The 288358-nt window shown below is 39.1% G+C and overlaps 3 protein-coding genes across 11 annotated transcripts in view; 2 read left to right on the top strand and 1 right to left on the bottom strand.

Moving 5' to 3' along the window:
• Positions 1-28447, bottom strand: part of LOC308557639 (uncharacterized protein) — a 39371-nt gene extending 10924 nt beyond the window's left edge. Inside the window, exons 1-5 of one of the 9 annotated variants that reach the window (XR_013998865.1) lie at positions 28265-28447; positions 18846-20220; positions 14635-14796; positions 12582-12766; positions 11057-11093 (exon numbers count right to left, since the gene is read on the bottom strand). Coding sequence is in view for 6 of the 9 variants with exons in the window: in XM_081138292.1 (XP_080994418.1) it covers positions 12653-12766; positions 14635-14796; positions 18846-18872 (303 nt within the window). In the remaining 3 variants the exon portion in view is untranslated. Of the gene's footprint in view, positions 1-11056; positions 11094-12277; positions 12767-14634; positions 14797-18845; positions 20221-25025; positions 25135-28264 lie in introns of those variants that run through there. The other 8 variants (XM_081138292.1, XM_081138293.1, XR_013998864.1 and 5 more) reach the window with 8 other exon arrangements.
• Positions 28448-31408: 2961 nt separating this feature from the next.
• CLDN1 (claudin 1) lies at positions 31409-44827 on the top strand. The gene is made up of 4 exons (XM_081137727.1): positions 31409-31914; positions 40057-40221; positions 42478-42562; positions 44526-44827. The coding sequence occupies exons 1-4, from the start codon at positions 31692-31694 to the stop codon at positions 44686-44688; spliced, it is 636 nt and encodes a 211-aa protein (XP_080993853.1). The 5' UTR covers positions 31409-31691; the 3' UTR covers positions 44689-44827.
• Positions 44828-144568: 99741 nt separating this feature from the next.
• Positions 144569-287696, top strand: P3H2 (prolyl 3-hydroxylase 2). Its single transcript, XM_081137726.1, has 15 exons — positions 144569-145203; positions 253381-253533; positions 256645-256834; positions 261081-261212; positions 262476-262618; positions 262955-263044; positions 264426-264466; positions 266136-266230; positions 272540-272667; positions 273219-273314; positions 273815-273965; positions 275011-275128; positions 276073-276148; positions 281324-281464; positions 286719-287696. The coding sequence occupies exons 1-15, from the start codon at positions 144724-144726 to the stop codon at positions 286809-286811; spliced, it is 2127 nt and encodes a 708-aa protein (XP_080993852.1). The 5' UTR covers positions 144569-144723; the 3' UTR covers positions 286812-287696.
• Positions 287697-288358: the final 662 nt, after the last annotated feature.

The raw sequence follows: 288358 nt of genomic DNA, 5'->3' as shown, positions 1-288358 counted from the left end.
AATGAAGAGTAAGGAATTGCAATAACATTAATAGAATTTGCTCATTTAATTCAATAGCGTTTACTAAGAACTTACATAGCGTTAAAGCTCAGGAGTATATGAAGGAAACTTAGGATCAATAACACTGAGTAGGTAGAGAGAGTCAAATTTAGAAGTCCTTAATACAAGGTGTGTGAAGTCTGAATTTATATGTTAGGGTGATTTATTCATGAGCAAAATTAATGATGATATTCATGAACAAAATTTTTATAGAGATAACACAAATTATAATACAAATAAGATTGCAGCAAGCACTTAAAACACTTGACCAAATTCTATCACTTTATGTACTCAATTATATATAGAAAACCGATGCCCTTATTACAAATCAGATTCACTATACTATAAGGAAAATTTCAAACATTCAACAACAATTTATTAGTTAATTGGAGTAAATGTTATGCATGAAAACAACAAAATATTAGAAAGTTAGCCTAGAATGAGACCATCTGCAACTTTATAAATTGTATTATTCCTTAAAAATAATAATAATAATAAATTAGGTTTCAGTAATGTCTTGGATCATAAATATTTTTCAAAGGAAGGACCATAAGGTCTCTTATTTAGGTAAATTTACTTACTAAATTGAACTATAAATTTCAATAACTACTGAAGTCCTTTTAAGAATGACAAGTGGAAGAAAGAAACATGATCTGCAACAGAATTGGATTCAATCAAAAAACTATGTCCATTGAATTTCAGGCCAATACAATAGGTCAGACCATCATCTCTTTTCTAATACAATCTTGGCATGCTGAAGTCTTGAGAAATGAATTCATGTTTGAAATTTCTGCAAAAAAACTCACTGTGGAGACTAATTATGACATCCTGGGAATAAGCATCTAGCTTTCATCTCAAAACCCCACGCAATTTGCAATGATCTTACAATGGTCTTTGCTGCTGTTCCTGGAGGTGTTCTCTCCAGCCCACCTATTGTGCATTGGGGGGGAGGGGAGAATTTATAGAATTTCTCTGTATTACTGATCCATTTATTTGTACTCAGGAGGGACTCAGAGGATTTTTATTCAGCTTTACATATTCAGTCCTATGTGGCATTTCTATTTTGAAAGATGCTGAATTGGGGAAATGAGTAGATTAATGGTTAAATATTTTTCTTACATTGTAAGAGAAAGCATGCTTCATAAAACATGATTTATTTTGGATTTATCTTTATAGCATTTCTCAATGGTCCTTATTATGATATGAAATTCACAGAGCCACACTCTGGACTTACAAAACAGGAATTTCAGACAAGAAAAAAATTTTTTCCCCTCATATTACAAAGGAAATTATATTCAATCTCATTTATTGAAGAAATATAAAAATGAGAAAACCTAAGAAAGCAAGTTCAAAATCTCAAACTCCTACTACTTTATAATACTTCTTATTCCTTAATAGGTTTAAGTTTCATGTTTGCAACTCCAACCAATAACAACTATGTATTGAACATTTACTACTTAGAGGCTTCTGTAACCCAGAGAAGGGGCAAATATAAAAGTAAAATAAATAATCTCTCCGCTGAAAGAATTTAAAAATTGCAGTAGAGAGATAAACTGATGCTAATATGAATTAAAGTGTAATAAGGGCCATGAGACTACTATAAAATGCTGTGGGATCATGAAGACAGAGACATAAGCAAGAGAGAGGCTCAAACTGGATTTGCTGAGATGCTTGAACTGGATTTTAAAGAAAGGGAAAGATTTACGAATGGCAAGAAAGAGGGAGACCTGCAACCTGAGCTGATGAAAAACTGTAAGTAAAACATCATAGTGAAAAAATAAAAATTGTCCACACACGGAGAGTGCAGGGTGCAGTGTAACAGAAAATAAGGTCAGATCATATTTGTAAAGAACTTTGAGTGTTGTGCTATGAAATTGGACTTTATTTGGGAAAATATGGGCCCTTAAAGATCATGTTTAAAGTTTATAAAAATCCCACAAGAACAGAGTAAACTGTGGAAGAATAACTGGAATGAAGAAAGGAAAAAAGTCAGGGCTTGTTGTTTCAGTCCAGGCAAAGAAAAAGACCACTGGTGTAGTACTGGAAATTCTAGCCAAAGAAATTAGGAAAGAAAAAGAAATAAAAGGCAACCAAATTGCAAAGGAAGAAGGAAAATCATCTCTGTTTGCAGACGATAGATCTAATACATAGGAAACCCTAAAGATATATACAGGCATGCGCGCACACACACACACACACACACACACTCTTAGTACTAATGAATGAGCAGAGCAAAGTGGCAGGGCACAAAGTCAACACACACACACAAAAAAATGCATCTGAAATTGTCATCATCAGTGAACAATCTGAAAGGAAATTACGAAAACAATTCCATTTTCATTAGCATCAAAAAGAATAAAACGCTAAGAATTAACTTAAGGAGTTGGAAGACTTGTATAATTAAAACTACAAAACATTGCTAAAAGAAATTAAAGAACACTAGATAAATGCAAACACATTCCATATTCATGGATTGGAACAGTTAATATTGTTAAAATACCAAAACTACCCAAAGCAGTATACAGATTCAATGCAATTCCTATCAAAAGAGAAGTGATTTTTTTTGCAAAAATAGAAAAACCCATCCTAAAGTTCACATAGAATCTCAAGGGACCCCAAATAGCCAAAATAATCTTTTTTAAAAAGAACAAAACTGGAAAACTCATTCTTCTGATTTCAAAACTTACTACAAGAGTACCATGATCAAAAAGTGTGGAATGGGCTTAAAGACAGATATATGGACAAATGAAATAAAATAGAGCCCAGAAATAAACTCTCATTTAACTTACACTCAAATGATCTTTGACAAAGCTATTAGAATATATTCCATGGGAGAAAAGTCACTTCATGTAAACATCCTCTGCAAAAATAAACACAACTTTTTTTAAGTTAAGAAAATTAGGATTTTGACTAAATTGAATCCCTTTAAAGCAGATATGTTGAGAAGGACTTTGCATATATTAGGTAATAATTAGTAGGAATTTTCGTAATAGGAAGCATTACTTTTTATTTTATGAGAATATAAAAGATAAGACTATAATTTAGCCACAGAGAATCATATACAAACTACACTAATATACTTGTATTTTAATTTACATGGGATAAATTCTCAATTTGCATGCAATATTGTATAACATGCTTAATAATTGAATGATAAATTATTTTCAAGCTAAATGATGAATGTTATTTGCAATCATTAAAATTCAAAATTATTTCAATGATTTATGATTGTAATGATAATTCTTCCTTTTTTATAGCACTGACTATTTCAGCAAGACTTTATGGTGTAAGAGAAAGGTATACCTTTATTTTCCTCAAAATAGATATCTCAATACCACTTATTAAATATCATATCCCTATTGTTTTTAAATGTCAGCTTTGTTACAAAGTAAGTTACTTTGTATGTTTGAGTATGAATAACATTTAGTTTTAAATGAGACTGGGGAAAGGCTATCTAATCATTTCTGGATAAACATGGCTTTGGTTCACCACAGATAGGTAATTTACTATAGTGTTATTTGTGCTTGGCAGTTCAGAAAATTTCCAACAACAAGCACATTAGTCTGCAACCTACAGATTAGTCCAGACATGATGTATCTATGCTCCCTGTATACAAACATTTTGTTACCAAAAAAATCTAAATTTGAAAGTTATTACAGTTTTAAGATCATATTGTGCTTATTATGGCAGTGTTTTATCAGCAATTAAATCAGAACAATCTGAAAAAAAGAGATATATTCAAGCTTGTTGTTTGTTAGTCTAATAAAATGCAATTATGAAAATAACCTAAAGAAGCAATTATCAATATATTGCTTGGACATGTTTGATATAAGAACCTGTTAAGAAAAAAAGATTTCACATGCCCTGCCCACCAAAATGATGGTTTTTGCTAGTTTTTGCAAAAATCATATTGGTTTTCCTCCTGATTTCTTTTAGGCTCAGTTCAATTTTTAATGACTTTGAGATCTTTACGTGAAAGATCCTAAAATGTAAAAATTCAAGACTGCAGATGTGCCTCAAATAGATTTTTTTAATCCATAAATTAGAACTCTAACTATGGACCTGGACATTGCTTCATATTTTTTACTTGTTTGCATACCTAAGCTACAGTATTAATTAGCTGTATTGCTATTTTCCTTTTATATGTGTGATCTCTTGGCATTGACTATGTGCATGCTGCTGGGATTATTAGTGAATGTGAACACTCCATTACAGTGCCCTATACTGGTTCTCACAGGATTGTGAGAACGTTTTTCTTTTAGGAATATTATAACAAGATAAACATTTATTATTAGAGTTACTAGAGAATGATATATAAAGCCCATACATCATATGTAGATATCTCATCACTATGTTGTACACCAGAAACTTATATAATATTGTATGTCATGTGTAATTAAAGATAAAAATAATAAATTTTTATTATTTTTAAATCATCCCCGAGAAAAGGTGGGGCTTTCTACAAAATTATTACTCAAGGAGTTTTTATTAGAAAATTTTCAAAAAACAATATATAAACAGGAGCACATAGCCCTCATTGACCTAAATCAAAAGTTTAAAGAGAAAGGATTAGGACTTGGGGATTTCCCACAAGTCAGTAATTATTTAACTATTTGCCTAAAGTGGAGTAAGGAAAGATCACAGAAATCAATATGTTGGTAGAAATGAAAATATAAAAACAGCAAAGTTAAAGGCTCAGCAAGTCAAAAGCAAATGAGTCTAAGTCTAGCCACGGCAATCCCTGTTTATCACAGACATTTAATTACCTCTGATAGTGTGTAATGATGGTGTGAGAAAGAGAGGCCAGATTACAGGAGGATTTGTTGTGTATAAGAGTAAGTCTAGCACAGAGGAGTTCTCAAAATAACTTTGTAATGTTTTGTGTATGCTTGAGTTTCTATTTTTGCTTCTCTTCAGGTAAGTATAATAGTGCCCCCTACCTCAAAGAAAGATCTTTAGAATAATGTTTATTCGCTAAACTACCACTGTGAACACATTCTGTGAGCCAGTCCACTGTTAGGTACTCGAATGTGTCAAGCAGAATCTATAGAATGAGTGTATATATACCCAGTTACCCCAAGCAAAATAAATTTTATGAGCTCACATGTAAAGTTTGGGATATAAGAAGTGTCAGGGATAGATCTAGTCTCAGGGACATCTAAATCCAGGGTATTAAACCTTTTAAGATTTCCCTTCTCTTCTTTCTGCTTCTCCCTATCTACTGGCTTCATTCTCTACTGACAGAAGCTCCACAAGGCCCGACCCAGTTCCCAGCAGTCTTCAGCTGTATCCACATTCTCACAAAAACAACAGAATTCTTTCCTATTGGCATCATTTTGAGAAAATAGAAAAGGGTCTTATTGGCCCAGTTTAGGTCACATGCCATCCCAGAATGTGTGCAGCCTGGGAATTTGTACCATGACTGGTTCATCTCTCTTGCCATCATGGAGACAAGAAGATTGTGATGGTCAACCCAAAACACATGGAGAAGGAATAGTTTCTCAAAGAAAAGCGGGTGTTATTATCAGAAGAGAAGATGCTCATCACAAAGAGGAAATGAGGCTTTAATAAAACACAGTTCTTGGTCTCAAGCCATTCACAATTTGGCAATAAATGCAATAAAATTAACTATAGTTCTCTGATATGAGTGCTACACCAAAGGTAATTGTAAAGGCCTAATGGACAAAGATATGGCGATACAAGTTTTACACTTCCTCTCATTTACTCTCATTGAGAGGATGGCCACATGTTGCAGTTTACGTGTATCTCGATTATTGACCCATTTTATCTAGTTTTAACTGCCCTTAGTGGTAGGGAAGGATTAAGCGGCTTTGTCTTGCTGTTCCATTACTATGTTCTGTTGCTAACAATGTACCACAAACTAAGTGGCTTAAAATGGCACCCATTTATCATCTCACACTTTTCATGGGTCAGGAGTCACTGAGTTGGTGGTAATTTGTTACAGCAGCCAGCGGTAGAAAAGAAATGCAGAAACCATAGATTGAAGATAAGACTAATAATGTAAGAAGAGGGAAACCACAAAAAGAGCTGGGCTGTCACTGTTAATACTAGAACCAGCTCTTTGTCAGCAACTTTATAAATAAAAATAAGGATTTCAAGCAGCCTAGTAAAGTCTGTATATATCAAGAGGACTATTTGACATTTCAATTGTTAAAATAGACTTTACCCTAAGTGTGAAGTAGAGCCACCATGAGTAGCAAAACCTTTTAAACTAGTGTTTATGTAATCTCGATCACAACTTTTTTAAGGTTTATTTTTAAGTGTCTGCAATGTTAGTGGTTTCTAAGTAGTTTAACAACTTAGTGGTCCCTAGATATAATAAATATATAACTAGATATACATTATTTCTGGGGTATCTGTTTTGGTTTTTTACTATTAGTGGTTTGAAGACCATATTCATAAAAAATGGAGAGCTCTTGGAGATTCAGGGTCATGAGATTGTCACACTAAAATTTATATCTTAGAAAATAACTTTGTCAGTAGTATGGAAAGTAAGGGTCGAAGAACACAGACCAGTTAAGAGGTTCTTGGAGTAGATTACTCATACTAGGTCACTCAGACTGAATTATAGATGAAGGTGACATAGTCTTATAGTTAATATAGTTAACAGTATCATCATAAGCAACATACAGTAATGCCAAATATGTGGCAGTGTCTGTGACTTTGTATTAATCCTCATAATTCTTTGGGGTAGATTTTATGTTGATCCCATTTTACAAAATCATTTATTAAACAAATATTGAGCATTTATTATGGGCTTAGTACTTTATTAGGGATTGAGGAAGAAAGTAAAATTAAGTTGAGGTCAAGGTCCTTGTCAAGGTCACACAACTTTTTATACTGGTTGTTACCACTTTCAGGTCTAACACCTATTTCTAAGGGACAGAATGAAAGGCAGGAGAAAGAGGAGAGCAAAACATGAAATAACTTAGCATTATCATAATTGCTTAAAACTAGTGATCTACCCATTGTCTGGAGGCACCTGATATGAGAAAAGCAATAGAACCCTGATAAACAGCAGCATTTCAAGGTCCTTTTGATGCCCTGAAATTGTAGCTTTGGCCTATACTAATGACTTACTAAGAAAAAGAAAGCCATCACATTCAAATACAATAGTTTTCTGTGCAAATGTTCTCGACAGTAGCTAATTTGATTTCTGATTACATGATTAGAAGTTAAGCTGTTAGCTCTATCTGAAATAAGTAATTCAAACAGTACTTTGCTACAGAAAGTAGAGTTTACTCTTGGATCAAACATTCTAAAATAGCTTCATAAATATTCCTAAAGTTGGAAATGTCCTTGAATATTCATCTTGTTCGGCCTTCTACTTTCATTCTTCTCCAGTGGACCTGAAGGTCAGTACATAAAGACGGTTCCCATCCTGTCTCCTATTTCTGAAATATTCCAGTGTAATTAAATACAACACAATTATTGAGAATTTATGTACTAGGCACAATATCTAGAAAAAAAAAGCAAAAAACTAAGTTCTCTTGTTAGTCCTTCCTTATTTAAAAAATTATTATTATGTTTGACATTGGAAAGAAGCAATCCTAAAATCTTTTCCTCTTTAATTTTATTAAGAAATTTTTCTTTCTTGAAAAAACATAGTCACTCCTTCAGTTGCCCTCTTGTTTTAGTTTCAGACAAATAATGTTGAGTAAAGCATGATCCAAATTGTAATCACTATCAAATTAAGACCATTAATTACCTGTGTGCCCTCAACCTAAGCAAGTTGTAGAATGTATGTAATTACTGGGATAATTCAAGCCAGGAAAAACATTTTGCTGCACTTTCTAGACTTCTCCCTGACATTTTGATTTATATTTGGGATGGCCCAGTTCAACCTGAATACTCTTGAATTTTTCCATAATCAAAAGAGAACTTGGTCCCCAGTGTCTCGCTAATACCAAGGCTGGATTACTTCACCCTGGGATCAGATATTACCTTTCAGTCCTGCCAGCATGGCTCAGTGGTTGAGCATCAACCTATGGACTAGGTCAAAGTTCAATTCCCAGTTGGGGCACATGCCCAGGTTTCGGGCACAGCCCCAGTAGGGCTCGTGTAGGAGGCAGCTGATCAATGACTCATCATTGATGTTTCTAACTCTCTCTCCCTCTCCCTCTTTCTGAAATTAATAAAACATTTAAATATGTATATATATATATATCACCTTTCACTTTAGATGGCTACTAAGTAAAATAACCTTAGGACTTTGTGGGTGGTTTGTTTTGTGTGTGTTTTTTTGTCTACTTATATTTGCATTAATTGTGTATATAGTGTGTTCATTATTTATTATTTCATTTTCTATTTATTTCACACCTATTTCTCCCAAGCAACAATAGTTCTCAGCCTAATATCAGCTAAAGTGTTGCTTGTTTTTGACCAAAAAAAGAAAAAGAAAAAAGAAAGAAAAAACCTTAAGTAATAATAATAATAACAATAATAAAAGTTTCCATTAATTAATTCAAACATTACAAATGCCAGTCATTGTACAATTTTGCTTTAAATGCACTGGTTCATTTAAACCTTGTTACAATCCTGTGGAATAGGCTCTATTTTCACATGAGGAAACTGAGACTCAGGGAGGCTGTTGTGTTAGTCTGAGTCCTCAAGAAGTAGCTGCCAGCATGGGAATAATGTGTAAAGTTTTTATTAGAGGTAATATTCGTGTGGAAGAAAATGAGGAGGGAGCTGGAGGAGGAAGGGAGAAAAACCAGACCACAATACACTCTAACCCTCAATAAAGGAGAGAGGAAGAAGAGGTTGGGTGAAAGCATCCTAGACTGTAGTCTAAGGAAGTTTTGGCAAAATTGTTAGGAGCCTGTGAGCCAAAGTTGTTGACAAAAGACAAAGGGTCAGCCTAGTATTTCTGTCATGTTTAGTCATTGGCCAGAGCAATCAGTGGAAGGCATGGCCTCAGCCCCAACACAGTAAAGGATCTTAAGGCCTGCGATGAGAGCCAACAGTTATGCTCCCTGTAGTTCTGGGAGGTGTGTTCTCAAGGCTGCCACAGCTAGTTAAGTGGTGAGGTTGAAATTCAACCCTGTCTATCCCTGACTCCAGACACCATCCCTTTACCATAAAGGTTATTATATTTTTCATGACCTTTGTTTGCATGTTCTCGAGAGTTTGGTAATAGTTTTTTCAACACTTAAAAATCAGAATTAGCAACTTTTAGTTGCTTTGAAAAGTAGGCTTTGCCATTTCTCCTTTTTAATGTTAAGTAAATTATTTTCAGTTTCTTTAAGATGATAAATAATTTAATAATGCAATCCAAATCTATAATGAAGCTTATATGTCACCATAAAAGATGATTCTCAAACCCCAAGCACTGCTCTCACGTAGAAAAGATTTATCATTTTACCTCAGATCTTGGATCAATTTAGCAGGCTTTATATGGGGAATAAAATAAATCATGTCTCAAAAATATGTTCCTTTCTAAAGCAAATCTGCAGATATTTCCACTGAACTCTTAGAACGTGCATGAAATATTGGGATGCAGTTAGATGTGGGAGATGACTGATTGCTTTTTTCCATGCCCTTCCCTGACTCACCCATCAATATCTCACTATCCTACAGCTAGTTCAACTAGGTCACCTTCTTAGAAGATTGGTGAATCTGTTAGCTCTAGCTGTGCACCAAACCACCCTCAAAATGCAATGGTTTTCATGACAAACCTTCATTTTTCTAACTGATGCTCGTGAGTTGACAGGGCTGATTTAGGCTAATCTAGGCTGGACTCATTTATACACCAACAGCTTAGTCATATTTCTTAACTTTGCACCTCTCAAATCGGGTTAACCTGTTGAAGTAATTGTAGTAGGTTAAATAGTGTGCCCCCCATATTCATGTCTATACAGAACCGCAGATTGTGATCATTTAGAAATAGGGTCTTTGCAGATGTAATCCAGTTAAGATGAGGTCACACTAGGTTAGGATGGACCAATCCCAATGACTCGTATCTTTATAAGAAGAGGGAAATTTGGACATAAAGACACAACAGAGGAAAGAAGGTTTGAGACACAGGGGAGATGCCGTATGAAAATGAAGACAGAAATGGAGGGATGAACCTACAGTGAAAGAATGCCGAAGACCCGCAGCAGCCCCCTGACAGACGCCTTGATTTTAGACTTCTAGCCTCCAGAACCACGAACGAGAAATTTCCATTATTCCAAGCCACTCAGCTTGTGGCAGTTGGTTGTGGCAGTCCTAGGAACAACGACAGTTGCTGGGAGGATTAAGTAGGACAATCTATGTAAAGAATTTATAGCTGTGCCTATAGTAAGCATGCTATAAAAGTTATTTTATTTTCATTATCATTATCAATCCAGATTGAAGCTCTTAAAATGTAAATATGATCAGGGCACATTCCTACATAACACTTTTCAGAGGCTTCTTATTGCCCACATGATAGAGTCCAAAACATTTAGATACCCCAAAATGCCCTGAGCACAGTGTGAGCAGACCCCCACCTCCTGTACTTCCCCCTTCATTCTCTCTTCCTTCCCCAGCTACACACACCTTCTTCCAAATCCTTGCTCTCACCCATCTGCAGACATTCTGACACGCTAATCCCTCTGTCTGAAGCATTCTTCCCTTTTCTTTTTATGTATTGATTTTAGAGACAGAGGAAGAGAGAAAGAGGGAGACGTGGGTGTGTTGCTCCACTTATGTACACATTCTTCGGTTGATCCTTGTATGTGCCCCGACTGAGGATGGAGCCCGCAACCCTGGCGCATCAGGACGACGCTCTAACCAACTGAGCTACCTGGTCAGGGCCCATCCTTCCCTTTTCTTCCCCAGGACACTGTTGTCCTATCGGTTTCTGTGTAAAACCCTTCAAGGGAGGCTTTCCTGATTAGGGGAGATCCCGCTGCCTTACATCCCTTCATACCTTCTACTTCTGTCCTCTGGCAAGTTCATCACACCTGTGAATGTTCATTTGTATTCCTAGGTACACGGAAGCTCCGAAAGGACTGTCTGCCATTGTCCTGTTCTTTGTGCTTAGCGGCTACCTGGCATAGAGTCAGCCACTAGCTCAGTAAATATATATTACATAAATAAATGAAAGGATTATTTCAATACAATGTAATAGATCCAATAATCAACATACAGTTATGACCTCACAGGAGAACAGATGGACAGGCTCACAGTTCACCCAGGACAAGCTAAGAGTCATAGAATTTTGTGGATAGAAAAGTCACTAAAGGACATTTATTTCAGCCCCTTCCTGTGTGACAATTAGTCAGAATGAGTAACCAGAAACCCAGTGGCTGAAGCATTGGCTCAAAGCTGAACAGGCAAACTGGAACCAGAATTCCTTTTCTTCTTCAAGGAGTCCTTCCATAGCATGAGGCTGCTTACACTAAAAAGAGGTGGAGCCAGGACCTTTATTTATTTATTTATTTATTTATTTATTTATTTATTTATTTATTTTTATTTATTTATTAAATATATCTTTATTGATCTCATAGAGAGGAAAGGAGAGGGAGAGAGAGAGAGAGAAACACCAATGATGAGAGAGTCATTGATCGAGCCCACAACCCGGGCATGTGCCCTGACCGGGAATCGAACCCCGATCGCCTGGATCCTAGGTGGATGCTCAACCGCTGAGCCACACCAGGCCGGGTGAGAGCCAGGACCTTTAAAAAATAAATGACTAAGCCCTGGCTGAGTGGCTTAGTTGGTTGGAGTGTCATCCCATACACCAAAGGGTTGCAGGTTCAATTTCCCATCAGGGCACATACCTAGGTTTCAGGTTGGATCCCCAGTTGGGGTGCATATAGGAGACAACAGATCTATGTTTCACTCTCTCTCCCTTCATCTCTCTCTAAAATCAATAAAAACATAGCCTCCGATAAGGATTTTAAAAAATAAAATAAATATGAATGAATGAGATAGGTACAACTGAAGGACTGAACCTGGGAAAACACCAGATTTGTTTTCAGAAGACAAAATAATACCAATGAGATGAGAGTATGTTTAAATGACTCCAGGACTGCCAAATATGGTGATTCAAAACTGATAGGAAGTAACTCAAATTCCTTAAGTGCAGTGAGAGAATGTGTAACCAAGGAAAGAGAAATTAAATTCCTGAAGTGCAGTGAGAGTGTGATCTGGGAGGAGAAGAGAATTTCCCTAAATTGAGATAGACCAAAGAAGGAAAAAAGAAAATTATGAAAGACCTGTTATCTGGCACTTTCCATCCAAGCCAAAATCCTGCCTCCTACGTGCCCCTACGAGCTCTAGCCAGCTGTCTGTCTCCCTGGTTCCCAGCAGAGTTGGTAAGATAACAAGAACCATGAACCAACAATGCAGCTTAGCACAGCTAACAGCAGCGGTACTGTGTGTGTCAGAGGGGGGACAGGTGTCTTTGGTCCGATTCCTTTACCCCCTCACTCCGCCAATTCCAGTGTTAACACTGACGTTAGGTTAACTCTTCGGCCGTCCCAGAAGCCTGCCTATTCTTCCCGTGCATTTCTTCGGAGTGAAAGCCCCGTCTTCCTATCCCCTCTACTTACACTTCTGGGTATGGGCATCTACCTCTCTTGATTGTGCTTCTGTTTATTGTGCTTCACAGATGTTGTGCTGTTTACAAACTGAAGGTAAGACCCTCCACCAGCAAAAAGGCTCTGACTTGCTTTATTGTGATCCTTGCTTTATTACTGTGGTCTGGAACAGAACCCGCAATATCTTCGATGTATGCCTGTAAATAGAATTATATCCACTCTATCAACCAATCTGGAAAACTCAGTTCCCTGACCCCCTCCCCGCCCCCCCCCCCCCGTCAATATTCAGTCAGTCCCTAAATCCCAACTATTCTGCGCATGGACATGAAGATCTTTCATAACTTGACCTCTGCTAACTTTTACAACACTCTCTCCAGGCACATATACCCCATATTTTAGCCATGCTGTTCTCAGAAATCTGTAGGTAATTTTTACATTTTTATATTTTTGCTTATTACTCATTTCTGAAAAGGCAAATGATAACTTAGTAATTCAATTCTGAATGTTTTGCCAGAAGAAAAACTTGGGTGAAAATTATATATTCATAAACAATTTTAATATATTATATAATTTTAATATCTATAAATATTAATATGTAATAAAGTATGCAGCATATACAATTATAAAGTTTATATAAAAAACATACACATTATTCATTACTCCACTATACTTATATGAAAATTTAGAGTTAGCAATTTATATGCACAGCGAACCCAACAAATGCTAATTACTCTTTAAATAATATTTAATAATAACAATATTTTTGTAACTCTTTTAATAGCAGTAGCAAATATGATTAAACATAATTAAATATAGTCCCTGGGAGATGAATGCCTAAAAATCCATGTATGACTTTTGGGGGAATTTTAAGTTGTTACTCAGAGATGTTTGTGTAATGTAGCAATTTCATTGAAGACGTGTTTGGTTATAAAAGTTAGGCAATCTGTACTTTATAACCTTAGAGTTATGACTATTCCTTATCATGTACTTTCACTGTCTTGCTTCTAACTGTAGTATAACATTTACTTAGTTTTGTCCTTTAAAACAACTATCCATATAATCATGATGTTCTATTAAGGCTACAGCAAGTAGAGGGTAAGTATAAATTTATTTAATCTATGGAAACACAATTGTTTAATGGAGTCATAAGATAGTATCTGTGGTTCTCTCAGGAACTTAGGACTTGTTAACCCTTAAACCAATTTTATTGCCTACCTAGCTCTCAAATTTACCCCCAATAGGCTATCTCCATGGATATTGAAGTTGCAACTGTTTCAATTATTTTCTGAATTATTACAATAACATATTAAATAATCTCTTTGAGGCTGACTTGTCTTTCTTATAATCTCTCCTTTTCACTGATGTCGGATTGATCTTTCTGATGTAAATCTGATCAGATCACCCCCTGCTTGTCCCTACTTTATTAGCCAGGATTGTGAGAGAAAATCAGTGTCACACAAAAATGGGGAATTGAGAATTAAATAAAGGGCCTGTTTTCAAAGACGTGAGCAAGAATCAAGGAATAGTAACCCAGCACTCTCAGCAGGAGAAAGCCACTACCATAAGGTGTCCTAAAGGGAAAGGGGAGAGATCATTTAGAGAGCTGTAGCTACAGAACATGACCACCAGAGGAGACTGTGGTGCTCGGTAGAGGAATGCAGCCCTGGGCACAGCCAGTTGGCTTAGATCTGATAACCTAGAAGCAGAGCATAAGTCTTGTGTCAGGTGAGCAATGAAGGAGTACTCAACTGAAATCTCTACCAGAGGAAGGAGAGTGAAAAAAGGCAAAGAATGGAGTTAGGCAAAAATGTGATTTCAGGAGAGATTTAGTCTCAATCTAATCCCATGGAATGTTCTTGAACATAAATAGCAGCCAGAGATTTTTCTGCTTGGAAAAAGGAGTGCTGCAGTGTAATGTCTGTACATTAGTCAGTCATTGGCCATCAGCTGACTGCTGGGGAGAAGACAGATTAACTTCTCAGAAATCTCTGGTTGTCACAGCTTCAATCAACCTAAAGCAATCTTCCAGAGAAATATGTCAGGTTGAGGAGGTATCAACCACTACCTGCAGCCAGCAGAGGTTGGGTGCACCAGCTGGAGAGGTCCCCATAGCTTCTGCCACAGTCCACCACTTGGATTTCTCAGATCCACTTGCTCTTATAATAAGCTCTTCCCATCTGTTCTCAGCTTCTTCAGAATTTGGGTTGATCTCAATTTCTGAAGAAACCTGTAAGAGGAGTATTAGCAGCATAAATTACAGCTTCCTTTGCTGCAATGGGTTTCAAGTTTGTGATACTCATAATCTCCTTCTACATTCCCTTTATTCTTACCTAGAACTGCTGATGATCTAGGTAGCTTGTTTGGTGAGATGACTCAGTCTCTCACCCCTGAGAAACATGCTACCCTGGTTACGATGCTCTCCCAGGCAATGATTACTGTACTTGTTCATTTATAAAGTAAGGCATGAAAGTACTGAGATACCTGTAGTTCACTTAAGTACCAAATATATTCCTCTCTGCCCCTATTTAGCAACCCTACTTTCTTATCAGGTTAAAATATCCCAGGGTATATAGTTGTGCCAGTATGGTAACTCCTTTATATGCTTGTTGAAGAATTGTAAATGATCAGGTATCAGCCATGGCTTAAGTTTAGTGAGACTCCTGCTGTGTCTCTGAGTGGAGGCATCCCTCCTCTGGCAAATAGGAGCTCTGATGTGTCGGGTCTAAAGTTGAGGAGAAAGGAAACACAAATTCTCCCAGCGGGGCCCTAGAGTGGTGATGTAGGGCCACTACTTCCTCCATATATTGGTTTCTGAACTCATGTATTCTACCTATTTGGGACATGGCACCATTAAATGGCCATTGTTTTAGAATAAATTAACTGCTTTCTGAAGGACAGCAGTTTCCCAATAGGGGATGTCATGTCCAAGTTGGCACTATAGCTGTGCCTTAAAATGGGCTTTTCCAGCCTCCAAATGATTCAGTACATAGTAGGACCAGTGGATTCTTTTGCTCTGCTCCCATCACCATGTCTCTTTTGTCATTAAAGGGATTATCTTGATTTGGGGTGATATTTTGAAGAGTGCCACCTTATGTGATCACTCTGTGAGTCCTTGTATGTGATGCTGAATGATACTGCTGGTTAGAAAGGTAAACATATACTTGGAACATGTGTCATTACTGCTCAAGATGAATTCTTGCCCTTGTCAGGATGAGAGGGTTCCAGTGTTATCAGTTTGCCTCCAAGCATCTGATTGGTTTCCTCAAAGGAGTTATCATATCAGGAGTTCAGCATTAAAATGTGTTTCTGTATAGGTCAGACATTCAGCTGTGGCATTAGCTAGATGAGTTTTGGTGAGGAGCCCATGCTATTGGGTCCATAGATAGTCTCCACCTCTGTCACCATGACTACTCCGTTCATGAGTCCATTGGGCAAGCACAGAGGTTGGCTGATAATCTGCTGGATTGTCATCCACACCTGGCTGTTTTATCCCTTTGACAGTGGTGCTCTCTGATGGGTGCCAGCGTTAGAGGGTAAATTCCTCTTACTTTGTTCGCATTCCCATGTCTATCCACATTCTTATTCCCGGGACCTCCTTGTCCCAAGTCTGCCAGTTTGGCTCCTTGCAGGGCTCTAACCAATGAGCCAAGTCATTCACCACTATATATACCTTCCTGTATATCCTTATTTCGAGCTACTTGTCTCTCAACAAAATTAGATAATACTGACCAAAGCCCTGTCCATTGTTTAGATTTTCTCATTACTACTGCCTTTCAAGGCTGCTGTTGAGTGGGACTGTATTATGATAACAGCCTGTTTTTAGCCCACACTAAAATACCAAGCTGAACCATCCATGAACCAAGACAGTTGTTTTTGTCCTCTGGTAAGCTGGTCATAAGGAGTCTCCCATGAGGCTACAGTGTAAGCTGTGTGAGCTGTTGAGACTGTGTTGTGTGACATGGAAGTCTGGGATACTTGTTCCTTCAGCTTACTTATGACCTTTGGACCTGCTTAAGGTTGACTGAAATGTAACCCTTCCATTTTATAGATAATTGCTGCTGGCACTGCTGACATTTATGACTTGGTGGGTCTGACAGTAACCAGCTCATAATAAGCAGCTCTGGCCTCATGGTTGCTTGATGTCACTTGGTCAGGTGTTTACCCTTTCTGTGACCCTGACTACCAAGGGGAAATTAGACTACTATTCCACAATGAAGGTAAGGAAGCATATGTCTGGAATACAGGAGATCTTTTTGGACACCACTTAATATCACCATGCCCTGTGATTAAGGTCAATGAAAAAGTACAGCGCAATCCATTCAGGACTACTAATGATCCAGACCCTTTAGGAATGAAGGTATGAGTTATCCTGCCAGGCGAAGAACCATGACCAGATGAGGTGCTTGCTGAAGGCATAGGGAATAGAGAGTGGGTAGTAGAAGGTAGTTATAGATACCAGTTATGACCATGTAACCAGTTACAGACACAGGGACTGTAATTGTCAGGAGTATTGCCTCCTAATTTTATTGGGAATATGTTTGTGTGTATATACACATATGTTAAGCACATATCCTTGTTTCCTTTCCTCTCTTATTCTTTATCATGTAACATAAGATGTAGTGACTTTATATCAGTAATTAAGTATTGTTAATTTTACATCATAGTACTTAAGCTATGGGATATATCAGGAGAAACATAACCATCATTCAAAGACATTAGCTCTTCTTCTGGAGAAGGGATTAGTATATTTTCAGTTGTACACAGGATAGTTGTATCATGTAATGTGGAATTATGACCTTGTTATTGTCTTATATGGAGATTAAATATGGCTTAAGAAGATGCATATATATGCCAAGTTGACAAGGGGTGGACTTTGATGGTTAACTTTATGTGTCAATGTAATTGGGCTAAGAGATGACCAGAGAGCCGGTAAAACATTACTTATGGGTGTGTCTGTGAGGATATCTTAGGTAGAAATTAGTGTTTGAATCAGGGCACTGAGTAAAGAAGAGCTTTCTCACCAATGCAGGTGGGCATCACCTAATCCATTGAGGGCCTAAATAAAACAAAAGGCAAAAGAGTGAATTTGCTCTCTGCCTCAGCTGAGACATTCATCTTCTCTTGCCCTCAGACATTGGTGCTGCAAGTTTCCCAGCCTTGGACATGGACTTAATTCTATCACCGATTTTTTTGGGTCTCCAGCTTACAGACAGCAGATCATAGGACTTCTCAGCTTCCATAATTGTTCGACTCAATTTCTATAATAAATCTCTTCATATATATTTATAATTTATATATATTTTATATTAATATGTATAATTATTATATAATATATTAATATAATACGTTGTGTATTACTTGCACTTATATTTTATATAACATATACACATATATATTTATATTGCATATATATAATTGGTTCTGTTTCTTTGGAGAACCCTGGCCAATATACCTTGCCCAGTAAGCATTCCGGCAGCTGCATTTTGAATGGGGTTCTCTACCGTAGGTGGCATGATCTTTCTCCAGAATCTCAGTTGTCTGCTTTGAAGCTCTTCTGTTGGGACTTGTCAGAGACTCCACAAGTGTCTTTATCTACTACAGATAACTCTTGCACCATTAACCCAAGTTGTAGGACTGCTTGTACTATAGCCTGGACATGCCCTTTCTTGCTCAAGGCCCTCACTGAAAACTGGCAGCTTTCCACATAACTTGCTAAATCATCCAGTGCAGTATTTGCAAGTGTGGTATTTGCTGCACTTTGCTTCTTTTTTTCAGTACTTTCCCTTTATGCTGGAAGGAGTATCTCAGTATGCCATAGGCCACTGGATCCCTAAAAGTGTCACATATGTAATAAGCCACTGAATCTCTGTATGCCTTATCTCTCCCACTCTCTGAAGCACATATCTTATCATGGCATCCCCAGTTGTACCTGGGCTGTGAATTCAGCCTTCTCTGAAGTTCTGCTCTTCTTTTAATTAAGTCCTATGTATGTTCAGCAGCTCAGGATGCCCTCCAGCTGCAGCTGACAAGCATCTCTCTAAAGACTCAAGGAGGACCTCTGGCTTTCGCACTTAGCTTTAAATTGATGATCAACCATTTTCTCCTCTGAATCCTTTTTCAAGCATGCATCAATAGCCACCCAATTCCACATTCCTTAATTTTATTGTTTTCCCTGCATCTCTTAAATGCCGGAGATACTGTAGGAGGTCATGCATCACTATCACCTTAGCAACTGTACTGCTAAAACATCCAAGAAACCATCAGCACTCCACTTACCACAAGAAACAGGGTCTTCATTGTCATCCAGCAGTGTATGATCCAACTTCAGAGTTAAATCTTCGGAGTTTGCTTTACAGGACTATTTATAGTACCAACTATCTCAAATCAGGTTCCCTAGAAGATAAGTCTGGGCAGAGAATCTTATGCAAATGATTTATTCAGGGAGCACTATTAGGATAGACCATTAAAGGGACAGAGGAAGCAGGAAAGAGCTAAGGAGGAACCTAAACAAAGATGTGGTTTCAGAAGAAATTCATCCTCAGCCTGAACACACAAGGAGCTCTGGAGACTCAAATGTTTACAGAGGTTGTGCTGTCTAGATCCAAGAAGGCTGGGCTGTTATACTCTTTCACTGGTCAACCACTAGTTATGGCCACTGATAAAGTAGAGAGTTGTGTAACTTCCTAGGCATCTCCTGGTAAGATGGCCCTCACTAGCCAAGGACTCTTCTCATTGCTGCTAAAATATAATTTGTTAGCAACAACCTGCAGTTCCTGTACAATAAGTGTACTGTTCTGACAAAAAAGATAGGGTAGGACACCAATAGCATCTGCTACATTGCTCTTCTCCAGCCCTCAGATTTCCAAAAGGTGCTTCTCTTTGGTCAGTCAGAGGGCAAGAGAGACCCCAGGTGCAACCATAAAGATTCACCTCCTGGACCACAGAGCAGGGTGGAGGGTATGGCATAATGCATGTAGAGGGGCACGCAGAAAACACCCAGTGCTTCTACATAAAAGCATTCAGGGCCTCCTCATAACCCAAAAAATAAAATCCACAGTCCTCAGCATGGAGGGCTCTTCAGAGCCTCTCTTCCTTGCCTGTCTTGAGGCTTCAAATTTCATGGCTCCCTAACAGATATATCATATACTCGGCCCAAAATTCCTGACTTCCATTTTTTAAGTACTTTTCTTCTTCCCAGGTATTGCCCTCCCTATTCTCAGTACCTCTTTTTGTCACCCTATCAGAACTTCTCCCTAGTGTGCCCAACACACACACAGTTTTATCCTAACAACAACCACTCTACTCTAGTTCTTTATAGGTCTGTTTCCCAAATAGATTTTGAATTACTTGAAAAAAAGGATGGCTTTGGTTTTGCATTGCTTTGGCACAGAGTAGCAATGAGTGAATGAATGGATGGAAAACAATAATCAATGATTGATTCATATCCCTCAAGATTCAGTGTTAAGTAACATCTTTTTAATACCAGCTCTGGCCTTTCCTTCCTATCTCAAATTTTAAGTGCTCCTCCACTCTGTTTCCATAACCTTTTACTTACATTTTTTCATAGAACTTACCATACTGCATTACAATGGTTGGTTCAGGTGCCTGTCACCAGCACTGGAATATGTTTTCATTATTGTAACTCCAGTTCCTGGAAAATAATAGGTGCTTTAACAATATGAAAGATGAATAAATGATTGAATGAATGAATGTGAGTAACAGACAGTGAAAGCCCATACAATCTCCAGGAGAGAGGGCATACTTCTCTTTTTCAAGAAGAATTGGGAATGATAATGGAATTTTAATGTGTAGCATGTTCAATGAGCTACACAGTAGGTGAATAGTCAGGCACATGATAGATAGGTAAGTAGATAGATAATATAGATAGAGATGGCGATACAGACAGAGAGAGATCTAGTAGTTTTATCTAATTAGTTCTCAATCTCTACATAGGAAAATTTTTAATTAAAAATATAAGTAACTTTATCTATAGTTTTTGTGTAAAAATACATTTAAGTTATGGTGTTTCAAGGTACTTATCAGTGATAATTTGTTAATATATTTAGAGTATCACTGGCCCAAAGAGTTCTAAGAATCTCTGTGATTTCTGGAATAATACCCTTTAGAAAACATAGTTTTAAACCACCTTGATCTGAAAGCTTTGGCTTTTCAGAGTTCTCAAATCCAAGGTTTATTGCATTCAAAAAGCTCCTCCTTGCAGAATTTATGGAGAAAAGCCTTTATTTTATCCCTTGGGATGAGCTTTCAGTGAAGTCTGCATGACACACACATTGATGCCTACCGCAGAGAGAGTCTCGTTTGTTTATGAACTTTGTTGAGTACAAAGGTTTATTTGCAGAAAGTCAAATAGCTTTAAAAAAAAAAAAGTACCCCTTCCAAGGGCAATGATATTTCTGTGTATTTCTAAACACCTGGTTAAAATAAAGCAGGGAGATGAAAAGTTGTTTAAACACGTTTTTTACTAATAATCACTCTCAGTCTAACCCAACTGGAAATACAAGTGCTCTCTGGTCTTTCCCCCTTCTAGTTTTGATTCTTAATAAAGCAATGTATGAAATCATAGTTGCCAGGCTTAGGCTGACTATTTTAAACCATTTTTTTAACCTCTTCAGTCATATCATATCTTAATTTGTAACAAAAATAAAAACATGCTCTGTTATCTCTGATTGGATCGTCTCTCTTTGGTCTTCCTGTACCTACTGTTTTGTTTTATTTGGATGTAATATGGAGCAATGCTGTACTGCGCAATATTGTGCTTTTAAAAAATCTTATCTCTTCTTCTACCTTAATTCTTAAAAAAAATTAAGAGTTGAAAAGGACCATGGAGATTGTTTTACCTGGTTTCCTTTTATCTAGGTAAAAAATTTAAATTCAAAAAAATTTCATAAGTGAGTAGATGTCTATGCTAGAAAGAGAACCCCATTTTTCTGATTAATATCCCTTACATATCCTTTATTTATGCCACACTACTACTTAAAGTGCTGTTAATGTCTCTATTCACTCATTCATTCATGATTTCATACATGTAAGCTTTTAGAATCTTAGACCTCAGAGTCTGGTGCATATTAAGTGTAAGCTATTATTATCTGATTTTTCTTATAATTAATTAAAAGTATTTCATGATGTATAGTCAAAATTTTTGTTAAATCAGAAACATATGAATAATTATCTGTGATATACTCACATGGCATCTCTCTTTAAGGAAAATCATTGTTTTTTATAAAACATTTACTTATCAAGGTAAGTAGAATAATAGTGTCACCCAGAGATGTCTATGTCTTAGTTCCCCAAACCTGAGAATATGTTACATTATGTGGCAAAGGGGGAATGAAGGTTGCAGATGGAATTAACGTTGCTAACCAACTGACCTTGAGATGAGAAGATTATTTTGGATTATCCAAGTGGGCCCAATATTATTACAAGGGTCCTTTTAAGTGGAAGAAGGAGGCAAAAGAGACAGAACTAGAGATGGCAAGGAGAAAAGGGCTTCGCCCAAGGTTGACTGAAGGTGGAGGAAGAGTCAAGAGCCAAATAATGTAGGTGGCCTGTGGAATCTTCAAGGACAAGGGCCAGAGCCTCCGGAAAGGTACCAAGATCTGCTGACAACCTAATTTTAGCCCAGTAAGACCCATTTTGGTTTTCTGAACTACAAAACTGTAAAGATAATAAATGTGTTGTTTTAAGCCACATTTGTGATAATTTGTTATCATAGCCATAGAAAAATAATACACTCATTTTTAGAGGGATAGAAAAATTCAAACAATGTAGAACCTGTGTATTTGGTAAAATCGATTGTAGAACCACAGCCAGAACACTCTAGGACAGTGCTGTTTACCTGCATTGTCCAGAATGAAGCCACTCACTCTATTGATCCCTTGAAATGTGGCAAGTACAACAGAGGAATTGAATTTTTAATTTTAATTAATTAAAATTTAAATAGTCACATGTGACTAGTGGCTACCAAATTGGACAGCACAGGTAGTGTCTGGATTATAATTAAATGATTCTCCCCTATATCCTACCAAGAAATTGAAAGACAGTTCTCATAAAATTATAATGTAACAAATGAGAAACAAGTCTTTGCATGTTCTAAGTACCAGAGCCATGTTTAGTAAACTATGTGGTTAGAAGATATTTAATGAGGCTCCCGGGAATGTGATGGTAGCCACCATCAACATCAAGGAGGTTAGAGGAAGACAGTTACCGGGGGAGATAACTCTGTGCCGCCCGATGCGAGCCGGCCTGGTCTTTGCAGCAGTAAGGCCACAGGTATCCAACCAGCAAACTGCTGGCATCTAGTGGCCTTGACCCCACAAATGTGTGGTATTACAGGTCAGAGTAACAGAAAATCAGTTTTAAATTCACTCCGAACTGTGGGCCTTTTGCAATGTTGTGTTCTTTGTCTTCTTCCAATTTTTCGTGTTGACATATTGATTCTGATTCCACTTGCTGTAACCTCTATCTTGTGCAACTTTCATAGAAAAGTTATCTTTCCTAAGGTTTTCTCAAGTGGTGGGAAGATGGGATGGGAGAGAAGGTTGGTCTTATTCTGAGAGTTTAGTTTTTAATTTGAAGGTAGAAAGTACGTACGAACACATGCCTTTGGAAAATTAATTTCAGTTAGTTTTAATTATTTTTCTACAAGGTATGGAATCTCAATTGTTCTCTTACACTTCATTTTATGACACGATAAGGCAGCTTCTCCCATTGCAAAATCTCTCACCTCCACTCCATTCTCCATCCTGACTGTTACATACGGTTCGATCCCCACTGTCTTCCTCCTACACCAGTTATTGTAAGAGATAAGACTCATTGAGCGGTTAACCTGTGCCAGGCCTTCTTCTAAATGTTTTATGTAATAAGCTTCTCCTTACCGCCAACCAATGATGGTAGTGCTAGTACCCTTATTTTCAGATGAAGAAATGAGGCATCAGAAGGGTAATTAGTAACTAATGTTGCCTAACGTTGGACAGCTAACCATCAGCAAAACCAGGCCTGCCGTGTGCGAAATCTGGGGCTACAGCCCCTGTTGATAGCCATTTTTGCCACATTGACTTCACCAGCTTCATTATGACTCACAGCCAGTGAGCATTAATTAGAAGATGAGTCATAATTAACTTTTTAATATTATAAAATTGTGTAGTTAATCTAGTAATTGAATAGCTAGTTTATTCCTTAGAGCCAGCGTTTGGCAATGAAATAATACTTTTTCAGCAAAATAGAAGGAAGTCAGGTTTGTGTTTCTAAAAGCCTCAGGCTGAGGACCTAAAAGAGTGAGCATACAGTTGGGATTCAAATACATTTAAGTATTATATTCTTGAATGGGGAAACATTTGTGGCTAGTGCACCCGGAATTGCGTACAATCATACATTCTCCCACATGTATGATTAAGTGAGGGGGGAAAGGTTGAGATCTCTGTCCAGCAATATGACAATAGTCCCTTAATCAGGCAGTTAACTGGTCTCCAGCATATAACTGATCTAATCCCATCATATTTTTTCAACAGGTTATTCCCACTTTTCTCTCACTTCGGACCCTCTAGTCCTGGCCTCCAGCTCCCACCCAGAATATAGTCACACTCTTCTAACTAGAATGCACTATTGCGCCCCTCCACTGTCCATCTCCATAATCCATTCTGAATTCTTCAGAGAAATGTTAAAAACATCATCAAACAAACCCGATTAGGCCTGGCTACTACTTAAAACCTTTCCATGTCTTCCTATTGCCCACAAGAAAAAATCCAAATAACCGTAGTCAGAGCTAATTATTTACATTTACATATTAATTGGAAATAATCTCAATGCCCATTATTCCTCCCTGTCCCAAATCTTATTATTCCTCCATACAATATAGCAGGGTTGCATTTTACAGACTACACCATGCCTAATATAATTGTCCTTGAAAATCTCCTGGGAAGGAGCCATATTAAAGTCTGATACACAGTATAAACCCTAAAGGTCCTGCTTTTCCCATCTTTGAAATAGAACCGAGAAAGGAAATCAGAGTCCTGCTTCCCATCCAATGCTCTCCTTCAGGAACACACATGATGTCTCTGTCCAGTGTTGGTGGCCAAAACCACCAGTATTTTTAAAAATTATTACCATTCTTGACTCAGCAAAACTATTTAAAATGTCATTAGGACAGACAAAATTCATCTCTCACATCTCCAACAGGTGCACACCTCTCTGGGTCTCCAATGCCTCTGCCTTTAACATCATTCAAACCTATTTAACTACTCATTTCTGCATAATTTTCACAGCCTTTCCATTAAACTGGCCTCTATCTCTGCCTCCTGCAGCTCCCCCAAAACCTTCCTAAAACACAAGTCCACTCAAATTTCTTTTTAAAATTCTGTGATTGCTCCTTATTGCAGTGCATGATAAAGCTCACACTCCTGAGCATGGTATGCAAGTCCAGTCAACTCAACTACTTACTACATGCATGTCCTCTGCACTCATTGATGACACCAAGGGCCTATAGGATCCAGAGAAGTGACATCAATGGATAAAGTAGGAACAGCAGACACTGTGGAGAAATCGGAAACCAGAGAATCTATCTAGAGATGCACAGTATGGCCACTAATTTTTTATAAGAATCTACATTTTTAGGTGAAATATACAGCTTTACAAAGTTAAAGCTTATTTATATTTTGGAAATCACTGGGACATATATGCACATTTGGGTCATATTTGAGATACAGTTCACTCATCTGTGACTGCTCTACATTTTAGTATAAAGTCTTTCCTTTGCCTGCAAGTTTTGTTCAAATATTTACAGAACTTCAAAATGAAGAAATCACAGCCTGCCTACCACCCTTTGATCTATGGCCATGGGACACTTACCCAGTTCTTACAGTACAGCTATCATTTATCAAACATTCTCCATGTTCCCAGTATAGGGCTCAGCATTTTATAGGAATTACCTCAATCAATTGTGTTTATTTCTTACTGTGAGTTACATATATTTATTTTATTTTACAGATGGGGAAAAAAGGGTATGGAGAGATTAATTAACTTTTCTAGTATCATGTCTAATTCAGGGAGAAAGCATTATCATATCTTCAATTCTGTCTTATACCAAAGTATTAAAAATTATAATCTTTACCACATTGCCATGTTTTTTTGTTTTTATCTACCCCCAACCCACCACCACAGAAACCAGGATCTCCTTGAGAGTCAAAACTCAGTGATGTGTTCCAATGCCTCAGATTCCTCATCATAAAGACTGAAGATTCATTCTCCACTTCTCCATCCATCTGTTCATTCATCCACTTAATCACTCAGGGCTTACTGAGCACCTACTACTCATATCTGACTTGGGGACTTGTTGAGGCTCAGCTTGTGGATATCACTCTACTGGGTGAATTGGAGAGTCAGAAAGGAGATGGAACATGGGCATGTGCTTCAGGTTAGTAGAGTGCCCTGCTTAAAGCTCTCTGCCTCAGGAGCCAGATCTGCTCAGCCTGGATGCCAACTCTGTCCTTTACCAACTGTGTAACTTGGGGCAAATTACTTTATTTATTTGGGCTTCAGTTTCCTCGTCTATATTGATTGTTACCTAGCTCACTGGCTTTTTTGAGAATTAAGTGAGTTTATATAAATAAATCCTGAGACTCTAAATAATCAGTAGAGCTAGTGTGATAATTTTACGTCTCCACATAGCTAGACTATAGTGGCCAGCTGTTTGGTCAGGCACCAGTCTAGATGTTGCTGTGAGGCTGTTTTGTAGATGTAATTCACATTTATATCAGTAGACCTCCATAATGTGGGTGGGCCTCATCCAATTAGTTGAAAGACTTAAGAACAAAAACTAAAGTTTCTGGGGGTGGAGAGAGAAAAGAAATTCTTCTTAAACCTGCAAGATTTGTGACTCAAGACAGTAACATTGACTCTAACCTGAAACTCCAGCCTGTTGACATGCTCTACAAATTTCAGACTTGGCAGCTCCCACAGATACATTAGCCAATTCCTTAAAATCTCTCTCTCCCTTCTCTCTCTCTCTCTCTCCCTCTCTCTCTCTCAGTATAACATCATGCCTAATGCAAGGGCCTATCTATCTATCTATCTATCTATCTATCTATCTATCTATCTATCATCTATCTATCATCTATCATCTATCTATCTATCTATCAATCATCTATCTATCTATCTATACATCTAATCTATTGGTTTTGTTTCTCTAGAGAATACTGACTAATACAGTTAGTGTTACATTAAGAATATTAAAAGTAAAATATCTTAGTAATTTGACCTTGATTCTTGGTGATCAAATTAGTGGGGTGTTTCTAGCATCCAAATAATTAAAAGGAAACCTTTCCCCAAATAGAATACAAGCAAAGAGATAAAGTAAGGGAAGAGTCCTCATCAGCTTATTTCAAAGTAGATTTTTAAAACTTAAAAAGTAGATTTTTTATGGTTGACGTTCTACTATGTTTACCCCTTTGCTTCTAAAGAGATAGATCTGCTAGGCTAGGAGTTGAGGGGAGTGTCCAAAGGGCCTTTATAAAGTCTATCTGATAATAAGGCAGAGACTTAACAAAAATCTTACACTAAGGATTTTCCCCCCTTACCCTCTGAAGAACCTTACTGATCTGCAGAGAGAATCATTTGGTCCCAAAGCTCAGTCCTTCCTGTGGCCTTGGTCCACCCTACCTCAGAAAGAGCCTTTAATCCCGGCCATGGAAACTGCACAGGTTCTGGAGAAGGGACCTGGAAATCTCATCTAAAGCCCCCATCCTTCTCATTGCTGCCTTTTTTATTTCTGAACACAAAATGGTACCTCCTTGCTGGAAACACTGCATATAATGTCTCCATGATTTAACTATGACATTCAGTGGGGTCCTAATAGAATCAAGGCAAGAAAGAGTCTTTCTGAACAAATGGGAGGATCATTTGTAAATGGCAAAGTTAGCAAACTAAATGCATGTGTTTTGCTTGAAACAATAACTAGCCTTCCACGTGCTTGCATGTGCCAGCTGTTGTTCTGAGTAATGTACAGGTAGGGACTTGCTCAATGACCACAATACTATGAAGTAGAGTTTTACTCACCTGAAAGAGGAAAATCCAAGGCACAAGTACGCTGTACAACATTTGTGAGGTTATTCTGCTAGTAAGTTATAGAAGTAGGGTTCAGAAAGTTTGTATTTATACCTCTATACCTCACTACCCTCTCAAAAACTTCAAAGAGTCAAAGGGCTGTTTTAAGCAGTTATGACAGGCACACACCAATGGTTTTTAGTATTAGTAACCCACACGTTCTAGTACTGAAATCCACGTGAAATTTTCACATTTGTACTTTTATCCCTCTTTCAAGCCCTAAATAATTACGCCGGAGACTGCAGATTGCTTACTAGGAAATGTTTACACCCATTCTGCTTTTAACACCCAAGAAGTCCTGAAAAGTCAATGTTAACATGCACTGTCACTAAGTGAAAAATTTACTTCCCAGAGGCTTTCTTACTCTTCTCTTTAACCATATCTGAGCAGCTTTCATGGGGCTCTTGGGACTGTGTTTCTTTGCCTACGCTCTCTCCTATCACCCTGAGTCTCACATGTCCTTTCCTGTCTCTGGGTAGGTCCTCTACTTTTCCTTGGTTCTCTTGCTTCATGGCTGAACTCAAGCATCAGTCACATATGGACACGGGGTAAGCCAGCGGGCTGTGGGCTGTTCTCACCCATACACTCCTCCTCGGCGGCAGCACTCCCTCCCACGATTCTGGGTCCTTCTGGTGTGGAATCTTAGTGGGCAGCAGCAGAGATTGAGAAGTGACAGGAAGGAGCAGAAGGACAGTCACAGAGTGGAACATCTCACCACTGCCCGGAGGACGGCTAAACCCTAAAAGCCAGTTTCCCCAACGATTTGGTTCACACAGGGGACTAATGTAGGACAGTGGTTAAAAACATGGGCACCAGGGTCAAAGTGTGCAATTTGGAATCCCAGCGCTGCCAATTGCCAAATGTGACCCTGGGTAAGTGATCTGACCTCTCTGTGTCTCTGTCACCTTCACAGAGGAGGTAGTGCATATAAAACTCTTAGCTCAACACTTGATGAGGACAGCGTGTTACCCACAAGTGTCGGCTATTATTACATAGAGACATAAAGCTTTAGACTTGGGTGACCTTTCAGAAGTCAATTTCTAATTTTTATTCATAGGGAAACTGAGAAAGAGAAAGGAAGTAATTTGTTTGAAGGTGCATAGCAGATTTCCCTATTCCACAGGCCAGGATATTTGCCATACCATAGTCAGCCTTTCTAGAAATGTCTTGGCCTCTATTGTTTATGCTTCACGTATGAAAGGCCAGTGTTTATAAGTTGTTTTTCCTCTTCAGTTGATAGATTTATGCTGAGCCATTCTCTCACCTATCTCCTCTTAGGTAAACAGAAAACTAGACAGGATTAGGGATGCCAGAGATGGGCATGGGTCACAACAGGGTAAACAGCATCCACCCCAGCCTCACAAACACCGCTGTGGGTGATGAAGTAATCAGCCTCAGAAAGACAGGAATAAAAAACAAAAACACGGGGCCATATGGACTCTGGAACTCATCCCTCTAGTTCCCTGCCAAGGGTAGGTTGCTAGAAACAGGTCCTGATGTAAATTTAAAGGGCCTGTGTACAAGTATATTTATTGAACTCAAATCTTGTCTTCATTAACCCAATCTGAACAACAAAGAAAATGTTTTAAAAATATTTTTAATTCTGAATTGACTGGAACAGAAAAGGTAAGGTTATATGATTCACATGGTAGTGGTCTAGCCGGACGGCGAGTTCTGAGAACCTCCTCTGAGCTCAGTAATCCTGGGGAGTAAGTAAATCAAGTGTGATTGATCTTTTTCATCCACACACACAGGTGCCACAGGACATCCATGGGGACCTAAAAAGAATCACTGACTTCGGGCCAGGGACTCACCCTGGGTGCAGCCCTGCCCTATAGAGCTGGCTTAGAGCCTTCCTTAGGGTCAGGGAGGCTTTTGGAAGGATGGCACTCACTTGTTTGCATCTTGCATACCCCTAATTAAATCTCTTCATGCAGCTCATGTGTTCCCCTCTTCATTGCTTGTCCCCAGATCTCTCTGCAGGCCTATCCTTAGGACTTAAACTCTCAAAAGTTATCTGGAGCCCTAGCAGGTGTTGCTCAGTGGTTGGAGCATCAGCCCGAGCATTGAAGGGTCTCAGATTCGATTCCAGGTCAAAGGCATGTACCTGGGCTGCCGGTTCAATCCCCAGCTCCCTGTCAGGGCCTGTGCAGGAGGCAACTAATCCATGTGTTTCTCTCATCTCTCTCTCTCTCTCTCTTTCTCTCTCTCTCTCTCTCTAAAAAGCAATGAAAAAAAATAACCTCAGGTGAGGATTAACAAAAAAAATTATTTTTTAAAGTTATCTGAGATAGCCAGGTGGAAGTGAGGGTGGTGGGATTTTGTTTTTTTCACTTTTCTGTGTCGACTTTTTAACTGACTTTTTTAGGACAGTTTGAGGATCACAGCAAAACTGAGATGGTACAGGGATTCCTATGTGTTGTTGGCCCCCACACGTGCACAGCCCCCCTCATTATCAACATCCCCCGAGGGGTAGAGGCTTTCACTCTTCTTATCCACGCTTGGAGCTGCTTTACTGTTCTTTCCTTGTCACAGCCCGGAGGCTCCCACGGCGCACACTGAGGCGAATCTTGTTTTCTCCTTGCCGTGTTTATTTCTGCCTCCAAGGTGCTCCTGTTTTTAATAAAACCATAGAAGCTTCTCCTCCCACCACACTGACACCACACACAAAAAACAGTTGGGAAAACATTTTAATTATTCCAAACCACAACACCACTTAACTACAGAGAAGGCAGCTTTAGAGACCCATGGAAGGAAACAAAAGGCCCAAGAGTAAAACCTGAGGGGGTGGCCAGAGCCAGTCACTGCAAAACCCAAGCCAGAACCCAGACTCCCTGCCTCCCAGGCCCCTCCTCTCTCTACTGAGAAAGGACTTTTTCGATGTTCTGGCCTTTGATGAATAACATCTGATAAGACTTTAAGGAAATACCTGTGTGGGGGGGGGGCGGGGGGTGAGCATTGTCCTGGTCCTGGTTCCTTCTAAAAAGCATCGCTGCTCTAAGACAAACTGCTGTGGGGACCAGGCTGGTGTGTGTGCGCGTGTCTGTGTGCGTGTGTGCATGTGCGTGTGCGTGTGTGCGCGTGCAGGAGTGGGGGAGGGTAGGCTGCATTTTCATAGCTGTGATACAGATTAAAGGGCAGAAAGCAGAGTGAGCTGCGACCCTGAGGCCCCAGCACTGGCCATGCTCACTTGCTGTGTGATTCTGTAGAAATCGTGTTCCCTCCCTGGGTCCCAGCTTCCTGTTCTACAAAGTAGAAGGACTTCTTCTAGGAGAGTCCTTAGAGAGAAGAGGGGCAGAGGGAGGAAAAGGGGGGGAGCAAGCTGAGCAAAAGGGGGAGACTTAGGTGAGGGAGGGGAAAGGAGTGGAGGTAGGTGGGAAATGCCTTTTAATGAGGAAGTGAAAAAAGTTGAAAATGCAACTGTGGGTCTCATGAGGGCTCTATTTTTTTCATCATCTGCATTTTGGGTGTTTACACAAACATAGTAATTGGGGGGGGGGGGGGATAAAGATTGAATGAATCTAACTAGAGAAAGGAGGGCCCGGGAGAAGTGAGAGGGGCGAGCCCCGGAGCGCCCCGCGCGCCCGACCCCCTTCAGGCTGTCCCATCCCCCGGGACCTTTCCGCCCGGGAGCCGGGCGCTCCGGGCTCCGGCTGCAGCCCGCTTCCCGGCGGGCGCCCTGAAACCGCCAGGGGGCGCCGCGCGGCGCCGGGGCGGGGGGCGGGGGCGGGGGCGGGGGCGGGGCCGCTTTAAAGCGCGGCGCCCGCGGGTCGGCGTCTCAGTGCCTCGGACCGCGAGCGGCCGCAGCCTCTTCTCGCCGCCGCAGCGCCCGCCAGGACCCGGACCCGGACCCGGACCCGGACCCAGAGCCTCCGCAGCGCTGTGCCGGGAGCAGGACTCCCCGCAGCAGCTTCGCGCGCGGCCCCGCACCCCCGGGAGCCGAGCGACCGCCTGGGAGCCCCACCTGCTGCACCTGCCACCCCTGAGCGGCCGGGCGAGCGAGCCATGGCCAACGCGGGGCTGCAGCTGCTGGGCTTCATCCTGGCCTTCCTGGGCTGGGTGGGGGCCATCGTCAGCACCGCGCTGCCCCAGTGGAAGGTCCACTCCTACGCGGGCGACAACATCGTGACCGCCCAGTCCATCTACGAGGGGCTCTGGATGTCCTGCGTGTCGCAGAGTACGGGGCAGATCCAGTGCAAAGTTTTCGACTCCTTGCTGAATCTGAACAGTAAGTGCATTCCCCCACCTCACCCCCCCGCCCCCCAGCCGTGATCCAAGGCCCCGGCACCCCAGTGGCTCCGTTTGGGGGTACTGGCTATCAGCTGCTTACGTTATGCGGTCACATGCTTGTCGGCCCGCAGTCCATCAGGTCTCTTCTGCACACTGCGGAGAGGGAGTAGAGGGAGCTGTGCTTTGGGGAAAGGGGGGCCAATTCCCTGGGTGACACTTTTCCCCCTCACCTAGGTGTGGTTTCATCTTAAATTCCACTGAGAGGGAGGCAGAGATTCAGAGGCGAAGGCCAGGCTCGAACCCGCGTCCTTGGGCCTCTCCCCGGCATTAAGATTCTGCGTCAGTGGAAGAGTGGCAGGGTTTGGACAAGAAAGTGGTACACCTTGAGAAGTCTGGAGCTTGGTAGCTTCTCAAGTTTGTAAAATTAAGTAGATAATCTCACCAAGTCTTCGATAATTTTCCCCCCAATCTATCTTTCCTATGACTTTCATTGAAAAAGTCACAATCCTACATGGAATGCACCACCTTAATGCTTCTACTCACATTTAAGATCGAAACTTTTGACCTTTAAGATCCAGTAAAGGGGGGAGGGGGAGCTTTGCACCTTTTTTCATGACTTTTTGGAGAAGCCTCTTGAGACGCGCCCCCCCCCCCCCCAAAGGTTTTTAAGTCAGGGGTCTTCAGAGGAGGCAGGTTTTGTAGGCTGTTTTGGAAAGTGAAGGTCGGTGGCAGACAGGAGAAGAACTGACCTAGGTAATCACAATTTTTGGCCGCAGTATCTTTCTTGAAATATTACATTAGTGGTCACGTAGCATGTGTCTGTTATGCCCTTGAACTAACTTGAAGAAAAGCTTCCTTAGTCCTGCCTGGGTAAGCAAGCCTGCCCACCAGCCCCTTTATGGGCTGAGGGTGAGCAGTGCTGTCATCGCTCCAGTTTACTTCAGTTGCTTTGTTCACCTCCCTCATGTGGTTTTGTAAGAGGCCATATACTTTAGGGTCATTAAATCTGTTCCATATTTGTTTAAACGTCTTGAGCACCTGTGGAATTAGTCGGTGTGCATGGTGGTTTTGAGTGTTGTCCTGCTAGCTTTTCAAAGTTCCCATTTTAGGATTTCTTTATACCAAATATAAGCAGCATGTTAGGTAGCTCCTTTATATAATCATTGAATCTTCCTGTGGAAAGATGAATGCATGTAAGGAAATGGTGTCCGGAATTTGGGGTGTCCTGTTGAGGCACTGGCAGATGGAGAAGGTCCTAAGGACTATTCTAGAGAGGTCTCTGATTCTTCTGATCAAAATAGTTCATTTTCAAAATGTTTAAATAGGTATCTCTTTAACTTCCTTAAATGACCAATGGAATCAGATCGATACATGTTGCAAATATTTAACCAGGTCATCCCTACCCATGATAACAAGGCAAAATGTTTTATTTTCATTTATTCTTAGTTACTAAAGCTATTATAGTTTTTGAAGTTGCAGTGGAAGAATTAAACAATGCCCTACTCCTCTCCCCAGTACACATTTTGGAGATTTCTACCTGGCGAATATATACATTTATTCCAGATCAGAGTCCTCTTTTCATTTTGGTTAAAGCTAGAGATTATTCAAGGTGGGGCTGAGGCCTTTCTCTCAAAACCAATTCCCAGAAGAGGGAGCTCTGACTCACAGGTATTCTCCCCAACCTGCAAATGACTCATAGGATGCCTTTGGATGGGGCCCAGAGAACCTGTCTCCATTCCTCCACCTGGGCAGTGGTGCCCACGCCCACCTGATGCAGAGACCTGGGGTGGTGACTCATTGACTGGTTTTGGTATAGTTCTGTGGCCTCTAAATGTGAATAGGATTAGGATTATCTGTATGTATAAGTCTTCCTTGTAAAAGGCTGGATTCCTCGAAGTGCTTTTAGGCAAAAAGTTTGGCTAGACGTTTCCTGAAATCGAACCTTGTTCCCTTTGTCAGTGGAGCCTACTTGGCATCTTAGGGTTGAGATACAAGGATTTATTGAAGTTGTAGCACTAGGCGTGTTAAGAGATCTTGTTCCCCTGCTCTAAATAGTGTCAGCTGTAAAAAGAGTAACTCCATAAGTGTCTAAAGAGGTACAGTGTGCTTAAAACAATATAGGAAATGAGACACAATAAGGTGTTTTTTTAGGTAGTTCTTGCAAAGCAGTTTATGAAAACGTAACTGAGACACTTCCTGGGGAAACAAATGTTGCACTGTGCATGGTGATCTTACACTGGCTGAGACCATTTCAGTTTCATCCCAAGTATGCGATGTTTACTGACATTGATGACTCCTGCAGCTGAAAGTTGGAATGTAAAAGGAGAGTGACAGATACAGCTAGAGTAGACTTTTCTGGATTACGCTATACATCTTGCCATGTTCTGATCCAGTTCTCAAACTTTTAGCAAGCTAATGTCTATTTCACGAGCTTAGCTAATTGCTTCTTCTTGCTTGGCTTTAATAGCCAGGGCTGACCAAAGACTGGGCTTCCCCAGGAGGCTGCATGGTAGGAGGTATATAAGCAGAAAAATAAGTAAGCATTTAGCAGGAATGTTGTAGGGAAAATATAAGCACCAGACAAATGGGAGGTTAGACAGACTCTCTAAGTCACATCCAGCCTTGGGATTCTGTAATTTGTTTATAAGCTCCTCTAGCCTGTTGGACTTGCTTTGCATGAATCCACATGTGTGTAGGAGTGCTTAATGAGTATTGGTTGTCAGTGAGGTTTCCCAGCACTCTCACCATGATGTCAGGCTCAATCAAAGAGACAAAATCACTAACTTGGGCAGACTTTGGAACATAGGCAGAGAGGAGGGCACCCATTTACACTTCCCCAGACTGTAGTATGCCTGCTGAACCAACGGTGTTGAAGGAGCCATAGGTGTTCAGATCTGTTTCAAGAATTCATTATGACCCCTGGAATGATGGAAGTCAAAGCAAAACTCCAGGCTTGAGATCAGAGGTTCTTAATTCTTACCCTGGTTTTGCAGTAATCAGTCATGTGTATAATGGTGATGCACTTGGTTCCATTGGGCTATAGTCTCCCCACTTAGAAAATAGGACAGCGTGGGGGGAATGGGGAGATGGATCCGTGATTCATTCTCCCCTTCAGCAAATGAGCCATCTTGCTCTTGGGGATACAGCTGAGATGATATATAAGATGCTAAAGTTGATTTCTTCCATTGCCAACATTTTTTGTTACTAACTGCAGTGACTGGAGAGAAAAAGTTAAGTGGCACAGTTTAGGTTTCCTTGTTTGGAGTGATAAGTGGCATAGAGGAAATACAGAAACATAAATGTAATTATGAGGCAATTACTGGAAGGAAGGAAGAAAGGGAGGGAGGGAGGGAGGGAGGGAGGGAGGGAGGGAGGGAGGGAGGGAGGGAGGGAGGGAGGGAGGGAGGGAGGGAGGGAGGGAGGGAGGGAGGGAGGGAGGAAAACTGCTTAAGATGTTCAGAAAAGTGGTAAGTCCTCCCTCATCCAAGATCACTTCAGTTTCTGACTGTGCTGGTGTCCAGAGGTCACACCCAGTCTCCACCAGCTCTTGCAACAGTAAAATGGAAACACTAACAATGAGGACTCTTGAGAAACTTTGAACTTGAATAAAAGTGAGGTTTAACCAGTGAAAAGGTCATGGGAGTATGGTTCTCTGACGGCCTGTGATGAGCTCACTTAATTGCAGAGAAGACGAGAGCAGTTTTGTTCTACTGACCCAATGTTCAGTTCATTGATTTCCCTGTTACTTATTAAGCAACTACTGGTGCAAAGAGGGGCTATGTGAGAATGCAGATATACTTAAAATCTATTTTGTTTATGATATAGAGTACACAGAGTAGTGATATAATAATATGGCCAGTAAATAGCATGAACAATGTCAGAATTTAAAGAAGATTCTGCTTCTCGTATAGTCAGACTTTTAAAAACTTTAGGAAAAAAATCCTGCTTGTCCGTGCGTGTCTTTCTATACTTATGTTGATTAACCTCACTGTAGAAGATCAGTAACTTCTAACTTACTTCTTGTCTTGTAAGTAGAGACCTTTTAAAATATTCTTTCAAATTATACTTTCTGGTTGCAAGTGCTAAGACCTTCTCAGGGAGTCTTTAATCTCAAGATTATCAGTCTAGCTGAGTATAATTAAAAGACTGCCTTCTCCGTGTATTGCTGAATAACTATGAGAAACAATAGTGTAGCTTCTCCAATGTTTACTAGCCATTTTCCCCGCAGACAACTTTAGTCAGTGATAATAGTATTATAGAGGTATCTGCAAGTTTAAAGGGTCAGGAAAGGAACATGCTTGCTTCTCGGTTTGATTTAATCAGATCAGCTCAGAGTTAGTCCAAGGCCACACTGTACCTCTCTAGTCCAAAATATATTTTAGCTTTTAAACATTTTTTAACTTCTCTGCCCTACTGATCACCATTCCACGGGGGGGGGGGGGGGGGGGGGGGAGGGGGGGGCGGCAGGGAACAAAAAACAAAACTTCCTTGGAACTTATTGAATGTATAATTTAAATTTTTAGAAAAATTTAAAAAATAAGTCAGATTAAGCAAAAAGTATGAATTTTTCTCCCTGGATGAGTTATTAGCTTTTAATGTTCTAAACTAAGTCTGGTTTTATGTAGTAGGATTTTAGCATCCCCAGACTCTCCAGGGAGACATTTTTTAGTATTTTTCCCCCATAGGTTAAGTTTAACACAAGATAGTATTTTTACCTTTCATATTAGTAGAATTTGTAAAGCACAAAGATATGTTCTAATTTAAATTCATTGAACACAGATTTCATAATCTGTGTAGCTTTCAGGTACCATTTTTAGTGCTTTGGATGGAAATGTGGACAAGTATCTGACCCAAGTCACCAGGAAGTTCTTGGGTCAGACTTCCATAGACATCAATTTGAAGGACTCGTCTGGTTCCAGCTTAAAACTGTGCAATTTAGATTCTATCTACGTGTAAAACCTTCATAACTTCTAGCACACTTGCTTACTTTAATTTTTAATCCATCATTACATATGCCCAGCTAGTGAGTTTTATGCTGTTACAATTCTCAGCCTTTTTTCTTTATATTTTTACATCCCCCCCATCACAATAGTTAAGAATTAATCCAAATGTCTCCAATGAGGCAAAATACAATTTTGTGTTTGATGCCCATCTAGTCTTGTAAAATACAGAGAAATGTCCTAAGTCAATGGATGCCAAGGACATAAATGAAAAAATATAGCTTTGAAAAATAGCACTATCGCTTTATCAGATTTTTAAAAAATGAAACATGAATCCCTTGCTCTATAGGGTTTATATGAGTCCTGACGAGTATTCTCTTAAATTTTCTCCATTATTTTGTGCATTATAGAAGCAAGACATTATTCTGTGGAGAAATAAAACATACTAGGCTTTATCCCCTCCCCGACAGAAGCTTTGTAAAAGACAGTGGGTACAGCATGAATCAAATATGTTTTCTTTGAGAACTTAAAGGAGACAAAAATCTAGCAACGAAAACTGTGCATCTTAGATCGTTCCAGGTGAGTGCAAAGGGAGCTTTGAAGCAGTTCACCCGTGTGTGCTCGCTACCTGCCTGGCTTTATCCAGACCTGACTCATGAGGCTGGGACCCGGCAGACTCCTGAAGAACACCCTGTGATCCAAGTGCTCGGACCTGCTGGGCTGGTGGCCTGCTGTTCTTACGTGAAGGGCACACCAGAACGATCATTATGGAAGCTGGGCTTGGTTTGAGGCCCAACAGCTCTAACAAAGTGGAAAGCTTGGAGAGAGATCAGAGAAAGAAACAAAAGCAATGAATAAAGAGTCAGGAAACTGAGTATTTATGAGAAGACAAAGTGGAGGCGGCTGGGAGATGTGGGAGGCCATGCATATTTGAAGGGCTAGCAGGGGAAGAATGTTGACTGTGTTCCCTATACTGAGGGAAAAAATCCCATTACCCCTTCTTTAGGACCCCCCAGTGGCTTCTGATTATACTTAGAATAAACTCCAAGCCCTTTTTCCCAGCTTGTAAAGCCCTGCCTGATTTACACCTCCTGCCCACCTCTCTAAACACACCTCATTTTACTTTCCACATCCTAGCATCCAGTAGAGTGACCAGCTGTCCCGGTTAGTCCAGGATCCAGGGTCTTCTCTGGATGTAGGACATGTAGTTTTATTATTTTTTTAAATTTATTTTTTATTATTGACAGTATTATAGATGTCCCCCAATTTCCCCCCTTTGCCCCCCTCCACCCAGCCCCCACCTCACCCCAGGCCTTCACACTATTGTCTGTGTAGGACAAGTTGTTTTAAAATCAAGACAGTCCCAGGCAAATGGACCAGAGAGCACCCTCTCCTCCAGGCATGTGGATCATCTTTGTAACTTTCCACATCTCCTCTTCCAATATTCCTATGCTTGAAATGATTTCCTTCTGAGTGGAATTTCCAATCTGTGTTGTGTATAAGGGCTTAGTTGTTTTATTTTCATTTCTCTTCTTAGTAATGATTGTCTTTGCAAAAACAGTTTGTAAATCAGAAGGAAAGACACACCCTAACGGTGGAGTCCTTGGTACTTTCCTCTTCATACCACAGTGGGACATGTGTTTTGATTCAGTAGCTCTTATACCACACTGGCATCTTCAGATAAGTGTGTAGGTAGGGTGCAGGTGTGCCCACACACACTTATGAGGAGGTGTGTGTGTGAGGGGGGAAAGGGAGTATCTCTGGTTTGCTTTATAATTAAATCAAGTAAAAATGTATCTTGGCTTCCAAAATACCTCTCAAATACAGAAAGCAAACAAACAAACAAACAAAAAGCCTTTGCTACTTCTTAGAGAGAGGTTACTATGATTTTATCATAGATCGGTTATGGCAGGGATAGAAATATCAAAAAATTAAAATTGATGTTTTAGATATCTTAGTGTGAATTAGGATTGGTAACTTATATTCTCAAGTCTGAAAATACTGACTGAACCTAGGTCTAAATGAGTGAGATGTAAAACCTTTCCATCATGTCAGCCACTTTTGAAGAGCATCGAGAAGTCAGTTGTTCCAACTGCCTGATTAGAGATACCATCATTCCCACTTTACATAATAGGAGCATGGTCCCAAAGAATAATAAGCAGCTTACCCAAGGTAGCATGGTTTGCTCCGATGTAAATAGTATTTATATATGCAGAAATACGTGTCACGTGTGAGCACTGCCAGTGAGATAAGGATCTTGACGTGAAGGAGGAAGGAGATCTAGAATTCATCAAACTTGTCTCACCAGCTTAGTTTCAGCTCGTTTTCTTTAAGTCTGTGCATTTGTGCCACTATGGTGGTGTCATGGTTTTACCCTTGAAGAAACATATTGACATAACCTCTGGCACCTGCCCCCGTCTGTGTGATCATGACTTAGTTCAAAATGACAGTAAGAACTGTCATTTAGAAAAGGAAATTAGAAATTAGAAAAGTGGTGGAACCCTGAGAAATGCTACATTGAAATATTATCTGCTATTTGACAACAAGACAATTGAATAGTCTTAAAAATGGGTGATATCTCTGAATCTATTCTGTTCTAAAGTAACATCACAGAGATTATTTAGTTTTGTTCTAAGAAAATGGCATTAATATCCCTGACCCTCATCTCAGCATTTGGAGATACAAATGCTGTTCATTCAGCCATGATAACCTATGAGAAATTAATTTCTTATCTTTCATATTCACCCTTTTTCCCCCTGAAACTTGATGACTAGGATATAAAACCATTGACTATTACGAAGATATACTGTAAACCATTCTAATTATAAATGGTTTAACATTAAGGATAATACATATGATTGTTTTTCAGAATTAAAATACTCCATTAGTAAGGATTAAAGATGCATGAGATCTGCTAAACCTATTCAACCAAACCATTAATTATTTTTCTGGAGGAATTTGAATTTAATGTTGAAAACATAAAATGTTAGAGCCAAAGGGCTTCTTATTCATTATCCAGCCAGTTGTTTGTTTTTCTGGAGAAGAAACTATGTCGGTTACCTACAGAAACATCACTAGAACTGGAATCTCCTGACTCCTAGTTTAATTTTCTTTCTTTCATACACCATTGAATATACTTGTTCTTCTCTTGTGGGTCTAGACATGATTATTTTTACATGTTCTAAAATATTTTCTGCCAGGCACTTTGCAAGCAACTCGTGCCTTGATGGTGGTTAGCATCCTGCTGGGACTAATAGCTATCTTCGTGGCCACTGTTGGCATGAAATGTATGAAGTGCCTGGAAGACGATGAAGTCCAGAAGATGCGGATGGCCGTCATCGGGGGCGTGATATTTCTTATCGCAGGTAAGAGAGGCCCTGCCCCGTCTTTCGAAACTGTCTCTGGCATGGTTTTACCTTACTAAACTATCTCTGGCATGGTTTTACCTTACTAAACTATCTCTGGCATGGTTTTACCTTACTAAACTGTCTCTGGCATGGTTTGAGATTGAGCTTTCCATTTCCTTAGATAATGTTGGATTTCTTGCACTTGAATTGATTTCAGTCCCTTTAAACTCTGAAGACATAGAAACATTAAGTCCAGCTGACTTTCACATTCTCAAAGAGGAAACAAATGAACATGCGAGATTTGTGCTCACAGTGGACAGGTCTATTCTTTGAGGTTTCAGGTGCCAACTGGTTTATTAGAACCAGTTCTCCCAGGTGAAGAGACAGAGATCTATCTAGCAAACACTAAGGAACAACTCTATTTACACAGAAAATGTTTGTGGCGTCCCCACAGACAATATATGGCAAAGATGGGGAGTGGTAAGAGAGAACATAAAGAATGTGTGAATCATACATGTGTGTGAGGAATGGATGGGGTTGGGATTATTGGGGAAAAAATGAGAACTTCATTTCAGGAGGACAGATCTGATTCCAAAATAAGCAGGATGTACCCACCCATCAGTGAAGAGAAAGGCCAGTCGGAGTGGAGGTAGAATGTTGGAATGCTAGGAAATTAGATTAAATGAATTAAGAATGAAAACAATACAGAAAGGCCTTGAAAAAAACCAGTATGTATTTGTTGCCTTATTGAAGTATTGATTGATGAGTTAGATATGTGACCTTTGAGAAAACAAAAGCCAGAAGAGACATGGTAGTTCCATTTTAATGTTATAAAAATGCTTGTTTTGAATAAGATTGCACGTGTGTGTATAAAATAGTATTTTGCATATATAATCTATTTTTGAAATAAACTATTACATTCTGTACATAATATGTATTGTAGTCTATTGTGTTTGAAAATGGCATCAGTGATATAACCTACCACTAGGAGAAACTAGAATTAGACATTATTTTCTGTTTTTCTCTGACAAAAGACATTTTAGGGGCCTTTGCTCCAGCATAATAGGTGGATTTAACCAATAATGCAGAGTGCCTGTGGCTTTGCTAAAGATTTGTTTAGTTGAAAGTCACCAATCTTTCAGTTTATCCAAATTGCCCCCTCCCCCAAAACCCCCCACGGATGGTGCTTTATTCCCAAAAGTTTAATTTTACATCAAAGGCTATGAATAAATTTACTGCATAGCACCCTTCCTTTGCTCACCTTCTTGTAGCTCCTCTAAATGGCTGCATCACTCCCCGTTCAGTTTAAGGACTTCTTAGGGAGTGAGGCTCAGAAGTTCCAGAGCATTCTCACGATGCACCTGAGCAGCCAAAAGCACTAGTGTTTTCTGTCAAGTATTAGAGGCAATTAGCTTGGACCACTTTTTTTTCTTTTTCTTTTTCTGAGGGCGAGGAGGACAGCATTGAAAGATTTAATCTGTCTATATTGATGGTTTCTTAGAATTACTATAAAAGGAAGTTATTTCTTTGGATTAGAAAAATCAATGTATTTTATATACTTGTATCAAATGATGGAAAGAATTATTTTGCCTAAGTGGTTTCTTTGGTATTACTGAAATATGAAATGTATGGAAATTGAGCATGCTGCATAAATTTATCTGATGTGGCATCTCAGCAAGTCTCGAGGCAATGCCTGGCAGGTCCGGCCAGTGGAGCAGCAGGAATTTGGGGGTCTGGTCCATTCTGAGACACGCTGTACTCTTTCTTGCTATCCAGCTACTTTCCTTTTGATCCTACAGAAGTGTGCATTTTGCGTTTTGGCCAGAAAGAATGTGGAAGGGTTTCTTCTTCCCTTTTTCAAGTGACTCATCTATAGTAATAAGCATGTTGGTTTTATGAAAAGCAGTTTAGTACACTAATGTGTAGCAATATCTTTGAGGATCTTAAATGACATGAGCTGGCTGATTTGTTTCCTAAAAAACTTTATATGTGGCAGTGACCTTGAGCTATAAATGAGTAAGATGACAGAATATATACTGTGCCTAACTCTGACCTAATATTTTTGTCCATCTTAACAGAATTCTTGGAACAAATCAGGTGTGAACTGCTAATCTCCCTAAATTAAAATTGTCTGAATTAAAATTGACTAAATTAAAAATGTCAGCACTATTGATGAGAGTTAATTTTTGTAAAATCCTTATAAATTTAATGGGCTGTATATTTATGCTCAGTGTTCCATAGTGATTAACAATCTTTTGTTTTGAATTTCTCTAGGTCTGGCTGCTTTAGTTGCCACAGCATGGTATGGCCACAGAATTGTTCAAGAATTCTATGACCCCATGACCCCAGTCAATGCCAGGTAATGCTATTCATGTGTAAAATAGCTCATTTTCTGTGAAAATGCCCTTGTTATGTTCTGCACAGTCCAGCTAGTGCCATAGCTTCCCAGATTTGCTTTCCAGAATTTTATGTCAAACTTGAAAATAATTTGAATGGCCTGTGACTCATGTTAAAATGAGTTTGATAATTGCTTTAACAGCCTATATTGATGACAATGTATTTAAAATAGAAAAGTTCTAAGCTTTATATTTTGCAACTGTGTGCTGGGCCTTTTGTCTCGTCGTGTGTTTTTTAATGTTAATAAATATGTTAACATATTTGAAATGTACTTTTTGAAGTATATTCTGATACTTACAACACTTAATTATAATTATTTGTAACTAGTACACAGCTTATGATTGAAAAAATGTGGTACTACTCTATGGCTTAATAAGTAATACTTCATTCTCAATAATTTACTTAATTTATGAAAAAAAGTTTAATTTGTTTATGAAAAAAGTAAGTCATGATACTACTTTGAAATTTTATGTCCCATCACAACTATAAAATTGACTTTCCAAAGGTCAACTTTCTTAATATTGCAAGTTGTAGAAGTTCAAGGGTGGATTCTTGGCTCTCCTGTAATGACACTCTTTGATCAGGGACAAGGCTCTTTGTCTCACCGTGTTCATGTCTTTAAAGCCTAATAACTACATTCAGAGTCAGGATGTTAGGATGTAATTATTGTTTATGAGTGTTAGGATGAATAGATGAAAAATCCTACTGGTTGGATAGATAAGGTGTGATTCTTTTTATATAATCACCCACATTGCAATGATTGTGTTGGAGCCCTTCCCATAAGATTTACAATGTAGGGACAGAAACTGCTGGAGGTCAATAGGCTAACATTTTACCAGTAATGGATGAGAGAGCAGTTTATAAATTACTAGGCACTATACATTTTATTTTCATGTCTCAGGTGATCCCAAAAGTAATCCAGTAAGGCAAATAGGATTATCCTGCTTTAAGAGAAGCAGAACCCTGGTCTGTGTGGCTCAGTGGTTAGAGCTTTGGACCACACACCAAAAGGTCATGGGTTCGATTCCTGGTCAAGTGCATGTACCTGGGTTTCAGTCTTGATCCCTGGCCCCAGTTGGGGCGAGCTTGGGAGGCAACCAATTGATGTGTCTCACTCACATCGATGTCTCTCTCTCCCTCCCTCCTCACCCTCTTTTTCTCTCCCTCCCTCCTTCCCTTCTACTTTCTAAAAATCAATGAAAAAAATATCCTTGAGTGAGGATTAAAAAGAAAAGAGAGAGAAGCAGAAACTGAGGTTGAGAAGTGAAATTACTAGCACACAGTTGCAGCAGTTGAGAGTGTGCATCTGGATCTGAACCCAGGCTTTCTAACTCTGGATCTAACTTTCTCTTAATCTTATTGTCTGCTGCCAATCACAGATCCTCTCCCCAAGAGTCTGGCCTAATACATTTGCTTAGGTCAGCCTAATCTAGACTGCTCCATGGGCTGCTTAGAAGTCTGTTTTTACAAAACCATAAATTTCAGATTTCAGTGTATAGAGGTACTTGGGATCAACTATTAAAAACTCTTAATGGTCTAGCACTCCAGCAGTTTCTTTATAGAATATGGTTGCTACTTGGCGATAACATGACTTGTTAAGCTTTAGCCTAGGAACCATAGTTCAAACCTGACTTCTAAAGTATTAAACATGCTTTACAAGTCTCCTACACATGGACAAGTCTTTGGAAATATTTGTGTAATTGACCTGGTGTTGCATGCCCTACTGCCTGATCTACTATTGCAAACTGTCAACAGCTGCAGTGTAGACATTCTTGTGTGTGTGAGCACAGACCCGAAAGTAATTCCCCCAGGCATCATGGGGGATTATTTCCACTGGAAAAATATATATAATGAGATTTCTAATTATATCAGAAAAGTTTCCAGTGATTCATTGTCTAAGCAAATGCATTGTGTTTTCCTCTCAGGTATGAATTTGGCACTGCTCTCTTCACTGGCTGGGCTGCTGCTTCCCTCTGCCTTCTGGGAGGTGCCCTACTTTGCTGCTCCTGTCCCCGAAAAACAACGTCTTACCCAACACCAAGGCCCTATCCCAAACCTGCACCTTCCAGTGGGAAAGACTATGTGTGACACAGAAGCAAAAGGAGACAACCCTGGAACAAACACAAAATGGACAGTAAAACATCATCATTGACTTTAAGACCTCGAACTCTTGACTATTGTAGTCTGAACTGTGGTATTATTAAAAAAACACGTGTTTTTTAAAATACCCATTGTTAAAAGTAAGTTAGTCTTATTTTATCTCCTGTCCTTAATATGGGAGGGAAGCCTTTTCCATTTGTATTACTGCTCCCCACTGAGTAATCATCTCAAATGTGGGGAGGGGTGCTCCTTAATTATAGATATGTATATAGACATGTTTTTCTATAAAAATTAGTAGAATCTCTTATTATGTTGGTATCAACATACTTAAAACATAACTAAAAATATATATATTTAAGTCTATATTGATTAAGTAAATAGTTTCTTCAGTATATGTCTCTTCTTTCTATATGTACACATATATAATAGACCATATATAATTTACCCTCCTTCATCAGCTTTTAGTGTCTTTGACATAAGACTTAACCTACTAAATAGAGTATAAATTCTTTCAGTTCCCCAGATGTGCCCTTTTCAGGTTGATCTCACAGCACTTGCTTTGGCATCAGTCAGTCATTCTTCATGCCTTTATTTGTTTTTTATTAGGTTTGGCTTAACTCTTGAATCTAACAACACAGTTCCTGAGCACACTATTGAATTTCTAAAATCAATAAGAATCTCTTACAAGCCAGAGCTTTGGTGCAAATCTTTGTGCATGGCCAGATGACATTCCCGTTGACCGCCCCACCTCATCTCTGTACTCTGACCTGTACCACTCTTGTTTGCTTTGAAAATATTTGCCTTATTGAGCAGCTCTGTGTTGCTTTCCCAGTGTTGTAACACAATTTCATTTATTGACTTTTAAGCTACTTATTTACTGTTGTAACCCTCCAAACTCCCTTTTTCTCCCCCCCTCCTTGCTCAGCTTTATGGTTTTTCCTATGTAATTATCATATAGTTTACCTGTTCCCAGAGAAGTATGGTCTGTTTTTCTGCATGAAGTGCTAGATTTTCCGTAGTGATAATCTGGTGACAAATATTCTCTCTGTAGCCGTAAGCTCATCAGTTATTCTTTCTCCTCTTTTCCCATCTGGCAAATTGAGATAATGATACTTAACTAGTTGGTGGAGGTGGTGTGAGTATTAATTAGTTGGTATTATGCTCATTCTTTAAACATGAAATATGTCTAAGTAGTGTTTTTCTTTGCTCAATTGGCTGTTGGAACTCATTGAACCAAACCTGCACACACACCTTCACATTGTTTGTACCCCCCTTTCTCCCCCGGCCCATTTCCTTTCTCTCAGCTACACCAGTCATGTTGTTGGTGCTCTGTTCCATTTTAACAATCACTCTTAGTTTTCCAGTCAGTGGAAAATGCTACTTTCCTGGAGCAAGATGATGTAATGAAAGGGTGTTGGTGTTGGTGTCTGGAGACCTGATTTGAGTCTTGGTGCTATCAATTACTGCCCGAGTTTGGGCAATGCGCTTAGCTGGCCTAGATTTATTGTTTCATCTGTTAAAAAAGAGGGATTGTAATTCCTGATCTGCCTGCCTCGCAAGGCTTTTGTGGGGATCTGGCGAGACAGAATATATGCAAATGTGGTCTGTAAAGTGAAAAGTACTATAATAAAGGAAAGAACTAAGGGATTTAAGTGCATAGGTTTGGGATTACTTTTCAAATGACTGAAAAGAGAAAAATTTTAAGGAATGGGTTTCTTGCAGTAACCAATATCTCAAGTGATGAGACACTACAGTGAAATTCAGCTTACTAAATGAAGAGGATCCTAAGGAAGTCAGTTTCTTCAGTCAGTATGGCCTAATGCTTTATTGGGACTAAGCTTTTCTCGTTTTAGGAATGCAGACTTGACCTAGGGCAAGTCTGCAGATGTAATGGGTAAAACAGAGTGTAAGTCTTGGCAAAGCCAAAGTATGCAAGATTTTTTGAATTATAATAACTTGCAAGGATATTCAAAGTGGATATCTGTTCAGTGATGCCTTCAGAGCTATTGCTTTAGGTGTTGCTAACACTGCTAGGATAGTATGGGAATGGTAATTCATAGTGAAACTACATGGGAAAGTTATCCAAAGGATTGCATCACATGAGAGTTTGAACCTAGTAAATTTTAATTTCTTCCAAACCTGAGTCTATGCTTCTGGAAAGTATAATTCAAAGAGCTTTTGCTATATACATAAATCCTAACAATGTGTGAGTGTAAATGCATGTGGTTTACTAGTTGCTAATTTCTGCAAAGAAATCTATAATCCAAAATGACCAACAGAATTGTTACACCAGAAGTTAGCCAATTTTGATATTTTTGTATTCTGCTACTGTACCTGGAAACAAACCCAATGGATATTTTGGGATTTTGTAATGGAAATTTGTATAAAGCATTATTCTTTTTCAATAAATTGTTGGGTTTCTTTTATAATAAAAACATGGATCCTTGGTTTGTTTTTCTAATTATTATTTCAAGATTGCCATGCTTGGAAGAGAAGATGACTTGGGATATGATTGACTCACTCTGTTCCTAAGAAAGGGCCATCTGTCAAATATTTGAGTGACTCTACCTACTAGAATGCCCTATTTCTCTCAAACTGAGTTCCTTCATCATTGAAGCTGGTGATAGGAGAGGATGCCAGGAGAAGTTATTTAATTTTCCTCCTCTGAAAAAGGGGGACATACTATAATGAAGGACTAAATGATAAAATAACCAACTGTGAAGCACTCTGCACGCTTAAGGTGGCTTGTTCTACACGGTGAAAAAGAAAAAGAGATTCACTATTGTTTCTGTAATGACTACAGGCAAAACTACCTCTTAGGAAAGCAAGTGATGAAAGGAATTTACTGGTAATCTAAAACTATCAATAATTGATAGACCCTTAATTATAGCCTCTCCCTGGGTAATTTTCATAGTAAAGAGACAGGTTTGTAAACAAAGGATTGTAGCGCTGTGTTGACTCTCACGCATTAGCATGACAGGTGAGAGACTAAGATGATTGTGAGATTGATCTGAACTCTCCTTAAACTAAGCAGATGCACCAGAATCCTCACTACGGATTTAAATCTCAGGGGGTGGGGCCTGGGCCAAGGAGGCCAGTGAAACTGGAATGGATTAAGCTAGAAAGAGAGTAAGAAGAGATGAAGACATGAAAGGAACAGGAATCTAAATTGTACAGGGCATGGTGGACCATTGTAACAGCTTCATTTTTCTCTCAGTAAAAAAGAAAGATATTGTTAGGTTTTGAGCAGAGGAAACACAAGATCTAAATTATGATGTAATAGGGTCATGTTATCTGTTATACTGAAAATAGGCTTAGAAGACGGCAAGGAGAGAAGCCGAGAGTTCAAATAGAGGTTATTAAAATAATCCTGACAACCGATGGCTTGATGATAGCAATGGGTAGTAAGAAGTTGTTAAATCTGGACATTACTTTAAAGCAGAGCGAATAGCTTTTGCTAATTAACTGGATGTGAAGTATGAGATTAAAAGAGGAGTCAAAGATGACTCCAAGATTTTAGGTCTCAGCAACTGATGGGAAAGAGCTACCAAAAACCAAGGGAGCAGGTCTGAAAATGAAAATCAGAAGTATCACTTTGGACATGTTAGGTTGAATGCCAATTGCACATCCAAGTAGAGATGTTCAGTAGGGAGCAGAAAAACAAAACAGAAACAAACAGGAGTGTAGAGAACTGGAATGAAGAAAGAGTTTTCAAGACAAGAGGGTAATCAAACATTAGTCTTTGGACATTTAAATTGATGGCTACAATCACTAGGCTAAAAGGCCAGTGAGGGTGGGAAGCAAACCTATTTGCCCATTATTGACTCTTTTATCATCTTCCGAATTATTTAGTCCACTGTTCTCCCTAAGCCTATTCTCAAAGAGCATGGTGTATTAGAGCTATAGACGCCCTAGATTTCAGTCCTGATTTGGCCCTTTATAGCACCACCTTTTAATTATTACATGTTAATAATTTAATGTAGTTGAAACCAAATGTGTCAGTTTAGGTATTCTGGGAAGCAGGGCTCCAAAACAGAATTAGAATTGCAAACGATGGAATGCTAATGTCTAAGATAGGGAAAAGAAATATGAAACAAATTCTCAGCCAGCTTCCATTTTTATGTCTCATTGGATAGAATGGTTTCCCATGGCTGTATTCTGCAGCAAATGAAGTTGGGCTATTTAGTTTCTTAGATGGGCACGTTCCTGCCCATTAAAATCAGATTTTGCCTGCCTCATTAGCTCTGTGGCCTTGACCAGCTTACTAATATATCTCACACTCAGTAATAATATGTGCTCAACTTAACTCCCAGGGTTTTGGTGGAAGCCAAATGATATAGTATGTGTGAATATCCTTTGCAAACCAAAAATATTGCACAAAAATAAGGAATTGGGGTTCATGAGAATAATTCTTTTTGTGAAATAAAAGCCTTTATCTTGACAACTTCAAATGTAGTTTATCGAGTAGGATCCTTTCCCTAATTTCAAATATCCACCCACTTCAATGTATGTCTTCCATGATAATATATGGACTCAGCATTGAGAGTCTCATGTTACAGAATTAAGAAGCCAGAGGTCATAATACATCATGTAGACAAGCACATTTCCTGGTGATGTGACTTTCAAAAAAGAATAAGACTGAAAAAGTAGATACAATAAAAAATAACATTGCATTGGAAGCAAAGCAATGTTACTGAAATATCAGTATAACTACCACCTTTTCAGTAAAACATTTATTTAGGGCTTACTATAGATCAAATCCTGATTTAAATACAATTTTGTATAGAGAGGTCTTAAGACAGTCTCTGCCTCATAGCCACCTTGTTGCTGCACCCAGTGGCACCAATCTCATGAACAATGCCCCCTAGAGGCTCTGCAGTGTATAGTCCAAAAGGCTACACACAGGGGTCTCAGAAACAGAAATTCTGAAAATAATATACATATGCATCAAATAGGATACAAATAAGGTCTGTGAGTAGAGCCTTGAATGACCACTAATAATCAGTGAAAAAACAATTAATTTTGCATTCTTCAAACTGGCAAAAATTGTAAAATCTAAAAATACAAAGGATTGGCTAAATATGAAGGAATGGATTCTCATCCTGGTTTATAAGCATAAATTGCTAAACTGCTATAGAGAGCCAATTTCAAAATATCTAGTAAAACTGATCCTTTCAATGTGACCCAGTAAGGTTAACGTGAGTTCTATAACCTTGAGAAACCTAATGCAAGTGCTTATTGTGATGGTGTTATAATAAAGGGGACATTATTGGTGTTAAGTGTTAAGGGGAGCCCAGAGGCGGAGAGCAGTAAATAGCCTCAGAGATTTGAGAAGTCTAGTAAAAAGGGAATCATTGAGGGATGGTCGAGAATCTGCCATCTGATCGTTTCACTCCCCCAGCTGCTACAGTCTAAACCACACCATCTCAGACTTAGACCAGTGGAATAACCTCCCAGTAGATGCCCTGCTCCCAGTCCTGTGTTCTACAGTCTATTCTTCCAATAGCAACAGCAGTGATCTTTTGAAGACATAAGATAATTCTCCTGTCTGTCTATTGCTCTAAGTCTTCCTCCAACAAAATTAAAATAAAAAATGACACTAGTTACCTTCCCATCCTCATACCTCACACTGTCCTCCTAAATCATCCTGCACCAACCACACTGGTCTCCTTGCCTTTCCTGTGATACCCGCAAGCTTCTTAAACTTACTGTCTTTCTCCCAGCATCACTTTTGCCCCAGAAGAATCACAGCTATCACCCAATCAAAAAAGATTTGCCTGACCACCCTATATAAAATAGGACCCTATCTCTCTTTATTCCCTTGTCCTGCTTTATTTTTTCTTATAACATAACAAGCATGGAAAAAGAATATGTATTTATTCATGTGTCAGTGTACTATCAGATTGCCCCACCAAATAAATGCTCTCTGAAAGCTGAGGATATTTTGATTTATATGCATTCTTTGTGCCAGTTCCTCATTGTATTACAGAGTCCTAAATCAGCGCCTATTCCATAGTCAAGCCTAAATGACAATTAGTAAATAAATTAATAATCTAATGAATCATGATTAATTTAACGAAGAGCTTTGAGCCAAGTTGGAACAAACAGACACCATTCTTTTATTGTAATTATTAAGAAAGAAAATTCTCTCTAAAAGTTACTAGATAAAGAGATAAAAGCCTAGAGCCAAAAACATAATAATAAAGCCAGCTCTGAGGAAAGCAGGGCTGTGGAATGAGGAGGGGCAGAGCCTGATAACATAATCTGAGCCCCTCGGCCCAGCCCTGCTTGCAGCTAGTGTGACTGGACTTTTCAGTCTGTGCACCTACCCATTTCTTGTTTTCTTAATTCACTTTAACTTGAATTTCTGAGATCTGCTTTTGAAAGAATCCTGACTAATATAATTATCAGTCTCTTCTTGTACAAATAAGTAAGCTGAGATCTGGAAAAAGGGAGAGTTTTGATGAAACTAAGATTTAATTTGGACCTTCTAAGTCCAGATCCTGGTCTTTTTTTCCACTCTATTGCTTAGCTGGCTGCACACATAGATCCCAACCTCCCCATGATCTCAGGTTGTTGTACATTTACAAAACAGCCTAGTATCAGGGCCAGGAATCCTAGGAAATTAAGTAGGTTAAGATGAAGTCCCCTGTGTTATTTAATCTTTTTAAATTTAAACTGCTACCTCACTGTGCAGGAGTCCTGCTCAGGAAAAAAAGGAAAAAAGAAAAAAAAAACAATTCCTCTAAAGAAAATATCAGAGTTAATCCTCTCAGTCAAACTTAAGCTATAGGTTTGCTAGAGAAAGGAAAATTCCTTTTATAAAGACGTGTTTTTTCCTCAGAAACTGGTAACACTGATGCTTTTTTCCCCTGGCTTATTGCACGTCATAAATCTTTTAATTCCCTGCATCCTGTGAGGGTAACCCAAGCACTGTTCCTGTTCCCTAGTGTGGACGTGACAACTCCACAAGCTCAGTCTCAGGGCGGTGAGAGTCATAAGACAATGTCTAGCACGAGACCTGGCACAAAGCGGGTGTCTGTAAGCCTCTATTCTTTGACTATGAACATGAATGTCTCTTGTCTATAGCATCTCAAAAGTTCATAGGGAAGCCTTTGGTGTTTTTTTCTAGCTTTTACAGCTTTCAAGGTCTTAGACAATCACCTCAATTGAGTTTCATATTTTTAATATTATTAGAAAATGATTAAAATAAAACTATAAAAGAGCAGCCTCCCCATTATATTTTGAGTTTACTGGAGAAAGCATCAAACTTGTGATAGACTTTATGTTTTAATCCTCGTATTTATTAGTTTTTAATGAGTTTTTAAGACATTGTCAAAAAATCTATTTAATCCAATTTTTATGAGCAATGTAGTTTATGGTTTATATTAAACTAATATGGGAGGAACAATGGAAGTAAAGCCTGAATCTGTAAGGACCAGTGACTTGGCTGTTGGAACAAAATAACCTTAAAGAATGGTGTTCTTCAGATGATTTTAGTTTTCTTGTTTTTGTTTTTTAATTAAGAGATGAAAGTAATGTTTATTAAATACATAATTTATATGAAAATGGTATTTTTTTTAACTCTCAGAGGAGCTTATTTATTCATCCAATTTCAACAGGGTTTGTTGAAACTCATTTTTATTATTAATGGCTTTTAAAATTCTCTCTTTTAAAAAAAGTAAATTAAAAGCTAGCATTATCCAGAAAATCAAAAATATTGAATTAGTTTACATTCTATATTGAAATTTTTGTAGTACATGTATTTAACTATTAAAATATTGTCCGCTTATACCAATCCGCCTTTTATGCAAACAAAATTATTAAGTGCACATAACAACTATATATTGTGTGCTCTGAACACTAACCTAATACCAGTAACATTATTTTTTTTTTTTTTGAAATTGACTATTTTGACACAGTCATCAGGCCAGCACTTAGCTATGTAGAGATACTGAGCCTGCAAGTAGCTTGGAGGGTAATGTTTTCAGTTAAAAGACTGCTCTAACTGAAAAATTTCCAGATTGGTGTAAATCTTAACAGAATACCACTCTCACATGGTTTCTTCTTTATGATTTGCTCTTAATTTAATCTCAAATAAAACCCATCTAAAACCATCTCAAATTTAAAACTCAAGACTCAGTTTGTTCCAAGAACTCCAGACTTGATATACAGCTACTTACTCAATATCTCCAATGGGATATCTAACAGGAATTTCAAACTAGCCAAGGTCAAAACAAAATCTTGATACCAAAGAAAACAAAACAAAAACCTGCTAAAGTTCCTCTCTTCTCAGTTTAACTGTAACTGTTTCTTCAATGCTCTGGGCCAAAGTCTGGATAATATCCTTGACTACCTTATTTTTCTCAAACACTGCAGCCAATTCATTATTAAATCCTTTCAGCTATAGTTCAAAAGTTATCTCAAATCTAAACACTTCCTACCACCTTACTCCAAGTCACATAGTCTCTCACTGGATTACTGATATTTCATTAGACCTTCCCATTGGCCACTGGCTTTCAATCCTTGTCCATTCATAGACTAATTGCCAGACAGCAGCCTGATTATCTTAAAACCCAATTTTTATCCTGTCTCTTTTTGCTCAAAACCATCCAAGCCTTGCCCAGCTGGTGCGGCTCAGGGGTTGAGCATTGACCTAGGATCCAAGAGATTGAGGTTAGATTCCCGGTCAGGGCACATGCCCGGGTTGTGGGCTCGATCCCCAGTAGGGGGGGTACAGGAGGCAACCGATCAATGACTCTCTCATCATTAATGTTTCTATCTTTCTCTCCCTCTCCCTTCCTCTCTCTGAAATCATTAAAGGCATACTTTTAAAAACATCAGCAACAACAAAACATCCAACCTTGTAGATTTTAATCAGAATAAAATTCAAATCCCATACCTTGATTCATTGCCTGTAAGGCCCTATATATTATATGACTTTTGGTTAGCTCTCTGATATCATTTCCTCTCCCTGGTTCATTCTTTGCCAACCGCAATTATCTCCATGCTATTACTCAGACACAAAAAGCATACTCCCAACTCAGGACATTTGCATTTACCTTACCATCTGACTAGATAGCTCCTCCCCCAGATATCCACATGATTTATTCCCTCATTGCACTCAGGGTTTTGTTCTAATGTCCCCTTGTCCAAAAAGCCTTCTTGACCAACCTAAGTAAAATAACATATAACCCAGCCCCTCGTCACCCTCTAACATCTTACCTGCTTTGTATTCATAATTCTTATTACCAACATATATACTTAGGTGTTTATGTGCTTATCTTTCACCTCCCCAATGGAAGATCCATAAAAGTGGAGAATTCTTTTGTTTTGTTCACTGCTATATTTCAGTTTCTACAATTGTGCATGTAATTAGCTTCTTATTCAGTAATTAGCTTTTCTTCTTTCCCTTTAACACTCTCGTATAGTTTGTTTCACAGGTTCCTGATAAAGAAGAATGGTAATAATTCTTCATCTCTGAATTTCACACATTCTTAGTATAAGATGGAGTATGACATTTCTGCTTTAAGATACTGATCGAGAGGTGGCACAGATGCAGCATAAGAGATGGGACGCTCTGCTTTGTTTTATCTTTGTAGAATTCCAGGGAAGAACTGACTACCAGGAAGGGAGCTTATGGAAATGAAAATGGTGAAGAGAAAGGGAGTGTTCCTTCTTTGCTCAAAATTCTCTTCCACCTTGTACTGAAAGAGCTCCTAGAGGTCAAGTGGTGCAATTTAGACTAGACTGAATCATTTTTCAAGCATCCCAGGCAAGTGGTCATCCCTGCTACCCACACAGGCAAGAAACTCACTGAAATGCAGGCTGCATATATCCTAAGTCAGGCCTTCTTCCAAGGGAGCTTCACCCTCTGGCGTGCCATTCAGCATATTACAAGGTGTTATTCCACTTATCACCAGAGAATTTTTCCTGTCAGGTCCCCAAAGAACTACTTGCCAGACCAAGTGTAAAAACTGTCATACTTTCTGAAGTGCAACATCAGGCCCTGCTCTCTCCGCCCAGCCTCAAGGCCTTGGGGCGATGTTGTCAGGCTTCTGTAACCATGACTCCACTCACAGACCACAGCAGAGAGACACTGGTATCAGAGAACCTCCCAGGAGAGACTCTTTTGTCATGAACAATTTACACCAGGGTTAGATTATGTGAGAGCCTTGTCAGTGCCCATGAGGAGTAATGCCAGTTGCAGTTCCAGGAATGTGGAGCCACCTACTTTGACTTGAGCTTTCTTGACTCTCTAACCAGTTCTGGAATTCAATGGCACTAAAGAGCTTCATGCTGAAGTTCTGTTCCACTTACTACCTCTGTGACTGGGTGAGGTCATTAATCCTCTCTAAGCCTCAATTTCTTCAGCTATAATTGGAAATTATGAGTAACAAATTTGTTGGGTTGTTGTTAGTATTAAATAAGCTATTATACTTCTTGGACATGATAATCACTCAGTAAACATTATCTACAGTTAGTTATTATTTTCATGGTAGAGGCATGGGAAAAATGGAATATGGGTGTATCTTCTATTACTCTTTGCTATTGATTCAGTGAGAGTTCTCACCTAGAAGTAACTAAAAGGTAACACTTCTCAGAATTAGTAAAATTTTTTTAATTATTGATAATTCAAGTAGAATTTTTAAATATTTTTTATTGATTTTGAGAGAGAGATAAAGGGGGATGGAGAGAGAGAGAAACATCATTTGGTTACCTCCTGCACACACTCCAACTGGGGATCGAACCCAAAATCTGGGCATGTGCTGATATATTCAGAAAATGAAATATTTTGCAGCATTAAAAAGAAATGAACTTTTGGATCATGCAAAGACATGAAAGAAACTTAAATGCATATTGCTAAGTGAAATAAGTCAATCTGAAAACGCTACGTACTGTATGACTCCAACTATATGACATTCTGAAAAAGGGAAAACTGTGGTGTGTGTGTATATATATATATATATACACACACACCATTATGGTGAGTTATGTTGATAATGGGGAAGGCTATGCACATGTGAGGAAGGGGGATATATGAGAAATCTCTGGATGCCCGTCAATTTTGTTGGAAGCCTCAAACTTCTCTAAAGATAATAAAGCTGTTTAAAAAGCCACCCTGCAACACAAGGTAAACAAGACATTAAATACTATTGGATTTGCCAGACTTTGACCTAAACACCAGAAGTTAGAAGACTCCAATTTTCAAAATAATGATTATACCTCAATTTAAAAAAAAAAAAAAAAGTGTAGAAAAATCCAATTATTTTAAAGAATGTAGACATTTTAAGTCCCCTCCCTACTTACTAAATACTCTATACTTTCCCTGTAGTTACCCTCCTCCTGTTGGCCAGCTTGCCAAAGCTTCAAACAAACCACTTTTCTTGGCTATTCATAAAATTGAATGGAGCTGGAAACCCAAGGTCAAAGTCAGGGAACTCTCCAGCGAGTGACAGTTTACAATACTCTGAATGCATTCCCTCCTTCCCTCCCTTCGGCCACACCCTCCTTCCCTCTTCTGCTGCCTCATTGCCCAGTAAAAATTCTTCTGATTTTAGGACCTGCTTCTTGCTTCTTTAGAATATTGAAATTCCTGATTGGACTCTGAAAGTAGGAATTAAGTATCTTAGGCAAAGGCCTAGTTCTATCTATCTATCTATCTATCTATCTATCTATCTATCTATCTATCATCTATCTATCTATCTATCTATCTATCTATCTATCTATCTATCATCTATCTATCTATCTATCATCTATCTATCTATCTATCATCTATCATCTATCTATATCTATCTATCTATCTATCTATCTAACATCTATCTATCTATCTATCATCATCATCATCTATCTATCTATTATCTATCTATCATCATCATCTATCATCTATCTATCATCTATCTATCTATCATCTATCTATCTATCTGTCTATCTATCTATCATCTATTTATCTATCATCATCATCTATCTATCATCTATCTATCTATCTATCATCTATCTATCATCTATCTATCTATCATCATCATCTATCTATCATCTATCTATCTATCTATCTATCTATCTATCTATCATCTATCTACCTATCATCATCATCTATCTATCTATCATCTATCTATCTATCTATCATCTATCTATCTATCTATCTATCTATCTATCATCATCATCATCTATCTATCATCTATCTATCTATCTATCTATCATCTATCTATCATCTATCTATCTATCATCTATCTATCATCATCATCTATCTATCTATCTATCTATCTATCTATCTATCTATCTGTCATCTATCTATCTATCATCTACCTATCTATCATCATCATCTATCTATCTATCATCTATCTATCTATTATCTATCTATCATCTTTCAATTGTCTTCCAGTGTGACTGTATTGTTTCTGTATATGTAGAGTGAAAGTTAGGTGTCGATACCTCCACAAATCAAATATCTTAATATCAATAGTTTAATCAATTTGTCCATCATATATTTTCTATCAAAATGTGCATTTTGCTCTTCAAGGTCCAAGCTCTGGCAAGGCACTTGACGGTTTCCTAACTGGTGTTCATTTCTTTTCCTATGTAAAACATCTGACTATTTTCTTATTCCTAGTACAGGAATGTATCTCCTATAATTATCTTGTCAGCCTTCAGAGACTGTGTGCAGGTCAGGAGGCATTTTGGGGCTTTTCTGACATGACCTGTTTAATAGCTCTTTTGTCTATCTCAAACTCCTCATTCCAATCTAGTTTGATAATATCCACATTATAATTATCTCTTCAGATTCTGTGACCTATACAGCTATATATTAACTTCTTCTGATTCATAAAATAGATAGAGGTGGAGGGCTTAGTACATGCGAAATGTCAGTGTGTACCAGAAAGGTGAATTTGCTAGGAATTCTGTTACTAGACCTAATAAATTGCATTACAAAATTAAAAATAAAAGGATGTGTTTGTGCTGAAGCGTGCCATCTATTTCTTTGTAGTTCTTTCAGGAACTAGAACAAAGTTATAAGTATGATATGCCCTTAAATAATGTCTCCTTATAAAATAATAACTGAAGCATCTGCTGCCAAGGTTCAGGCTCTCTGCTGAGGACTGACAAGGCAATAGCTTGCCAAGGGCGGGTCTGGCGGCTATTGAACCCCCTTGTCCGCTCCACTTCACCCCCTTTAATGCAGCGGCAATGGCATGGGACAGGTGTGCAGCCATTCTGTTTAGCTCATAAATCCTCTGCACCACGCCTTAGTCTCCACCTTTGTTCTGACACTTGGAATTTAAAAACTTAAGTTTGGACTGGCTAATTGGCTCTTTGCAGAAACTCACAAAGTACTTTTCAAGTATTTAACAACACACACACACACACAAGGTAGCCTTCTCACTTCTTTAGTGAGTTGGTCTTTGTAATCAGTAAAACAACACTGTTTTTCAGCCTAAAGAGATAGTCAGGAGACGCTTTATTCTGTAAGTCCTCTGTTCCTCGGTTATATAACTCGCTGTTCTCTCCTGTACCTCCTGATGACAATAACCCCAAAACAGTAACCATGGTAACCCCCAGCACCAGCCAAGCTCCTTCCTTTTTAGCTGTACGATGTCTAGCCAATGGCTGGCCACCCTTTCTTACTTATTAATAATTGGAGAAACAATCTGATTAAACACTCAGGGATTATTTTGAGTGGCGTCCTTATAGCTCTGCAGAAACTACAAAACTAACCCAATCAATAAACATGGTTGAAATTGCTAACAATAGCTTCTTTTCTCTTAATTCTCAAATATAATCTGTCTCTAAGTCATGCTGATTTTTTTCTTTTAAATATAGCTCAGGTCATTTCTTTCTCTCCATTTTCTCTGCCACCACCTTGGTCTAAGCCACTGAACTATTTCAATACCTCCAAATATGTCCCTGCCCTCCATTCATTCCCACTTCCCTTGCCAGTAGTGAGCTTGTTAGCTCACAGATCAGCCCCTCCTTCCCATGCGCTGCTGATATCGTAGAGGAGGCTAACTCCTGCTGTGGGAATCGGGCTATGTGTCTGTTGACTTCTGGCTGATTCTGCTAATGGGAGATAGTGGCAGGAGACTGGAAGATGTAGGAAGGGAGAAGACAGCTATTTCGCTCTCCCTTTTTCAGCTGGGCGTCATCTCTGGTACTTTCTGACCCAGTTCCCATCTCCCATGGTTCCAGCTTCTCCTGGGAGACCCTGGACCCCAGACGCTGGTTTACTACCCCTTTCCTTTCTCCCTCCAGCCTTGGTGTGTTAGAGGCTGTCGGCTGTTGCTGACTCCGGGTTCCCTTACTCTCACCCTTTTTAGATCGGAACTGCCACAGAGAGAAATCAGACAACTACAGGGTGGGGCAAAAGTAGGCTTACCATTGTGAGTACTATTAGTACTACACAGGGTTTATTCTTGTATTATTATTTATTAATTATTGTATTCTTTTCCATACAAACAACTGTAAACTGACTTTTGCCCCACCCTGTATAACCAAGGAAATTTAGGGTCCAGCACCTTTCTCCTAGCTCTCGAGATCAGGACTAACTCCAGTGGCACAAAATAGCAGAGAGATTATTGTGGATTAGTTGATGGATGTGCTGTGCCAGAGCTAAGACTACAAACCCACCACTGAAACAGAGTAAGAACAGCATTTAAGAAGGAAAAATCACCAACAATATAAAAATGTACCCTGGCTATGAATTGTTTACTCCCCACATAGACCACTAATGATTATTTATAATGTAGATTCTTCCCGAATATGATGATTGGTGGGAGCATCTGTATCTGGCTGGACAGACTACGTTCGGATAGAAGCAGATGCAGCAATACACAAATGCTGCTAAGATGAAAGTCTGCACTGAGGGGGGTCTTTTTTGTTTTGTTGTTTATACTGTTACTGAGCAAAGAGTACTAGTATGTGCCTCCTCTTTAATTGCCAGGTTTCCCTGCAGTGCACACAATTCCCTTCCTGCAGTCTTAGCAGTTTCTCGGCAATGCTGGTGGCCAAAAATCCCTGTATAATCCAAATGCAGTCAATATTTTAAAATATATGAGCTTTTATAGTTGTATCCCATGGAAATCATATGTTGGGTCTGGCTAGGTGTCCTTTCCTTACAGACTTAATTTTCTGTAAACTCACTGCATCTAAACTGGAAAGAAGAAAAAAAAAGTCCCAAACTATATTCAATTTTATTCAACATAATGTTTATAATTTGATACCTATGAGAGGAAAACACAGTCTGTTGTGATTGGGGCTCTGACTCTACTACTATCTTCATTTCAAGCAGAAAGAGAAACAATTTTTCCAGTAGGTACTTTTATCGTTACTTTTCTAGGTAAAAGTAGTGGTTAAGAGCATGGACTCTGTTAGTATACAAGAAAGGAGTAGACCTTTGGGCATTGATTTTATATTCTGCAACTTTACTGTATTTGTTTATTGTTTCTAATAGTTTTGGGGTGGAGTCTTTAGGGTTTTCAATATACAGAATCATGCCGTCTGCAAATAGTGACACTTTTACTTCTCCATTCCCAATCTGAATGCATTTTATTTTTGTTTTCTTGGCTGATTGCTGTGACTAGTGCTTCCAGAACTATGTTGAATAAGAGTGGTGAGAGTGGGTGTCCTTGTCTCATTCCTGATCTTAGAGGAAAAGCTTTCAGATTTCACCATTGAGGATGATATTGGCTGAGGGTTTGTCATATTTGGCCTTTATTTTGTGGAGAGACTTTCCTTCGGTACCTGTATTATTGAGTTTTAAATCATAAATGGATGTTGTATCTTATCAAATACTTTTTCTGCATCTCTTGATAAGATCATATGATTTTTATCTTTTCTTTTGTTGATGTGGTGTATTACATTGATCAAAACTCATGGACACAGACAATAGTGTGGTGGTTACCAGAGACAAAGGAGTGGGGGGGTTGGAAGGGACCTAATATATGGTGATGGAAGATAGTTTGACTTTCAGTGGTGAGCACACAGTGCAATATTCAGATTTTGTATCATAGAAATGTACACTTGAAGCCTATGTGATTTTATTAACCAATGTCATTAAATTTAATAAAAAGAAAAAAGAGCATGGACTCTGAGTTTGCGAGACCTGGATTGGAGTCCTGGCTCCAACACTTACCCACAGTTGTCAGCTGAGATAAACTGAACTCCCAGTGCCTCAGCCTCCTCACCTCTACAACAGGGGAAACAATGGAATTATTATGAGGATTAATGGCATATTTATGTAAAATGATTACCAGGATGCTTGACACCTAAGGAGTTTGATATACATTAGCTGTTCTCAGTGTTATTTTTATTCTTAATATGTCTATTTATTTTGTATGAATTTTGTTAGGAAAAGTCTCTCCCCATTTCAAATAAATTCCTCCTTCAATTACTAAACATAAAAGCAAAATTAAGCTTTTTACAATAACTAACTGAACATCTCTATGCAATTATTTCATTCAAGTTACATACATTGAATCTCAAAGAAAAAATTATTACTCCTTTTTTTGTAAATATGTGGTTCAAACCAAGGACTTCTGCCACCAAAATTCAGTTATTTCCACTCCCTGCATGATTTAATATACAGCAAAGCAGCTAAAAAACAGCTAAACTCTTCTTTCGCACTCTTCTCGCTCCAGACGAAGGCCCTTACCCTCCTCTAGCCAGCCACCTGGTTTTCCCCCAGTGCCTCTCTACGTTCATCAGTTCCCATCTTCTCACTCCTCATTTATTAACTCTTTAGTTCCAAATGATTTTAGTCAACTTAATTAATGTCAGGATAATAAGAGTATAGTATTTTGAAGACACAGTTCAGCTCTTCAGAAGTTCAAAATTAGAAAATTTCACAAATAACAATGCCCAACTGTTAAAACGAACAAACGGTTGACAAGAAAAACGAGAAATAGGTTATGAAATTGTAAAGAACTGAAAGAGATTACATCTTGTTGGGGGGATTCAGAAAATACTTTATGGAGAATCTTTGAAAGATGATTATGGTTTCATCATGAAGAGATAAGAACAACAAGAGCCAAGATAACCCAGGAATGTCACACATGGTTGTGGGGATCAAGAAATAGTCTGATTGCCTTAAGATCTCATAAATAGAGCCCTAGCTAAGAGTGAGAAAGGATTAGGACCATTTGGCAGAATGTTTAGAACATTAGAATAAACAATATACACACGTAATTAACAATGAACGATAAAACAAAATTTTTAAGGCAAGATGGCAGTGTTTACTATTGTATTTTTATATGTTGAGTTTATTTTGCTATCCAGATTCAAATTCTAGAAAACTTAGACATGAAAATAACACTTCACAAAACCCAAAACTTAAGCATAAGATCTAGACAAATTCCTCTGCTTAAAAAACATAAATTTGAATTACTACTTAAAGATTTTGGCAAACATTGCTTTTTATGCTTTAAATTCTTTAGGCATGAAAATAAATATATTCATGCCTGGGTGTTTGCTATTTGCTTAGTCTCATTACAAGCCATAAGACATGTCAGAACACATAACTCCAACTACCTTCTCATGCCTCCTGTAAACACAGAGAGAAATCCACGCATTTGGGTTTAACTCCATGATACACAGTTGGGGAATTTGTCGTTTTATGAAACTTCAAGAAAGAAAAAAAGGCTATGTTCTATATTATGTGTTAGAATATTAAGAGAAGATAAAATACCTGTTTTTATCAGCAACTGAGAATTAATAGTCTCATAAGAAAAATCCAGTTGGTGTAGTAAAATCCCTGCAGGAAAAATTGGATCATTTATATAAACAACTGCTTTGCAAAAACATATACACTTGCTAAGCCACGTTTGCAGAGACACTGCCATGATAACACTCTTTTCATTCCAGCTGCACTACCTCTTTGCAGTCATTAAAGTGAAACAAATCTGTTTTCTTCTTGCCTTTTCCTTCCCTTGATACTCTTACCAAGGATTAGCAATTTTACTAGTCTGTTCCAACAATCACCATTTGACTTTTTGTGATTTTCTCTACAGTGTGTTTGTTTCTTATTTCATTGATATCCATATGCTCTGTGCTGTTTGTTCTATTTTATTTGGATTTAACATGCTAGTCTTTAAAAAATAAACTTCTTGAGATAGATGAGCTAATTCATTTCTTTTCTAATACATGAACTTAAAGATAAAAAATCTTCTATAAACCTGATTTCTCTAGGTTTCAAAATGTAGTACTTTTGTTACTCAGTTAAACTTAGGTTCTAATTTTCATTTTTATTTCATTGAACTATGGATTATTTTAAAGCTCATTTCTTAATTTAAAAAGGTTACAATTCTTGTTCTAGCTTTTTAAAAGTCATTAATTTCTACTTTAATTTCATTTTTGTCAAAGGACACACTGTGAAGTCAGTCCATTGATATTTGCTGAGGTTTGCCTTATGGTATAGAATATGGTAAATTGTTGGCAAAAGCTCAGTGATTGACCAGAAGGTATATTCTGAAGTTTGGAGAAGAGTATGTTATGTGTGTTAATTAGATCAAATTTTACTTACATTTTTCAAATATTCATAGAGTAATTGGTCCTTATTGCCTTATTTGGAACTTAGTCTCAATCCTGAAGAAATGTTTTCCTCCTCAGCCATTATTTTCGCCTCCCAACTCCACGTTTCCTGAACACTCAGAAATGTACGATCCTGCTTCCTAAGAGCTGGAACGGGATCAGCTAGATCATGATCCATTTCCTCTCTCATGATCTTGGCAGCATCTGGGATGCTCTCTGCCAAACCCCAGCCAGCTGTGTAAAACCTGGTGCTTGGAAACCAGCAGGCATGTGAATTCACTGCGTGGGTGCCATTGTTTGGCGAAAATTTACAGGTTTCCCTTTTGAGTTTCAGATTTATTAACGGCATGAATAATAACTGGCTTGGATCAGGGTGTAATTTTATTCAAGAATGCACACCTAACACTGCAAACTATTATTATGCTTTTGCATTGTAGAAGTCTCTTTTATGATTTATGCAGTTATTACACTTGGGAATATTTACTGATTCTGCTGATTAGCTTGAGTGTGTCAGTTTCCCAGTGTCTGGGACAGTTTGTTCCTTTCTTTTGAGTGAACTCTAATACTTTAATGTGTCAGGCTTTTCCTCTAATCTGCTGGACATAAAGCTGAATGCAAAGTTGAGTAAGGTACAGCACATATGTGTCTCTTTCCTATACCATTCTACATCAAACAACTTCTGGCTTCGGCTCTAATAATAAAAAGAGCTTAGAAGTCATCACTCTTGTCCTTATAATGAGGAAAATATGGACAACTTGAAAAATCAATTCTTTTTCTTGGACCCACCAGAGAAGTGAGATTGCAGGGCAAAACACCACCCTGGAGAGACAAATGGGAAAAAGACAGAGCCTTATTCCACTTGGGGGAAGGGCATCCCTTCTACTTCTATCCCTCTAGCCTCCTCGTATCACCTGATGGGGCGTGGGGAGTGCTACATCACTGAAGAAACTCTTGTGAGGGTCATAACCAGAAACAAAGACCCACTAAAACAATGAGGTTTAATAATGAGGTTATCGAATGTTTCCACCCCCCACACTTTCCCACCAGACTAATAGGCTCCAGCATAGTGGATTATAGCTCAAAGAGATAAAGACCCAGACTTTCTCCTAGGAAACATGCTCAAGACAGGAGACAAATTCCTGGCCAGTGGGGCCCAGTTGGTTGAAGCTTTGTCCCGTGCACGGAAAAGTAGCAGGTTTGATTCCCAGTCAGGACAGATGGCACATACCCAGGTGGCAGGTTCTATCCCTGGTTGGGGCATGAGCAAGAGGCAACTGATTGATGTCACTCTCTCACATCAATGTCTGTCTGTCTGTCTCTCTCTACCCCTTCCGCTCTCTAAAATCATTTTTTCAAAAAAGGACAGAACAGGAATCTGAAGCCTCTGGTACTTACAACTACAGCAAATATTGAAAACAGCCCTACTCCCAGGCAGATTAACATAAATCCTTACACCAAAGTCTTATTTACCTCAGTTCCTATCATGTGATACATGCCAAAGGGCAAGAAAACACACAGGCTAAAGAGGCAAAGTAAATATCAGACCCAGACTCAGCTATAACACAGATGTTGGAAGCAGCAGAGAATATAAAATAACTATGATTAATATATTAGCGTTGCAATGTAAAAGAACAGCACATGAAAGAAAAGATGGGTAATGTAAGCAGAGATATGGAAATTCTAACAAAAAAATCAAAAGTAAGTAACTAAAAATCAAAAATGCTGTGAACAACATAAAGAGAAGAAAATGTCTTTGATAGGCTTACCAGTAGACTGGAAAGGGCTGAGGAAAGAAGCAGCAAGCTTGAAGACAGAGCAATAGGAACTCCCCACACTGCAAAGCAATGGGCAAAAAGAATAAAACAATACCAGAACGTCCAAGAGCTGTGGGGAAATTTCAACAGGTGTAACATACGCATAATTTTAATGCCAGAAGGAAACATAAAAGAGAATGGAGGTGAGGGATTCAAACGGTGGTCTGGCAGGAATGGTTTATGCCTGAGAAAGTATGTCAAGATCCACTTTGTGGGCACGGAGGAAGCCGAAGAACCTTAATGAAGCAGAAACGAGATATAGGAATGGGCTCAGGCAGGTATGGGGCCCAGTCTTTCAGCAATTTTATGTCACCATTTACATCTTCGTTCTCTTTGTTTTTTCCCTATCAAACCAACCTCCTCCAGAGACAGAATCACAGCAGGGATGAAGGAAATGAAGCTAGAGCAGACAACTATCTTGTTAGGTCCTTTCTCGACACTCTGATACCCTATCCTTGGTTAACAACACAATCCTGAGTCATGCAGAAGAAAGCATGAGTTTTTCCAATATTATTATATCTAATATAAAATTTTTATGTATCCAAATCCCCATCCTGGCTTTCAAGGCCCACTAGGCTAAATCCTTTTAACTTTAACTAGGAAGTTAGCAGAATTAAAAGGCTTTTTAGTGGCATTCTTGAGCGTGGCTTTTAGGGAGACAAGACTGGTGGCAGAACAATCAGAAAATATAGAAGTAATTCATGTGAAGTTGATAAGGGTCTGAACTAAGACTGCGGTGATGGGAGTAGGGGAAGGGTAATTTGATGAAAGAGAGAGAACACGGGGCCAAAATGAATGTTGTGGAGAGAAAGAAAGAAAAGCTTATATTTGTGGAATATGTAAATGGAATATATTGCCCAATAAGGCTACATTATTTTTATCATTGATAGGAAATAAACTCACAAATATGAGTGGAACAGTGAAGACATTAACCTAATGGGAATAGTCTGTTTTAAAGAGTCAGAGATAAGTTTTCAAAAGGTAAGAGCAGCAGACTATGAAAAGCCACACCAGTTTGACATATTTGAAAATGATGTCACAGACAAGAAGGAGCCAATGGAGATTCTTGAATGACATCATGCAGCAATTTGAAGGATGTGTGGGAGGGAGAGAGGGGGGAGGTAGAGATAGAACGTCTTTGCAAGATCTCAGGCAGGGAGTGAGCCACTAAAACCAGGCAGGGGCAACAAAAACACTTGGAGAGGACACCATATTGATCAAAGGCACACAACGTATGTCTCTATACCTCGGTTTCTCATCTGTAAAGGAAGAGTAGTGATCCTATTGTCATATATTTATTGCAAAGCTCAAAGCAGCAGTCAGATACAATGGATATGAGTACACAGTCAGAAACCAGACTTTGTGAGTTAAAATCCCAACTCTGCTACTTACTAGCTGAATATCCTTGTGCAAGCTGCTGAATATTGTGTCCCTGGGCTTCTCCATCTGTCGAATGGAACTTAAAACAATACCTATTTCATGTGCTTGTGCGAAAGTTTATGGAATACACATACACAAAGAACTCTGTTCAGTGCATAGTGCTATGTAAGTGCTGACTATAATTACATACATAGAGTACCTTGCTCAGTACATAACACAATGCTCAATAAATAATATGACTTGTATTTTTTAAATATAACTATTTTTAAAAAGTATAAGAGGTGTGGACTTAAAACACACCTAATTCAATTACATCTAAGACTCAATATCTACAACTCCTCTTATGTCAACCTTGCCCTGCAGTTGTCTAACCTCTGCTTGAACAATTCTGATATAGACAGGAGTTCAAAAAGACATTTCATGGAATGTTTCAGGACTCCAAGGTAAGATTTATTCTCTGCCTCAACCTTTCTCTAGCTTCTAGCAAATAACATGAATCATTGCCCAGGTATTCTCAATAGGGATCACAAAACCAAGGCAGTCAGCAAAAGGGCTCTGCCCTTTCAACAGTGCTGCAGTCCTATTTCCTTTTTTTTCTGCCAAGAGACAGAAGAGGATCTGCTTCTTTCTTTTTTCCTGAGCAAGATTTTTTAGACATAAGAGATTTTCCTCTATCCGTTATCACAACCCTATGAAAAATATAGACTTCCATATCCTTATCTAGATTAAGCAATTTCCTGCTGCACTACTTGGAAATAACATATGTAAAAAGAGTAAAATTTAATAATTGAAATAGTTCAAAAAATACCTAGCATACACCAAATAGTAGGCACTGAGTTGGAAAATGAGACAAGATAAATCAAATATCAATCTTTACTTTGAGGACCTCAAATTTAGTTTGAAAAACAGATTCATAGGAATAAATAAAATGTAGGACAGAGTGTATTATTTTTTAATAATAATAGGTTGCTAGACTTTCTCTTTTGAAACACTTGATCTTCGCTTCTCTTGGTTTATTTCAACAGTGGCCATTCAAATCTTGAAATAAGTAAAGTTAACAGGGTTTGTCTGAGAATTTAAATATTGGCAAGAATATTCATGGCGGTTTTAGCTTGGGCCTTTTAGCATATGCTTATAAAAGTGATAAAATATGTATAGTTGCCAAGGATTAAACAAAATTATAAGAAACTTTCACCATGAATCTGAAAGCTTGATTAAATACCTGAAATAATCTCTTGTACCATCTAAGTTAACTTGTGAGAAAATTGAAACCAAGACCAATGGAGAAACTAGCCTGAATCTGTGGAGGTGGCATGCAGGAGCAAAGAGAAGTAATGAGTTGACAATGGATCATCTACAAAAAGATGTCTTGCAAACAACTGGAAATCTGCAACTGGAGTACATGTCAAGGCCAGTCATGGAGACTGTGAAGACATCTCTTGAGCACTGATGTAGTTATGGTCCTGCAATGGATTAAATTTCTACAGGGTAATTGTTTAGAGAGAAGAGAAGAGAGCCAAAGGCCAAGTCATGAGGTAAATAATCATGGCTTAGTTAGAGAAGAAAGAGAAACCAACAAAGTAGAAAAAAAATTTACCTGTACAATAGGAGAAAACCATAGAACATCAGATATGAGGGTTTCAAACAGAAAAATTGTTCAGCAAATTTCCGTCATCTGGATTGGTCAAGGATATTGTTGACCAAGAGTTGGTCAAATGAGGTCCCTAAGAAAATTTGAAAGAAGTAGTTTCAGAAGAGTAGGGACTGTAGAATTCAAGCAGCTAAATTGGGGATTGAGGCTTGCTTTTCATATTACCAAGTGCTATTATTTATTTTAGGGGACAGGGTTACTGGGAAGACTGGAGCAGTACCCTTGACCTTCTGCCACCACGGAATGACTCCTCTTTAGCTCAAGGAGAGAGCTTCATCTTTTATAGAGCTTGATGCTGCTCTGAGCTCTGCCTACTAGGTTACATACCCTTTCATTTTAAAATATATCTGATTATTGTGTGTAAAGTTAATGTGTGCTCTTTTTCCTGGAGGTTTCCAACTGGACCTATATTTTCTACCACCAACTAGCAGTATTTGCTGGACCTGGAATATTTAATCTATGCTTTTATATTCAATTGATAGCTCTGTGTGTTAGGGCCAATGCCATTGAGTGCCACTGAAGATAACTGAAGATGTAGAATTAAATGAGGCATATTCCCTGCCTCATGGGGAAAAGCTACACAACAAATATTAAATGAGTTGTGCAGATAAATACAAAGTCTTGCGAGAACACAGAAGGAGGAGCCGAAGCTTTGTCAAGGGAACACAGAAGGTTTGTCAAGGGAAATGATATTTTCCTCAGAGTAGTTCCCAATCCCGAGCCCCTTGCCACCTCCTCTTTCCCTTTTCTCTCCACATTAAGCTGTATTAGTTTGCCGGTAGCAAGTGTTGTTCCTATACAGGTGGGAAGACGTCATTTTAGGACTGTGTTCTTGATTCTCTTGACTTGCCAGTTAATACTCCATCTGACTCATGATGCCACAGGTATTTATTGCTCAACTAGCCAGGTGTGATAGCTCTGGGAGATCCAAATCCCACAGCCATAACGAGGACTAGAATTTTCATTTGGTAAACAACTTGGCCTGTAATTTTGGTTTTGTTTTCTTACTTGATTGAGCAGTTTCCTGAAAAATACAGGCTTTTAAAAGTGCATACTGTAGTTTAAATTTATTGCTAAAAAGTGTGCAGGATTAATTGCAAAAAAAAAAGGGGGGGGGGAATGGCTTTCCCTTCTCTATTATTTTTAAATGTCTAATTAGATGTGATGTTTCTAGTATCATCTAATACCTTCATAGGGACAAACCTAAAAAATGACCTAACCTGAGCTTCCTATCTGATTCTTGAATCAGCTCTTCATCATTGTTGCCATGTGGGCATCTAGCCTTCCAGCCACTCAACAGTGGGTGTCATGTGACTATACCATGATCAGTCCATGACACTGGGTTGTCTTTATGAAATGGCCTATTACTTATTTTTGTGTTATCTTTTCTGGGTTTTAGAACAGAAGCCTCATCATAACAATGTTATTATCTTAGTATTGCCCAATTTTCAAATTGCTTTCACTTGCATTTCTTCATATGATTCTTACATTGCTGTGAAGAAAACAGGACTGTTTTCACCAGACCAGCCAGCCACATCCCCAGTCCTGGGTTATATTTACTGCCTCATACATGATGACTGTCAACTTTTTTTCAACACTCCCACAGACTGTCTCAGGGACCTTTATCAGCACTCAATGAACAATATTACAGACTCCTCAAGGACAAATGTGTCATGCCCTAATGTTCAAATTAAATTGTTATTCTTCATTGTGGTTGTTTGGAGTTGATGGAAAACAAATATTCTAAACTAATTATACTGCTGTGCTTCAATATTGTGAGTAAAATAGCCCTATTAATTTTTCCATTCAAAAATAAATTTGGATCCTTCAAGATGTCAAATCTTTTCAGGGCTTGCCAGAGTTTAGGCTTGGAATCATATCAAATAATAGCCACTGTTGATTTTGTGTCTACTATGTGGCAGTCAATGAGGCAACTTCCCTGCCCTGACACATCACCTTCCTTCAAGCCGAGTTAATAACCCCTCTAAATTAAGTATCATTATTCTCATTTTATAGTTGAGAAAACTAAAGCTTAAAGAGGTTGAACAACTTACCCAATGGCAAATAGCAAGGGACGGTAGACTTTAGGATTTAAATTTAGACTTTACTAACTTGAAGTCCTGAGCTCATAGATTCTGTTAGTATTTCTTAAACTGTGGAATCCAGACCACTTGCATTGGATTACCTGGGCTACTCATCAATCAATCGGTTTCTTGGACTTTTCCCAAGCCTACAGAATGGGAATTTCTGGAGATATGGCTCAGGTGTCTTAATTTGGAATGTTTTCATTTGCAACACTGAGGTTTGAAAACCACTACACTCTGCCATCTCCCTCACAAACACTTTGGTAAGGCTGAGGTTAGGATGTGGAAAAGCTTTGGATTTCATTGAACACCATGGGTGCTGCCTCATGGTAACTGTTGCAACCAGTGTTTGCCAAGGCTTATAGCCATCAAGAGGCTTGTACTTGGCTATTTTGATGCTGCACATGATGGCTTGGATCAAGCCATTTGGGAGATTTGGAAAGTGGAGAGCTTTTTTTCCCTCCATTTTCCACCTTTATATTTAGAGGTAGTGAGGATACATGAAGAACTTAAAATCTCAGAGCTTCCTGTTTTATAAAAAAGTTGCACAGATTTCTAAATAGCATCTCTTTTCCCTGTTCCAAAGTGTGTGCTATCCTCCTGGGCTCTTTCTGCCACGGTGCTTTCTCCACTAATGGGGCAAGGGGAATGACTAGACCTCATGCCAGAATGAAAATCATCATTTTAATCTCTGAGGAAGGTAGTGCAACACAGAGAACCACAAATCCTCAAAAACTCTGAAATGTACAAAAGCACATGTTTATGGGGTGAGACATAGGAGGCATAGTGTCATCGGGGTTTTGAAATGAATCCAATATCATAAACGAGGAAGCTTCATAATTAAAAGATTAGTGTGAGTTTGCACATTAATATTGCTCTTTCCTGCCTGACTCCTGTGTGTAAGTCCTGCCTCTCCAGCTAGCCCATCTGCCTTAATTCCTTGTAAAGCCTCCAAACTCCACTGTAGTGAAATACACCAATTTGATTGCTTTGTTAATGTTGGTTATGAAGATCCAATTGCCACTTAAGCAAAGTATACTTTAAAGTGAAGTAAAGTAAAAGAGAGAGTCTTGATTTTCAAAAGTTAAATTAAATGTGAGACATTAGTCTTATTTTTGTGAAATTTTTTATGACATTTGCAAAAGAAGCATAGTAATAGTACAATTAATGTTTTCCAATTATTTTTAGTTTATCATATTTATATTTATAATTATATATATGTATATATACAATTAGCTCTGAGGGATGATTTGTGTAGGCAATATTTGCCTCATTTTTATTGATGAGAAAACATGGCTCACAGAAGTAAAGGTAACTGCACAAAATAATAGAGATAATGCCAGAGTCAAAATAGTAATTTAAGTCACTCCAAACTGATGGGACAGGGAAGGGGGGAAAGGTGGAAGGGGTTACTGGGGGAGAAAAGAGGACACCTGTTATATTTTTAACAATAAAGATAAATAATAATAAAAAAACCTCCATGGGGGAAGAAATTTCTGCTAAGAGCAATGAAAAGGGTGAATTGCCATTGTTACTGCTTTGTACTGTTGATATTATTATGCCTCAGGTTAACTTGGTTTGCTCCTAGAAATGCCCATACTCCTTTCAAGGACTGCATGCTAATAAACTATAAAAGATTTCTTGCTTCTGAATGTTTTGAGATTAAAAGTGCAAAACCTTCTTGAAGGGTTAGATCTTGTTTTTATTTCTTTTCTGTGTGGGTGGTCTGCTGACTTTCCCAAGACCACCACCATTGTGAGGCTGGAACCCTGGATGATGGTGCTCTAGGGAATTAGGAACCGTTGTTTTGCCTTTCAGAACAACAGCTGAGCTAGCCAAGTCCAGGTCAGCACATGCACACACACACACACACGCACACACACACACACGCACACACCTGCATAAAGAGATTAGCTTCCAGCTTCAACCTCACCCACTCCATCCCTTCATTAAAAAGAGCTCTCTTGCCTTTCCAGGGCTCCCACCCCCCGTCATAGACACCTAGAGATGTTGGCATGCAGATTTTAAGACCCCAGGGGCAGGCTTACAGAACGAACACCAATTCAGTGACCCAGCTATTTCAAACTTCTACCTGAGCATAGGGTCAGGGAATTTACATTTCTCAATGTGTCTCTTATCATGAAAATTCATCTACCCCAGAATCAACTTCTGCCTCTCTGTCCTAGGGCTTCCTGTATTCATTAGGAACAAAACAACAATTTCACTGCTCAGAATGATATGTTTCTGTCGGGCCATTTGACATGTGTCAGGTATACTCAGCAAATCAGAGGAACATTGGATCTGCCCAGCCTCTGGACTCTAATTTTCATTTGTCAGTCTCTCATCTGTGCAGCTCTATGAAGAGAGCTTCTACCAATAACTAGTCATAGAGCTTTCAAAGTGTGTCATGACTTTAAAGCAACCCTCTTGGTAAGTAGTGTTTCTCAGTTCCCAGGGGGTTTGCCATATTTCAACATTCCAATTGAAGAATAGCTAACCCAAGACCTGTGGAGGTACTTCTGACATGTTGGTTTTAGAAAAACTTGAATTGAAAAAATGCAGTTGTGTTTTCCACTCTTTGGTTTGCCCCAGTGAACTTTTGTTCCATCAGAAATGTTCTTTCTCCCCAATCTGGCATTTGCTGCTCAAACCACTCCCTCATGTTCAGACATGTTTACAAACTTTTCTCAAAGAGTTCTGATGTTACCTCTCCAAGACATTTTGATGAATTCACAGCTACTCTTCTAGGTGCCCAGGGTCTCCCTCAGACACTGCAGTGACTGAGGTCAAGGTGGTCAATCCCTGCTTCTTAAAAAGAGAGGAGGTGGAGGAACTCAATGATCTTGAGAAATCAGATGTGCTCATTCGTAGGATAATCTCCCATGAAAGGCACAGCTTGTTACTTGCATAACCTCATCCTATGTTTCAGAAATTTTTCTGGAAATGGGTAGAGGTGGTGAGTAGCCTCAAAAGGTCATAATAGGAAGCTACTGGGAAAGGTACAAATAAAAACATAGCAAAAAGGAACAGAGGAAATGTTTGGAGGGAAAATGTTAGCAGTAGGGCTTACACACACAAAAGGCAGGAAACACATGTTTGTTAAATAGTTATTATGTCCTAGGTCCTCTGTAAATCACTTTAAATACATAATTTTATCTAATTCTCATCTTATCAAAAAGATTGAATTATATCTACCTAAAATTCGTATGTTGACGTCTTAACCACTAGTCCCTCAGAATATGACTTTATTTGGGAATAGGGTTGTGGTGGATGTAATTAATTAAGATGAGGTCATTTGGATGGACCCTAATCCATCATGACTGGCTTCCTTACTAAAAGGGAGAAATTTGGGCCCTGGCTGGGTGGCTCAGTTGGTTGGAGCATTGTCTTGTGCACTGATAGGTTGCGAGTTCAATTTCCATCAAGGCACATACCTAGGTTGCAGGATTGATCCCTGGTCTGGGCACATACAGGAGGCAACTGATGTTTCTCTCTCTCTCTCTTTCTTCCTCTCTCTCTAAAATAATCAATAAAAACATATCCTCAGAAAAGGATTATAAAAGGGAGAGAGAAATTTGGACACATTCAGACACCCTTAGATGGAAGATGATATGAAGTGACACGGGGAGAATACAACCATCTACAAGCTAAGAAGAGAGACTGTTACAGGGACTCCCGTGTCTTTCCTTGAGTCTGCCTGCCTGGAGCAGGAGTTTGCAGCATAGAAAGAAAAAATTGGTTTAGCATTGAGTTGACCAGTTTGGAGGCCGGGAGTTAATGCTTCTAAAATCCCCACTCCCCAGTGGAGTGTAGGCTACAGATTATATAGGGCAAAATCACAAGACACCATGGGTTAGGGGTTCAAGGTCATGCTGGGAACTGATCGGTCCAAGGTGAGGTAAGGGTAATGAATCATTTCTTGAGGTCTTGAGGACAGCTCTGAGGTCTTTTCCGCATCTCTCTGTCAAGCTTCATGGGAAGGCAGCCAGGGAACTGTTCTACCTTAGGGCTCAGAAACTGAAACATTACTTAGATCAAGACGTCTTTAGCCTGCCAGACCCTGTGACCATTAGTCAGGCCTGAGGTACTGTCTTCTACTGCCTCAGGGCTTCCTGATTATCAGGGGTGGCAAGGGTAGGTTTTTGAGGGATAGGGAGAGAGAGCTAGGAATTAATACGAAATTTAATCAAAGTCATAGGACTCTCCATTTGAAGACCTGGAACAGGCTCTTCCCTCAGACTCAGAAGGAACCCACCCTTCTGACACCTCTGTGAGACAGTGAGTCTCTGTTGTTTAACCTGAACAGTACTTTGTTACTGTAGCTCTAGCAAACTGATATAGAAGGTGCTGTTATTATCATTTCACACGCGAAGAAACCAAGGCTTGATGAGGTCACTTAGGCCCATTCACAGCAAGTGAGTTGGGCTTGAATACAGATCTGCCTGATGCTTCTTTCTGCAACCTGATTACAGCTTATTGCTGGAATATAATATAGCCCCTTTTCAAAAGAACATGATAACTCTGTAGTTTCCAAACATTTTGGCTAGAGGACTTTTCGCTCACAATGTCATGAAGAAGTTTACTACATAAAACAGATGATGATGGAATGTTCCAGCTGGAGCTGGGATGGGTCTAAGCTGTTAATCTCTCTCCCCATCATCACCCTGTGCTGGTCCTCAAAAGACCTCTGAAATCCACTCTTACACAGAACATCGCTTGAAAACCACTGTATATAAAAGGAAACTACATGGGCACTAACATAATACTTACATTAGGCATAACACAAGGGAGCAAGAAATAGTCATTACCGAATGTTATGAAATGCATCATATAAAAACAGAAATTATACCCCTTCATCTAGAGTGCATACAAGACGCAAAGGCTTAAAGACACATCCACTGTCGGGCTGATGGACTATGGCAGAGAAGAAAGAGTACTGGGCAGGAGTAAAGGTGCCACTTACTAGCCCTGTGATTTGGGGCAAGTTCATTCCTCTCTGGCTCTGGTTTCCCTCTCTCTAAGGTGCAGGTCATTGCATATGCCCTGCACCCCTCACAAGGTGCAGTGAGATGACACATGAAGTAACGAGTGTGAAAAGGGCTTTGCAAATAACGGAGCAAAGTGCCCCAACATGATGAGGATTAGTCTCTTTCTAAGTTCTCTAACGATAAAAAATTACCTAAAGGAAGATAGTCAGTTAAACATGCTGGAGTCAGGGAGCGACCCGGGGTGAAGGCTCCATGTCTGGGAGAACCAGAGCACCGTGAAATTATGAAGTGTGATCATTAACTGGGCCGTTCTGCACAGGCCTTCATCTCTGCGTTCAGTGTTCTCTTTGAAGTCCATGACCTTCCATGTGTCACCGAGCTGCTGAACGACTACTCTGAACTGAGTGGAGCACCCCAGCCCACCTGCTGATGTAGCCAGGCGGGCTCACTCTGCACAGCCCGCGTTCCTGGTTGGCATTCAGTCCCGCAGTTCAAGTCCAGCACTTGGGGCTGGTGACACAGAGAAGGGCCGCATTCGGGCATTCGCCACTGACTTCAGGGATAAGAAGGAGTCGCCTGTGGCTTGCTTTTGTTCTTCTAGCCCTGTTGAGAACTCTCAGAGGCTCATTTATTTTCAATAGGGAGTTCAACTTACACTCTGCTAATAACAATGAAAGGGCACAATTTTATTTTATACCTATGTTTCAAAAGTTCCAAAATGTCAGAGAAGGAATGGGACTTAGAGATCACTTGGCTCAACCCTCTCATTTTATAGATGGATGAACCTTAGTTGACTTTTCAAAGTTCACCCCAGGTGTTAGCAGGATAGCAAGTTTTAAAACTCAGATAAGTTGTCTCCCAACCTGTGTTCTATTTATGTGCGGTCAAAAGAATGGACATATTAGCATTAAAGAGATTCTGGGAAGATTGAGGAGATGAAATCCCATTTGTACAACATATACGGGGTCTCAACAACAACAAAGACACATAAAGTGCCTAATTGTGTGTCTTGGTGATGGGCATAGAAATTGTAAGTTTCGTTTGCTAAAGGTAGTTGTGAAATAATGTTTGGAATATACATTTTAGGTAGATGCATATATCAACCAGGTTAATATAAAATATTAAACAGCTTGATAGCAAGCTGTTTTCATAAACTGCCAAACCTGATGCCTTAGTTTATAACTTACAAACTTTGATAAATTACATGGCTAAAGCCTAAAAATTAATACAGGTATTCTACATAAATTATATAAGATCACAGTTCTTTATTGGTATTAACAATAGCTTCTGTAAGTCTCTATAACACTTTAGAAAAATCTTTATACAATAAAGTTTTATTTTTTCATATTTTACTCCAAGAAACTGAGATGGAAACTGACTCATTCAGTTCTCACACTTGCTAGCTGTGTAACTGGGTAGATTATTTAACTACTCTGCACCTCAATTTTCTCATGTGAAAATAGGGAAATTTGCACTACCCACCTCATAAGATCTTGTGCTAAGTGAAATTATTGATGTATATGAAGCACTTATTAAGCATTAATTCCTTTTATTGCCATTTGTAAGTTCACACAGAAGAGAAGTTTTGAAGCCAGGATAACATTCTATGGTTCCTGACTCCAGTTCCTCTGCTCTTTCAATTTTTATTTTCCCCTTAACCTTTCTCCCAAATGTTTTGAATTCTCGGTATTTGTGGGTATGTCTTCCCTCAAAGAATTTCCTCTTCTCAATTTAAGGTGCCACTTCCTCTCCTTTTCCATTTTATTTTAAGTTGACTATATTTTAGGAGAAATTTGTACCTCTACAAATATCTAAATAATTAAATTAGGCATGTTCAGCTGTCATTGTACAGTTATAAATTGATAATCTCAATTTTTGATTTTTCAAAGGAAGTAATAGTTTATAGTTTTTGAGTACATTACCAATGCAAGATGCTTTTATATCCATTATTGAATGTGATTATTAGAAGAACCTGTGAGCTAGTCACAGCACACATTTTATGGTTGAGTACTTTAGGCTCAGAAAAGGAAATAACTACAAAATATCAAATAATCATACGTGGCAGAGTGAAGACTGGAATTTAGTCCAAGTGCCATGAACTCAAATTCCTATAAAGGCTGGGCAAGAGCAATACAACAGGGAATAGTGAAGTCTGCGGAAAAATAGGGAGGTTAAGATGTGGAAACATTAGCCCAGTGTTTCCTAGCCTTCCTATTTTTAATAGAAGCCAGAAGTATTTTTATGTGAGATCCTAATTTTTAAAACATTTTGAACTCCAAACAAAACATATCCTTGGACCACCTGTTTACAACTTTTAATCTAGACTAATAAATTTTTGGCCCCCTATGCCTCCTTCTACTGCCCAGATTGAATTTATTTCAGGAGAAATTATGCTTATCAAAATGTTTCTTTTGCTCTCTGACTGGAATAAACCAAGTCAACTTTTTCTAAACTCAAAAACTAGACTCTGATGTCTAACAACCAACTCAGCCTTAACATAGCTAAAATAGAACCACAGAATTCTTTCTTCCAAAGCTATGTATTCCCAAGTCCCCTTCATCTCAGTAAATAATCCCACCACCCACTTAGTTGCTCAGACCAATATCCTAAGAGTCATCTGTGTTTCTCTCCTACCCTCATATCTGGCATCCGGTACATCAGGAGGCTTTATTCCCATTCCAGAGGTTTCTCCACTACCTAAACCACTTTTATATATAGTTTTTCTTTTTGCCACCCCATTGTTTACTATAAAAAATTTTCAAGCACACAGAAACAAGAAAGAGAACAGTGTAACGAATGAATGTAATGAGTACTTTTAGGTCCATAATCTAGATTGGATAATTGTTAATATTTTGTTGTATTTGCATCACCTATTTCTTTTTGTTTTGACTGAAAGGTTTAAAGTAAATTACCCATATATAGCATGGCATTTTGTTCCTGTCATGCATTTCTAAAAAATAATTATATTTCCCTGTATAACCACAATACCATTACCATACAACAAAATTACAAATAATTCCTTAGCATCACCTAATACCCAAGGCATATTCAAATTCTTCCAAGTGCTGCAGTAGTATCATTTACAGTCGGTTTGCCTAACTGGGGTCCAATCAAGGCATTGCCTCTGATTGTTATGTCTCCTAAGTCTCTTTTAATTTGAAACATTCTCTCTTTTAATGTCATAATATATTATTTTATTTTACTTATTATTTTGTTTTTTATGATATTGACTTGTTGAAGAGACAGGCAGTTGTTCTATAAACAGCCCATCCTCTCGATTGGTCTAAACTCTTCAGGAAGAGTGTTCGGTTTGTTCTTCTCTCGCCCAAATTTCCTATGAATTGGAAATAAGATCTAAAGGGTTGATTACATTAATATCTAAGTGCCTTTATTTTTGAAGATAGAAATCTACAGCCGTTTTTCTATTTTAACCAACTGAACAAAATCCTGTAAGTGGGTTTACAAGGAATAGTAGGAAAGGTACAGAAAAGGCCAGCAGGTGGTAAAGGAAGGAAGAGACTATCACTTATATCACTGCATTCCAGGATCTGGTATTTATCAGTCATCCTCAGACCTTGAATGCATTTAAAGAAACACAAAAAGAGCATGAAATACAAACATAAATATTACCTTTATAATTTGTAATAAGATATATAAGCTCTAAACCAACTGGAATGCTACCATTGGTTAATACTAGTGTAATTTTCCTCCCATAGATAATGGTTTCCAAGCCTAGTTGGCTGTTAGAATCATCTGGAACTCTTTAAAAAATACCACCCCCATAGATTCTGATTTAATTTGTCTTGGGTGGGGACTGGGCATTGCTATTTTTTTAAAGCTCCCAGGTGGTTCAAAAATGCTACCAGGGCTAGGAAACTCTGCTGTAGGTAGGTCTAAACAAGAAGCCAATTTGTCATCAGAAAGTTGTTTTGGAAACACAAAACCAGTACTTGGGATGTTAGTGATATGAATAAAGAAAGTCTGAAGAGGCAACACCAGTCAATGGTGTTCAGAGGTCTGTGAACATAAAAGTTGATAGGATTCTGCTTAATTAAAAAGTGGTAATAAAAAATAACAACAAAAACACTGGATCCCTGCTTTCCACCTCACTCTTACCTTCATATCCCCTTTGAGATTCTGATTCAAAAACTCTAGGGTGAGATTCTAGATGCCATTTTAATAAACAGCAAAGATGATCCTGACAAAGATCATCCATGGTCTATGTTAGGGAATGCTAGTCTATATCCATGGAGTACACTTGCTTTGAGGAGTAGTTCTTAAATTTAAACAGCAAGTTGCATCAGAATGAACTACAAGGCTTCTTAAAACACGGATGGCTAAGCCTCACTCCCAGAGCTTCTCATTCAGTAGGTTTGGGGTGGAGCCCACAGTTGGTATTTCTAACCAGTGTAAGGCAGTGGTTCTTAGCCAGGGAAATTTTGCCTTTCAGAAGACATTTGGCAGTATCCAGAAAACTTTTTTTTAAGACTTTATTATTTTTGTCCTGCCGGGCGTGGCTCAGCGGTTGAACATAGACCTAGGACCCAGGGGATCGTGGTTCGATTCCCGGTCAGGGCACGTGCCAGTGTTGCTCATGCAGGAGGCAGCTGATTTATGCCTCTCTTCATTGATGTTTCTCTCTCTCTCTCCCTCTTCCTTCTTCTCTCTGAAATCAATAAAGATTTTTTTTTTTTTTAAAGACTTTGTTCTTTTGTGTGTGCTTTGGGGAGCAGTTTTAGAAAAATTGAGAGAAAGGTAGACAATTCTCATATAACCCCTTCCCCCTACACAGGCGCAGCCTCTCCCATTAGCAACATCCCCCACCAGCAATATTTTGTCATTTTAACCTCTGCCTTCCAATTTTTTCATTTACCTTGTAAATATCATTGTACTTCAAAGATCACCACTCTCTAACTTCCTCACTAGAATTCTTTACAGAATTTTTGAACGTTAAGAGTTTTGTTTTTCAAGTACCTAACTTTGCAAGCCATCTTCTTTGTCTCCGTCGTGAAAAAATTACCAGTTGTTTTATTTTCCAAAACTGTTTGAAATGCTGTCATTTGTATAACAGTCTGGGAATAAACTTAAAATGTAATTATTTAGAGACACTAATAGAATTTATAATAGTATTTATTCTTTTAATTTTCATGATTTATTTTTTTCTTATACCACTTACATCACAGTACTAGTTTCTTAAAGATTAAAAAAAAATCTTCTTAAAGCCTAGGGCACATATCTACCTTGTGTTAGAGCAGGACATTGGGTTTTATGAACCAGAAAGGGAGGAACCTATTTTAGAGTGAAGAGCTCTTTTCATAGAAGCTGGAGAACAAGTCCTACAGGTTTGGATACAGCCCCTGGGGTACGCGGCAACCTCAGAGGACATAGGGTTTGAGGGCTGTAATCATGACTTGCCTACTGCATAAACAAGGCCTGACATTTCTCTCTTAACCTTTAGAGAGTTGTTCCCATTCAAATGGTGATTTTTATTGCACCCGTGTGTTTCAGAATGAGCAAGGAATAGTTATTATAAGAACTTGAAAAATCACACAAACCAGAAAAAGGTAACCCAGTAAAATAGATTGACATGTGCCCAGTAGGAGAGACTGACAAGCACACAAATAAGTCTCAAACAAGCAGAAAACCCAAGTGCTCTAGTAGAGACATAGGCTCTGATCTGTGGTTGTATTGGATTTGAGTAATCACAGAAGGATTCAGAAAAGAAAAAACTTTGAATGTAGCCTGGAATTTGAAAAGGTAGAGTGAAGAACATTTCAGGCTGAGAGAATGCTAGAAGCAAAGGCCTCTGGGCACCTGAGGATAGGTAGAACAATGGTGCAAGAGTGAAATCCATCTTGTAGGGCTGCTAGGGCTCCCATGATGGATGGAAAGACTTAGTGGGGAATAAAATGGAATTTCTCATTGATGGCAACTAGACAGAAACAGTTAGATGGACATTAGTTCTCATTATGAAATGACTCTTGAGTCTAGCTACATACTAAGGATTTCCATAGGTATCTTCACCTGAAGCTCTCTGGAACCTGTTAGCATCCTCTGTGCTTCATCCCAAGGGTAGACAGGAAGAGGGTGATATGTTGGAGGCATAGTTTTCTTCACCCTGAAAATCCATTTGAGCTCATTCTAAGGAACATGTATCTGGATAGGATTAGAGTTGGCACACATGGTATGCCAGGAAGCTTCGACACACAATCTCAGTATCTTTTTTTTTCCCCCTTGAATTTTTCAATTTTGGTTTATTTGTTTTTTAAATAATTTTTGCTCATGTATACATATTATATTAAGTGGAGTGTGATTAATTCCCCAGTTCTCAGCTATAAATAAGTCACTGCTAATGAAAGTTTTCAAACCACTGTCTGTTGACAGCTATCCCAGACGTGATTTCTGTGACATGGGTAAGAATCTACTGAGCAATAGAAAGCTGGAGGACATCCAGGAACATATTACAAGCACTTCTCCTAAGTGACTGAATCAGGCCTTTACCTTACAACGTAAGCAGAGTCTGTGCCCCAAGTAGCCACCTTGAGGCACCCAAAAGAAGCCCAGTCAGCCATTGGGCTTGAGCAATTCCAGGTGTGGCATCCTACAACAGTAGTATTCTAATGATGTGATCAGCCAAGAATAAACTCCCAGAAAGACCTCAGAAAGTCTGATGTCATTAAGACCTCACTAATCAAAGTAAAAGAGGAAGAGTGTGAAATGGGAATCCCTCTGTCATCTCCTGGGCACAGACTCAAAGGGTTTACTGTGTCACAGCAGGAAGCAGCTCTTCCTCTACTTCTGTGATGTTTCCTGCATTGTGAGTCAGGGTTGTGTGAGTGAAACAGCTTAGATAAATGAGTGGATCTTTAAGTCAGAATTGCTGGGCGTCAAATCTGGTTTCAGAATAGGTCCTCATATACAACAAATCTGAGAGAGAATGAAGCACAAGAGGTGTGTGGTGGGAGAGGCACAAACTTTAGAATTAGAGAGTCCAAGTTTAACTCCCTCAGGGGCCACTCCTAGCCATGTCACTCTGGCTGAACTTCTCTGAGCTTCACTGGAAAATGGGGTGTGGGGCAGGCAAGATATTAATACTGTTTACAACAGAACAGTCTAAAGAATCCAGTGACATACGCATCTGAAATTGTATCATAGGCTAATGAGTCTCAAATATTAATATGCATACAGGTCACCTGGGAATCCTGTTAAGGGGCAGATTCCATAGGTCTGGGCTGAGACTGGAGACTTGGCATTTCTAACAAGCTCTCTCATGCTGTTCCACGCAGCGGGTCCATAGAGCACATTTTGAATAGCATGGTGGTAGAAAGGAGAGTGTCAGCCAGCAATTGACTACTATTAGCCTATTTTAACAAGTTTTCAGGGAAGGATATTTTTTAATCGTTAACATTTTAATTTGTTCCCCTCTTTCACCAACTCCTACTCCAACCCTCCTCATCAACTTACACATCTAATAATTATACAACTTCTCATTTAATACAGGGAATCCTGCTCAAAAATGACAACCCACACTTTCACTGATGTGTAGGTTTAGGGAAAATAATTTTTTCTCTAGGCTTTTACTTACAATGATTTCACAATTATCTCTGTATACATCAGATGTATGAGAATTAGGATGAGGCAAGAACTTTTTTTTTAATTGTTTGATAAGTTGCAAGAGAGAGTTGGAAGAGGTTTTATAAAAGGATCCCTTGGATACAATTATATATATGTGAGTAATGTGTACATTTGTGTAATATTTTACCACTTCCAGGACACTTTCATACATGTGGTCCCATTTATTATTTATGAAAAGGTAGGCTGGGCAGGTATCATTAAGGCCCGTTTCACAGATGATGAAACTGGAACACAGAGAGATGAAGTGAGTTGCTCAAGGTCATACTCCTACAGTTGCTGCAACACAAAGTCCACTTCTGGTTCCTAAGTCAGTGCTCTTTCTTTTGTTTCCTGTCCACCGTGTTTACCGCACTGAGTCAGAAAAAGTAATAGTTTGCTTTGTCAAACCCTGGCTCCAGGTACCAGAATGTAAATGGTAGAAGAAATCACAGATTTGGTTACTGTGGGTATACACCATCAGCAAGGAGCCCATGAACACGACTATCTCTCATATGAATTAGAAGAAAACTTATTCCAGTGCTGAATTTTCAGATGATTCATTTGCTTGTTTCATTTCCAGCCAAGAATGTAATGTCCTATTCCTTTTGGAATGTTTACAGATGAGAGTTAGAGCCTGTGGGTGGAAGACAACTTGATTATTACAATCATCCCAAATGGGTGCCTCGTTTTCTACTCTTTAAAAATGTTTTCCTTACCTTCTCTATAATATGTCTCTGACCACTCCAACTCATAGTGATCTTAATCACTCTTTTCCTGTTCATATTAACTACCTTGTGAGTGGCACTCGTAAGGCACTTGGCATCATATACCGATATTTTGCCTGTAGTGATGTTTCACTCCAGGATGTGTGCGCGCGTGTGTGTGTTTCTTGCCAAATGAAATTGGGAATTCTTTGAGGGCAGGGAGAGACATGTTTCATGTTTCATCTTATATTGAATGATGGAAATAAAACAATAGAAGTACAGAGTGAAAACTGTAATGAATTTTGAGTCAGATAATCTGGATCAACTGCTCATTAGCTATGTGACCCTGAACAAGACATGGAAACTCTGAGCTTTTCTAGCCTCATCTAGAAAATGAGAATATTAACACCTATTTCACACTATTGTCATAAAAACGAAATGAAATAATATGCGTGAAAGTACTTTGCAAACACATAAGAGCTGCATAAATGTAAAGAATGTATTTGTACTTTAAGAGTAATGTACACAAATGGGAAGATTTTGCTGGTAAACTCGAGTCATATACAATGTATTTGCTTCCTCCCCAAATACTTACATTTCTATATCCTGCTATGCAAAGAAATATAACCACAAGGAAACAATATTATTAATTTGAAAGATAAAAAGATCTATGATTCAAGGAAAGCTGATATAATACAGATGCCAAAAGGTTCAACACTGGGGTCTCATGGAGCCCAGACACTAGGAAATTCCCTTTTAGATTCTCAGTAATTCTGTGGAAATATTAAGTGAAATGGCATAATTACCACAGCCTCTAAGGGGTGAAAATGATTCACTCTGTAGAATGGGGATGCTAACTGAAGCAGAACACACATATCTACCAGCTCCTCCGAAAGTAATTCTAAAAACCCAAACCCAATCTTCCCCTCCGACTTACCCACTTTCTGTTGGTGCCACATCAAAGCACTTCCTGTTTCTGGCCTTGAGGCCACTCCATAGACTTTCCTCTCTTCTCGTTACCCCCCGTCACACACATATTTAATACCAACTGGGTGTCAGGAACTGTATTGCTGGTTGTCATTATCTGTGATCTTCAGATACATCTTGCAAGGCAGGTTTTCATTGTTCCTGTGTTATAGAAACCAAGACCCCCAAGAATCTTAAGTACAATGCCTACAGTCCTCCTGTGGATCAGGCAGGGCCAGAAGTCAAACTGAGCCCTGGGGTGCTTTGCTCCTGCCCTTACCAATCAGCAGCGCTGCCCAAGGCTCCTCCCCTTTATTCTTTCAAAAATGTTTTACTTTAATTATGTGAACTATTTTTTAAATGTTTTTAATGACTTGGATTTACCATAGACCTCATTCAAGTGAAAATTTAAAAATATTTAACATCCTCCAGATGAATACTTTTTGAATTAAATAGATAACATCAGATAATACATAAATAAAAGTTTGGGTAAGAATACAACTTGATAAATTGAGTAGTAACATTCATATGAAACTAAAATTTATTTTTTAAAGAAGGGTCTGAATTAGTGAAAAAAATTACTAGATTATGAAGCAAAACCCCAGTTCCAGATGTTACTCTATAACTAATTTTCTGTGCGATAGTGGACAATTCTCTTCTCTTATAAACCTCAGATTTCTCATTCGTGACATGAGGAAGTTTTATAAAATGTGTCGCTTACATATGGCTACAGTACTGTGACATTAGCTTGTTTAGCTTTTATCCCCTACCTTTCCACACCAAATCCCCATCATTTCTTTCCTCTTTTTCCAATCTATCATTAATTGTCAATTAATACCTTGCTCAGGTATGTTTTACATCGTCTACCAACATAATACCAGCACTACTTTATATTCTTTAAAATAGTTTGCAAAGCTTAGGCTTATTCTAACCATACCCATGAATTCTCAAGTTTGGAAGGCAATTATTTTTTTCAAATACTTATGAAATTTAATGTATAACTTTAAAAAAGTTGTTATTTCTCTACTCCAGATCTTGAATATTATCAATTGTAAACAAGTCACACCTTGGCAAATTCAAATTTTCCAAAGACTGTTTGGACTCTACAAGGAAACTTCCCCTCACAACAAAGCACTCTTCACTGCCTTCACTCTCTGCCTCTTAGGTTTTGCTTCAACACCTGTCCAACCCCCAGGCCTACCCACCTACTGCATCCTGGAAATCTTCTACCACCATCCAGCCTCACCTACCTGAGTCCTTTTCTATGTCTTATTTGAGGACAAATTCCCTTTCACCACCAAACACATAAAGACAATTTTTAAAAAGCACACTAAGTAGTGACTTAAAAAGTGTAGAGTTTTAGTTAACCCCAGTCCATGGTCTCCTTGATGAAGGCAGGACCTTCTTATCTGGCCTGCGTATTATTCTGAATACAGCACACTCTTCGCTGCTCAGCATGGTCCATCCGACCCCTCCTAGAGGTCATTCCGGCTTTGGGTCCCTGAGCATCGTGATGGTGAGAAAAACCTGGCTTTCTCTCTCTGGTTTCTTGGTTGTGTGGGGAAACAAACACACTTGGGAATCAGACTAAAGTGGGTTGCAGTCTTAAATCTGGATGTGTGCTATAAATAAATGACGTGAGAGTTCTATATCCCTGGTAATTTATGTAAAATGGGGAAACAATACAAAAAGTGGTGGGGTTTTTTTTGGTGAGATTTAAATGGGATAATACGGGTAACATATCCATTATAACATATCCACTATAGTGTAACATTCTTATAAAATGTTATTTCCACTTCCAGTGCCTGAACTGTAGTTACTATCTGATGTTATTATTGGTTCCACTCTTCAAGAATACATGGCTTCTTTAAGTACAATTAAACTATATCTGTATCTGTGCCCAGTGAGAGGCACTGTCTGCGTGAAGGCCCCTGTACCTCATGTCAGGTTCCGTGGCAAGAGCTTCACATACAAACCTGACTCCGGAGGGACTTTCCACTTTGTTCCTATTTCTGATGTGTGGGAAGCTGATTTAAAAGCAGAACTGATTTGTCTTAACCCGGAATATTTAAACCCTTTCTGGCTTGAAACTCCATGATTGTTTTCTGATCACCTATTCAAGTACACACTACCACTCACAGGAGACAAAATAGCTCATGTGTTGAGGAGTGATAACACCCGCTCAAATATTTTGCAAAATGTTGACACTTATTAGCAGGTACCTAATAGGCACATAGAGGTTTATGACACCAGTCTACTTGGATGCAGGTTTGGGCATTTTCCTAATAAAATGTAAAAGAAAGATTTTCTTCTATGGGCTTCCAAATTACCACTTGAATCAGTCTAAAACTATAATGTTTTTTCCTTCCTCTTACTTCTTACTACCCTCAAAATATCTTGCTTTGCCCCAACTCATAGTCTCTATTTTGACTAGAAAAATTATTTACCTTCCTGCGTCAGTGACGCAGTTGAGCTCATGCACATTCCCTCCCTTTCGCATGGCCTGCTGCCCACTTTCCCGTCCAATAAGTCAAACCACTTTTCTCCCGAACCTGCTAGTGGCTGCTCTGGGGAGTGAGACTGTCTCTGCTCAGCCACAGTTGTACAAGGATGTGAGCAATGTTTCTGCAATAGATCTTTGTGTTCCTTGTTTTCCCGAAGGCCTTGGTTCCACCTTCACTTCTGTTTTAAGTTCCTCAGGAACAAAGATGAGGTTTCCACTTCCTTAATAATTTGCCACAGATCAAACGCAGTGCCTTTTGCAATGTCAACCCTGAAAACAGGAGAATTCTGAATTTTTGTTTTCCTGGTTGTAAGTCAGGAGAATTCTACGACTTCTCTAGGAAACCAAAGTGAAAAATTTCATATAATTCAGGCTTATAGGAGAAAGGACATTTTCTGATTTCACCCTTCCTTTTGCTTTAAATGTGGAAATTTGTTTTTGATTCTCTCTTATTATGATAGTCACCCTTTGTTCTTTCCCTTTGCTCCCCACTGATTTATTAACTGTTAGCAGGGAAAAAGAGAAAAACAGCTAACTTAAAATGATAGTACTTTGAAGGTGCTTAAGAAGTATTTGTTAAGCAAAGAATTGAATTACCATCACCACCACTTCAGCCAAAAATCCGCCCCCCCCCCCTTTGAGGAAAGGTAGAGAGTCTTGTGAAATGGTGCTGATAGGAAAAGCTATGTTCAGTGTTTTGATTATAATGAGAAAAAAACACCCTCTTGAGGGGGCAGAAAGCAGTAGACATATTTTTAGAAAAGGAAAGAAAACTGTTCTTTTCTCAAGATTTCTGCTGCAGACCCAGTCAAATGGGAAACCAAGATTTCTGATGAACCCTGAAATCCCTAAGACTTTGGTCCTTAGAACCCCAGGCAGAAAGGACCAGAGACTATAACATCACCTTTCAAGTATCAAATTCTTACTCTGGTAGTTTGGTATTAAAACCTTATATATTTCTGTAATTTTTCTTTTAATTGTGAAGGAAGAAAGGCGAGAGAAAGCAGAGCAAGAAACCTATGGAGAAAGAAACAAAAAAACAAAAATAAAAATAAAAAGAAATAACCGAAGAATTGTAAGGAGAGAGAGAGATGAATCTGCTTGAGTGATGATTTAAGGTTAAATTAATTGATTAATTAATTTTTAGAATTGTGTTCATGTGGCTCCACCTATGGGTGGAAAGATTGTCTTTCAGGTCCGCAGTGAGGCCTTTCCAGTGGCAGTTGGCTTCCCACAGTTCAGGATTTGGAACAGAGCTTAAAGGGTTATATTCTTCCAGGAAAATGTGTTCCAATCTGCCCTGAATAATGAGATGAACTACTTAGCTTATAAATATTAGAGATCTGTAAATCACTACTGATTTTATTTTTAAGAGCTACACTAAAGGACCTTGTATTATTCAGACAGTAATAAAAAGTTAACAAGACCACACACTGTAGAGTGCATATTAAAATACAATTTTTTGTTATGATTTCTTTGGAGTCTATTTTCAGCTGCGCTGAAAAAAACCAGTAGCCATAAATATTTACAACAAAATTATGTCTTTTAGGGAATAATGATCTTCTGAAGGCATTTTTTATTACTTAATCCTTAGAAGAAGGCAGAATTAAAACATTGCAATCTTTTCAAATGGATAAATGTCAAAAACATGACACAAATAGAGATGATTGTGCTAATTTGAATGCAAATTAGTGGCTGAGGTTCAGGTATGACATTGAAGAATCAGAAATTCTCAGAATCAATCCCCTTGGAATTGCATGAAAATGCCTGAAATGTTTTTCTCCCATTTCTGTTTCTGAAAATTATGATGATATATCAAGGTTCCAATAAATTACACTCCTTTCATCATGGTTCCCTGATTTTCAGCATAACAAGATAAAATCCCAAATAAGTGTTTTGGATAATGAATTTAATAACTGTTAATGAGCAAATAAACCCATAAAGGAATAGTTTCATGAAAGTTCAAATGCAAAGCAATTTAAGACTCTTAGAGGGAAACGTAGGGCAAAGAGACATAAATAATATTTTATAAACTAAGTAAAACTCAATGTTAAAGGAAAAATGTGAAGGTGTGACAGAAGATAGGCTTATTCAAAGCATGGGTCAGACTTAAGACTGGATGTGAAGGATTTGAGTCAGTAAGCACATTCTTTGGCTCAAGCATTACACAACCTGATCGCATTATTTTTTTTGTAAACTAAAACCGCTATAAAAAATAAAGTCTTAAAAAAAACCCCACTGCTCTCTGTCACTGAGTGAATCGGTAGTATGATGGCAGTCTGTTTAGTCTTGGATCAACAGAACGAGTCAAATATTTCCTTTTGGTTACCTAATAAATATCTTCATGTTATTAGGGCTCAAAAAGAACTCTTGATTCCCCATGTCCCAAACATAGTTCTCCATTTTCCTATCACAGTAAATTACATCACCATAGGCTCGATTACTCAGTTCTAAAATCTACAGTTCTCTTTTCCTCTTGCTCTATTTTCTTTCTGATTAATCATCAAGTTCTGCCAGTTTTTACCTACAAACCCATCTGCTTCTGTTTCTACGACCATCATCACAGCCCAGCCTGCCACTATCTTATGCCTGGACAAGTGTATGTTCTCTTAACTGGTCTGCCTGCTTTCAATTTGTCCATCTCCAATTTATTTATTTAGTAAATCAGTTAGCTTTCTAAAACTAAATCAAAGTTGTCATTCTCCTACTTAAAACTTTTCAATGTTTTCTCCAGTGATGCCAGAATAAAATCTGAACTTGTTGAGACATGGCCTACAACTCCTGCAGAAAATGACTCTTGCTTGTCTCCAAAATCATCTTAACTTTTCTACCATAACTTTCCTACACTCTTTATAAGGCCATATTTCTGTCCTTTGAGTATGTCAAACCCTTTCCCAACTCTAGACTTCATTTACTTACAGTACTTCCTTCAAGGAATTGTTTATATGTCTCTCTTCACTTATGTCTTTCAAGTTTATAGTTACGTAGATAACCAACTTGAAAATAAACTCATGTTTTGCATTTTCTTCACCTTGTTTAATCTCACTGGTCCTTCAAACTCCCTGGAATCAAACATCAATTTAATTATCGACTGTACCAGTCAAGGTAGTTTACAAAAACAGAAATGTTTTTGTTTAATATTATGTCTTGATAATTTCACTATGTCATTAAATGTTTTTCAAATTTATTATTTTATTGAGGATGCAATGTTGTATTATAGCAATGTGTCACAATATCTTTTTTTTTCTTGATTTTGAGAGGAAGGGAGAGAGAGAGTTGGAGACAGAAACATTGATCTGCTTTTTTCACTCATTCAGACATTCCTTGGTTGCTTCCTGCATGTGTCCCCACTAGGGATCGAACTGTTTCACAATATCTTTAAGCAATTTATATATTTGCTCATTTTAAATCATATAATTGATGATAAATAAACTCCATTGTTAAAATTCTGATGACATTTACAAGATAATTTTCTTCAGTAGTTTAAATTATTTCTAACGTTTTAGGTTAAAAATATTTTGTTATTTTTATTTAATTTTGATTTTTTAGGAAGACTGAAATTTTATTATATATGTCTAATAATAATTCATTTTTTGTGAATTTGTATTTTTGCTTATTTAGTTAAAGTTAGATATTTCTTATTGATATAAAAGAACTTTTTTATATTGATTAATATATCATGTCATATGCATTGCAAGTACTCATTTCTAGAATTTTTTTCATTTTCTAATATCATCTATGAAGTTTTAATACCAATAATTCACTTATCTATCCAAATTTAGTGATAGTTTTACTTGTTAAATTAATTTAGTACTTTAATGTTTTTAAACCTTCCTATACTGTAAGAGTAAAGGCAAAGTAACTTTGAAAGATGACTAAAGACAATTTTTAAAATAAATTTTAAAATTATATTAATTTGAATATTGTGGTATTTTAAGGAAAAAAAACAAATAGATTAATGAAATACAATAGAGGTAAAAAAAAAAAATCTATGTATTAACATTTTATTTTTTTAATTGATTTTAGAGAGAGAGAGAGAAAGAAACATCAATTTGTTGTTCCACTTATTTACGCGTTCATTTTTTGCTTCTTGTATGTGCCCTGACCTGGAGTCAAACCAGCAACCTTGGGGTATCAGAGTGACGCTCTAACCAACTGAGCTATCTGGCCAGGTCATGTATCAACATTTTAAATCAATGGAGAAAGTGTGGACCATTCAAAAATTGAATATCTATTTGGGGGAAAAAGGGATTTATAGTTACTTAGTATTCAAAGACAAATTCCAGATGGAACTAATATCCAAATGACATTATAGTAAAAGTTAATATAGCCTTGGTGTAGGAAAAAATCTTTCTAAATAGCCACAAAGATAAATGCATTCAAGAAAGAACTGATCTAGTGTCATCAAAATCTAAAACACAACTATGAGTCGCCTATCATGTTTTCCCCCCTAGCTAACATTTTTTCCTTTGTAGCTTTCTCCTGGAGTCATCTAGTACTTCTTTTTACTTTTCTTTAAATTTTGAAAGATGACTATTCTATTTTTTATTTTCTAGTATCTGACCTTAGATATTTGGCATATGCATTTAAAATCATTTTAACAAAATCTTATCACTAGCTTTATCTACCTCCCAGGCTCGTAATATCTAAAAGTTTACTTCTCCCATGTCATTCAAAGCTGATTTTTAATCAAACAACACTTAGATTTACTAATCTCATTTACCAATGTCTTTGCTTGTGATCCCTTCTTGCATCTTAGTATTTACTATTCATTTTTATTTTTGATAGACTATATTAATTACTTGCCCTCTCAGAGAATCAGTGGATTATAAACTTAATGAGTCCTTGTATGTTTAAAATTGTTTATAAGCTAACATAGGTTTGCTGGGTAAGAATTCTATAGTGAAAGTTATTTTATCATAATAATGTGAAGATATTGCTACTTTGTCTTCTTGAATACAGTATTACTGTCATTATTCTATTTCTCATTCCTTTGTACTTTATTTTTCTTTTCTGCATAAAGTTTATCTTTAGAAGTTAATTTCTTTTCATTATATGGTTAAGTTTTGTTTTGTTGTTTCTAGTTATGAGCGTTCTTGTGTTTATTTTTTAATCTTGCTTGGCAATTAGAGGGCCCTTTTAATCTTAGGAGTCATGTTTTTCTTCACTTTTGGAAAATTCTTGCCATATTTCTTGAAATATTATCTCCTCTCCATTCTCTCAATTCTTTTCTTCTGAAACAATTTTTAAAAGCTGAATATTAGGATATTAGATCTATTCTTCCCTTTAGAACTTTAAAAAAAATATTTTCAATGTTTTTGGACATGTTGGGGGAATTTCTCAGCTCAGTTTTTGCCGCACATGTTTTAGTCCTACTGATTTGTTTAATTAAAGTATATATTGTTTCTAGAATTCTCAATTTATTCTTCTTCAGAGGCACCTGTTCTTTATCATAATGTCTGGTTCTTGCTTTTGGAAGCAAGTGTTCGGAAGTAGTTACTCCCTTTGCTCTATGAGATTATTAAATATATTACTTTGAAATCTTTTTCAGGCTGCATTATTCTCTCTGCTTACTTGGTTATAAGTTCTTTCGGAGGCTGAGTTTATTGTCTCTCTGTGAAGATACTGAGATAAATTTAGCCATTTCGTGATTCTTGGATATTGGCAGAGGAACTCTTTTCCCGTCCTGTGGTGAGAGTTCCTTTCTGTGGGGCGCGTCACAGCTGTGCAGATGCTAACCTGGGAGATGGCTTAGCTTAGGCTGTCCGAGGGGCGGAGAAGCCGCAGAATTCGCTTCGGAGCAATTCAGCTTTAGTTCCAACTTTATGACAGGAAACAGCAGACTCGGAGGTGATTACTCTCTTAGGAATGACTCCAATTCTGGTTCATAAAGAGTTCTCTCCCTTGTTTTTGAGGGTGGCCTAAAGTTTGTGCATTTTGTATGTGCATAATTTTAAAGAGTTTGGGGTGGAGGGAAGATCTTTTATCATATTTTCCATCTGCCATCTTGAACTTGAAAAGATTCACTTATATTTCTGGTTTTTTGAAAGGTTTTGTCAGAAATAAGAATTCTATTTAATACCTATCCTTTCAGCAACAATCAAGGTGAATATTATTATATTTTCTTGTATTGATGTGATATATTAAGTGATCTTCAAAGAAAAGTGTGAGCACCTTAGTAGCTGTTTGCCTGCTTTATGTTGAAAAATATTTTCATAGTTTCTGTGGGGTATTCCTTATTTTTTGTTTTGTTTTGTTTTCTGCTTCCTCTTTTTTTTGAAGTTCAGCCCATTTAAGTTTGGTATTGGCATTTATATAATATGAGTGGATTTCCTTAGATCTATTTTTATCTCCAACTGATTACTGGGAGAATATTTCTCTGACCTTAATATTTCACTCAGACCTTAGTCTGAAGATCTGGTTGACGTGTAAAACATTTAGTTATATTTCTAGAAGTTGTCATTTATCAACTGTTTTTGTTTTTTTTCCTAAATTTTCTGGCTTCTTCTGTTAGGAATATTTTTTTCTTGTCTTTGTGTAGGAAAATATGTCCCTGAAAAATATGGAGCTAATTATTATGTTTTAATTGAGTAATGCATTTTTTAAAGAAAACTATGATTTCATTTTTAAAATGGATCGTTAGTGTTGCTCTAGGGGTATAAGGGTCCACCTTCTATTTACTTCGGTCTCTGAAAATATTACATTTCTGTGTATGTAGGCCTGAAATAAATATGCAAAATGCAGTACTTATTAGGGACCTAGAATATCGTCCTAACCCCGCACCTCGTAACCTTTGTGGCAATTTCTTTACAGCCCAGAAATGCTTCCCTGCCTCTATTCAGCAGGAGCTGCGTGCCTCTGAGAAAGGCCCAAGGCCGGCGGGGGCATCACGCTTCCCGCTCGCTTTATGTTACTTCGCTGACATTGTTTTAACTGCTGCTGCTAAAATATCCAGCACCCCAAAACACAACAGAACTTAATCGCAAATAAAAATGTCTCTGTCTCTGCTTTTGTAAATTCCCAATTTGCTTTCACTTTCATAAATGTGGACACATAAACACATGCCCATGTCGTAAAAATAACCTTTTTCCTTTGATAAATATGTCTGTTGAGTTGCCTCTCTCTGATATTTTTTAAAAAGATTTTAAGAACTGATAAAAGGCTGCTTTAAGTGATCTTATCAAAACCTTCTAAAATATGATTTAATAAATTATATCTAATTTATATCCAAGGAATGCCCAGTTTCAGACTTTTTAAAATACTTTCCAACTGTCCAGTCTCGGACGTGCGGTTGGAAGAGCTGCGGGTGAAGCACCGAAGTTCCCCGCGGCTCTTGGCGCTGCGGGGCCGGCTCGTTACCTGCGGTCGCAGCGTCTGTGGCTGTGCCTTTAGGAAGTTGCTTTCTGCCTGTGGGACTCTCCTTCTCTCTGCGTAAGCTGAGTCTATATCCTACCCCTGGTTCTTCACCACAAAACGGGGAAGGAAAGTGAGATAATGTCTGTAAATGTGTTAAATGCCTAGAATTTACTTTCCAGTAAGTATGAAAGAGATCACTAGGCATGCCATATATAACAAAAAAGGTTTTGAAATCACCGAGACAAGGGAGAGAGCAAGGGGACAGACTATCCCCTTTCATTTGTGTATTTATTCATTAACTCATTCAAAAGGCCGTTGAAAGCCAGCTATAGCTTAGCCCTTGTGTGAGGTATGTGAATTGCAAAGATAAAAATGGTACAGTTCTGCAGGGGACACAGTGAGGAAAACAGATACAGGCACAAAGAGCTGTAATAAAACACATGAAGTGATTAAGGCTGAATGTGACTATCGTGGCTCTGGGGTAGAAAACGTCAGTGTGCAAAGGGAAGTGGGAAGTAGGAGTTCATTGTAACTAACTTTTACTTTTGTTAAGCTATTGGTAATATATAGACGTTGCAAAGTACCCTAAGGGAAAAAATGTTTTAAAGATTATTTCAGCATTGTAATATCAGAGTCTGTTAGTACTTTTTAATTAATTTTTAATTAATCTTAATTTTTCTTAACTAGCATATGAATTTTTTTAAATGTATTTTATTATGCAAAGTTAGCAGAGCAGAATCTCTTCTTGTCATTTCCCCTACCACTCCCCCTTCCTTCCCTCCTCAGAAGCACCCACCATAAGGGGCTCTGTGTGCATTCATGCAATCCCTTCTATGAATTGACATGCATACTCAAGTAAATTAAATACCTCTTTCAAAGATAAATGCAAAACATTGTTATGCAATTTGCTGTTTTTAATTAAAATTATTTCTTGGAAATGTCTGCATTTTACATCCATGCACCTCTTTTTTAAAAAAATTACTATTGCATAGAATTCTACTGTAAAATGTATCTTTAGAATGATGCATGAGTGTCTGAGTACATAGACTTTACAGAAATATATGTGAATGGAGGAAAAAAATGATTTCCAGATCTTCGACTTTCAATTATATTTTCCCTAGAATCGATTTGCCTGAGAATACTCCTGCAAACTGAGTGGTCTCCTTTCCTCAGTTTATTTTCACAATTGATCACTCAATCATTATTTTTCTACTTAACAGTATGAAAGCATACTTCTCACCAATTCCTGTTATTTACTATGGAATAATAATAAATAAAAAATAGTAAATGATAGCTTCAAGATATAAAAGATTTGGGAGTGCAAATCAAAGGACAATTAGAGAATGAATAGCTTCTGGAGGAAGGGACCAAAAAGGGAGACGCAGTTTTAATGCGTTGAGGGGGTAACCTTGATTTCATCCAGACAACTGGAATAGCTTCGAATTGAACTTCGAAAGGGAGATGGTTGTCTTGGAACAGACATTTGTCTATTTGACTTAGAAATGAGGTTAAATATTTTTTACACAAATATGAGAACTGTCATTGTTGTTTGGATTATATAGCAGACATTATCCATAAATTGAGTAAATTGACAGCACTTAAACTTTAATGAAAGTATATTTAAAGCATGGGCACAATATTAAAAGCATTAGAAACCATGTTTTTTTCAATAAAATATTTTGATTAAAATAAAGTTGATGTCATAGTTTCTTAAAATTCTTTTGAGGCATACTTGGACAACATTTTTATAGATCATTGCCTTATGATATTCTCCTATTGATGGGCTTTGATCATTTCTCCACTGAGCAAATACTGAGCACCCATTGTGTGCCAAACAACTGTTTTAAGAGCTGAATGTACATCAGTAAATAATAATAAACAAAATCATCCATTAACCAAACAAGAAAACCAGTCAAAAAATAATCCAGTTGCAGGAAGCATAAAATAAATACATGAATTCATAAAGATAAAATATATACTATGTCAGATGGTAATGAAGAAGTGAGCAATTTTAAATGGGTTGGTCAAGAAAGATTCAATGAGCCCTGGCCGGGTGGCTCAATTGGTTGGAGTGTTGTCTCATACACCAAAAAGTTGTGGGTTCGATTCCTGGTCACGCACATACCTAGGTTGAGGGTTTCATCCCCGGTCGGGGAGTGTATGGGAGGCAATGGATCAATGTTTCTCTCTCACATGGATGTCTCTCTCTCTCTCTCTCTCTCTCTCTCTCTCCCCCTCTTCCTCTCCCTTCCTCTCTCTCTAAAAATTAGTTCTTAAAAAAATTTAAAAAGAGACCAGATAAGGTCACCGAGGCAGTGACTATAAATGGAGAAGGGACCTTAGGACTGAGCCCTGGGGAGCTGCAACATGAGGAGGCGGGAGATGAGGTGGAGCCAAGGAGGGAAATCCAGCCCCAGTGGCCACTGAGGGAGCGAGAAAGCCAGCAGTGTGCGGTGTTTTGGAAAACATGTAAAGAAAGTTATTTTACTTGAACAAATTTTTCACTATTATTTAAAAAAACAAACCAATGGACACATATGTGACTATTTCCTGAGGATTGATTCCAGAAGTAGAATTGCTAGGTCAAAAATATTGTGAATTTAAAAATTTTATGGATTCTGCCAAACTGCCTTCCAAAACTGCTTCGTCAATTAATCACTTTCACGAGGGTTTGAGAGTGCCCGTTTCCCCACATCACTACACATTCTTGATATTACTAAACTTTAAAAATATTTTATCTCCATTTGTATTTTTCTGAAGAGTGTTAAGTTTGAAGATCTTTTTATCAGTTTATTGGCCATTGGTTTCTTCAGTGAATCCTGGTCCAAATCGTTTATCCATTTTCTCTTGACTTGTGACCTTATTGATGTGCAGATGTGGAAACACTTTTATATTCGGAATGTAATTTCCAGCCTGTCACTTGCTGTTTAAGTTTTTTATGGTGTCTTTTGTCACAAAGGAATTGAAAATCTTTATGTTGACAGGTGTGTCCACCTTTTTCTTTATGGCTCTGGGTCTGCGTGTGGCTTAGATCTTCCCCACCATGTGGTTATAAAAATTATGCTGCATTTCCTTTTTAACATTTTTATAGTTTTGGTTTTTGCATTTAGTTCTCTAAGCCGTGAGGAATGTATACCAGTATATGGCCTAAAGGCGGAAAAAAACATTTTTTTGCAAACGCATAACACATTTTGGCAATACTATATACTGAATACTTGCTCTTTTTCCCACTGACTTGAAATGCTACTTTAATCAGCAGCTGAATTTCAATATTTTCCATGATTCTGTTTCTAAATTCTTTGTGCTATTCAAGTGGTTTACATATTTACTTCTGCATAATTTTACATCTTTTAACTACTTATTTTTGATACATTTTAAATAGTTTAAGTATGTTCTTTCTTTATCTTGTCTTTTTCCAGGGTTATTATTTCACATTTTCTCTTTCATTTAAATGTTGAAACCAATTTATAATGTCCCAATACACAAACAAGCAAAAATCTTTTGAGATTTTGCCTACAATGTTTTATTGGGCTTATAACTAAATTTAGGAAGACTATGGCTATTTATAATAATGAATGTTTCTTCAATAAGCACACTATATCTTCATTATCCTGTGTTTTTTATGTTTCTATCATTATCTTTGTAATTGTCCTTTTTTCCTGTTATGTGAGGTTGATTCCTAGTTAATTTATGGTTTTTCCTAGAATTTTATAAGGAAAAATATTCTGAAAGGGTGCCCCATCTCAACTCTGAGAGGGGGTGTGCCTCAGCTTTTGATTTCTGTAACTGTATTGACTGCATCCGTATTCCCATAGTAGGCATTATAATTAAAAGGCATCTCTGGGTAAATTTTGGTTTCATTTTTTCCAGCATAATAACATTGACCACTAGGTGGCAGAACAAGCCATCTTTCCTGGACTTGCGTCAACATTTTAGACAAGAAATACAAGTGAGGCAAGACTTGGGGGGGGGGGGGGGGAGTGACATTTTGTAAGTTAAGCAAATGTATAACTACTATGTTGTACATCTGAAACTAATATAATATGGAATGTCCACTGGAATTGAAAAATAAAAATAAAAATGTAAACCCTCTGGTTCACAGCCACACTAAGCATAAGTTATTTTATAGCCCAGAATAAACCAACATACACTAGCAATAATGCTGATCTTTCAAAAGGCAGCATAAAATAGATCAATGATTCCTGACTCAAAAACAATTGCCATAAATTATACTTCATTAAATTATCATATAAACATGTTTCTGTGTTCTTTCTCCATTTCTTCTTCCTTACTCCACTGCAGAACTGTGGTATTGTGTCAAGTTTATTTTTCATCTTGTGCTTTGCTCTGCTCATTGTGGTTTTCTCTCTCTGAATAGCTTATCTAATGCAAGCTTTCAACCGTAGTCTCAGTGCCCAGAACCCCACGCCTGCATTCATGACCCTGAACTCACTTTTATAATCAAGTCTCATATTTTTAATAGTGGACTGACAGGTCCCATAGGCTACCCAAGTCCTTCTCTTCCTCTAAGCACATACGTTACTAGCATGCACCTCTCCCAGTGATCTCTTGGCCAATACTTTTCAAGCAACAAATTGTATGCCATTAGTGGGTTGTGGAATCACTTTAGTTCATTGCATCCAGCAATATAAAAAATAAAATGCAATGTAGTAGAAAATGTCAGAGTGTAACGCCCATAGTAAGGACAAATATTCCCTCTATAGGACATTAAGATCAACTAAATATGTGCATATATTTGAATATGTGTACTGGTCTTGAGGAAAAAAAAAAAGTATTTTTGACTGTGGGTCATAAGAAAAATGAAAGAAAAAAAAATCCTACTAGAATTTCTCAGACTCTATTTTACCTAATATTGTGGAGAATCCCAAAGCTCCACTTTCTGAAATGTACCAGGTCACTTTATACAATAACCCCTAGGTCTTAGCACAAATATTGGACTCCTACTCCATGCGTCCATGTTCATGGCACCCTGAAATCTACGTAGAGGTTTCCTTAAAGTCTTGTAAGTCCTAGCCTCTCCAGAGGTGTGCAGAACCAAACTAAAGGAGAGTCACTTATGTCAAGCACAAAATGGAGACACAGTCAGTGCAGGTGCGTGTATAGTAAACTTAACCTAACCTTACAGGATTTTACAGCTCTCCTCAAAAATTAGCAGAGCACACCAGCCAATCCATCCCCGACGCCAAGACTGTTCAGGCCATCTCTGGATTTCCTTGTTCCACTGACTTAGCTACCCTATTCCAAATAAGATTGAAGGCCACTAGGCAATGAATCAGCCGAAAAAGCCAAATGACTTCTGTATTTTTCCCATAAAAATTCCTTAGTCTGTGAGCAACTTGGAACTCATTGTTCCAGTAGACTCGAGCTTCCCTTGTTTGCTGGTCGAAAGCCTTGCAATGAACTCATCCCCTGCTTTGTTTTGTTCAGTATGCAGAGTCTGGTTTTTGATAGATGCTTGGGTGTGTCAAGTTCTCCCGTCCCTCCTACCACAGTTAGCTTCAGAGTTCCAGCATCCTCTCCTCTAAGACCTGCTGTAAGCTATATCCTTGCCTGACCTTTTTGCAAGAGCAAGTCTAGAACCTACTCATTTTGAAATCTCAATAGGCATCCTCTTAAGTGTCTTACTGCCATTTAGAAGTGAACACATTTGAATCCTAACTCATTTTCTCTGTTTCAAATCAGTTCATATCTTGATTTTATGGTATTAACAGTTTCATCAATCTCTTAATTACTTAGTCTTGAAAGCGTAAAATGAGTATTAGATTCGCTGTTAAGAGCATTAGCTTTAAATTCAGAAGACTATGCCTTTTAATAGCAGCTATCCCACTGTTTTTCTGTGTCTTTACACAAGTTATTCAGCATTTCTTTTTTTTTTTTTTTTTCAGAGAGACAGAGAGGAAAATGCTGATTTGTTATTCCAGTTATTAATGCATTATTCATTGATTGCTTCTTGTATGTGCCTGATAGGAAATCAAACCTGCAACCTTGGCGTATGGGGATGACACTCCAACCAACTGAGCAACCTGGCCAGGACCATTATTTAGCATTTCTAATTCTCTGACTTCCTCATCTATGAAATGGAAATGATGATAATGCCAGTGTTATAGGGTGATTGAGAATATTTATGCTGTAACTCTTCCAAGCACTTAATTGGCATTTAGTTAAGAACACGATGAATGTGAATTATTGTTCTTAATAGTAGTAGTAGTAGTTGTTGTTATAGTGGCGACATACCTGAAAGAAATCAACAGGACCTGACTAATACTTCACTCACTTTGATAAGATCTTGATTCTTTTGAGATTTTTTTTTACCCTCCAGAGTACCTACCTTAATGTCTAATACACTGAATATGCTCAATAATAGGGTGTGTCTGTTATCTTAATATTCTCTAAGTATTCGTTTTAGTTATCTAACCAATCTTTCAATATTATGTGCCTTAAGTATTTATATTTGCCATTTATATAAGAGAATTTATGTTTGCTAAAAATGCTGTTTCTAGTCCACAATTTTGTAGTGAAATTGTTAATATTAGTGTTATTAATTTAAAAATGAGTGAAATATATGTATGTTTTATGTTTGTAGAGATGAGGTTAATAAAGCCCCTTATTCCTTAGTATGAAGTTCCTGTTTTCAATGTAACATGGGAAGAGTCAGAGCCTAAATGTTGGGAAACTATTCTAAAATGACTTGGGAGTCTTTTCTCAAATATTGCATGATTTTGGAAAATATTAATTATTTTTTTTCTTGACATTTTCAAGATGTTCTGACAAGAGTATAGCTTCAGTGTAGTAGAAAAAGAAATATGATCTCTGGAGACACTTTCTTCCCTGCTTTATTTCTACACTTAATCCAGTGCCTGGCATGGTATCAATAATATTTACCAAAGAAATGAATGGATGAACGAATGGATGAATGAATGAATGAACAAATAAATGAATGGAATCAAATCCTGACTTTGCTAATTAATACCCTGACCTCAGTCAGGTCATTTACCTCTAACCCTACTTTTACCCTTCTCCAAAATGAAGAAAGTCTACCTTATGGCTTTGTCATCATGTAAAGCAGGACTGCATGAAGTGTATGACAGGTAGCAAACAGGTTACTAGTTCCCTTTCCCTTTTCATTGATGGAATAATAAAACACCTGCCTGAATGCCCAAGTTAGTCTTACTCATAGAGGTTTTAATGTTTTAGCTTACTAAAACATTAGCTTTGGCCTTAGCTATAACTCTATAAAACACAATGTAAAAAACATGACTGCAACTTAAGCATTCAATACTTACTGTGAATTCTAAAGGGAAATTTAGGCCATTTAATTCTATTGCTTCATTTTATGGATGAGGAAACTGAGGCACAGAAAGGCAGAGTATCTTACCCAGGTTCCCACAGCAAGTGAATGGATGAAGTGGAACTGCATTCTAGACATCTTAATTCCCAGCACAGCTCAAGAGAGTTCTCTCTCCCTCTCCCTCTCCTCTCCTCTTTCCTTTCTCGCTTTCTCCCTCCAGCCCCATAGTCTCTCCCCCTTCTCTACCAGCCAGCTTTCCAAAGTCAGAGTCAGATGATCTTTGTCCAAGGCCAAGAGGAACCCACCAGAGAAGACAGTAAGACAGCTGGCAAAGTTAAGACACAGCATCTGTTAATGCTTTATTCTCATGTTAAACGTTAGCTGGAGACTAAGGAGCGCTCCCTGGGGTGGCCAGAGTTTGCAGCTCACCTGTAACACAGGCATTAGCAGAGCCTGGTGAGCAGCTGGAGGATGCAGAAGTCAGCAGGGAATCAAAGGGCCGGTCGGAGGTGTGGGTGAGACACTGGGCCTCTCTCCTGAGCAATCAGGCTGTGAAATCTAACTGGCCCCACTTCTTCATATAGCACTGGTACCCTACATTTAATAAATATTTAATTCTTGCATTTGTTATGTATTTAGATATTTCATCAGCTGTTTTTTTAAGTGTTTTATATTTACTTGTATTGATGTGCATTATTTTAACTGTGTCCTTAAATAATGTTAAAAATATGTCTTTATTCATGAAAATAAAGTTTAAAAATAAATTAGTAATTATTTCAGTTCATTTAAATTTTAATTTCTTGTAATTGCATTGGTCTTTTCATTGAACTATGCTTTGTATATTTAACCAGTTCCCTTCTTCAGATCTTTCTCAAAAATACAATGGCATCTGGTAAAAGAGTGTTGGTAAAAAAAAAAAAAAAAAAATCGATTTGACATTATTTTTAAATTTTAACTTTTCTATTTAAAAATAATAGTTTACCATAATTTGAATTGATTTTGAATAAGTAGATGAAATCAGTATCATATTTTTGAGGACTTTTAATTTCATTAGGAACTGAAATTTGTCAGACCCAAAGAAGTAGAATTAATTATATTTTAAAATCTCAACAATCCATTCTTTTGTTTATTGAGCATTTCTACTTTCCAGGCTCATGCTAGTACCTTTATTACAGTATTACTTGTCAAAATAAGGCTTCATAGTAGGTATTATTAGCCCATAGTCCGGATGAGTAAACTGATATTTAAAGGAGCCCTATTCACATAGCTTCTAAGAGGCAAGGCTGGAATTCAAATCAATATATTTCGGGCTTTTTTCATTGTCCCATGAAGTCTCAATAACTAATAACATTTAGCATTAATTTAGCAGTGGCCGAGTATTAGACGTCACTACAGATATTATCTGTTTTGCTCACACCTCACACGCAGGTGAGTGATATAACAATCAGAAACAATCTCAGAAAGCTCATATGTACTTCATGCAGAGAGATGTTGTAATTTGAATCTCAGCCTGGTTCTAAATCCCATACTTTCTAGGGGTTCTTAATCAAGAATGTAGGGATAGAATTTTAAAAAGTTGTCATTTCATACTAAACTTTAACATTTTTTCATGAATGGTAACAAAAACAAAAACAACAACTCAGTAGTGTTGGAGGCCCAAAGCAGCCAATGATATCCAGTGTGTACACAAAGGTTAAGATTCAAAAACTTCCATATGGCCTCTCAAAAGTCATTAAACCCCTGCCATGTGCCTAGCACTGTGTTTCATAAATCAACAGAAAAAAATAAGCCCTAGTGGGCTCAGAAATGTGTGAAGGAAATAGGCAGACACCTGGACATTAAATTTACATATAACATTTAAAGGTACTGAGACAAAAGATAAAATCGCCAACTTTAACCCAGACACCTCCTCAGGAACAGAGGCAACCAGGAGACATTTCTTAAAAGAAGAGCTACTTGAGCTACATCTTCAAAAATGGGAGCTCATCTTGCAAGGACAGTTCAGGGAATAAGAAAAACTTGTGCAAAAGCTCTGAAAACAAAAATATATATTTTTTAAAATATATCTTTATTGATCTCAGAGAGGAGAGGAGAGGGAGAGAGAGAGATGGAAACATCAATGGTGAGAGAGTCATTAACCGGCCGCCTAGCCCGCAACCCAGGCATGTGCCCTGACCGGGAATCGAACCCCTATCGCCTGGATCCTAGGTCAACGCTCAACCGCTGAGCCACGCCTGGCCGGGCTGAAAACAAAATTTTAAAGGTGCACTTGGAGAACTCAAAACAGCTCAAGACAAGTGGGCTGCAAGGTTTACGTGGGAAAGGGTCAGAGGCGGAGGCTGTAAAGGCAGGCAGGGGCCCATTGTATTCACTCTGCCCAATGTAATGCTAAGTTTGTGGAAGAGGGGACCAGCCTTGAGAAGTATCTATCGCCCATGAAAATAAGCAGCATGTTTAACAAATCAGTGATCAGGGCTGATCTCGACACACCTTCATTATGTCCTGACTTACTATAAGGCTGCCTGCCTCAATCCTGCCTTGAGCATTGGGTGGCTGACTTCTCAGAGGTGCACTAGACACTGCTGAGGTTGACAAAATGCCCCTTCCAGTGAGCAGGAGGCTTCTTAGTGTGGGGTCCTGGGCTCTGGAATTTTAAACAGATGTTTAGACAGAGCCCAGCTTGTTTTCCCCCTGAGCGTAGTTCTCAATTTATCTTGTTCACTCAGAACTAGAGCTGAGAACAGGCTGGAAAGGAGAGCGTTTGTATGGGTTCTCGGAGACATGAAATCATACCTTGACTTCTGTTCCAGAGATTTGTGAAGATCTTCCCACATGGCTCTGAGATGAGTCCACGCTTTATTTGGGGGGAAAAAATGACATTTTCTAAAACTTCTGAGCAGCCCTGGTGGGACTAAAGTTGGGACAGGATGGGCTTGTGTACCAACAGGGGCCAGAGATAAAATGTATCACAATAACTGTCATTGGGCCCTTTCTGTGTGTCAAGCGCTATGATAAACATTCTACAAACATTAGCTCATATTTTCCTCACAGTGATCCCATGAGGTAGGAGTTACTTTTCCTATTTTACTGATTAGAAAGCTGTGTTTAGTGAGGTTAAGTGGTTTCTCAGACTTCACCTACAGTCACCTGCGTAAGAGCCAAGGTTTACATCCAGCTCTGGCCAGTGCCAGAGCCCATGCTTTATAAAGAGGCACATGTAATGTAGTGGAAAGAGCACTTTTTAAGGAGTCGATCTTTATCTAAGTTCTCACTCTGCAACTTGATTTTCTGCGAAATCTGGGTTGTCATTTACTCTGTCTTTTGGCTTCCTTACATGAAAAACGGGATTAATAATCCTTTTATTTACTACAGATATTTGTTGTGGAGATCTAATGAGTTCATGTACATAAAAGAGTTTTTCATGTTGCCAAGTTCTATGTGAAAGAACTTACATATTTTTCTTTCAAAGCCTCAGTTTTATTACCTATAAATTTGGAATAATTCTGGTCTTGCCTAACTCACATGATGTTGGTAGAAACAACCAAGATGATCTATAAGGAAGTATTTTATAAACTGTAAAGTAATATAGAAATGAGGTAATATGCAAACAATCACCTTGTAATTCTAATAGACTGTAAGGCGTTACAGCGATTACTGTCAGTTCCTCAGATTAATAACGCGTATCACTACTTAATATTCTTTCAGTTTTATTAGGTTCCTTGTATTGCTGTGGCATATATTTTCCAAGTAACTTGGCATCGAGTTTCCTCCTGTCCACCCCCCCTCCCAGGCCCGCTGCTGCTATAAAACAAGATGACGCCATTAGAAAAGGCGTAGCGTGCTCTTCGAATGACCTGCCCCCCTCAGAGCCTCGTGGATGACATAGCCTGAGATCCGCACATGCATTAATACTATAAAAGAGGTTTTGTGAGAGAGACAAATACAAACACCATGAGGTCACTTCTTCCAAAGTATAACAGGATGCAGACTCTTGGAAGAAAATAGTATAAATGTCTTTTTGGAAAATTTTGTCTCTGAGCTCAGAACACATTATAAGTTTTTCCAGAAACCCTCCAACATAGAGTACATCAAACAGTATGCTTTTTCTTTCATTTCTCTCTCTCTCTCTCTCAGTGGTTCTCTTTTCTCTCAGTAGTTCCATTTTCAAAGAAAGGAAGAAAAAGCTGAGAGGGAGCTTTCAATTACTAATGATTTCCAAACTCAATTTTTGCTTTTAAAGCCCCGGTCTGTTTGCAGAGAGAGAGCAGTGTAATGAATCCAGAATCACGGTCCCAGGCCCATTTCCCCGGCTGGGTGAATAGTTCCATTTTTCAGTCATCTTGATGTGCCAAGGAGGGCAGTGTGACACAGAGTTAAGTAAACAATGATGTAGAAATCAGGAGACCTGGGCTTTTTAATAATTCTGCAAATAAATAATTGTTGTGCAACAACATAACTGCTTTTAACGATGCCTATTAACTCCTGGCACTACTTTGCAGAGGCTCAGTAAATAGTTGTTGAATGATGAAATATATATATTATATATATTAAAAATATATACAAATATTATAACAGGCATTAATATATATAAAATACTCAGTGACCAGTAATCAAAATTTCAGTGGAGGCAGTCTGATCATTGTGCTCATAGGCTTCTCGCAGTGCTGGCAGTGGCCTATAACTTGTTTTTGGAACATGAGGATAACTCCAGAGAACGTGTGAGAGCCGTGATTTGAACTCAGGTCTGTTGCTTCCACTAAACTACTCTGTCTCCCACAATGAATGAATTGCCCTCTCTGAGCCTCACTTTTCCGTCTATAAATGAAGTAGTGAGACTAGATAATCTAAAAGATCACCTCCAGTTTCGTGAGTCCACTCCTATCGTGTAACTTAGACTTGGACAGAATTTTCAGTAAACACTCAAAGCTAAGTTCTCTTTCCAAGAAAAATGACGTCAAACACACAAGTTGTCTAGTCTCTTCTAACAGACAGTAGCGCCGTAACTGCCCTTGGTGCTTTATTGGAAAGTCTGGCGACTTTGTTGACTATTGACTCCATATCCAGAAACACTCAGTGGCTAGTTGGCATCTTTTACTCTTATCCCTTTCATTTTATTACAGGCCTTAAAGACTACAATTGTTGATCTTTAGTCTTATTTTTTAGACCAAAGGTTTTCATTTATGACTACGCATTATGTTACCTGTGCAGTTTTTAAAACCTAAGGCTGCCCAGGCCCTATTCTCTGCTCTAGGAGTTGTCCTGCGCATTGGAAGATGTTTTACAGCGGTCTTCACCTCTGCCCACTAGAGGCCAGCCCCTCTTTCCCATGATAACAACCACACATGTCTCCACATTGCTAAATGTCCCCTGGAAAGCAAAATTATACCTAAATGAGAAGCACTGATATAGACTCAGGGAATCAACGAGAGCGGTGAAGGTAGGAGGCAAGGTTTCTGGCTCTGACTCGGTCATTTGTGTGGATGGTGATGCCTTTAACTGGAATTGGAAATAAAGGGGGAAGTGTAATCTTGAGAAGAAAGACTATGAATTCAAGTTTGCGGTGTTGATTTTTATATATCCAAGGGCCCTCTCTGCATGGATAGAATTATCAGAAGAACTGCCACGAAAGACTAGGAGAGGTTCTCCGAATCACACTGTAACTCTGAGAGCATGTCAGCGAATTGGCTATCAGAAAGAAATTCTTCTAGTTTGTTTATTATGTTCCAGGCACTTCAGAAGGTCTCTTATAAATAGCTGTCATTCTAGCTAGCATGACCCGTTTACTGACGAGAAACTAGATGAGGGAAGTTGAGAAACTATTCGAAGTCAAAAACAAAAACAAAAACTCTTAAGTGGCTAAGTTTGGCTTGACTCTAGAGTCTAAAGGCCTGCTAGAACCCTTTTCTTTCTCTCGTTTCTCTCCCTCGCCCTTCCTCCCCCTGCTTTGCTTTCTTTCATTATCAACTATAAATGGCTACCATGTTCCACCTATACATTAAAGTAAGGAATAGACACGGTCTTTCTCTAATAGAACTTTCAATCTAACAGCAAACAAAAAATTTTAAAAGGAATAAAATGTGTTAGTTGTTATTATAAAAAAATCACAGTGCCACAGGATGACAAGACCGTTTATTCTGGTCTTATCTCGAAAGGGGAGCTCAGGAAAGGCTCCCAAAGAAAGTGACATTTAAACCAAGATCTTACTGATGAGTAAGAATTAGAAAAAGAGGAAGAAAAAGAATGTTCTAATCTGAGGGGCTACTGTGTGTGAAGGATGCCTCTCTCAATTTGTTGCTGTTCTTAAGTCTAAATTCCTTTATTTTCTTTAATCTTTAAAACCAGTGATATTTATACCAGTTTGTTAACATATAATTTTATTAGACCACATAAATATGTGGTTGTATTTATTGAAAGTACCTTTCTCTAAATTTCAATTAAATGGTACTGGGAGAAACACTATTGCATAGTGAAGCTCTGAAGCCTAGATTCAAATCCCAGATCTGTAACTTTCTAGGAGTGAGACATTCAGTAAAGTATTTCCATCCTGAATTTTTTTTATTTGCAAAATGACAACTGTAAATATCATATAAAATAATATATGGAGACGTTAAGCTCTTATTATTAACTGAACTATTATTATGCCAGGTCAAAGGATCAGCACCAAATGTGAACACAAAGGTGTGTTCAAGAAAAAGCAAATAAGCCATATTGGCTTGAGCCTTGAGATTTTATTGCAAGAAGTGACTGAATAACAAGTTTAATCAGTATAGTGATGGGTCTTAAATACCAGAGGGAGGAACTTACTCAATTTAACAGGCAATTTATCCCATGTAGATTATCACTTTCTACTGCTTGACAGCAGAGCAAGAGCCAGTATTCTCTGGGGGTCTTGTAGCATCTGGCAAGATCCATGAAGATTTTATAAATAGTGACATATATGCTGTCATTTTTACAACTGGTTCAGAAGCAGTTTAAATATTTCTTTAATTTCTAAGTATGCTTGGTTTGAAGTTTGCCTCCAGAAAGCTGTTTACGGATGAAATAATATTTCTAGGGTACAGAAAGAGAAATATAAATATTAGCCTAAATTTAGAAATATCTTAGGATTTTCCAGAATATGGTATGTAGTTGTCCAGCCAAGAAACTTGTGTGTGCCTGGAGTAGGAGAGGGTCACAAGAGCCAGAGAGATGCCTCGAGGACCAGGAATGTGGCCTTGGTAAATTTGCCACTGTATAGCTCAGGACCCTGAGTTGAACACCGGTGATGACCTTGAGAAAGCAGCTCTCTGGAGAATCAAGTCTCTGGGAAGAGGACTCCTACAGGCCACTGTGTGTTCTGGTCTCAGACGCACAGAGAGGATCCCACCTAGAAGGCCACTTGAAAAATGTATAGTCCTGGAAGGAGACTTTGCCAAAGATTCTGGAATAGTTCTGAGAGGTCTTTTTTTTCTTTTTTTCTTTTTCATCCATTTTAGAGAGGAAGGAAGAGAAAGAGAGAGAGAGAAAGAGAGATCACACGATCAGTTGCCTCCCATGCTCACCCCGACCGGGAATCGAACTGGCAACCTGCTGGTGCGTGGGGTGACACTCCAACCAACTGAGCCACACTGGCCGGGGCCTGAGAGGTTTTCTTAAAGAGAACAGGAAAGCATCTAGTGTCAGATAAAGAGCCTGGGTCCTGGAGGCAGAAGACATTGCTCTGAGGCCCAGTGAGCTACTATTACATCGAACCTTCTACAAGTTACTTTACCACCTTTAGACTCATTCATATCACCTGTCAAATGGAATAAAGTAGGGCCCTATTCATAAAGCTATTGTTGCGAAGAACGTAATATTACACCTTTAAAGATTTCTATTTATTTAAGGTAGTATACAAAATATAACACATAAAATAGAAGTCACAGACCAGAAAACTCAATGAAAAATGTTGTTAAAAACAGGAAATTATTCATTTTGTTTTAACTTTTTGATAGTTTATATATAGGGGTGGGGAAAAAATAAGTTTACAGTGGTGAGTACATGAAACAGATTATTCTTATATTATTTATTAATTATTGTATTATTTATTTGTATTTCAGTATTTGTATTATTATCATCATTGTTATTATTTCATATATTTTCTTACTTATAATTTATTCTTTAAATAATGATGGCTGGTAATTTAACTTACTTTTGCCCAACCTTGTGTATATGTGTATTTGTGGTATTTGGAGCATGTTGGTCTTCATATGCATTAAGCTACCTAAATTTTATTTTCAATACTTATAGTTTATGTCCAATAAAATTAAAAGAAAGTTACCATTTCAAAGTAAGATAAATCTCAAATAAAAGCATAATTTAATTTTTTTAAAAGGAGGAGCATGAATTGATGGCATCACATTACAGGTTGAGCTAAACACAGAGTTAGAGATGCCCAAAATATACATACTTCTTGTACAAACTGTGGTGTAGAATTTAGGATTCTCTTCCTAATGAGAGAAGGAAATAAGAGCCTAGAGTTCAGGGAGTATTTAAAGTTAACTTTAAAAGACCTTCCCAGACCAGGGACCTACGTTCATTGCTGCACCAATTTTACTGTGATACTAGTTTCTGGAACAGTCAGAATATGGGGCCATAATATTTTCCATCTAGTAGCTAAATGTCTTTTGAGATAAGATGATATAAGACATTTATTAAAGTTTTATATACACAATCAAACTGTCAATATAAAGCTTTAAGTATTTAAAATTCTCATTAGTAGTCCTAGAGACTGTCCATTTCCCCAGTGCATTGCCAACATGAGATGTTAAAAAACTTCCTTTAAATTAAAAAAAAAAAAAAATTCTAGAGTGTAAATAGTATCTTACTATTGTATTTTGCATTTCTTTGAAAATAGATAAATGGATTTTTTGTCTCAAGAATTTTGCTCAATGCTGTGAATACAACTATTTGATCAGTAGGTATGCACATGTTCATTTATAAGATATCAAATCTTTCTTCACCCCCTTGCAAGGGATGTGAAAGTGTCTGTTTTCATGCATCCTCAGTATTATATTTTTCAATTTTCACCTCAAATCTTTTAAAAAAATCATATAAGAAAAAAATATAATTTAATTTCTTTCATTACTAGGTATTTGAAAAAATTTGACAAAAAATAACAAGAGAATTGGACTATCTGAAAAATAAATTAATGTCTGGGGTGGATAAGGTCAAGTTAAAAAGAGATGGGAAGTTCAAGCTGGATTTAAAAGCCAGAATACTTTTTAAACCAAAATACAGATCACAGAATAATACAAGAAGCAGAATTAAGGAAGTAAAGAAGCAAAATTAGGAAAAAATAAATAAAACTGGCCATACACAACTCAATTTTTGTGCCCAATACCAATAAAAGAAAGGTACAATATTCCAGGACCTTCCTTCCTTTCGTGTCTGGTGCCATGTCACCTTCCTCCTTGCACTTAACCTTTGATTTCATTTCCATCTTGTGGCCTCCCCTCTGCCCTTTGACTTGGCATGGGCACTTGAATTCCTTGGCTTTGAACTTTGCTGTACACTGAAGACTCTGACTCATACTCGCTCTGCCAATTCACTGTTATTGGATCCCTTGGGTAGTATCTGTTGGGACAGAACCTTGTCTTTATTTCAGACCCCAAAGTTTATGTGCAACACTCACACAGGGGTGCTGAGAGGGTATATTTGGATAGTTTGGGTAGAAAGGGTAGTGATGGGTAAAGGTATGGGCATTCGTGATGGAAAAGATTACTGAGCCTTCCATCTTTTTCTCAGTAGGACTTGTACATATAGGTAGCAATAACTGTTAATAATAACAATTATCTATCATAATCCCCAAGCATGACTCTGTGTCTTTATGACATGCTGTTCCAAATGCAAACAAAAGCTTTAAACCACCCATCCGCTCAACTAGCTCCTTCAAGATATAGCTTGAACATTACCTCCTTCACAATGCCTCCCTTGGTTCACCCAGGCTGCTCTCTAGTTGTTCTGTTCTCTGCCCTTCTGTAGTTGGAGCAATGAACAGTGAGTGCCATGTTGTTCTATAATGTCTCCAATTAAATATGCATCCCCATGGCCATACTATGAATTCCCTCTGCTTCACCAAACCTGGGGAACTGCTTTGCACACAGCAAGCCTTAAGTAAATCCTTCCCAAACAGACGTTTAGTGGCACCAGTGAGGAAAGCAAATCAAGAAATTTCACCTTCATTCCATAGAATAGGTGAAGTAATTGGGATGTAAGGGACTAAGGCCTGCTCAGGGGTCGCCCAGCAAGAAATATCAAAGCTGGGACTCAAGTCTAAATTCTCTGAAATTATTCATAGGATTTTCTCCCTTCAAAATACCATATTCACATCAGAATGGGATGATAGAACACTTAAACAGAATAGTCATAGAGAACTAGTGGCCAAAAGCTTAGACACGTAGCATCAGTGTATGAGGTGTTCTGGGTTTCTAATCTCAAAGCAAAACTTTCTAAGGTTAACATTTTACTTGTTTTTAATTACATAAGAGGAAACATTATATTCTCCCTGAGCTTATGCTGAGGGATAGGATAGTAAACACTCAGTTTATAAAACTTGCAGCACCAAAGAAGTTCCAGATTGGTGAAAAGTCTCACCCATTAAAAAAAAGTTTTATGTTTTGTAAGTCTGTTGTTATGCATTTATGTCATATTCAATTTGTACAATATTTTTGCATATTTTAAATGGAAATTCCTTAGGGCAGGTGTGCAAAGTAGGTTGATATAATATTTCTCCCACTTCACACATCAAACATTCAAAGTACAGAGGCTCTAGAGCCACTCCGGGGCAGTTTTTGGGGTGTGGACATTTCCTTGGCTCATTGTACCAGACAATGGGACAAAGAGCGGTTTTATGGCTAAGACTCTTGTTCTACCCAGAGTGCTCGGCAGACTCTGTTCTGTGTAATGGAGTTTATTCAGAAATACCTGTGGAACACTCGCAGCAGATCTGGTGGTCCCACAGTGTGCCTCTAAAGAGTAACAGACTTCCAGCTCTCAGAAAACATCCTCTCCTACTGCTGTCCACCGTGACTCCCCCATCCCAATGTGACTCTGAAATTCTGTATCTCAATGAACCCATACCCACTGGTTGTCTCAGGACCCAACTTAGGTAGTCTTAGCCTTGATTTTCCCTCCCACATCCAATATCACAGCAGGCCTCTTGCTTCTTAGCACTTACCTTCTGCAAGCCGTCCTTTCTTCTTCCCCACTGTGGCCTGGTTGAGGTCACAATATTTCCATTGGGCCTCCCTGCCTCCAGCCTTGCCCCATTCCAATCAGTTACACATACTTAAGCCAGACTACTCTAAAATAGAAATTAGACTATGGCTATTTGGATGCTTCAAACCCTTTGAGATATTTTTGGCTGGCCTTTCTCTTCTCCCTCCACCCCTTACCCTAGTCTCTTTTACCCCTTCTCTAGGATAGAGTTTAATCACCTTAATATGTCTTAGGAGGCCTTCATGATTGTCCCTGTGTCTCACCACGCTCATCTGTCCCTTCCTGTACTCTCTGCTCCACTCAGACTGATCAACTTAAGGTCCCATGAAGGCACCTGGCTTCTGTACCCCCTCATTTCCTGGCCTGTGTGAGTACAGTTTCCTCTACTTGGAACATCTTTCTCCCCTGTCCCCACTCCATTCCTTCTCCTTGCACTCGTATCCTGGATAACTTCTACTTGTGTTTCTGGCCTCAGCCAACATATCAATTCCTTTAGGAAGCCTCCCTAAGCCCTTTAAGCCAAATTAGGGTTCATGTGCTGGGCTGGTTGACAGCTGGAGGTTTACTCATAGCTAATACAAATGACATTGTTTTAAAATTGCACATTTATTGTGTGTTTCCTCTATTATACTGTCAGCAATTTGAATGCAAAGACCGTGCCTCTTAATTATTTGTGTAACTCCACAATAGTTAGCATAATAATTACACATAGTAGGCCTTCAATAAGTATTAGTTGAAAGGCTAAATGATCTAATTAGTAAATAAAGAAGTTATATCATGAAGTTCTCTGTAAATTAAAGTTGTATTACCTAGGAAAATTGACATATTAATGCCTCTCTAACCCCTGCTTAATACACATTAATAATGTAGTATAAGGGAGTTTGCTCACATTATGAAACCTTTGTATGTGTTTGTTTTTGCTGTGTTTTCATTGGGAGTAGAGCTAAAGACAACAGTGGATCTGTGATAAACAAAGCAGATTTTAAAAATTCTTGACATTTGCCTCAGCTTTGCCAATGCTCAGGCTTTATTCTAGGTTTGTCATTAGATTTAATCAGCCAGTGGAACCCCAAGCCAAAGAATTTTGGCACTGGTTAAATAAGCACATTTTTATTCACTGAAAGATGAGTCAGAGTCTATAGATTGGTTTCTGGTAATGGTTAGGGACATGTTTCTCAAACTTTAGCACGCATAAGAATCTGGACAAACCTGGAGATTCCCTAGTCCCGACACTCAAAGATACTCTGGAGATGTCTCCAGAAATAAACCTACATCTTTTTAAGGTCAATTCGTGTTTCACAAAGGAGGCAAAAATATACAATGGGGTAAAGACAGTCTATTCAATAAATGGTGTTGGGAGAATTGGATAATACATGCAAAAAAATGAAACTAGACCACCTTCTTACACCATACACATGAATAAACTCAGCATCAATTAACGACTTAAATGTAAGACTGGAAACCATAAAAATCCTAGAAAAAAACATAGGCAGTTTTAAAATCTCTGACATTTCTTGTAACAATATTTTTTTCTGATATATTTCCTCAAGCAAGGGAAACAAAAGAAAAGATATACAAATGAAACTACATCAAACTAAAAAGTTTTGCACAGCAAAGGAAAACCATCAACAGAATGAAAAAACAACCCACTGAATAGGAGAACATATTCACCAGTGATACATCTGATAAGGGGTTAATATCTAAAATTCATAAAGAACTTAGAAAATTAAACACCCAAAAAGCAAACAATCCAATTTAAAAATGGGCGAAGGATCTGAATAGACATTTTTCCAAAGAGGACATACATATAATGGCCAATAGACATATGGAAAGATGCTCAAAGTCACTAATCATCAGAGAAATGCAAGTAAAACTGCAATGATGTATCACCTCACCCTGTCAGAACAGCTGCCATCAACAAATCAACAAACAGCAAGTGCTGGCGAGGGTGTGGAGAAAAGGGAGCCCTCCTGCACTGCTGGTGGGAAGGCAGATTGGTGCAGTTACTGTGGAAAACAGTATGAAGTTACCTTATAAAATTAAAAATGGAATTGCCTTTGGACCCAGCAATTCCACTTCTGGGAAAATATCCAAAGAAACACGAAACACTACTTTGAAAGAATATATGCACCCTTATGTTAACTGCAGCACTAGTTACAATAGCCAACATTTGGAAGCAGCCCAAGTGCCCGTCAGGAGATAAGTGGATAAAAGAGTTGTGGGACATTCACACCATGGAGTACTACGCAGCTGTAAAAATAAAGAGAAGGAACTCTTACCTTTTGGGACTGCATGGATGGACCTGGAGAGTATTATTCTAAGTGAAATAAGCCACGCAGAGAAAGATAAATACCACATGATTTCACTTATATGTGGACTCTAATGAACAAAATAAATAACAAAATAGAAACAGACTAATAGATACACAGAACAGACTGACAGCTGTCAGAGTAGAGGGGGTTGAGGGGTTGTTTGAAAACGTTGAATGGATTAAGCAAAAAAAAAACAACCAAACACACTCATACACACAGGCAATGGTATGGTGATTACAGAGGGAAAGGGAGGTGGGGGGAGGTAGTAGAAAGTAAAGGGGGGTAGATGATGACAGAAGGAGACTTGACTTTGGGTGAACACACAATAGAATACCTGATGCATTTGATGCATTATACAATTGTACACTGGAAACCTAAGTACAGTAATTTATTAACCAATGTCACCTTAATAAATTTTAAAAAAAATTTAAAAATTTAAAACATTTCCCAGGTAAAGCTGATGCTAGTAGTTCGCAGACCATTGCTGACCACCGGTTAGGTAACAAACAATTACTGAATGCCTACTGTGCCTCCAAGTGCCGGCTGACACACAGGGATTCGGACATAAATAAGAAGCCACCTCTGCTCTCTGAGGGCTCCCAGCGCAGTGACAGGAGCTGACCCTGATCACTGAGATTGTGATGCACTGTGGTTGTTGAGATAAGCAGTTGGACTCCAGTAGAGTATAGTTTAATAAATGTGATGGGCAAAGATAGGAAAGGGAGTTTCAGACCAGATCATAAAGGGCTCTGAATCTCATTTTAAGGAATCTGTACATGCTTTTGTTTGTCATGGGATAAAGAAGATTTTTTAAAAAGGAAAAGATATTAATAGTTTCTTGGATCACCGGTAGCAATTTGAATGATGGATGGACTGAGATAAAGCTGAGGAGGCTGTTGGGGAGGTCATTGCTATTATTCCAATAAGAAGTAATGAGAGAATAAAGTAGGGAGTAACAGTAAAGTTACATTATTAATACAAATACATAGTGGCCTTCAGGCACAGCAGTTGAATGCCTGGGACTTTCTTATCCTCAGAAATATCTAAGGCCTTATGAAGGTCTTATAAACCAACTTGTTGGCTCTTTCTTCATGTTGAAATAAAAGGAGGAATCAAGTCTACTCTGTTTATTAATGTATTTCCAACACATAATAAAGTTTCTGGCACATAGTAGGTGCTAAATAAATATATATTGATTGATTGCCAAGTTGGAAAAGGCCCTGGGTATTATCTAAACTTATTCTTTCCTTATTTGTTGATAAACAGTGAATTAGAGGCCAAAAAAAAAAAAAAATGGAATTGACTAAAATCATACATCTGGTTACTAGTAAAACTAGGACTAAGACCCACATGCCCTGACTTCTAGTCCAGTTTTTTTTTTTAACATCACACCAAGCACCAATGGGGCTTCTATTAAAATGATACTGTGTCAGGGTTAATGAGCTACTTCTGCATGACCTCACTGTTTTCTGTTTGTCTGCCACATCTGTGGTCTGGCAGACAGCAACTCATTCAAGTCATTTTCCAGCCAATGGCATCCTTGGCTAAGACAATAAAATGTGTTTTTCTCCAGTCCATATCCCACTTCAAGTGATTTGTTTTTCTGGTATCCCACTACAAGTAGATCGCAACTTCACTCTATATGTCATTCAAATAGAGAAAATAAAGTGCTTTAACAAGCAGTAACTGCTGAGAGAGATTAAATCCTCAGACCACATCTTCAGTTACAAAATGTATCACATGGAAAATGCACCAGGCTGCCTTGGCTAAATCTTGTAAAATGTCTCTGTTGTCAATGTTCCCAGCCATGTCCCCAGTAAAGTCCCTCAATAAATGCATTGTCATGGCTGCAGTTTGTGTGTTCTGGAGAGAATCAAGAGAAAGGGAGGAGTGGTACTAGGACTCCCAAAGGGGAATTGGCCAGCTTTGCACCATCTGCAAGTCCCCGTCCGAGCAATGCCTTGATGTGAGGTATGCTCCACAGTGACACAGAGCTTCTTGGGTCTAAGATTAGGGAAACAAGGTAAGAAAAAGCACTGAGTTATATAATTCCAAATCTTAAATGTCAGTCACTTGACTCACAGGGTATGTGGCTTCAAATCCACTTTAACTCACTGAGTTAATTTCCTCATGTTAAAGGAAACGGTAATATCTTACTGCTTCATTAAGAGCATATAAGGAGAACATGTAGATAAAAGTATTTGGAAAGTCTGACGCAGTCGTGTGTTTAAACACTTACCCAGAAAAATCTATGTCCCTTAGATCATTTTTTATGGTATTATAACCATATTGTTGGATATAAAAGGGGACGATCTCAGTTAGGAACATGTCAAAGGCTTTCTAGCATCACCAGCTCTTATGTTTATATTTCCTCCAAAGACAACCATGATCTTTATTTACTGACAAGTTACCATATGCTAGGCACTTCAGTGTGTGAATGTTAACACAACAATGGTAAAATGTGGTCATTATCTCTGTTTCACAGCTGAGGAAAGCAGAGCTCCAAGCGGTACATTACCCAGCTCAAAGGCAAAAACGTAGAAGTGACAGTGCAGAAATTCAAGCTCAGGGTATCCAGGTGTAAAGTCCTTTGTCTTTCTAACACAACATGAAGGCCAACCTAAACCCCACACTTCATTTAAGATCAGACAAATGTGGGGGTTTTAATTTTTCAAAGGTAACCAATTTACTGAGTTATTTATGAGATAAAAGGAATAATATGTTAAAATGTTTAAATATTTTCAGTGATCATAATATTGGTGAGCATGTTGTTATGGCTTTCAGAGACAGTAGAATGTATCTATGAAGAAATCGAATGCATGATGTATCGTTGTTGATGTTCTTAAGAGCCAAGATTTCTGATATACTAAAGAAAAATGATAAAGATGTAAGAGAGAAGAGATTAAGTAAAAATTCTGTAGTCCTAAATTTTAATTTGATATATCAATATGAAGCAATTATAACTATGAGTGGTGATGACACTACCTAGAATTATTTTGGTGATCATTTTGCAATATAAAGTCATTACATTGTACACCTGAAACTAATATTTGAAAACCAACAAATAATGTTATATGTCAATGTTATCGCATTTTCTTTACCTTTCATCCACTGGTGGACACTTAGGGCAATAATGCTGTAATGAACATGGGAGTGCATATATGTTTTCACATTGGTGTTTTCATGTTCTTCAGATTGTTGGATTATAGAGCAGTTCTACTGTTAACATTTTGAGGCTCCTCCATACTGTTTTCCACCTTTGCTGCACCAATTCACATTCCCACCAACAATGCACAAGTGTTTTCTTTTCTCCACATCTTTGCCAACACTTGTTAGTTTTTGTCTTTTTTACAATAGTCATTCTAATAAGGGTGAGGTGATATCTCACTGTAGCTTTGACTTGCATTTCCCTGATGGTTAGTGATGTGAGCATCTTTTCATCTGCCTGTTGGCCATCTGTATGTCTTTTTTGGAAACCTGTCTATTTAGGTCCTCTGCCCATTTTTAAATCAGATTGTGTGGTTTTTTTGCCATCAAGTTGTATAAATTTGTGTTGTTTTAAGCCACACAGTTTTCGGTGCTTTATAGGGCAGCTTTAGGAAGTGACTACAGTACTGGATATTTATGTATTCATATAGAGTCTTCAGCTTTGTCCTGGGATGCTGCTAAATTACTTGGAAACAGTTTGATCTTTTTCAGTCTTGCTTTTAAGCTTTTCCAGGGCAGAGTAGAGCAATATTTATTCTAGAGCTAATTTTACCCTACTACTGAGACAAGACCCTTTTGCTCAGCACTCCACCTGATGCTCCGTAAATTAGGAGTTATTCTAGTCTGACTGTGGGAAGAGGCACTCTTCTTGACCTTTTGTAAACTCCAAGTACTGTTACTGCTAGTCCTTTCCGGAGGCCCTTCCCCTGTCCTCAGGTAGTTTTCTTGCAATCATTCATTTACCAGTACTCTGCTGAATGCTCAAGGGAGACTGCAGATCTCGGAGTTCTCTGCATGCAGCTGTGCTTTCTGACATGCTGCCACATGAACACAAGCCGCCGATGTCCTCCCGGCCTCTCAGCTTGAGCTGCTCATTCACTGAGTCTGTGGGCTCCTCCGGGGTCACCGCCTGGAAGCTCTCACGGCAGTAAGCTGGAGCAATTGCAGCCCTCATTTGTTCCTCCCTTTGTAGTGATTGCTGCCCTTTGTTGCCTGATGTCCAGTGTGTTGAAAACCATTGCTTCATAGTTTTTGTCACTTTGTCCAGATTTTTAGTTATTTCAGATGTGTGTGGTATGGGTAGGAAAAGTAAATCCAGACACTGCAAGTCCACTGGCCAGAAGCTGAATTCAATCTTTACTCTAGCATGAATCATCAAAGTTTGTTTTTGTTATTGAGTTTTTAAAACTCTCAGCTTGATAACTCGGTATTGACGATGTCATACACGAAACAATTGAAATGCTTTTGAAACTGCCTGATATGTTGCATTGAGTTATGTAATTGTCTGAACAAATAAATACTATACTACATATACTGACTTATTGATGGGAAGTGCAGGAGATTTGTCACTGGAACACTCTCTTTTCTTCAGGCCGTTTCACTGTGTCAAAGGCAATTTGCATGCTATTTCATCTCGAAGATCCAGACGTGTCAGGGCAAGGGGGAGCAGATACGCTAAGACATGATCCTGTTGGGATATAGATGACTTGAATATTCACTCACAGATTTACTGGCTCTTATAGTATGGCTAAAGGTTTATCCCACCAAACACAGATAGTCTGATCCATTCTGCTTTGCACAGTTCCTAACCAAATTTTTTAAGAAGGGCGATACTTATAATTGTATATCCTGTGATATTATGTATCTTTCTATCAGGAGAAATTTCCTTTTGATCAGCTGCTCATGAGACCCTAAATATCTGTTTGTGGTTTTCACATTGGATGTTGGAAAGGATGCTCCCTCACTGTCTTCTGGATCAGTCAATGCTTTTCAAAGCTTGTTTTGTCTTCCAGCACCCTGTGCTTTATGCGCTGGGTGCCACAGGGCCCCTTTCTAGCACAAATGACTTCTGACTGCACCTTCGTGCCACATAGCTGCATGGCAGTGGAAGTGTTCCTGAAAACTATCCTACTGGAAGATTAGCACTAGTGTAGTTTCTTTTGTTTGTTTTTGTTTGTTTGTTTGTTGTTTTAAAGCTTTTAATTTGTAAACAACTTTAAACTTACAGAAAAGTTTCAAAAATTAAAATGGTGAAAGAACAACAGTATATAAATATCCTTCCCCTAGCTTCCCCTGTTGCTAATATTTTACCCTATTTATTCTATTATTTTTCATGCTTTTTATTTTTTCCAATTACATTAAAAGTTTTCCTAGCCTTTTTAATCTTTCAAAACAGTTTTGTGTTTTTTTTTGAGGAAAAACTCAAAGAACCCAGCTCCTAAGTGTTTTGAAATTTATATGAAAGTGAAACATTTTTTTAATCAGTTTGAACTCTGTTGGTGACTTGCACAGGCGCCTGAATTGTGCAGGCGTCTTCTAGGATCTCCTTATGTCCTCAGTAAGAGTTACTAATGGAGGCAGAACACTCTGTTACCATGAGCTCTGCCTTATGAATCAAAGGACATTGGGTCAAAGGATTGTCTCTGTGATGCAGTAAGTCACTTTTCCAAGAGTCTCAGGAGGTGAATTGCCTTAGTGCTACTCAATGTATATCCCTTAGACTAGTGTTAATTTTTAAAATTTTTGTTACTGGTCTGAGATGAGTACAAACATTGAGAGAAAATTTTTAAAAACATTACAGAGTATTCTGACAGAATAATTTCATTTTTGTGAAGATTTGATAAAACATAGGCCTATATTTTGCATATCTTTTTTTCAAGTAATTCCTTTTAATTTTGTTTTTCTAAAAGTGTTAATATTTAACAGATGGGTGTCGGGGTGAAACAAACAAAATAAACTTTGTCTTTTTGACAGAAACACAGGACAAAATGATCACCAAAGAGCCCTTTTTGTTCCTATATATTTTACCACTTTATGATTCTAAGAGGGTTCATTAGAAAAACAGCAATTGTCCAACTCTCACCTCCCTCTGTACTAAGCAATTTATAAAAGTACAGAAAAACACAGCTTTCGCCAAAGTTCTTGCCATTTACCAACCAATTTTGATTACGAAAGGTTGTCTGAGCTAGTTATGTAGTAGCTAATTTTGACTTGTCCGGACAAAATCAGAAAAAGATTTATGAGGCTGGCTTTGGTACGTAACAATGTACAGAACACGTGCTGTGTTTCCAGTTGTTTCAGGAGAAACTTTCTTTAATTCTAGTTCAGGAAGCAATGCCAAATTTCCACAGGAATCTCCTCATTAATGTTTAATGCAGAAAGTGAAAAGATATTCCTGACTAAACATTAAGAGACCAAGATGCTCACATGCTTTAGCATTCAAGAAATGAAAAGAAGCATATAGATATTTATGCATTTATGGTACCTGCTCTGAAACCCATATAAAACAATCTTTTGACTATATATAGTATATAGGCATCTAGCTGGCATAGGTATTATTTAACAGAAAAATCACCAGGCTGGAATTTGGAAAACAAATTTGAGCATTCTGCCAGTGATACATGATCACTCACCTCTCTAGGACACAGGGGAAACATCCATTAAATGAGGGAATTAAACAGATACATCTAAAATGCCTCCATTTCTAATCATCTGTATTCCAAAATAATCTTTTCTGCTTCCAAAAAGGAACATATTATTCTCACTTTTATTAGGTATAAACAAGTGATTGACCTAAAAGCCATTAGAAACCAGCAATTGTTTAAAACAGTAGCAAAAATTAATTTAATCACTCTATTTTTAATTCTTTCTAAAATCTTGAAACCCAAGATAATAATACCTAATTGTCATTTTAAAATTGTTTATTATACTTTTATATTGGAATGACAGAGCTCTTGTAATACATAGTCAAGTTGATCAATGCTTGTGTACTGTCTGCAGCAGAATGCCTTGATGAAATTTTTAGAAAATATAGATTTCTTCTTGTTGCAATCTCCTCTTGTTTTCAAGACTCCTGTTTAGTAGATCCAAGAACTGGATCTGTATTTTTTTAAAAGCTAGCAAAATTGTGTTAGATCACTAGTTTGTGAAACCTCTGCTCTAGTTCAACCATTAGTCTGAAGATTGAATTCAAGAATGGGTGTTCAGTATGAAGTGGGACTTCACCTCTGCTTGAATACCTTCACTGATGGAAAATGCTTTTTTAGTTAGCACCGGGCCTGTTAGGCAGTTAATACTCAACAAATGTGTGACAAATGACTGTACATATCAAGGAAGGGAGGGAGGGAGGGAGGGTGGGAGGGAGGGGCAATGGAATAAAACTTTCTCAAACCAGATTGTTCCATTGAATGGACTGCTCGTTGTGTGTTAGGGTTTGCTTTTTGGTTTTGGTTTTGGTTTTGTCTTCTCCATAATTTTCACTCATTCTTCTTACCCTATACAATAAAATTTTTTAAATAAATGATTTAAAACAGGGTTTTTTTTTACACACTGCTTTTGTATCCATTATTTTGCTAAAACATCATAAAGAAATATGCACATTTTACAGAAGAGAAAATGGAGGCTGGCTCAGAGAGATTAAAATATACGCTCAACATCACATATAATCAGAGAGTAGTACGTAATCACTAGCACAGCTAAGATCAGAAGACTAGTGCTTTTTCCACAAATAATTAGAACTAATGTATATGTAGTATTAACTACATAAATCTTCACAATAATCCCATGAGTTGGGGCACTATTATTATTTCTCCCTTTACCTGTGAGGAAACTGAGACACAGTGATGTTTTTAGCAGTCATTAATTAATTAATTAAATTTTCAGATGTTACCCAGTTAATAAATTTGGTAGAAAGTGTAAAATTTATGATGGAAGAGGGAAGTCCTTGAAGTTAAGAGGTAATGAAATTCAATGAACAAGTGAGAATTCTGACTTAAAATAAGAACAGGCATAGTTCATTATTTTAACAAAAAGATGTCACAGAATATGAATTCTAATATAGCTCAGGTATAGTTTGTATGAGGGAGAATGGCCAAGCTCTATTTTGATGGCGTTTTTTTTCCAGGTGAATATGAAAAGCAAAGTCATATGCATCAGGAAGGTGTAAAATAGGTGTCTAACGCAGCCAGGTGTGGCTCAGCAGTTGAGCATCGACCCAGGATCCAGGAGATCACAGTTCGATTCCCAGTCAGGGCACATGCCCGGGTTCCGGGCTCGATCCCCAGTCGGGGGCGTGCAGGAGGCAGCTGATCAAAGATGACTCTCCCATCATTGATGTTTCTCTCTCTCTCTCCCTCTTCCTTCCTCCTTGTGAAATCAATAAAGATATATATTTTTTAAAATAAAAATAAAAAAAATAAAAAATATGTATATAATAAAAGAAAATAATAAAATAAAATAAAATAGTTCTCTAAAGAGAGAAGGGTATTTTGACTCATGAGATGTAGTTGGATTGCTCCGTAGCACTGAGGTCACATCTGAGGCTTGAGTTATAAATCTAAAGTGAATTGATGGCATCCTATCTGTTCTTCTCCAGCCACGTTTGGTTACTCAGGTGCCAACACGGAGTAATCAGGACGGCGACTTTTACCCAGACAGATCATGGAAAAAGAGAGACATAAAGCAGTCCCAGAGAAATGCACTGGTTTTTGAGGCAGGACAAAAGTCAACAGTGGTGCCAGTTGAGAAGAGGATCAGTAGACGACAAAGTGAAATTACCATCTCACCTCCTACTTCTATCACATTCTCAACTACTGTAACCTATGCATTATAACATTACTATTAATCTTAAACATGAACTTAAAAATTACTTTAAAAATGCAGGTTTGAAATTTGGACTTGCTACTGGAAAGTGATCACATTTTTTTCCTGGTTGAGTAGTGTAGTAACATGAACTAATATACGAAATACCCCTTTTGCTCCCAGGTCTCTTACATGAAACTTCTCCTTCAAATGATCATCATAATAATTTTTACAAGTGGGCATTTTGTTTTTGACTTTAATTATAATAAATTGAAGATCTTGGAAGGTAAATAATTTGCCCAAAGTTTCACAGCTAGTAATAAAAGACCTTTATTAAAGCTTTTTCTACACTATCTTCTCCCCCCCCCCCCCCATCCTCCAAGTCCAGAGCCGAAAGCTCTTGGCAAGACTAAGAATAATGTCTTTGAAAGGGCCTGTATATGGCCTGTTCCAAATTCCTTCTTTATAAAGGAAGTACTGACTTCACTCACAAAACTCTGAGCTGTGATGATGCATAAGAACGTCAACCTCATCATAAGAGAAAGACTCTCTGATTGGATCAGATGTTAGAAACAGAAACAAGAACCATAAAAATAGTCCAAGAGAACAGTCAAACACACAACTAGTTCCTGAAGAAGTCTCCAGGGAGACTGGAAATGCCAGAGTCCACCCACACACTAATGGGAGAGTTACCTGGTGCCAAGCTCTCAGATCCATTGGGATCAGTTGAATTACACCTACATTCATCTGTTTGGGCTTTGAACTACTGCTCTGTGCCAAATCTTCTATAAATCAGGGACCACATTTGGATCATCAATCCCCTCAAAGGGTAGAAGGCACACAGGAAAGTTTCTGAGATCCCTTAAAAACATTGCACTCTCTTGGCTTGAATTAGTGGAAGGGATTTGAAGGACACTGAATGACCAAGATGAACTAAACTCCTGAGAAATACAGGGTGGGCAAAAGTAAGTTTACAGTTGTATTGTAACTCTTTTGAGTTAATAAAGCTATTGTAATAATCATAACCTGCTTTTTTTTCCCCCATAAGAACAACTGTAAATCTACTTTTGCCTACCCCTGTGTGATTGCCCTATTCCAGGCTCCCAGCAATTAGTTGAGAGAAATCAAGTTTACTTTCAGATGAGGGCCCTGGAACCCAGTGAGGTGAAGCAACTTATAAATAACTCGGGGGATGAAAGGATGTAACTGAGGCAAGATCAAAAGCCTCTGACACCCAGAGCAGTGTTTTTTCAACAGTGTGAGGAGAGTAGGGTGGGGGCCAAAGAAAAAATTCTCTCTTCAGCCAAGATGTCACTCAAACAAGTACCAATATCACTCAAACAAGTGCTTTTAGGGTCCTTGATGGTTTATTGAAAATCCTCAGGTTTCCTGTAGAGGAGCCAATCTGTGTTACCACTCCAACCAAGATGACCCACCCTTTGGCAGGTCCACCAGAATTTTAATGGTGCAGTTACAAAGGGCCCCTGTTTACAGTAGAACCATTCGAGAAAGCTAGTTTTGCTTCACAAATAAATAAAACCCTTTTGCCTAGAGTGTTGATTATATATTTATTTATTCTTCATAATAAGAAATATTCAACAGAAAAGTTTCTCCGCTGGGTAAAGAGCAACTCTGTGCTCTACATTTCTGATTATTCTAAGCCTCAACATTGGCTTCTCTTGGAGTTGCGAGGAGCAGGTTAATCCTTTCAGTTTTGACCTTCAGTTTACCTCTGAAGTTTGGAGGCTATAGTGATATTGGCTAACATGAAAGTGACTTTATCTAAATAAAGCCCATCATATAGTAATGTCTGATGGATATCTATTACTTACATTCTTGCAATTCTTCCTTCAGATCTACATCAATTCAATCCATCATCCATATTCCCAACAGCATTATTTTACTGAAATGCAACCTTGGACCTCAAACTTCTTAATGTAACATTCAAGGTTCTTTACTAACTAACCCCAATTTCTAGGTCTATTTTCTGCCATTTACCTCTATAAGTCACATGATTTAATCACACAATACTGTTGTTATTAAAAATATCTTCATGTTTTATATCTTTGCATATTTTCATTCATGTTATTGCACCCTCCAAACACCATCTCTTCTTTTGTCTGGTATAAAAACTACTTTTACTAGTAGCCAATCTAAAATGTCCTATTCACGTTGTGTGTTTTTTTAAACTCCCCTCTCTTAACCCAAAATTAATATCTTTTTCAAATGTGTTTTAATAAAAGTTTATATTTACTTTTATAATTATGTGTATGTGATTGTTTTCTTAAGAATTGCACTCAAGTATGTGTGTGTTCTAGATGGTATAAGCTCCTTGGGAGCATAGACTAAATCTTGTCCTTGGCTACCTCAGTGCCTTATATTGTATTTGAAAATTTGAATTAATACAATTTACCAAATATTGTGACAAACAGCTTGTAATTGAGCTTTCTGCTGTTGATATATTTGTTTTTTATTGGCTTGTTTTAATATCAATGAAGATAAAAGAAAATATAGACAATATCCAGGAGCCTACCAAACTGATAATAATGCATCATATATTCTTCAGATTTTAAAAAATAGAGTGTTATGTACATCAAGTTGTAATACCATTCCAAACCTCAGTTCTCTCTCCCAATGCAATTGTTTTCATGGATTTAGTTCATATTCGATCTATATTTTTATATCTTTTTTGAAATATACATGTGTATCAATAAATGAAATATTACTCTTCCAGATGTTTTTAAAAAATATTTACATTACTACCATACTAAATGTATTGTTAACCTTCCTTTTTACTTATAATATATAAATGTTAATTCTTATAGTCTAAGTTATTTATTTTAATTTATGTATAAATGTATCATAATCAATTTATTCATTCTTCAACTAGTGGGACTATTTCTAATTTTTGCTTCATGATCAATACTTTATTAAGCATTCTTGTATACACATGTAAGAATTTTTCTGGGAGTTATACCTAGGAGTGGAATTATTGGGGTTATTTTCTGAGGCCAGATTTCTCTTCAGGGGATTTCCTAAACTAGCAGTAGATGACATAGTCGTGTCTCTACAATCTTGAGGATGCCTTTTTTTTACATTTGCTGTATTCTTATTATTGGTCACATTTATGGCTCCTCCTCTTCCCTTCTAATTTTCCCAGCCCATAAATAAGTGCTAACTGCATGGAACTGATGCCACCCAATTCCTTCCTGAAAACAATGACTCTCTGTGGTACTCTTCACTCATATGCCCTCAACAAGTTTTGTTTTTGTTTTTTGTCTTGGTAGCATTGAGAAAAACACTGAAGGATTGTCCCTTCCCATTTTCTGCTCCTAACCCTCTAGTTCCTGCTGGCTGTGGTTGGTTATTAGACATAGTCCTTACAGTTCTACCTTTGTCAAATAGCAGGAGATCAAAGCACCACCAGCAGCTATCCCTGGCTCTTTTTCTCTCTCTGCTAACACGTGATCAGATTCTTTCTGACTATCTCCTAAGTGCCTCACCACCAGTTCCCAGTCAGCTTCCCTTCCCCCACCAAGAGTACCGTGAGATATTGGTCTAAATTCCTGCCAGACCCCTTCTGTGCCCTAACAGGCCTCTAGCCATTCTCCCACTTCTCTATTCCTCTGCTGTTTCCCACAGCCTTTTCCTGACCATAATCTGGGACTCCCACACTGATTAGCTGATTCATCATCTTTTCAGTGTCTATTTTTTGGAGCCTCTGGGCTATGGCCCAGTAATAACAATATTCCCTCTGCTGCTTCCACCCACTTCTAGTCATCAGCAGCAACCATGGCACCTGGTGTATCCAGCCTACACAGGCTCCTGACACACTCATGTCCTGGCAGCTTAAACCTCTGATTTGCAAGGGCGTTGGCCTTTTAATACCTGGATAAAAAATGTGGGTGGGGTGCTCATCACCTCAGACCAAGCACTCCCTAGGGTTTAGTAGACAAGTTTCCAGTTACCTGCCACACCCACAGTCCCTAGAAGGAACAAAGATATTTTACATGCCCCAGCTTCTTCCTCCCTTCTCCCCAATCGCCACAGATGGATACCTGATCAAACTCCATTTCCTTAACAAGACCCTTCCTCTTTTCTGTTCCTCCACTTCTTTCATTAGTCATTAAACCCTTAAGACATCAGATTCTGGTCAGTATCAAACTATCTTAAGAACAAAGCCTCATATCTGTTGACTACTGAAACAGAGTTTCTGTCAAACTGAAGATAACACAACTGAAGATTTCAGTTGTGTTTCAGCCCCAGGCTCATGAAAGTAGAGTGACCCTATGGATAACAACCATGAAACCAGACAGAACAATGCCATGGCTCATATCTGTTCCTGATACAATGGTCAACTACTCCTTACCCTGGCCCCAACCAATTAGTAGAGGCCACTACCCCAACTCTTTTAGCCACCATGATTAAAGATATTTCCCCTATATAACCCATTCCTTAGAAGTCATTGGGGAGTCAGGTCTTTAAGCACTAGCTTACTTGAGACTTCAGGCTTGGCACCATTTCCTCAACTAATAAACCCTTACTTTCTTGGCTGCAAACTCCTGCTTGTATTTAATTGGGCTTTGATGAGCACAGGCAAACATACCCCTTTAGTCCAGTAACAGTCTCCCTAATTGTGTTAATTAATACACTCTGTTTTCCTTTATCAAGATATTACTTTGGTGGTCAATAGGTTATCTTGGTGGTATTTTCAGGGAGTTGACAGTAAGTAGAACCACTAATTGTGGCCAATCTAATTGTCTCTGTGATCTAAGAGACCTAGAGACTGCTGGGGCTGAAGGTAGTGGCCAGACTTAAGACATCATGATGTATAGCCAGGGATCATAGTTATCCTCATTATGTGCAAGATGAATATGCAGAGGAAGCTGGATGACAAAAGGGGATTGGAGCAAGAATATGCATAGAGAAGGAACAATGGGAAGACAGTGTGGTCTCTGATAGACAGTCTCCTCAGTACCTGGCCTGCTAGCTCTACTGTGTGTGAGGCCTTAGTATAATACTTTAGATCCTCACTTGGAAATCTGCTTGAGTGCCTGTGGTATTTTGACAAGGAAGGGAAACTCTGTTTGTGTTTTGGGCTTTTATATATTTGCTTATTTTTTGCTGCTTTATGGAGAAGTCTTAGTTGTCAACTGTTGATGTACTGAGAAGAAAGTAAGTCAATCTCCCTTCCCCACAAATAGCAGAGAGCAAGAGTTGTGTTTCTACTGATTTGACCCCAAACATTCAACAAGTGTATAATTTTGTGTTGCTGAGTCATGAGGTTCCATCTGATTGGCCGCTGAGCTCTTTCTGATTAGTTATTAAGCCCATGCAGGACAAGAAACTAAATGAGAAAGTCTGAAAGAGAAAGCCTAAAGAAGAGGAGTCATGAAAGCAGAAAGGGGCTACGATGCTTCATGGGCTCCGCCCTTTAGAGTGGCCCATGGGTGGTCTGTGGCTTATAGACCAGCAGGACCTGAGGACCTGGGAAAGGACAGCTCAGGTGCTCTGAGCTGTTTTCGACAGAACCGACTCAGCACCTTAGCGAGCTGTTGATCATTTAGAAAAACCTTCCCCTGTGTGAGGAGAGACATTGCACTGCCTGTTCTTTTGCTTCAAACATCCAGTCAAACTGTGAGTGAATTAAATACCCTCCCGGTTTCAAGTTTTCATATACCAAAATAAGTGCGCTAAATCTGGTGAGTCAAGGAGTATGACCCTCTGAGCTGGACTGGAATATATTCTTCTAATAAAACTGAGAACAGAGGAGAATACCACCACCACCACCCCGAAGAGTATTGCCCACGCATCCCTTTATTTGAACTAATTTATGTTCCTTGCAATCAAAATCTGTTACTAGAATAATGATCATATTGTTACAGGGTATAAAGACATTTTTAAGGCTCTTAATAAAGATTGACTACCTTGCCCTAGCCAGTTTCCTCAATGGTTAGAGTGTTGGCCCGCGGACTGAAGGGTCTCGGGTTCAATTCAGGCCAAGGGCATCGAGGCTGTACCTTGGTTGCAGGCTTGATCCCTGGCCCCCAGTTAGGTTTCGTGCAGGAGGCAACCAATTGATGTGTCTCACATCGATGTTTCTCTCCTCTCTCCCTTCCACTCTCTCTGAAAAGCAATGGAAAAAATATCCTCAGGTGAAGATTAAAAGAAAAGATTGACTACCTTAAGCTTTAAAGTAACCCTGGGAAGTAAATACACTCATCTCCAATTTACCAATAACTAAATATGTCTCATTTCATAACTAAAGCTGAACTTAAGTAATTTGTCCAAAGTCAGATAGAAGGTAAAGGCAGAACAGGTCTAAGCCAGGTTTTCATTCCACACATTACCCTCCAGACCTTCCTAGGGCTCCCTATCTTAGTGCCAAAGCAGGCAGGATAGCAGTTCCACAGGGGGACGGAGCCAAAGTCCCAGCAAAGCTTCCACAGCACTTCTTAAAGCTGTGCTGTGGAGAGGGATTCATAGAGACCTATGAAGGTTAACATTATTTTTCATGGCTCAAAACATTCCCAAAAATTTCAGATCTGATGGAACTAAATAAACGGAACATTTTGGCCAGAAAAGGAAAAACAAATTTAAAAAGCAGAAAAGTTTTTTGCTATTATTTTCTCTTAATAGTAGCTGCCTTCTAGAACTGCAGAAAGTACCCATTAAATTGTTTTAGAATGTCAAGGAAATCAGTTTTCTTTTTGTTTGGGTGCCTTTCCATCCCCATTAACCTTAAAATACTTTTGAAGAATTAATTTAATATTAAAACTCCTTTATGAATCAAAGTACATATATAATTCTATTCAACTCTACGCACATTGTAGTCTTTTATCCATACTCATTATAAGTACAAAGTAATTATAGTTAGAGATTATTTCTAATTTTATCATGCCTTTCCATCTGAATACTAAATAGTTTTATCATCTAGCTAATTTGATCAATTATGAGTTTTCCTGTTCTCTCTTTGAGTCCTGGAGCATAATAATTGCCTGGAATTACCCAAGTATATGAGGAGCAATGGATAACACCATTTTTTAGACTGATATTCTTTTAATAAGTCACTCCATGGAGTGATTATAAAGATATTTGCTTTCCTTTCTGAACATAGCCCAGTATCATTAAACACCTAGCAGAATCCAATGCTTCTTTAGTCTGTTTTTGTTACAAATTCTTAAGGCTTTAATAAGAAAATACTGGCACAGTAATGTGTAAACTGCACATATTTCTGTGCCCATCAGAGCTTTCAGGGACCTGTTAGCTATTCAGACTCTATCCACTCATTCATCTACCCAGGAAAGATGGCCATCTACTGACAATAGTAAGCAAATCAATCCATCCAATCCATGTAATTTTGAGTGTCGAGTCATCTTATCTGTCCTATTTGTTCATTCATCAAACATGCTAAATTCTTGAGAACCAAAAATAAATAGATCAAAGTCCCTGGCTGGAAGGGTTAAAGAGGAAGACAAACATATATACACCTATTTGTGAGAACCGAATAACTGGATTAGAAAAACAAAGAGAAAGAACAAGGTGTTTGGGGAACATTGAGGAAGAAATGCTTTTTTTTTTTCACTGACAGGATAAATTGAGAAAAGCTGGTTAGGGAAATGTCAGTTCATTTGACTTTTGAAGAATAATAACAACTAACATTTGCAGAGTTTTTACAACAAGCCACACATGTTCTATCCTTTACATATACTAACTCATAATCATCACAACAACCCTAAGAGTTAAATACTACTATTATCCCATTACCTCATTGAATCTTCATTTTAAATATGGGGAAATTGCAGAGTGGTTAAATAATTTGCCCTTGTCACTTGGCCACGTAATGCAGGGAATTAGAATAGGATTTTCCCTGCTTTGTTTTTGACTGATATCAAGTGAGGTAAATATTTGTTATCAAAGTGTAAGCCCCTTCCCACCAATGCTGTGTTTTACATGAAATGATATCTTATCTATGGAATCTCTAGGGCAAACCAAGAATAAAAGCAGAGACTGCAAGAGAAGGTGTGATCAATGGATTTGCAGAAAAATTTATTTGGCAACATGTTGTTATGCTCTAAGTATTCACCCCATCCATGTGCAGGAAGGAGACTAACTTCTTTTTCCAAACACAAGAAGAGGGGTTTCAAGATAACACCTGAAAGGACTTTGAAATGTGTTTTTTAAAATTGGGTGATGCATAGCACTGTGCCTGCCTCCCTCCTGAGGAAGCTTTCTCTGGCTATAACCTAGGAATTTTAAAGGACAAAAGCAGGCCTGGCAAAGCCTGGAGAGGTGTCTGCATTGGGATTCATCACTCCTCACTGACTAAGAAATGCCTGAATCTTTCCAAGGGTCAGGTAAGGGTCATAGGAGAGAAAGCCAGCAAAGGGTCTTTGTTGGTCCAGTTCAAAAGGGTTGCCTGGAGGAGGGAGAGACAAGAAGACCTCAGAGAAGGAGACTGTATGTGCAATCTTGGGTAACTAAGAGCTGAAGAAAGAATTATAAATAGTCACCTGGAATAGAGGCGCTCAGGGAATTTGAGAGATCCAGCAAAGAACCTCCACAGAACTCAAACGAACTTTACCAAGAGATGGATTCAGCTCTTATCGTTCATAGTCACGGAGCAGAAAGTCACTCCATTAAGTAAGACATGTCCTACCCATCATCTTCCCTTCTTTTCCTACTTAGACTCCAGTAGATAAGGAAACCTGGAAACAGCTAGTGAGCGGGCAGAAAAGCAAGCAGGATGGGTGGGATTAGGGAGCAGGACTTTGTCACCTTCAGTCCACCCCTTTCCCCAAAGCAGACCTCCAGCCTGAAGCAGACCAACTCTGGCCAAGGGAGCAGTTATTAGGTGCTATAAGAGGTTCAAGAATTTGGCTGGTATCTTGGACTGAACACTACAGTGTCTAAATTAGACTATGTTTACACTTAATGCAACCTTAAGACTATAACTTATGAATTGAAGCCATGGGGACTCTGAATGTGTCATCCAGGGTCTGGGGAAACTTACTCTCACTACTTAAAATGTGAAGGACAGTAGGAGACACACATACAGTTATATTTCATTTATGTCATGAGTTCAACATACAAGTTATACTACTAGAAGTTAAAGTCATTGTTTCCAACTCTCTTGGTCCCTGACAGGGCAACATCAATTGGTACCTAATGATGAATTTCCATGTTTCTGTAAGTCTGACTTTTCTATCTAAAAATGCTTTGCATAAGAGAAGAAATACTGAACACTGAACTAGGATTAGAACAATTCCAGTTAAGCCTCTTGTCATGCATCTTGGTAATTCATTTAACATCTCATCTGTAAAGTAGGATAAAAATCCCTGCCTTGCCAACCTTATAGGGCTATCTTGAGGAAGAATGACAATAATGTTTGGTAGTTTACACAATGGAATGGGGTGTGTGTGTGTGTGTGTGTGTGTATGTGTACCACTATGGATGAAACTTAAAATATAATATTTAAGTGAAAATAAGGGGCAGAAAAATATGTATAATTTAAAATTATATTGCAATAAAATATTAAAGTTCAGAATAACATGTACAGCTTAAAATTATATAGAATTTAAAATAACCCACACACAACAAAAAGAATACTATATATTGTTCATGAATATATATATATGTATATGTATATGTATACACACACACACACATGTACACACATATATGTACATCCATGTGAGATAGATGCATGGATGTGGATGGGGAAATAATAAAACAGGACTTTAATTTTAGCCAGAGGGTGTTCATACTGTTTTATAAAAATGCCAAAACACTTTTTAATCCCATGTTATGAAAACTCAGGATTTTGTTACTTTGAACTTTTTATATTCATCTTCAGACTCTGTAGATCTGCTGATTCAGATTCAGATCTGCTGATTATATAGCTCTGATTGTTTCCTTGGTCACCTTGACCGATAGCTTGAAAGTAAATAATATCCTTTCCATGGAAATCTGAGCACACCGCAAACGCAAAGGAAAGTAAAAGCAAAAGCAACTTATAAAGTCATGTGCAGTTGAACAACACTGATGTTTTCAACTTTGGATCCTTAAGAAATTTTGTATAGTTTTGTTGTTCTCAGGAATGTCTTCTCCCCAGATCCTAACTGAACTTGTTGGCTGGAAGTATGGCGTATTTGAAATGAGGGTTTTTTCCAAAGTTGCAAAGCAGTAGTATCTTTTTAAAAAATGTATTATATGCAAATAAAATCGAAGAGTTCTGGCTGAAGTGAGAGCAGGGGGTTCTAAAAGCCTCAGCGACTTCATAGCATCTCACAGCTTACAGTTTAACAGTGATTTTAAGGAAATCAGCAAGGAACACTTTGAAAGTCGATTTTGGTAACGCCATTCTCCCAAGACAAAAATTTTGTCTATAAAAGTGTGATTTTTGCCCGGCTAGTGTGGCTCAGTGGTTGAGCGTCAATGCAGGAACCAGGTCACAGTTTGATTCCCAATCAGGGCACATGTCTGGGTTTCGGGCTTGATCCCCAGTAGGGGGGTGGGTGCAGGAGGCAACTGATCAATGACTCATCATTGATGTTTCTCTCTCTCTCTCCTGCTCCTTTCCTCTCTCTGAAATAAATAAAAACATACTTTTAAAAAACAACAACTGATTTTTATGCTAGTTTAGCTACCAAATTACTGTATGTTTGTGTGTTCTCACTTTCCAATCTAGGAGTAGAGGTCTTCAGCTGAATCAGGCATCTATACTAGATAATGTTAAAAGTTTCTCTAATCCTGGAACATCCTGTGAGTTATCTATGCAAGCTTATTTCTGTTGAGGAGATACCTGCTCATGACAAGGTCTTCAATTTTTCCTTTGAATGATAGGTGAGTGTGTAGTTGCAGGGGAAGGGAAGGGAGTGGGAATATGCTAATAGGCTCTGTGTTTTGGCTCACCACCATCAGAAAGCTGGTTACAGAACTTCATTCACTTAGTTCTGGGCTTTTGGTGAGGCTGCACAGAAGGCAAGTCCTTGGGTCGTGATCTATTTCATTATCAGGAAAATGTGAGATGTTTTGTACTATACTCATGGGAAAAAGAGCAGAGATTATGAATAAATACATAATGTGGCTCATTGTTCTGTTCTTGAAATGTCAGATGAGAGACTCTTTAAAGAGGAATATCACTTGAAGAAAAATGAATAAATGAAAAAAATTATTTCTGGCTTTTAATGTCATTAAAGCTTGTCAGAAAGCCTTAGTCAATTATGACATAATCTTCCAAGGAAAGAGATGTAAGTTTTACCAATTAAAATGAGGCAGCGAGTGTAATACAAGGATAAGCTCCTGTTCTCATCTGTTCTTTTCTGTTATCCTGTAATAATACAGAAACAGGTTCCTAGAGAATTTCAGATTTTGTGTGATACAATCTGAGGTCTGGCAGTCTTTCAGATTCAGAGTGTGGAAGTTAGCCTTGTTTCCTTGTGGGTATACCAAGAACGAAATAGGGAAAAATAATAGAAGGAAAGGACATTCAACAGTCATTTTTTCATATATCTCAAAACTTGAAAATCATTCTGGCTACATTTACCTTTTAAAGTGCTGCAACATCTCTAGAAAGTTAAGTATATTGTTTGATTAAGAGTTTTTTCAACCTAGAAAGTTTTCAGTAATGGGAAAGATCAGTTGTTGAAAAAGAAGAGGGAACGATTAGTTTAGAGTATCTAGTCCCCAGGTGAGTATGGGTGAGCACATTGTCTTTGGTTTGCTAAAAGCAATCCTAGGGGCCCAATGGGATTTTAAATTTCCCCTGCTTTGTATTATAACCCAAATCCCTTGTGTAGGGAATGCCTGGGAGACCAGAAGAGGTGGAGAGATAGCACCTATCATTGTACATGGGTGGAAGGGTTCTGAAAATGATCAAATAGTAAAAAAATTAAAGTGATGCTACTTTTTAAAAAATACTGATTATTAGTACACATGGAATGATTATTTATGAATCAAAAGGAATGCCTCTGGCTCCTTACAAGATTGGCCTCAGTCACTGCAATATTTTTAATGTGAGTGATTCTTTATCTTTTGAAAGTGCACTTGACTCCAGGAAACATTTCAATATCACCTGAAGTTGATTCAGAAAAATGAGTTAAGAAAGACTTGTTTTTGGTAAAAAATTTAGTTGTTGTTTTCTGTTCTGCAGTTTATTAATTTTTTTTACTGTTGACAGTATTAAAATAATATGCACATTTTCTCTGCAAGTCCTTCCCAACACATTGGTATTATAAATGGGATCAGCATGTCTTCCCAGGATGTCTACTTTGAAGGAAATTTTCTATATAATTTCTTCTATGTTTATTTTAACAAATCAAATTGATTCCATGTTGTGTGGTAGAATCTGAAGGCTGGCAGTCTTTTGGAGGCAGAATGTCAAATGACAAGTTAGTGACCCAAGTTTTCTTGTGGGTATATTGAGACTGAAGTGTGTGTGTGTGTGTGGGGGGGGGGGGTTATATATACAATTTACAACCTATTTTCTCTTGAAAATAAGAGGAAGGAATTGTCTATAGAGTCTTTAAGCATACATATGTATATTTTTATAGTACCTTAAGAGTAATAATGAAAAGTTCAAAAGTGGTTTGGAGATTGGTAAGTTTTAAATATAAATTGACCCGCCTCCCCCATGTAAATTCGCCCAGTTTATTACTTAGACTCTGAATGTTTTCAAGGAGTAAGGTGGTAAGAGAATCAAATTTAATGGAAGAAAGAAATTAAGATATTGGTTTGGCCAATTATTAATTATGTTTTTTTCAGGCGGTTAGCTCTACTTCTACTCACTATTTTCCCTAAATCCTGGATTTTCTTCATGATTCTTTCCTTTGGGTAAATGCAGAAGGAGAAGGCATGCTAAGCAGACTGAAGGGGGAAGCTCCCCCAGGAGCTGGGGCATGGGGATCAACTCTGCTGTGCCTGGAATTATTATGCTTCAAGATGCCTCAAAACAACACCACCAGTCTCCTGCTCTACTGCCTGAGGCTGGCTGACATTTCTAGGCAAAACCAACAAGCTCTGAGTAAGCTGAGACCTTTAATGACCCCAGAGGGAGCTTGTAAATTTGCTTGAGAACCAAAGTTTAACTTTATCCCAGAGATAGATGTAGGGGGAGGGGAGAGTAATGCTTTGGGGGACCAATAGGAATGTGATAACATTATTTTTAAAATGAAAGAATCAGAATACTTATTGCTGGAAGGGCTCTCAGAAGCCTAGTTCCAGTCCTTTCTTTATTGATGGGAGTAAAAGAGGCCCAAAGAGAAGTTCCTTGCCCTAAGGTATCACAATTAGCTCATGGCAGAGCCAGAACCAGATCAGCGGCGTTCTGATTTCCTGTCCAGGGTTATTCTATACCTTCATTTTGTCCACTCATTTAAATGGCATCTTCTAGAACACAGGCACAATGTTGAGATCGACTACATCTCTTTCTTCCCAAGAGGTTAAGGATGATGGTCATTCGGTATCTTTTTGGGCGAGTTTCCATGTGGGCAATCTGCACGTGCTCAGGCACTGCTCGCTCGTCAAAGGTACTCTGGGTGTGAACACAGCATCTGGGGTGGGAGCAGCTGGTGACACCCCAGGCGGGCGCCCTGCAGGGCTGCCCAGGAGCAGGCGGCCAGGTCATCGGGAAGCTGGAATCTGTTTTGAGGGAGCCAGATAAGTGGTGAAGTCAGAATCTAAAGTGTTCAGGTGTGAGTGACAAGTTCTCCAGCAGAGCCACACTGGTGAGTTTTATGGGTTCTGCCAATATTTTCATTTGAGTGAATTTCTTAAAACAGGAGAAGAGGCTCAGCAGTCCTGGCAGAGGCACACTTACGTGCTGTCCAGAGAGGCGGGCATGCCAGCGTGCAGGGTGCCACAGGGCAGGCCATTCACGATGAGACCGTTGCTGGAGAGAGTCCGAAAAGAGGGAAACGGTGGGAAGTGCGCAAAGCAGGCTAGAATAATGAGAGAGACCCTAGAACTTAGGGGCTTGCGGTAGCTGAGGCTTTATTGCTTTAATACTTAGGTTTTTTTAGTTCCCTGTGATCCCATCAGGAGATAAGTCTGGAAGCTACAGGAAGAAGGCTGGAGAGGCTTTCTAGAACAAATCCTCTGAGGACATATGCAAAAAAGAATTCCTGTCCGGACACCCTAACAGGAAAAGTATAGAATCTTCAGTAAGTGGGCTCTGGACTCAGAGTCAAGTCCTGACTCCCCAACTTATTTGCTCTGTGAACATTTAAACTTTTTACACTCTAATTTCTTTAGTAGATAAGTTTGCATAATAATATATCCTTAATTTCTCCCTATCCTTCAACCCCAAGGATCAAATAAAATCACAAAATGTTCTCAGCCCTAAATCTCAATTAATGTTACTTGAACCTGAACAAAGATGAGTTTAATGCAATGAAAGAATTTAATAAAAACTCTCTACCAGCCAAGCAATAGCTTTATATTTCTTCCTGCCCTTTCTGTATTTGGCCTTCTATCTAGGCCCCCAACACAATGCGAAAACTGCAGAAGCCTATCATTTTTCTGGAAATGGGTAAATGATACCATTCATTTTGAAGTGTCTGCTCCATTCTTTCCCCAGGAAGCTGAGGCCAGAGAGGTGACACCTACAGAGCTGCTGCACAGCAGACAGGTGCCAGAGTCAGCTTACAGACCAGTCAGAAGCAGAGTAGACGACTCAGGAGGAAAGTCCTGACAACTGGTCCCAAACACTTTGGTTGGTCAGACTTAAGGACACAGGATCAGCAAGCAGCAGGATAAAATTCAGCCTGCTGCTTCAGGCGTCCAAGAGCACAGCAGTCAGCATCAGGGGTAAGATGAGACAAAACGGTGCAACAGCAGAGATGAAGCTCACTCCCATGCATTCTGTCGGCAAGAACTAGGTGCTGGCCCAGGCAGTTACTGGAGTTAGTGATGTCTGACAGATGGAAACAAGGGTTTGGTGTAGAAATAGTCTTAGAGCAAGCAAGAAACAGCAGGGGACTCATTTCAGAGGATATGGGGTGACTATTTTAATTAGATAAACAGAATGCTGGAGGGGAGCTCCCATTTTCCTTATCTGTGTTGATGAGGGAAATTCTAGAACAATGCTTCAGAAGTTCCCTAGCTTGACCTAAGAGTGGACAAGTAAGTCTGATTTGGGGGTGCGGGTGGCAGAAGTAATAAAAAGACCATTTACTGCATATTAAAACCCATGCTCTCCAAACCTGCTTTTCAGTAATAATGGTAACAATTGGATATTTATTGTTTCTATTTCTGGGTCTACCGAAGTGTTTCCAAAATTGAAGTTGAAAAAAAGAGAAATTTTAAACCTTAATATCCCCAAACAGGAGAAGACGAAGGTTTAGTTTCTAAGACAAGGATTCAGTTTCTAAACCAGAGTTCAAAGGCAGAGCAGGCAGGTAGGAGAACACTAAGTTCAGAACATGGACTCAGAACATTAATTCCGAACAAATTCTGCCAGGAAGCATTCAGGGATGAAGATGGGAAGGGGGGTCTCAAAGATAAGCAGGGCATGAACGTAATCTCAGAATGATGGATTACACATGCATACAGAACAATCTTCTCTCCCAGAATTTCTAACAGGTAAGGTTTTTCTCTGTATCCGTCCAAAGCAATCTGGCATCTCTTATGTAAGAATGAATTAAAATCTACTTATGTACTCTAGTGGTCATGACTGTTTCTACCCGCATTGTGTCACCTATCAAGTTGAGTTCAAAGTCATAGTCAGCCTTTGTCTAATACATATGGTCTCTCTCTCTCTCTCTCACACACACACACACACACACCCTGTTAATATTTATCCTGAAGAAAAATTTTATGAGTCTGTGACTCTCGCTGAATGGTGAAGATAAAGCAAAGTTGGTAGTTAAAGAAATCAGGTGGTCTATACAAGTTCAACCAAAGCAGAATTTTGATAGGAGCTGTGAAGATAGTTTAGGTTTAGAAAGAGGCAGTGTAGTACAGTGGGAAAAGCACTAAGTAAGCCTTGGTCCTGGCCTTGTAGTTTTCAAACTGGACTTTTGCAAGTCATTTCTCTATTATAAGCCTCAACTTTCTCACTGGTATAATAATAATAGTAATGCCTTCTTCAAAGAGACCCTTAAAAGTTAAATGACTGAATTTGTGAAAAGCACTGGCCTGATACCCAGCACATTGGATCTGCCCAGTTATCTGGGTTTCCACCTGAATTGTGTTTTTAGCTTCAATTATTTTGGAAATAATTAGTATTTTTTATTTCCCTTTCTTCTTGTTCAACTAAAATGTGAGTCTCCCAAGGCATACAGGTAGAATGCCTTCATAACAGGAGTGTGGGGACAGTGTTTGTGGTGTTCTGTTTGATTTGGAATTTTAAAGCCCAATCAGGAATTAAGGTAAGTACAGGGACAGAGCTATTAAGGAAACTGGAAAGGAACAGGCAGTTCTGGAATGTGGCACCTCCTGTTTGATTTTAAACGTAAGTTAAATATTAATTTTTCTAAAAAAGCACTCTTCTTCCAGGGAGGCCTTTCTTTTTTTTTTCTCTCCCTCTCTTATGTTGACAGACTATTAGTGGCTTGCCTTTCACACTAACTTACTTGGAGGGGAAAAAAAGTCTTCAGATGATCCTATTTGTATAAGAAAAAAAAAAAAAAGTCTTCAAAACAGCTCTCTTGTCGCCAGCATCAACAGCAGCTGAACAGGGCTGGGTTGTTGCATATTGAGAATTATTCCTTTCATTTCAAAGGAATCAAAGATGTTTGGGGCAAGCAAGAGCCCTGGTTACACATGATCAAAATAACCTAATATTAGATTTGCTTATTGAAAGAGTCTACTATCAATGAAGTCTACTGCTGAAGTTTGAGAGGAGTCAGCTTTGAAAAGCTAAGCCAATTTGGGGAAAATAAGCAGCATCTGAAGACTTCTTTTCTGAATTCCTTCCTGCTGGAGGTTCCCTAAAGCAAGCCAGTGCCATGATGCTGTTGACTTGTAAACAGAAGTCAAAAGGAAATTCAAGCTTCTGTCAAGTTTCATTCCAAATATAATAAAAAGGGAAGTGGTTGAATCCCTTTTAACGTTTTTGAATGAATTTTCTTGTGCTTTGGCTGTTCTCTGAACTTATAAGAAATGGGGAACAATAGAGAAGTCACAGGTTCCCAGTTCATACCTATCTTAGCAGAAATTTCAACATCTTTTGTTTCCAATGGCCCCTTTTCTCAAATCATTTTTGTCTTTCTTACTTTTCATGAATATTTGCTTTCTTTCTCTTTTAAAAAAACCTCACAAGGCTATGTCACCTGATGCTCCATGACATTCAACATATGTTTTATATTTTGGTATATAAAATTAATTGTACTACTCCTGTTACTGTCTAGCTATGTGACCTGCAGGCTTAAATTTCCTCGTTTGTAAAATAAGAGAATTGAATAGGACTTGCAGCACTCAAACTATGTTCTGTCCCAGGGTTCTTCAACTTGCACACTGTCAATATTTTAGGTTGGGTAACTCTTTGTTGTGGGAGGCTGTCCTGTTCATCCAAGGAAGGTTAGCACCATTAAATGCCAGAACTACAACTGTACTCCTCTGCCCTACTTCTGACAACCAACAATGTTTTTAGGTGAGAACATGATGAACTAAAATCATGATTCTCAAACACTGGTGGGTATCAGAAACCCTGGGGAACTTGGTGAAAACATAAGGACCTAAACTTGATTCTATATGGAAAGCCAGGGCCTCTATGTTTTTTATTTTATTTTTATTTTTTCTCACAACGAAGTTTGACAACCACTGGTCATAAGGAATTGTATTGACGAAATGGTTCCCAATGTATGATTCTTGCACCAAGAGCCTCAGCATCACCAAGGAATTATTAGCAATGCACATTTGGGGCTCCATCCCAGACTTAGTCAGGAACTCTGAGAGGGAAGCCAGTTGGTTAGGAAATGGCCCAGGTAAAGAAGAAGTGCAATCTTGGCACACCGGCAAGACATTCAGGAGTGTGAGAAATCCAGGGAGGACTGTCTTTCTTAACACAGAGTTGATACCATTGGGCAGAGCATTGCTTGAAATCAGTTTTGCCACCCCGCATGACTCTTATCACTATATCGCCATGAACTTTGGTCCCAAACCAGGCTTAAAGAATGAGAGATGGCACATCTCAGATTCATGAGTCCTCCAAAACACCTGGAACCCTAACTTACTCTCTGAACTATGACATTGACTCTAGACCAGCGGTTCTCAATCTTGGCCTCATATTAGAATCACCTAGGGAACTATTAAAATATCACAATGCTGCCTGGCCGGTCATGGCTCAGCGGCTGAGCGTCAACCTAGGATCCAGGAGATCGGGGTTCGATTCCCGCTCAGGGCACATGCCCGGGTTGCAGGCTCCATCCCCGGTCGGGGGCGTGCAGGAGGCAGCTGATCAATGACTCTCTCATCATTGATGTTTCTATCTCTCTCTTTCCCTCTCCTTTCCTCCCTCTGAAATCAATAAAGATATATATATATAAAATCACAATGCTCATGCCATATGCCAGACTAATCAAATCACAGTGTCTCAGAGTGAGAGCCAGATAGTCTTTTTGCCTTCTCAGGTGATTCCAATATTCAAGCAAATTTGAGATGTCAATTGAACACTTTCCATAAAGTCAGGTACCATTTGTATGGAGGGAGATAAAGTAGTAAGACATGTAGGAGGTTTGAAAGCACACGGCCAATTTGGGGGTCAGCAGAAAGTTTGGTATGGCTACAGCCTGTAAGTTTTTGACTGTGCCAATGTCAATTCTTCCCCTAAGTTTTCCTAGATCCTTCCACCAGAAGTCTTTGCAGGCTCTGAATTTCTATAGCACTTTGAACTTAATCTAACATGTACCACGTTCTACCTTATATCATAGTCATGTACATCGTGATTGTCTCCTATACAACATGGTGAGCTCCCAGGAATAGACCCTGGCTTATTTGCCTCTTCCCTCCCCCAAAACACCTACTTTGAGAGTAGGCATCCAAAGATATGAATTTAACAGAAAAATATGAAATAATGTGTACATGTCATAAAATATAATCCATGGCAAAGCATAGATTATCACACACAGCAGGACTTCCTAGTCTAGTGTGCTTCAAAACCTTCCACAAGTGGATAACTCTGGGCTCCAAAATCTTTACCTGAAAAGGGAGATAATCCCTAGAGAAGATGTTTGGGCAGATGACTCAAGTGCAAATTCTAGAAAGCTGAATATCCAAAGCATTAAGTACACACTCAGCTCCAAACTGGAGTTTTTCCATCAGTGAGATGAGCCAAATGAGGGAGATTTGATGGGGAAGAATAATTAAGAGCATGATTCTTTGGTGTCCCTTGGCGAGAGCCAAGGCTGTTCATGGTCAGAGTGGTTAAACTCAACAAAAGGAATGAAGGAATGAGCATGCAACTCTGGCAACCTCCCAGAGACAGTGGTGATTCCACACAAAGCCTTCTTTAGGAAATTCATATCAACTGCATGACACATGAGGCTCTTTACCATTGCCCTTCCCTCCTGCTCACCCTCCCAGGAGCCAGGAAGACTTGGTGAAACTGCTACAAGCCCTTAGGAGACCACAGGAATGCCTTCAGGAGGCGGGCTGGAGTCAAGGGTCCAGGGCTCAAGCTCTCAGGAATCCCTGTGAGAGTGTGGAGCCAAGGGAACAGGAGAGAGGGGAAAGGCTTGGCTCAGAAGGTATTTATGAGAGAGGAGCAGCAGAGGTACAGGAAAGCCTTCGGCCAGTCCTTTGGAGCCCGGCAGCCATTTCTGTCAGCTTTCCCATTGTTAGAGCGATTGCTTCAGTCCTGGGGGTACTGGATTTATTAAATTGCCCCTTTGTTCAACTCTTAGAAGAATTCATATCTGAAAACTATTTGACGTGTTGGGACATTGGTCTGCTGTCGGGGTGTGGTCACTGAGGCTCAGTTGCACAGTCACGCGGTGGGTAACCAGGCAGGGCCCCTTCCTCCAGCGGTTCTCTGGTCCGGGGACGCCGCTGTCTGCATAGAAAGGCGGGTTATCTCCTCCTTCGATCCTCCCCTGCTCCAGTGCACAAACCCACACCAGTGCACAAACCCACACCCACAGCAAGGGAGAGGCTGGCCCCCTCCCAGGGAGGGAGCTGGAAGCTTGGATTCCCAAGGCCCATGGATGAGGCCTTCCTTCGCCCTTTCGCAGGTCTATAAACTAGGACCCATCCCTCTTCTCAAGCCTCCGCAGCTGGGCCAGCTGGCCCTCTGGTGCTTTCCCCACGGCCTGGCACGGAGCTTCCGAGGTGGGGCCTCTGAACGTAGGGCCTCTGAAGGTGGGGCCTCTGCAAACTTTGAGGTCAAGTGCAAATTCCAGAAAGTGATTCGAACCCTAACCTCGCCGAGCCGGATGTCCTTCCTCGCCAAAAAGGGAGCCCTGTATCCACGCCGCAGTCCGGGGGGGACCCCGCGCAGAGCTGCTCCCCGGCTGCCCTCAAGCGGCGCTCGCTCTCCGCTGGCGCTGGGCCGGGCAGCCCGCGGCGCCCCGGCGGCTGCGGCGCGGAGCCTGCAGGGCGCGCGCTGAGCGCCGGCGAGGCTCGCGGAGGCTCGGGCGGCAGGAGGAGCGTGTGAGCTGTGGGCGTCCCTTTAAGAGCCGCCGGCCGGCCGGTCTCCGCCTCTCAGTCCTCCGAGCGCCGGCGGTCACCTGGGGCTCGCAGGGCAGCCGGGACTCCGCAGGGCCAGCGCTCGCCCGCGGAGCTGGGAGACGGCGCCGGGACGCCAGGTGCCGGGGGCGGGCTGGGCAGCGGGGCCGTCCTGCGTCTCTCCGCGGCGGAGGATGCGGGAGCGCATCTGGGCGCCGCTGCCGCTGCTGCCGCTGCTGCTGCTGCTGCCGCTCCCGCCGCCGCTGTGGGGCGGCCCCCCGGACAGCCCGCGCCCGCAGCTGGAGCCCGAGCCGGGGCCTCTGCAGCCCTTCGACCTGCTCTACGCCAGCGGCGTGGCCGCCTACTATAGCGGGGACTACGCGCTCGCCGTGCGCGACCTGGAAGCGGCGCTGCGCAGCCACCGGCGCCTGCGGGAGGTCCGCGCGCGCTGCGCCCGCCACTGCGCCGCCCGCCGCCCGCTCGCGCCCCCCGGCGCGGGGCCCGGGGCCGAGCTGCCCTTCTTCCGCGCCGTGCTGGAGCGGGCGCGCTGCCACCGCAGCTGCGAGACCCAGCGCCTGGGCGGCCCCGCGTCCCGCCACCGCGTCAGCGAGGATGTGCGCAGCGACTTCCAGCGCCGCGTGCCCTACAACTACCTGCAGCGAGCCTACATCAAGGTACCGCGCCGCGCGCCTGGCGCTCCCGGGGGCTCCCCGCGCTCGCCAGCCCGCCCCGCTGCTCCGTCTCCTTGCCTGACGGGGTCGCTATCCTTTAATGTTGCTTTATTTTTTTTTAAATTTCTTTTAAAAAAAAATTTATTGAATTCATTGGAGTGATATTGGTTAATTAAATTAGGTAGGTTCAGGTGTACAATTCTACAATACATCATGTGTATGTATAGATATATGTGTGTGTATGTCTGTATATATGTGTGTGTGTATACAGTATTGCGTGTTCACCGTCCAAAGTCACATTTCTTTTGGTTACTATTTAACCCCCCCCCCTTTACCTTCTCTTACCTCCCCCACCCCCCTTTCTTTCTGGTAATCACTGTAGTGTTGTCTGTGTCTATGAGGTTTTTGTTTTGTTTTTGCTTAATCCCTTCACCTTTTTCACCCAGCCTCCCAACCTCCCTCCCCTCTGACAGCTGTCAGTCTGTTCTCTATCTATGAGCCTGTTTGTGTTTTGTTTGTTCATTTATTTTGTTCATGCGATTCCATATATAAGTGAAATCATATAGTACTTGTCTTTCTCTGACTGGCTTATTTCACTGGAGTATATCATAATCCTCTCCAGGTCCATCCATGCTGTTGCAAAAGGTAAGATTTCCTTCTTTTTACAGCTGAGTAGTATTCCATTGTGTAAATGTACCAGAGCTTTATATAGAGAACCCTAAAGATACCACCAAAAAACTGCTAGAACTGATAAATGAATTCAGTGAAGTGGCAGGATACAAAATAAATATCCAGGAATCTAATGCATTTGTATACACCAGTAATGAACTGTCAGAAAGGGCAACTAAAAAAAAAAAAAAAAATCACTTTTACAAATGCATAAAAAAAAAAATTCCTTGGAATAAATTTAACAAGGATGTAAAAGAAGACTTGTACTTAGAAAATTATCAGACACTGAAGAAATTGAAGAAGATACAGATAAGTGGAAGCATATACCATGTTCACGGATAGGAAGAATTAACATCATTAAAACGTCCATACTACCCAAAGCGATTCATAGATTCAGCACAATTCTTATCAAGATACCAATGGCATATTTAACAGAACTAGAACAAATATTCCAAAAATTTATATGGAACTACAAAAGACTCCGTCGAGTAGCCACAGCAATCTTGAGAAAGAACAAAGTTGGATATCACTACCTGATATCAAACGATACTACACGGCCATAGTAATCTTTTGATGATTCTATCATGTGTTTGTGGATTCAGGTATCTGGTGGTTTGAGCTCTGTAACCAACACTAGATGAACCTGGGCAAATCATTAGCTCTATTGCAATCAACCTCTCTCTCTCAAAAAGGACTGTACTGTAAATAGATATTTAAAGTGCCCACTAAGCACTAATTCTTGAGACTGTCAGAGCAGGGTCTAACATAAGGTCTACTCCCACTTCATTTCTTGGTGTAGCCTCACACTCATTTCTCTGCTGTCTCCACTCCTTCATCCCTCCTACACACTAGTCTGCACCTTTTCTCTGAAGTTTAAAAGAAAGCATTCTCAAAACAGTAGAGATAAAAGTAGGTTTGCTCTGAAACAGATTATTTTCTCTTCGCCCCTGCATCTACAAAAACTTAAGATCAAAGGTTAAAGAGAAGGAATGCTTGGAAGAGGTGAAATCTATGTGAGGCAATCTCACTAAGACTTCCAATTCTGGAGGTAAGCATTGGACTGGGTTACGCAACATCAGATGCCCAATTCTCTCCTTCTGTTTTTATTTCTTGTATTCAACTTGCCTGAACTTAGCGTCAGGAGGTATGTGATGTATATTAACATTTCCCTCATACCCACAATTTTGAAGATCTATCTGGATGCTTCAGCAGAGAGAATTTAGCTTGTGTTCCTCAATCCCATCCCTGTTCTCACTCACTCATGTTGCTCTTAATTTGCACTTTGTCCCCCCTTCCACCTTTATGTCAATATATCAGTGTCTCTTCTACAGCTGTTGGAGAAGTGGCAGCTCATGCCAGCCAAAGGACCAGGCTGCATTTTTGGGGTGGTGAAAATACTCCCTATGTGCAGATATCCAAATGTGTTTTGCAGCTCCTCCCCAACACCTCTCTCCTTGCAGGTGAATGGGTGCTCAGGAGAATTGCAGTTGTTGGTGGAGTTCAGGAAATCACAACAGAGACAAACTCTTAACTCCCAGTGCCGTGGCTAAGGTGCTGGAGTTCACCGTATTATCTTGGGCAAGAAATAAGGAGAGAGCCCGAATCCTTTCCAGGATTTGTATTCTACTTACTTGACCCTCCTGATAGACTTACAAAGGCATGCAAATCTGATTTCTTTTGAATAGTATACAGGTTTTGGTCTTACAAAAACCAGTCAATGGTAGGCAGAGTGGGGACCTTGAGTGCCTGACAGCTTAAGATATATAAGCTAGTTCCCAGAGCAGAGCGTGGGTGGTCCTGTAGCATGCTCTTCCCAGGAGTTGCACATGTGAGGTTGGCAGTCCTGCTGATAGTTCTGTCACACATCTTGGGCAGATTTTCTTTTCTCAGGCCCTATAAAAATAAATAGCCATGAGGTAACAAAATGTGCATTTCTTTGGTCCTGTAAATAAGCTTGCTTCACTGTAAATGTTAACAGTTATCAGTCATCCTCCTGCTCCTGGCCCCTGGCTGGAGGTCAGAGAAGGTGAAGCCATAAGGTTAACATGCCTCAGATTGTTGCGGTGATTTGACTACAGGGGTTAGTCATTCATGAGCACTTTTGTGTGTGAACTACTCGATGTGGTCTGATGAACCAGTGAAGTTTAAAAGTTCTTTTAAAAATAGGTGAAGCAATGTTAAAATTACCAGCAGTGTTTCTGAGAGCAGAACAAATCTTGCATGTTCTTCAGATTCACCCCTACTCCTACAGGCAATGTTTTTTGGATTCACATACTTGACAGTCTCTTTGGAAATTCATTTTTGATGGTTGGAGCTTTCAGGAATATTTTCGTGAACATTGAAGGATATGCATCATGGTTCTCTCCCCTCCTTCCACAACTTTAGCCTTTGCTTGGCTTCCAAGGAATTTTACACACACACTACCTTTTGAGAGTAAAACAAAAATCTCAAATAATAACATAATATCCTCAGGTTTTGACAGCCATGGATTCTAAAGGGTTCATTCCCTGAAAATAGAATAAGGAGTTCCCTGCATGTGCTTGGATATGATCATGTTGTTGAATTACTTTTGGTCAGTGATCCAGTTTGCACTTGAAAAAGATAATCTTGGGCCAGATGGAATTCAGGGAGGACTTTGCAGCCAGGATTTGAGAATTGAAAATCTATAATAGAGTCAGAACTAAAAGGCTTCCTAGAGATAAGGAGGTACATTTATTCTCAGTTAGGGCTTTATAAAGTGTGGAAGCTCTTGCAAGTTGCTGCTCCCCCCCCCCCCCCCCGGCCCCCAAGTCCTTGGTAGTGAGCCACTGATGGAAGCAGATCCTTTATGTTGGTGTGTTAGAAGGGAAGAATTGAAATTTGTGAAATCTGAGTCCCGTCCAGATCAATTTCCTATTCACAGAGAAGGAAAGGGAGATCCAGAGAGGGAGAGGGGCTTGCCCAGTGTCACATGATTTGATTTGATGAAATGAGCACAGGACTGGATTCAGGAGTCTGGGCTCTGCCAATAACTGATGCCCATGCCTATGCTGTGCCCACTGTCCCAAGGAGCTGCCTCAGGTCCCAGGGAATAGCTGTAGTCTCCAGGGCTATCCTTCTGCCAGATTTGGACAGCTCCAGGGATGAGCCTTGTCCTGAGGGGTAACAGGCAAGCACTGCATTTATCTTGAGGCCTGCTCTGTAGAATCTTCCTTAAGACCTGGCATGTTGGAAATTCCTCTGAACAGCTATGAAACAACAGTTCCACCTGGCTCTTGGCCATACTTTTTTTGTTGAAAGGCAGGGCAAGACTATTCAGATGTTTGATTTTTATTATTTCTGATTGTAAGATAGAACTCATGATTCATAGCCTCAACCCTGAAAGAAAGCTCGATCATAGTATTCTCTGGGAAACCTTCAGTAGTTTCCTCGTGCTAACCACATAAAGCCCACGTAGTTTAATTCGGCATCTGCAGCCTGGCTTCCCCTTAACTCTACCGACCCTGTCTCCCAGCTCTGCCACCCTCCAGCCAGAGGGAACACTGGATGCCTGGTCTTACATGCCTCACACTCTCGCACATCTGGGCTTTGTTTATTCTTCTTTTGGAGGCGTGTAGGCTCCGGAATGGCGTAGTCCTGGCATTGAACTTCAGCTCCTCAGTATCTAGCTGTATGACTGTGAGCAAATTTTACAAAATTTCTGAGCTTCACTTTCCCCATCTGCAAAATGGGGAAATGATAAGACTTACCTGACTATTTGGATTGGCTTTCGGAGAAGATTTACGTAAAGCGCCAGGACAAGGCCTCTTTCTCTCAACTCTGGAGACATGTTTTTTTTTTATTATTAGTTATAATGGTAGATTTTTCCTTCTTTGTGGGTTGAAATTGTAACTCTACTACCACAAATGCACCTATTTCTGTAAGGTCCTCTTTCACTCCCCGTGCAACTCCCAACAGTCCATCATTTCTCCCTCCTCTAAATGTCCACAGCAAAGAATTTGTTCCTCTTATATCATGTTTCACTTGCAATCTTATTTTGGGAAATTTATCCCATTTGCCTATCACTTATATGAGCCCCTTGAGATTAAAAACTGACTTATTCATTGTTACATCTAACATAGGAGTTCTCAGATCTGGGGGATTATTAGATAGATGATTATCATTAATCATCTGGGCATTAAAAATGTGATTTAAAATTAGAGATTTGGGTTCAGTAAGTCCGAGTTGGGCTGTCAGCATCTATATTCCCCCCCAAAACCTAAAACAGGGGCAATAACAGCTTATGTATATGTTGAATAAATAATAGCTTGGTTCCTTGTGTGTGAAATATTGTTGAGAAAGATTGCTGTGTGGTGGCTGGAGGCTGTCTCACACTAGTTACTTGGTTTCCTGGCTGGTTGGTTAGGGGAGAGAGTTACAGAAGGATATAGATTGTTTGACTTGTCGTCACTCTTGTCTACTTGCAGGTTCTGGTTAGCGTTGCAAACCTTCTTTCCCTCCCTCTACATTTTTTCCCCACATTTAATTCTTAGTACTGAAAACTATGCTTCAGAAAATCCTTGATACGTTGTGCTTGCTTTATGTACATTTGTTGAATTTAAACAGATGAAGAGAGAGCTTTTTATTTTATTTTTTCTTATCTGTGTGCTGTACAATCTGGAAACTTTCACGGTATCTGTTTTTCTCCTGCCATTCCAGCCATTTAAGAAAAAACAAACAAACCTAGTGCTGTTTATTTTATTATTATTTTTTTTAACTTAAAACAAGCCTGCCCCTGCATGCTTTGTTTCTGAGTTGGTGCTTTGTGCCATTTGACCTTTGTATTTTCCTCTCAGAATTAAAGAACAAAAAGAAAGTGCAATTAAGTTAGGCAATTTTATTTCTTCCTAGAGTCATCTCTCTAAACTCCCTTTTTTTTTTTTTACCATGATCTATTCTACAAGTGGTTGCTAGAAAAGAAAAAAGTAAGCTCAAGGAATTTCTTCATTTTTATTCTGCTCGATGAACTTCTTTCTCTTTCTAGGTTAATGCCTTCACAACAGCAGCAAAAATTGAAACCCTAGCCCCAGCCAGTCTGGCTCAGTGGTTGGAGCACTGGGTCCGAGGACTGAAGGGTCCCGGGTTTGATTCTGGCCAAGGTCACGTACCTTGGTTGCAGGCTTGATCCCTAGCCCAGGTCAGGGCTGAGTAGGAGGCAACCAATTGAGGTGTCTCTCTCACATCGATGTTTCTCTCTCTCTCCCTCCCTTCCACTTTCTCTGAAAAGCAATAGAAAAAATATCCTCAGGTGACGATTAAAAAAAATTTTTTTTTGAAACTCTAGACCACAACTGCATGATATAGATACTGTGAGTTCAGAATAAAAACCTTTCCCAAATCCTATGTTTAAATGTCTTTTTACCTATATGTAGACTGTGCCGTTTGCTCCCCTAGTTATTTCAGGTTGGAGGTTAATTTTATATCTTCTTGAAATAGCTGTTGTAAAATCTTCCTAGTGGTTATTTCCTTAGAGGATGAGGCTTTTTTCTTCTTCTTGAGCCTTTTTGGGGCTTGAATCATGAAAATCACTGAGACACCATCTTTCTGTCCCACTCCTTAAGAAGGAAGCCTGCGTGACTTTTTGTCTAGCTAGCTCTTAAGTCCTGTGTGCTGAGGAGTTAGAATTCCAGTTGTCCCCTCATGGGGGTTGTCCTTTTGAAGGCCCAGTCAGCTCTTCATTCGTTACAATTATAAATAGTGCCACAGCAGCTTAAAATTCAATTAAATGAGGGTAGCAGCTGCTTATAAGTTTTCTCCTATCTCAGTCTGGTGAATCAGGGATTCCTTTACAGGTTTTAATAAAAGAAAGTAATAAACTGCTTGTCTCTCTTCACTGATCCCATCTTTGAGAATCAAATGTTTTCTGTCACTAATATCATTTGCTTACTGATAAACTCCAAAAGGATAGCCCTGTGGAATTCTTTTGGGAACGTTTGATAAAATGTCAGTTTGCTTCATGGGTGGGGCTTGAGAAATTCTGAAAGGTGGGTGAGTTCACTTAAAATGGAAACTCATCAGATTTGGTATAATAATGGTTCTTTTGTATTGCTAAGGAATTGAGTGAACTGTGGATTTGTTAGAATCACGTCTTAGCACTAGAAGGGACTCTAAGAGGGCAACTTGTTCAAATCTCTATTTACAGGTAAAATGCTTTGAGGCAGGAAAGTAGGGATGACAGAGGAGGGATAAGTACCATATTTTGCTCAAGAAATGTGGTCTAGCCCAGCCAGTGTGGTTCAGTGGTTGAGTGTTAACCCATGAATCAGGAGGTCATGGTTTGATTCTTGGTCATGGCACACGCCCAGGTTATAGGCTCGATCCCCAGTCAGTGTGTGCAGGAGGCAGCTGATCAATGACTCATCATTGATGTTTCTCTCTCTCTCTCTCCCTCTCCCTTCCTCTCTCTGAAATCAATAAAAACATATTTTTTTAAAAAATTGGTTTCTTAAAAAAAAGAAATGTGGTCTAGCAAGGTTGTGGAGTGGTCATTATTGCAATTATAAAAAATGCTACAGCTTGAGGGACCCTCAGAAGAAGTCTATCTCTGTCACTTCAGAGGTTCCATTACAAATCTAGGTGGGTCAGCAAGGAACCCTGAGTCTGGAATGCAGGTATTCTAACTTAGAGTTCAGTGCTCTTTCCAGACTCTGCATCATGGTCACAGCTGCCTCTGTGTAAAGGAGCGGTGGTGAACCAGTGGGCCTGCTAAGACCTGCAGGGGACCTTCTGCCTTCGCAGACAGGGCAGACACAAGACTGAGCTTCCTGCATGGCCCCACCCACCCTACATTTTCATTCACATGATGCATCAACCACTCAGCCAAGAGTCACAGTTGTCTGGTGGAAAATTTTGCATTTCTCACTGGGAAAAATAATTTCTCCTGTCTTTTTTTCCATTCAGCTTTTATCCTATAATTCTTTTTCTTTCCTTTCATTTACTCTCTTTTCCTGCTGTCTGACTTCCGAGCTATGTAATTTTCATGAGACCTGGCTGTCCTTTGCCAAATCGTCCAGACACCTCTTTAAAAAAAAATGCTTCGAGTTCAACCTTCTGAGTGGCCTGCTTTAGTGCTGTGTGTATGATTTTCAGTTTTTAGAACTGCTGAGGGCAACAAACTATTGTTGGAAGAAGCCAATTTCACTGGACTACACTCCTTTCTGCTTTACTTAGTTTTCTATGCTTATTTCTGTCTTTCTCCCTTTCCTCCCTCATTCCGTGTCCTGTTGGTGACCTACACAGTGAAATTACATCTGAAAAGGAGAGGGTTGAGGGGATCAATAGAGGGAAGAGACATGCAGGTAGTGGTAGAGGCAATGCCAGATTTATGACTCTAATGCAGTGAAGGCCATGGGGCTTCTTATTTAATTTGATGCACAGACATAGGCATCTACTTCTCTGAACTCGTTTTGTGCCCCTTTTCCTCATAGGCCTTATGTAAGACTTGGGCACATTCTGGCGAAGGTGTTCTCCTCCCTTCTCAGCTTCCCATCTTTCTGCAACTGCTCTCTGCCACATTCATGGAACATTAGTGTTCCAACCCATTTTACAGATGGAATAATAAAGCCCAAAAGAGAATCAAGTTGTCCACATTTATCTATGTAATGCAAGAACCAAGGTTAGAATTCAAGAACCCTGAGTCCCACCTCTGTAACACTGCCGATGACCACTACTTAGAAGACCCACACTGATAACATAAATTCAACAAAGTTAAAACATAGCACGCCACTGACATTTGCTAAATGGAATAGACCCAGAAAACAAAACTACCATCTCCTTATGCAATGTTATTCTTTGCAGTGCTCTTCTCTCCGTTTCTGGAAAAAGTTCAGAAACAGGAACCTGGTCAATGCTGCTCCCCTGTAAACCTAATGAAAATGAAAGAGGCAAAGCATCTTCTTTGGAAGGGAAATGAAAGAATAAGAGCCAGACAGAGGGAGATCCAAGATGTCAGGTTTTCCAGAAGTTCAGGGCTATCAGAATGATTCTGCTGGAATTCATTATCAGCAAATAATGGATTCGATTTTTGTGCAAGTAATGGGACACTGTTGAAGATTGCAGTGTAATTATACTGGAACTCTGGAAAGGAGTGGGAAAAAAGCAAAACGTATAATAAAATAAATAAATCCAAAACAAAACAGAGAAACTGTTAACAAACCTTGAATCATAACTAAGTTAATTGAGCCAATTTCAATTTATTCTTGCGTGAATGCTAGATTTTTAGCTTTTACTCTGCCAAGATCAATAGGCTTGCATGAAGAAATCAACACATAATTAGGACTGCAGAAACAGTGAAATTACCTTAAAACCAAATTTGGCTGTTTTTAAAAAATGATCTCAAATTATCGTATCAAAGGCTAATCGAGAACACCATACTAATTATTTCTCCACTGAAGCCAGAGCTATTTCTTAATAGTATTTTTCAGGTTGAATCCAGGATCAACAATCAGCATGTGATTCTAGCATGTGCCATCAGGGACAAAGACTTTCACAGTCAGTCATTATTTCTCTAGGATGACAAAGGGTTCAGTTGTACATTACAGCCTGCAGGTCCCAGGTCAGTAGGCCTTTAAGCTGGAGTTCCTCAGTTGTGGCTTATTGATATTTGTGATGAATAATTCTTTGTTGCGGTGGGCTGTTCTGAGCATTTTAGGATGGTTAGCGGTATCTCTGGCCGTTACCTACTGGATAGCAGCATCAGTACACCCCACCCTGCTCCAAGCTGTGACGACAAAAAAATATCTTCATTTACATTGCAAAATGTCTCTTGGGGGTCAAAATCACCCTACATTGAAAATCACTGATTTAAACATTTAGCCATATTGAAGATAACTGGACATTAAGGTTAGACAAATACAAAATCAGTTTTTTGACAATGCATGCTAGATGGCATCATGCCCACTGATGAATCATGATATTTACAAGAAAGTTTGGCTACAGCTTAACACCTTTTATGAGGGAAAATCCATTGGAAGTAGAGCCTTTTTCTCCGAGATCCAAATCACTGGGCTCCTATCCCACAGCTGGTCCTCCCCTGTGGCTGCGCTCTTTCAGCTTGCAGGAAAGACCAGAGGCTCTGCTTCCCTCTACTTATTGTCTGAACGTGACAGGACAGGCTGTTTTAGCAATACAAACTAGCACCTTTCAGTTGTGAATTCCAATCTCCAGAATTAATGTATTTCTCATTCAGCTTGGGAAGTACCCAAACCCAACATTTAAAAGTAATCTACTGCAACTCTTAGTTTTCTTGGGGTTAGTTCTGTATCACATATATCCGTGGAGAGCAGCTTGACTGAACCTAAAATGCCAACCTATAGAAGTCTGGAAAGTGGGGGAAATAAGAGAGGCCAGAGGAAAGAAGAATGGCGTGGAGATGGAGAGAGAGAGTCAGAGGAAGTCTCGGTGCATTCAGGCTGCTGAAACAATACCCATAGACTGGGTAGCTTGTAAACAACGAACATTTGTTTCTCACATTTCTGGTGGCAGGAAGGCCAACTGGTGAGAGCCCTGCTTCCTAGGTAGCCACCTTTTCCCTGTAACCCCACATGGCGAAGGGGCCAGGAAGCTTCCTGGGGCGTCTTTTATAAGGGCACTAATTCTGTTCATGAGGGTTCTGCCTTCATGACCTAATGACCTCCTAAAGGCCCCACCACCTAATACCATCAGTTTGGAGGCTAGGTTTCAGCATAGGAATTTTTGCAGGGATACAAACATTCAGACTGTAACAGATTATGTGGTGGCAGTTCAGGGATATTTTGTTTCTAAGCAATGGAATCCGGTGTGGAAAGGACATAAGATTTAAGGTATGTGAAAAATTCCATTTAGAAAAAGCTGGTAATTTTTAACTTTTAGATAGGAAACAAGGGCTAAGAAAAAAAAGAAACATTGGAAGTAGAGATCATGGAAAATTTGGAGAATTAACTTAATCCAGAGTATAGGATATTTTAAGGATAAACCTGATCATATTTAAAAAAATAATATATGTTATTCTGAGGCGTGAAAAATCAATATATGGTAATATGTGAAATGATACCTTTAGGGAATTTTACTTTAATTATAGCTATAAAACACACCACCTCAAAGCTAAATCCGAGTGAACTGCAGTGTTAGTAACTTTTTGAGCTTGCTAAGGGAAATGCCTTTATGCCATTTCAGGTGTCTTTGAAACCCCAGGTGTGGTTTGACCTTCCCTTTTACAGTTTGCCAAGTTCCCTATTCTCTGTGACTCAATATTTCTCTCTGTGAAAAGATAGATGATAATAAAAGTAATAATACTAAAACTACCTAACTCACAGGGTTGATGTAAAGATAAAATGAGAAATGTTTTTGAAATTCATGCACGAGGAATGAGCATAGAAATAAAATGACGAAGAAGAGGCACTAAAATCCTAATAAAAGGCTGAATCATGCACAGGACGTTCATCACTTCACACAGCTGCAGTGTGTTGAACAATTTTCCGACTTTATCAGAATAACTTACTGGGTTTTAACATCAAAACCCACTTCTGTCTTCATAAAAGTCCTGCCTTTTATTAGTGGTATAAAAAGCTCACCCATATGAACCTGAGTTTATCTGGAAAGTAGGGATGATTGTCACACCTACTTAACAGGGTTCTTGTGAGACATTAAAAAAGAAAAAGAAAAAGATTGTGGGCCTGCATAGGTCCGCATTGACACAAAAGGACTTGTTCCTTGCCTCGTAGTTTCTAGGCAGAGGGCAGGCATGTGAGGGAAGTTGAAAGGCGAAATAATAGGCCAATATATCATGATAAACTGAGAAGATATGAACACATGCCGTAGGTACAAAAAACTTGGGAACACACAAGACAAAAACTTGGCCTGCTCAGTTTGAGCCACGGACTTCACCTTCAGTTCTCCATACCTTGGAGCGCATGCTGACCAGCCTCCTTTCACCTTCAGGCTAAAGCAGAAATCCTCCTCTTAATGAGTCCTGCTCTCTTCTCCAGTATATTCTTCAACCCTCTGAATGCACAATTTCCCTGAGACTGTGGCCTCTTCTTTGTATTTTTCAAAAAATGGGACTCTGTTCAAACACATTCCAAACCTCTGTTTCATATTAATAGATAAAATCTCTCCCCACAGACCAACTCGTCTTGGGAATTTTAAATCCCTGTAAGCCTTTTCTCCACCCTGATCTTGAGCACCCATGGGAGATGGCCTAAGTTTGGAAGTCAACAAATATCATCACAAACACCAAAAATGAGCCTGCTTTTTATATAACAATAAATAAATGGGAGAGGAGCTCAAATAAAAATGTAGAGGGTTATGAATCTAGGAATCAATCAATTTAGACTCCGTCCCCAGTTCTGTCACTAACTTTTCTCTCTAGGCCTGGAGGTCTCTGTTTGGACAAGGGCAACATTGGACCAGATTGCTTATAAGAGCTCTTTTATCGCTGCCAGCTGGAGAGTCTAAAATACTTCAGTGAACTGGTCCAGAGAGCCAACAGTCTACCTAAGGAAAAGGGAAAATGATGGGATACTGTAATGCCATTCAAAATAGAATGGAGATAAAAGGAGTATAAAAGGCCATAAAAAGCAAGTACTTCCAGTGTGTCAGAAGTAGGTGTTTACTTTTTTTAATTTATTTTTTAATCTTTATTACTGAGTGTATTATGAATATCTCTCCCTTTTTCCCCCTTACCCCCACCCTCAGTTTCTGCCCTGCCTCAGGCCTTCACCACCCTATTGTCTGTGTTCATGGGCAGTGCATATATATATATATATAAGTTCTTAGGTTATACTCTCCCCGCCTCCCTCTCCCCTTTCCCTCTGAGATTTGCCAATCAGTTCCATGTTTCCCTGCCTCTGGTTTTATTTTATTCATCAGTTTATTGTGTTCATTAGATTCCACATGTAAGTGAGATCTTGTGATATTTGTCTTCCTCTGACTGGCTTATTTTGCTTAACATAATAATCTCCAGGTCCCTTCAAGCTGTCTCAAAGGCTAATAGTGCTTCTTTTTTTTATAGCTGCGTAGTATTCCATGGTGTAAATGTCCCACAGCTTTTTTATCCACTCATCTACTGATGGGCACTTGGGCAGTTTCCAGATCTTAACTATTGTAAATAATGCTGCTATGAACATAGGGGTGCATATGTATATTCTTTTTGATTTGTGTTTTGGGATTCTTAGGATATACTCCTAGAAGTGGTATCACTGGGTTAAATGGCAGTTCTATATATTTTTTTAATATTCTTATTGATTTCAGAGAGAGGAGGGAGAAGGAGAGAGGTAGAAACATCAATGATAAGAGAGAGTCCTGGATCAGCTGCCTTCTGCACGCCCCCTAGTAGGGATCAAGCCCGAAACCCAGGCATGTGCCCTGACAGGGAATCAAACCTTGATCTCCTGGATCATATAGGTTGATACTCAACCCCTGAGCTATGCCCAGATGGGCTATTCTTGATCTTAATGGCACCAATCAATTGAAGAGCTACGACCAAGTAACAGAAGTTACAGAGAACAAGATCTCAGTTCCAATACAAATACTTCCCTAACCCTGACATCTGTTACGATTTGATAAGGAGCCCCAGAAGTGTTTGAGCATGAGTCAGACAAATGCTTAACAGGGAGGCTGCATTTATTATTCAAGCATTAAAGTGATGCTGAAATAGATACGATTTAACATATTTTCCAATCCATACTTTAAGTCATAAGACTCCATGGTCTTAGGAAGTAAAAATTTGTCTTATACCTGCAGATGGATCATTAAAGACTTTTTCATTGGAAAAAACAGTTCTTTTTTATCATGCTTCTTAATTCTGGTTAATATAATCTTAGACCAGAGTTATTAGCACACTTCCTATAAGTAACGTACATAATGCAAAAAAGGAAAGGGGAGGAAAAAAATACCAAGACCTTAAAACACACTCACAGAATATTTAGCAGTAACAATAGCCACATGTATGATCTGCATCGGTCTTCTGATTTCTGGCTCAAGTGTCTCTGAGATAACATCTAAAAAAGAATTTATTTGTGGTTTCATAGTACCAATCAGAGTTTTAAGTTAAATGTATAACAATTGACCAGAACATCCACGCTTAGGAATTGAAAGTGGATACACTTCTCTTAACAAGTACATCACAGTATACTCAGAAAACTCAATTTCATTTACAGAGTGTTTGCAGGGTGATTCTAATTTGCTTCAATTAACTGTATGCTATTCAGGGGCCAATTGAAAATGTGACTATATTCCACATTTTAGTTCAGTTCTGAAACCTTTTGCCAATGTTCATTTGCACACTGGGTTGCTAGGGAGTCTTTCCAAGACTATATATTTAAGAATATTTAACATGAAATATTGCTAAAGAATATTTAAAGGATCATTTTATCTGGCCCCTCCTCTGTGAACTCCCTCCTTTGCTCTCTATTTGGGAGGGGGAGGAATGGCTGCCACCCCTGGGAAGGGTGGGAGTGGAAGTCCAGGCTCTCTGCCCTGTTGGCTGACCAAGGTTGGTGTGGGGGGCACGTGTTTTCATTCCCTGGTGTTTGGCTGGTGCAGGGCAGGTGTTAGCACATACATTTCTATTCTGTTATACCTAACTTTCCTAGTCCTTTAACTAGAGAAAAGATGCTTTGTGGGGAGGGGACCTTTTTTTGTAGGCTCCCATTGGCATTTCCAGGTGACAGGCTTCTCCAGCGTCCAATCAGGGATATATGTGAGAGACAAAAAGAAATTGAGGAAATTTACTATTATTCAAGTGCCAGGTTCCTAGCCAGTCTGTCTTCTTGCCACCTTTCAGAGTCTTTCTGTGCTTGCCTGTTGTAGTTTGTGCAGTGTTTTTAGGGGTACTGAAGGGGAGGTAGGGGAGAAACGAATTTACACCATCTTGTTCAGATCCAGAAGTCTTCACGCAGACTCTTCAAATAGGTTATAATGATGATGATGATGAACACAGGTTGAGTAGGCTTGATCTCAAGACTCTGGATTAAGTTTGTTACTAGTGCTTAATTGCAGAAAGCTACAGGAAAGCCTTTCTGACCTCTAATAAAAATCTCTAGTCAACTTCCACCACCACTAACTCAAGCTTAAGACCAACTGGACTGTGCTGTGGTTGATGTCAAGCTAAGAGTATTCTTTCCTATTGTTAAGAGTATTCTTTCCTACTCCAGCTTCAGAGGTGTCAAAAAACAGCTTTACTGAGCTGCCACCAGCTGCCCTTTCACTTGTTTACAGGTCCCCGGAGGAGATCCTGCTGGAGCACCGTGATTTGACTCTTCACAAATAAATGAATAGTTGTTCATCCTGGTTCTTTTTCTCAATCAGATACTTAATGAAGTTTTACCTACTATGTTATATATGGGAAACCAATTAAGGTAGGATTTAGAATAAGAAAAAAAATGCTCCTAAGCAATGATGCCCTTTTCTCTTTCCCATTGTTCCAGAATCAATAGGATATTCCCATAATCAGTACCTCCTGTGTTCCAGGTTATTTATGGGTGAGTCTGATGTAAACATTCACACTTGGCTGACTTCATTGTTTGCGTCTTTGCACGTGGTACTAACTCAGTAGGTTCATTGAATATGAATTCTCATTTCTCTTAGAGTGTGAGGTTGCCCCTATGTTATTCCTCGTAATTAAGTATTTAAAAATGCCATTCTATGCACTTGATCATAATTTCTTACGACAGCTTTTTCATGGTGGTACCAAGTTTATAAGTCAGTGTAAGCTTAGTGACATGAACTTGGGTGGGATATATCGGAAACGTTATTTGGGAAAGGAATTAGGAAACTATGGCCATAATTCTTTTTTTTTTTTTAAATCCTCACGGAAGGATATGTTTTCTATGGATTTTTAGAGAGATGGAGGGAAAGAGAAAGAAACATTGATCTGAGGGAAACATCGATCAATTGCTTCCTGTATGCACCCCCACGGGGAATGGAGCCTGCAGCCTTTCCGTGTATGGGACAGTGCTCCAACCAACTTAGCCACACCCGCCAGGGCAACTGTGGCCCTAATTCTAACTGTGCCTCTAACTTTGCCTTTATGATGATGGCCCTTTCTTGGTCTCAGCATCTTCACTCATAAAACGAGGTGATTGGAATATATAATCTTGAAAGTCTCTACTAGCCGTAACATATTTTAATGTTTGACATACTATTTCTTTTGATAAAGTTATTAAATGTTACTAGACTATGAAATTCTCAGCAATTGAATTGTTTACTCCTCAACTTGGTCTTAATAAATCTTAGTATCTTACCTACAACATGTTTGATATATAGACACTGCAATGGTAGGCTTGGGCGATATAAAATACTGAACATATTGGAGAAGAAAGCCAAATGGGCAAGCCCTTTGCAATCATAGAAATAGTCGGGTTTTTTTTTTTTTGTTTGTTTGTTTGTTTTAAATATATCTTTATTGATTTCAGAGAGAGGAAAGGAGAGGGAGAGAGGGAGAGATAGAAACATCAATGATGAGAGAGTCATTGATCCAGCCCACAATCCGGGCATGTGCCCTGACCGGGAATCGAACCCTGATCTCCTGGGTCCTAGGTCGACGCTCAACCACTGAGCCGCGTCCGGCTGGGCTCGGGTGTTTTTTTAATCCTCACCTGAGGATATTTTTGCCATTGGTTTTCCGAGAGACTAGGGGGGTGGGGAGAGAGAGAGATCTATGTGAGAGAGACACATTGATTGGTTGCCCCGCACCCACCCCAACCAGGGCTGGGGATTGAGCTTGCAACCAAGGTATGTCCCTTTGGCTGGAACCGAACCCAGGACTCTTAAGTCTGCTGGCTGACACTACCCATTGTGCAACCCGGCTAGGGCAGAAATAGTAGCATATCAGTGGCCTGAAGAAATATGTTGATCTCATCATTTAATTCAAAAACTGGATCTCTCTCAGTTCATTGTTAGAAAAAACTTGCTACACAGTTCTGCAGACTCCCCTCTGAAATGATGTAAGCTAATGGCTTAGATTCAATTTTATTCAAAATTTTCACTATTTCCTGTGATGCTAAATCAAGGTCAGGATGTAAGTTATTAACACTGGCTGTTCTCTGAATAAAACTCACTTTGTATATTGGCATTCAGTTGAGACTTCTTATTTGAAGTGCAGTTTTTTTGGCTGCAAAAATAAAACAAAACAAAAACAAAATCATTGCTCTGTTACCAATTTTGATTTGAACACATCTTGTTCTGACACATCTATGTTGTGATTCACATAGTATTGTGAATTCAGCCAGGACACCAGTCTGCATTGGCTTTGGGTGGGGAATGAACAAGAAGCTGTTCTCAGATTCTCCCCTGCATGTGTAGCAGTTGTCCAGATACAGTTCTTTAAAGGTTTGTCCAGCTATAAGTCAAAATACATTATATCTAAGTACGTGACAGTAACTGTTCTTCCCCTTTGTAATATATTATGTGATATCTTGCAGGCATTTGAAAATAGAATTTTGCCAGAAGCTCATTCTTCTTTCTTGCCAATCATAATATGTGATATTCATTTTGAGACTCTTTTTATAAGCTTCTAGGCAATAATATTTAATGTAATTATTTTGCTATAAGGAGTGTAACTTTGAAAAATGCTCCCTCTTTTTTTAAACAGATTTTTAGTTGTAGTGTTTGTCACTATTTTTGTCTCTACTATTGTGCCTCAGTGAATCACTAAGGAACCATGCATGTTTTTTTGTTTGTTTTTTGGTTAAATGGAGTTGTCACAAAACATAGCAATGATAACAAAAACACAAACTTAATAATGGTAAACAAAAATGTGAATGATATAAAATAAGTGAGATTTGATGCACCTAGGTAACTGAATAGTGGTGGACAGGAAACACTCAGTGCAGTCCAGCAAAGAGCTTCTAGGACCTTAAGAATGTTATGATTATTAAGAGTATAACTGGGATTTCTCTGGAACTCCTAATTAAACTTACATTGCAATTTAATATAATATACCTAAATCAAATCACCTTTAAGTCTGAAACTGTTGTCATTTCATGTATTAAGCCACGAATGGTTCATATATTTTAAAAAACAACGATCTGGAAAGTAAATGAGATGGTATCTTACCACCCTCAGCAAATTAAAGTCTCTGTGAAGCAAGGTAATGCTGTAGAGATGTTGTTGAGGAGGTCATGAGGGAATATATGTCAGGGGCCAAGAAAAGCATCTGGTTCATAGTATTAGCACTCAGTAAAGAGTAATTGTTGCTGATGTTACATTATTATCATTACTGGTTTTCTAATGGACTATCATTTTATTTTATTATTTTATTTTGTTTATTTACTTTTTAAAATATGTTTTTATTGATTTCAGAGAAAAGAAGGGAGAGGGAGAGAGAGTTCGAAGCATCAAATGATGAGAGAGTCATTGGTCGGCTGCCTCCTGCACACCCCCTACTGGGGATCGAGCCTGCAACCTGGGCATGTGCCCTGACTGGGAATCAAAACGTCTCCTCCTTGTTCATAGGTTGACAATCAACCACTGAGCCATGCTGGCCAGGCTGTTTATTATTTATTAATACATCTCACATCTTGCTTATATGAACTAAGAAGAATTGTGACAATTGTTCTTTTTGGACTTCATCTCTTAATTTTTAATTTTGTAGCATGAGATTAACTCTAGGCTAGTGTTACTTAAAACATAAATGGCACACAGTCTGATTACAAAACAATGGACCGATTCCAAAGATCTCTAAAAAAGTCTTTAACTTCTTTGGAATACTATCTTAGAACAAGTTTACTATATGGATTGAAGAATGTATTTTGAAAATGTTCAAGTTCTATACAAATGTAAAAGCGAAGTAATTTTTTATGTATACGAGAACATGTATAGATTATAAAATTGTTGTACCTTATAAAACTACTGTTACTATATTAATAAAATTTTTCTTTTATTTTTATACCAATTAAATTGCTCATTTTTACCTGAACAATAACAATATACATACTAGCTGTAGAGTTCATTAATATGACCTGAAAGTATTTTCCAAATGCTTTCGAGCTCACATAAATCAAATACGGGTTGTGCAGACACAAGAGATCATATGTAGAGGTTTCTTTTTGTCCTTGAAAATTGTCAGATCTCTGGTTTCCTTTAATAAGTTCCAGACCCATGCATGCCTTTATCCCTGGGGGGTAGGGAGTGGGGAGTGGCAGCTGTTGCTTAACACAACACTTGGAACAAGAATTGTTTGATAAGGCCAGTGGTTAGAACATTTGAAACGTCTTGGTTTGAATTCCTATGATAACATCAGCTTCCAAAGATTATCCGGCAATTTGTGGGAAATCAAGCAGCATAAAAAATTGGACCAACGTCAAGCAAGACTTTCTAGATATGACACATGAGGTAGGAAGACCTGCAAGGCTGTGCATGTGGAGGAGGGTCTCAGGTGATGCCATAGTGTAGTAAATGGGGGTCTTGTTACTTGTTAAGTCATAATAGGCACGATCGTAGCCTTGAAGTTACGTCAGCACTGTTCCCCTTAAGGGTAGTTGTTTTCTTTTCAATCAGTACGTTTTTTGCTTTATGAGTCAATCTGTATCGACTTCTTTGTTGAACTGTACGTGAGAAGCCAGCACCATTATTTCTGATACTTGAAGGTATGGAAAGGATCGTGTTGGGAAAATCAGATCAGTCTCTCTCTGTAAGTGATGCAGCGTGTCAGTGACAGAGTCAGGACATACGGAACACGTCTCAGCGCTCAGCTCAGCTGGTTCTCCGTTTTTGAGTGGTGACAGTCACCATGGGCATGGAAATAATCACCCCCATGTTTGCGGCGTGCTTGGAAACGTGTGCAGTGTGTTTACACCCCGCTCACTTCCTCGTGAGAGCCCATGAGAAAGCCGAGGCTCCGTGGCTTGTCCGCTCAGACACCGAGCGGATGGCAGAGCGGTGGCGCTTTCTGTCGCCGGGCGCGGTCAGCGTCCTTGCTAAACGTCACAGCTGCTGTCTGTTCCTGAGTTTCCATGTCAAGGCCCTCATGGTGCCACTGTTCTGTGTCTTTATCTTTTCTGATATGTATTTTCCAGCTAGAGATTACAGTTCGGTCATTTTCCGCTTGCTTTAATATACGGGAGCTTTGGGCCCGGGGGCTGGCTGCGCTCACTGATCCGATAGCATGGGAGAGGCTGAGTGTGAGCACGCCATCCGTCAGCAGGAGCACAGTGGCACAGTGAATGTGGGATCACCCAAAAGCTTGTCCCAGCCGACGTGGAATCCACACCCCCTCTTTCTTTCTTGAGCCCCATGTCACATAAAGGAAATGACAGTTGTATGGACAGAGATTATTTGCCCAGTTCTTGATGTGTGTTACTGTTTTATTTCTGAAATTCTATTTGTGCTTGGTGTAAACACCGATGCACAGTGATGCATTTCATTCTCTGACCGGCTAAAGGACTGTGATTTTCAGAATCTTAGCACATTGAAAGAAATGGTCACAATTACACAAGTGTTTTGTTGGTGTTGGTTTGTTTTTGTTTTGGCCTTCTATGCAATAGCGATATTTACATGTCTTTCCCTTGAGTTGTAAGGAATCAGAATTGTTTTTTAATTTTCTCCTATGTTGACATATCTTCATGGACTTGGCCCTCTCTCTTATTGTGGTTCATTATGTGGCCCAAGGGAAATTTCAATGAATTCTGTGCTGTTAAACTTTTGGATGGGATATGTTCTTTAACGCTTGGGAATTATAAGCAAAATGTTAAACACTATATCATTTTGAGGAGTAAATCTTCATGTTTTATAGAGTTTGAGAGAGTTTGGTTTTGATACACAGCTCAGCTCAAGTTCCTTATGCATATATAGTTTTGTAACTTTGGGCAAGTTATTTCATGTCTTTAAGAATCAGTTTTGTCATCTGGAAAATGAATATAATAAGTCTCAGTTTTCCTGTGTGATAAATGAGCAACTATCCTATAAGTATGTTGAGGAGTAAATGAGCTAATGCATATAAAGTGCTTCGATATACCTGGCAAGTCATAAGCATGAAGCACATGTTAACTTTTCTATTAAAACCAATGGATCACACTTTGGGAAATACTGATTCTATTTTTTTAGTAAGTTTTCAAACTTGTACTATTGATTATGCTTGCCTTGATATAATCAAATAATCATGGTTGATCATTCAGGAAATCGGAATAATTGTCCTGCTCATTCCCTTTCAAGCTGCATAACTTTGACAAATCATTTTACATCTTTCAGTCTGATGATGTTCTTATGGTGAAGGAAAGTGGCATACTTGTACTTGGTCTCCTTACCTTATAGGATTATCTGAAGGATATTTCTTTATATTGGTTGTGTAAGTACTTTGCAATTACAAAGGACTGCATGCATGTGGCTTCTTATTGTCCTAGCTAGAAAAATTGCTATTTGGGGTTGTACAGAATGTCAAAGGAACTCGGCACCCTACTGTTGTTGGTATACTGTACTGAGGCACAACTAAACTGTTACATCAGAGCTACTGACCTTGAGTCAGCCTTTCCAAAGCCACCATTGTCCCAGTGCTTATGGAACTGTGCCTGGATACTGTGGAAATTATAGGGAAAATGTGAATCAGTGTGCTGTTTTAGTTGGCTGCTTAATTTGGTTCACTGTTTCATAAATTAGGACAAATCTGTCTAGAATGGTTCTTGTTGCCACCAGCAACCAGGGTCACAAAACTGAAGGGCATCAGATAAGCAAGATAAATGGAAAATAACTTCTCAAAGTCATTCCTTTTTCAGGAATCCCAAGGCTAAATGCAGGGCTAAAGATAGCTAAATAGGAGGCTCGAGGCTTGCAATTTCCTGCTTGGAGCTGAAAACGGATGCAGATATTGATGTGGACATGAGGCTGTGGTCCAAGATTTTGCTTTCCTGGGTGGAAGGAACAGCATCAATATTAGATTGCTAATTAGCATTTTTTGCAATCTATGTAGCTCCACAGTTACAGACTGTAGAACAGAGATTCACTTTCCAGATCAGTTCATTCTCAATTCTGGTTGCATATATCAGATTGCTGCTATTGTTCAGTACCAATGTTTCTGAAATTCTCAAAATTAATCTAAATTACTTTGGTTTATGCTACACCATTTTTCTTCTTGGAAGCAGAGGTGATAATGAAAAAAGGATATGAATTTTTTTTATCATGTAAAAGGAAACCTAAATAACTTCACTGGATTCTTTCAGTGAATGTAAACTTATAGCATTTCATCTTCCATTTGAATGGGATTTTCATTGAAGATTTATATGATGGGTTTTGCAAAACTTGAAAAAAGTCCGCCAGCTTTTCAAGTATTGCCAAGGGACCTATTGCTAATCCTGATGATATGAAACCAAAACGAAACAAAGCAGACACATGCTTCCTGTTCTTGGGTCCCATTTTAATTCCCACACCCTGTCACATTCTCACCAGGGCCATTTACTGATCTTCCTCCTGCCCTTCTGGACACCTTCCTGGATGATGTCAGCTTCTGGTTCATAGTTTCATCACAGTCCTTGGCTTTTGTCCAGCTACCAAAGTCTATGAATTCAACAACCATGAGGACTCTGCTTGGATAATTTTTCTTTAATCTTCTTAAAATTCTTTATCTGATTTCGCCCTTACTAGCTACCTGATTGTTCAGAAGTTCCTGTGATGCCCTTCTCACTTATCTTTATGTACCTTTCTATCCAAACCAGCCCCACGGCCAGTCTCTGTTTACTTATATAGAGGCATAGGGGCCTTTGCATTGCAATAAAGATCGCAATCCCTGTATTCTTTAACTTTCCGCCTTGACAAGCTTTGCATTGCTCAAGCCCTGTTCTCTGAACACTGCAAACAGAGGTCACACAGACATGCCTTTGAGGTCTTCTACTTATTTTCACTCTGTGTTCACAGTGTCTTAGTGTTTAGTGTTAGTTGTTGTTTAGCAGTTTTCTGCTATTGTGGCTCAATATTTATTCACAAAGTTGAAGTTGAGAATCATTTTTAGCCTCCGAATCTGTGATCCTTCATTTTCTGCATGGCTTATCTCCTACATTAGTAAGGCAAGTTTTAGTAGGGAACACAACTTAGGGTGGCATGCTGGGAAAAGAGAAGAAAGGCACATATCTGAGACACTAAGACGGTGAAATTACTGGGCATTTGTATCCTTTTGTGGATGGGAAAGTAAAGTTTAAAAAAAGGGATCAGACTTGACCCACAGATTTAGAGCCTAGGTGACTGACTGATGGATTATGATTCTGTGAATAAAAACAAGAAATACTAGAAAGGAAGTAGAGATGAAGGATGTGATTTTTCCTTGCTACTACTAGTCCTCTTTGCTCTTTTTAAAAGTTTAATTTTTTGTGCTAAGTTATCATAAATAGAAAATTTTGTTGCTTGAAATGAATGAGTACATAATAGAAAAACTAAAATTATAATAATAAAAGGGCACATACCAAAAAGAATAAAAAGAGTTTAGGTCCTTGCTTCTAGAAAGAATAATCCCCTAATAAGTCAGGTTTAAGCTCTCTAATGTTAGAAAACTAAAACAGCATTCTGCCTTTGGAAAAGTGCCATCAATCCTTTGCCCTTCCTCCTCTTTGTAAAAATAGCCATGGAAATGAGATGCAGCAGGTCTTAATGGAAAATTTTCCTAGATTTTATGTTTTGCCTTAAGCACCAGCTTTTTTGCTAAGCCCACTGTCTCCTTTGAGGGTTTTACATGTCAAAGATGGACAGAGTTGGTTAGGAAGTGACATATGACATGGGGGTTATTTTAGTAGCAACTTGCCCTGAATATCCCCATGGTCTTTGTATACAATTTCAGCTGAAACGTTTCCTCTTTGATAGAAATACAGTGTGGCTAAGACCTACTGGAAAATATTTTTAGTTCAAAACCTGGCTGCACATCCTTAATGACACATTGGTATAAACTGGGTTCCAGGTGGTTCCTAAGATAAAGCTCAGGTTTGATGCTCTCTTCCCTTTTCTACAGTGTTTTCTTTAATATCCCACCTTCCCCACTTCACAGAGATGCCAAAACATAAGAAACAGATACTGAATTTCCAACATCTTTTTGCTCTCATTCTGTCAGAATGCTCTGCCAGCCTGTGTGTCCTTTATAAACGTTCTGTAGCGTCACTGTTTCCACAGTGATCCAAGTAGTCTGTGAGGGGTCTGGTTTCTGTCGCATTTTCTTTTAAACTTTTATAGATTAGTTTTTTTTAAAAAAAAAAAAAATCTGGGATAGGTCTATGGGATAGTGCTACATACCCTTTATAGACATTGAGATTAATCTTTTCCTAACCTAAATTGTCACTTGCTCTACACGGGTTGTAACAGCACTTTCTTTCTTTCCTTAGGCTGGGAGATAGCCTGGGATGGACTATTATATCATTTCATTAACTATGAATTTGGGAGAAGCATGGCGTCAAGAGTATAGATAGGTTCATTGAATAAAGTTCCTGTTAAGGTAACCAGTGCACTCACTTTGTGTTTCCGCATGGCAGACGTGACTCTGAGAACCACCTCTGTCAACCTGACATCAGACAAGAAGGCAGTCAACACATAGGAGTTCAGTATTGTATCTTGGCAAACATTTCCTAGAAGACAGATTTGTTTCCTCAATCCAACATACCTAATTTGGGGATTACCTTCCTGCTTTATTTATTTTTGGCTGATATTTTTCTTCATTTGCACAATAAAAAACTAGCTTCAATATTTAATTTATTTATAGAACAAGCATCATATACTAAACATGACAGAATCCCTGTCTTAAAGGTTCATAGTTTTGGGAAGGGACATGCAGACACAAATTTCAGTATTAAAAATAATATGAGAGGCCCAGCCGGTGTGGCTCAACAGTTGAGTATCGACCTATGGTACAGGAGATCACTGTTCAATTCCCAGTCAGGGCACTTGCCCAGGTTGCGGGCTCAGTCCCCAGTAGGGGGCGTGCAGGAGGCGGCTGATCAATGACTCTCATCATTGATGTTTCTATCTCTCTCCCCCTTCCTTTCTCTGAAATCAATTAAAGAAACATATTTAAAAAATATATTATGAGAGAAAGACTTATAAGAGTATGGATTAGCTAGCATATAACTGTGGGTGAGCCAAGGAAAACCTCCCTGGGAAGCTGACATTGAAGCTATGCCTTTCAAATGAGTGAGAGGTCCCCAGACAGAGGACGCAGAGTCTGGCCCTCCACAGAAGAGGGGTAGCCTGTATAACGACCTGGAGGTGTTTAAGTGCTTGATGAGGAATTCTTCTGGGTGTATAGTCCATTTTCTAAGGTAATATGTAGTACAAATTTTTTGAGTCTATAATATGCTCAGTGAGAACTGCAAAAATTGTATCTATAAAATGGTAGTCTGTTTACCGGATCAATATTTTGTTTTCAGTAAGCATTTTACTTAGCATGTTCTTTTAGTACTTGTGATCTGATAAATCCCCAAAGGAAAAATAAATGGACAGGAAACAAATGGTATCTCCTGAAGAAATTTCCAGGGATTTGAGGTCACAGTGATATTTAATTAGGGAAGAGTCATGTTTGACCTGAGGCAAAATGAGAAATGAAAAGATGCTGCTGGGGCACCAAGGAGGGAGCAGTTCTGAAGACTAACCCACAAGCCTTAGATACACCAATCTACAGAGAGGATTCATGGACTTCGTATTCTTTCCACTGTATGGAGCAGACTCCAGACCGCAAGTCTTTTCCCTCACCCACCACTGAGACTCCGCCAGGCCCAGAAGGCTTTCCCCACAAAGGCCCCCATTCACCATTTCTTCCCCCTGTGACTGAAATGCGATGAGGTAGCAGGCAATACTAGAGCTAAATAAGGGATCGAAAACCCCAGCTGCACCAGGGTGGTAGCTTTGTGGTAGCCAAGTCTTTTTCAACAGACCTCACAAATTAGACACCCATCTTGTCCTGCCCAGATTATTATGACTCCATGGGGCTGGGAAGCCCCAGCCTAACAGCCAGCACTTGTCTCCCAGCTTCTGACGTGCTTTCCCTCACATGTCTCAAAGGTCCCCGTGGCTTATTCCTATAAATGCTACCTCCCTGCACTGACGAGATACAGGAAGAGGGGAGGGAGAGGTTGGGGCATAATATAAGCATTTGTGACCACCCTCCAGAGTCAGGACAGAGCATCCACTGGTCCTATCCTCCTGGTCCTGTCTCTGATTTGGAAAGAGGAGCACAAGGTCACGTGAAGGAGAGATTAAACAGTTCTTGATAATCTTGAGTGTGGGGGCTCATCCTGTGTGGCTCTTGTTTCAAAGGACTACTTTGGTATTTTCATTAACTTCAACATCTGATTCACTCAGTTGGAACCTTCTTTGGTCCTTTCGTCTGAATGATGGTGGCAGAGGTTCTAGGAAATAAAGGGTTAGAAAATGCGGTTTGATTTGTGGAGCTGCAGGAGCTTGGGGAAGACCTCTGACAGACAAATTTAGGTCTAGTTCTTGTTTTCCCTGACTCTCATACCCCCTGAGTACTCAGGATGGTGTAAGTGTAGCAGAATTGAGTGGTTGTACAAGTGAGGATCAAACCCTGCACATTCCTTGTGGAAGGAAGTTCATTCCTGAACATCCCCAGTACTGCAGGGATTGTTTTGGTGGCAGTGTATATGAAAAAATGCTACCTAAATTTTTCATATTAATAAAAATGGATTTCATTAATAAAGTGTCCTATTTTATTTTTTCTTAGTTTCTTATTTTTTTAAAAAGTGAGAACATTTCCAAACACAGGGATCTTTCTTTTCAGTCTTCTGATCTGGCATCATATGTTGTGTTAATTTTTACCCCAGTACTGTAGTTCTCAAGTATGAGTGGAGAAAAGGGTATGATATTAGTTAGGCACAATATTTATCCTTCCGTCTCCAGCTCTGACTCATTTTGTTTATAATCAGTCCAGTCACAAGGGAGACCCACATGTTTTTCTTACACATCAGTTGTATAGAAAGAAGCATGTACTTAGTTCGCATGTACCACTTTTCAGGTCAACAAAGAAATATGGAACTTTTGAGAACTTAATGAATAATCGGCCTTCTCTCCCCTTCTCCCAAGATACCTCAGAAGTTTCTCATGTGGTCCTGTACAGACATTTCACTCAGTATTGCCAAGAGATTTTACCCAACAGTAGGATTATTCAGATGCAATATTAAATGTATTAATTTTCTGAGGAAATAACATTTTTTGTGATTCAAAAATTCTTAAAGGGAATATTCATTTTAAAGTCTCTTCTAAAATGGCTTTAACTTCTATGTGTATCATCAGGTAAGACTTTAGATCTATTGAAATAAAGATTATTTCCATGTGTTCCATATGGAAATTTATGTTTGATCTCTGTTAAATTTACCTTGAACTAAATCAAATTGAAAATCTAGTACATAAGTTTTGAAAAGAAAAACTTTCACAGTGCAGTCCATGTGTTGAGGAGTCAGAAGGCAATTACTTTTAAGAGCTTTATAAAAACTTGACTGGGCCCCCACTGACGTGGCTCATCGGTTGAACATCGACCTTTGAGCCAGGAGATCAAGGTTTGATTACCAGTCAGGGCACATGACCGGGTTGCGGGTTCGATCCCCAATGGAGGTGTGCAGGAGGCAGCTGATCAATGACTCATCATTGATGTTTCCACCTCTTTGTCTCCCTCTCCCTTCCTCTCTCTGAAATCAATAAAAATATATTTCAACAGCAATAACAACTTGGACCGGTGCCTTTATTTCTGACATTTATTAATATGTGGAATATAATAAGGCATCTTACATATTAGTTATCTGTGAAATGGGTGGTTAACTCTGCCTTTATAGTAATTCAGATAGTTTTTGTCATTGTCTTCTTTCTTGCACTCTCCTGCCCATATTTTCCCCCCAATCATTCCCTACCCAAGAATCATCAGCATCAAGGCTAACAAAACCCCACAAAAATTGGCATCATTATGACATTTTATAGAACTGAATTTGGAATTACAAATCAATTCCTCATCAAATGAAGAACAGTGTAGATTGTTGGCATTGACCTTTCCCTGAAGAATTTTGTATTAAAACCAATGATGCAGATGTATAAATAGCAGTGATAGAATTTTTAAAACTATTTTTATAGAGGTAAATTAGAGTGCCGAAAAATATGTTTAGGAAAGAATTTGCTCTACCTGGTGGCATTTGTCAGGTTGTGACTTTATAAGAGGAGGTGAACTTCACTGGGTCTGGGCAGATGAGTAAGAACTTGCGGGGTATTTAAGGTAGAGTAAGTGCACAGACTGCCATTTGGGGTTGCAGATTTACTTACTGCTACTCATTTACTAACTACTACTCAAGTTAAAACTTATGGTCCTTAACAGATCTAACTTCCTCACAAGCTGCCATCCTACTGAGTGTGAGGTCAGAGGTTGGGGTATAGAGAGACAATAAGGTGCTAAAATAAGACAGCAGGTTTGAGGAATAAGAGGAGGCAGTGGGTCCAACATGCATTAGAAAGGTTAGAGTCAAACAGATTTAGTTTCAATTGGTGGGATGAGTAGTTGAAGATGACCTCAACATTTGTTCTTGGGTGATGCCATTGATCAAAATATACAGCTATAGAGTAATGGATGTGGGGTTGAATTTAGTGAGGCCAGTGTTGGTAACTGTCTTCGTCTGTCCAGGCTGCTGTAACAGAATACCATAGACTGAGTGGCTTATAAACAACAAAAATTTATTTCTCACGGTTCTGGAAACTGGACGTCCAAGATCAAGGCATTGACAGAAGCTGAGTCTGGTGAGAGCCCATGTCCTGGTTCTTGGATGCCTGTCTTTTTGCTCTATCCTCACATAGTGTAAGGAGAAGAAAGCTCTCTGGGGTCTTTTTTATAAAAAGATTAATCCCATCCAAGAGGGCTTCACCTACATGACCTAATCACCTTCAAATACTGCCACATTGGGGATTAGGTTTTAACATGTGAGAACACAAACATTCAGTCTTCAGCGGTAATGAAGAATGAATTTTATTTAAATCTTTTTAGTATACTTAATAGAAACCTTCTCATCTCTCTTTGCTTATCCATTAAAAAGTTTACCCTGGAAATTTCCAAATCAGACTATGACATATTACATATTATTAATCTAGTGTGGATTTTAAAATTTGAGACCTAAGTTAAGGAGGAACTTATCAACAAAATAAAAGTACATTGCATTTTTATGATTTAATGAATGGAAGGCGACATTCACAAACATATTAAATATGCCAATAACTTAGAAGTTAATTTGGGACTTAAACATTGGTATTTTCTCCCCTTAGGTTTTCTAATCTGTTTCAAACAAAGGGTTAAAAGTAGTTGCTCTTGAACAGTGAAAAATGTGCTGCCACAGGGAAAATGTAGTCAGTTCCCATAAGAGTAACAATTCTAGTGTCATTTGTTTACAAGGAGTGCCTTTAATCCATTAGGTTGCATGGAGCTGCTGCATGAGCTGCAAATGGTTAGATAATTTGTGCCCACACTAGTCAGGCAGTTGGGAAATCAATCATTTTTCTGCTGACAACACTTCCGTTCTCCATTTAAAAGCTTGTGTGTTTAACCACAATATATGCAGAGACTTGTAGCATCTCAGGAGTTAGCTATCTGTAAGTATGTCTTTATTGACAAACATTGGTATGTCATCATTTGGTCTTCCTGATTAACAATGCTTACACTAAAAACCCTCAGTGAAAACAGAAGACATCACAAATGACTACATCATTAAACAACACAGCTGCAATTTCTGAATAATTCCTGGGCAGCAGAAAGAGCACTGGGTTCTAGCTCCCTTTCCTCACACTGATGCACTGTGACCCCAGAGAAGTCACAGTTCTTCCCTGGCCTCTGTTGTTATATCTGTGAAAAGAGAGAGTTTCACCAGAAGCAATATAAGAATAATCCAGTGTCTGTTCCCCAAAGGCCCTGAAACCAAGCCTGCTCTCTTATTTAACATTTGAATAACATAATCCTAATTTTTTTCCTCCAAAAACTGCAGTTGCTTTTATTTTAAATCTCAATAAAAGTCATGAGACAGATACTAAGTTCGTTCTAAGATTGAGGAGACTGCAGCTCAAAAAATTCAAAAGATTGGTACTGAAGTCTGTCCCCACAGCTTATGTATTTTGCATTGTTTTATATTGTCTCATCAATGGAAAAAGAATTAGAATAAAGGCATTTCATAAAGTTGGCATCTTTTTATATATTAATTTTTAAACATTTAATAAGATTTTTAAAATCTCATGACCATTGGTCAGAATAATAATTTTTCTTTTAGCATCCATAATTATTCATTTATTCAGTTGACATTTGGCTTTTATAGAGTTTTTACCTTTGGGCTTCCCTCCCTTTCCAATATGTCTTCAGAACTAAGACTAAAGAAAGGTAAACCTTCTGGCCAAGAGATGGAGAAAATTAAGTCAAATTTTGAATAAATTAGACTAAAAATAAGGCTATTTGATGTTAAATGCTCTTTAAATGCTGTTTGAAATGATGGCAAAGGTTGATTTTAAAAAAATCATTAGGTTAATTGGCATTCATCTTCCCTTTAGCAGAGACTTCTTATCTTTGTCATCTTTCTACTCTGAGGAAGGTAGTTTGAAGATGAAGTTTGTTAGCTGTAAACACATTGAAGGGGTTTTGGTGCAAGATAAAGAAAGTGAGTAGTGAGGAATTATTCAGGAATTGTAGCTGTATCCACAATATACACAGGGTACCCAGTCGGCTCATTTGAGTCCTTACCTCATAGGTTGATTCAAACAAATCCTGACTCTGCCCTTTATTAGCTGTCTGACCCGGGCTCAGTCACTGAGGGAAGAGCTGCTCTTCAGATCGCCTTCTCATGGACCACTCAGGTTGTTTAGACAAGCACCTTTTGGATTTGTGACAGTTTTTTCCCCCTTCAAAATAATGAACACATGACGTAGGCTCTTAACTAACTATTACTTGTTACTCTAATGAAAACATTCAAATTCTCATCTTAAAAAATCCAGCCAAGTTTGTGGTTATTTGTTAATTTTCAAATAAGCTAGTTAGTTACTTTGTCTGAACACATTACAGGCCCAGTGGGAGCCACAAAGCAGGGTTCTCTTATATGGAGCCCAGCATTGCTCTTGGGTGCAATTGGCACAGGGGTAAAAAGGTTTGATGTTAAACTGAAGTGTTTCTGGAAGGCTAAACTGTACATGGCTTGAAAATGGAGTGGACCTCTATGGTCGCCTGGGGAATTTTTATACTCAGTTAATTTTAGAGAGGACTTTTATTTAGAGCTGTTTTTATGCCTGCGATGGGGCGGGCCACATTGCAATTACACAGTTTTAGAAGGGAGGATTCTTTGATGACAGATGTAATTTCTACCTCCTCATTTTTCCCCAGTTAAAAGATTACCATTTAAAAATCCTTTGAAAGTGGTTTGATCATTTTTGCACAAGCAGACTTTTTTCAGTCTTGAGGAGATTTATGCAGGCTCCAGTCTTTGGTGGAAAAGAACGCCCCACGGGGTCGAGTCCTTCTTCTCCAAAATAGAAAGGGCTGGATTTTCCTCCTCTGATGTGGGTGAGGCACACCTCCTCCCTAACACTTCTGATGACTTCGGGGTTTCCTGCTGTTTATTTGGATTTCCCTGTGAGCATCCCTTCCTCTTTCCCCCTGTCTTTACCTTAAAATACATAAGATGTTTTTCATTTCTGAGGCCAAATGTGATCTTGGATCAATTAAGGTGAAGAAGGAAGGCTACAAATTATTTTTATAATTTTAAAGTTTTAAAACTTTAGAAAAGTCAACTTTATCATAAAGGAAAGGCCTGGACACCTTGATTAGCTTCTTGGTTTTGATGACTTTAGGTCAATGCAGGGAAGTTCCATGATTCTCTGCATTATGGGATTCTGGTTATATATATACATATTCACTCACTTAAACTTGGAATATTATGCTCTTTAACCAAAATATGACTATTATAAAATTTCACTTTTTGTTTAAAAAAGCACACGTGTATGTATAATCTCTTCCTGAGAGTGACTCTCCATTTCTGCTTACTATTTATTATATTAGTAGTGGTAATTAATCATTCTTGAGCATTTATTCCATGCAAAACACTCTGCTAAGTCCATATGCATCATAAATTCATTTATTCTTCATAGGAATTCCGAGGTAGGAATGATCATTTTCTTTTTATAGATGAGGAAACCAAGACTACCTTTGCGTATTCATAGGATTAGGAGAAGGTAAATTCGGGGCTTGCACCCAGGTTCTTCTCACAACAATGTTTTAGACATGAGTTTGTGTAACCTCTTCAGCTGAATGCCTTGTCTCACGTCTCAATTCTTGAGCAATTCAGAACATTTTCATACCCCATGAATTAACATTTTATTAGAATGAGTGGCTGGGTGTTGTCATAATGTTCTTCCTACCACCCTTTTCCTATCATTGACTCTGAGTCACTGATTTTTCTGCAGTTCATACTATAATTTGTTTAAATTCTAAAGTAGAGTTGGTTTAGAGTAAAAGTGCCATTTTAAGGTTTTGAGGAACATGATGCGATAACACTTAGGGCAGGCAGGGAAACAGCTCTAGCAGGTGCATCTGAGTGCCTCTCCTCTAGACGACAATGATGGGATTAGAAAGTCCCTGGTTCTCTCGGGACTGAAGAGGAGACAGCGGTTAAACTGGATGGTAGTTCACCTTAGGAATTAAGAGTCATTCCCCTGAAAAAATTTGAAGGCCCGTTCCCTTTTTCAAATCATTCTTTTCCTTCCCACTTACATTCAATTTCAGGTTTTTAAACATATAACATGCAACTCAATGTAGGAAGCCCTTCTAGTATAGCCACTTATTTTGGGGTTAATGACAACATGAAGCTATTTTTTACATATTATTACATATCAAAGTAATAAAAATCAGGTAAAACATTTTAGACTTTTATTTGAATGTACAATACTTACTATAATATCTATTTCTAGTCTTTTGTGTGTCAAAGTGATTCGCATACATGAACTTACAGTAATAGTAATTGATACCACCCAACATATAAAGACTTGATAGTTTACAGATTGATTTTTATTCAGAGTATTTGATAATTTTCTCAGCTGAATGAAAAATACAGGAATGAATATGCTTTTCTTATAGTGGAGGAAACTCAAGAAACAGGCTCAGAAGTCGAGTTGTTTGCTTGGACTCACTTGTAGCCACTCGTGTAACTGGGTGTGAACGTCCGCCATAGCCCTTCATGTGTAAGCATGGTAATTTAAACCCCTAAACTTCTTTTCAAGTAAATTATTGTCTGTGTAGGAATGAAACATCAACACATTTCTTTTTATTTATTTAAGAGGCTCCGGAAGGCCCCTGTTTTTATTTCATTCTCCCTTATCTCTCATCACAGGCATTTTCTGGATAAGTGGATTTTTTTTTTAACCCTCACCTAAGGATATTTTTTCCATTGCTTTTCAGAAAGAGTGGAAGGGAAGGCGAGAGAGGGAAACATCGATGTGAAAGAAACACATTGGTTGCCTCCCACATGAGTCCCAAGCCGGGCCAGGGTTCGAGGCTGCAACCTAGGTACGTGCCCTTGGTCAGAATCGAACCCAGAACCCTTCAGTCCCAGGACTGGCACTCTAACCACTGAGCCAAACTGGTCAGGGCAGGATAAGTGGTTTTTTTAATGCTCTGCCCCCCACGTTTTACAGGACCACTTATAGTGGGGGCAGGAAAATTGCTCAAATTGCATTCATTCTCTTCCAGGTTTGTGGACCAGATCACCTGAGGACTACGAGGTAAAGGCTGAAACTCTTACCGTGACACCCAGGCCTTCACACAAACAAAGCCTTGCTTGCGCTGCAGCTCCGCTGCCCACTGCTTTTGCCCCTAGCTAACTCTGCAGCTCTGACCAAAATGGTATTGACATCGCTTGAATTCAGCGCTCAGCTATGGATCCGTGGTTTTATCCATATATCCAAACTCTATTTTTTGCTCATCAGGCTTTAACGCCACCCTCTTAACTGATTTAAAAGACTGCATAGCCACTTCCCAAACTCGTCATTGCCTGTGAATTCTCTTGGTGTTTGTTTTTCCTGCCTTAACTATAAATGTCACGTATAATCTGCCTTTCTTTGCTGTATTATGATGATAGTGAAGTTATGTATTTAACAGTTTTATAGTTTAAGCACTATCCTCATTACTTTCCATATATTATTTAAATGAATGGCCTGCCGTAAGTCTCTGAAACTGCTATTAATATCCTCCTTGCCCGCTGTAGTTGAGGACACTGAGCACTAGGTCGCAGAGTTAGTAAATGACAGTATTTTCAATTCAGATGTATCTGCTTTAAAGCCAAGGCTTTTTACCGTTAAAACATACTACCTGAAGTCAGTGAATTAAGAAAGAGGAGGTTCAATGTCTTATTCGTTTATGTAGACCAGTTCCTAGCCCCATGTGTGGTGTTGTTGGATGGTCAGTTAAGAAGGTGGAAAGGGTGATGCACACGGGCAGTGTCCTTCTGTGTTTTGGAGACATAGTGGACTGTCAATCGCAGGAAGATCAGTTATTAAGGAAATAAGGCATCAAAAGGGGTGCTGCCAAATTATATCCTTTTAAAAATAAAATTTAAATTTATTTGTTGTTCATTTGTGCTTATATGCATTAACTTAGTTCTCACAATAATCCTTTGTGGTAGGTACTGTTACATCCCTACTTTGCAAATGTGGATTATTAAGGCACAGAGAGGTTAAGTTCATGTTCATGGTCACCTAGCTTAGTGTGTAACTAAGCTAGGACAGGATCATGGTGGGCATTTGGGCACCTGGGCTCACACCTCCAGCCACTGTGCATGCGAATGGTCCTTTCACTCTCCTGTACCTCCTTGAGAAGGGCCCAAGGGAGCTGTCTGACTATTCTTGCACCTTTTACCTAAGAATATTAATACATGCACACAGGTTTCTTTGTTTTTTCCATGGAAGTGCAAAGTCTTAGTATGCCCAAAGTAAATGATTTTAAAAATTTTTTACCTTCGTTGTTGAAAGTATTACAGATGTCCCTTTTTTCTGCCCATTGATCCCTTCCACCCCACATCCCCCCCGCAAGCCTTCCCCATACTATTATCTGTGTCCATAGGTTATGTATATATGGATATAAGTTCTTTGATTTTTAAAGAATACATAAAGAACAAACATGAAAATTTTGGGTGTACAACAAAGCTGGGGGAACTGAGTCTCTTTTTTCTTTTCTGAAAAATTGAGAGTGAGGATAACAACACTTGAAATTGCTATAGTCCTTCCCAGTTTGTGAGTACATATGCCAGTTGGTCTCCTGCACGTGCTTTCCTGTCTCATGAGGCTGTTATTGCTTGTCAATCAGATTATGGGGCTCCTTGTACCTAATTCCTCTAATCACTTGCCTTTAGCAGGTGTTAATGAATTATGGTTGAATTGGATAGTGGTAGAAGATGAAACAACAACAGCTCCCATTTATTGAGATCCTATTAAGTGCCAGATGATTGACATATATTAATGGTAGTAATCCTATTAGTTTTAATCAAATTAATCATAAATGCAATTAAAACTGCTAAAATGAGCAGTTTTATAGACCAGATATTGAATTTCTTTCATCTTTTAGCATATATTTATTGAAAGGTTACCAAATTGTAGGCCCTGTTCTAAGTAATGAAGATACAAGGATAATATAAAAATAGAACAGATAAAAAAACCAACCCCCCTCCGCCCCCCCAAAACCCCCAGCAAAACCCAAACTTATGATCTCTGGATTCATGGAGCTTGTAGCCCAGAGACTTTGAGGGCTGACCAAGTTCTATGCCCACTTAGGTATTTCTTCACCCTGCCTACCTCCCAAGTCCAGTCTACTTTATTTTCTCTTGAGGAAGAGATGGAGAAGATTCAGAGTAGCTACCCATCGGAACTTCCATGATAGGCTGAGCTATGTTGGAGGTAATTGGAAGGGCCCTTGATTGATCAGCAGTGGGCCAATTGGAGTAGTTTAGAACCACAAGAAATTGTTAGATTTAATGGCATTTTGCTTTTCCTGGTCTCATATTCCTCATCACTTTAATCGGTGCTCTCTTTAGGCCCCTGGGAGGCTCTGTTGAAACTTGACGTTTGGATGATGAAACAGGATAAATTCCAGTCATATCATGGCTGGAGCTTTGACCTTAAGTGAATAATGACTGGTTTTCACAGGCTTGCTCGGTTGGGTCTCCTCCTAAAATATGTGTCTAAAGGACAGTTCTGACTTCCTCAGCATATTATTAAAGTCAATATAGTTAATGTGTTAGCTGACATCTCTGCACCTTTTTTGTTTAAAATCCTTTATTATTTATATCTTTTGTGCCTCACAAGAACACAGTGAGCTGGATATTTATCATCGCCTTTTTACATGATGAGGTCATCAGAGGCGAACCACTTGGTGAAGGGCATTCCATGCTTTTTTTATTAGAAAACATGGCCATCACTCAGGGCAAATTCTGTTTGCTGGTGTTTGTCTGTGTGTGTGTGTGTGTGTGTGTGTGAGAGAGAGAGAGAGAGAGAGAGAGAGAGAGAGAGAGGGAGAGAAAAGGGGAAAGGAAGACCTAGGATGGGAGGGAAGAAATTCAGTTTCAACTGATTTTCCAGATCTGATTCCAGACCTGAGACACCTTGATGCATAGAAGGGTTTGGGGTTGCCTGGACAGAGGATAAGAGACAGACGACCATGAAAAGGAGCCAACTGCTACAGATGACTAGGCAGAGAAAATGTTCATTGTTGCTAAGAGACCAGTTCTGCTGTCAGCCTCAGGAATGAGAACATGTCCAATGGAGGGCACTGGGCTGGAATTTGTGTCTGACACAAACTGTTGAATCACACGCGCCAGTGGCCTGAGTCAGAATCAACCAGAGCTAAAAACAGTCAGGAAAGTTTTCCTAGCTCTTATTTGTTTCTCCTCGTTTTATTTATTTATTTTTTTCACATACAAATTCTTAACTAAAGATTGAACAGTAGATATGGGATATATAGAAACTTTTAGTACCACTCTGAAGTAGATGGTAATGAATTTTACTTTAAGCCACCCTTCGGAATGAGAAATCCTTTTTTAAAACATAGTAAGCACAAGGAGAGTTTTAACTTGCTTGTCTTCAAAGTTCCCTTGAGATAGTCTAAATTGTTGATAAGTGAATCATTACAAAGCTCTTTGCACTGTTTACAGCCAAGATGTATCCTTACCTGTACTCAGTAGACCTCCTTACTGGCCTCTGTGCTTGCACCCAATAACCAGTGCAGCCTTGCACTTGTCATGTTTCCTCTGTGAATTTCCACTATCTCAAATAACTGAGGCCAGAAATGCAAATTGTAATACTTTATAGAATATTTGGCTTTATATGCTTCCAGGATCACAGACAGGTGTCACCAACCTGGACTGACTTACATTCATTCTGTTTGGGTCACAAGGTAGACTGGGAAAGGGAGAATGTGTGGATCAGCAAGTAGGCACTCTCCCTTTGCTGGAGCTTTGTGTGACTAGGGTACCACCTGACTATATTTAAGAATTGCCCAGCATTCCATTTCCAAAGCCAGAAAGCTACTTCAGGGAATGTTCTCGCTTTCAGTAGCTTATGGTCAAACTCATTCTCTTGTTAAGATTCCAGGAAGCAGGGAGCACTTGGCACTGGAGATGCAGTGAACTTCTGCCAAAGCACATAAATATCTCAAAATTAAGGACACTTGTTCTTAATTGCTTCAGTTTTAACATATATATACATATATACTTTTTGACATCTTAAAACTTAAAATGGCTGGAAGCCACTACTGTTGACAGTGAAGGTTGATTGAGCCAGGGATAAACAAACTTGAAGTTGTCCAAGATATACTCACTGAACAGATGAAATAAAATCTTCTCAATTTGCATCTAATACCTTGTAGAGAAACAGTTTATGTTACCATGAACAGTACAAGACAAAGCTATGTTTAATTTCCCTGGGGGATTTTTTTCTGAAAGGTAGCTGATACATCTTCAGAAGAAGTACTTAAGTTTTGGGAAGTTCACCTCATTCCAAAGTACAGGTCCGGTCATATTGTTCCTCTAATATAAAATCTGTAATGATCCCTACATTGTATAAAGACTCTGACTCTCCTAGCCTGGAACTCAAGGCTTTCAGGGCCTGAACCCTTTGACCCTTCCTATCTTTTGGCATGGTCTTCCACTCATCCTTTTCAGGCACCCTAAATACTTTCCCCTTCATCTCCTGGCCAATCCTACCCTTTTTTCAGTGTCCAGGGCTCAGGAAGCTTGCCCTGAGCCCTGCAGCTTGGAAGAATGCTTTCCCTTCTCAGAAACCCCATGAGGTTTCACGTGCACTGCTCGAAGTGCATTTATTCTTTTCCACCTTGCGTGACAGTTGTCCCATGTTCCAGTTTTCTCTTCACCACTAGCCTGTGGGCTCCTTGAAAAGAGAGTGGCCCTCCTGTTTACCTGTGTGTTGCCCACATTGCATACTAACCAGTGACTGTGGAGTGGACGGACACTATCTGGAGACGGGCTGTTCGTCAGGTGTCCCCATCCAGGGCGAGTGGGGAGCAGCTCTGTGCAAGGTTAGAGGACAGGTTTCTTCTAACCAAGGGGGGAGGTTTTAAAAAGAAGTGACTGTAGGCACAGCTGTTCTGATTGTCCAAGGGCCTGACTCTGTGTCCATTCCTCATTCCATTGTGCCTTCAAATCTTTCCTAATTGTATTAATATAATGCATCATATTTTTATTTTTATAATGCATTAAAGGGGACTAAGAAGGTTCAGGAAGAAGAAATAGAAAGACATGAAGTAAATGGTTGACAATCAAAGAGATATCAGTTAAGGAGACAATAGGCTTGTGTTCACTTGTGCACACACTCTTAGCTTCCCCCTTGTGGCTGTAATGAGGTAGGATTGGTTCTATAATATTCATACAAATACAGCTTTTGTAAATGTGGGAATTACATGGTGTTTTAAGAAGTTAGGAGATATCTTTTTCGTTATATAGTGGTGTTTCGGGTGAGACTATAAATTTAGAATCATAGCGTTTTAGATTTAGATTCAGACTCATTGGAATTAATGAGAATTTAAGATTAAGTGGTCCAGCCCTGGCCCGGGGCCCAGTTGGTGGGAGCATTGTCCGGTACACCAGAAGGTCACGGATTCGATTTCTGGTCAGGGCACATACCTAGGTTGCGTTTTTGATCCCCAGTTTGGCACATACAGGAGACAATGGATCAATATTTCTCTCTCTCTCTACCTTCATCTCGCTCTAAAAAAATAATAGAAAGCATATCCTCACATGAGGATTAAAAAAACCAAAATGATTAAGTGGTCCAGTTGGGTACTGGAAATATCAAGGGGAAGACTTTCTTCACTATGCTGTACATCTGAATCTAATACAAAATAATATTAAATGCAAACTGTAACTGAAAAAAAAATTTTAATTACAAATGTAAAAGACAGATTAAGTGATCCAGTTATACTTTCCTAATGATTAAATTGAAACAGTACAAAATGGAATGATTTAGTTAGTTACGCACATTTTTTATGTAGACTCAAGATTAAAATCCAAGTGTCCCAACTTGTAGGTTAAGTGTCTTGTCTTTTGTTTGTGCTGTAGTATTTCCTAATTTAATGATAAATCATTCATTGTATGATCTGCTTTAATAGTTGACCCGCACAAAAGTGAACTGCCCTTAAAAGTATTGCTTATAAGTCTTGTTTATAATTTTAAAAATCCAGGCAAAGTCCATACAGCTGCAGACATAATTCACCAGCCTTATTTGTAACTAATCTGTGGTATGGCCTTAGGTCAAAAAGAGCAAAACTGGCTGCCCTTGAATTGTTTGCTTCCATTACTGCAAGCCTCTCTTCTTTCAGCCCGCGTGTATTGGGCATCCATACACCACTTTACCAGTGGCTTTGAAAAAGAAATTCAGTTCGCCATCAGCTGAGCCTTAGAAACCCAGGCCCCACTTTTTGCATCTGTCCTACTTTTGTAGACCACACTGCAGTTTCTTGTACTCTGCTGTCGTCATCCGTCAGTCATGCTCACAGAGCGGCTGTGGCAACCACTGTTTCCAGGCCAAACGACAGAATGCGTTGTAGGCCTTCGTGATCGATGACCCCCTTACCATCGACGCTCTGGCGTGCTTGGAGCTGATTAGCTCAGACTTGCCTACAAGTTGAAAAGAGGCAGATTGTGGTTCCTTTCGAGAAATAAGGTTTTATCAGGCACGTCCAGCAGTGGAATGACATTCCAGCCACTGTGGAATTTCTTATCTGTAACACTGAAGAAGTGGGGTGAATGGTTGGATTAATGACCTCTTGGGTTTCCTTCTAGCTTTGCCTCCAGTCTAGAATAAGCAAGTCAGGGGTCAATGGCCAGAGTTATTTTTAATCTTTTCGATTGAAGTGTAGTGTACACACAGAATAGTGTAAGTTTATAAGGCTTATAAGTAGCAGTGTGCATTCATTTGACAAAGACTGTTTAGCAACACCTGCAATCTTTTCACAACTCCAAATTAGATCGGTCTGTTTGTTAGTGCCAAATCCTGATAGTCAGTGTTTTCACAGGGTTGGTTACGATACTGTTTACATTGTCTCTGTATATATCATGTAATTTTGTTTTTGCTATTTTCAGAGTGACATAAACGCAGTCTTAAAATAATACAGGAAGACAGTAACTCTGATATGGGACGTTACAATAGTGGTTTAATATTTACTTTTTCTGGACTAATACATGTTCAGTGTAGATAATTTGCAAAATGCAGAGAAGCAGAGTACAAAGAAAAAATCTAAGTAATCAGTACTCAGCATTATCAGCCAGACCTAACCATTCAAAACACTTAAATATAAACCATTTCAGATACACATACACCACATGCACACATATATATTTAAGGAATATTTGAATCACATTGTGCATGTTTTCCTGTAGCTTTTATTAATTAAAAATATAAAATGATACCTCTTAATTTTTTAAATGGCTGTAGTTTAAGTATTAAAGGCATCCTTTGTGCTTCACAGATATTAGATTTTTTACAAAATAAAGGGAAGATCCTCTACCAGCAGGAAGCTGGCAACTTGCTGAAGGCTCAGATGACGGTTAGCATTTTTTATTTTTAAATTAAGGCATGTACATTGTTTTTTTAGATGTAATGCTATTATCCACTTAATAGACTACATTATAGTATAACAAATTTTAATCACTGGGAAACCAAAAAATTCCTATGATTCGCTTTAGTGTAATAATTGCTTTTACTGTGGTGGTCAGGAATTAAACTTGCAATATCTCTGAGGTATGCCTGTATACTAATATAGATAATCTATTCAACAAATACCTGCTCTAGTTATTTGAGCTTTGTACAGTTTTGCAGTCTCACAAATACTGCTTGGGGCTCATTATTGTATTTAAGTATTCATTGCTCACCATTTACCTAAAGTACATTCCTAGCAGTAGAATTGATGGATTAAATAGTATGTACACTCTAGGACATTTGGTATATATTGCCAAATAATCCTTTAGAAACTTAGTACTACTTAATCCACTGAATAGCGGTAGCTGAGGATCTGTTTCCTAGAACCACAGCCAGCTTTCTAGATTATACTTAGATAAAGGAAACTCTGACAATTTGATGGATACAAAAATGCATCTTGTCTTAATATGCATTTTTGGTTATCAGTATGAAAATCTTTTAAAATATTTGTTGATAATTGTCCATTTTACTGAGGTATTATCTTTATTGCTATGTATGATTTATTTATATATAGAAAGACCCAGGAGTAATACAAGAAGATGATGACTACGGTCTTTCCTGGAATAGAGAGTAGTGCATGAGCCCAGTAGGGCTTTTAAAATTTTCACTGAAATTATTTGGAATACATAAATTATTTTTTTTAAACTTGATATTAAAATTCATAGTGTGCATCAACTAATATTTGCTCATCGGTTAATGTAATGAAGGGTTAGGAATTAGAGCAGTAGACTGGATTTACAAGCCCCTAAAATGGCAAGCAGATTTAACTGATTTGCCAAGAAAGAGCTTATTGAATATTTTAAGTTTAATTTAATGTTTATTCTAGGTGACAGATTCCTTTTAGGGACTGATACTGAAAAGACTATTTATTGTGGTTTGCAATAGGAGATTACAAAATTAATGTAAGCCTTTTGAAGGAGCCTTATTTCGGTATTTACCTAGTAAACTTTTGGAAACTGTCTGAATATCTAAAACAAATCATGATAGCAAAAGCCAGTCTCATAGGATTTTGTTTAGTTCAGTAATTTTAGTACAAACTTGTTCTCCTGGAACATGTTAGTATTTATTGGGGAAATTAGGTACTTCAGATGTGATGGATCTCTTGGAAGCTAGTGAAAATGTTCTAGAATCCAGAATTAGAGCCAAGATTGTCTTTCTTTCTAAAATTTCTCCAGTAAATTCTTTTCCTTGATTTAATTTATTATGCCTTTAAATCATTTTAAAAGACCTTGTGCAGCCTAAACATTATATGATTATGTTGTTCTGCTCTGGTCAGCTTAAAGAAGAACATTTTAGACTCAATTAGCAGGAGTTAATGAAGTGAGGGCATCACGTAAGCGTGAAACATGAAGCTGCAGCAGGAGGTGGGAATTTGAGGCAAGTTTGAGGTAATGGAAATTCCTGCTTCAGGCACACAATGTGTTTTTACTAAAGATAACTTTTTGAGAGGACTGGTTGTTAACATGGCTTGTGAGAAATAAGAGTGTTTAATGTTGGAAGTGGACAGAGCTATATAGACAGTCAAGACTTTTTGTCCTATAAGCTCTCTTTTCTGTAACTGTGAGCACTCCCTCCTTGGACGGGTGCTCTGATTACAGCTCTTGATTTTGCAGAAGAAAAGGGGAGGCAGCATGAATAAGAGAAGTCCCAGGATACTCTTTCAGAGGACACATTCGATTTTTGTAAGTTCAGAAACATACTTGACATTCCTAGAACTGTCACCTTGAATGCAAGACAAAAAAGTCGAACCCAATACTTTCTAGAACCCCTTCTGTATCTTTTAACACACCATGACTTCTAAGAAAATGAAATAGATGTCATCAAATGATAAAAAAAAATCTCATCTCATCATCATTTCCACCAATCCATTAGCTTCTGTAGGTAGGTAAGTACTGCAGCTTTTCCTCCTTTCTCAATGATAATAATGATGATGATTATAATATGAAATGAAATAAAATAATCTCCATATGAGATCAATATAAGGTCAAGATTTTTGACTAATACTCTAGATCTAGCCTATTTCTTCTAGTCTTCCATAAGATTTTTTATTTCTCTTGAATAATCAGTTTCTCTGTAGCAACTGGATGATTGCCAATAGTTCACAAACCTACCTTAATGCACTCATCTTAAAACAAATAAACCACCTTTGATCTCACTTTTCTCCATTATCACAACTTTAAAAACTTGTCTGTACTTACTGTCTCTACCTCCATGTCCCCCATTTTCTCCACAACTCATGCTAATTGGATTGCCACCCATATCACCCACTGAAAGGTTGCTCATAAATGTCCCCAGTGGTCTACTTCTTGCTAGGGCCAACATCAGTTATCTGCCTTCAACTTTCTTGACCTCCTCGCAGCGGTATTTCCCTCTCATGACCTTGGATCTTGGAGCCCTTCCTTCTTCAGGCTTCCTTTTCTTTACTCATATTAGATTTCTTTCTATTTAACTGGCTGTTTTCTATCTCCTTTATTGGCTATTCTTCTATTGGATCTCAGAATGTTGGAGTGCCTAGATATTTCAGTTGAAGAGATAGGGAGAGTTTTAACTCACAGGGATAAAGGCCGAGCAGGACTGGGAAAGGAGGAAAGGTGAACACGTAATACATTTTACAGAGAAGTTCTGTTTGGTCGGCATTTAGTTGAAGAGGAGTTTTGCTTATGAAAGGAGCTTGAAATGTCCTGTAAAATATATAATATCTACTTTGAAACTAGGAAAAGTTTTTCAGGGATTGTGATTTCTCAATTTTTTTCTAGCCCTGAAATTGGTGAAAAGTCAAAGAATGCCAACTCAGTGAGGTTGGTGAGCTAATTAGGCCCTATATTGAAGGTAACAATTTCCTTTTATTAGAAACCAAAGTCTTAGCAGTGTCCCAGAAGAGAAACCAAGAGTGTGTCATCATAGACTTTCTTGTTCTTGGTATACTTTCTCCAAAAGGTACTCTAGGGTCTGAGGCCAAACCACATGGAGGCTGACATTCATTCCTTAATTCCCCAAATATTTATTGAGCTGCTACTATGTGGAAGGCACTGATGGGTGAGGCTGTCTTGCATAAATATACCAGAGAATGGATTTTTTGTTGGAACTATTTAAAGTCCCACCTATGAAAATACTGACCTCATTGATATGAAATATTTTTTCCATGGTTTCTCAGGACACCACTGGGCATGGGATGGTCTACATAGCAATAGTTTAAAGAGTTGTAGTAGAAGATTAAATCTGGCCTTTTTGAAAAAAATGTTTGCAACTTTTTTTGGTAGAAGTCTTAGAAATTATATTTTGTTTTCAACTTGTTGGATACAGAAGCATCAATATGTAGGAGAACTGAAAATTAATGGCAAAGAACAATATATGTATTATGTACACCAACAAATATCTATCTTTCCATTGAGCAAAATATGTGACCCTTTAAAATGATAAGCCGTCTCACTCAAGAAATTGCAACTGGTTTTTATAAAACTGCCCTATGTCTGCACCTTCATCCAGGAATACTGCACCGATAAACTGAACAACCACTAGTTTTACAAAGAAAACTAATTTCCTACATGGTATTACTCTACATGTCTTTGCCAGGGACTTACAAATGTTGAAAAATAGGAAACTCAGTTTTGACATTAGTTAGGGTTTAAAGTAAGCCCAGCTTACCAAATCTGGCATTTTAAGACCCAACAACTTTTTTTTGATAGAAAAAGAGAAGGAAATAGCTTTTCACCATTGTGTATATGTGCCCAGTGATCTGAGCACACCTCTGCGTGGCCAGATCACCAGAAACCTACAGAGTGACCATTGAGGTTAAATCTGAGTTGTAATATTTCAGAGGATGGAGCAAGCTTAATTTGCCAACTTTTTTTCCAGTTCTTGTTATTTAGTTGTTGTTTTTGGTTTTATTTGTTGAAATTCAACCAGGTTAACTTTCATCTTACAGTCCTTTCAAAATGTTTGGTGACAATATATTCTCTTTAAAGTACTAAGAAAGGATTTTACAAGTGACTCATAAAATTTATCTTAAACAGCTCTTGTAAATAATTTAAAAACTTTTTATCAGGTCCTTATAGGTGGAAAGAATTGTAAGATTTTTAGTGAGGGCTCTCTGGTTTTGTATAAGGAGCTCTGAATAGTCAAGGCTGGAGATGTAGGTTGGAACCTGATTGAGGTGATCTTGAATGGCACAATAAGAAATTTGTACTGTAGATGATAAGTCTTAAATGATTTTAAGCAGAGTGATTTCACTATCAGTTTGTTTCATAAAGTTGTATAGATAATAGATTGTAGTACATTGTACTGACGGAAGACCACGTTGGAAGCTATGCAGTAGCCCAGAAAGGCTTTCTCGTATTTTGATAACAAAGGCAAATATGATGACCAGATATTGCTGGGATATTTTATATAAAATTAAGGAAATGGCAAAATAAACCAAACTTAATGTTTCTTTTTGAATCCTATGTTTTGGCTGGAGAGACCAAATCTTCATTTAAAATTCCATAGGAACAGATTAAAAAACAAAACCCAAAAAACTTTGTCTTAATTGATTAATATAACTCTGACTGTTAGAAAAGAGAAACTCAAAAATCTCAATGGCTTAAAACAGTAAAAGTTTCTTTCTTGTATAAAGTCCAAGTGGTGGCGGGTGGTGGTGAGGCGTACCACTCTTCTGGCATCTTCAGTAAATGGGTTCCAGAGGCATCCTGGGTGTTGACAATGTAATTGGCAGACAAGGGGAGAGAGAGAGAGAAAGAGAGAGAGCACAGGATTACATGAGAGGTTTTTATGGGCCAGGCCTGGAGTTGGCATATATCACCTGCACTTATATTCCATTATCTAACTCACACTTGCAGCCTGAGTTAAAGCAGAGGGGCTGGAAAATATACTCTAGCTTTGTCCCCAGGATGAAAGTAGGTTTAGTGAACAACCAGTCTCTGAAATACTGACATTGCTTCACTGATCCTGGGAGACACTTGATTCCTTAGTGGTGTCCATGGACATCCTACATTCTGGCACAAGGGGTTTTTAGGCTTGGACTCCTCCAACCTCAGGGAGCCAGTCTACCAAAAATCAAGAGCCCAGACTCTCTATGCCAAAGCAGACTTGACCTTGAAGATGGAATTCGCGTTACATTTGGAATTTGCTCTGTATCTGAAACTGCCTGGCACAGATCAGGAAGGCTTACCTTTGGTCCTCTGGTAGCTCATCCTGTTATTTTCCCAGGCCAGGAACATGCTCAAGATACCATGTTAATTTAGGGGCGGTTCACAAGGCTATGCAGAATGGCTCAGGTTTTATCTTTCTAAAATGTGGGCATCTTTGTTATTGTAAATACTGTACACATTTAGATAGTCATTTCAGTGAAGCTTGGGACTGCACCAGGTTTTGCTCTGCACCTTCTGCCCGTCAGAGTGCCTGGTACACCCTGAGTCTCAATAAAAATAGGTTAAGTAAATAAACACATACATGAATACACAAAGGCTGGGAATGTATTTGAGATATTAATTGCATTTATATCAAGTTCCAAAACATCTCCCTACTTGAACCTGTCAGCTCCATTTTCCCCCATTCACATCCTGAAGCCACTCGCTTGCCCCCCCAGCATTACCCTGTTTCCTGACCCACACCCCTTAGAGAGGATCAGAAACAAAATTACCCAAGTGTGTCCAGAAATTTGTTATCAAAGATGTTTATTCTAAAATTAGTTTCATTTTTACATAGGTTGATTTAAACTCAGCTGTTCAAGTAAATATTTAGTTAAATATAAACAGCCTCAAATTTAGCTCATGACAAAAAGAGAATGGAGGCCCCTCCGTTTCCTTCACTGCAGAAAGCAGTGAAGAAATGAGCTGCTCTCGCTAAGGCCTCTGCCTCTCTCTTCCCAATCCCTTCCCCGTGGAACTTGGGTGATAGCTTGAGTTCCAGAGGCAGCTCAGAGGGTCTCATGGGCTTCACTCATTCCAAGAATAATATTAACTGTAATATCAACAACCATGACAGTGGGTGGGAGGAGACTAGGACACATTTCTATGTCACTGAACATCAGGGTAGGAACTTTATTGGAGCACTAGTATTTGAAACTCAGACAAAACACACACCTGGTATTTAATAGAACAGTAAATATGCAAACAGAGCCTTTCAAACTTAAAAATGCAAAATGGAAGTCTGGAAGCAGATACGACTTTTAAAAATAACTTTTTTACCAAGCAGTATATGGGGTAGTTGTCCTATTTAAAGGAAATACATTAGTATTGCAGTCTGTCCTTAATATAGTAATAGCCAAATGCACTGAGCAAGAGTTTGTAAAAAGGCCTTGGTCCCAATAACATTTGCTTTAGCCTTTGGCATCTTGGGAAGAAGGAGTCTGTGCTCACGCATGGAAATGATTAATCTAAGTCTCTTTTCTTCAGAATTACTGTTCCCATCTTAATAATCCACAGCTTGTGCTATCTGCAGATTATCCATCCCTGAGTACCTAGAAGCAGCCTGCCTTTACTAGTATCTGTATTCCACACATGGCACATTTTTCATAGATTGTGAAGCAATTCGTAAAGGTAGAACTCTTAATTAACTTTAAAGTAAATATCTCAGGAGCCATTTATTGGAAAATTTTATTTGGGTTTAACATGCTGGCTTAATAGAAGAATAGTTTGCTATAACTTCTTGAAATCCATAAAGATCTTAGTAATGAAAGCTCAGAACTAAACATAAAGAAACTTGTCCAGTAGGATCTGTACATAGCTCCCAACTATTGCCTGCCTGCACTCTCTTATTCTTGCTCCTAATTCTGGTATGATTCCACTTTCATAGTCTCTTTTCGCCAGTTTATTACTTCAGGGATTTACTCCCTGCTGGAATTCTTGGTGATGAGTCAGATGGAGGGTGGGGTTTGCAGATATAAGAGATACTTGTATTTGTGGAGGAAGGAAGCACTGACCCTGAAGCAAGATGTTATCTGCCCCATTTTACAGATGATAAAACTGGGGGCACAAAAAGATTAAGTAACTTGCTCAAGGTCACACAGTAAGAAGAGCTAGGATTTCAACACAGGCAGTCTAGCTTTGCTTTTAAAATGCAGTGCTCGCCCAGCCGGGCGTGGCTCAGCAGTTGAGCATCGACCTGGGATACAGGCGATCGGGGTTCGATTCCCGGTCAGGGCACATGCCCGGGTTGCGGGCTCGATCAATGACTTTCTCATCACTGATGTTTCTCTCTCTCTCTCTCCCTCTCCTTTCCTCTCTCTGAAATAAAGATATTAAAAAAAAAAATGCAATGCTCATGCATGATAATAGTACCAGGGTTATATTATTAATCAATAAGTGTTTATTGGAAACTCATTTATTAAGTCCATAATATTCAAGTATAGATATTCTACATTCAGTGATAGAGCAAAAGTAATGTATGTCCATGGGATTTCAGTTATTAGAGCTGGATCTTGAGAGTGAGACAATATTTTATTTATTTATTTAATTTGAATTTATTAAATGGATCTATTTAATGCAAGGCAGTTTGAGACTAGAGAGCTAAATAAAATGATATTTTCATCAAGGATTGTGGCAGGAGGGGAAATGATGTGTCATGTCTATCTGAACAGAATCAGGAAGTGCCAAACACAGGTAAACATAAAGAGCTCTGAGATTCGCAAGGAAAGATTAGGGATGAAAAGAACAGGGAAGGATTTGAGAGCAAAGAGATGATATTCCAGAATTTTGAAAGATGCATTGGTATTTGAGCAGAATTCATAGAGGATGTATGTGATGAGAGATGTAGGGTATTTCAGGCAGCTGGGGGAGAATTTTGTAGGGGAAGAATTCTGCTTGACTGGTGCACATTGAGGAGTAGAGGCATGCTGATATGGGAAAAGTAAATGGAATATCATGGAGGACCTTGAAGAGAAAGAAAGTCCATCTGTCATTTAATGAGTATCTAATATATGCCATGCTTTTTTTTTTTTTGCTTTTTTTTTTTAACATGCTTTTTCTCATATGGTTCTCACAAGTTGTTGTTTTCTCTATTTTACCAAGGGAAAAACTGAAGCTTAGGCAGACTAAGGAGCTTGCCCAAGGTCAATTGGTAATGTACTAGGATCCTAATCCAGGCTAGCATGGATCCTAACATATGCTCTTTCCTTTCCATCATATTGAGTTTCTTCTGAGGGTAATGAAGAATCCTTAAAGATTTCTTAGAGGAAGAATACATGATAACTGGCCCCAGTTGGCTTAATGAGTAGGAAGAAGGCAAGACTAAGAGGTACTGGTAGCCTTAAGCAGGGCATTAGTAGGGGGTTGGAGAAAAAGAAATGGTCCACAGGGCGCTGTGGAATTAAAGGCGCCAAGCTTAGGATTGTTTAGATTTTGAAGCAGCATAGAACGACGGGCTATGCAAACTAGGTGACCTATTTCTGTCTCTGAATTTTGTGGTTATACCCAGATCCATTCCCATCCTGCTGCTGCTGGTCTTTGTAATTCTTGATTTTTCTCTGAGCCGTTGTCCTCACTTCCACCTCATCATTAGAGATTTTTGTTTTGTTTTGTTTCTTAATTGAAAGCATAGACCCTATTGCACTAAATAAAATCTAACCATAAGCTCGTGGCATCAACCTTTCGATGGAATGTGTGCTCTTACGGGGCATCGTCGGTTCTCTCTTCGTTGAGATTAGTACACAGTAAATTTCCAAATGCAGCAAAACATGCGCCTGCTGCTCTGAGGCCCAGGGGCAGAAACTGGAGGCGGGATTCTCGAGCAGTTGTGGGGGAAGTAAGAAGAGAGGAGGGTAGGGAAGAAGATGTTTTAGTTTTATTTTTTGTCCCAGCTCAGCCTCACTTCCAGTGGTCAGAAATGGTGTCATTGGCTGTGCTGAGAGCCCTGAGTCTAGGGTCAACAATTTCCTCATGTTCCACAGGGTAATCGGCCCTGTTGTTCCTCCACTCCTCATGCCTACATTTCCAGCAGTTGATAGATGAATCGTGGTGTGCAATCTACTCTGATTTCTCTGATGTTTTTATAATTATATTTACCCGTTTATGAGACAGTGGAACAAAACAGCACTAAATTATAGTTTCATGTGAAATCTTTGCTTTGTCCCTTGGGATACACTTCATCTCAAGAAGTAGAGATAATAGTTTAAAGTAGGCCATGGTGACCTAGATACAGTAGATCATTCACATTCGGTTACTTTTCTTAAAAAAAGGAGAAGGGATGACTTGACCAAAAGCATGGACAACTATTTAAAAAAAATAAAAATGCTAGTTGGAATTAGAACAAATGAGAGAGAACTACTACCGTGAGTCACTGACCATTTAAAATATCCAAGAAATTTTTCTAAGTCTGATTTGGCGTTCATGGTCCCTCTAATCCCCACAAAATTAATATGTGACCTTGAAAAGGTTTTGTGTTCACTTGTAACTTTCAGAAACTTGGAAGCTTTGGCTGCTGAGTTACAACTTAGATAATGAACTTCCTTACAAATTGTAAATCTGATTTTAAAATAGATGCCCTAAGTTAGGATTTAGCCTCGTACTCTATTAATAGTGGTAAATACTGTATTTTTCTAATGGCTACTTCTTTCCCTTAACTTTTAGGAACCCCCAAAACAGTGAATTTCAAACTTTGTTTTTTCCAAAGGCTGCTTAAGGGCAAACAATGCCAGCTATTTGTTGCAAAACCCAGGTATTTCTCAAGCATTGGATTAGCCTTAACAAAAAGTTCTCATCAATATGTTCGAAATTCTTAAGTTTAAGTGACATAGATAAAGCCATTTTTTACAAAAAAATTCTTGATTTTGGCCAAAGCCTTATAATATCTCAGCAGTCCAAAATTCCTTTGAATGTTTTCTATTAACCTGTCATACCTGATAAAAAAACTTTTATGTTTCCTCTTAAAAATGAAACCATCCCTGCTAGGGTTTGCCAGTGTAACTTACTCAGAATCATGACGGTACCCCTTGATGTTACACAATCTCAGATTATGAGCAGAAATCCTCACTTCCACAGTGTGAAAAGGAGTCATTTACATTGTGAACAAGAGTATGCTACGGAAAGAGCATGGTTAGGTTCTTGCAAATATCCTAAAGAAAGTTTGAGAATGTATTTGTCTTGGTCCCTTAGTTGGCATTCAGGTTTTCTTTCCCATCCTAAAGAACTACCAGAACAAGGAGGAATATTAGTGGAAATAAGTGGCAAGAGTTTGGGGAGGGTGTGGGTGGCAGATACAGCAGAGGTGAATGGCCCTGAGGTGGAGCAGAGCAGTGAAGTGAGGATGTCATGAAGGATAGGAAAATGTGACTTTTTCCAGTTTGGGCAATTCATGCTTTCTCACTCCCGTAGTCTTCGCTTCTTTTAAGATGACACTATGGCTGGAGATGTGAGGGAGGGAAAGGGCCTTCGTGACTGAAACCAGTGACCTTTCCAATTTTCCATTCTCCAGTGTTGGAAAGCAGTGATGTTGCTTTCGATGTTGCCTGCTGCAGCTGTGCTGGGAGTGCCACTGTTGGCGCAGCTGTGCTGGGGAGTCCCTTACTCACGGAGACTGTCTTTCTGTAATACATTTTCCAAACGCATACTGAACACCTACTATGTGCACCAGCTTTATAAAAGTATGGAATACACAGACCTGCTGCTCAAGGGACACACAGTCAGTAAGGAAGATAGGCATGAAGACATAATTATGCTATGTGGCGAAGGTTGGGGGATAGATGATAGAGGCATGCCCTCAGGGCTGCAGCTCACAGGGTAGGTCGGAAGTCACTGCAGCCTCACCGGCTGCCAAGAAGCAGGCGCTGCCTGTCTGGGCCCGCTTCCTCCCTGGCCCAGCCTTTGTTCGAGGGAAGGCCCGAGGACCAGGAGGCAATCCAGAAAGGTGTGTCAACACAAGAATGTCCAGCATAAGAGTCTTCTAAGAGTTTATTTGAGCCAAACTGAGGACAATTGCCGGGAAGCAAATCTTAACGTATTGAGAAAATGCTCCAAAGAATGGCAGTTTTGCAGCTCATTTTATACATGAGAATCAAAAGGAGGACATGTAAGGGAGGTTGCATGAAATCCACTGGTTGTAGATTAAGGGGATGGGAGAAAGCAAAGTGGGGAAATCTCTGATTGGATAAAAAGTAAAACAGTGAGACACGTACTTCTTTTACATTGGTGGGTACAAGACAGTAATTAAGATTTACAGCACATAGGGAAGGTATTTGGGGGAACCAGTTAACTTTGAGGGGTTCTGGGGTTTCATGCTCTGATGGGAGTTGTACCCTGAGGGGTCTGGAAAAAGAGATTACTCTGACTTTTTATTTTATTTTATTACTCTGACATTTTAAAGGTTATTTTAGATACAAAAAAGACATAGACTCAGTTAAGGTAAAGACTGACCTTTGTCAAGGAAGTGACAGGCCTAGGATGTGACTACCGGCCATGACCCATGACCTGCTTTGTAGGTTCAGACCATCCTATGTGGTTACTTTTGGCCTCTGAGTTTGTAAGGTGGGTGGGCCATGCAAGCCTCCCCTCAGCTTGTCAGGTTTTGTAAGTGGCCCCTTTTTTATCCACAAGTGGTAATGAAGCAGAACTTCCATGAGAATGGCCTCCTTCCCCAATCCATTAAGCTAATTGGACAGCAGGAGAAGGGAGCCAAACCATAGTCACTACAAAGACTCTCCCCTAAGGCCAGTTGATTCCCCCCACCCCTCCCCAATGAAATCTGACCTTTGTTTGGTGAGTTGCCTTTGTGTGGCACATTCTCTGGTCTTTTCCCAGCATCCTTTTGTTACCAGGGACAGAACACTGTGACCCATTGCGCGGGGTTAAAATAACAGCTGTAGCTAAAGTGAAGGTTGAATTTTGCTGACCTTTTTACATTTCCCCTATAACTTGCTGTCTGCGTCAGCAAAGCCTGGCCCCGGCCCCAGCCCCCGCCCCCGCCCCAGCTTCCAGCATATTGTTGAACAAGTCAAAGCCATTGAGTCTCCCTTGCTCTTTTTAGTTGATATAAACATGTCATTGTTTCTATTCCAGGTCAACTCCCCTTCTTCTTCTCACTCCCACTCTGTTACTGAGTTGTTTCTCACATTCCTGAGATCGTTACTTCCCATTCTATTTCAGAAAGGGTGATTCAAACTCTAGGAGCATGTCTCTTACAGTTCCTGTGGATCCCAGCAATTTTTGCCTCTGTTTAGGGCAAGCTTTTACCTCCCGGGAGGTTACCAGTATTCATTAACTTCTCCATGAGGTTACAAAATTGATCTATAAGAATTTGATAAATGCTACTTCCTCTACACAGGACAGTATAGCTTATCACCTTCTTAATGGAAAAAGAGTAGGTCTTCAACAAACCAATTACCAGACCTGGATTGAAATCTTCTATATACAAGGCACTGTGCTGACCCCTTTGCAGCACAGGGGCCAAGGGCCATTTGGATATTTATAACATCATTATTTATTTTTATTTATTTATAACATCAATATTCATAAATATTTTTTCTGCCAAGGGCCATTTGGATATTTATAACATCATTCACAGGCCATACAAAAGTATCAATTTAAAAATTAGTTATGAAAAAAGTGCCTAGATTTATCGGGTCCTGCTTGCAGTTGCTTTGGCAGAGCCTGACCAGATGATTCCGGGGGCTGTATACAACCCGTTGGCTGGACACTTCCCACCCCTGCCTTAAGGGTACTTATAGTCTTCTATGCAAGCTCCGCAAATCTGAGGTGATCTTGGAAATGTCCATGTTCTCTCTTGTGTTCTTTTTTTGGGGGGAGGGAGACTTATGAAGGCCTTTCATCCTACTTTTGATCTGCCCCAATTGCTTCTCTATCTCTCCTACCCGCATCTTCCAAAGCCAGATCTCAGATTCTTTTTCATTCTGGTTCTTTCAGATTGAATGTCAACTATGCCTTAGTGCTGGGAGTGACTGAGAAAGCAAGGAGGGGGGAGACGCTACTAAGGGTGACCCTCCCCATTTCCTTACCTTTGGAGCTGAAAGTAGGATTGTACCACTGGATATTTTCCTGTTCCCTCATCCTGCTCTTCACTCCTGTGTTTCTATGAAAAGATGCTCTTCATAGGCAAAGTTTGTCTTGTTACTGAAAAGTAGACACATTTTGAATTCTGCCTGAAACAAAGACCTGACAGCACACCATCTCACCATCCCACCCTTCAGCAGCTTTTGGATTTTGTCTCCTACGGGAGGGTCCAGTGAGGTCAAGTATAGCAGCTTCTTTCTTCCTCCTCAGCAGCCACATCGTTACCCTAGAGGAAACCCCCAAAGGACCAACTGCTTGCTTCAGATAGAGGAGAGATGCAGGATTCTGTTCCCAGGGGACAGGAGAAGGGACTAGCCCTGGCGGAAGGGGGGGCCTCAGGAGAGAGCTGTGAGAGGGGGGACCAAAGAGTTCGCCCTGGGCCTGACTCGGCATCGGAACCGGTTTCAGATATTTCTCCCAGGACTTCGCCATCTGCCGCCCTTACTACCCCTTAACGCCAGGGCTCCTCACACATGCATGGGCATGCAGATCCCCTTTGTGATTTTGTTAAAATGTGGCTTCTAGTCAGCAGGTTTGGGAGCCAGAGACGAGCATTTCTGACCCGTTCCCAGCTGATGCCTCTGCTTCGGGTCTGAGGATCACACTCTGAGCCTCGAGACTCTCCAGCTGCCCATCACTGTGTAAAAAGATAAGAAGATATTTGAAGCCAAATGTGCCAAACTTCAAAACTGATTTGTAGATAGTGCACATTCCACCTCTTTCTGCTCCAGTTCCCCTTCTCCCCTCTTCCTTGTCCAAAGGTTGGCAGCAACTTCATCAGCCTTCTCTGCTATAAATGAACCCAAGTTACCCTGGGATGAGGTCACATTTTCCAAAAGACATGTTTCTAGTCTGTGGTGAAGGGGGAGGGTCTGAGGGTGAAGCCTGGGAAGTGTAGCCTGTGGAAGACAGAGCAGAGTCTGGGCCGAGCGTGAACGTGAGGACACTCCCCAGGCAGAGGATGTGGGGAGGCCTGAGCGGCTAGCCTCTGCTTTTCTAATCCAGTCTCTCGGTTTTATGGAAATAGATTCTGGCCTGGCACGTTTAAGGCACCCCGGTGGCCTGCAGCTCAGAAAAAGTCTCTGTCATTTCTGTTGATACCCAGAAGCTTAATTAGAGTTTAAGACTCTTAAAGAGGGATACATTAACCCAGATTATAATCCACTCCTTGAAATTATGTTCCTTAATTTAATGTTAAATCCATATTTACAATATGGATTTTCAAATGTGATACTGTGATTTATAAAAAGTATATACAGGGTGTCCCCCCCAAAAAATGCATACACCCTCTAACAGCTGATAGCTCAATTTTGAAAACGAAATGTATCTTAATAAACACTACCTTTATAATTAAAGTGTGTGTATACATTTTTTTGGGGACACTCTACATTTGGTCTTTGTCCATGGTTTTTGGCTCACAGCTGCTAAAACCCTCAGAATTTCCTGTGATAAGAGTGGTAAAGGTGTTTTTAAATGTTAATGAGGTGACTTTTGGAAAACCCTTAGGTAACCTAAGGATGGGGGCTGGTTGCCCTGAGAACCGCCTTGTGAATCTAGGGTTAGAACTTTCCGTCCCATCCCCCATTCCTTGCCTCTGGGGATGGGAAAAGGGCTAGAGATTGAGCTCAGTTGCTAATGGTCAGTTATTTAATCAATCATGCTTATGTAATGAAGCTTCCACAAAACCCCAAAAGCGGTTTTGTAAGCTTTTGGTTGTCGAACACGTGGAGATGCAGAGAGTGAGTCACACCTGAAGAGGGCATAGAAGCTCTGCTCCTGAGTTATATCCGTTTATAATAAATTGCTAATTTAGTGAGTAAATAGGTTTTCTGAGTTTTGTGAGCTGCTCTAGCAAATTAATGAAATCCAAGAAAGGTGTCTTGAGAACCTTTGACTTATAGCTGGTCAGTCAGAAGAAATACAGGTAACAACCTGGGCTTCTGACTAGCATCTGTACGACTGAACCCTTAACCTGTGGAACCTGATGCCATACTCAGGTAGACAGTGTCAGAACTGGTTTAAATTGTAGGACACAAAGTTGATGTCCAAAAAATTGCTTGTTGGTGTGAGGAAACCACCCCTAGACCTCAACACACACATCAGAATTTGTCTCAGAACCAGTTACAGAGAGTCCCAATATCAATTATTCTGAAGAAAAAGAGAATAAAGTTTTCCCAAAGTTCATTTGAAAAAAATTCTCGTTAAAATTACATAATTTTTTCTAGATATTTATTGAACAGTTGCTGTTGTTACCATTGTAATTAGCTAATTACTAATATTAACAATAGGAAAGGAGGAAAGGGAAGGCCAGACATTATAAGCATGGTTTTCTGGGCAGCTGCACCAGGAAGCTGCAATTTCACACTTCCCTGCAAATCACTGGAGGAAAGGGTCCAACAAAGGGAAAGATAGATGCATGCACAGTAAAGTCGGGGTGACACAGGAAAAATACTTGCCTGTCAGTCTAACCTGGGAAAAAGGTAATTGGCTAGAGGGAGTGGAGCCACTGCAAGCTCTAAAAACCTTGAAAGGTTCAAATCCGCAGACAAAGGAAGTCTCTCTCTCTTTTTCTCTGGCTTTGCTCCTACTTTCTTGCACTCGACTGTGTTCCCTTCATAGCTGTGTAGCCCTAGACACAATGGGCTGCAACTGGGAACACAAGCTAAGCTAGCTTGATGCTGGACTGGACTGTGCAAATATGGAGTGGAAACTCTGGGACACTGGCTTTAATCCTAGCTCTGCTGAAGACAAAATGAGACTTTTTCCTTTGAGGGAGAGAGGGAGATGGGACCTTGGAAACTCAGGAATTTAATTCCACAGAAATAAAACTTTCCATACCTCATCCTTCCTTTGGGGCCTCCAGAAATCTTATTCCCATAGCATCCCAGAGAAGCCCATGCCCACCAGCGACTGGTGGGGACATGGAGGACACCCCACTGATAACACTAGGTGGAGTCCCTGTGTCGAGTACTTGGGAATACAGTTGTGAACCAAATGGACATGGTAGCTGACCATCTGCTTATAGTCTAGTTGGGGGAAACAGCCACTTAACAATTTGTTTTAGCACACTGCGGGTCGGGGAACAGGAGGGGCTGCCATAACAAAATACCACAGACTGGGTGACTTTAATAACAGACATTTGTTTTCTCACAGTTCTAGAGGCTAGAAGTCTAAGATCAAGGCTCCCTCTGACTAAGTTTCTGATGACAACAGCTGCTTTTTTTCTAATTGTCCTCACATGGTCTTTCCTCTGTATGCACACACACACACACACACACACACACACACAGAGAAAGAGAGAGGGGTGGGGGGGAACTCTCTTATAAGAACACTAATCATGTGGATCAGGTCCCCACCGCTAGCATGTCATTTAACTTTTCTCAAAGGCCCTATCTCCAAACACAGCTTGGGCTTCAACATTTGATTTTTTGGGGAGAGGCGCAAACATTCAGTCTAAGAACAAACACATAAATGATACCTAATTACAAAGTATGATGCATGCTAAAATGAAAAAGGTGGAGGCTCTTTTTAGAGCTATGTTGCATGGTGTTGCTTTATAAAGGTTGCTTTTATTACCCACTGACAACGTAAATCAGAAATGTCAGGAGAATAAAGTGGAGAATGGTCCTGTGCTCTGTCTTCCCTTTGTGGAAACCAGCCTCTTTCATTCACACTTGCTTCAGTGCCCCTGTGATAATCTTTGACTTCCTTCAGGAGAATCTGATCGGTTTCGTGAAATATAACTGTGACCGGTGCCTGACTCTTTAAAGGTAATTAGCAGGCGCCTCACATATCTAAGTACTGGGCCTTTTGGTATTTAGTGAAACCAGAGAAAGGAAAAAGTAACACTTTGTATCTGGCAGAAGTTCCTATCCCAGACTTTGCTTACATTTTGTTAGCATTTAAAGGTCCTCTTTACATGAATTGAAAACCTTTTTGTTATTGTGGTTGTTAAGTAAAATGAGTGCAATTAAAAGCACATTAATGTGAATTACAATTTTCAGAGTTCGTTTTACCAAAATCAAATATAACGTCACTCTTTGGCAGAAGAAAAATCAACTTGAAACTTTTCTAGTTTTTATCCAAACCAAAACAAACTTGGATAAGTAAGGAGACTCCTTATCATGAGACCCTATATTATGTGCTCCTGGTTATTACTCCTAAGTCTAAAATGCACCACTAAAGCTTGTTTACGAGCACAGAGGCCAGTGCTCTCCAGTGTTGCCCTGTGATGCCCTTGCCACACGTGTGGGAACATGTGGAAGTCCTCTGACTGACCGAGGCCCCTCCGTCACAGGGCAGGGAAGGTGTGTTCCTCCTCTGGCTGCTGAGGAAGGCAGAGGGCTTAGAGAGGCCTAAAGGACATGGCATTGGGCTTTCCCGCTCTGCTTCTTGGGGACAGTCTTGGAGAACTGTGCTTAGTTTGGGGCTAACCACTTAAAAAGAATATTGAAAAAAAAGTAGAGCGATTCAAGATGATGAACGAGATGGAAGGGGATACAACTCTGTAATGTGAAGAAGGGGGGCTGTTAAGCTTTGTTCCTTCAGTTCCCACCCCTGATTCTGGGTAGGGAGGGGAGGTCATGGCATACCGGAGAAGGTCTTCATATGCCTGATGGCCAGGCAGGTGGAATCCATGGGGGGCTTCAGAACTTGGATTAATAGGTGAGTGTTTCAGGATCATAGAATTGAGCAATGTGAGGAGAAGCTTTAGAGCTGGTAGGAGTGTCCGCAGACAGATGGGCTGCCTTGGTGGACGAGGGGGCTGGTTTCTCTTTAGGGGTTCAATCAAAATTCATGACTGAGTGAAGACATTACACATGACAGACAGGACCTTGATGTCAAACAGCTGAACTGTAAGCCTGACAGTATCGCTCCCAGTACTGAGATTCTATGATCTCCCCCGTCCCCACACAAACCCCAAAGATAAGACAAGTCAGATGTCCCTTCTGATGTGAGCTCTCAGATCAGACCGAGTAGTTGCCAATGACTATACCAGATCCTCAGAAACAAAGCCAGTCCACCTTTAGATTGCTCAGAATTCACATTCCTATGTTTAACCACCATAATTATATAAGCCAGGTTTTTCTCTTGCCTGTATTGCTTTTTTGATGAGAAATTAAGCATTCAGAAATTAAAGCACAGGGGGAGCTCTGATTAGGCATTATTTTGGTGCCCTCATGGTTGAATGAGTGGTTTCTGAGCATAATGCAGTGTGTTGGTTAAGAACATAAGAGAATAGAGTCCAGTTATAGACTCCTACATACATGGTCAATTGATTTTCAGTTAAGTTACGATGGCAGTTCAATGACGAAAGAATAATTTTTTCAGCAAGTGGTAATAGAAAAATTGGATAGCCATGTGCAAAAAATTAACCTCAATCCTTGTATCACACCATATATAAAAATTAACTCAAATGGATGGTAGGACTAAGTATAAGAATTGCAAGTTTAAAACTTCTATAAGAAAACAAGGAGAAAAATCTTAGTAACTTTGGATTTGGTGATTATTTCCTAAATAGGGAACAGAATGCACAAATTATAAAAGAAAATAAATCAAGAAATTGGATCCTTTCAAAATTTAAAAGGATTGCTCTTGAAAAGACATTGTTGTAAAAATGAAAAGGCAGCCATGGACTGGTAGGAAGTGTTTGCAAAATATGTATTGGACAAAGAAAGCTTATCTTGAATACATAAAGAATCCTTACAACTCAATAATGAGACAACCCAATAAAAAAAAACAGAAAACAGGAAATGATTTGAACAGACAATTCACCAAAGATGATATATTGGTGGCAAATAAGTATATTAAATGGTGCTCAGTATCATCAGAGAAGGTAGAGCCTTGTACCTAAATGTTTTTAGCAGCTTTATTTGTGACTGCTAAAAATTGGAAACAAATCTCTATCAAAAATATGTGGAGAAATAAATTGTAATGTTGCCACACAGTGGAATACTCTTCAGCAATAAAAAGGAATATGTTGTTGATATATGAAATGACATGGTTGACTCTCAAACTACTTTTACTGAGTGAAATAAGCCAGATAAAAAAGCATATGCTGTATAATTCCTTTTATATAAAATTCTTAAAAAATGCATAGTAACCTATAGAAAGAATACTGATCAGTAGTTGCTTCAGAATGAACAGAGGGAAAGAGATGGATTATAAAGGGTACAAGGAAAGTTTTAGGGGTGTATATTTTCATTATCTTGATCGTGGTATGCTTGTGTGGGAAAATACTTATGTCAAAACAACTCAAATTGTATTCTTTAATTTGTGCAGTTTATTGGTCATCAGTTATTCCTTAGTAAAGACTAGCTACATGCATGTATATGCACACAAGCATATACATACACACATACATACAGACACAAATATGTGTGTGTGTGTGTATATTTTACATACACTTACACACATGTACAGCCAAGAGTTCTTAGTTAATAACCTCTCTGCCCTCACTTTATATTTGTGTAAAATGGTGATATAATATTACTTTCCTCCTGGAAATGGTGCTGATCACAGAGCAAGATCTCAATAAATGTTAGGTACAATTATTACCCTGCGGTAATCGTTTTAAGTCTTAGTGGGTTGTTTATTCTGCCTCTCTGTGTTTATTTTTGAGAGCGACTGTTACTAGGCACACAATTGCATTCCCTTAAGAACTTTTCCTTTTCTATTTTGGTTGCAAGATCTGACTCTAGTGGCAGCTGAATAGAACATAAGGGGGAGGAAGCCTTTCAAATGGCATCCCAGGCCTAATGGGGAAAGGCCTGTGCTCCGAACTTTCCCATCCCCCCCACAGCTGAAATGCTCCCTTGGCTGAGACGCCTCCCTCAGCATTTCTCTCCTGAGCGCCCTTTCTTAGGGGACCCTAAGCCAGCTGCAGGGGTTCACTGTAGGCAGAAACCTGGCAGATTAAACCTTGGGGAGGAAAAGTGATTTCCAAGTAGTGTTTGTCCTTAAAATGACAAACAAGTAGTGCAGATTTGCATTATTTCCTTTGTTTCAATTAAATTCTTAGGGATTTTCCAGATCAGCAACAATGAGACACTTGAGTTTGCCAAATGGAAGATTTCCTTTGCTTTTTTTATATTGTTTTTTTTAAAGAAAGTAGACTAAGCTGTAACTTTTCAAAGTCAGCTCTTCTTTTAGTAAAATCTTATTATTGCAGCTACTAAGCTACTAAATACTCAGGATTTGTATCTCCTTTTTTTTTTTTTTTTTAAACTGAGGAGTCTAGTGGTACAGAAAGTTGAGCAAATTAACCTTTTACAAATTAAATCATTGTATGAACAAAGACTGAAATGACATTGTTTATTTTAATGCCATAAAATTTGATGTCACCTCTTCCCAGGATTTGTATCTACTTTTTTATTACCTTTATTTTTTTTTTAATTAAAAAAAACAAAAGGCTTGCTGTGTACTGGTGGCCTATTACCATGACTCTGGTGTTTTTTTCTTTAGTTACTTCCTCTCCTGTCATTAGAAGTGATCTCTCAGATACTGACAGCCTACTTCCTTCAGATCCTAACCTGCATCTACATCAATTGTGATTAACATCATCCTATTCCCACAACACTCATGTCAAATTGCATGATAGTACAATTATTGATGCCACAGATGGTAAATGAATAAGAACTGCATTATCTACATCAATGAGACTAGCCATTTAGACTTGCAGGTCAGGACATCACTACAGATTAACATCAGAAGGCATTTGATACTACCTTCTAGTATATTCCAAATTCATGACCAGCTAGAGAAATGATTTCTGATTGGTATTATGTGCGTTTGTAACTGCTTTAAAAGATTTATGTGGTATCAAATAATGATTTAATAGTAAGCTGGAAGGAGGACTCTAGTAGTAAGCTTCAGGACATACACCCTGTTCTCTTAAAATGATAAAATTTACATGAAACTGAGATGACTTTATAAGATAACTGAGAAAAGAGAACCAGTTTATCATACAGAAGTCTCTGTGATGGAGGGCAAATGGAATCTAATGGACTTGTGTTCTCCTAACATTCCCCAAAACACTCATGTATATACACACATGTTTAGCCACAAAACTTACGAGGACTCAAAAGTTTTAGTAAGTTAATGGGAATCGATGATAAGACATGTGTGCCAGACAACAGCTAATGAGATCTAGGGCTGCATCTATAGGAGCATATCTGAATTCTATATTCACTTTGGGGTGCCCTCTCTTAAAGAGGACATTCAGATACAGTGGATTAGAGCATGTAATCAGACACATTTATTTAAGAACTGGAGTTTTCTGCAAAAGAGAACACTGTGTGGGATATAATTGTTGCCTTCAAATATCTGAAGAGTTATCATAGGAAAGAGGGATTACATTAGTCTTGTTTTTGTTGTTTCAAAATACAAAACCAGGAGCAGTGGTGGAAGTTAGGAGGAAGTGGATTGTGGTTCAATGTTGGGAAAATTATGTTTGACTTAGATTTTGCGTGGGACAAAATAGACTTTTTGGGAAAGTAGCTATTTTCTTCATACAGGGAAAATTCAACCAGAGAGGAGACAAACACCTTGGGTCAGTTTAGAGGAGCATTCCTCACAGTGTGCCCTGCAGATCGCTGCCCTCCCAAGGTATCCCACAGACCTCTGAGTCACTCAGCCAGCTTTGAGTGACAGCATGAGTAGACCGCTCGTGAATATTCATAGTGTGGGCCAGCTCGTTAGAGGCCCTGACCGACCCCCAGTAAGGAAACATGTTTAACTTGGTGTAGCCCAGCATGTCTCAAATTCATTTAAATCCTAACAGTCTTCCACGTGTTGTGGAGCAAGTGTGCTTCAGAACACACACTGAGAAATGCAATTCATGGAGGGGGACCCGATGCCTTCGTTCCATGGGGCCATTCTCTCCATATTTATTAACACATTCGTATGTTCACTTGCGTGTGTGTGTCTGTGTAACATAGTTTTAATGATTAAACAATCCTTTCAGCATCCCAACTGCCTCAAGAAAACTACAATTCTTAACTTTACCTTGGAGAGGTCGGGAAAGCCAAATGCAGTCACCACACATCATCAACTGCTCATCAACAGAGCAGCGAGACTGTAACCCCAGAGCTATATTTTTACTTCTCCCCTTTCCTCCCCTGCCATTTAGGCCAAATGCCAACTTCTTGAAAGTGGTGAGGGAGGGCAGGAAGATGTGAGAGAATACAGGTTTGCACCACATCTTAAACATCTGGTTTTATTTATGTGCAAGCACCGTGCACAGAACTTAATTAATGTGGCTGAAAAGAACCACGTGTCTATTGAAAGTTAGGTGGGCTTATTATGTGTACTTCTCTTTGCTAAACACTGACCCTGTGCTCCTCTTCTTACTGTCAGGGTTTAGTTAGGAGCCGGAGTTATGAATGCACATAGCAGTTTCTTTTCCTCTTCTTTTTTGTTTTCTTTTTCTGTAGTTTTGTGTGTGTTTTTTCTCTCTTTTCTAGAAAACTACTACTTTGGCAAGGGCTGAAGACTGAGTCATGGACGTGCCCTTACTCACGTCTTCTGTAATTTGAAGCCAGGACCCGAAGTAAATTGCAATACAGCTGTGACAGGCAGCCGTTTCACTCTTGAAATGCTATCCACACACATAGGCACACACCTGCAGAGCTATTTTTCTTGTTTCCCTGGAAGGATTCAGGGCTGGGAGAACATGGAAATAGGAGGCAGCAAGGAGAATCCCTTTCGTGTTTCTTACAGAACTTTTTTCTTTTAAACTTGTGAATGGTATGATACTGATAAGAAGAAACATTGCTTCCAGAATCTGTTGCAGCTGATCTCCAGCTGTTGTTCCTATATTCCAATCAAACACGAAAAGTCTTCAAGTCTGATAAGCTGCTCCAGGAAAATGTTTGTGGGAATATTTTATGTAAATATTGCATACCTCAGTACAAGTAGCCAAAGAGATGGAAAGTAATAGCTTTGAAATAGGCCAAAGACATGACATTAAGCTAAACTCTCTCTCTCCCCTTCCTTATTAATGTCATAGTCCATAAATATCAGTGGTATAAAGAATCTCTAATAAAATGAAGGAAAATCTAGTGTCATTATTTTCAAACCAATTTTCTTATGTTAGCAGAAGCCATTTTTCAAGTTAAACCTCTCAAACAATCGTGATTTTTTTTTTTTTTTTTTTAAAGAAAAAGAGCAATAAATGAAGAGAGTTGTACTGGTGAACCTGTGCCTCTTCTGTGTTCTACTGCAGTGAGTGTTTGAGACACCTCTGAGGTCCTTCCAGGAACTTGGTGTGACAACCACTGCTCTAGAATATGGAAAGTCAGAAGACTTGTATGCATTAGGAGATGAAATGAGTTTTTCATGATAAAATAGAAGGAAATCTACATCAAGAACCAAAAAACTTATCTTGTTTTTGAATAATATGACCTAATAAATATTTTGTTTTTCATATGTCATTTGCATTCCACACCAGTGAAACATACAAGCATATTCTTGGGTTAGATTTCCCAAGAAGTTCTAAACATCAAGATGATCTAGAGCTTTTTAAAATACAGGTTTCTGGTTCACAGCTCTGGAGGCTTGGAATTGTTAGGTCTTACGTTGGGCTCCAGCATCTGAATCCAAAAAATTAAAATAATTAACAAGACCTCACAAAAGGTGAGTCTTTTGTGCCCATGTTTAGGAACTACTGATCTAGGTCACTTTTTTCCTCCCCATGAGGAAGTAGAATCTCACAGCCACTGGATCTTTATTCCAATACAGTCAATACTTTTAATGGCTGGCGTGGTGCTGATACTGGGGAACTAAGATGAAAGGTCTGTTCTCTCATTTTATTCTTAATGTCTGTGGTTATCTTCTTTCACATTCTAGATTATTTCAGTTCAATTCAATACTTACTGAGTGTCTACTACAGGAAAAATACTTATGAAATTAAAAACACAAGGGGGAATCTAGCTGTAAAGGGGGAGATGGATTCAACTATCTAGAATAAAAACAGGCTGTCCTAAGTACCTAGTAGAGTGAAAACACAATTTTTTGAGAGCTCAATGGGAATGACAGTGATTAGAGGGACCTGGGATAAGTGATAATTGAGTTCTCCTTGGAATAGGAGTAGATTTCTGTGTCGTGTCAAAGGGAATAAGTATAGAAAGGATTCTACAGCCGAGGAAACCTAATGATTATGAAATATGGAAGTTCATGTTAGGGGACTGACGAGTAGGCAGATGGAGCTCCTTGTTGGAGAAGAATCAGAGAAGACTTTTAAGAGTGACCTTAGTCAGGTTTGGATTCTTCTTGAAGGTCTCAGGCAGAAAATCCATTATGGAGGAGAAAAGCACTTGGGAGTCAGAGTATACAGAGAAGCAAGGAGCATGAATGGAATATGGCCATGGTAGACATGATGGGAGGAAGATTTGAATTCGTGTTAAAGGAGCCTGGGAATATGAAGAATAGATGAGGATCTTTAATTAACATTGAGCTGGTGAAACTGTGGCAAGTGAGGAAGAAAAACAGTGTATGCTAGACACAGGCTTAGTCTGATGGTTCTGTTGCGACAGAACGTGACTGGGTGATACAATAAGGACATAAATACTTGCTCTTAGCCACAATGATTTTTTAAAAAAATATATCTTTTATTGAGTTCAGAGAGAAGAAGGGAGAGGGAGAGAGTGATAGGAACACTGATGATGAGAGAGTCATTGATCGGCTGCCTCCTGCACGCCCCCTATTGGGGATCGAGCCCGCAACCCGGGCATGTGCCCTGACTGGAAATCTCCTGGATCCTAGGTAGATGCTCAACCACTGAGCCACATCAGCCGGGCAGCCACAATGATTTTTAACTTCAAACAATGCTTAGTATTTGTTTTAAGATGAAATACTTCTTTTTGACTCTTTTGTTCTTTAAATAACTTGAATGTTTTTTACTCTTCTCAGGAATAATAATGCATTCTTTGTCAAAGATAAAAATTAGAGGATAGTGCGAAGCAAAAAAAAGAAAAGAATAATCATTAGATAATCTCAATGCCCAAGAATAATCATTGATAACATAATGAGGTATCTTTCCAGTCTTTTTTCCCCCCTTACGCTTATGCATATTTAGTTCAAAACTGGTTATTACTTTGCTAGTTCTGTTTGTAACCTATATTTTCTACCTGCAGTATATCATAAAGTCTTTAGACACTCTTAAATCTTCTACAGCACTAATTAGAATGACTTACTAGGGTTTTATGAAATAAATTATTTGCTATTACTGGTCACTATGATAAGATGCTCCAGCAATAGCGACCAGGACTAGAGTGGCCTATACGTCTAACCTGGTAAGGACTCTGGAGCTTTGATTCTGTCTTTGTCATCATCTACCTTGACTGCATTTGGACAGAATAATGGAATTTGGCCACATTATATCTGAGTTGACTATCCACATAATTAAATCAATATTGTGTTATCACAGAAGTGAAGAAATTCTGTCCATCTTTACGCCTTTAGTGTTTGGCACAGGTTATCTTTAAAGCATGACTTCAAAGTAATGTAACATCTTGTATCAGTCAGGTTCAAACAGAAAAATAGAATCAGATAAATCTTAAGAGATTTATTGCAAGGAAATGGCTTACATGTTTGCGGGGCTAACTAAGCAAGTCTGAAAACCATAGGACGGGCCATTAAGGAAGGGCATAATTGAACTCTTGGTCATAAGCTGAAGTTGTTGTCTACAGAAGGAATTAATTTTTCTTTTGGGAAGAAGAAATTCTTGTCTTAAGGTCTTTCAGCTGGTTGAGTCAGGCCCACTCCGATTATTTAGATAATCTCCTTTACTTAAAGCAAACTGACTATGGACTTTAATCACATCTACAAAATACCTTCACAACAAAATCTAGGTTAATGCTTGATTAGGGACTGTAGCCTAGTGAAGCTGACACATGCAACTGACCATCACATTCCTTAGTTTGTTCTCTCTCTCTGCCTTTCTGTCTGTCTGTCTCTCTGTCTCTGCCATAATTGGAACTAGGATATGTGAAGGAATTAGGAGTGGGAAGCAAGAATAAAATCCAGTACACAGGAAAGCAAGTTAATGGGAAGAAGAAAATTTGAGTTAATTTTTTTTAGATGCCTTTTAACAATGACTGCCCTGTTTTTCCTTGTTGAAAGAGAAGCACATTTAAAGATCACAAGTGCCAGGAGGCTCAGATATAACTGTAAAGCGCAATTGCACTAATTTTTTCATTTAGAAATAAATCCAAGTTTCTTAGTTGGGCCTACAATGCCTCAGGTGATCCAGGCCTTGCTTGCTTATTGAGCCTTACCTTATACTACCAAGTTCCAGATAATCTAGCACATTTTTCTTTTCATCCAAGATGCCAAAGAGCCTTTGCACTTTTTCCTTTGTCTTGAATACCTTCCTCCAAGTTTCTTTCTCCTGGCCTTATTATCGAGGTCTCAGCTTAAATATTAGGCCTTAGAGGGCTTCCTGACCACTCTACTTAAAAGAGTTCCCTCCTTGTCTGGCTGGCTCAGCTGTTGTGAATCGACCTATGATCCAGGAGACCAGGGCTCAATCCCCAGTAGGGGCGTGCAGGAGGCAGCCAATCAGTGAGTCTCTCATCACTGATGTTTCTATCTCTCTCCCTCTCCCTTCCACTCTCTGAAATCAATTACAAAATTTTAATTACACAATTAAAAATAAATAAATAAATAAAAGTTCTCTCCTCCCAAATGATTCTATTTCACTCTTCAACTTTAATTTTTATAGTGAAAAGAAATATCTATAATCTTAGTGATTTAACAGTTTTCTGAGTTATCACATATTGCCACTTTATCTGCATCTTTGAGACAAAGACTCTCTTTTTGTTCTCTACTAAATCACAGTGACAAGTCCCTTACCTTGGGACATCTACTAGGGCTTTACTCCATATTTGTGGAATGAATAGATCCATCACAATTCACTTTCTGGGTACAATTAATCACATATATATTATACATGTAATATATATATAACTTTCTATTATATTTTATCCATCCTTCCAACACTGTATTCCTGTTATACACATTTTTATTGTAAGCTACCTTACAATATTATTTTTGGAAGTTGTATGTACTATATATACTCCATTGATAATTGTGTGCTTTTGCAGAATTAATCAAGTGTACCTGGTGTGGTATGTCATGCTCCAGTCCCGAGCGGAATATAATTTATCTGTGTCTTAAGATTCTTACCGGGACCACAAGGGAGGCAAGTGTCAGAACTGAATTTGATTCGTTCTGGGAAGAGGTGTGGCAGCTTTGAGGGATCTGGGAGCCCAGGGGATGTGCCTTGGCTGCAACCTTCTGTATCATTCCACCACGCGGACTGCTCTGTACTGTACAAACCATTTGGCATCTGGTTCGGCCAAAACTAATGTGTTAGAATTATGAAGTGTGGTGAGAAAGCAGTGGGTATCTGGGGAATAACTTCTACTTCTAACTAGTTCTGAAGAAACATTGGCTGATGGTTTTCAAAATATCTCAGGAATGGAGTTGGGCACTGATTCATTCCCTTGTTTGTGCTTTTGTTTTGTTTTTATTAAACATACTTGTTTGACCCTGCATGTATTTTAACAGATGTGCAATATGCTAACTAAAATAAAATGTAAACTATTTTCTTTTTTCTTTTTATACTTATTTGGGAAATGTTTATTATTATCTGGGATGTCCAGTAAAACAAGATATTCTGTTGTTTGTTTTGATTTTATTTTCCCCCAGAATTCATACAGATAACATTCCAAATTCTTATTTTAATAACAAAAATCTGCTTTTAAGGCAGATGGTTAGAAAAATTTATTTGCTTCAGAAAGGTGTGTTTTTTACTCCACTAAGAGTGTGTTCAAATAATGGAGCCATTTAATGGACAGATTATAATTTTAAAGTTCGAATGTTATGGCTAGCAGATATTTTATGAAAAAAGTTGCACTCTACTTTCTCTATCGCTTATTTTGCTCTCCTGTCGAAGTGACATGAACTTATGTAAATTATTAGGATATTGTTAGGGCTGTTTTGGTAATGAATGAATGATTATGTCAGAGTTTCTGAATGGGAAATGTGCTGCCTGGGACTTCACGACTTCCTACTCTGATAGTCATAGAAGGTGTACACAGGACAGGCAATGAATGCTGAGCCTAATAGAACTCTGCAGAGAGAATGATGTGATTTATTTATGAGTGCTGTTCTGCAGGTGTGAGTGCTCTAGTTTCAGAGAAAGTTTCCTCAAATGCCATTTGCTTTTATGAAGACACTCTTGCAAGAATATAATTTTCTGTGGGTCTCTCAGTGCACTAAGACCACCTGCACTGTCAGGATTATTTGAATTACGACATGATTCAGTTGACTGGATTTTGTTTCTTTCTGGAAAATTCTACCAGCATAGAGGAGGAAACTCATTTATTTACATGTGATTATAGATAAATGATTGAAACTCATTTATTTACTTACTACTTATGTGATTAACCTTCACCCACATTCAGTAGCTTTGCTAATGTTTATAAATTATAAAAGGAGTATCTTACGTAGTTGAAGTTGGTTTAGCAGTTGTGAACCTAAAATGGTAAATAAGAGGAATGTTGCAAATGGGGATCCAAATTGCTGCATGTCATTTATAAAAATTTCTGGATCACCTTCAGACATAATAAGAAATTGTCATCACATGACCCCTGCAAGTGTCCTGGCTCATTGGTTAAATGGGATCCTGAATTGGCTTTGTGTCATCGGTGACTTGCCCTAGTCCTACATGGAGAATCAAACACAAATCATAGGAGTTGCAATTGAAAAAAAAGTCAGGGAACTCATTTAACTTTAAGAAATGGGAAAGTTTAACTTGGAGGAAAGATAACATGGGGATGTGAGTGCTGTCTTCAAGTTCTGGGATGAGTGTAAGGTAGAAATAAAACAGGACTTCTTAGAAATGGCTGGGAAAGTCTGAACCAGTACACATGGGAGGATTTTACTGGGTTATAACTCACACGGTCAAATCTAATCCAGTGGGCCCCTCCCCCTGAAGGAGTTCACACAGAGCGTGGACTGTCTGGTGGCAGTGTAGATGGAAGTGCATGAGTAAAACGACTGGCGTGTCTATAAAGCTCCAGATTTGTTTTCAGGCTTCACACCTCCCTCAGGCACTACCATTTACTGAATGTTTACTAGATGCAAACTATTGTCCTAGCAACTAGGAACAGAATGTATGCACACGCTGTATCCTAGTCAAATTTTGGTAAGCAAGTGAGGATCCCGGCAGTTGATAAAACTGGGATTCAGAGGGAGGCCTTGTGGGCTTCAAAGCATATTTTGTTGGTCTCGATTTTTGTTTTTTCCTCTTGGGTCGGAGTGAACTTGCTGACTTAGTATCCAGTTAATTGCATTTCCTTACCTCCTGTTCCCTCTTCCTGCAGTGCTGGCGAACGGGGAGAGAGAGTATGAATACAGCGGAAAGAACGGGTCCGAAAGGCTGAATTTTAGCCCTGATTCTGCTGTTGACCCTCGGAACCTGGAACACACCTCCCACCTTCACCCCATTCACCTTTCATCTGCAGGGTCTCCCCAGAGGGTCAGGTTGTGTGGCCTCTGCGCTTCCTTTAGCCCGGCCGCGTCGCTCCGCAACCCCAGGCTTCCCGGACACAGGAGTCAGGGCATTTGGAGCATGTTGGCTCAAGGTTGATTATCAGTATTCTAATTAGTCACAATATATAAACTCTTGCTTGATATCGGAAATAGTATGAGGGCTTGATAGCAGTAGAATAGTCTGCTAATAATGATTGATTGCTATGTAATGAAATTGTACCAAGCCCTTACAGTCTGCCCGCATTCTGCATCCTCCCTGCCACCAGCATCGAGCACTTGTTCAAGGAGAAGAAAATGCTGAGAGCTGTGGATCACCCACGGCCAAGCAGGACTTTTCCAGTCATCACTCTGTGGCCTTATCATCTCCATTCATCAGGGTGTTTCACCTGGTCTTCTGGATGTTAGGGATTCAGGGTCCTTAATTTTGATCTGTTGCTTTGGTTCCTACAGGATGAAACCTGCCTGCATTTCCATGAAGACATATAATAGGCCTTATATGAGATCTTAATATAATTAACTAAAATGTGATAAATCCAGTGCCCATCAACACACACACACACACACACACACACACACACACACACACACACACACACACACAATGGATCTGGCTCTGTTCTATTATTGGGGAATATTTTTGGAAAAATATATAATGACCATCTCTAATGGTTTTGTTTCAAATGAAAATATCTATGTATCTATGCGCCTTTATTTTCAGCATTAGATATGGTTGGCCTTTTTTCCCACTCTGGCTTCCTACCAAAGTATTCTTTTATTTGAATGAAAAATAAACATCAGGGTTCACCAGTTTTCTCCAGAATGTGGAGCTCTGGGGACAAGTTTTCACTGACTCTTGTTACTAAGAATAGTGAGCTTGCTGGAATCCCACTTACCCTAAAAAAGAACAGTAACTCTGCCAATATAAAATAGGAAGCATTCCTTTGATTTCAGGCCAAAAGTTTTAGTGTAAGGACTGGAAATGATATAAAATAGAAAGTAAAATATTTTTATCCATACTGTTGTTCTGAAGATGCTACATTAATTTAAAAAAAAAAATCTTTCCTCAATAAATGTGATATACTCTTACATTGCTAAGACAGCTTAAGAATTTATAGTCTATTTGATATACTTTGACGTACCCCACAGTGCTCCTATGAGGTAGATGGCCAGGGTGTATCTATGTCTCTATCTATATGAAATTTGTAGGATGTTCTGACCAAAGACACACAGAGTAAACAAGTAAAAATTTTGGAATTATACCATCTAATTCCTAACAGTGGACTCTTTCTGCTGTTTACACTGCAATTTCATGGACATTTGCAACATACTTTATGGGCTGGATCAGTTAAAAATAAAAAGCATCAAATATGCTAGTGACCCCAGACCTAGGAGTTCAAAATCCCAGATTCCTATTCATGTATGTTAGCTTAGTAATGCATCAGGGGATCCTACCCAGAAAGGCGGTCATCAAAATAAATTACTTTTCCCCTCCCTGTCCCTTCACTCCTCTACCATTGCATTCAGACAGTAAGGGCCAGTCTAGGGTATTTAAGGCAGCTGATTGCCAGGTGACATTGAGGCAATTACAGACTTTAATCATTAAGATATTTTCTTTTGGGAACTAAATGTGATTCTAAACTGTGAAAAACTAGTAAGAAAAATGAAGTATTAATTGCTTTCTTATATGCTGAGAAATTTCAAAGAGTTGAACTTCTCATGACCATGTATTTTAAATTTCTGTTTACAGTATTTCTTTCATCTTAACTATTAAAAATTGTCTGTGTGGCCAATAAAGGCAGATTGCCTCTCTCCCTGTATGTGGGGACATATAAAAGCAATTGGGAGAAATTATTTAGTTTAAGTTTTAAAATGTTAATAGAGGGCAAACAATGACCAGACCAGATGTTGAGCTTATTGACCTAAGTCTGTGGGGCCTTTTAGGTTACAGAGTAGCTATTACTCTCTTTAAGCGCTTGCAAGTCAGGCATGGAAACTTTTAAGGCTCTGACAAAAGTGCTGGATTTCACTGGTAATTGCACTAAGTAGAAGCCAGCTGTGAGCCTCCCAAGACCCTCTTATTGAACTGAGATTTTTGAACTTTTTGCTGATTAGGCAGTAAAGTTATTTTCTCTTCACTCCCACCCTCTTTGTGAAAACACACTCTTAATAAGCTTAAAGGAAACAGGATATGAAAAAAATAAATGAAGAACTTGTGTTGAACACAGATTTTAGTACTAACCTAAAGGTCACACAACCCGCCATATGGAACTTAATTTATGACTATTACATACTAGCTCTGTAGTAGATGCTCAATAAATATTTGTTGAATGGATCACATCCATCAGGTCTGTTTTTGCATAGAATAGAAATGTATACAATGCATCTGCAAGGCCCCTAGCTTTACACAGATATTAATTCATTTCCTTCTAAGTGAGGGCCACTTTGTATGAGGCCAACAAAGTGAAATATGTGCATGACTTAAGTAAAAACGATCAAATCACCACTCCTAGAAAAATGCTACTTTGCATATTCATGATCATGAAGATGAAAACGTTGCCTTTTTAAGCTATGGATATGATTTTTTTAGCCCATACTTATGGTGTCCTTAGATGACCATTTGGATCAGGTTCCATGTGCAAGATTTTGATTTATAATAAATATGTATTTGGTCATTCAGATGATCAAATATGCATTTCTCATATATTTGGATTTTATCCAGGGTTCCTGGCTCACAGCTCCCCAAACCCTTGGAATTTCCTGAGCGATAAGAGTAATGGGAGCATCTTTCATTAGGATATTTGGTCTTCGCAGTTTCTGAAATCACTTCAGAGCCATAAAGCTGAAACGAGTGTCCTGTCTTGTTTTTCGTAACAGCCCCTTTCCACCAAAACTAGGTTTATGTTCAGGAAGATGATTTTTGGAAAGCACATAAGGATGAGGGCTGGTTGCCAGGGGAACCAAAGATGAATAGAGGGTTGGAACTTTTTTGCCCACCCCCTGATTTCTGGGGAGAGGAGAGGGGCTGGAGCTTGAATCAATCACCAGTGGCCAATAGGTTAATCAATCATACTTATGTAATGAAGCCTCCATAAAAATCCAAAAGATGGAATCTGGAGAACTTCTGGGTTAGTGAAGACGTGGAGATTTGGGGAGAGTGGCGAGCTCAGAGAGAGCATGGCTTCTTCGCGCCCCTTCTCCATACCTTACCCTTTGCATCTCTTCTGCCTGCCTGTTCCTGGATTATATCCTTTTACAATAGGCTGGTGATCTAGTAAATAAAACGTTTCTCTGAGCTCTGTGAATTGCTCTAGCACGTTAATTAAACTCGAGGAGGGGTTGTTGGAACCCCTGATCTATAGCCAGTAGGTCAGAAACACAGGTAACAACCTGGGCTTTTGATTGGTGTCTGAAAGTGGGCAGTGGGGGCGGGGGGATCAGGAAGGGAGTTCTGTGGGACTGAGGCCTTGACCTGTGGGATTTGACTGGATCTCCAGGGAGGTCGTGTCAGAACTGAGTTGAATTGTAGGACACCTAGCTGATGTCAGAGCATTGCTTGTTGTGTGGAGACCTCTCTCCTTCCCCTCCACACACACTCATTGGAATTGGACTCAGAATCATCACCATGTCTTATGAAAAGATGGTCCACATTGTGTTTGACTCCAATGGAACAGGCTGGTCCTTCCTTCCTTCCTTCCTTCCTTCCTTCCTTCCTTCCTTCCTTCCTTCCTTCCTTCCTTCCTTCCTTCCTTCCTTCCTTTTCTTTTTTAGAATTAAATGACAAAACTTTATTCAAGGGTCTTAAGTGAGTAAGTTGCAACTCAGGAAACACTACTAGGTAATACCCAGAGTGTTCTGAAGAAAAGAGAAAAGTTGAGAGTTGTTATAGTAAAAAGCACATTTTTGGGAAGAATCAGTCCTGCATTCTTAGCTTCTGATTTGCTCTGCGATGGTGATCTTCCAGAAGACCAGTGGTCTAGACACATGAACATTCTTTCCTAAGTTTTTCAGAAGGTTATCTACAGAATTTATGTATCTCCGAGCATTGACACACAACTGAAAAGTTCACAAGTTTAAGTTTCCAGGCTAAAGTAAAACAAAATAATTTTCCTTATGTTTTAGTCTACTCTGATTTTTTTTGTCAGCTTCACTGTAGTGATTCCATTTTGTTTCTGTACTCTTTCCTCAAATGTCAGCTCCATGAGGGCAGGGATTTTTACCTGTTTTGTCCATGCTCTATCTCCAGTGCCTAGAACAGTGTCTGGCACATGGTAGGTGTACAGGGAACATTACAGAGCATGGACTTCTCTGACCACCAGGTTAATGTGAGGGTTAAAGGAGTGAGTTTAATTGAGGCTATGGGTTAAGTGTCCACTCTTAGTGGGGCCACTAGTGTCGTTCATTGTTATAGCATTTATTTGGTGAGGCTTAATCATGAACAGGCCCCTCATTAACTCCCTTTAGCACTTTGGTCCACATTTAAGAACAACCTTCATGGAATCTTACCTTGCCTCCCTGACTCCTGAGCCCAAGAGCTTACCCATGTCTTAGTCCTGCAAGACCACTAGATATTAAAGACAATGGAATCAGATTCAGTCCATAGAGGCATTTTCCTGTCTCTAAAAATTTGTTACAAGACTGAGTAAATGAACTAATTCATTTATTGGCAAACAAGGTCTTCAAAAATGTGAAGGCAATTTGAACAGGCAGGACGTATTTTCCTGCATAAGGGGAGAACAGGCATTTCTTGCATCCTTAACATGTGCCAGGTGGCATGTTAGGCACCTGACGTGTCTTATGTTGTTTCATCCTTGTGTTAGTCTTACAAGGAAGGAATCTAAGAATGAAGAAACTGAAGCCAAGAGGTCAGGACACCAGCCTGAGACCTCATGGCATTAAGTAGCAGTGTAGGAGTTGAACCCACATAAATAATAGAATAATTAATAAATAATAGTACAAGAATAAACTGTCCCACGTACTCACAGCTGTAAACCGACTTTTGCCCACCCTCTGCTTGCTGAGTCATTACATGGAAAAGTATTAAAAGGCCAAGTGTCCCTTTAAGAAATACCTAGTGCAGCGGCTGTCATGTTCTCATTTCTTTGTGGCCTGGGGAGTTTTTGTTCTGTTCCTTATGACTAGAGTGCATGGTACTCGTTTTAACTGTCTCATATAAAGGAAATAGAGGAGCCAGACAACTTAGTGCATCTACTTTATTTATTCCTTCCAACCACATGTGCTGAGCACCTATACAGCGTCTGGGCCCTGTGAGGAAACAAGAGTGAGGAAGTCCTGTTTTTTACCCTTGACAAGTTCACTATCAGTAGAAAATAAACCTAGGTAATTTCTTGTATTGATTCCTCCCTCCTGTGAGTCCCGTGCCATTCTGGAAGCCTTTATGGAGATTAACCATAGTCTATCCTACTTTTGAAAGTATTACAGGTGTCCCCTTTTTCCCCCACTGACCCCCTGCCAGGCTATTGTCTGCACCCATGGGTTACGCATATATGCATATAAGTTCTCTGAGATTCCTCAGCCTGTTCCACGCTTCCATGCCCCTGGATGTATTTTGTTCGTCAGTTTATTTTGTTCATTAGAGTCCACATATAAGTGAGTTCATGTGATACACAAGAATAAACTCAAAATGGATGAAATACTTAAATGTTAAGTCGTGAAACCAAAAAAATCCTGGAAGAAACCATAGGCAGCAAAATCTCAGACATCTTTCGTAGCAATATGTTTTCGGATGCATCTCCTAGGGCAAGAGAGACTAAGGAGAAAATAAACAGATGGGACTGCATCAAAATAAAGAGCTTCTGCACAGCAAGAAACCATCAACAAAATGAAAAGGGATCCCGATATAGATCTTAATACTTGCTGTGAGCTTAACATGTTTTTTAAGTGAATGAATGATCTGACGATTGTGCCACTACCATCTAGGAGACATTTAGTTAGTAATCTAGTGTCTCTGGGTCCCATTGCCTCATCTCTAAGCTTATAAAGTCACGACATCAGAATTAGAGTCATTAAATTTTGCAAACTGTGAAGCACTTCTGTTCAAATTGAGTATGTGCTGTCGTTGACCCGAGTTGCCGTTTAACCGCAGCTGGGGATGATGTGTGAAGGAGTCGGAGGGGCCTCACTGTTACAGGAGAACTCGATCACATGGTCCATAAAATTTTCCTTTCTTATAATGCTCAACTGCTAAAAAAATTAAAAAGCAGGTTCTAATGAAGCATACTAAGTCTAGTTTATTCTTCAAAACTTTTAACCTCTGCCTTGTTCATAAAACGTGAATTACCATGGCATATGGTTCTGTTCAGCGTACGATAAATACTGTATGTACTTTGGGAAGGAAACTATAAGGTATGCTTCTGGCTTGTCATGAGGAAGAAATAAATGGCCTATTCAGTCATTTTCTATTTTTGGTTTCAGTGATTAACGCATCCTAGAGGAACAATTTCCTTTAAGCTACGACGCCAGTTTCTATCCTTATTTCATCCTTGGACTTTCAGATGGAATGTGAACTGGAAAAAAAATTAGCTTTTACTTCAGATTCCTCTTTTTCCCCTACTCCTGCTTATGCCTTCCACAGTTTTCTCTCTTCATTCTGGAAAGAGCTCTTCTTGTTTATATGTCGGCTTTTATCTAGGAAGATATCCGAGACAATTGATAATGCAGGACTGTGCCTGGGGCTCTGGTGCCAGGAGGGTCTGTGTCCCTCGGTGTTGCTCAGGCCACAGCCTTCTGGAGGCTCAGGACCAGTCGGGATTCTCTGTTAGTTCCCCGTCTTGATCTCTTGGGTTTAGGTGCAGGAGATGAGCGTCTTGTGAAACCATTTGAGTATGTTTTGTATTTTTTTCATGAGATGGTTAGTCAGATGCAGCCACGAGGGGAGACACGGAAAAACAAAGTTTATTATATTCATAGTTCCTAGAGAGAGAGAGACGTGATGACACATGATAAGAGGGCCATGTGAAGGGAGCACCAAGGGAGCCTGCTCAACCAAGCAGCGAGGGAGAGGAGACAGTGCGAGGACCCATGGGCCAGTGAATTTATTGGGGCTCAGGGGGGAGTACATAAGAAAAGCCATCAGAGGATTGCATTGGTGTGTTTCAATGTCACTGGGTCAGAGTCAGAGGAGGGCAAGAAGGGGAACTTGTGTCAAGGCGCAGCCTTATCACACCACTCCACCTGGCCACCTGGCGGGATGTTCACAGCCTCTTTGTGGGGAGGTTGAAACAGCAAAAATATGAAGTTTTAAATTTCATAGTACAGAGTTGGTGTCAACAATGGTTTGCTCTTATTTGTTCCTAGGTTTAAATGTATCTCAGTACCATCTATAATTCAGTTTTATTCTTCTTATTTCCCAAAAGGATAGCTTCTATCATCACTGTACACTAGCTGTTCTCAGGTGTGTTGTTTGACTTTGGAGGTCTTGGAGGTCAGTGAGGAAGAATAACTTTAGCAAAGCCTAGAGAATGACTTGGTTATGACAGTAATTGTTGGTTATAGCATAGATAATGTTATTTGAACTCACATTTTGAGGCTTACATTGTTGTGGAAATAATCCAGACCTAATTATTAAAAATCATGATTTTGTTCCATAAATATTGAGTATCTGCAATACATGCCACTGAGAGGCAAAAAACTTAGAAATAGTATCTATAATCAAATTGCTTATAATTTGATTTTATCAAAAGGCGATACCATAGAATCATCATTTGCATTTCCAATGATTAATGTGGATTAGAAATTTAAAATAACTTTTAAAAGCATGCTGATTTATAATTACATGCAAATAGGATGTCTAGGGTTAGGAGACTGAGGTATTGAGACCCAGGGAAGAGTATTGATAGGGAGTAAAAAGTCTTTTAGCTAAAATCTGAGATCACAGTATCTTATTTCTTCTGCAGACTCTCTCAGAGCACTGACTCTCCCTATGAAGTCTAGAGAATTGTATGCAGGATTGTGTATATACAAGAATCTTTCTGGGGAGGAATCTAAAACTTGTACTGGATTCTAAAATAACAATCCAGTAATATTAAGAGTCACTAATGCAGGTTTTAACTTATTATTTGCTTCTTCTTTTAGGGAAGACACTGTACTTGGTGGAAAGATCTTAGAATTGAAGTGGAAAGGCACAAATTAGAACCCTTAATTCTTTCCTTTGTACCTGTGTGCCCTCAGAGAAATTGCTGAACTATAATATCTTTAACTTTACAGTGGGCCACACTCCTTTTCCTCTTGAGAATCAAATGACATGGGCTGTGTGACTGGCCAGAATAAACAATGAAAGATATGCAAATGTAGGGATTATTACTATTGCCTTAAATTGTTTAGGCTTCTGCAATTGTCAATCCAAGATACTTTTTTTTTTTTTTTTTTTTTGCTAGTTGTAAATTTTGTGCCATAACTAAGTAAATAAGCCCTTCCTATCCTGCCAATGTTGCCAGTTTAGTTTTTCAAAGATTGATTATTCAGTTCATAGAGTTTTCATGCCTTTGGAGGCCTTTATTTTTAAATGAGTCAGTGTAAGTATCTAATGCACCATGGCCAATGCCTGGTCTCCATCATAGTGGGGGCAGGGCAGCGTGCCCAGCAAGCTGGGGCAGAGCCCAGGGTGTTCCCGACCTGTGTCAGATTCTACAAAGGGAACCTGAGAAAACTAATTTTGTTTTCTTTGAATAAAGGTCAAAGATAGGTTGAGTGAGTGAGATTGAGGAAGAAATAAAAAGAGGAAAGAATGTGATTTGACATTAGATTCTGAGTTGAACTCCCTGCCTTGTTTCCATGCGATCGTTAAGTCATACTCTTCCTGAGACTCAGTGTTACTGTTTTTAAAACAGAGATAAAAAGGAATGATCTCGCAGGATTATATTAAGCATGAAGTAATCATATCTGTGGGAAGCAGCTTGGCAACTATAAAGTGATATTCCACTTTAAATGCTATTAGTCATTAAGGAATAATCATTTTAACACAAGACAGAAACTACCACTTAATATTAGAGAGCAACAGGTGTAGGAAAGAACTGGTGGCAGCAACTAGAATTTTCAGAGGGAAATTTTATTCTGAGTTTGGAAAAATGAGAAGACAAATGTTTTAGAAGTAGAATAGTACATTTAGTGATTGCAATACAATAAAATAATTAGTGGGAAATACTCATCCAACTGATAAATACTTTCCAGGGACTCTTCACTGCAGTTTCCTGTGGATGCCTTAAGCTGAACTATTTACCAACCGGGCACATTCCTGATGTCCCTCTTGCTCCCTGCCCCCACTCCAAATCTCACTGCTAATTAGCAGCACATGTTTAGGGAAGTCCAGTAAGAAATTCCAGCTTGTGATCTGGGTTTGCTTCAATTCCCCAAGTCCCCTAAAGTTCAACAGATGGTGCTTGGCCATTTGCCTTTTGTTTAAATGGGAATAATTTTGAGTTATCAATAGTGCAATGCTCCCACCCGCTGTCTTTTAGTGTAAAATAAGGCAAAGCACATGGTAACAGTATCAGTAAAATAGCAGAAACAAAAGGGAAACCCATAGGACCCTGGATGGGTGACAGGGACTTGATATATAGATCATAGCTGGTGGATCAAAAGGGAATGACAAAGAGGATACCCTGAAAAATGGATAAGGGTTTCAAAAGAGAAAAAGTTCTTTAAGGATTTAAGACTTAATCTTTAGGGAGTTAAAGCTTTTTATATATCTTTAATAAGCTTTATATTCATATAAAATCTGGTATTTCTAATAGGATGCTATGTAGATGAACTCACTCAACTCCCGAATACAGCAGGGTGGGTAGGGTGTTAATTATCTTTATACCAATTTTATTTATAATAATCCAGAGAAGTTAAAATGTTTCCCTAAAGTCATGCAACAAATCATGTAGAAGTCAAGGCTCAAATGCTGGTCATCTGATGCCAACTCCTTTGTTCTACCAACTATTCCCATTTGCCAAAGAAGCAATTAAAAACGGGGAAAAGTTATTCTGACAATTATTTTAAAATATTTAAAATGTATTTGTTTATTTTTAATCTGTGTGGGAGGGAACCAGTCAAAGTATCTCTCTCACATCAATGTTTCTCTCTCTCTTTCTCTCCCTCCCTCCGTCTCTCCCACTCTCTCTGAAAAGCAAAGGAAAAAGTATCCTCAGGTGAGGTTAAAAAAATAACGAATAATTATTGATATGTGATTACGTATATCAACTAATTCTAATCAGCACTCTGCACAATTTTATTTATGAAAGAGATCTATGCAAAATTTTTAGATGCCTTTGCATCATGCAGTCTTATGTTGCCACTACATTAAATCTTTTTAGAACTTTGTGCTCAGTTTGAACATTGCTTTAGAAAGTATTTTGTTACATGAGCCTGAGTTTGTCAGGAGACCTATTTCATCTTGAGTGATAGAATATGAATATTACTCTCTTCTACTTGGAAAAACAAAAATTTGGAATGGGCTTCTGCAGTCTTTTGTAAATTGCTTAAATCATGGGATTAAAAGGCAAGAGAAATAGGGACAGGTAATTCAATTAAGAATAGTCATTCTTTCTTGGGAACTTTTAGAGTTAGGGAGGGATGGTTTGCAGATGAAAAATGGAACTGTTCCTGCCAGAGCAAGACAGAATGGGTGCTGGGCAGGTAAAGCAGTACTGAAAGCACCATAGCATCTAGTGAAAGAAAGCACTGAGGTTTTCTCTTTACAGTCATAAATAGCAAAAAGATGAAAAGAACCCCACAAAAATCAGATGATTTACAGCCAAACACTATGAGAAAAGTACCAAATTGGACTAGGTATTTATTTTCTTGAATAGATTTCTTTGTATGCCTTTGTAATTTTTAATATCAATTTCGAGAAAGATTTCTATTCTGGCTGTTTTCATTAATAAAAGGTAAACCTCGCATTATTGCTAGCTTAGTTAAATCACACTAAGAAAGCCAAGACTTAATGCTCTATCTGGGTGATTAGGTGCCCTCTGTAATTTAGTGACAGTTCATCTGACTGTAGGCAATGTTTCTGGAAGGAAATGAGAAAGCCTCAAATTCTGATCTTGCAAACTCAAAGCTTCAAATGCACCATGTAAATGCTAATGTTTTGTTACTCTTTTCTCTTGGCTTCTGAGTCGTGTCCAGCATTCACTTTTATACATTTGACCCTCCCCCCTCCTCCCCTCCCCCTCCCTCCCTCCCTCCCCCCTCTCTCCTTCCCTCCTTTCTTCCCTCCCTCCCTCCCTTTCTTCCTTCCTCCCCTCTGTTTATGGTCTATCTGGTTTGTTTCATTGATTTTATGTCCAATTTTCTCTCAGTAATTGATTATTGTAATTACTGTGGCTTTATTCTAACAAAAATCTACCCCCTATTACTTTTGATTTTTCAAAATGTTATCTCTTTTGCCTTCTCATTTTTCAATGTGAAAATCCGAATTATTTGGTATAGTTCTAAGAGATTTTTACTATTTTTCTAATACTTAGTCATCTAGTGAAATTTTATAGTTTTCCTCATATAGCTATAACACATAATTTATAAAAGTCATTATTTTAAAGTTTGGTCTATTTAATCTGTAGGTGTTATCTTTTCCCATTATATATTTAAGTTGCTTAATCTTTTCCCATTATATATTTAAGTTGCTTAATAAAGAAATACAGGAAAGCTAAACATTCTTATGTAATTATCTTTTTATACAGCTACTTCATTGAACACTTAAGTCTAATAATTCAGCATGTTTTTTTGGGTTCTTCAAAAAATGATAAAATTATCTCTTCCTTTTCTAATACTTTTTGTCATACCTTGGTTGAGATTGAATTTCTAAAACAGGGTTAAAGGATAAGGATTTTGCTAATATTTTGTCACTAAGTATGATTTTGAGTCAGAAATTATGTTGAATGTAGGGCACAGATCAGACACTTCAATGGAAAAAGAAAAAATTAAGGAAAGTCACCAATTTATTTTTGCTTATGGGCATATCTAGAGAGTTATCATTGTGAGAAACTGACCACAACTTGACATGTAAAATATACAGTTCTCACCAAATGAAATTGTCAAGTTGGGGATATTTAAGATTAAATATGGGTAACAGTGTGCAGTTTTTTTAAATTTCTGGATGCCTTTGATCTCCTAAACCTTCTTTGTAATTGTCTGCAAGAGATTAAATAAGAACTTCATGGTGAGTGGAATCAGTGGTCTCAGTTGCTGGAATCACTGGCTTCTATGCAGATATTGAGAGGTCCATTAAATCAGATAATATACATGAGCTACCAGCGAGATACCAAATTCACAATGGACACTCAGTAAATATTAACCATCCCAACCCTAGCTTTTAAGAGATAATCAGATATTTACTCAAGAAACTGCAGGCCAGCACTTTAAGAGTTGGCAAGAAACTAAAGAAATCAAAAAGGCCTGTGAATGATTTTGTGAGTTAGTTGTAATTCAGGCTTTCCACCTTTATCTTGGCTTCTGGGAATTTCTCCCTTGGCTTTGCTCACTCTCCTCTCCTTAGATTTGTTTAGCCCAGGTCCAGACACATCATCATTTTCTTCTTGGGCTTTTAAAGAATAGACCTCATAAGCAACTAAGAAAAGCAAACAAAAGTTAAAATAACAATAAAATCACAATAGAACACAGGGTCTTCATTCTAAGAATGAAGAGTTTCAATTAATTCTGGCAGTATTCACTGAGTATCAACTCCTATGACGGACATTACAAAGATTAAGCTCAGAAACATACCCTTTCAAATGTGTCAACTGGAAAGAAGAATGGAGGATTTCTAGACTCCAGAGCTTGGCTGGAACAGCTCTCAAAGACGAGTTTTCCTGTTCCTCCAAATCCTCACTTGGCTTTTTTAGGCATTTCACCCTGACTTTGCACTCTACCAAAGTAAGGGTCAAAGGGAATGCCAAGCACCTGTTTTTACTTTAGGGTATCCTGGGTGAGATAGCTTTCCTGTTCTCTTGCTAAAGATGGTAACCATCCTTTTAAGGATAGGGGTAACATTTCTTGTCTCTTACTGTGCATGACACTCTAAATTGGGTTTCAGATCATGGAAATGGTAGAATTATCAGTCATTGTTCTAGGAAAGTAAGGAAATAGAGGGGATTTTTTTGTGAGAAGTAGAAGAGCCACACAAATGAAAGGCCACTGAGTAGAATGCAAAAGGCCCAGGGAACAATATGAGCAAAGAAGGTGACAGAGTCTGGTCTTAGAACTCTATCTTGTAATGGTAGAGAGGAGGGCAGATGCTCAGACCCAGCACAGAGGACCTCCCGTGTGCAAAACTCGGGTACCAGCATGGAAGTGAGGCGGGATGAATAGCAAAGTAAAATCCTGAGCCGGGAATCACAAATGGAAATTAAGAATATATGAGTCCATTATGCATTTAAAATTCACTAAATAGTAACAGTACTTTAAATCTACTTTATTGAGATATTTATTTTATTTTAGTGAAGACATCACTAATATTTACAAGCTGTTTTATAGGTTAACTAATGACCTCCTTCCCTATAACCTGATGTTTCATTATGAGGTCATAATTCCTCAGAGTGAATTCTTTTATTTTAAGTCTTTTCATGTACCCCACCATTCTCTCTCACCTTGGTTAAGGATGGATTTACTGTATATTATATAGCAGGGAATTAGCTGGCTGTGATACCCTAGTTTGATTGCCCATATGGATGGAACAAACACAAGTTTATATCATCCCTGCTTCATAGTTAGTTATTATGTGTTTGGGAGTTTCTCTCTCCAGAGCTAAGTGGTGAGGGTTTTAGTTAGGCATCATAGCTTAAAATCACATGTGTCAGAACCAACTGCCTGATTTTAATTATGTTCTCTGTTATTTCTAACCCTGTTAGCTTGGGCACGTTCCTTCTACAGTTACTTCTTAGTGCCTTAGTCTCCCCACATGTAAGTGAGAATGACGATAGTACCTACTTTATAAGATTGTAACATGGATTTAATGAGTTAATATTTGTAAATCACCTAAAATCAGTTCTTGGCTTGTAAAAAGCACTGATGTTTGAAATAAAATTCAGAGATTCTCTCCTAGCTTAAACTTTTCCATCTTTTTGCTTTATACAATCAGGAAATTTCCATTGAAAAATCAGACCCGGATATTGGAACAAATAATATTTGTATGATATGTTCAGTTTACAAAGTTGTTCTCATTTCAGTTTGTTACAATACTATGAGGAAGGCATGTGAGAATTCGCAAGAATGGTCATTTTTAGGTAAATAGGCTAAGAGAAAGGAAGTCAATGGGTGGGTGGGTGGATGGATGGATGGATGGATGGGTTGGCAAATGGAAGCTTGGTGGGTAAGTATCTGGTGGTATGAATATTACAGATTTGTTCAATGTAAGGTTTAAGTCTGGACTTAATTTTCAAAAACTGGATGAGAAATAGTTTACATAATCTAGGAATAAAATATTTGCAGAGAAGAGAACGTTACTCTTTGGAAAAAGGAAATTATGAAAGAAAAAATTGTGTTTGGTTTGGATTAATGCATTCTAACAGTGTCGAAAATCTAATTGCTATAAAACCAAAAAATCAAAAGAGGAAGACTTTAAAAACAAAGTGCAACAGGCCAATTGAATTTTACTTTTCCAAGCTTAAGAAATGCCAAAAAATAAAAAGAGACAGAGGCAAATCATTATGATTTTAATGAGCTACAATGATGCATAAGAAAGAGAACCACTTTTGTGTTTCCTGATTGTGTTTATTTCTCCACCAGATTAAAACATTTACATAAACGGTGTGAAATCTCTGAAACCACCCAATTTTTTTTTGTTGTATATTAACTTTTCAATCCAGATTTCTGATCATTTGGAAACATCTCATTGTTGGGTGCTGTTAAACATCCGTTTCCAGATGTCTGTAATTTGGCATTATTTGCATCTGGAAGACTCTAGCCTGGTGTAAGCAAAGATGGTTAGTTCGGCTTCTGGGGACTGAAGTTTCCCAAGTGACTTTGGGAAAATTATTTACCCATTCTGGATCTCAGCCTCTTCTTTTGTAAAGTTGAGGGGTTGAGATTAAAGTATGCCTGAAAGCTCCTTTCAGCTCCATAACCTGCCAGTCTTCACGCCAGCATTTTAAGTAGGATTTTGTAGACATTGCTTCCTTTTGGTTCACATTTTTGATGGAGGCCACTCCACCTTGGAAATTGACTCCCTAGGAAGCTTTAGGACTGTTAAGCTCCAGGAACATCAGTGAACTTAAAATAATCAACATGTGTCTGTGGCAGCCACCCAGCCAGACCACGCACAGGAAAAATCACCCCACCCCTGGATGGACTTCACACTAAAGACCCACATTTAACTGTGACCTTGTTTAATTTTGCTATGTATCTGGGGCTGACCAGACATAGGGGGCTTTCATGAACTGGGAAAGCTCTGACTTTTAAGATGAGACCTGGATGTCAGGCCTGTTCAGCCATAAAAAAGACGCTTATGAGGGAAAGTCCTTGCAGGGCTCATCGTGGCTTCTTTGAAGTTACTGCTGATGCTATATTTGGGGATCCAGTAAACTGCTTAAATAAAAAAGAAGGAAAAAAATCTTGGGTTAAGATGGAAAAGAAGAGGCAAATTTGACTATTAGGAAAGTTTTCCCACTCTTCCCCAGACAGCATATTTTAATTGAGTTTAGTTTTTCCTAAATCGCTTGGACTTTCACATTTTCAAGATGACGTATCTGTGTGCTAACACCTGTCCCTGATTTCATGCCCAGTGTTGTTGAGATAGCTGATGCAGATTGCTTGAGTCACTACCTTTTTGTTGTTTTTACCAGACACATGGTGTTGAATTCCTTAGCCTTTCTGGAGGTGCAGCCACCAACTAATTTGATGGTTTCCTAATTTATCACAGAAGTAAACCAACTGTGAACCTTTCTAATCACAGCCCTCAGGCATGTGTCACCTCCTGCTGCCAGTGATCATGACTATTGGCAGAATTGTGTCCACTGGGTAAGGCATGTTAAATTTTATTCTCATCAATATCATTAACATCCACTGAAAGTCTGCCTTTCCTAAAGTCTCAAGACCACAATGACTGAGAAAATAACTTTAAGTAGGTGTCCTCTTCTTAGAAATTATCTTTATTGACTAGAACAACACTTCTTCATAAAGATTCATGTAAATCTTGAGTGGCTGCATGTAAAAGCTTTCATTATAAGAGGATGGATTCCTAAAGAACTATAGATTTGGCAACTGTATTTCTTCACTCACATGACAACTTGTCAGAAAGATAAGTTAAACTCATTTATTTTCACGGACTTCTTCAAATCTGTTACACTTCGGTTAATATGTTCGTGTATATCTGGAGTGTATGTGTCGATGATATTAGCAAGTTTTCTCTGGCATTGAAGCACTTTTCTATTCTCTTGGGACCAATTTTTACCATCCCAATGTACAAAGTAATTTGGCTTTAATTACAAAGACAAGATCATTTAAGATAAAGAGAAATTTTTCAGGAAATAGATTGTAGAGAGATAGAACGTTCATCTGTTTGTGGATCCTCACACAGTGCTCGCCGCCTGTTCCAAGACTAACAAGGGCCATAGCATCAGCAGCACTCAGCATCTCACACCACATGCATAATGCATTGTGGCTTAGAGGTGTGGCTCAGTGGCAAACACATAACTGTGTACTGCTGGCAGTGAATGTGGTAAGGAGAAATCCAGAGGAGAATTTCTTTTTAAATCCATTTCCCATTATCCAAGCTGTCTTTGGACTTGTTTTGGTTATTGTCAGGAGTCAGATATATTTACCATGCTGTTGCTGGCTCCATGCAATCAACAAATCTTTTGTATCCCATGTGTGTGCTATTTAGCCTCTGGAAATAATATCTCTTTTTGAAATATTTTTGGGATGATTCCCAAACTTCTGTAACTGGAGAACCAACAGTAAAATAATTTTTTGGTTGAGTTTTTTTTTTTCTCCCCTTTCCTGAGAGAGCAGCTGAGGTGGCTTAAATTTAAACTAAGTAGAATTTCATTGCTCGAGTCATGGTCTCCTGATTTATGAAGGAAAAAGAAATGACATTGGCATATGATACACTGCTTCCTTGAACAAAATTCTTTAGGATATGTGGAGACCAATCCTGACTGACAGAACAGCTGGGAAGGGACTAAAGAACAAGTGTAAGGGAACACAGAGAGAGACTATGGGGCACGTTCCGTGACAGAGACTTCTGCCACCTCGCTGGTTTCAGATCTAAGATATAGATTGCCCATGATAAAAATATTCTTAAAGGAACAGCATTTTCTACTGAAAGGACTCACTAATTTAGTGTACCTCTGTTTGAAGGGCTACCTTAGACCTATTTGGAATGGCTGTGTTGAGTGGATTAAAGACCAGCTGGTAAAATTCTAATACAGATTCTAGTCAGCATAAGACAGGATGTTCGAATGGCCAAAGCTGCCTAAAGCTGGAATGGGCTGCTTTGGAAGCTGGTGAATTTCCTGTCACTGGGGATGTTCAAGAAGAAGTAACATGACCATTGATAGAACTTTTCAGAGGATTGAAACACCAGAAGAGAGGGTAGGGGTTTGGTCAAGTTTGTACTCTCAAGGCCTTTTGATCTCTGAGATTCAAGGGAAAAAGTAGTGGGAATATTGGTAAACTTATGTTCAATTTGTAATTGACAAACTTGTCATTCTTTCCACAAATCATATCCAGATTAAATAATAAAATAAAACTAATACAGAGTAATATTGAATGTAAACTGTAAGTGAAAAATAAAATAAAAATTAAGTATTACTAGTATCCCATTATATACATGAGGCAATTAAATTAAGAGAGACTTACCACCTACCAAAAGCAGAAAAAGAATAGGAAATTCTCTCAGTGATTTAGATTGTGGATTTCTTCTCCCTTCAGAATAAGCAAGCCATAGATACAGTGCTGATGATTGAGGCAGAGCGTTGAGAGACCTACCATCAGGCCTGAACTCTAAGGGAAACTATTCAGTCAAGAAGCAGAATGCAGGCACCCCCCTCACCCCCACGACACACGCATTGCATACAAACACCTTCAACCAAATTTCCTCTGTTTACTTCCAGTGGACCATTTATCTCCAGCTCTGTCCTTTGGGAAAAGTTTCTGGCCAGGCAAGATTGTAACATTTAGAATCTTGTTGAAAGCAATTCTCCAAAGGTACTGGCTGAACCCTAGCTCATTCCAGGAATACCCAAAAGACTGAAGTGGTGAGGGCCCCTATCCACCCTCTGTAGGATGAGCCCAGGGTGAGTACAATGATGCTGAGCTATACCAGATACCAATGATACCAGCTTGGGAAAGGTCAGAAATGCTGGACCCATTCTCAAGTAGATCTTTCATCTTGAGGAGTAGTTCAAGGTTGGTCAAAAGGGGATGAGCAAGACATGCAAGGAGATTACATGTCAGGCTCCTAGATCAGTGCTATTTCTTCTGCAAAACACAGTCTTTTATTGGCAAGAAAGGAAGTTCCTGGAATGGGAATGATTTATTCTTCAGTGTAAGTGAAGCCAGGTAGGGAGAGCGAAAGGGTCTCTGGGTAAGACTTGTTATATACTGAAGCACCCTTTTGAATTTTTCACACTGCAGTTTTTTAATTGGATTAAGATGATTGTACTATTTATGACTTTCATTCTTGGAGTGTATGTGATATAAATAAGTAAAAATAGGAAGCTTGAAGTCATCTTAAAGATCATCTTGCCCAACCCTTTCACTTTACAGATGAAGTAGCAGATTCAGAAATATTGACTGGCTTGCTTAAGCTTTACTCACCAAGGTGCCAGCAGAGCCAGAACTAGAATCCGTGTCTTCTGCGTCTTTTTCTCACACTTTCCTCATTACCCAAGTGGAGAGGACACCAGGCTCCAGGAACAGCGAGGAAGACAGTGAGTGCCTCATTTTGACTCAAACCACAGAGATGCTGTGGGCTCAGGGTTGGTGTCCATATTCATTCGAGTACATTCACAATGTAAATTTCCCCTCCAGCCTAGTTTTCCACTTTTGCCAGTCAGCCTGAGCTGCAGCCAAGTGGAACTCCTTTCTCAGTACATAATCTATACTTTTAGGGCACCCTGCTTTTGTCAGTTACACTTGCGTCACCCAGAATTCTTTTTTCTATCCATCTTCAGCTCTCTGACCCTGTTTATGTATCATAGTTGATCCAAAGTGTCAATCCTTTATGGAGTCTTTTGTCTCTCCCCAATAATATACTTTCTCACATAGCCAAATCTGTTGGTCATCTGTCTACTTTTCTCTCAGAAAGAATAAAGTTTATTTGGAGAAAATAAGTTCAGTGACAAGAAAATACAAGAAATTCTCTAACTTCATGAAGATCTGATGCAGGTATTCATTCATCTTTTAGTTGAATAAACCTTTGCTGAGCACCCACTTCTCATATCAAACAAATCACATCTTTTCCTCAAAGAGCAGCATAAATATTATATTCTTCATGAATCTCTCCCTAATTCCTCACCTGTAAGTGATAAATGCTGCTTATAAATCAGCTAGTTATTATCTTTATTTTGCAACCAAAAGCCCCCCCCCCCCGCCCCCCCAGTTGATAGTAAATTCCCAGAGGTATTTTTCTTGGGGAAAAATACCAAGGAAAGATCACACATAATTTTTTCCTATTTTTTAAAAATAGGATTGAATCAGATATTTACCGATAGCCTACCACACTAAATTCTTGGTCTCAGTGCAATAATTCTTATACAAAAATGATGAGGTGATGATTTAATTGACTTTTTTCCCCCTCATAAGGTATTTTCAAACCATCAGTACTTGGCAGCCAGGACTATTCCATTTACCCTCTGGTTCTGGAAAAGATATTTGAAAACCCTGCAGCATTCTAAGCTAAGGTTGTTAAAATAATCATTTCCCTAAAGGATGTCAGAAATCCTAAGGGGAAATATTTACAAGGAAAATCCGTTTTCTCTTTGGAATTTACAGGTTTTATTTGTCTATTTTTCTCTTCTTACATGTCTTACCCTTGCCTCATCCCACGTGGCAAGAAGGCAGATTCAATTGTCTTTCCATGGATGAATTCACCATCCAGGAGCTGGCTGAAGTCTATGCCTATTTAAGTAAAATGTCTTTCAGTTCATCAAAGTTGGCTAACATTATCATTAGTTTATTTTAATTTTTAAAAAGTCCTTAAGAATGACTTAGTCGTTCCAATTTAACCAAACTCTTTTTGAAAAACAGCTATCAAGAGAGTGCTATAATTGTTAACCAGCTACTGTAACTTTAAAATTTGATGATGTGATAAATGCCATGTATTTTGAGTTAAGTTTCCTTTCTGTGTGTTCCCACACCACTTTCTTTTGTACTTAACTCACTATTGGATTATTGTCTGTCTACTTGCTGTAGCCCTCACAATGCTATAATCTCTTATTGTATCGAGATTGATATGTATGCCCTGTGTGCCTATTATGTGTAATCAGTGACTGACCCACAGTGACACAAGGGTTCTCAATAAGTGCTTGATGAGTGGACAAGGTCCTGAACAGCCTTTCAAGTTCTTATTGAGACCCAACATATACCAAAGAAGGTTAATCACCAATAATGCAACAGCCAGCCAGAGAGACATAGAAACAGCTTTTTGTGAGTTGAGTATAATTTCAAATTAAAGAGACGATAGTTCTGTTTTGTTTTCCTACAAATGAGTTATTTTATTATATTATTTTTTTTTAGCTTGCAAACTCTCAACCTTCTTCTCTGTACTGGTAAACAGTGCCTTCAGAATTCTGCCCCCAGAGAACCTGCGGAGAACTCAGGCATGTCAATGGATGATTGTAATACTCTGAGGGAGGCACTGTGCGGGGCAGCTCAGGGTTTTAACCAGGCATGTGGGATTTGGTTGTTCGTGGCAGACACAGCAGAGGAAATGATGTCTAAGCAGACTACTAAAGATGAATAAGAACTAATGAGGCAAAGATTGGGAAAAAGAATTTTCCAGGGAAAGGAACACTACAGACTCTCAGAGGAAAGAGAGTGAGTGGAACTGAGACAGAATTCAACAGGACCATAGTTTAGAATGCAATAAAGAATTGTGAGCGGTGAGTCTGGCAGGTAAACCAGGACCAGCCAGACAGGAGCTTCTGAGTCACTTAAGGAATTTGAACTTGAGCCTCAGACTAGGAGAGAGCCTCTGAAAGTTTAAATCAGGGAGGGATCAGATCAGATTGACACTTTAGAAAGATCCTTCTGGCTTCTGTGTGGTAAATAGATTAAGGGGAGCAGGAGTTCACAGGAAAGTTTCCCGTAGTTATTTTCCTTTATGTGTTTAAATATGATGCCTTTCGTGCTCATGTGTGTGCTTACATACATGTACACATGTGCATACACCAACACAGCTTTTCAGAATTTCACTTCTCTTATTTAAATTATATAAGTCAAATTCACTGGTGGCATTAACAGGCCTTTTCAAGGATTAAGCTCTTCCTTTCCTGAAATATTTTTTTAATTCAGGAAATCATGATAAACCTTGATTCTCACTTCCTTTCTCACTCTACTTCCATGTGTTTCTTTATAAAACACACATACCATATGTTTGTTTCTGAAAATGAGGAAACAAGATAAAAAATAGTAAGTCCCCTGATTCCACTTGAGCATAGCTACTATTAATATTTGGTGTATAAATTTTTTCTTATGAATTTATATTATATAACTGGATTCATACTATATATAGTATTATACAGTCTGCTTTGTTTTTAAGAGTATATCATGAGCACCTTTGCATGCCTCATTCATCTCAGGGGGCATATAATATTCTGCCATACGATTGTACTGTAATTTAGTCCACCTGTTAGAAACTTCACTTTTAATTTGATCAGATCACAGTTTATGTGAGTTTTAGAAATTATTCTTTACAAAATTAAGATGACATTTCCCAGGCAGGACTTCTCTATTTCCCAGTCTGACTCTATGGTACTAGGTGTTTTCAGCATTTTTCAGGAATTTTACCACTAATTAAAATAATACCAGGAAAGCATTGTCCCTTGGGAGCCTTCTGCACTGGGAAAACTTTTTATTTACAATAAAATGAAAGGAGATGCTTAGAGGAAAAGTCTTCATCAAACTCATTTTTAGAATATACCATAATGGGAGGTTTCTGTACCATATTTACCACTCCAGAATGCCAGAAGAGACTATTCGTTTGCCTTGAATTTTTTAGTCTTATCCTAAGAAATTGTAAAGGAAACCAGATACTTTGATTTTCTTTTGGAACTCTGTTTTTTCTTAACCCTGTTTCCCATTCTGTTTTAAAGTTAAATGGGTCTACCAAGGTAATTGCATGATACTTTTGTACAAAGAATGCTGAATTAAAAGTTAGAATGTTCTAATTTGGTTGCTAGCATTGATGTTGATCAGTTTATTACTTGAGAGAATATAGCTGAGAGATTAGGTGTAAGTTCTGGTGTATGACATCATTGGGTTCAAAGTCAGATTCAATTACTTACGGTTTTTAGTTTTCTTTATTGCAAATGAATTTATTGATTCCTACTTCACTGTTATTTTCATTTTTAAAAATATGGTATGTTAGTTTGCTAAGCCTGCCATAACAAAGTACTGCCAACAGGTGGCTTAAACAACAGATTTGTTTTTATCATAGTTCTGAAGGCCTGAAGTTCAAGATCAAGGTGTTGTAGAATTGGTTTCTTCTGAGGCCTATCTCTTGGCTTGCAGATGGTCACCTTCTCACTGTGTCCTCACCTGGTCTTTTCCTCTGTGTGCCAGAGTCCCTGGTGTGTCTCTCTGTGTCTTAATCTCTATTTTTTATAAAAACATCAGACAATTAGGGCCTACCCTAAAGGCCTCATTTCAACTTAAATACCTCTAAAAGTCCCTATCTTCGAATATAGTCATATTCTGAGGTACTGGGAGTTAGGACTTCAGCATATGAATTTTAGGAGATACAGTTTAGCCCATAACATGTGATAACATGTCTAAAACATTTATTTCAGTTCTCTGACATGTTATATGCTCAACAATAGTAGCAACTATTACTAGTCTCTCTGAGCTTCATTTTTTTCATTGTAAACTTGGGATATTATACCCATCCAGTCTATGTGTGATGATGATTTGAGATAATGTAAGTTAAATTTCTTTGTAAAATAAGTGGTAGGAGATTGCTGTTAATTTCAGATGTGTGCATACATACTCTCTTCCTTTTGAGAATATGCATTTGCTCTTAGCCTCTTTTCCATTAGAGCGGAATTTGGAAGAGTAAGATTTAGGTTCCCACTCATCTCTCTTTTATTCTTATAGGTTTCCAAGTTCTCCTTCCTAAACAGGAAAGCAAAGGTTAATAATTACCAATTCATATAACCTTTCCCATAGAGACTCTGCTCATATGCGGCATGAGGCAAAAATTAATGAAAGTGTAACAGAACCTCTCCAAGTGGAGGCAGGTGAGAATTCCTCTAGTGCCTCATGGGAGTGTTTTCAATAGAAAAGGATGAATGCTGCTTATATTATTTTGTAATAAGACCCCCTGTTCTTCTGGGTAGAAAGAGTAGAGGTGGCAACTTCTAGACGGAAGGCTATGTTCATTTTAATGACTTGGCTGGGATTTTTCTCTGGTTGAAAATTGGACTTGCTATGGAGTCTTTAAAATATACAAGGTTTTAGATTGACAGGAGGTGAGTCTTCCAGAAACGGGAAATGTGGCGTTTTAGCACTTTATTGGCATGTCTGATGTACTGTACTTTTGGAGTATAAGAATGTGGTCTGGTTCCATAATGCTCAGGATTCAAGGCCAGGTGGAGACGTGATTGGAGGTTGTAGGGTAGATTGGCACCTGGAGCCCAGTGGGATTGATCTAATCTGCCTGTGTCACTATAGGCCATTAGTAATTTGGATTTACTCCTTTCCAGTGAGATGGAGTTGTTTCTGGAAGAGTTTCAAAAGATTCAACTCACTCCATTGCTCTGAAATTTTCAAGTGCCCTCCCAAATATGACAGCATATTTGCTTAGCTTCAAACCCACATCACTTTGGCACTAACCTACTTTTTTAAAGTATTCTCAGCTATTTTAAACTTCACTGTCAACATTTGTGTTCCCAACAAACTAATCCTCACACATGGAAGACAGTTTTTCTCAGTGTCTTACCCATTGGAATATGCCCTCCCTGGCACCTCTGCCTACTGAAATTCCATCCATTTTTCAGTGTTCATTACAAAGCCATATTCATAATAGACTCTCAAGACCCAAATCCACCTATTTAGAAGTGTTTTTTCTTACTTTTCTAAATAATATTTGTTTTTACTTCTCTTATGGTCCCTTACTTAATCCTGAATTATAGGTATTTGTCTGATTTTTCATCCCATCCCCAAGATTAGCTACTAAAAAGTAGGAGTTATCTCAGTTTTCTCCCCACGATCCCTACCCATCCAATACTTAGCACAAGACCTTCATTAAATGTTGGTCAGATTGAATTGAAAGACAAAGTAGAGTAACCTGAGCCTCAGGGTCCTTAGAAATACAAAGCTTATAGCTTCCTATGCAGATAAATTGGGAATATTGGACTCCACATGTAGATCACAGTGTTAACCTTTTCTTCGTACAGGCCAACCAAATGTGCAGCTACTAAACTCTGCCACAATATAACATTTTAAGGAGAAGGAAGCCAATGTAAACCACAGTATATGCAAAGTCAAAATCAGAAACCCTGAGATTTTTAACCACTAAATATAATTTTATAGTCCATTTGATATGATTTTTCTAGGCTGTGGTTCAGTTCAAACAAGGCTCTTCAATTGAACACAATCTTAATTCTCTTCTATACTCATTAGCAACCACTTTGCAACTTTAATTTGGCTTATTCTGGGTGGCATGGAGAAAAGTATTCCTTTATGACTTTTGAAGAGATATATTTGGGTGTAACTTTTTGATATGCACTTGTCCAAAATGGCCTATTCTTCATTTGCATACTGAATAAGGAAGATTGGCCACTCGGCCTTAGTACAATGAAGTTTACCAGAAAAATCATTAACTTTGGAATTGAAAGATCAGGATGTGGGGGTCTGCACTTCTGTTAGGATCCATATGGTCCTGAGAACTATTTCTTACTCATCCATCTAAGTATAATAGAGGATGGAGTTTTATACCAAGTGATGTCTGAGGACCATGTCAGTCTTTGCACTTTGGGATCACTTAGATGGTGATTTAACAAGTAAAGCCATTCTTTTATCAAAGTTAATGAAGTTAACCCAAAGTTCATACCATTTTTTCCTGCTGAGAAATGAAAATTATTTCAGACTTCTGGTCCCTGGTTCTGCACATAAGAAGGTTGGTGTTGCCATTATATCCTAGCAACAAGTAAAAAGCTGAAAAGACTGAAAAACCAATAACTTTTTAAGATGTACTAAAAGAAGTGAGGACATAGTATTTAAAACAAAACAAAACAAAGCAAAACCTCTGTGGAAGAGAATTAGAAGACAAGCAATAGACTAGGGAAAAGTATTTGCAAAAGACACATTTGAGATAAGGAATTATTATAGAAAACAAAGAATTATTATACATCAAAAATATGAAAACCAGCAACCCAATTAAAAAATGGACCAAAGACCTTAACAGACACCTCACCAAAGAAGATATACAGTTGGTAAATAAGCATATAAAAAAATTCTCCACATCACATATCATCAAGGAATGCACATTAAAGCAGTGAGATACCACTACACACCTATTAGGATGGCCAAAATCCAGAATACTGATAGCATCAAATGCTGACAAGGACATGGAGCAATGAGAACTCATTCATTGCTGGTGGGAATGCAAAATAATGAGGCTTGTCCAGAAGACAGTGTGGCAGTTCCTTACAAATTAAACTGCTCTTACCTTACCATCTCACAATCTCACTCCTTGGTATTTACCCCAGAATTGAAAACTTATGTTCACACAATAACTTGCATGTGAATGTTTATAGAAGCTTTATTTATAATTGCCAGACTTGGAAGCGGTGAAGATGTCCTTCAGTAGGTGAATGGATAAACTAGTACATCCAGACAATGGACTATCATTTAATGCTAAAAATTAATGAGCCATCAAACCAGGAAAAGACATGGAAGAACCTTAAGTGAATATACTAAGTGAAAGAAGACAATCTGAAAAGGCACAATACTATTTAATTCTAAATATATGATATTGTGAAAAAGGCAAAACTATGGAGAGAGTAAAAAGACCAGGGGTTGGAGTGTGAAGTGATGAATAGATGGAGAACAGGATTTTTAGGGCATGAAAATGCTCTGTATGACATTAGAATGATATATATCTGTCATTATACATTTCTCCACACCCACAGAATGTTCATTAGCAAGAGTAAAATCTATAGACTTTGAGTGATTATGATGCGCAGATGTAGGTTCCTTAATTGTAACAAATGTACCATTCTGGTTGGGGATGTTGATTATGGGAGAAGTTATGCCTTTGGGCAGGGGGCATATTGGAAATCTCTGTTCTTTCCTTTCAATTTTGCTGTGAACCTAAAATTGCTCAAAAAAGGGTCTTAAAAAGTTTTTCATAGCTACCTCATATATTGTAGTTTTTATTTTTGAAATCCTTTTTGGAATGAGGCAGTGAAGATTTTCATGACTACACTCACATGCACACGTAGATACATCTGTTTCTCTTTTTCCAAGAATAAAAATCAAAACACCTCAGTTTAGTGTTTAAAGATGTCCATAATCCAGTCCTGTTCAACCTTGTTTTCCATTACTCTGCAATCTAGACCTTCCAAATGAGCCAGGTCAGTCAAATTACTATTCTGTAAAAACATCTGAGTCATTCCTATTTCTCCCTTATGCCCCCACCGCGCCTCCTGCATCTGAGATGTCCACATGCTTTCTGTTATTCAAGACCCAGCCTCAGCCCCACTTTCTCAAGGAAGCCTTCCCTGAACCTTCCAGGTGTCTACCGATGTTTGTGGGTGCCAGTTCAGTGCCAACAGGAATCCTTAATTTGGGGTGAGGTGAAAAAGAAAAGTTTATTCAGTGCAGAAACAGCTCAATTGTGATACAGCACGGCTGTGAAAGCAGTGCAGCTATGGAACAGTTCAGTTGTGATACAGCACGGCTGTGAGGAAGCCCTAGGACCAGGCAGCCCTAGGGCCAGGCCTCTCTCCAACTAGACAGCTCAGCTCTGCTCTGCTCCTTGCTATTCCCTGGTCTGCGTTGCACTGCACTGTTGTGCTCCATTCTGCTCCAGTGGGATGTCTTCGGTGTTTCAGCTCAGCCAGGGAAACACAATCTTTCTTCTTCGATGGAAAGGGCAAGTGCACTCCCGGAACCACAAGGGAGCTGTCTTATATAGACAAGTCCCCACCCTTTTCTCTGATTGGTCTGTCTTCATGCAAATGAGGATTCCAAATCCTCAAGGTTTGATTGGCCCAAAAGGCACTCTCCTGATTGGTCAGGATGGAGCTGCTCTGATTGGTCAGTGAAGATGTCCCTGGGGCATATGGCTTCTCAGCTTCAACTGGAGAAGGGAAAGCCTCAGTCCTTTTGGTTGAAATAGGATTCCAGGACCCGCCTGGCTCAGATGGCAGAAAGAGTGCGGGCAAACATTTTCAGAAGAGAGGCAGGTGGTTTAGTGCAGGCTTCTCTGTGAAGCGAGGTTTGTGTGACAGGCCCTTGTGTAGAAATGGCTGCTAACCTCTGTTTTTTTGTTTGTTTTCTGTTCATTTGTTTGTTTTTTTTAAATTTGAGCCCAGTTAGCCACCAGGAATCCTTCTTAGTAGGTATCCTTTCCCTCAGGGTCCACACAGGTTACTGTGATTTCAGTTTTCTCTCAATTTCTGTAGCACTTGTGGCCCCTTAACCACTCATTCTGCCCTCTAATTCTGAAGAACCTTAGTTCTTGATATTAATAAAATGTGTATATCTCCTTGCCCTACTGGATTGTATTTAATGAAAGGGCAAGGACTATATTGCAAATATTTTATATCCTCAGAGATCATTTATCAGAGTTCTTTCTATGGCAGAAGTGATCGGCAAACACTTGTTACATGGGCCAGATATGCACAAACTCACCTCTACCTTGAAATAGTAGATTAAAATTCCAAATGTATGTTTGTGAACGTTTTAATAAAATATGTAGATTGTAAGCATTGTCTTGCCACTAATTTTCTATGCAAATCCTTCCTTTATCTGTAAATGAAGCAATGATGCTAGATGATTTAAAGAGAATTTCTAGCCCTGGTCTCCTATGATTAATGAAAGTTAGTATTCATTAGACCAATTCAAGTGCAGCAAAAGTAACACGAGAACTGATGCTACCTGATATGTTCAGTAAGTGGGTTTTGTCCAAGCTTTAATCTCATCACAAAGTCACCTGGCCAGGAACTTCTTTACAGTACAGTCTGTTGGCTAAGGTACAGAGAAAACGTTTGGGGTGATCTTTAACCTGTGTGTATGGCAGGGATATTTAATTTACAATACATTCTGAAGGTTATTGCTGTGGCTGAATGCTTAAAAAGTGCAGATGTGAGGCAGAGGAGCTTATGAGTCTTTGAAAGAACGTTGTCATCAAAACTACCTCTTTAATAAGACCTGTCAGGTTAAGAGCACCCATTAGTCAGCTTGATGAGTTAAATACCCGGAGGGACCTTAGTGTCTTCTTAAGGTCCCCTGCAAAAGGGGTCTTTAGAGTGAAATCCTCCTTTGCTTGCAGCCACGGTGCATTCCTTTACATGAGCTGGAGTGAATGTTTGGAAATACTTTTTGAAGTAATCTCCCCAGCTTTTTAAGTGCAGGAGAGAATTTGTATTTCACAGGGGAACATGGCCTGTTTACACCAAAAAGGTCCAAGTGGAAAAGCTTTGGATTTGTTCATTTGCTGTTCTTCTATTCCTCACAGTGTAGTGATTTGGTGGAACATTAAATTTGTTTCATAAACACGAAATGGGAGACCAAAATGGAAGGGAGGCATTAGAAATAGTAATGACACTAGCCTAGCACTGTTTTGAACAAGGCAAGACCCAATTTGTTTCTTCTTTTCCCTGACCCACATGCCTCCATCTGCAAACGCAGGAAAGACGGGTGCTCATGAGAGAGACAGGAGACAAACCTGCATTTTGATTCTCGCTCCGCTGGCTTCCCACTCCTTCTTGCCTGTGACCAGCAGTTTATGCCTGTCACTTTATTTCACAAAACAATGTTGCAGACACATAGAAAAGTTTTAAAATTGTTATATTCTCAAGAGCAGAAAAATCAGTGCTATGTCTATATTAAGCTATTTCACTGATTTTTAAAGATTGTCTTAGAAGCAGAAGACTCAAATCCACAGTAAATTGCCAGTTTGCAATCATATTTGACAAATATATTCAAGTGTTTGCAACTTTGTAGTGTGGGGGGAAATGTCTGGCTGCTGATGGCTGCAGAGATAATTCTGGTAGTGAGCAATTAGGGAGCTGGCTGTTGGCTCTAGAGAAGTGATGTCCAGTTAGAACTTTTTTAATGGGTCGCTAGGGAAAGACAACATTCATCTCCATTTATCATAATGAAAACCAGGCAGAACAACAAAATTTGTTTTTGTATCATGAAGTTCTTCAGGGGCAGCTCAGTCTGTCCCAGCACTAGCTTCTACATGGTGCAATTGCTCATTGTGTGTATTATCATTTGCCCTTGTATGTAATGATCACCCAGGCCCAAGGTGATGTAGGAGTTTATTTTCCAGCTTTTTGAAAAATTTTACAGTAGGAATTGAGTAGACACTCAATAAATGACCATTTTTTTTGTTTGTAGTATTGTAAAGTGCTTTGCAAACTATACAACAATATACAAGGGTAAGTTCTTACTAACCTCATGTACAAGATCATGGTCACCAATGTGAGGGTCCCAAAGGAAAGGAGTACAGTTCTGAGCTCACAAAGTGGGACATTGGTTTTCTGTTTATTTATTTTCCAAACTCAGACACGAGTGAGATTTTTTAACGCGTTAAAAGTGGTGATTACTGCAGTAGTCATGGGACATTGGCAAAACTGGAGTGCGAATTGAGTGACATCTACCTTCCAAAGACATTTTTGAAGAGGTTTATAGCTGTGGTTCCAAAAACAGTAGCAGGAAGCAAATGTCAGACAGGTCTTGGCACAAACCTTCTTTTTGGTAACCATTAGTCATCCTCTGACACCCCAAGGGAGACTTCTGGACAACACCGCAGAGGTTAAGAAGCTGGCCCAGTTCTTTCATCTTACTCTGTCCTAATGTTTAGAACGAAAAACAATAGAGACATACCAACAAAACCTACACACTAATTTCATTTGATCCCTGGCAGATAGAACTTGCCCACATTCCATCCCAAAGATAGTATTCTCTCCTCCTTACCCAGCAGGCATTCAAGTCTTGGCTGTTCTCTTGTTAGGAAATTAGACAATACACAGATGGCTTGAGGGATTTTATCCAATTAAGCACACACTTATTTTTTGGCTGATACATTGAGGTTTGTTCTTTTTTTTTTTTTTAAACTTCAGGGACATTTTGTTTTTAATAGTCTCTAACCTGAAATATCATGATTAAAAGTTCTGCCTCTTGACTTCAGTGTTTTCCTTGCCCTGAAAGTTGGCTTTTATTTAGATAAGAAACCTGCTAGCAAGTTCGGCGGGTAGAACCTGTTTTTCTGCTGTGCTTATAAGGGTATCCTCATTGGACAGTGGCTATTCACCATCAGTTTAACATCAAGTTGTAAACATCAGATTAAAGCTTCACTGGAGTATTTAGAAAGATTGGGAAGATATTCATCAGGCTTAGGACCTTAAGTAACTGAAGAAAAGGCTATGAGCAGTTTGGCATAAGAAAGTGCTTTAAAAAGACATATTCTTCCTTTCCAACTTATTCCACAGAGAAAATGTTACTCTTTAGAAATGCCATTTCCCATCTAATCCTTACCAAATAGCGTTTGAAAACTATAAATATTTACTTATAACCATGACTACATTTCAGACCAGCGTTCCATAAATGCAAAGATGAGTTTACTTTCTGCATTTGCATGAGCACCTAACTTGTAAAATAATATGTGTTTTTTAAAGCTAGAAACTTCGAAACTTTCTACATTGAAATATAGGAAAGAATTTAATTACTAGAAGTTTTCCTTACCACAGGGGCTTATTTTTTGAATACGTAATATATTTTCTGTGTCCAAAAGGACTTTGAGTTACCTTTCTAAAATAATTATTTGTATAATTAGATTTTTGAAATGGAAACAAACAAGCAAAAAAACACAAACAAACAACTAGAAAAGGGGACTTATACCAGCTTCAATAAAATACAGCTTAGTTCTGAGCTTTCTAGTAGTCAAGGCAAAAAGGAAAACACAACATATTGTGTAGTCCTCTATGTCTGGTAAATTAATTATACAAATTGTTGAGAGAAACCGTTATTTTGCATAACTGAATTATTAAAATAATTCAATACATGGGTCTTTTTGCAAGTTATACCAACAGCTTAAAGGATAGTATCATCGCCAGAAATTGTGAAATAAGAATGCAAAGTTGTTTTTCATACAGCTAATTTTTTCTTTTTCAATTATAGGTGGCATTCAATATTGTTTTATGTTAGTTTCAGATGTACAGCATAGTGGTTAGACATATATATAATTTATGAAGTGATCCCCCAATGAGTCAAGTATCTACCTGACACCGTACATAGTTATTACAATATTATTGACTATATTCCCTGTGCTGTATTTTACATCCTGTGACTATTTTGTAACTACCAATTTGTACTTCTGAATTCCTTCACCTTTTTCATCCGGTCCACCAACACCTCCCTTCCCATCTGGCAACCATCAGTTTGTTCTCTGTATCTGAGTCTGTTTCTGTTTTGTTTGTTTGTTTATTTTATTCTTTAGATTCCACATATAAATGAAATCATATGGTATTTGTTTTTCTCTGCCTGACTCATTTCACTTAGCATAATACTCTCTAGGTCGATCCATGTTGTCACAAATGGTAAGATTTCATTCTTCTTTATGACTGAGTAATATTCTATGGTATATATGTACTACTCTTTCTTTATCCAGCCGTCCATTCATGGGCACTTAGGTTGCTTCCATATCTTGTCTATTGTAAATAATGCTGCTTCCATGTTCACTTGAAAAGAGTGTATATTCTGCTGCTTTGGGGTGAAATGCTCTAAAAATATCAATTAAATCCATCTGGTCTAATTTGTCATTTAAGGCCACTGTTTCCTGGTTGATGTTCTGTCTGGAAGATCTATCCATTGATTATAGTGGAGTGGTAAAGGCCTCTACTATGACTGTCTTACTGTTGATCTCTTCCTTTATGTCCATCAGCATTTGCTTTATATATTTAGGTTCTCCTGTGTTGGGTGTGTAAGTGTTTACCAGGGTTATATCCTCTTGTTGGATTGATCCCTTTATCATTACAAAATGTCTTTCTTTGTCTTCTCATACTATTTTTTGACCTTCTACAAATTTGACTCCATTATATGGAAATGTTTAGGAATTTCCTAAAATAACATTGAATTCTGATTAACCAGCCTGGTGTTTACACTTGAAACACTATAATTTATAGAACGTAGTTTAGTAGTTCAAACTGATTCCAAAATTTGTTTCAAAATTTGACGAGTCTTTATTTTTAGAGTATTCTTTGAATATGTTGTTTAATTTAATTTTAATTAAATTAATTAATTTATTTGGTTTTGTGAATGAAATTAACTTTGGGCTGGCAAAAATTTAAAGTAAATTTGGAGACATTAGCATGTGCAAAACTATCTACAAAAATGTCTGGTGTTACCATTATTAAGGAAAAAAACCTTACTGATCCACAAAAGGAAGACTAAAGTTTTTAGCCCATAAATTTTTAGTGTTTAGCATAATGTACATGCTGTAATCTGGTGACTTTCTTTCTCTTCAGTCATTGTGCTTATGCTGCTAAGTAGAATTTAAGAACTTAGAAACAATGTCTTCAGTGTCTACTTACATAGTTGTCAGTTGGTAAGAAACCTCATATGGGGTTAAAAATTTTCTAAAGTTGCCATATTGTGAAATTTAAGTAAAGAGCTAAGGCAGAAATTATAGCACTTTATCAAAATGTAATGTATGATATTGGATGAATTCCAAAAGTTAGAGTGATGAAAGTAGAGAAAGAATGCTTTTCTTGACTGAAAATGTTGATGTTTGAGTAGAAGAATGGGAATTACTTCGGGCTTGACATTTTACCCTGAATCGTATAAAAAAAGACTTCAGAAGATAGAAAGTGACCATACATATTCTATTTCAGAAGTACACAGTGTTCTTTACATGTTTTCATGTGCTTTAGGATGTCTTTTTCCTTCCTTGCACGTGTCGTACAAGCTGTTTTAAATTTCTTATTCAAAATATTTGAGCTTCATATTCCTTCTAATTCAGAAGAGAGGGAGCTTGTATATTTTCCCTAAGATATGCTTGGAAATTTTATGATTGTTTTCATTTGTGCTATGTGTTTGTCTTCTGAATAGAGAAACATTGCTACAGAAAGGATGGACAAAATGGAAAGGAAGAGAAAGGAATGGAAAAGAGGCAGGAAAAAAGAACAGGGGCTGACCTATTCTGTTATATTTTCATTCTGCACAGTAAAGACAGCTGCGACCTGGATTACTGCAGTGTTCGCCTGCCTGCTTCCAAAGATCTGTTCTCCATATAGCAGACTGATTTATTATTTAAAAATGCATGCCGGATAATGTTCAGAATTCTTTCATAGTTTTCTCCTTCACTTAGAATAGCATTCAGACTCTGTACCATAGCCTACAAGTGACCTGCCCTCCTTCAGCTCCTCAAATCTCTCTCTTTAGTCTCTGCTCTGCTTTTTAAAAATGTCAAGACTTTTTCCACTTCAGGTCCATTTATTTCACTTGACATTCTTTTGCCTGGAACACTGTTCCTCCTGTTTTGCTCATGACTGACTTCTCAAAAATGTAGGTCTCATCTCAAAATTCCTTTGCAGAGAGACCTTCCCTGATTGATTTATCTAAATGAGTCCTGCTTTCATTCCAACCCCAGCAGGCTCTTACAGTATTGTTTGTTCGTGATTTCTTTGTAGCACTTAGCACAATCTGAAATAATTTTTATTAATGATTTGTTTACCTGAGACTCGTCTCCTCAGATGAGACGGTAAACACCTGGGAAGCGGGGTCTTTGTCCACTTTGGTCATGTAGGTATTCTCACTGACTGTCACAGTGGCTGGCACACATTCTGTGCAAAATAAGTATTTGCTGAATAAGTGAATGCGTTAAATAAAGAATTTGGGTGTGACTAGAGTACTGAGCCTATGTGTGTTTTCTTGAATAGGAGGATGGTATATTAGAAAACTTCTGGAAGTTCTTCTAGAACTTTTTTGGGAACAATTTGCATAATGACAGGAGGAAGTTATGCTAGAAAGATAAGGTGAGGGCCAAATCCTGGAGGTTCTTGAATGTCATGGTACACAGTTTCTGGAATCTCTTTTGTGATCAATGGATAGCTACTGAGGGTTTTAAGTAGTCAATGTGTACTTTTGCTGTGCTCCTTTATTATGAGCCCTGGAAAATCCTTTGTGTCTCAGAAGAGTTCATTCACTCAGCAGTGGACAGAGTAGCTTCTGAATGCCAGCAGGGTGTTGATTTAATTGGTGTTCATTTCTTTTCCATGCAGCATGACTGCCACGTACAGTCCTGCTTCTGGGCTGGCAGGAGAAGATGTTTGCTTCATTCTTTGTAGCCTGGGGTGAAATGAGCCAGTGCTTCTCCAAGGCATTTCTTACCCCTGTCTCTCATATCTCAGGGGGAGAGTGGACTCCCTTAAAAGTGATACCATTTTCCTTTCCTCGGCTGTTCTTTATTTTGCAACTTAGTTTTCTAATGAATAGAGTTACCTTCACATTAGAGCTATCCTCTCCTATGGTTTGTCTTATTTTGGTCTTAAAGGAAATCCAGTTTGGAGCCATTCGTGCAGTTTGCTTTCTGTCTGTTTTAATGGAATAGTGGGTAGATCCTTTCTTAGCTGAAACCTAGTACTTACAAGGCCTTGTAATAATCTCCAGCCAATAATATGACATTATGTGTAGCATACACATGTTCACCTGGACATTTCCTACCACTTCGATGTGTGTATCTAATTTCTAAAATAGAGTACAAAGATATAAGCTTCCAGTTAAAATAATGGCCTGTTTTATAGACTCTGGCAGCCAATTCTAGTTTCCTGAACTGGTTCACAATAATTTAAAAGCCTTGGCCAGTTCATGAATAAGTTTTACGGTTTAACTTTAAGTCATGGAATCTTTTTATACTTACATTAGGGATGATGGTATTATGTTCAACACCGGGTTATATAAAAGTACCAAAGAAGCAAAAAACCAATGTGGTCACATACCAGTATATGAACACTGTCTGACAGTGTTCAAGAGCTACTGGATTGCATTCATCGATGGTAATCAGTATTAGAAGCCCTCGGTGGGAACAGTGACTTCTGAGATATTATTCAACTTATTTCCTTTAGGTACATTGTAGCTTATGAATCACACTCCCATGTAATATACTCATATGCCTTTTGATTTGTGTGTAAAATATTTCCTTGCTGGAAGTTTCTTTTCTCTTTACTTAGATATATCATAGACACCATCTATATGTAAAGTGGGTGGGAAACAGAAAGATAAATAAGTCATATGGTCCCTCTCCTCAGAGAACTCTGCTAAGAGAAACACACATACTCAGGTAGATACAATGTATGGCTGCATATAAGTGCCATAGAGGAAAAGGGATGATATTGCAGTGCTTAGCTATAGCTACAGGGTGGGGAAAGAAAGGGTCTCTTAGAGAAGACAGAATTGAAGTTGGGCTTTATAGGATATGTTAGATTTTAATAAGAAAAGGCCCAAGGACAAAAGATCTTTAGGTTAAGGGAACAGCCTGAGCCAAACATGAAGGTAGGAAAGTGAAAAACATAAATATTGATTTATGTTCCATCAACTGTAGTGGCTGGTGCTCTAGAACCAGAGTAGGTCAGTGCTAATCTCTTTTGTTCACAACTTAGTTTACTCTTAACCGGAGGCAGTTTTCACCAACCACAAGAACCTTAAGGCAGTTTTCACCAACCACAAGAACCTTAAGAACCTTTATAAACATGTATCTATGGGAGTTATAGACTACACCCATCATTCAGGAGAGCATATTTACATCCTTGACACAGATAGATTGTTTATAAGTTGTATGCTGTTGTTTATTTTATTAGGTTTTTAGTGATTTCTGAAGCACATTCATATATGTTACACAATTAATTTCTTCCCAAATTGCGTGTAGTAGATGGTGGTGTGGGGGTCTTATGGGCATTTTTCTTAAAGAACTGAGGCACAAATGTTTAGATGACATTTCCCAGGTTCACTTCATTAGTAAGTGTAGAAACACACCCAATTTACAACCTATTGTTTTTCCTCCTTACCTAAATATGTGTTACTATGTAGATGTCCACAAAATTCTTATTTATTTGTGTTGGTATGTGAGAAATTGAGAAAATTTAAATTAAGAAAGAAACCAGGTGTAAAGTTAGTGATTTTGACAGCCAAACTAATTCTGGGAGCACAGAATTGAGAACAAAGGTCAAAGTGGCAGGAAAAGCTGATTTCAGACAAGATTTAATGGAAAGAAGGCCTGTAGGTAAGAATATGTAAATTAAAGGGGAAAGGGGAACATTTTACAATTATTAGACAACGTTAAGGATGTCAGGTCTTGAAATAGGCCGTTTATGTTTTCTGTGGTGAGGGTTAAGATTCTTTATATATTATAAGATGGCAGCAAGTGGGGACTCGGGAACCTACTACTTCTTTCTGTATCTTACTCATACTTGAGTGGTCAGACTGTTAAAAGCATACTCAGTTGAGTCTTATATGGCGTTCCTTGAGTTTATATTTACTTGTTCAGGAACAATGAGTTTTTTATTTCTTTATACTTTAAAGTAGATCAACCATAATTTGGATTGACCATGAAAAAGGCTACTAATGTAAATATTCAGTTTTCTAATATGGGGCAAATGATCTATCAACAGACATTCTCATGACTAAAACATAAGGAAACATGTCTTAAATTGAGTAAATTTAATTCCATTTTGTTAAAAAATGCATCACTGCATGTTACACGGAGAGCAGTACATTAAGTGGTTCAGGAGAAGATTTATAGTGTCTATGCAGTGGTTATTAAAAATTCTTCCCTTTGTATTAATGAGAACCAAACTTGTATATTTGGAATCAAATACTTCAATCAAAGGAGTGTGGTAGAACATTGTATGTGCTGTATTTAGCAACTCTTATTAGAATAATTCACTCCTTATAACTTTGTATTCTTCATATTCTAAAGTCTGGTAACACATTTGGTGGAGTGGAAGGAATACCCAATCCCATCCTTTGGAAAACATAGGTTTGTTTGTACTCCCATCGTCAGGGTTATTGCAAAACGGACAAAAAGAAATGAAGAGAAAATAAAAGACCAAAATGTTGAAAATATGAATTAGAAGTGGCACAGTCCTGGCAGCTTTTTATTTTGATTAATTATAAAACAGAAGCATATAGATTCAATTTCCCAGAAAACACAGATGACTTAGAAAAGAGGTAGAAGGGAATGAACTTGGAGCAAAGTCCGTGTATCCATTCTCACTAAAGCCAAAATACCCACATACCATCCTAGGAGTGCTATGTGTTAACCTCCCGCCTTTTTGGATGGAGGTTGAGTAGAGTGAATGTGAACTGAAACCCAGCCCTGCCACTTTCAAGCCTCGTACTGAGCCTGGTTTAGAAATATTTGCCTTTATTTGATCCCGCTTTTTTTTCTCCACAGCTTAACGAGCTGGAAAAGGCAGTGGAAGCGGCGCACACATTTTTCATGGCCAACCCTGAGCACATGGAAATGCAGCAGAACATTGAGAATTACAGAACGATGGCCGGCGCCGACGCCTTCCAGCTGGTGGATCGAGAAGCCAAGCCGCACCTGGTGAGCCCCGGGAACCCCCGCCAACCACGTGCAGCTAAGTGCTCCTAAGCTGCATTTGACTCAAAGCAGATTCCTGTGAATGGATATCTCAGATTGGTTCCTGATTTTCAATACAGTGACATTTTTATACTTTCAGAGTTATTGCATAAAATAGTGTAATTATCAGGGTTGAAAAAAATGGAGAGACAGTGAAAGTTGATTTAGAAAATCAGTATGACATGGTGAAAAGCAGAATGTGACACAAACCTCTGTAACCCTTTCTGAGCTTTAGCTGTCCCTCCAACACTTACTTTACACCTGGGGCTTGAAGCCAATGGGAATCGCTCAGGCCACACTGTAGTTTCCTAGCTCCAAGTCCCGTGGTTGTACCTATACTTTCAAATTCTGGGGTTTTAAGCCACATGATTTTGTTTTAAGCCATATAATTATTTAAGTGAAATCGTACTTAAAATCACAATATGTTGAAAGGGCTTTGCCTCCAAAATGATTAAAGAAAAGGGTGAGAGAAGATTTTCAGCGGAAGCCTTTTTTTCTTCTATTTTTTATTGGGCCAGAACAAGAGATGGTTGTCATGTCCACCCACATCAATCCTCCTGCACTTTGTTGCATTCAAAGCATTCAAAGTGGTTAGAAAGTATAGTCTTTTTTTTTTCTTTAAATAAATCTTTATTGATTTCAGAGAGAGGAAAGGAGAGGGAGAGAGAGAGATAGAAACATCAATGATGAGAGAGTCATTGATCGAGCCCGCAACCCAGGCATGGGCCCTGACCGGGAATCGAATCCCAATCACCTGGATCCTAGGTCGACGCTCAACCGCTGAGCCACGCCCGGCCGGGCTAGTCTTTTTTTTTCTTTTATGGAAAGGACTAGGTCCTATGCAGCAAGAAAAAAACTCTGGGACTTAGCGTTGTACCCAGCACAAAATTGCAGTGCTCTTTAAGTGAGAGGAAGAGATATACATCAATACACGTTATAACTACAGCACATCGGTAACATAAAATTAAAGGAGCGTGGTAGCCTTCTCTGGCAATATATGACGTGGCACACTAAGGTCTCTAGCTAATAACTTCAAGATCTCATGATTTTCTCATAATGGTTCAGTTCCTTTTCCCACCTCTCAGCCCCGTGTGTCGCAGTTCCATCGTCAGTATGAAACTGGACACGAAAGGTTCTGAGCCGCCCGCCACAACCAGAGTCAAATAAGTAGAGTCGAGGTTGAATCTTTGGTGTGTTTTATTGATCAGATGGCAGGCAATCTGAGAGAGTGGCAGGTGTAACACCCTGAAAATACCGCTGACAGTTCATTTCAAACAGGCTTTTCAATAGGGTTAGTGGGTGGGAAAAAATGTAAAGTTAATGAGTTCCCAGGGTGTGTCTTCTTTCATTGTCCTTATAAAGATTAGCCCCAAATGCTGCAAAGATTAGCCTGGAATGCTGTCTCCCTTCAGATAGGTTCTGTCCTTGATCTGGCCTCCAGTCTGCTTTGTCTCCCGAGTCTGCTCTCCTTGTAACATGTCCTTTAGTTTCCCAAGGCCTGTAAGAAAATCTCTTGTTTATAGTGAGTAGCTATTAAACAACTGTGATTTTATTTCTATTGTGTGCCCCTCCCCTATCATTCTCCACTATTAGTTTATATCTTACATCTATGAGATTAGTTTTATATAGAAAGCGTCTTACTACTGGAGGGAGTGTATGGAGTCCTGCTTACCCGAAGGTATCACAGTCCATTTACAGATGGCCTTCACTGTATTTTCCACAGGGTGCGAAGGGGAGTTGGAGCATGGGATGGGGCCCATGTTTCCATTTATCATACATTCCGCCCAACAGGGTACCCCTCCTTTCCACTCCCATACAATCTGCTCTTTGTGTCTTCCCCACATATCCTGGGAAGAACGATAGGTGAGACATTGCATTTGTTTTTTACAGCAATAATATAGCATACAGTAAAGGAATAATGGACTTATATGTAATAGGTTTATACATAGTAGTATCAGAGTACATAAAGTTGATTGTCAGTCCCAAGAAACTTTTTAAATTGTGTTGAGAATGGGCCATTCTGTCAGGTTGACTGGACTTGTTTTCCAAGGCAGCCTGGCAGTGGCAGAGAGGGACATCTTTGAACATCCTTAATAGTCTGAAACATTGGACCAGAGACCCGTTTCATTAGCCCATCCCGCAAAGCTGTTAGCCTGCGCTGAACCAAGGAGAGTAAGACAATTGTTTCGTAGGCACCAACAGAGACAGATTAGCACCAGAGGGTAGTATATAGGCTGTTCTCTATCCTAGGTAAGAATAGTGGCTTGTTCAGGTGGCCTCCCTGGCCTCCTATACCATACCTTTTGACAGGTGATGTCCCCTCCAGCCTAGAATACTATCTGTGAGAGGAGGAATACAGATCTGCCAGATGGAATAGTAATTGGCCACTTACCAATTATGGTAAGTTGTAGGAGCAAGCCCTGGGAAAGACCCGCCCCAGGAGAGTACACCAGCAGGTACCAGGTTGAGTTTCCCAGGGCCAGGGTAATACACTAGCTCTAGGGTGCATGTCCTGGGGTTCTGGCAACAACAGGTTATTCTCTGCTTCCCAACAAGGTCTTATTTTCAGCCCCTTTCCCTACCTGGGATCAAAATCCTTCTGGGATGCAGAGTCTCCCTTGTCACTTGCAGAGACCCCCATGACATCCCCTCCTGGGTTACATGTATATCCAATGTATATCCAATTCCCCAAGTAGGGCTGGACCATGGATACCAAGTGCCTGTACCTGTTTAACTGCTCTTTTGCCTTGTCATAAGCCCACGGGCACTTCTCTTGCCAATCCCACTGTTGCCTTTTCCTTATAAGAGTATGCAAAGATTTTAGGCGCAGAAAGTAGCCTTGAGTGTGCTGAGGAAGAAAATGAAATGGACTGGTGCCACGGAAGCTGGCTTGCTCAGTAAGTCCTTTCTCATTTACAGTTGGTTGAAGCTAGGGAAGGTACCCTTCATGTCCCAGCACAGGAGTCCAGTACCCCACCTACCGAAGTGGTCCCAAGTCTGCACGAACCCTGCTATTCAAGTGCTCTGGGGGTGGGTGCTCTTCGAAAAAAGAAAAGTTTTTTTGTTTCTTTGCAGGAGAGTTACAGTGCAGGAGTCAAACATTATGAGGCCGATGACTTTGAGCTAGCTATCAAGCACTTTGAACAAGCTTTGAGAGAATATTTCATGGAAGATACAGAGTGCCGAGCCTTGTGTGAGGGGCCTCAGAGATTTGAAGAGTATGAATACTTAAGGTATAAAGCTGGTCTCTATGAAGCCATTGCAGGTAAAGTTTATTTTTTCTCTTTCACTTATTTTATGATTATAGAAATACCACATGCATTCTGTAAAAATATTCCAGCAATATAGAAGGATATAGTGTAAGAAGTGAAAGATTCTAATATATATGAACAATCCTGTGTCTTAAAGATACATTCATGTAGTATTTTTAATAATTTTATTTTTTATAAGACTAGGATAATTCTGTAAATACTGATTATCAGCATTTTTTTGCTTTTGTTTTATTTTATGCTTAACGATATATTGTGGACTTCTTCTCGTGTAAGTACATGTGGATCTACCTTACTGTATTTAATGGTTGCATAATGTTCCATTATATGAGGATGGACGGCACAATTTATTTGACCAGTGCTTTGCTGATGAATATTAAGGAAGCTGCAATTTATTATTATTAAAACAGTGTAATAGTGAATACTTTTGTATAGTCTCTTCAATTATTTAAGAGTATTCTGCCTGGCCGGTGTTGCTCAGTGGCTGAGCATCCTCCTATGATCCAGGAGATGGTGGCTCGATTCCCAGTCAGGGCACATGCCTGGGTTGCGGGCATGGCTTGCAGGGTGGCTTGCAGAAGGCAGCCGATCAATGACTCTCTCATATCATTGATGTTTCTATTTCTTTCTCCCTCTCCCTTCTTCTCTCTGAAATCAATAACACATTTGAAAATAAATAAGTAAATAATGCAAATTCATGAAGTCAATATGCTTTCCCCAACTTTCAATGCTTTCTGCCTCCATAAAAAGCACCACTCACCTAGGAGCTCGAACCAGACCTCATGAAGTTATCTTCCAGTCCAAAGTTTCCCTCAATTCCTGTCCCACTCTGATTTGTTACCAGGCTTGGATAGCTGTTCCCTTCTAATAGCACTTAAGATTTCATGGTCCTCTCCACCTCTTTCATTACCAGCCTGGTTCCAATCAACAGTCTATTTTAATTAAGCCACTGTGATAGCCTCCTTCCTGGTCCTTATGTCCTCTCCAGGTTTTCCCCTGTAGGCAGACTGAGCAGTCTTCTAAAAAAAAAAAAATGAAAGTCTCCTCACAGAAATGCTGAAAACTCCCCATTGGCTTCCACTGTACTGGGAATAAACCCCAAAACCTTTAACAAGGACTTTCATGACGGCATACTTACCTACATTTTTTTTCTCTATGTGGCCCATTCCTACTGTAGTTCTTTTAATTCTTTGGATATGCCAAGCTCGTTTCCACTTAGAGACCTTCAAAATATTCTTTTCCTCCATCACTGGCTAACGCCCTATCTCGTTCTGTGCTCAGTCCTCAGTGCCTAAGTACAGTGACTGGCAAATAGTAGGTTCTTCATAAACATTTGTTAAATGACTGGGCAAGTGACCAAAGGAGGTGACATACCCATCAATTATACTCTAAAGTCTAAAAGGGTTAATAATATTCCATATATGTGAAAATGTAAGTCATACATTGTTAAGGTACTTTAGTGGGACAATTGGGGAATATCTGTTAAATTAGACAAGGAAGTTAGACTGAAAATCAATGTGTCAAATGACCAATTTGCCACACACTCAGTTATGCCAAATCAACTAAATTCACTTAAGATCAATACCAATTTATGACTTATTGAGTATTTTTCCCCCACTGTTGTGTTTTATCGGGCCTCTGCCGGAGCCATTTGCCTGCATTTTTGTGAGCATTGCTCATTTGAATGTCAGTTTTGTGTGTTTTGCATTTCAAGTGCAGCGTATTTCTTACAGAGGAATACTTCTTTATTATAGTCTACTATCTGGTGGTTTTGTGAGGATATGTGCCCTGCCTCCACTCCCACATTTGCCTCTAAACATGCCTGCCTCTACCAATGGCCACCAAACAGCCTTGGCAAACGTCCTAGATCTGGTTTAGGAAAATTGACTGACAGTTCCCCACAGCTTAACATTTAGTAATTTCCTCAAGGTCACCACAGCATGTTGTTTGCTGAAAAAGGAGAGAGATCTCCTAACTCAGGCTCTTAACACTCAACACAACTTCCAACGCCGTGACCCCACTTCCAGTAAAGAAAAGTTATTTTAAAAGCCATAGTCCTTTAACTTCAAGCCAAGTATTATATATTATAGGAACATGGTAAGTCTCCTTGGGAATTTGAAACATATTCAATTTTTTATGAGACAGAAATTTTGAAAAGTATTACCACACTGTGTCTTGGATCTAAACTTATTAGAAACATATTAATTGCACAATAACATTTAGTAAAAAAGCAAGGAATACAACTAATAAAAAGTGATATTATAACTCTGTATATTCTGTTTGGTTCAAAACTGTCCTAAATTTGGAATTAAACTGGCTTTTAAAACACGAATGTATTTAGAAAGCCAGAATATTTGAATTTGAGAGTTAGAAGAACATTAAAAATTGGAGAAGTATACAGATAGATGGCTTCTGAATGCAGTTATTTATCACTAGCTATGCTTGTTGAAGCCCTAAAGGATATTATTGTGTCACTCTTATTTTGCTTCTATTTATATCTTGCTTTGAAAAATACTTTTAGCCCGACTGGCATGGCTCAGTGGTTGAGCATCGGCCTGTGATCCAGGAGACCTTGGTTTGATTCCTGGTCAGGGCACATGCCCGTGTTGCTCGTGCAGGAGGCAGCCAATCACTGACTCTGTCATCATTGATGTTTCTATCTCTCTCTCTTCCTGTCTCTTCCTCTCTCTGAAATCAATAAAGATGTATATTTAAAAAAAAAAAAAAGAAGAAAAAAGAAAAATACTTTTATTCAGATTTGGGGTTCTTGGTGGGTGTGTTTCCCAAGTTTTCCTTTTGCTTGTCATTTGGAATTAGACGGTGGGTGTATTAGAAGGTAAATGACCAGCTAACTAGGGAAAACAGTTGAGGGTTGTTTGTTGTTATTTTCTTAAGAAATAAAATAGCTAGCTATTTATTTCTAACATTGTAATCAGATGAACAGAACTCATTTTTTCCTTCACGTTCCCCCAACTGGAGTTAAGAATCTCTGGACTGCACGGATTCTACTAGCTGTGCTATATTCGATTGAGTTAGCCAGGTGATGTAAAAATTGACACACTTTTTTACACACCAGAAAATGTACATTTCTTTCCTGCTGTGTTTTGGGGTTATTCTTCAAGGTCATCAAAATACAACCTGAACTCTGCCTAACTGAGCAGCTTTTGAAAGAAGGCAGTTGTGGTAAACAAAATTGTACAGTCATGAAGTTAGATGGTTTTATCATTCTCAAGAAAACCCACTCACTCAGAGTGAGCATGAGTGAACTATTTATTCTCTTGCTCGAAAAGGCTACCTCCATCTTCATTTTGAAAATCAAAGTTGGGGCAAAATATAGGATGTGTTTTGGTTTACCCTGCCCCCTCTGGTTCACTAGCTACTTGTGTTTCCTCAACTCATGTTTAGATTAGCTAGAGCCCAGAGCTAAATAAAGAGAGCATGAAAATCCCTACACTTCAGGATCTTGACCTGTTTACAAGTAAGGAAAATGGAACAAAGAAAGGGGAACAAAGAGAAAGAATCAGAGTCCTTATTTAAATTCCTCAGCTTCCACTCTTCTCTTATTTTACCATTCCCTACAGTATTAAGATTTAATGTAGCTAAATTTTTGCCCCGGTGATGGACTAATTTGTAATTGGGCCGAATGGGTTCCTAATCAATAGGTGTAAAGCAATATTGTTTTTATTTCCCCTTTAGGAAAAGTTGCCTGAAAATGTTAACAAGCGGAAAGAGCATTCTAGTTTACTTCTCTGCAGTGAACCCCCCACCTACAGTGCAGTTCCTTTCTCTCAGCTGACCCTTAACAAAACCGGGACCTAAACTTCTGATCCTGACTCTGGGCTACTTCAGCCTTTTGAAATATCCAAAAAGAAGCCCTCAAGTTGTTATAATAGGAAAGTCAGCTATTTAGCTGTGTGTGAGTGGGGTGAGATGACCTATGTCACTTTCAGGAGATGTATAGAAAACAGAATACACGGAAAGGAAGAGCACATACAGAGAAAAGACCAGCAGCCAGAAGATTTGGAGTTCACGATTAATACTCTAGTGATCACCAATTAGGAGGCCTTGGCGAGTCACTTCACCTCTTGGTGAAAAGGATTTCTGGTCATGAAGTGAGGGTAGTAATGACATGGTTCTCAGAGTGTGGTGAGGTGAGGAATGCCCTGTGTCACTATGGCTCTGACTTTGAGGTGTGGACATTCACATGACTGGAGGGACCCACTGTGGGCTCTTGTCTTGCAGATCACTACATGCAGGTGCTAGTCTGTCAACATGAGTGCGTGAGGGAACTCGCCACCCGCCCCGGCCGCCTCTCACCGATTGAGAACTTTCTTCCCCTGCATTATGACTACCTACAGTTTGCCTACTATCGCGGTAAAGCGTGGGTTATCCGTGAAGACCTTTGGGGGCGGTGGGGGGTTGCTCATCATTACAGAATCACTCTCTCCCCTCGCATCACCGCAGCTCAGGACAAGAAGAGCAGGAGATGAAACTACGAATGGGCGAATGCTGTGATAATGTCCTGACATTTTATGAGTTTTGTAAATTAAAATTTTTCAAATTAATTATAAAAGGTAATATAGTCACAGATCCAGAGACCAAATATCCTAATAGCCTCCCTCTCCTTTTCCCCACAACCCAACTTTATGTCCTGCAACCCAGATTCTTATTTATCCCTCCAAAAATTTTATATGGAAATGAGACACACACACACACACTGAAGATAGTATACACTGTTCTCTACATTGTTTTCTTCACTTAATAATACGTATCAGATTTTTTAGTAGGTTGGACCTATGAAATCACCATTTGCTTAGTCAAATTTTGGTAATTTTATGATTCAATCTAGTTGTATCAGTACATAAAGACCTTCCTCATTAATTTTTTTTACTTCTGCATATCATTGTACTATAATTTATTTCATGTGATTCTTTACTGATGGACATTGTGTTTATAACTTTTCGCTATGATAATTAATGATAAAATGACTAACATTTTACATATATCATTTTACATTTGCACATAAATATCTATAACATGGGTTCCTATGAATTAAATTGTTTATTCATTTGTAATTTTGATAGATGTTGCCAATTTTTTTCCCATGGATTACACTTTTCATTGCTCATCAAAAGAATATATTATCAAATTATCAGATATTCCCCAATCCATTAGGCGAGAACTGATATCTCAATATAGTGTTAATTTCCAATGATCTATGAGAGAGATACAGATTCAGCAACTTATATTTAAGAGCACTGAATAGAATTTCGATGGTTGAAACTAGTCTTAGATATCATGTTATCAAACTCAGTACAAAAATCAGAATTAACTCCTAAAATTCTACTCTGTGTATCTGTATTAAATAATATAAGTTGTCAACATACATCTTCAGATGGAAACTTTTGATGATTTGTGCAAAACATCTAGCACCAAAGCAGACCCAAAGCAGTACCTTTGGAATGCCTGAAATCGTGTTCTTTGGTCCACCTGTAACTACTCTGATTTCTCTGCTCAGCCCGCGTGTCCTGCCTATTGATGTATCATGCTCACCGCTCACAGACGTGCTGAGACACCCTCAGCATCCTCTGTGCAGGCCTAGGCCGACTCTAATGCCTCGACTGCTCGGTCTTGCAGTGGGTGAATACGCGAAAGCCCTGGAGTGTGCCAAGGCCTATCTTCTCCTCCACCCCGACGACGAGGCCGTCCTGGACAACGTGGATTACTACGAGAGCCTGCTGGGCGACGGCGCCGACCCGGCGCCCGTCGAGGCCCGGGAGGTGAGACGTAGGTGCTAAGGAGAAATCCTGCATTCTGCTCGGTGCTCGGGGCAGAGCGAGTCAAAACTCGAACACCGCCCTTACATAGACCTAAGAATTGAGTGAAGGCTCTGGAACTCAGTTCTTTTGAACTTTATTAATGCCAGAAGCATATTTTTTCCTATGTGTTAGCTTGTAAAAATCTGTTGAGCTGGAGACATTTTTGCAACTCTGAATATGTTTTGTTTTTTTGATTATTGTCACTGTCTAATAAAAACTATTTCCAGTTGAGCATTTATCATACCTCTTAACTATTATTTAAGTTTAAATTTTTCTTTCATTTTTTTCCCCCTCTAGGATTTGGCAGTGTTCGTGAAGCGTCATAAACTGGAAGCGGAACTAATAAAATCAGCTGCAGAGAGCCTGGGATTTTCATACACTGAGCCGGTAAGAGCAAAGAGGAAAAGGGAAATGTTGTTTAAAAGAACTGTTCAGTGGGCTTCTTACTTATAATTCTATTACCCAGCCTTGCTTGTTGAAGATTTTAATCCCCTGACTGAACAAAAGCGGGATGTGCGTGAGTGTTTATTCAATATAAATGATAAACAAACTTTAAAAGATTTTTATAGATTTCCATATCCCTGAGATCCCAAGTCAAAAGCAAGTATCTTTGGGTAGAAGAGAAGTATTTTGTACATGACGCATTTGCCTCAGGTTTATTTCCTAAATTATGGATGCAGCATTTTGTGTTTTCTCTTAAACATTTAAAAAATGTTAGAAACTCCAAAAAGAACAGAATCAGTCACAGTTCTGCTACCCAGCACGCTGATTTTTCTACACCTGACCATGCTGTCTTCTAACCATTCATATGAAGGCATGCCTTTGGCAGAACTAGCGCTGTGCTACATAGATAGATTTCTGTTTTGATTTTTACTTCAAGAACCATACTAATTTCTGCATTTTTACAGCTTCTAAAATTGTTTTAGCTACATATATAGAGTTGACGTACAATAAAAAAACCCCTCGTGATGCTGAACGTTTGATTTGTTTTCTCTTATACTCCTGCGTTAAGTATTTTTCTCTCTGATGAACTACGCTGTTTGAATAAATTCCCAGGAGTGGGATTACTCTGCCATCAAGGGATATGAAAGAGAAGTTTTAAAGTTCTTGAAATTGCTTTTCTAAGAGTGTTTTTTGACACCTTTATTGCTCCTAGCAACGCATAAAAATACCAGCTTACTACAAACATCTCAGCAATGAGAAATCACATTTTAAACTCACTTGTATTAATCATGAATTATATACAAAATGGTACATCGCTGTTGAGTCAATTTGTATTCCTTTGATGACCAGCGAAAACAAACCTTTCACGTATTATTATTATTTTCCTCTAATTTGAATTGTGTGGACATACTTTTTGTTCACTGTTGGTTATTTTATGTGTTCTTTATATAATTTACATGTCATATATTTTAAAAAAGCACTGTTTTGTTTATTTTATTCATAAAACATAAGGGAATTAGACTGAATTATTTTTCAAATGTCTTCCTGACACCAAATTCTAAATCACTTTCTTGGACAAAAGAATGGATGTCCAGGATAATTCCATGCTATTTCAAAAAATTCTGTGCATTATTTTGTCTTTTTCAAAATTGTATGAGCCTTAGCTTTCCTTTTTATTACTTTTTAAAATAAAAATATAATTCATCTTTACATAATATGAAAGTTTCATAACATTTTAGGTCTTTCGAGTATTTTAAGGGTATTCTGTTTCTGTAAGTGATGTTTTAGTGACAAAAGTCCTGAATTGTTTTTTAATTTAAAACAGAATTATTGGATTCGATATGGAGGACGACAGGATGAGAATCGGTGAGTTCTTCATTCAGGACACCAACTGTTTATTTAATTTTTTTCAAAGGTATAAAATTTCTTTTTTTAAAAAAAATGTTTTAATTATGGTTGCCAGATGGAATAGGGTTTGGGGGAACAGATGAAAAATGGGGAGGGATTAAGATGTACAAATTGCAGTTATAAAAACAGTCATGGGGATGTAAATACAGCATAGGAATATAGCCAGTAATATTGTAATAACTATGTACGGTGTCAGATAGGTACTAGACTTACCAGGGGGATAACTTTGTAAGTTATATAAATGTCTAATCACTATGTTGTACACCTAAAACTAATATACTGTTGTTTGTCAACTGTTTAATTTTAATTGAAAGAAATACTTAGAGCCATACCTATTATAAGAAACTTAGCTCTATGAATAGGCAAAAAGATATAATTAAAAGAGTTCCAAACTGGGAATTAGGAGCTCTGCATCCTGGTCCCAGCTGTTCTTGTCACTTCTGTGAAACCTTTATTTTCCTCTCTGGGTCTCATGTTTTTCTTCAAATTAAGGAATTAAATCAGGTGGTCTCTGGGAACTAAACATTATGTAATTCTAAAGCAGAGAAAATTTGATTTTAAAAAATTTATTACTATAATAAAGCTCAGAAAGCTAAAATACTAGGTGTCACTAACTCAATTAGAAATGAAGATAACATTTTTTTAATGGCTAGAAGTCAAAAGTCAATTTACAGGTTATGAGCAGTCCAAAGTACCATAGAATGTTGGGGTTCCATGTCTGAGATCGATCACATGGACTAGCCTGTTCATTTTTAAATTCTAAAGCTGAGGGACTGACAAGGCAAAGGACTCTTTTAGAGTCCCCCACCACAACGGACCAGCACATCCAGATCTTCCTAGTCCGAATCTTGTGGCCTTTAGCTAGACTTCAAGGACTCCACTTTGGGGTGGCCAAGAATTATTGCAAGAGATCCAAGAATGTGTATGCACATTTGAATGTGTTCAATCTGTGTGTACTGAAAGAACATCATGCTATCATTTGTGTGTTTGCAGAGTTTGACACTTTTGTGTCTTCTTCAAGTACTTGAGAACCACTATACTAGGATATGATTTATTCCAGTTCAATCACTATTCAGCGATGAGCAGTCTCTGCTCAACACATGTAATGTGACACTCTGAACATTATACAGATGCACATGATAAATTTTTCCTGCTCTGTTGTGATTCAAGGTCTAAAATTAAGGGGGTTAAGTTATGGATACAAATAACTGTAATAAAGTTGCTAAGGAGATTTAGAGAAGTGAAATAGAGTACATTCATTGAAGAAATACGAAAGAAGTCATGGGCCCTGGCCAGGTAGCCCAGTTTTGGAGCTTCATCCCGATACACCAAGGTTGTGGGGCACGTACAGGAGGCAACCAATGAATGCATAATAAAAAAGTGTAACAGATCAATATTTCTCTCTTTCTCTCCTTCTTCTTCTCTCTCCCTAAAATCAATATATTAAAAAAAAAAAAAAGAACTTCATAGAAGCAATGACGTTTAATTTGACCTTGAAAGATAGGTAGACTTCTGTACAATGAGAATATAAAATGTGCAGTCATAGACTACCTGGCTAAGGTATCCTTTGCCTTTGAACATCTTTATTCAGTGGGAAATTGCTATTTCAACTTTTTTGAATGAATAGGGTCCCTTCAGGAGTGAATGTGGAGGAGGCAGAAGTTCATGGATTGTCAGCAGGGAAAAAATCATCACCCAAGATAGACCGAGACCTAAGAGAGGGTAAGTATCTGTGCACTCTTACTCTGAGAAGGAAGGTGACGATAAGGTGGGACTTTCCCAGTTCTTATTCAGATCAAGGCAGAACCCTCCTCCTCTGGAAAATAAAGGACTAAGCTACTAAATTCATGAAATTATGAAAGCAAGGCTTAAAAACAAGAATGTCCCAGATTTGTATATTGTTTACCTTTGGTTCTCAGCACAAGGACTTCTGTCTCCCACAAGAATCCTGTGAGCCATGCAGGGACTGTATGACCATTGCCATTCTCAGCTGAGTACCTCAGGCTTAGAGAGGTCACATGGCTCACTTATGTCACAGAGTGAGTGAGTACTGCTAGATAGTATGGGATAGACTGTGTGTCAAAAGAACTTAAAGGAGATTGCATGGGATATTAGATTAGTTAATCTAAGATGCTCAAGGCACACATATCTGATCAGGGCTATGAGAGAGAAGTAGAATTTAGGATGAATTGACAGAGATGTAGAGGGAGCCATTGTAGTAGATAAAACAAATGGAACAAAGGCACAGAGATGGAGAGAGCAGACCTTCATATGCCTACTTAAGTTAGAGTAAAATTAGTGGAGACAGGTGGAGAGTTGCCAAAAGAAGTTTTTAAATAAATCCAAACATTGTTATAAAATAAATTATTAGCAGTGGTAGTAATTATTGCAGAAGTAATCCTTAACAATTATCATTTCTATGTTTGATAATTTTTCAAGCAAATTTATGCACAGTGTGTTTATTTTATTTAAATTTTTTTTTACATTCACTATTATTTTGTATTAGTTTCAGGTGTACAGCATAGTGGTTAGACAATCACACACAGTGCAATACACACAATTCCTTTTATTACTGGCAGCATCTCACATGAGAAAAGTATCCCCATTTCACAGACAAGAAAAACGAGGCTCACAGACATTTAGTGACTTGCCCAAAGTCTCACAGCTCATAGTAGGTTGAGCAGGCATTTAAACCCAGGCTTTTGAATGCAGACCCCTTTTCTCTTCTTCACCTGATGGTGGAACAGAGAAGTGTCTGGATAGTCAAACTGTATCCCATTGATTAAATAATTGCAAGATAAGATTTTCAAAAACCTCATTGAAAAGAAGTATAGTACTTTCCCAGACAAGAAGTTTGTCAGCACATTCTCGCTGATTTGAAAACTACTGGCTCTCTACAGCTCATATTTCCCAGCCCTTTCCTTTCTTAGCTTCCAAGTCAGTTTGCGGCAGTAAACAGGATAATATGCTCATCTAATCTGACCTAGACCTTAATTTGTAGCCACAAAGCCCAAGCTGTTTCACAAATGCTTCATGGTCAGCCAGAGTTCATGCTGCTTTTTAAGCCAAGAAATCACCCAGGAAGTACATGACAATAAGCCAGAACTTTGCTGTAAAGGTTTGGGAAACTCCAGGACAGTTGCCAAATTTCAAAGCATTATTTTTCAGGCTACGAAGGAATCTGATGTCCAGCAACTGATGAGGAAGGTTAATGGGAGGTTGAACAGAAGGTTGAACAGAAGACTACACAGGACGGAGAAAGATCGCTATTGGCTGGTTTACCAAATTCTGTCATTTCTGCTTAATTGATTTAGTCGAATTAGGCCAATGGAGCGTAGGATGTTCCCTGGGAATCCACTGGAAAGCTTTCTGTACAGTCACTAGAGACCTAAATAGTGTCTAAATTAAGAACAGTGGTAGACAGAGACAAAGTGTCCAACCAGAAAACACTTTCCTGTCTTAGTTTGGCTGAAAGCAGTGTCAGGGGGACAAGAAAGGATGAGAGCTTCACAGAGTAGAATGTATTTCAGCTTTACTCATTTTCCATAAAGAGATTGTCATCTACTCTGGTTACCTAACAGTAATTAGTCATATTATATTGGACGGCTTCCAAGTATTAAGAAGGGAGTGACCCAGGGTGACTCTAGTCCATGGAACATACATGTCAGCTTCCAAAAAACATCTCTCACTTATCTATTCTTCTTTCAGCCATCAGTTTCCTAAGGCCCTACTCGATAATAACCCCAGAGTCAGTGGGGGTATCGTAAAAATAACTCTGCACTTGGAATCAGGAGGCCAGGTTTCCTAGACTGCCTCAGTCTGATGGGCTCTAAAGTGATAGATAAGTTGAGGTTCAGCCTCCCGGGGCCCAATGCCCCTCATCTGTACAACAGGGGTAGCAACTGTTGGAGAGGATGAGTGTGAAGTCTTTTGCAGTCTTTAAAGGGTTGTGCTCTTATAAGGGCTTGTTAGTCAGCGCACCCCTGTCATGACTTCATGACGTTGCGATATTTACGGCAAGATGTTTCTTCTTGCTCTGAGCGCAGACAATGAGCGTAAGGAGTGTTTTCCTAGATGATCCCTCCTGGTTGCAGCTGGAGAGCCCGAGCCAGGCACATACTTTGTGAATGAGAGAATTAAGTTGTTTAAATCTCCTTGGGCTGTGGTTAAGAGTTGGCTAAAGCCATCAAATCAGGCCCCAGGAACCACAACTTACTGGGCTACATTTTTATTTTTATTTTAATGTTTTCCTCTGTCTGGTGTGCTACTAGTCATTTGTAGGCTGGTCAGCTTGCATTTTTGAATGGCAGGATTTTTTTTTTTTCCCTTCTTTTGGTTAGTGAATGGGTAGTTAGTTGTTTGGTTAAATGTATGTGTGGGGGCCTCTGTATAAAATTCCATGGTGGTAACATTGTCAGCTACATGAAAGGCAGGTTTCTAATACAGATTCTGCCCGAACCTGTGAGGGTTTAGGTATTTCAGACTCCCATTTGCATTCTGCTTCTTCACTTTACCCATTTTGTTACTTATGGCATGGTTGGGGGAATTGTCAGCATCTCAGTAGCTCTTATTTATTTATTTATTTAGCCTACCCGAGGATATGTTTTTATTGATTTGTTGAGAGAGAGGAAGAGAGAGAGAGAGGGAAACATCAGTGTGAGAGAGAAACATCTATTGGTTGTCTCCTGTTTTACCAGAGATCGAACCCACAACCTAGGTATGTGTCCTGACTGGGAATCGAACCCACAACCTTTTGGTGTACAGAACGATGCTCCAACCAACTGAGCCACCCAGCCAGAGCTCAGGATCTCTCTTTTAAATATACTCCACTATGCTTATTAAGATGACTCAGTCAGAACTTAACACAATATACCAGGCATGTATTACTAATTCAATAAGAATTATAATAACAATAGTAAATACTTATACAGAGCTTAAGAATGGTAAGCATTTTTCTAAATGTTTTAGTTTTAGTAACTTTTAAAGTTATATTTTTAAAATAAGTTAATTGTATTTGAAGTAATACACTCTCAATATAGAAAACAAAAGGATGGCAAAGTACAAACCAACCTAGTCCACTAAACTCTGGGCCTGTCTTCCATTTCTAATTGAGTTTTACATTAGAAAATGTTTTTCAGTGAACCTATGAGTGCCTTGTCTTTCTTGTTGAAGGAAAATCTCATTTTATATTTCTAAATAGGAGTGGAATATGCAGCTGACCTTTCCAAATATTTGAGAAGCAGCCTCAATGTGCCTATGTATCTTAATCAACTGTTTTATTTTAAGAAGTTCCATGATGGGGGAAAAAGTCTACTTTTGTTGTTTTTTTATTGCTATGAAAAGTATTAGCACAAATGTAGCAGTTTACAATAACATACATTTACTATTTTCCAGTTCCTCTGGGTCAGGAGTCTGGGGATAACTTAGCTGGAGTCTATTGCCTCAAGGTCTGTTACAAGGCTGGCTTCTCTTCTAAGGCTTGAATGAGCAGATTTCTTCCAAGTTCAGATGACAGAATTTGTTTTTTAAAGGCTTATTCAATTGTGGGCCTCAGTTCCTAGTTTGTTGTTGGCTAGAGGATGCCCTCAATTTTTTGCTATGTGAGCCTGTCCAATACAGCCACTTGCTGCATCACATTGTAAGCTGAGAAGGCAATAGACTGAGTCTACTATCAATATAGAAGTTGTAGTCATATGTGATGCAATCACAGAAGAGACATCCCGTCACCTTTTCCATATTCTATTGGTTAGAAGCAAGATCCAAGCCCTGCCACACTTGAGGGAAGCAAATTACACAGACCTATGAATACCAGGAGGCAGTGATCATTAGGGTCCATCTTAGAATCTCTCTTCCGTAGGAAAGAAGGAAGAATGGGAGGAAGGAGGTGCGGAAGAAGAAAGGATATTGTGCTCAATTAAGGGTGAAAGCTACTACATATTGTATTGATACTTAGGATATTCATAATACCTGTTCTAAGACATCCTCTTAAATTTGGTTTAACCCAATATTCCCAAACACATTTAATCAAAAATCTCTTTTTTCTCACCAAAAACTTTCTTGTAGAAAAAAGTTTGAGGAAATACTGAACCAGAGAAATATTTTTTTCCTATTCATCCAAAAGATTTAGTACTGAGACTGGGAGCTTGTGGGTATATTCCTGAAATCCAGGAAATTCTGTATTTATAAATTTTGTTGGCAATTTAAAAATACTAAGAGGGAGAAGTAGTGGGTTATCTGAATAAGCACCTAGTAGCCAAGTACTGCCATGAGATTTCACACCTCGGTGGGTATGGGTGCAGTTACCATCACATTGGTAGCAGTTAATAATATTCAATGGTTGAATACTAACAAGAAATAAAGTAGTACAAATTTATAAATAATGTATTGGGACCAGATAAAGGCCTAAATTCATAATGATACACACTAAGATTTTGTAGTAGTTTCAATAGAGAAAAGTTGTGGTAGAATAAATGAGTCATTACACAGCAAAAGTACTAGAGGAACATTGGCTCAAAGATCAGTTAGGAGAATATTCATGTGGAATGTAGCTTTTTTAGTTTACACAAAATAACATTGACCATTTTATTAATATTACTTATTTTAATTTAGTTGGTTTATGGTCTTGCTTTTATTTAATCTTGTAAATTGGTTTTTGGTATTATAGTTATATGAAATCTTAAAGATAAATACCATATTCATAATTTTATAATTGCAAATGTGAAAGTAAAATTACGGTACAAATAATTCATCAACACCACAGTTCCTTAGGGAACTTTTGTTTTAACAGATAACCATACATTACTCAACACTGAGAAACATTGCCCCATTATTTTAATATTTTATTAATTGTAGGCGATAGCGATTCTTTTATCCTAACTAGACTAATAAGCACTTAGTGCTGCTCTCTAATATGACTAATCTATTTTAAATCAAAGAGTAGACATCAATTTCATTGTCTCCTCTTCCTTCAACTGGTGTGTTTTAGATCAGCATGTTCGTGACCATTCCTTGACTATGGGGAGGAAGGGAGGAGCTGTGCCCTCCTCTCCTCTCCCTCCGGGTGAGCTATTGTTATTGATGGGCACATACCTGGTCCCTTAGGAGTACTGCAAAGAGTAGAAAAACACTATTTTTGTTTTCTGTTCACTTTTCTGGTTCAAGATGGTTATACTCAGTTAAATCTGAAGATTTCCTCACCATCACAGGTTTTGTCTTTTAGTTTTACTTTCTTTGAAGAAAAGACCTTGTCAGATCTAGATTTTGTAGTTTTCATCACGTAAAATGTGACCCAAATGAATCATTCTCCGAACAGCCTGTATGGGGCTAATTTCGTAAGGTTGTGGACTCTATCAAGGGAGAGAGCAAGTGCCTGCAGGAAACCATCTTGTGCAAAGACAATGATATAAAGATAGGCCCAGAGAACAGGGTAGAATAAATATTCCAAAAGCAAGACCATATAGAGTCAGGTACTGGTAGAGAGACTAGGAAGGTGTCCGGTGACTTGGGTGTGACTGTCCTGATGGTGCATTTACTACCTGCATTTCCTGGTGAAGGCATTGCTTTACATACCCATGAGATGGAGATGTTTGTGTCATGCCTGGGGACACAGACATGTCACTGAGCCATTGCACATGATGTTATAGGAACCAAGCAAGGGCTGTGGAGCAGGGTGGGTCCAATTGTTGAGAGAATTCTAGAAAGTCTTCCCAGAGGAGAATCCTGTGAGACACCCAGTCTGCTTTGCAAGATCATCACTAGGAACCAAATGAAAAGCTAGTTTATCAAACCCAAGACATTATGCAAATGCAATATATTGTCATGACATATTGGAAACCTGGTAGTCAGACAGCTGCCTTTTTCCTGAATCCATGTTGTGTTTAACAAATTCCAGATTTGTCATTTGTCCTAGCAGTCCTAAATATTCATGAGGAAACTGATTCCTGAGCTGTACACTGCAAGCTGGTGGGTGTTCTGGGGTTCCCCCCTCAGGGACAGAGGTAACAGAGAAGACAATATGCTCTGTTCCTTCAGGTGGCCCTCTGCTTTATGAGAACGTCACGTTCGTCTACAACTCGGAGCAGCTGAACGGGACTCAGAGGGTCCTTCTGGATAACGTCCTGTCGGAAGAACAGTGCCGGGAGCTGCACAGCGTGGCCAGTGTGAGGCCCAAGAGGGTGGGACCTGACTGTGCTGGCCCAGGGTGCGAGCCTGGAAGTGCTTTGGTTCTGGTCTCACTTGGAGCCAGAGAACCAGGTCTGCGATGTCACTCTCTTTAGGAGAAGGACATTGACTGTGAGGCACTTTCATAGTCTCTGGGTTGAGATGACTTTAGTTTTGTCCAGATCAGGATATAGCTAGTGGATCTGGATTAGTTAGTGACCTAATTCTTAGGACAGCAAGTGCCCTGTCTACCATATAAAGTCACTGAGAAAAATCTCTTTATTTTAATCAATAATAACCAACATATTAATCACTTATATTCTACCTATTTCTACAAAAAGTGGTGGTATTTCCTAATAAAAATATAGTGTAAAGGTTAAATAAATATATCCATTTTAATTGAAAGAATTAATGATACCAGGATCCTGAAACAAAACAGAATGATTCTGAGTATTGACTTTGGTTCTTACCTTTCTGGCAGTCAAGGCAGAAAAGAAGAGCTGGTTAATTTGTAATTATCATTAAGAAAACACCTTTATTGTACTTCCAGGGAATCATGATTGTTGGCGATGGATACAGAGGAAAAACTTCACCCCATACACCCAATGAAAAGTTTGAAGGCGCAACTGTCCTGAAAGCACTCAAAGTAAAGTCTTAACTTGTTTTGGGTTTGGGTTCCTAAGTGTCAATCCAGGACCTTCTGTGAATGGCAGACACAGGAAAGAGAAGAGCTTAGAAAATAGTTTTATCAGGACTCGGAGGGAGCAAGTGGGAAATGGCACCTGCATTGTTTTTAACCCTTCCTTCATTTCTCCCTTCAGTCACGGATTTATCAAGGAGCTCATGGTCCAATGGTGAAAACAGGCCCAAACAAATAATTATTCTGTATTGCAGGAAGTGGTGTTGGAGAGGAATGAGCAGAGTGTTGTGAGAGCAGACAGAGACTAGCTTTTAGTGTTCTCTCTGTGATTAGGAAGCCTTGTTTCAATGGCTCATTTTCCCACCCAGATCCACAAGCATGTAGTGGTGTCCCCACCCGCCAGCGCAGAGGTGACCACTGTGCCCTGGCTCACTGAACCCTGGCGTCTGTTTTTCTCAAGCCCTCCAGGCAACCCCCCAGTACCTGATGTTCTCCTTTCTCCTCAGTTCGGTTACGAAGGCCGAGTCCCACTGAAGAGTGCCCGTCTGTTTTATGACATCAGCGAGAAGGCCCGGAAGATTGTGGAATCCTATTTCATGCTCAACTCAACCCTGTATTTTTCCTACACACACATGGTCTGCCGAACAGCCCTGTCTGGTGAGATTTCACAGCCTGAACCTGTTCCTCCCCCCACAGGGACATGGGGAAGAAAACTGTGCTGAACGAAGCTCTATGACTTGTTAGACGAATGGTTTAGATACGTCTTAAATTTCTAAAACAAAAGAAACTTACCAACTCTCGTCTTCCCTTCCCTCTTTCTCTCCTTTTTCGTCCCCTAAAGTATCAGCTGACCTTCACTCTGCCTGTTTTCTCTTTCAAATCAACTTCTCCTCCTTTTTTTTTTTTTTAAATATATCTTTATTGATTTCAGAGAGAGGAAAGGAGAGGGAGAGAGAGAGAGATAGAAAACATCAATGATGAGAGTCATTGCTCAAGCCCGCAACCCGGGCATGTGCCCTGACCGGGAATCGAACCCCGATCGCCTGGATCCTAGATCGACGCTCAACCACTGAGCCACGCTCGGCCGGGCTCCTCCTTTCTTAAGTTGCACAGAAAAATACTTCTTTGCTCTAGATTTTACTTTTCAGGGAGCTAGGAACCTGGAAATCACGGTCTCCTGTTGCATGGAGTGTAGTGTAGAAGATGAAGGGCTTGTTGAAGTAAATGTTCTTCAAAAGCCCGAGCCCCCTCCCTCCCTGCTGTCATCGTTCCTTCTCTGGATCCTCTCTTCTGCACCCTCCCGAGTAGGAAGGGACGGATAATGTCCCAGGGCGAGACTTTTACACTTGGGGAGGTTCAGCGGGACCAAAGCCTCTGTTTTTACACTGGCGTTTCATCTCCTCCTGTGACCGCTCCGCAGGAAGTGCACCCATGCAATGCATGGCCTGCCCGTGTCTGTTTAGGTCGGAGAACTCCTGTAGCCAAGCGGCAGGTGTGACCTGCTCGCAGTTTTCCATCAAGTTCCTATCGAAGGGGGCCAGAGCCCCCTGACTGCTCGCCCGGTGTTCTCTCCTCTCTTCTCAGCCTTCGGTCTCCTCACATGCCCAGAGGCGCCAGCAGGGGAGCGGGCAGTCTGGTGGCCGGTTTTGCTGTCGGAGGTTCCTGCCCTCCTTTCATCCGTCCTTGTTCCCTTTCCTGGCAGGTCAGCAGGACAGAAGAAATGACCTCAGTCATCCCATCCACGCTGACAACTGCCTGTTGGATCCGGAGGCCAATGAATGCTGGAAGGAGCCTCCTGCTTACACATTCCGGGACTATAGGTACAGCCAGCACCTGCTTCAAAGCCAAGCTTTTGCCCAACGGTTGTCAAAAATCCATGGAAACTAGAAAGCTGGTCTTTTTTGCTTATCATGACATTCATCTCTGCAAAGCAGAGATCTCAAATAATCTCAGATTATCTCAAAAGATCTCAAATAATCTTTCGAAACAACTGTCACAACTGAAAGGGACGTCATCATCTTACTTTTTTACCTTAAAAATCCATGCATGGTTTTTTGTATCCTAGTCCACAAAATGTCCATTTTGTTTTAATATAAAAATAAAGTTTATATATATTTTTATGATCCCTTAACATTCACTGAAATATATCCTTTATGCATTGGGATCTTATCTCATCACTTATCTATGTCTGCATTTTATAAACAAGAAACTGGAAACTCAGGAGGGAAAAAATGTTCTTTCTTATTGAAAGATATTTTAGTGTGAAAGAAGAAGAGTCAGGAGTTGTAGTCACCATGTAGATAATACTGTGTTAATTATTATTCTGTGCTCTATAGAGAAACATTTATTGAGCGCCCCCTATCTGCGAAGCGAGGCTACATCCCTTGGAGCTCTCCAGCTGGTTAGGGGAAAAAATACATTCTGTAGAGTTATTCATATGACAGGGAAGAAGAGAGTTGTAAGTAGTGTGGGCAGGTTCAAAGGGCTAAATTAAATCGAGTTAGGTTCTCTTTGAAGAAAGTGAAATGTGATATGAGCTTTAAACTATAATTAAAAATTTAAAGTAAGTGGAATAAATACTTCAAGGGTATGATCCAAACTACATCTGATCTTACTCTTGAGGGTTAGGAGGGTCAGTTATTTCAATGTCTAGTTCAAAGGAAACATACGAATCAGGCTGGTCAGTTCACCAGTCTTCAGTATTTCTGTGGTAATGGTGTTGTAAGCATATCATAGTACAAATGACTTCTCTTTCTTCGTATAGTGCTCTCCTGTACATGAATGATGACTTTGAAGGAGGAGAATTCATATTCACTGAAATGGATGCCAAGACTGTGACTGTAAGTAAACATATTCTTGCAAATTTATTTAGTATTTTTTTATCTCAGTCTTGCCATTTTCTAAGGACTCAGACTGTTCGATTTCAAACATTTCTGAGCTCTAGAATTCAAGAGGTGCAAAGAGGCCCAGTCTATTTATACATCGTAAAATGTTAAAAATGGAACCGTCAATAAAAATCTTCTCATCCACTTTAAAGATGGGTAAGTTAAAGAATAAAAATATTAAGGATTTTCTAATCCTTATATAAGTTAAGCTAGACTTGGGACGAGAACCTCTCCTAATTATTTGTCAAATTCTGGTAGAAACATAAAAACACTAATTCCTAAGTTACCCAAGCCTAGGACAAGTCAAATGATTCTACAGAGTGGCTTTCAAGTAACCTGGTTTTGTACATGCTTGGATTGATCATTGCCTCCAGAACTTAGTTATCAAAGTTATTATATATGCGGGCATGTATGTGTGTATGTGTACATATATGTGTGAATGTGTGAGTGCATATGTGTATGAATGTGATTGCAAGTAAACCCATACCTGAAAATTGATATATACATTCACATACACACACGTTTGTGTGTGGTCACATGACATGTTTTGGATGAGCTTCTAAACATACCTTCATAGGTAAAAATCCAAAGTGAAATTCAACTCCCATCTTTCTAAGCAAAGTGATGCTTTTGGAAAACCAGCCTGCAGAACACTTAAGACCATATGGGCATCATACACTGGTCATTAAGCCAAGAGCATATTTATGGTAGAAAAGCAGGTATTCCAATTGAGAAGATAATTGAATTTATAAATAGATTATGAGATATCTCTTTTCTCCATACAAAATCTAAATAGTTGGGAGATGTAATAAACTTCAAGGATTTGGCATTATATAAGCTATTTCCACAACATTTGCTTAGTTTTATCCTCATGTTTGCCTCTTTTTCTTAATAGCGAAACAGCCATTTATCATTACTGACATACCACTAGAGTATAAGCAGATGATATTCAAAAACTGTTTGTTACTGGAAAAGAGGAAACCTTTGGAGATTCTGGTTAAAATTGTCCAGAAACATTGTTATAATTAAGAAATAATTTTTCATGCAATTTAATACAATAATGTATATTTAAAAGGCTATGATGCCTGCACTTTTTTGTAAAAAGCCTAAATACTAACATGTGAGTAGTGTGATGCTTCATTATCTGGGAAATTAAATCAAGATGGATGGTCTGGGTTGGAGTTTAAAATCGCTGTACAGAATTCTCATTTTTTGAAGAGCCTCTGCAGAAAGGATTTGATTTTTGAGCTCTGCTAACACTGAAACTGAGGTTAAAAAATGCTTGCATCTTGCCCGGCTGGCGTGGCTCAGCGGTTGGGCATCGACCTATGATCCAGGTCTCTGTTCAGTTCCCAGTCAGGGCACACGCCCGGGCCTGCAGGAGGCAGCTGCTCAATGACCCTCTCATCACTGATATTCCTCTCTCTCTCCCTGTCCCTTCCTCTCTCTGAAATCAATAAAGGTATATTTAAAAACAACAACAAAAACAAGGACATTTAAAAAAAAAAAAAGCTTGCGTCTTGCCCAGCTGGGAAGAAAATCAGAAGGTTGGTTGAAAAGACTTATTTGCTGCTCCATCTTGTGGCCGTATTTGGAAATGCGCAGTGTTTGAAAGCAGCTGATGCTGGAACGCTGTGTGGGAATCAGTAATTCATGAACTTGCAAGTTAACTGGAATTCTTTTTTTTTTCTTCCCAGTATTGAGGGCTTTTATTTTATTTTTTATTTTTACATATTTTTAAAATTTTTATTGAATTTATTGGGGTGATGTTGGTTAATAAAATTATATGGGTTTCAGGTGTACAGCTCTACAACACATCATCTGTATATTGTATTGTGTGCTCACCACCCAAGTCAAGTCTCCTGTCACCATCCATCCCCCCTTACCCTATTCTATTTCCCTTCATCTCCCTTTCCCTCTTCCAATCACCATACTGCTGTTTTTTCAACCTATGAGGGTTTTTTTGTTTGATTGTTTTGTGTGTGTGTGTGTGTGTGTGTGTTTCTTAATCTCTTTACCTTTTTTTTTCTTAATCTCTTCACCCAGCCCCACAAGCCTCCTCTGACAGCTGTCAGTCTGTTCTCTGTATTTATGAGTCTGTTCCTATTTTGTTTGTTAGTTTATTTTGTTCATTAGATTGTACATATAAGTGAGTTAACTGGAATTCTGCTTTTTAATGATGTGAAAGCAGATAATATTCCACTTTAATGGTTCTATCTTTTTACCATAAAGGTGTAACTATTTTGAAAATTAATGAATCTAACCATTTTCCCCACAAAAAGTAAAAGAAAAACCTGATTTAAATAATGTTTTTATTCAAAGGCTCCAAGTTGGGATATTTACTTTCCCAAATTATTTCTGCTTCAGATTAATTCACAAGGCAGACTTCTCAGGGCATTTTATAGACAATCAAAATTCCTAGGTAACCAGCTTTCCCTTTTTTGACTCTGGAGGGACAGAGGAAGCAGGGAAATAACCAATTTGGGGGCTACACAAGGAGGTAACATGTTTTAAGACCTTTATTTTTGAAAAATCTAGAAATTATATAATGAACTGAATGGTGGCCAAAGGTTTACATTTATTCAAGACAAGTGAGCACAAAGGCTCCTCTGACGTGTAATCATCCGTTAGATGAAAAGCAAAAGGAACTGCTTTTATCATACTTGGAAGATACGCGGATTATTTCACCAGCAGCATCTATTTGTGAAACATGGGTAGTTAGGGATTTGTGTTTCTCTGTGTGAGTTTCCAAAAGATAACATCTAATGAGTTCCATTTGCTTCATGAAAAATTAAAATCACTACGGAGCCGTGTTCCATAAGTATGTTTACAATCATTTATCTGTACGTCAGAGCGTGTTTTCCTGTGGGAGCAGTGCCATCAGTGGGGCTTTTCCGTCCGTCCCTGTACCTGACGGATAACCGGGAGGCTGTCTGCGTGTCAGCATTAGTCCCGGAGGCCCGTAATCAGCTCCCCCTGCTGCAGGCAGTGGGTAGCTTCTTTTCCTGAACTTTCCCAAAGTTCTCCACGTGTAAAAATGGTTTCCATTCTCCCAGTCCCATCAGAGAGAAAGCGTCCCGTTGTCCCCAAGCCCTTCCTTTAGTGTAAGGAGCTGTGGCCGAGGTTCAGGAATCACACAGAAGGGACAGCAACCGGTGTGGTGGAGGGAGTGCTGACCAGCACCAGCGAACGAGCAGCCGGAAAACTTGAAACCTGGTCTTAAGGCCACGTGTATGGGAAGGCTTTCCTATCCTATGTCAGATGTGTCAGGTATTATTTAGTTTGCTGTTTTTATGTGGAAATGTACAACAAATTCCTGCTTCAGAAAGACAAAATCAGATCCATCCTGAGGGCACCAGTAACTACCCAGCTCTCTGGATTTATGTCAGAAAAGTCCCCTTGGTAAAAAGCTGCTTAACAAAAGCAGCCCTCTCGAAAGGACCAGTCACTCCTCCTCAGTGACTGTGAGTAGAGTAACCAGACACTGGCTGCTTTCCTCTGCTCTTCCCTTGAAAGCACACACACACACACACACACACATATGCACACTCCCTGGGTCTCAGACTTCTTTTTTTTTTATTGTTGACAGTGTTACAGATGTCCCCCTTAGTGTCCCTCCACCCAGCTCCCGCCCCACCCCGGCCTTCACCGCATTATTGCCTGTGTCCATGGGCTATGCACATACGCACAAGGCTCTCGGACTGTCGGATTCCGCCACCTGCCTTCAGTCTCAGCCCTCCACATGTAGGGGACACAGTCTGGGAGTCCCGGTGTTAGGTAGCAACCAAGGACTTCGGGGAGTTTTCCAAATATTTCTCCTGAAGCTGTCATTGAAAAAACCCAGCCTTCCCGTTTATGGTGAAGGAAACCAATGATTCTTCTAAAGGGTGTCTGTCAACTCAAGTCAATTCAGAAAACAGCTCATTAGAATGCTTATCAAACAGAATGTCCTGTACCACTTTTTTGCTTTCACTTTACTTTTCCAAGCTCTACTCTGGAATGAGTCAAGCTTCCTTCTCAAGAAAGGAAACTTAACTTGACTTATAGTCAGACACTTCTTTGTGCATGGAAGCAAGGCCCTTAACCTGTTCCTTAAGCTCGCTCAATGTGGAGGGCCTGCTTGTTTGATCTAACACCCTGGCTCAGCGCCCCCCAGCCATGTCTCTTTTCCATTCCACCCTCCTCTACCTAAACGTTACTGGACAGCACCCCCTGAGTGATGCACAACAGGCTTGGGACTGTGTCAATCATTTCAGAGCCCCGGAGGCCATGCAGTGTGTCACTCCGAGACGTAGGGTGTTCCCAGGACTGGAGGTGTTAAAACATTGGGTGAGAACTGCTGGGCAGGAAGATGGTAACAGGAATTCAATGATCATATGGGATTCTACTTGGCTTTTTTCTTTTAATATGTTTTTATTGAATTCAGAGAAGAAGGGAGAGGGAGAGAGAGATAGAAACATCAATGAGAGAGAAACATCAGTTGGCTGCCTCTTGTGCACCCCCACTGGGGACAGAGCCCGAAATCCAGGTATATGGGTTTCCTGGTCTGACCAAGAATCAAACCTCCATCTCTTGGATCATAGGTCAGCGCTCATCCACTGAGCCACGCCGACAGGGCTAGACTTGACTTTTTAAAATCTTTGTATTATGAAAGGTACACAACCCCTAAATGTACAGTTAAAAAATTAAAAAGGGTACACCCATGGAACCACAGCCTAGATCAGTAATAAACGCCAGTACTCTAGGCGTCCACTTGATTTGTTTTCGTAATTACACAGATAATTAAATATACATCTTCATATGTCCAATGCTGTGCTAGTGTCTTAGAGAAGTGAATTAAAAGGGAGGGCCTTTGCTTCCTGGAGTTTGTCAGCTATCAACATAGCTGTGCCACAGACTGTGCCCATCATTTTACCTGAATAATTTTATTTTCTGAATTAGATATTATTTTGACCTTATCTTTGTTTTGTAGATGAGACATAATCTATGTCTTTTTCAACCTCGGGATTCCATTATTCTTTGACTCAAAACTTGACCCAAATAATCCCACAGAAAGATAAAGAACGGGGATTGTAGAGATGTTTGTGAAATAGGAATTGAGAGTCTAATTTTTACTTTTTTTCCCCTCAGGCCTCTATCAAACCGAAGTGTGGACGCATGATCAGCTTCTCATCCGGAGGTGAGAACCCGCATGGGGTGAAGGCAGTCACCAAGGGCCAGAGGTGTGCTGTGGCGCTGTGGTTTACCTTGGACCCACTTTACAGAGAATTGGTGAGTGTCTGACCCATCCAGAAAGCCAATCAGATGCCCCATAAACCTGCTTCATAAACTGATTTATGAGAGTCCTTTAAGTTGATTCATAACCCTTTAAGAACCTTAGAGATCTAGGGAGGGAAAAACCATAAAAAAACCTTTTATAGCTTTTACAGAATCTTTTCTCTTTGTTTCTAACACTGTCTATTTTTTACGTAAGAACAAATTTTCCTGATCATCTAATGTTTGTAGCATGAGTGTGAGGGAAAGAAGAAGGGCGGTGAAGGCAATTCTTAATCATGTGGCTTCTAATAAGTAAATGTTTGAAGTCAATACATCAGTGATATTTGACAGTCCTTAATTAGTCTTGAGCTTTATTAAAAAACTAGCATCAGGAGAGAGGAACCACTTTCTACTGGTTACAGGAAAAATGATTTTTATCCCCTCAACAAATCATTAAAAGGAGCACTGAGTAATTTATGAAACATGTAGAAGGGGTGGGGGACCCTGAAAGTTCATTATTATTTATTATGATTAAATCATAAATTTTAAAATATTGTTCTTATTATATGGGAGGTATCTGAGGATACTTAGCCTGGATAAGAGACCATGATCTTGTCCTCTGGATGCTCTTGGGCAGCGGTTACAATCTCTATATGTGAAGTTGCAGATGAATAAGACCAATGGGTAGAATTCCCTAGAGGAAAAAATTGGGCTCAACATACAAGAAATGACTTATGCCCAGCCAGCATGGCTCAGCAGTTGAGCATTGACCTATGATCCAGGAGACTGTGGTTGGATTCCCTGGTCAGGGCACATGCCCTGGTTTTGGGCTCGGTCCCTGGTGGGGGGTATGCAGGAGGCAGTAGATCAATGACTCTCTCATCACTGATGTTCCTCTCTCTGAAATCAATAAAGATATGTTTTTTAAAAAAGAGAAAGAAATAACTTATAAATCGTCATCACTGTTAGGTGAAATAATCTGCTTTGGAAGTAGTGAGTTCCTTGTCACTGGATGGCTCCAATTGGAGCCTCAGCAGTTGCTTGGTATGGGATGCTGAAATTGCAATGGAAATGTCATAGGAAGGGCTCAACTGGATAACTTCATCTTCTCCAGCCCCAACTGTTGATGAAGCTATGGAATCCTACCCTTTAAAATGACATTCCATCCAATTTTCCTCTTTGGAGCCCTAAATTGATTTCAATTTGATCAGAAACTATTTAAAATTAATCTAGTTTCTCATATACTTTTTTATCATCAAACTAACTCACACATATTCTAAGCATTAATTCATATATTTAACAAACGTTTACAGAATAGCTACTCTTGTGCCTGGGAAACTGCCAGGCAGGCCCTGGGAGGTACAAAGGGGAACAAAACATAAGTCCCTGACCAGCTTGGAGAGGTCGACAAGGAGATCCAGAGTGCGGAGACAGCACTGTGAGTTGTAGGGGAATCAAGGAAGGCATATGCAGCCCTAGCTGGTGTGGCTCAGTTGGTCGGCTGTCGTCCGATGCACCGAGAGGCTGCCGATTTGACTCCTGGTCAGGGCACATGCCCCAGTTTGGGGCTCCATCCCATGGTGGGGGGTTGGGGGGTGCCTATCGATCTTCTGCTCTCACAGCGATGTTTCTCTTTCCTTTTCCCTTCCTCTCTCTAAAAATCAATAAAAATATTTTAAAACACAAAACAAAAAACCAAAAAATGAAAGAAAGGCATATAAAAGAACAGTCCTGAAAGAGAAGATGATAGCCAGGCACAGAAAGAGAAAAAAAAGGTCCTGACGAAGGGCCCAGGGCACAGAGAGGTCTGAGAACTTCAGGGGGCACTGAGCCGCCTCCTCCGCCCGTCCTTGCTTTCCGTCCTTGCTTTCCGTCCTGCGCTTGCCGCCTCCGAAGCCAGCATGTCCCCGCAGTGCTCAGCACTGAGGAGCAGGTGAGGGAGCAGACAGGCTGCGAAGATAGCTTATTGAAACATTGCCTTACTATTTTCTCTCTTTCGTGTTCAATTCAGCAAACAGTTCATCTGTTTTATTAGTCAGTATCTCAACTTTCTCTTCCAGGATAATTTCTATCAAAATAAGCTAACACAAAAAAGTTGTCTTCACTCCTTTCTAACCAGTAAACGTCGATGGCGAAGGGCGAGTGTTGGAAAATGTCTCCTCTCTCTGGGCAATAGTGACATCTAGTGGCCACAGGCAAAAATGACCAAAGCCTCTGAAGCAACTAGAAAATTTGGCCTGTGATGTGATTCCCAGACATTGCTCCACTTTGAAACCACCTGGGGAACTTTACAAACTACTGACATCAGGCTCCCACCCTCAGGAATTCTGGTTTAGTTGATATGGGATGTGACCTGGGCATCAGAAGTTTTAAAAGTTGCCCAGGTGATTCTAATGTGCAGCAAAGTTTGAAGGTCTCTGAATTAGGTGCCTCTTCACAGATTGAATCCCTGAGCAAAGGAAATCAGCCTATGAATAAATCATTGGAGCCAGCAACTTCCATGCTTGCTACAGAGTATTTTAAAGGCATTTAATTCTTACGGAGTATTTTGCATCATAAACTCTTAAAGATGCCCAATATTAGAAGCTTCAGTTCCTGGGTAGAGAGTCCCAGCTCTGGAATGTCTTTCCTTCCAGGAGAGTCAGGATGCAGCGGTCTCCCGTGGCAGCCCATGGGAAAAGTTTGGTGTGTACATCCATTGGTTGAGAAGCAGGTTGTTTTGCCTGTATTCATAAAGTGATATTCAGGAATTTTACGTAGATGTCACAGCACCAGTTATATTTGGTCATTTTAGTTGCCTTTAAATCAGCATCATTTTCAATTATAAGCTCTTGAATGAAAGGGGCTTTGTTTTCAAGTTGCAAAATAGTTATTATCATGACATACTCTGCAAGGCATTGTGCTAGGGACTACCTACAGGGGATACAAGCTAGGTAAGACATAACCCCTATTTTCAAGGAGCTTGAAGTCAAAGTGGAGAGTTAATACAGATGCCTGAGTAACTAAAACACAGGACAGTTCAGTAAGAATAATTTGAGGTGGCCCTAGCTGGTTTTGCACAGTGGTCAAAGCATCTGCCCATGGACTGAAGGGTCCCAGGCTCGATTCTGGCCAAGGACACATATCTTGATTGCAGGCTCGATCCCCGGCCCTGGTCGGGGTGCATGCAGGAGGCAACCAATGGATGTGTCTCTCTCACATCAATGCCTCTCTCTGTCTTTCTGCCACTCTCTCTGAAAAGCAATGGAAAAATTATAGAGGCAAAGGCATGGTGCTCAGGGGACATCAGCAGGAAACCAAGGGAGGCTTTATTGAGAAGATGACATTTGACATGAGTCTCAGGATGAGCACAGTTTCTTTAGGGAGAGAGATTTTGGACAGAGAAAGCCCTTCATTCATTTCACATTTATTTATCAGATAGAACGGAAGTCTTGCTAAATGCCAGTAGCTTTTCTGGTCATTGGAAATACAGCAGTGACCAACAGCGGCAGGATTCCCTGCTTTCATGGAGCTTTCCTTCTAGTGGAAAAAGACGACAAATAAGTAAAAGAATAAATAATTGAGAGATTTTCAGGTAGTGAGAAATGATGTGTGGAAAAGGAAACTGATTGGAGAGTGAAAGGGCAGGGCTGGCACCCTGAGGGCCCTCCAGACTGATGACAGGGGAATTGCCACCTAGTGACAAGAATTCAACTAAGATAAAGGCCTTGGGAAGAGAATTCTAGGCAGAGAACAGGTTACAAAGGCCCAGGGACAAGAGGGAGCTTAGAGTAGCTAAGAAACAAAGAAAACCAGTGCCTCGAATGTGCTAAGCAAGGTGGAGCGTGGTGTGAAAAGGGGCCACAGAGGAGGCAGAGGTCAGATTCAACAAACTAGTTAAGGAATATGAATTGCATCTAACTGGAGGTGGGGGGGGGGCGGTGCTATGTGCCCTATCTACCCTGCCTCCCCCAGTCCTGGGGAGTTATAGGATACCAAAGGATTACAGAATAGCTTTGTTTATTTTTATTTTTATTTATTGATGTGTGCGAGAGAGACAGAGAGAGAGGGAGAGAAATATAGATTTTCTGCTTCACTTATCCATCTTAACATGTTGTAGACTAAGAGGAGGTGAAAAAATGTGGAAGGTGTGAGATGCTCTTTGGGGAGAGGCCAACTGGGCCTGCTAATTGATTGACATGGGGGTAGGAGAAAGCACAGGGTCTAATGGAAGCATCCAGAGGGTCATTTAGCTACTACTAGAACTGGGTGATTCTTCTGAGAGGCTGGATTCAGAGACCTTGAGGTGAGCTAGGAAGTTGGAGTGTAAGGTGAGGTGAGAGAGGACAGGTGAGGTGAAAGAGAGAGACTGGTGTGAATCAGACAGCTCCTGTTAAGCACAGCAGGGAGACTGGACCTGGAACCTCAAGCAGTAGGAACCTGTGCCAGGGTGTGAGCAGCGAGCATGAAGATGACGTGGCCAGGAGTCAAGTGCAGGGGCCAGTTGGAAGCATGTGGGAGTGGGGTGCGGGATGGGTCGATTTGGAAGCAAGCATTGAGCTGAGAGATGATGAGAGCCTAAACCCTTGGTTTTCAAGCGGGAGCTGTTTTGCCTCCTATGGCACATTTGAGAATGTCCAGAAACATTTTTGGCTGTCACAACTTGGGGAGAGGTGCTACTGGCCAGGGATGGCTGCTAAACATCCTACAATGCACAGGAGAGCCCTCACAGCAAAGGATTTTCTGGCCCAAAGTGTCAGTAGTGCCGAGGCTGAGAAACCCTGGCCTAAGTAATGTGCACTGAAATGAAAGGGGCAGCCACACGTGGTAGAACACAGAGAAGTAGGTGACTTATGAGATCCAAGAAGCCGCGGTCAGTCTCTGAGGCCACTTGGGTGAGCAGGGCCGGTCGTCACTGAGGGGATCTGAGAAGAGGAGCGGAGTCGGTCTGTGCAGAAGAAAACGCTGAATTAAACTTGAACACCAAATTGGAGAACAGACTTGGAAATGCCCACAGGACCACAGACTTGGAAATGTCCACAGGTCCATAGGAAGGGTGGTGAGCAGTTGAATACAGAAAACTTCTTGGCAAGAGAGAAATCTTGGAAAATAATTGCTTAGGGCACAGGGAAGTCAGGAGAAGGCACCAGTGCAGGGATGAGATGACCCTTAACTGGATTTAGCATCCATCCCATGTGCAGATGGGTGCCTGGGAGTGTTTGGGAAGCATCTGCCACCGGGACTGATTATGATGCTTGTAACAAAAACGTGCAAATTGTCTTTTTTGCAGGAGCGAATAAAAGCCGATGAAGTGATCGCAATCCTGGATCAAGAACAACAAGGGAAGCATGGACTGAATATCAACCCGAAAGATGAGCTATAAAAATGAGAGAGAGTGTTCTATCAGATATTTATTTAATTGTTAATCTTATGAGAACCTTTTTATTTTTGTACAGAGCCGTGGTATAAATTAACAGGTTAATATGAGTCACCAGATCTCCCTTCTGTTCCTAAGGATGTTTGCTTTGCCTCTTCACTCAGTCTGTCTGTCTTGGTTTTTCATCAGCTCATCTCTCAAAGCCCAGCCCCCCCCCCCCCCCCCTTCATTGGCTGCAGAACCAAAGCTTAAGCAGAAAGAGTAAGTCCGTTTGGGGGAAACCATGCTCTCATGCGTGTGTCCTTCTAAAGCCAGCATGCAGTTTGGCCTCAGAAGGCCTTTCGGGCTCTGAGCTTGTCAACCGCCTTCTCTCATGGTGCTGGAGGCCGTGAGCGTGCGCCTGAGGTGCCCTGGTGGCAGTGGGGTCTGTGCTGTCTCGTGTATCACTGGCCGGGGAGCCCCAGGCTCTGAGAAGGAACCACTCCGAGAAGTACTGCATGAGACAGAGGGGCCCCTCCTTTCCAGGGCCCTGGTGGTGTTTTCACCAAAGAACAAACTTACACTGGAAGCTTCGATTCACCCTCCACAGTGCTCCAGGGAGGACGCCCTGTGGGCCGTGTTCTTATGAAGGTTGTTTGGGGGTTTGAACTAGAACGGCTCTTCCCCCCAGTGACTTTTAGAAGAAAGTCTTGAATCCCACCTGAATCAGGGCACGTCACCGGAGAGTGGAGTCCACGGGTGAGAAGGGGCATTGTGATCGTAAGAAAAATGGATTTCTGATTGATTTCCCTCTTCCTCTGCAGAGTTTGGTGGCCCCTCCTCTTTGCTACTCTGCAGCATGCAGGCTTGTTCTTGTGTCTGGTTGGTTTAATAAAGGGAGCTTTATTTTAATATCTGACATTTGTTTTTCTTCTCTCAAATATTTGGTTTATCATCAGGGAATGGTTTTATGGTCCCACAGGAGCTTTGGGAACAATCCAGGGACAACATTGGACTACGACTAGTTTTGCTGGCAGATGCTCTGGGGCTGCAAGGAAGGTGGGAACACTGCTTTTGAAGAACAGATGGTTAGCAAACAGAGGTGTTCATCCAGACAGCGTCTGGTCCTTGGTGCCAATGCTGAAACATTGTTTGGGGTGGGGCTGTGGTGATTCTAGCCCAGGGGAACCTGCTCCTCCAGCCAGTGGGAGATCACCTGCCTCTGTGATGTGCAGTGGTCAAGGTCATAGCCTTTCAGAAAAGCAGCAAACCAAAATTTTCTAAAAATCCCTTTTACTTTCTGCCATTTATGGTCTTGGTTAGTGATAAGAATATTCATCCTTTGAGACTGAAAAAATGAGTCATAGTGATTTACGTGCTGTTTTCCACCCAACCTTCTAGTTGCATTTTCATCATGGGAGAGGAAAGAGCATTCGATTATAATCCCAGTGCTATCCAATGTGTCCTGTGTGACCTGGAGCGACTCTGTTCCTTTCTGGGCTCCAGTTTTCTTCTCTGTAAGTGACATAATCGGTTGTACTTGTTCCTAAAAGCCTCCCTTTTGCTCTGAGTAC

Source organism: Miniopterus schreibersii (genome assembly GCF_964146895.1).
Source record: "Miniopterus schreibersii genome assembly, chromosome: 5".
Taxonomy (NCBI): domain Eukaryota; kingdom Metazoa; phylum Chordata; class Mammalia; order Chiroptera; family Miniopteridae; genus Miniopterus; species Miniopterus schreibersii.
Note: the sequence above shows the minus strand (reverse complement) of the source record. Positions and strands in the feature narration are given on the sequence as shown.

Excerpts from the sequence above, each read along its gene's own strand:
- CLDN1 (XM_081137727.1), top strand. The coding sequence starts at position 31,692 with ATGGCCAACGCGGGGCTGCAGCTGCTGGGCTTCATCCTGGCCTTCCTG. Across the intron at positions 31,915-40,056 it reads CTCCTTGCTGAATCTGAACA|GCACTTTGCAAGCAACTCGT; the intron begins GTAAGTGCATTC and ends ATTTTCTGCCAG. Across the intron at positions 40,222-42,477 it reads CGTGATATTTCTTATCGCAG|GTCTGGCTGCTTTAGTTGCC; the intron begins GTAAGAGAGGCC and ends GAATTTCTCTAG.
- P3H2 (XM_081137726.1), top strand. The coding sequence starts at position 144,724 with ATGCGGGAGCGCATCTGGGCGCCGCTGCCGCTGCTGCCGCTGCTGCTG. Across the intron at positions 262,619-262,954 it reads CGCCCGTCGAGGCCCGGGAG|GATTTGGCAGTGTTCGTGAA; the intron begins GTGAGACGTAGG and ends TTCCCCCTCTAG. Across the intron at positions 281,465-286,718 it reads ACCCACTTTACAGAGAATTG|GAGCGAATAAAAGCCGATGA; the intron begins GTGAGTGTCTGA and ends TCTTTTTTGCAG.